This window comes from Pecten maximus, chromosome 14 (genome assembly GCF_902652985.1).
Source record: "Pecten maximus chromosome 14, xPecMax1.1, whole genome shotgun sequence".
In the NCBI taxonomy this organism is placed as follows: Eukaryota; Metazoa; Mollusca; class Bivalvia; order Pectinida; family Pectinidae; genus Pecten; species Pecten maximus.
Window position 1 is genome coordinate 9803759 of NC_047028.1, and position 288358 is coordinate 10092116.

At 37.9% G+C, this 288358-nt stretch overlaps 1 protein-coding gene across 1 annotated transcript; it reads right to left on the reverse strand.

The window, feature by feature from the left end:
- Positions 1-22262: 22262 nt before the first annotated feature.
- Positions 22263-193798, reverse strand: LOC117342475 (cyclic nucleotide-gated channel rod photoreceptor subunit alpha-like). The gene is given in 5 exon segments (XM_033904641.1): positions 22263-25880; positions 31553-31858; positions 59616-59909; positions 192050-192389; positions 192391-193798. Coding segments are annotated over 5 exon segments (2970 nt in total). The 5' UTR covers positions 193450-193798; the 3' UTR covers positions 22263-24909.
- Between the last annotated feature and the right edge of the window lie 94560 nt (positions 193799-288358).

Below are 288358 nucleotides of genomic sequence, written 5' to 3' on the forward strand. Positions count from 1 at the left end.
TATTGCCTGTGTATGGAAAGGCTAGTAACATAACATATCATATGATAATAAACGACTTGTGTCTGGAAAATCCACATCACTACATTTATTGAGAGTATTGGATGAATGGACAGAGGCCTTGGACAAAGGAGAAGAAATTGACTGTGCGTACCTGTATTATCAAAAAGCATTTGACACCGTCCCTCACAAGAGGTTAATAAACAAACTCAGATCATATGGAATGCGAGAGGAAATGCTGACGTGGATAGAAAATTTCTTATCGGGTAGGAAACAACAAGTAACAGTCAATGGATAATCTTCGGAATGGGGAGAGGTGATATCAGGAATCCCCCAGGGGTCAGTAATTGGGCCGCTGCTGTTCGTCATATTTATTAACGATCTGCCGGACTTAGTCCAATCAAGCGTTTTCCTATTTGCCGATGACACCAAAATCTTCAAAATCAGAAACACGGACAGTAACAAAACAATACTACTACAAGATCTTCAAAAATTAGAGGATTGGAGCAAGACATGGCTGCTAAAATTCCACCCACAAACATGTAAGCACATGCACATCGGAAAAGACACTCGTGGGGATCGAATTAGATACATACATGTACTAGGGAATCAAACACTGGAAATGGCCAATGAGGAAAAGGATATAGGAGTCGTCGTCGATAACGAGTTAAAATTTAGTTACACATAGCTGAAAAAGTAAAAAAGGCAAACTCCATGTTCGCCATTATCAGAAGAACTTTTAAACATTTAGGATCAGAAACATTTATTCTGTTATACAAGTCACTAGCAAGAACGCACCTTGACTACCCTAGTTCAGTCTGGGCACCCTACAAAATCAAAATTGGGGAACAAATCGAGTGTGTACAAAGAAGAGCGACGAAACAACTTCCCGGGATGGCTCACCTAACCTACACAGAACGATTAAAAAAACTAAAATTATACCTACGCAAAGCTACCGTAGAATTCGGGGCGACATGATTGAACTGTAGAAAATGACAACAAATAAATATGACAATGCTGCATGTCCAAAATTAAAATTTTCGGATGAAAAATGTGAAAGAATTTCAACTAGGGGAACATTAAAAACCTTTTTAAGGAGAGGTCAAATTTAGAACTAAGAAAAATTCTTTTACAATCCGTGTTGTAAATTTGTGTAACAGTCTACCAGAGAGAGTAGTGAACGCAGACAGTACAAACATGTCCAAGGGGACAAGATAAATGTATGGAAGGACAGGGAATAATGTATGAAGACTTTAAGGCCAAAGTGAAGGGGGAAGGGGTGGGGGATCAAAAGAAGAAAGCAGGGACATATATAGGAACCCTATATTATATGGCCCTGTTTAAATGTATCTCGTTTTCATCATATCGAAAATCATTTAAGAAATATATCTTTTTTTATCCAAAGATACAGAATGCATCGTTCAATCGATAAAGTATTTGAAATGTAAACTTTTTTTTTATTTTACAAGAATTGCAAACAAGTTATATCAATTTATATTAATAACGCTTGTTGTTAGACCGATATGGAAGCGCGCGAGGGGTCTTATGGTGCTGGGGGAACTCAGAGTACACGGCAAGGGATGTAACACAAGTCCGGACTTGCACATTTAAGTTGAGAATTTTAAACATTCGACGTTTGTTCATAATATTTCATTTTTTTTTGTCGTCAGATTATTGAGCTGCAGGTACATGTATTTGTATATTATACATCGACTCATCCAGATAAATATGTCGGTATATAGGTTTAGTAAGTTTTCCGTTAGAATGATCATCATTAAAATATCAATTGTCAGAATTGTAACCAAATTTGGAATTATTTGATCTAAGTTTGATCAGTTGCCGTAATCCAAACCCCTGCAACTACGCACCTGCACCTGTAATCGGGGAATCGAACCCATTATGCTGCCCAACAATCCAAAAATAATATGCATTTTTTTTTATATTTCATATTTTATATTTGTTAATTTAATCGACTTAATATCAAACGGAAATAAATACAGATATTAGAAATAATCTGACAGTTCGAGAATATGTTCTCATGGAGAATGGCGATAAAATAAAAGTGTTGGTATGCTAAAGGGTATATCTATACCCAGATACACAGATTTTATTCTTACTGTAGGAAATTGAAAAAAAAAATCCTCTACAGTCAGCTCAATAGTTCATGTAGTTGGTTGAAAATATTACTAGAAACATGAGCTCTGATAATTTATGCAAGTTAATTGGAGATATTTGCACAGATTCATAGAGAACAGAAGTTGAAATAAACTGATTATATTAATGTCATTATGAGTTGAGTGTGTAGTTCAAATACAAATGTTGGTAGGTATAAAGGATTCTCTTAAATGTTTAAATTTTAATGATCTTTTCGGTAAGAGTTCGATGTCCATTACAGTTCTTGGTGTGTGACATTGGTGAGTTCCTGAGGGCCGTGGTGGCCGGGTGGTTAAGGTGTCTCGACACTTTATCACTAGCCCTCCACCACTGAGTTGCGAGTTCGAAAGCCACGTGGGGCAGTTGCCAGGTACTGACCGTAGGTCGATGATTTTTCTCCGGGTACCCCGCCTTTCGTCCACCTCCAAAACCTGGCACGTCATGTTCCTGGCTGTTAATAGGACGTTAAGCTAAATAAACAAAACAATAACCAAAATCCCTGTGGTTATAGGGATTTGTTTATCCAATGATGAGCAAGGCTATGTTCAAACGTTTTGACGGGTTACAGGTTGTACCATATATCCACGGTTCCGTGGAGGAATGGATGTTTCCGGATATTCAGGTGCGATTTTTGTTGACATAATTCTAGTGTGTCCTCTGGTGGTGTTGTTCTCGTTAGATGTGATACAAGTCGACACCTCGGGATCATATTTCTCTGTCATGATTTTGTATAGCTCTGTCACGCGTCCTCTGGCTCTTCGGTATGCCAATGTTGGTAATCTAAATCGTTGACGTCTCTCAGGGTATGATGGACTAGCCATTCGAGGTATTAACTGGGTAGCTCTCCTTTGTACATCTTCTATTGATTATATATGTTTAATAAGATATGGACTCCAGACTTGGTTGTCATACCCTAGGTGTGCTCTCACGAGTCCTTTGTATAGCGCTGTGAATATTCTAAGATCCACGCATTCCATTGTCCGCCTTATCACACCCATTATCGAGTTGGTCTTGTTGTTTTTGTCAGATATATGAACAGAAAATGCTAATCTGTTGTCAATAGTGACTCGAATATCTTCCTCGTGTTCTGTAATGGGAAGCTCCTTTCCATTCTCCAAGTTGAAGGTGGAGTTGTCAATATCACTATTGACAATTCGCATCACATTTCATTTGTATGGCTGGAAGATAGAAGCCATTTTTTATTCCATAGTTGTGGTTTCAGTAGGTCTTCCTGTAGACCCTCGCACTCCTGAGTGTTAAAGATAGCACGGTAGAATCTGGTGTCTGCAAAAAAGGTATGTGTTGGTTACCGTTCTGGTTATGTTTGGGAGGTCATTTATGTACAAGACAAACATGAATGGTCCTAGGACAGATTATTGTGGAATACCACCGCTCACCTCCTTCCAACATGGCGTGTCTCTGTTAACTGTTATGCGTTGTTTACGATTGAGAAGGGAGGGTTTAATCCGAACCTTTTGGAAAGAAAATGTCAGATTGAGTAAAGCAGAAAATGGACGATCCCATACTGGAGCAAGAACGGTACGGCAGACTTTTAAAAAGCCAGGTATATGATAAAACACACGTGAAGGCTTGTTTTGCGTACATTCTGATGGGGAAACACAGAGTTTAACAGATTGACCAATAATTGTAGCTTCATTAAATATGCTTCCTAAATCGGAAAACTGCTCAAGGCGATATCATTCATATTTTTTTGGACAGGAGGGTTACCAAAAGGGTAGCACTACCTTGACGACAGCAGATCGTGGCTGATATCGTTTATATAAAAGATAGTAACCGACAGTGTTACCTTGACGACAGTAGATAGTGGCTGATGTCGTTTATATAAAGGATAGTAACCGACAGTGTTACCTTGACGACAGCAGATCGTGGCTGATATCGTTTATATAAAGGAGAGTTACCGACAGTGTTACCTTGACGACAGCAGATATTGGGTGATCTAACGGAAATTTGAAATTCTATAATTGTAAACAGTGTACAGCACGAATAACTACCATTTTAATTTTAACTGAAGTCTTGTTCAATCGATGGTAAATATGTAACCTTAATGATTAGCAGTCGGTCTACCAAAGGTATACTCGTAATGTCAACTTTTTTTTTCTAAATATAGTTCCCGATAAACCTCATGACAACACCGAAAATGAAGGCCAAAATTGAACTCAAAGTTCGTATGAAAAAAGGCAAAATTGCTTCCCCCTCCACTTAAAAGAGTGTACGGTTTCTGTTAAACTCAAATTGAAAAAGAGCACTTTAGAATCACCCATCAATAGGGGTACCAGGTAAGCCAGGTAGTGCTGTAATCGTCTGAACCATATTTTTATTATGGCCGATTGACTATACGGGAAATGCTCCAAATGTGTTAACTGTGTTAACAGTATCTTAATCTTCGGATCCCTGCATTCAGGGTCACACATTATACAGAGCGTTTAATTTAACAATGCTGTCGTCTATTGGTTTACACGAACACAAGGCGAGCGTTATAAGGGCAATATGTGATTAATAAGTAAGTCAAACAGACGACGCCAATGTCATCTACTGGTATGAAAAAAACCTTCCAAGGTCAAACGTCTGATGGGAAGGCTCGACTGTAGGGTGTCGTTGGAATTGGCACACGAAGACTTTTTTGTAATACAGGACGTGGATGATGTGACACACATCTGTTATTAGTATAAGGGAATTGACACAAGGGACACAACTGTTTTATCTCGGTAAAGATAACGAAATTAGCCAAGTTTGAAATTAACAACGACTTTTACTTAGTTTAGTTTTATGTCGAACATGGAGTTGGGATAAACACGGAAACAGCTCTCAGGAGCTGTGGAATGTCTTCTGTTACAAAGGAGATAACTTTATCGAGAATTTCAAGTCATTTTGTAGAAACAACAAGAAAGAAAGAAGGGATGAGAAAAGAAAACTCAAAAAAAAACAGTTGTTATTTTCTAGATACCTTTGCTATTTATCCTCGTTTACTCGACCTCCTCTAACGAAGGAGCCGATATTCTCCCTAGCCGATTCTGTAGATAGTCTTACTGGGGTTACAATAATACTGAATCAAAATCGACGGAACGATGGCAGAATATTAATTAAAGGAATATTTGTACGGGTGTGAGTGCCTTCAGCTCCTACAGAGACACCCACCATCTATAACTAGGAGGCCCAGAGAATATTGAAAATCCACAATGTGTCCTTACAGACGACAATTCAGTCCGTGCAGGAATTTGCTTGAGGTAAGACATTCATTGAGGGTAAAGACTATGGATGAAGGTCAATCAAGAACGCCTCTCTAGTTTGATCACACTGAAATGTCACAACCACGACAGCGTAACACGAACACAATAGAATCTGGAAAGGAAAAACTACAGATCCTAAAATACAAGTGCCTGATTCCGCTGTGATCGCTAATCTTATTCGCCACTTACGCTCGCCACTTACGCACATGCAGAATGTTACTAAGTATTTTCCTAGATAAACGACCTTAATGCAATAAGACTTTTTTCTTTGTTAAACTTAAGATACAAGTAGAAGATACATGTTTTATCAACTACAGCTGTATTAGTAAACTTGGCGATTTGTAAAACGTTAGCATCTAGTTATGGTGGATTTTTATAATGGGAATTCAAAGATGAATCTACAAGATACGTGTATTTGAGGGGTGCATGGTCACGTGGGCTGATGAAACCATATGGTTCCATGGTAAATGATTGATACATGTACATTAATAATTAGATGAATATTATATATTCAACCTGCTAGTGGTCTAGAGATTGTAATAGACTTAAGAATTTTGAACAAGTCGTATATATCTGATAAAAAATAATTTTGTTTAAAGAAAAGGAGCAGAGTTAGCCGAAAAGTCAGTGGTAAAACACACCGACAATGTAGACGGTTACATTTTAAACAAAACCCCAATTAGAAGTATAAAAAAACCGAGAAATAAAAAAAAAAAATACACAGAAACGAACGACTTCGGGGAATTGGTTTTAAATATACATATGCTAGACGTATAGGTATGTTTATCCACACCTTACCAGATAGATAAAAAGGTGTTGGCCACACAAATGGCGGGCTAGTGATAGAATGTCAGACGCATTCCAATTGTATTGGTGTTGGAACATTCGGTGTCCGCTGACGTGATCACCGTTACGTTGTGTTGGTGACGGAATCGGATTGTTGTAGACTATAGATGTATATTGGAAAGGCCTCGTTTTCGTTATTACGTCTCGTTTTGACGCTTTCTGGTGTGTTCAAGGAAATTACTTGTTGTGTATATAGAAATTTTGTGTTATATTTTGAATTTATTTAACCTTTAAGATGATTTGGTCATTTGCGGATTACAACTGTTTTTTTGAAAAAAAAAAAAACAACAACAAAAAAACCAAAACCAAACCGGGAAAAAAGCTCAAACAACAATGAAATCTAATTATAAAGTAATTCATTTGACTAAAACGATAGGGAATTATTTGTTATTCACAAAAGCTGAACATGATATAGGAAATGGAATATATAGAGGTTATACAACGAGTGTTTGTTGGATATAGAATTTATTTTCACTCGAGTTGACTATTTTTTTAAGTTACAAAAGACACTGGCTTTAGCAAGTGTCTTTTGTAACTTTAAAAAAATAGTTAACGAGAGTGAAATAAATTCCATATCCAATAGCCACGAGTAGGGTGACCTGTTTCTACCACAATAGTATTCAGTCGGCAGTGGCAGTGTTGTTTTGTGGTTTGTACACACACTTAATAATGTAACTTATATATGCAAAATAGGCGTAGTGATATGACCCATATGAAAAAGAAGCTAATTAGTATTCAAAATTGATCACATTTTCTATTATCAATTTCCAATTAATTTAATAATCAACACCTATGTTTGACAAAATAATGGCATATGAAAGTTCTTATACGCTAAATTCGTGTTTTTTTGAAAGCGAGTTGCAAATAAAATTCGGGACTATATGCGCGCAAACTATTATCTGTGCGGCGATGAAGTCAGCTTCCCGCCACGAACGTACAAACTAGTCACTGTCACTATCGGAGTTGAACACCTTGGTACCGGGACGTTTCTCACAGACGGTCGTATTGTTAAAATTTATTGTAAAGGGACCATCGTAAATAGGACCTGCAAATAATGATGGAAGAGTATATTTTGTGTCTCTGATGATGTTCTCATCGTCAAACCACTAGTTCCTGGAACATCATTCGAGGATGATATGTCCTATCATAAGTAGGCAGAGTTCGACCACAAGGGCATGTCTAGTCCTATATTGAAAATAGCCAGAAATACCTTTATATAAAGGCAAGGGAAGCATCCGATTGCCATTGAAATTCTGACCTATTTTTTCAAACTATCTTTTTCCATACAAAATATCCACCTACCTACATAATCCTACTACCGATCTCTTCAGAAGACTTCAGTCTATCGGTTCATATGCGTTTTATATATGTAACATTCATCGGAGAATTTAAATTTTTTTGTTGGGATATAATCAGCTCCTGTGTTGATGCAGAAACCGATACCGGGCCACTGTTACTATTTCACCCGAGTCTAATTCGATTTGAAACCGAACAAAACCAAAATTTCCATCTGCTTTTGGGATTGTCTTGGTAACCCCTTCCCCCATCGCATAACCTGACTGTGGCCAATATTTGCCATATCTCCGTTCACAGCAGCCATGTTCACAATGCATGTTATGTTGACAGCAGGCGACGTAAACAAACGAACACGTGGGGTAAGCATGTGGAAATAAAATACGTGAGAAAAAAAGTAGTTCCGGTCAAAGTTCAACTTCTCCACCAATCAAAAGACTAGAAGGTCATATACCACTAGTTGTATAACAAATATTTATTCAACAGGCTGCACGTTTATACGATTGCCTGAGAGTTGAATAACACAGGGTATTGTGGTAGAACACAATTTAACTTGTTTCCACGGAAATTTTCCAAATAAACGTTTCCAAATTTTATTTTCTAAACAAATATTATTAACAAATCAATAAAGTTATGACCTCCATTATATAGGAAAAAACTAAAATTAAAGGTAAAATATTACTATGATGATATGTGTCAAAGTGTTAGAAGAACCCTGCCTCGATAAGACTATATGTAGATGAATAAGTTATTCATACTATTAAACTTTTAGTTGGTCTTCCGGTAGGGTCAAGATTAACTAAGAAAACGTCCTTTCTCATTAAAACTGGAGTTATATGCACTGTACATTTCTAGTTATCAATGAAAACAGACAATTTAATCGGTCATCGGAAACCAGCCAGAGTTGGTCTATTTCGGTTCATATCCTAGGGAAAGGAGTCAATGGCGAGAAAATGATTGATACTGGTTCTGACAGAACGGTTATACATAAAGCTCGCTGATTGTACTGTTCTGTTATTCTTGTGTGGCTAAACTAACAATAACCAAAAACATAACTCAAACTCCAGATGTTACGGAAAAGTAAGTCTTCTGCTTCATCGGCGATAACAACCATACAAAATTAGAGCATATAAAAATTAGAGTTAGGGCAATGATAACGAAACAATTAGAATATCAACACGCATCAAACACGTCTTACTTCACATCACACAAGGATATAGAATACCTCCCAATGAAATCACGATGTCGACCATCACACTTTTCCGTGGTCTTCATCAAACTGCACGATTTGAAATCTTGTGTTGTTGATTTCTCCACGATTTGAAATCTTGTGTTGTTGATTTCTCCACGATTTGAAATCTTGTGTTGTTGATTTCTCCGAGTATCTAATCAACTGTGACGCGGAAACACTGTATAGGTAGGGCTGTTGGGATGCTACATCAATTTGTATCTGAGAACGGAAAATTAACATTTGGTAAACTGAATCATCACAGTTATCATACAGTTCGGTAGTAAGTTGTCCCTGCTGGTTACGTTGTTAAGGCAAAGACTTTATTTATAAAAAATAGGAGCCGGTATAATTCTGGTCCGAGTCAAACAAAGAGCGACACGTGAATCTATGCATTTTTGATAGAATCCCTCTTGCATGCTTTGTTGGTATCTTTATTGACTATAAAGTGATCCATTTTATCCATTACCAATTGAAAGACGAAAACAATGAATTTTCGATTATGGATCACGATGTTTTTGAAAGTGTTCTGCTATTCTACGGCCATCTAAATTTGTCATGATTGTGTTACTGTAACTAACAAATTGCTGAAGATTTTTTTTAACCAACAAGCGAAGAGGGTACTGGTATAAGGTTTCTTCTTAATATCAAACAAACCAAGGTATTCTTGACCTCCAAGTGTATATTATATATATATATATACAAGTTTATACTTCCCGACAAAAAGACATATCAACATACATCGTCCACTTATGTATATTATTTAACATTCAAAGTACACGAAACAAAGTTTTTTCTTGATGGACATTCAATATCTAGCACTTTTTCTTATCTGCAGAATCTAATGTTGTATGATGACAATCCAGTCGTTGATAATCCGGACATTATATCGTGTACATGTCGGTATATCCAGTTCACGTTCAGTTGATCTGCATTTACATTAACACCAAAACATAAATATGTTTAGCAGTCAACGGTATAGACACGTTAAGTACGATTCAAAGGTATATATTTTTTTTAAATATATCAATTCTGAAGGAAACAAATAAAATAAAAGCAAAAATCAATTAATCCGAATGTTTTTTTTTTTTGCACAATTAAGTAATGTAGGTCCATTTTCTATGTGTATAAGTGTGTATACATGTATATCCCAATGTAGCGCGCCACATCACCACAGTCCAATGGTTTCATGCAAGACATCAATCGTGTCAGAGGAGAGGTTCACGTGGACATTCTACTAAAACCTCACTTTACGGGATTTAATACTAAAAATTAAAATCAGTCATAACAAATCGCTAACAAAGACTGATGTATTCTGACTGATGACACACTTGACGGATTATATCCAGGTCGCGATATTTTACCTCCCTGTAACATCCCAGACAGATCATTATATTTGAAGAGCTTTTGCCGAGATAACATTAATATTGCACATCGCTAGCCCTGCTGACGGTATTAATGTGGGTAATCTTGCTCAGACATTACTAGCCTACATCTGATAAAATCATAAAAAATTCATGTGCAAAATATCATCAGTATTCCCCAAGTTTATATAACATGAGGATGATCGCGGTAATGGTAAAATCTATCCTGTATACTCCTTGTCTAGAATGCCTTAATGCTGCATTTAATAGCACGTGCATTACTGTGATCTTTCATTGGATACATCATAGTTTGGAAAGGAGTCGATATCCTGTGACTTTTTCCAATAAATAGACGAAAAGCAATATAAATTATTTTCCTTACTGAAATCAGTAATTATAATAATAATTATCTGAAAACAAAGCCGTAATACTAGCCCATACTGTAAACGTAGAGGTTTTGGAGGTTATATTATTTTAGCACTTTTTGCGCTGAAAGTATTCCGTTAATTTATGATTGAGCCAATTAAAATGAGCCAATTAAAACTTATTTTGTATTGTTTTCGTAAGGCAAATACTTCTAATTTATCACTTTATTAATGCAGATTAGATTTGGGTAAGTGTTATAAGGTGAGTACGCAAAAACAGTTGAGGTAAAAAAATGATTGGATAATTCGATGGAAAGAGGGTGATTCATTTGTTTGTTTATTTTATGTAAAGATTACATCTACAGATGACCAGCATACTCAATGGTCAATAGATTGTAACCTCAATTACGTGTCAAAGTAAGACGTTCTATCAAACCACTACCGGGAAAAGGAGTCCTTGGCTTGAAATTTCTATAGGAAAATATTAAAGAATAAAAGGAAACAATCGTAGTTAATGAAGCTTTTTTTTCATTGTAATTTTTTCCTATGGCAAAATTTTGAAGTTAGGAATTCCCTTAAGGAATATAAGGCTCTTTCATATGCGTGTATGTCTTTGCAAGAGTTCATCCCCTTGAACCCAGATTACTCCGCGCGCGTGTATCTTACATCGGCAAGCTCTATCCAACATGGCGATAAATGGGATAAAATTGATAATACAGGGCTCAGGTATTATTCTTTGGTAAAATGTAAACTTTATTTATCTAACATCAATTGCGAAACAAAATATACCAACCTATATAAATGGTTTTTATTGGCCCGGATGGAACCACGCGATGAGTCTTATTGTGGGAGGGAACCGGAGTTCGTTGGTCTATAAGGTCTTCGAAAACACTAGATTCTACAGGGTATGAGATAAGTGATGTAGAGTAGATGAATTCTATCCTGGGCATGCTACGTACGTTAATCAAAGGAGACGACGTTGGTCGTACGGTGAATGCTGCACATCTCATAACCGTGTTTGGTTCATTAGCGGGAAACTGTTTATTTATAAATGTGTTGTTGAAAAACGATAAATAAACATTCCGGGACAGTTAAACTCCGGCATGTTCAAAAGTCAATCGTCGATAACTCCTAACACGGTCACCTACATTCTTCCAGCTACATAAGACAATTGCTAATTCAATTAATTGCCACAATGATATACAGTTGAACAAATTCATACATTTGTCACTGATAAAACGAAAAACAAAACACCCCAATATGACAGGATTGTTCACAGCTATAATCCTACTCAGTGTCAATTAACAAATGATATGTATTCGGCGCGTGTCCACGAGATCACACAGGGCCCATAACAATACGTTTTATACGTCAACAAAGTCATACGAACCATTGTTTCGCAGCGTGACACGTCAAACTCCAGTCTTGCGATTGCAACAAACAGTAATGTGTGATTTGTGCAAGGTTTAAGCTGTTAAAGACACTTTCTTTGTGAGCTGTGTGGAGTTGGCTTACCATCCAACATTTAGAATTAGAATGTGGAGCTGGCACATCATTCAAATTCTGAATGTTGAATGTAGTATGTCGAGCTAACTCGTCATTCAATTTTCGGAATTTCAAATGTCGTATGTTGAATGTTGCGCCAATTTCACACAGCTTTCTTTGTTACATATATAAGTGACCAACAACCAATTGTTTTTCCAAAGACTTCTGCGTTAATGTTTTGGAGTATATCATCATTTTTTTTTAATTCAATTTGGAAATTACGATTTATAACAAAAACTTAGGGTCAAATATAACACTTAATTGAACAAAGGTTCGGTTCTTCTGCTCAAACTTTTTCCACGGTAGCCATTTTGGAACTGAGGAATTCCACATTAAAAATTTTAAGAAATCTAAAATTTCCCCGTTAATTATTACGGCCTCAAATTTTGAAGAAAAATAAACCCAACTAAACTATCAGGTTACATATCTAGTTTGTAACTTCACAATATACTGGCAAATCAGTGGCTGCCAAACATTTTATCCCTCGCTCAACATTGCATACACAAGGAAAAGTTTCAAAAGTGTATTTTTCAATTGGATGGTTGTTCCATTTCATTTCAACAAATTTTATTGACATTTGATGTTATTAGTCAAAAGGATTAAATAACAGGCCAAGCCTATATAAATTTTCTCCTATGGTGGCAATTGGAATGGTTGTTCCATTTAATGTGTTATTGTCATTCTGAACAGTGTCTGCTGAAGGTATATTTTTCTCTTTGGTACATTTTGTAAACCTTTCTGAAATATCCCGTCAAATATCTTGAAGGGCATAAAAATGCAGAAATAGGTAACTTCTAGTGCCACAAGGCTAGTCACGGCGGAGTTGAGTTGGAAATATTCGTTTCAGCTGAAATATAGAACCAGATAAGACTTAAGCAGATACTTCAGTTTCACTGGATACCTTAGGTTTTAACTCACAAAACAATGAAAGAATAAACATAACGCAGTAAACATTAAAAACTTAGCAATATGTATTTGTACCAGGTGACTGATATGTCTTCACCCTTAACTCAGGACGCTGCCTAGCTTACTTCCGGGCAGCGCGACACAAACAGGACCATGTACAAATACAGTCTCTATACCTATAGAAATATTTGCCCACAGTTTACTTCGTTAATATTCAATATTCATTGCATCTAAAACAATTATAGTGACGGCGGGGGCGAAAAGGAGGTTAATGATTTCCCTTGTCATCAAATCCCCGTGACGTCATTCGGTTTGACCTTCGGTGTCGTGCCCGATATTCTTTGTAGTTTTCCACGGGGACAAAAGGTTCAGTGTGTTTGATAAACGTTCCCCCCACTCTTTGGAATGAAATGGTTTCTTTTCACGCGAGGTAATGAAAAGGTCGTGATTAACACAAGCGCGTCATTGGTAAATATATTAAGGCGGATAAGATGGATTAGCTTCATTCTTAGAAATGTCGATTATTGTCGTTTGGCGGTCAGGGCGCACGAACCTGATAAATGGATTCCTTAATGGTAACATTGGGAGCTTTCTTATGGCGGATGGTGCTGCTGTCCATCAGTGAAGGAGTTTGGTATTAAGATATTGTGAAATAAACATATCAATACCATTAGAAATTATGGAACAGACTTTAAACCACAATGTCATGCGTACACCATGTTTGAATCCGTCTAGGAATAATTCAAAACAGAAAGTTGAAATATTTATTTATACTCATCATAGTAATAAGAAACGAAGTGATAGTATATACCACACATTACCATGGATATTTCGAGCTTCATGAACGTGATATTCTACCTATGACCTTTCAGAAACAGACTTTAGAGATGTTTAGATATCGATGGATGCCCTCGTCTGGTTTACACCCGATTATCACTCATGATTGAGTCCTGCCATTTCTGCTTGGCTAGTTTGACGAAAACAGGACAAATACCGCTTCTAACATCAATGTGCGATTTCTATTGACCACAAACTTAATTTGTCTGGTCAAGGGATAGGCATGGAAGCAAATTGATTTAACTATAGAGTTGTATATGTCAATGTTGCTCAAGATTTCATGCTATCTGAATACCGAAAATGCCACGGTACCACGGGCATAGCCAGACTCATTCAATTTGTGAAAACCTTGGTGAGACAAGGACGGTGGTCTGTGACATGAGCTGACCTTCCGTCAGGACCAGATGGCATTAGTCATTCGTCTTTGTTTAAGCTGACATACTCGGCCAGAAACTATTGATATAGGATACTTGCTGGCACAGATATTATTCTATACAACCCCGAATAGCGATAGAAGAACCACAAAGCCAACACACAAGTAATGTATTTAGGAACTGTCATAGCCAGATAAGAAACAACATCACTTCTCTGACAATATACATGTAGCTGTAATGCTTTGTCTGTATTTAAGCTGATGATATTGATAAAACAAAGAATAAATGTACATATTTTAAGAGAATTTAAGAATTTTGCTTCTCTATAACAACGGTGACATTAAAAATCGAGTATCGACTATATGTGAAATTGTTGTAACGCTAATTAATCTATTTTGTACTGAAATACACTTTACTGATAGTATTGATGAGTAAGTATAAAATATACTTAACTGTTAGGATTGATGAGTAAGTATGAAATATACTTAACTGTTAGGATTGATGAGTAAGTATGAAATATACTTTACTGTAAGCATTGAGGAGTAAGTATGAAATATACTTTACTGTTAGTATTGACGAGTAAGGATGAACTATACTTTACTGTTTGGGTTGATGAATAAAGATGAAATACACTTTACTGTAAGGATTGATGAGTAAGTATGAAATATACTTTACTGTTAGGGTTGATGAATAAAGATTGAATAAAGATTGAATAAAGATTGAATATACTTTACTGTTAAGGTTGATGAATAAATATTGAATATACTTTACTGTTAAGGTTGATGAATAAAGATTGAATATACTTTACTGTTAGGGTTGATGAATAAAGATTTAATATACTTTACTGTTAAGGTTGATGAATAAAGATTGAATATACTTTACTGTTAAGGTTGATGAATAAAGATTGAATATACTTTACTGTTAAGGTTGGTGAATAAAGATTGAATATACTTTGCTGTTAGGGTTGGTGAATAAAGATTGAATATACTTTACTGTTAGGGTTGATGAATAAAGATTGAATATACTTTGCTGTTAGGGTTGATGAATAAAGATTGAATATACTTTACTGTTAAGGTTGATGAATAAAGATTTAATATACTTTGCTGTTAGGGTTGATGAATAAAGATTGAATATACTTTACTGTTAAGGTTGATAAATAAAGATTGAATATACTTTACTGTTAGTGTTGATGAGTAAAGATGAAATATACTTTACTGTTAAGGTTGATGAATAAAGATTGAATATACTTTATTGTTAAGGTTGATAAATAAAGGTTGAATATACTTTACTGTTAAGGTTGATGAATAAAGATTGAATATACTTTACTGTTAGGGTTGATGAATAAAGATTGAATATACTTTACTGTTAGGGTTGATGAATAAAGATTGAATTTACTATACTGTTAAGGTTGATGAATAAAGATTGAATATACTTTACTGTTAGGGTTGATGAATAACGATTGAATATACTTTACTGTTAAGGTTGATGAATAAAGATTGAATATACTTTACTGTTAGGGTTGATGAATAAAGATTGAATATACTTTACTGTTAGGGTTGATGAATAAAGATTGAATATACTTTATTGTTAAGGTTGATGAATAAAGATTAAATATACTTTACTGTTAAGGTTGATGAATAAAGATTGAATATACTTTACTGTTAAGGTTGATGAATAAAGATTGAATATACTTTACTGTTAAGGTTGATGAATAAAGATTGAATATACTTTACTGTTAGGGTTGATGAATAAAGATTGAATATACTTTACTGTTAGGGTTGATGAGTAAACAGTATTTACGTCCAGTACCGTCATCTAGTCATGTGATCAAGGTGCAGTTTTTTTGATAATATCGTTTTTTTTTAGTCTTTGGAAGAGTTCAAGACATTTTAACTGGTAGATTTAAAGAGCATGCAGGAAAGTGCAGCAACTTAGGTTAAAGCAAGAACGGTTCAATGGTATACATTTATGTAAGTGTTTTAGAGAATTTGTATTGCTAAATCCCAGTAGGATCATTAAAACACAAGTTGTGTGATTGGGTAACTGTACTATTGGTGGTTGTATTGGTGTAGACGAGGTTGTAAATAGACCAGTGGTGTAGGACACTTCGGGGTTTAATTATACAACAGGACGAACAACAGCAATATGTCAGAAAATTAAACTTTTCAAAGATAATCTTAGAACATCGCTTATAAATGCTCATTAAGTATAGTGAAATGTGAAAATCACGACACACAAGACAATTCCATATTTGGATATGTTTTATTCAACATTTATTAAACTTTCAGTTAAAGTAATAATGAAAATTTAACAAATTGTAGGAAGAAAAGACAGCCCCTCCCTTTCGAGCAACGTTCGCGAGTTATCAGCAGCAGTATATCAGATGGTCATAGGTCATGTGTCACAAGGTCATAGGTCACAACCGCATGTCTCTATACGCTTCCTCTCACACACAAAAACAAAATAATCATACTGGCTATATTCAAAACATTTCGGAACAACTTAAAAACACTGGATATGATAAAACATTATAGGTACAGACTCAATAACAGACTACAAATCAGATCTTCCAAACACAACAACACGTGCTATGGGCATCATCTAATAAATGAGATCTGGATTAAATCAGATTTAAAAATATAAAATGTGATTCAAATATGTAAGGAACGCCAACTCTGGAATAGTTTAAAATATGTTATATAAGTCTTTCTTAAATTATGTAGGTAAATTGTAGGTATATAACAAATTTTAAAAGACAACGAGGAAGATACGAGTGAAGATTCAATACGAGCGATATACATTACAAAGATTATATAATTAAACAAACGCTATTTTGATTAGGCGGACTGGGTAACGTGAATGAACTATTGCTTATTTAGGAAAAAATGCTTAAACATTAAAATAAAATGTAATGTGACATACTTTAACCTTAATATAAGGTGATTATGAAAGTAAACATGTTCAAATAAATAAAACTACCGAATCACATATTGCATTACATTTTGATGGATATGATTTTTTTTTTATCTTATCAAAACATTAGCTACAATAGAAGTACTTCAAACAGCATTTATCGGTTTTGTTCCACGCGGTCGAGCTTAGCCTACCATCAGGGAGTTAACCTCAATTCGAGCTTAGCACTCCATCAGGGAGTTAATCCCAAATTTGTGTCGTATCAGAACATCAGTTAATATGCAAAAAAAAGTACAATATTCAATTTTTACCTTAATTTAAATTAATATTCCAACTAATATTTTATTTTCATTAAGAATGATATATAGAGTTGAAAACCACGCTTTTCCTGACGAAAATGTATAAAGTGATAATGTATAATGTAAAGAGGTAGAGTTAGCTATGTGGAATGTTGAAACCTTAACTAGAGTAAGTTATATATATGTAGAGTATTGACACCTTAACTAGGGTTAGTTATGTTTTTTATGTTGACATTGTAGTATGTATTTGGTCCCCATGTATATTAACGCTGTGATATTCATTTTGTTCCTGCATATTAACGCTGCGATATATATTATGTCCCTGTATACTAACGCTGTGATATTAATTTTGTCCGTGTATATTAAAGCTGCGATATATATTTTGTCCCTGTATATTAAAGCTGTGATATATATTTTGTCCCTGTATACTAACGCTGTGATATTCATTTTGTCCCTGTATATTAAAGCTGTGATATATATCTTGTCCCTGTATATCAACGCTGTGATATATACCGGTATTTTGTCCCAGTATATTAACGCTGTGATATATATTTTGTCCCAGTATATTAACGCTGTGATATATATTTTGTCCCAGTATATTAACGCTGTGATATTAATTTTGTCCCAGTATATTAACGCTGTGATATATATTTTGTCCCTGTAAATTAAAGCTGTGATATATATTTTGTCCCTGTACATTAACGCTTTGATAAATACCGTATTTTATCCCTGTATATTAAAGCTGTGATATATATTTTGTCTCTGTAAATTAACGCTGTGATAAATACCGTATTTTATCCATGTATATTAAAGCTGTGATATATATTTTGTCCCTGTAAATTAACGCTGTGATAAATACCGTATTGTATCCATGTATATTAAAGATGTGATATATATTTTGTCCCAGTATATTAACGCTGACAAATATTTTGTCCCTGTATATAAACGCTGTGATCTATATTTTGATGCTATTTTTACTCTGAGTTTTATTTGATTTATCTGATCAGCTTAATACATGTCTTGATATGAACAAGATATATAAGTATGATTAACTTACTACGTGGGAGGAAGCAGGACCGTGCAGAATCCATAAACTTTTCTTTTTGTATATTTCAGAAATATAATAATATCATCTGATTTATTTGTTTGAACAAGTGAGAGTCAAGAATGTGTATCAGACAGTAAAGGTGTAAGTGTATTTATAATCACTTTTGCGAGATATTATTTTTAGAGGAATGTCTAGGTCCATTAATGGAGGAATGAATTGTGGTAAGTTTACCTGATTACTTCTGTATAGTTTTATTAGCGTCTGTATAAACTGTAAATGTGTATAGCTTGTTCATTGTCTGCGAAGCTGACTGTAGGAATATATATTCGGTATCGCTGTAATGAATATTTACAGAGCAACAATATCGTCATAGCTGCAATGGGAAAACTATGTTAGCATCTCTGAAAGTTCTCAGAATGGCCACTTTCGAAGATCTGTGAATAAAGTGACCACATTTTGGAGACGAGGATTAATAAAGGAGATGCTTTTTCTGAGGTACGGTGATAAGTGATGGGTTTGAGTTAATGTATCTAATAGCTATTACCAATTAATGTATCTAATAGCTATTACCAATTAATGTATCTAATAGCTATTACCAATTAATGTATCTAATAGCTATTACCAATTAATGTATCTAATAGCTATTACCAATTAATGTATCTAATAGCTATTACCAATTAATGTATCTAATAGCTATTACCAATTAATGTATCTAATAGCTATTACCAATTAATATATTCAACATTTAGATTAGTGATCGCATAAAGTAATCTTTCTATTGGATTCTATTGAATTCCCCACAAAGGACGTTAAAGCATTGTATGGACACCACGTGTCATTGAAATGTCGTTTAGGCTTCCGCGATTTATTAAGGTTAACCTATACCTCAGGATATCAAGTATGATTTCAAAAAATAGAACAACCTAAAAGTAAATTTTACACCATACAGAATACCAGTAATATATGACATATACAGAAAAGTATATTATTCCGTCGTCATCCATCGGACTACATCTTTATAGACCGAGATCTGAACTTCTAGTTACACCAGTATAACTCTACCGCCGATTTTGAATGACTTAGCCTTGACCTATCGGAGGCGTATTATATTGATATTAATAAGTATTTTGACTTCAACAGACCTACCGCTATCAATCAAATTTCTAATTTATTGAAGAATAAACTTTGACTTCTTTTATCAAAGCATCAATATCCGTGTTAAATACAATAGAGGTTTGACTGGCCTTCGTCTACCACGTCATGGCTGATGCTACAACTATTGTGTGTATACCTTAATTAATACGAAATGTACGAACAAAGCATTAACTATCTGTATCTATGTGCCAGTCAATAGGAGTCGGGGTTAATGACCAAATCTATCTTCGCCCGCCGACGTCATAACTACACAATACATCACAGTAGTAACTGTATGATTCAATTGGTTACAGTAAGACTCAATTCATATTTAATCCATTTGTGTTTGGTTTTTGTTCGTGTACGGAACAGCAGCATTAGAATTGATAGTGGTTATTTTGAAACAAATTGTGAACATAAAAATACCATCGATTCACATGCCATCTTGCTGACCTCAACGAGATTTTAGATTTCTTGCAGCCAAACACCTTGAACACCAAAGATGTAACTGGACATTCCGGAATGTATATCAAGGATGACAGGGATATAGAAAGACATTGTTCTGGAGAGAGGGACAAGTTAAAATAATTCATTCAGATCTGCTGTTTAAGTACTACCAAATTGTGATGAATATTCTGATACATATATTATAATGTACTACGATACAAACTATGTATAAATGCCACATTAATGCTGTGTATGTATAGAAAACGCGTCTATAAATGTAGATTTTGGTAAATATTATATTTAATTTCTATATAGTAAATATTTGTGGGTAAATGCTTTTTATGTGCAGTAAATACGTGTCTATACATGTTATGTTAATCCTGTACGGTAAATACGTGTCTATGAATGTTATTTCTGTACGGTAAATACGTGTCTATAGATGTTATTACTGTACGGTAAATACGTGTCTATAGATGTTATTACTGTACGGTAAATACGTGTCTATAGATGTTATTACTGTACGGTAAATACGTGTCTATGAATGTTATTCCTGTACGGTAAATACATGTCTATGAATGTTATTTCTGTACAGTAAATACGTGTCTATGAATGTTATTACTGTACGGTAAATACGTGTCTATAGATGTTATTACTGTACGGTAAATTCGTGTCTATAAATGTTATGTTATTCCTGTACGGTAAATACGTGTCTATGAATGTTATTACTGTACGGTAAATACGTGTCTATGAATGTTATTCCTGTACGGTAAATACATGTCTATGAATGTTATTACTGTACGGTAAATACGTGTCTATGAATGTTATTACTGTACGGTAAATACGTGTCTATAGATGTTATTACTGTACGGTAAATACGTGTCTATAAATGTTATTACTGTACGGTAAATACGTGTCTATGAATGTTATTTCTGTACGGTAAATACATGTCTATGAATGTTATTTCTGTACGGTAAATACGTGTCTATGAATGTTATTACTGTACGGTAAATACGTGTCTATAAATGTTATTTCTGTACGGTAAATACGTGTCTATGGATAATATTACTGTACGGTAAATACGTGTCATATTTATGATGATATTTCGATATATTATGTAGCCAATTTAATCAAGGGCTGGCAATGCATTTTGAAAATTGGATTTTTTGTTGATATGATCGAGTTACTTTTTCTATCCAGATTGTATCAGGGCAATGAAATATTAACTTAGCAGAGTAGTTGTCTATAACAAAGAAAGGATTCTTGAAACATTTGAGAATTAATACATAATTTTGCCTGGACGTGGTAATGCTCGGTGTCTTTATGCTTGATTATGGCTTTAGAGTATATAATTATGAATACATTACCCGTAGTAATTATAATGACTAGGAATGCAATATATAATAACTGATAAGTTATCAAGTTGTTTATGCACACACATATCCACTGCAATGATGCTGTTTTTGTTATGTTATAACAAATGATAAATAATGACAGTCTGTATCAAATTAAAACATAAACATATTTCAAATCGGAATAACAGAGTTCACATATTATATTCATACATGTGGCTGAGCTAGATTATTGCATCAAACAGCTGAATAAATTGTCAAGCTTTTTACAATAACATAAATTACATGACCTAGAAGGGTCTTAGAATCTCAATAATCGGGCTCAATTTTAGTATTTTTCTAAATTCAAAGTTTATATATATTTATATTAATATGCTTTTGAAAATAATAAATTTCTGGATTTCCCCCACGATTCCTTAATGACTTTTCGAACACAAATATGCATACGCTGCTAAAGAAAACCGTCTACAATTTCTCATGTTGTAATCTGTGACAAATTACAAACATATCCAGCATTGTTTCTTCAGATAACAAAAAAAGACAGACATATTTCGAATTAGACATAAACAAACTAACTAAATAAATACTAAATGGAGACGGAGACATTAGATTATACCACAGTCAGTCATCGGCCGCTTCATACCTCACTCACCCGATCGTTCCCGCTCAATTTATGAAGTATTCAAAATAAAAAAAGACATATTCAAAATGGTTATGTTTTAAAGCTAAATGTCTTGTTGGGCAACACTGTACCCTAATGTCTATATACACATGATGAGCAAACAAAATCTATCGTTAAATAGAAAGTAATCCAGTATCACTTCTGGTGAATGTTATAATATAGTTCTCCAGCAAATAATGTGTATCTTCAAATATTTATGTTTTCTATTATATAGAAATAAAAAAAAAAAAACACCGAATGCCAATCTAACTAAATATTAAGTACGAACTGTAACAATGGACATTTCGCCTTTCTTTCACATTTACCATTGACAACATTATGGTTGCCATAGCATGTCAAACTGTATTTATTACAGACTACACTTGTATAAACAATGTTACAATGGTAGTCATTAGATTGTTTACATGGCAACAGTACATTACCGTTGTAAACATTATGTAACCATTGGCAACCATTTGTTATCTAAGAAAGTTATTATGTGGCAAGCCACGTGACGGATACACATGTTGGACAATATCATCATCTCTCATATTTTATTCTTAAAATATATTCCTCGCCCATCGCACGACATTTCATGTATTCGGTATTGAATGATTGTTGATACTACGTTTGACAAAAATATGTTTTGTTTCCATTTCAAATATAAATCAACACATTTGCACACAATACAGAAGAGGAGAAATTAGATTGATTATGAGAAAAAATAGTATATAACAATTCAGCTTGATGTCCAACTTATAAATACAACTGTTTTCTCATCCAAATTATTGTTAGAAATAAATTTCAATTATTTGTATTTATTTTATGTCAAAATATTTAAAGTAACACTTGTACAACTTTAAGTTTCGTTTCTTTAGTTATTCTTGTGTGACAAAAGAGTAGTTATATTGTTTACACTGGCGACTCTCAAAGTAACGGAATCACAGCCTTTTTTCACAGAAAATATCTAATGATTGACGGGTGAAAGGATAAATGTTTACAAAAGTGAATTCAAAATTGTGAAAGGATCAGGTATATAGCATATATTACAAAGAAAATTTTGCTGTCGATTTTAAAGGATTAAGTGAATATTTTAACATGAATTACCAACATTTAATACTTCTATCAAGAAATACGCATTGTATGCATTTTGCAGCAACAGCTTTTAGTTAAACAAAGTATTGTTTAGAATTATAATACATGCATATTTGTTGAACCATTACTATATTGACTAAATATAAATGTTTCTAAGTATAAATAAGATGGTAAGATAACGAATTCCTTGTTATGATAAATGATTTCAATATCATGATTTTATCTGATTGAAATTAAGATCATTGAGACTTGTTTCTGTTATTTTTACAACGTATTTTACAACAGTAGTCTGTAATATACACAGGGATCTATGACAAAACTAATATGAATCTTTATAAAGACTTTGATGATAGCCACACAACTTACTTGGATGTCTACACTTATCTTTGGGTGTATTTCAGAGTAAGAGTTATTTCGGTTCCTTCCTTAATACAATTTATAAAGGGTCTAAAATTACTTACTATCCACTGAGCGTGATGTCGTATATCGATTACCTCTGAACGTAACATCACATATTATCGTGACGTAACATCACATATTATCGTGACGTAACATCACATATTATCGTGACGCAATGGTAGGTCGTTTCCTTGTCAAAAATAATATAGATGGAATTAGTATCCTACAAATTCTACCATTAAAAGAATAAATCGATTTTAATTAAAAGCGGCTATAGAGTAATTGCCAAGAATACTCGTAAAACTACATAATACTGTTGTAATATTTTTTTCATTTAAACATGCCATCAGATTGTCACGGCAGAAAGCAGATTACTTTTTCATTTATATGATGCAGGAGACCGTTGCTATGTTTGACATATTAAGCGCATTTATAACAGTATTCTATGAGTCATAAGTCGCCAGTGTAAGCATGCTATTTATGTGATCAGCATGTCTGAAATAACATCATATTGTTTATCCAAATAATACATTCACAAAAATATTGATGCCATAGGGGTTTATCGGTAGATTTAACCATTTGTCTATGTATAATGTACCCGCCATTGTAATATGGAGGGAACGCCACCAGATAATCTTGTTAAAATCATATACGCCCCCGTGTATTTGGCAAGGAAAACTGGTTAACAAGTAAAACATGTACTATCTGTCCATTGGTAAAAAACATATTTAGTCGTATCATCCTCCATGTATAAGTGTTTTTTTGACAAAAATGATACAGTAGGTTACTTCACGCATGCGCGATATTCCGTGTTATAACGATGTTAGATGTAGATACAAGAGTCTGGTAAAGAATCCAGCCAAGTCACTATGACTACATAAGCCACATTTCCAACTCATTCAAAATTTATAATTGGCACAAAATATCACTACTGTTCAACTGACAACACATTCAATGGTCACGGTTCCGGTCAATCTATACGAGTTTCATTTTTTATGAAACTGCCGAAGTTTTGAAATCACTTCACATCCCCCACAGATTTTTAAACTAGAAACTCCAAATACCACATAATACCATTTCCTTCTGATTGAACCGCCATCAACATTTCGAGAGACATATAGCAAGGCGCTCCTTTCACTTTTCGTCCAAATAACCTTCAAATGCTCATTAACTTCAGTCCGAACGTCTGTCACGCTATGGTTTTTATACAACATCCATCCATCCGGGTCACTCTACGTTTTATCTCACAGCAATCTGGAAGCATGGGTATGCAATCCAATCGTTTTCTTGGAACTATAACCGTAAAGTGCACAGTCGTGAACCTGGACAGGATATGTTGAATCCATATCCGTCACTTCCACACAGGAAGACAGGGAATTATTACTCCAATAACCATACGTCTTGTTCTCATATAATGGACTCGCGATTTACTGAGTCAAATCGCTCGGTTCTTTCCTCTTGACTAGTCGTACTTGCTACACTTGAACTGTGGCATATATGCATTTCAAGTTCCGCAAGTCTGTGTTCGACATTCCACTGTTGTTGACTTAATTTCACTGTCATGGCAGCATTCTCGGATTCGAGAGAAATCAACCGCTGTCGCAATGTTGTTATTTCTTGTAATAGCACTTCTTGTGACGTGTCAAATGAAAACGAGGCAGGACTCACGGAAGCCATATTGGACGTCATAGCAGGAGAGACTGGCATTGTTGGTTGTTGTTGATAAAATAGACTGTGTGCCGAATGTGTTTGCGGCGAAGCGAGATTTGTTTGGGAGGACGAAAGGTTGTCCGCCCTCCCCATCGCCATTGGAGAGGACGGCGGATGGAGACTGTTTGAGGCACAGTAAGGGGACAGGAAATTCATAGGATGGGTCTGTTGGTTCGCGGGATATGACGGTGAATATGCGAGATGGAGTGGCGAGAGTTGTGTAGGTGAACCTCGTGATAAAACATCCTGTCCATACGGGAGACAAGTTGATCCCCGTCGGGACACATTTTGAGCTTGGGTGACCAATCCTGGCGAAGGAGGAGGGCTGATCGTAAACTTTGTCTCTGAGTATAGCGGCGATCGTTGAGGCGGGGACCCCGCGTTATATGACGTCATACTCGATATTGTCAATGATTTAGTCATTGTTCCCACAGTGGCAATTTCCACAGGGGACGTGGAAGGATCATTGTCAGCACCACCCATCCGTTCCTGATTCTCGGGCGGGACCTCGGACGTTTGAGGCTCTGCGCCCTGATCAGGGCTCTGGGAATGAGGTACAGGAAGCCCGGCCGGAAGTGTATGGTGCCTGGAAATAATCATGGATTCTAGAGGAACTTTTCCATCAGATTCCACCAGGCCTGGCGTGCTCTTGCTCCGGGACAAGGTAGCTGTTGAAAGAAAGCAACCGTTAGTAATAAGTGAATACATATTTTATATCCTTAACAACAGCTTCGCTCTACGGGGTATTAAACGTGTCCAAAAGGAAAGCAAACGCAGGAAAAGAGAGCTTTAACAAAAACTAGTCAAGACGTTCTGTCGCCTAGTGTACCACAATATTTCGTTGGAGCAGTTGATGTTAAATAGTTTGAATCTACTTTGATGGAGAGAGATAAGCAAAGTTTTGAATTTCCGCGATTAGTGAAATGTTGGCACCAATTTTAAGAATAAACTTCTTTCTACGATATTTACTTTCAGGTTTACAGTGATTTCATGCGATTCCATTCCTTCCCCGAAAATTACGAATGACAAAACCCAAGTGATAACATACATTACGTACCGTCACTACAATAACAACTTTTAATAACACGATAACAACATACTACAACAAAGGCCAGATACGATAGGGGACACTGTAAAAAAGGGATCCTGGATTGGTTCCTGAGAAATATACTGATAAACAATGCATTAAAATGGTCGACATGAATAGAGTGAGTGCAGTACATTTGACGTTCACAGAAAACTTATTGAGGTCATAATTTCAGTACCAATAGAAGGGCAAACAAGTAGACACTCGATAATGCCATCGTCTGTGGACGAAGAGGTTGACATCACAGATATTGACATATATTTTTTATTTCGGTAATGATGGAATGCATTCTGGCGTAAGTTATGCAAGGAAATGCATAGCAAGCATTATATAGAAACAACACATAGAAACCTTATGAGAATAAAAGGCTGATTAAAAGTGTTGCAATGGAGATAACGGGTAATTTGGTGAAATGTTCACCCTCCCCTTCTTTGGTAGACCCCCCTAATTAGGGGCCTTTTACTCTGTATCCATCGGGATAGACCATGATTACTTTCTCATTATTGCAGAAAATGATATACGTATATATATATGTAAAAGATTTTGGAACATTCCGTAATGAGTGGAATAAAGAAGAGATACCATAATAACGCAAGCAATCCTGCATATGAAATTTTAAAAAGACCAACAAAAAGGAAGTGAAGAGTCATGGAGACAAATAAAGACCAGACTGGTTTCTTCCACTACATGTGGCGCCTGTCATTGCATCACCAATCAGCACGTAGCAAAGGAAGAATATATAAAAATAAAATGGTAAGTTGTTTTGAATAATTTGTGAATCGCTTTGAGATGGCAATGCTGCTCTGATATAGCAGTTGAAAAAACCTACTAATTAGTATTATTAATCATTACAATTATCATTATGTTATGATAAGTTAATGTGAAGATTGGTGAGCCACTTTAAGAGTAGACGAAGAAGATACCGATTAAACCGGTAGTAGAAGGGACATTTTATTGAAGTAAAAGAAAGTTGAAGTTGAAATAAGGAAAAAGTAATAGGCGATGTGTATCAGCACAATTCAATACAGCAATGATTTAGAAACGGAAAAATCAAACTTGAATTAAACAGAGAAACCAGTAGGCGAAATAGTAGGCGGAAAATCAGTAGGTCAATCCAGTGAAATTGAAAATATCGAATTACCGTAAATACACACTAGCATTTCAATAACGGCTTCCAGGGAATAATTACGGGCTGATTTGGTAGAGGACAATTCCATGTGGCATATTATAGTCGTAATTATCACAATGTTCCATCGTCTAAAGGTTAGTCTAGAATATGATAGAGCGGAACAGTATCAAGGTTTTGCTTATTAGTTAAGACAATCACCATTGTCTCGTACCAGTGAAGGTCATATCAATTGAATCGGAGTCTATAATGACACCATCGGAAAATGCACAGAAAACAAAAGAAAATAGCAAACAATAATTGATGAAATAGAGCTGCAGATCGAGTTTAGTCTCTTTAATAACCTGTAAGTAGAAGACAATAGAATTAGTAGATAATACCCGGGTCACATTAGACGCCTCTTTGGATGTGCATAAGTGGAAACAAATGGTGCTCTTTATGGACGGTATTTAATGCCCTCACAATACGGGGATAAAGAAGACACCGTCAGAAGCAAGCAGAAACGAAAGGAAAAGAAAAAGGCAGCCCACCTATCAATTATGAAGTCTCCAACGTCCCCTAAACGAAGGATTCAGACGGAAATCTTTGATTCTGCAGTCATCATCAACATTTAACATTAAATGTGATACACAATGCCGTAATCTTTTGTTCCATGAACAGGAACATATGCTAACTAACCCCGATCCTACAGGAAACCCTCAACACGCACGTCAATCACATTTAAAATGCACAGGCAATTGGTTGTACCGGAGGATCCATATTAATCATTAAGTAGCTGTTTGATGTCTTTTAAAAAGCTGATTCAGGTTCAAGTTTTCATTTGGGAAGTAGAACTTTTAAAGTTGTCGAAGTGACAGTACATACATGTATGCTAAGTATCTTTTAGAGTACGAGTATTAGAGTACGTTTCTCTTCTTGTATATTATTTATTGTTGTATTTGGTGAATGAATTTCGTATTTTTTCTTAAATACTTCTGGAATTTAAAATGTACACAAGTTTTTAAAAACTTATTTGCTTTAATATACATATATATGAATAAATTGAAGTCTATAGTTTTTTTTAGAGGAGTTGAGATCCGAAAATAAGACGATTTCTTTGTTAACCACAATGATTACAGCATATGCACTTGGTTTGTATCAGTGATTGATTTATAGCATTTGAAAACTGATGAAAAATGAAACAACATTTTTTTGTTGTTGATAATAGCTCTTTTTTCATAATGATTGTATAAGCGAAGTAGAAGTTACATTAAGAGTGGATGTTGCATATGGTACTTCTTGTAACTATGGAAAAATAATGAACGAGAGAAAAACAACTAACGACAGTTGATAGCTAACGAGAGTTGATAGCTTACGAGAGTTGATCGATAACGAGAGTTGATAGCTAACGAGAGTTGATAGCTAACGAGAGCTGATAGCTAACGAGAGTTGAAAGCTAACGAGAGTTGATAGTTATCGAGAGTTGATAGCTAACGAGAGTTGATAGTTGACGAGAGTTGGCAGCTAACGAGAGTTGATAGCTAACTAGAGTTGATAGCTAACTAGAGTTGATAGCTAACGAGAGTTGATAGCTAACGAATTAACGAATATTTTACAGATGGTACATTCGGTTAACGTTATGTAACACTTAGAAGTTAATGGTAGCATGAACGATTTCTTTACCTACAAAGCAATAGTTTTAACATGCCAGAAACGTAGAAATCTAATCACTCCCCGACTGATTTATCGAATAAGATTGCTGAATTGATGTCGAGGACACAATTCATATTTTACTATAGTTTCTCAATACAAGTGATACGGATCAAGAAATAAACCTACTTTATAAATATGATGATATTTTGAGCGATAATTCGCATATTAGACATTTTCAAACCTAATAGCGAAACAAAACTGTGTATGTTTTATCAGAACTGATTCAGATCCACAAACGATGTTTTAATTTTTCACCACGAGAGTACTGGACGGGCCGTTATCGTCTCCACTTCCTGAGAAACACAATTCGCCCCGGGTATGTATCGATACACAGCCTGCAACTCTACAAGTCAAACGCTGAGCTGTCAGACTCCCCTCCCCCTCCCCCCCCCCCCCCCCTTCAATGACGCAAGGTTTTCTGATTTAATAGAGCCGATTTCAATGAAAACTTAATAAACTATTACAACATCAAAAGACCTTATCTATAATTTCGTCTAATTTAAAGGAAGGGATGTCAGAACTATAACATAGTGAAGAGATAGCTAGACAAAAGGTCCGGTACGAAGGTCTACAGCATGCTGGACGGGAGCCTGACAGCTTACACAACGCAAAGACATACAACGCAAGGGCGTGAAACAACGAACACAATGAAATGCAGCCAAATAGTAAAAAGTTCTTGTCAAGAGCATGACAATGGAAACAATACTCGTCCAGAACAATGCACTAGTGGAGTAATTAAGTCTAGGAAAAAAGAGCCTTATAAAAAGAAACGAAATAGCGTCTTGCTTGGATAAGATACAATGTACCTTTATACAGAACAAAGTTAAATACATGTAGCATAGAGACATTGTGCACAGCAAAGGAATACAACCTAATCCAAATATGTTTGTCCAAAACATCGGAATATTGTTTAGTGGAAAGGTGACTAGGGTATTGCACATATCGTAGAAATTGTACATATGCCCATACCTTAATAAGAAAAGTAGCATTTAACATAACGTATTTTGTTCAACGAAAAGATTTACAGTAACACAAAATATATAGATATATAATCCCATATAATATGGCTTATTAAAAGGTATCATTTTGGTTCTAAGATTTTAGAAATATCAGTAGCCTGTTGTGAAGTGCTTTTGTAATAAAAATCAGATCACACCAATGTAATATGGATTACATCCCAACGAGAGCCAAATTCATATGTAAAAGTTGTCAATGGGACTGATCAATGAAACATTTTAAAGTGCCATCTCACTGTATCGTTATGCCTTGACGGGGTAAAATGGCAACCCACACATCCCATTATACTGACAATGTGCTAATCAGTTCTCAACGTCAAGAAATAACAACACCGGGCACATATCAGTTGTTCTCATTTAATTCCAGTCAGAGGTGAGTCCACCTATATGTTTTCTCATCTTGACGGTCGTCCAAAAATGATGTGAAATACGAGGTTGGAACACAGTGATCTGGATAATTCAAAGCGCTAGTCTTCTTCAAGGTCATAAACATGACACAAACCATAAAACTCCATCTGCTCAAATAATGGTGACGACGAGCTTAACAGTCTTTACGGTCACGTAGCTGAGCGTAAGACATATAACTTTAGGTACATAGACGTTGTCTGGGTCAGTGGACAAACCCCATAACCTCCCTACCCTGTTACAGGCTAAACACTTCAATTACCTTTCTACCTTGGTACAGACTCAACGCCTCCATAACCTTTCTGTGTTGGTACAGACTCAACGTCTCCATAAACTTTATGTGTTGGTACATGTTCAACGCCTCAATAACCCTCCTACATTGGTACAGGCTCAACGCCTCAATAACCCTCCTACATTGGTACAGATTCAACGCCTCAATAACCCTCCTACATTGGTACAGGCTCAACGCTCCAATACCCTCCTACATTGGTACAGGCTCAACGCCTCAATAACCCTCCTACATTGGTACAGGCTCAATACCCCAATTACCCTCCTACATTGGTACAGGCTCAACGCCTCAATGACCCTCCTACATTGGTACAGATTCAACGCTCCAATACCCTCCTACATTGTAACTGGCTCAACGCCCCAATACCCTCCTACCTTAAAACAGACTCAGCGTCCCAATTATACCCTCCTACCTTGTAACAGGCTCAACGCTCCAAAAATATTCCTAACTTGGTACAGACTCAACATCCAAATAACATTCCTGTCGTGGTGCAGACTCAACGCCAGAGCGGCGTAATACATTCTAAAAAAGAGCTTGATATTTCCATAGGGATTGTGTAAGAGTTGAATATATGTTTTATGTTATGGAGCTGTAACACAAAAAAGATGTACTGTCATCATAAACCGCTTCGGGCATACATCTTGGAGATATATTAGACAAGCATATGTCATGCTGAATCTTATAACATTTCACAGCCAATTGACAGAGATTTATAAACTACCAACCTTTTTCTATAGGTGATTGCTTTGTTTTCTCCAGTCTTTTCACAGCAATAGATTCCAATTTTACTCGTGCTTGTGGGTATTCCTTTAGTACATCCCACATATCCTCTTTTGATAATCGGAACAAATCGGAATATCCTACGGACCTGACCGAAGCAGTTCGTCTGTTTCCGGAAGTTCCCATATTTAGAATACTGATTTCCCCGAAATAACTTCCTGGTTTTAACGTTGCTAACACTGATTTTCCGTTGTCACCAACCACATGTAGCTTTCCCCTGTTAACGATATACATTTCTTTTCCCACCTCGCCTGCAACAAAATAAAACAGAAACAACATTAACAACAAATTAGAGAAAATATTTTTAAGAAACTTCATCTCGATCAATCAACATGTTGCGCAAGCAATGCGATTTTTCATCAACAATACATACCGGTAAATAAACAAAACAAATAACAGAACAAATCGGCTCGAAACACCGATATAGCTGTCAGGGCCTACAGTCATTACAGACACGGAGGTCCTTATGGAGAGTTAACATGCGATTCGTACAGAATAAACAAGCTTTTTTAATCAAAGGTTCAAAGAACGAACAAAGGGTCTTAATCATACAAGATTCGTTACCTTGCATGTCATGTTTTTATTCTATACTAATACATAATGGTTACCAGTCGTCCAGAAAAAACTGTTCCTTTAAAAATGCAATATCCAATATTCCAAAAAAAAAATATTTAAACGCCCATTTTGACTTTTGAGATTGTTGTTGCTCTTCCATCCATAAATAGTCAAAGCAGCTGCTATAATAATAGATATTATTATGGGACATAGCTGTAACTCATTTAATACACACGTTTGTCCAATCCGCTGACATATCAAACAAATAGGAATTAATATGGGATAGTCTCTGTGTAGCTTCATGCGTCTTTAACTTACCGGAGACAAAACCTATAAAATCTCTACATTAAACTTTGAAGCAAGTTAGAAAAAGAATTAAAGTAAGGCCTTTCAGCTTCCTATACATGGACATTATGTTATCAGTCTTTGGCACGTGTGTTAGTGCATATGGCTTCCCAGAAGAAATCACATGATCTGAAAGATGCCGAAATACCTAATCACCGACAACCGGAGAATCAAGCTCCCTTTAGGGAGAGGGCTGGACCAGCTTACGTCTGATGCCCATATCCTTCGTGCTAAAATCGGTACAATGAAATATTCTGAAATGAAAATTGAGCCTCCGCTGATCTGTACTTACCAATATCACAACTCGAACTAATACTACGACTCGAACCAATACAACAACTCGAACCAATACTACAACTCGAACCAATACTACAACTCGAACCAATACCACAACTTGAACCAATACCACAACTTGAACCAATAATAAACTCGACCAATACCACAACTCGACCAATACTACAACTCGACCAATAATACAACTCGACCAATACCACAACTCGAACCAATACTACAACTCGAACCAATAATACAACTCGAACCAATACTACAACTCGAACCAATACAACAACTCGAACCAATACCACAACTCGAACCAATACTACAACTCGACCAATACTACAACTCGAACCAATACTACAACTCGACCAATACTACATTGTACAACTCGACCAATACTACATTGTACAACTCGACCAATACTACATTGTACAACTCGACCAATACTACATTGTACAACTCGACCAATACTACAACTCGACCAATACTACATTGTACAACTCGACCAATACTACAACTCGACCAATACTACAACTCGACCAATACTACAACTCGACCAATACTACAACTCGACCAATACTACAACTCGAACCAATACTACAACTCGAACCAATACTACAACTCGAACCAATACTACAACTCGAACTAATACTACAACTCGAACCAATACTACAACTCGACCAATACTACAACTCGACTAATACTACAACTCGAACCAATACCACAACTCGAACCAATACTACAACTCGACCAATACTACAACTCACCCGGCGAAACATTGTGTACTCATTGCAAAAAGCTTACTCGTGTCTTTAAAATGTATACATATTACAATGTCACTGACCGGATTTTTTTTTATTTTTAAGTATTCTGCCATTTCGATTTAAACAGCAGTAATGAATGTATGCCTCAAGTACTTTCTACGATAATTCCTGTTCCTGTTCAAGGTTAAAATAAAGACTCTGTTGAGCGACTAGGGTTAAATCGTTATGCGTGATGAATCTAGTGTCGTGAAACCATGGTGTAACCGGATTACGCCACTTAATAGGCGTACAGCTTAAATTGTTACAAATGGCAAAACGGGGAAATACGTACATCACTGATAATACGTTAACACAAAATTGAAACCTATTTGGAAACAACGACAGGGAATCAGTGTTCAAAAGGAAAAAAAAGCCAACAAAACCGTGATCCTCCCGACAATAACGCAGAGTCTATTAAACTTGATAGTTTTCTACCAATATTCTAACAACTAACACTAAAATGCAATTCTAAAACATTATCGCCGTTTAGACAGTTGATATTTTGTCTCTATAAGTGCATGCATCAAATACATCCTGTTTGAGGTTTCGTGTTGGAAGCCTTCCAATTCACACGATAAATAGCGCGATATGGAACCTGGACAAATGTTCCCATGAGGATGGTAGTTAACGCCATCAACTTCAATACATAGGGCGACATCCTTGGAAAACAATAAATCTTTGAAAGATATCAACAACTACAAACACTTCACGATAAGTCTTCAAAACAATACTTTCATTTATTACATTATTATCAATTAACATGGATGAAATCGACACAGCTTGAAATCACTAAACTTTGAAACTTTATTGCACAGATCGTGGGGAATTCTTAGCGTGTAACTTGATTTGGAAAGTTATACAAATATGATACTATTCTACCGTTAACAATTATGTGTTATTTTCCACAGGAAACTTTCCGACTGTTGAGTATTTTTAAATTGATCGATGACTAGTGAGAACTCTCTAAAGCAATATTCGGACTATTTAGAATTGTACAGACAGCTGTAGACTGGCACAGGGCTCCAGAAAATTAAAATTTCAAATATGCAAATAAAAATGACTTATAATTTTGTATTAAACTTTTTTCAGAATTTAGGTTTCTCAATATTGTTATCAAACCTTGGGGTCGGTTACGAGTCTAACGCAATATTACACGAGTTTTTGTATCGAAGGGTGTTTTAATTGGAGAATTATTATTTCGTGGTATTGTGCTTATTAAAACGTATGAGCTGTTCTGAAGGTTGATTTTGTGATGTGTATGATGGAACAATTAAGAGTGGCTGTCTTTGTTCTTTTGTTACATATAAACACTACGATACTATACGTTATAAAACTTTCGGAATAAAATTGAAGTTGGTATTGACTTGTTTATGGTATAAAGTACTCATTAAAAACGGCTTACGCTAGCTAATTGACTCTTACAAATGTACAGCTTACTTCGTATAAGTAAACACGTGACATCTGCTTTTCTAGATTGTTTTGAAATATAGCTAAGAGACGCCATCACTCAACAACAACGAGGATGGCAACAAGACACATTCTGGACAAAGATACCACAAAAGTTAATCTTGTAATTGCAAAATTTGATAGCATTTAGTCAAGAATTGTTTTCCAATTAATGGATATTTTTATTAAGAATGATCAAACAGTGATAACAATGGATGAGTTATATCTAACTCAATATCTCTGAAAATGTTATTGAACGCCAATCCGTGACGACCATAAGGGAATTCAACATATTTCGCTCAGTAAACGCAGTGTTCAATAAACGTCTGCGGATTGTAATCTAGTGAAAATAGTTCCTTTTAAAAATAGTTATTCCACATATGGAATAGTATAATGTTACATTGGTATGAAATTTCAGAATAACGTCTAAATATAACTATCCCCATCTTGTCCGCGTACAACTATTATAGATAATCATTATCAAGGGGCACTGTTGCTATGGCGATGCAAGTTTTCATTAGGTTTAGATGGTTTAGCCGGTGTCGGGTAAAAGAAAGCGTTGTTTTATATACCCCAAGGGAGTTTTACATGTCAAAAGTATACCGGCTTATTTCTACTAATGTGGCATTGAATTATCTCCCTTGAAAAGTGCAAACTAATTTCTTTCTAGGTGATCTTTAAACCAGTCGATTACCGTAAAACGTCTACGCCGCGCATAGACACAACGCACACTGATATTTTGAACAGCAAATTACGAGCAACAGGGGAACTATTTAGTGCCACTTCACCGCTAGATGTTCGTGTTAATCATTCCGCGGCCATTTCATTACTCCGCGTGAGTGATTAGTGTTCTGTGTAAATAGTCCCTTAGATGTATCAATATTATAGCAAAACAACCGTATCAACATGACATGGGAGTCACATGGGAAATATGGTTTGAATCGAACTTAAAAATATCAAACTACCATCCGTGAGAAATGTTAAGGGATTAATATTTTTTATCAGCTCGTCTTGTTTTCTGGTTGTAAGTTATCTTGATCGAAATGGCCGATTATATGGAATGCTGGCAGTTATGCAATATTGATTGTGTTTGATGTTTTTGTAAATTAAAGTAAAATACGATAATTTTACCGAGACCAATTCTATTGTTTAAGCTTTTATAATTGTGCAGATGTATTAGATAATATATTTCTATTACATAGCATTAAAACAAAACGAAACCAAACAGATCGGCACTGTAGTTAATTAGTATACAGTATATGCCTCCAAATTATAGAGACAAGAGGCCCAGAGGGCCTAAATCTCTCACCTAGATATTTTAGTAATCTTGGCAAAAATTTTTAAGATACATTACAATCTTTTTTTCTGCATCTTCCAACTATGGTTTAAACCAAGTATATGGACCAAATCCTGTCATCCTCAAAGAAGGAAGAAGGAGTTTTTTCCTATAAGGCCCCCTTCTCCGGCCGCAAGGGACCAACACGTTCCGTTCATACAAAATTTGATATATTTTGCCTAATAATGCTCTTGACTAAATTTCAATTAAATCCATTCAATTGTTCAGGAATAGGAGGTATTTAAAGAATTTACCTAAATTTCCCCTACTGGGCCCCACTCCTCCAGCCCCAAGGGAGACACGCCATCCGTTCATACAACATTATATCCCCTTTGCCAAATACTGCTCAAACCAACATTTATACAAAATATGTTTCTCTTCCCCGGGGTGTTTTCAACCATTTGGTTCAAATCCATTCAGGACTTTTTGACAAGTAGCAATTTAAAGGAATATAACTCTATCTCTCCCACTGGGTTTCGCCCCTCCGGCACAAGGGGGTCACAGCCACAATTTATGTGAAGTTTGTTCCCCTTCCCCTAGGATCTATCTGACCATTTGGTTGATATCAATACAGGACTTTTTCGCAAGTAACGATTTGAAGGAATAACCTCTATTTCCCCTCTTGGATCCCGCCCCTCCGGTCCCAGGGGGTCACAACCCCCATTTAAGCAAAATCTTTTTCCATTCTCCAAGGATTTTCTGACAAAATTTGGTTCAAATTCATTCATGACGTTTTAGCGATTTAAAGGGATGACCTCTATTTCTCCTATTGCCCCCGCCCATCCTGTCCCAGAAGGGTTACAACCACCATTTATGCGAATTTGTTCCCCTTTCCACAACGGTTTTTCAGGTCAAATTTGATTCAAGTCCATTCAGGACTTTTTAACAAGTAGCAATTTGAAAATGTTGACGACGGACGCGGCGCCATGGCATAAGCTCGTCGGCCCTTCGGGCCAAGTGAGCTTTGAACGAAAGGAAAACAAAGATTCTATTTAGCAAGTAGTACTAAGACACTATATGATCACCGGCAAATGAAGAATCGAAGCGAACGTTACGAATGGTTACAGAGGAAAAGAAGGAAAGAAAAGAAATTGACATTGAATGGAAGAACCGAGAATTGGAAGAAGATACAGAATCATAACATAATAAAGGATAGAAATTAATACGCATGTCACAGAAATGAGTAAAAACTTCAACAATTAAAATAAATTGAAATAATATTAATTTCTAAGGAAGTTCAGTGAGAGATAATTTCTATTTGTTTTCATCAAAACTGTTCGAATTAGAATCAAGCAAAGAAAGTCGGTGGGTTGCCCTCCGGTTAAGGCAGTATTAATGTTTCCATTACGCAAATTAGGTCATTGCTCTGTTGGAGTTCTATAAATTATGCAATGGCCATCTCTTCGAAAGTGTGCACAAAGCATAATTACACAAGACGTGAAACATCTCCTAAAATGTTGACACATATTTGTGAGCCTAGGTCATTCAACTCATTTCTAAAATGTTCAGTACAGATCCTAAGCTGATGTGGTGTTATAGCGAGGTCCACACATGCTACATTGTATGTGTTATAGCGAGGTCCACACATGTTACATTGTATGTGTTATAGCGAGGTCCACACGTGTTACATTGTATGTGTTATAGCGAGGTCCACACATGCTACATTGTATGTGTTATAGCGAGGTCCACACATGTTACATTGTATGTGTTATAGCGAGGTCCACACATGCTACATTGTATGTATTACAGCAAGGTCCACACATGCTACATTGTATGTGTTATAGCGAGGTCCACATGCTACATTGTGTGTGTTATAGCGAGGTCCACACATGCTACATTGTATGTGTTATAGCGAATTCCACACATGCTACATTGTATGTGTTATAGCGAGGTCCACACATGCTACATTGTATGTGTTATAGCGAGATCCACACATGCTACATTGTATGTGTTATAGCGAGGTCCACACATGCTACATTGTATGTGTTATAGCGAGGTCCACACATGCTACATTGTATGTGTTATAGCGAGGTCCACACATGTTACATTGTATGTGTTATAGCGAGGTCCACACATGCTACATTGTTTGTGTTATAGCGAGGTCCACACATGTTACATTGTATGTGTTATAGCGAGGTCCACACATGTTACATTGTATGTGTTATAGCGAGGTCCACACATGTTACATTGTATGTGTTATAGCGAGGTCCACACATGCTACATCGTATGTGTTATAGCGAGGTCCACACATGCTACATTGTTTGTGTTATAGCGAGGTCCACACATGTTACATTGTATGTGTTATAGCGAGGTCCACACATGTTACATTGTATGTGTTATAGCGAGGTCCACACATGCTACATCGTATGTGTTATAGCGAGGTCCACACATGTTACATTGTATGTGTTATAGCGAGGTCCACACATGCTACATTGTATGTGTTATAGCGAGGTCCACACATGCTACATCGTATGTGTTATAGCGAGGTCCACACATGCTACATTGTATGTGTTATAGCGAGGTCCACACATGCTACATTGTATGTGTTATAGCGAGGTCCACACATGTTACATTGTATGTGTTATAGCGAGGTCCACACATGCTACATTGTATGTGTTATAGCGAGGTCCTCACATGCTACATTGTATGTGTTACAGCGAGGTCCACACATGTTACATTGTATGTGTTATAGCGAGGTTCACACATGCTACATTGTATGTGTTATAGCGAGGTCCACACATGCTACATTGTATGTGTTATAGCGAGGTCCACATATGCTACATTGTATGTGTTATAGCGAGGTCCACATATGCTACATTGTATGTGTTATAGCGAGGTCCACATGCTAAAATAAAACAACAACCATGTGTTATTTTACTCTGAATGCGCCTTATTCATGCACTTTGAATTGTTGGGTCCTTGCGCCGGAAGTCAAACCGTCATCAGACAGACACGTCCGCGCTTAATGCAGACGATGTCAACATTATTGCCGTCCTCGTACGATGTTACCGTCCGTGTTCCACCTCTAACGTGATGATTCAATAAAGAGAACGACTCGCACAGCTGAGGCCATGTATTTTAGAGCTTCCTGACAGCGACAGTAGGAGGAAACTGATAATTATAAGGTAGGGAGGAGAATTTAGCTAAACTTTAATAAGTTTTTATTACCCAAACTTCCAATATTGATTCATCATATACGTACTGATAGTCATATATGGATCTATTATAGAAATTCCATTGAAGGTTTCCTATGAAGTCTGTAATATAACCGGGCAAAAAAATAAAAATGCAACAAAAATAACAATAAAAAAGTTCCACACATTTACTGACAATTTCACTTCCGATCTTTTTTTGTTATTATCAAAGTCAATTTACCAACGAAAAATACTCTCTCCCCACAAAATATCCGACAGGAAAAAAAATTGGATATGCCAGAATCAAATCGATCTGTCTGATTTTCATCTCTAATAAATAAACAAAAGCAAAGCATAGTGACGGTTGATTGGTTGGTAAAATTATTACAAAAATATAAAATAGCTAGAACTGTCGCCCGGATGGCTGCCTAATACCCCCGCAATCTTTCAATGGTGAATTGGAACTGTTAATTAGAGGCTAACTAAGATAACCCAGTAATATAGTGACCAGTTGCTATAGCAACCATAATTTTGAGAAAAAATGGCATGCACATCTACACATGGTCTTCTATATTTGTGTGAAGTTTCAATGAAATCAGCCCTTCGGTTAAGGAGGAGTTGTCCGGACAAACTTTAAGTTATGGTTCTAATCAGAAAACCTGTTTATAGTGAGCAGTTGCCATAGCAACTATAATTTTGAGAAAAAGAAAATGGCATGCACATCTGCACATGGTCCTCTATATTTGTGTGAAGTTTCATTGAAATCGGCCCTTCGGTTTAGGAGGAGTTGTCCGGATAAACTTAAAGTTATGGTTCTAATCGGAAAACCTGTTTATAGTGACCAGTTGCCATAGCAACCATAATTTTGAGAAAAAGAAAGTGGCATGCACATCCATACATGATCATTAAAATTGTATGAAGTTTCATTGGAATCGGCCCATCGGTTTAGGATGAGTTGTCCGGACAAAATGTGTCTCCAGACAGACGGACGGACGGAAAGACAACCTGATTCCAGTATACCCCCCCCCCCCCCCCCCCCAACTTCGTTGCGGGGGTATACTAATAAAGATGATTCGGTGAAACATCTATATCGTGTAATGTCAATGCTGTTGCTGAAGTGTTGCATATCATATTATATTCTGCTTTGCGTAACAAGATACTTTAAATTTAAGTGACCGTTAATCAACAAAAAAAGAAAAGAGTTGAAATGCATATCGCGTTTGACTGTAAAGACTAAGGGTCAGATTACCGACAGACATTTCCGTTTTCTAAGAGTGAATTATCCTGTCTTTAGCTCAGATTAACGTCTACGCTTGTAAAATGTAAATGATCCCGATGTCACATAGACTAGTAAACAAAACGGACAATGACCTCTGCCATTCCCCAAGTGCTATCACGCCTCTTTAGGAACAGCTCTAGACTACCAGATAGTGTACTGGTCGGCCGAAACGTTTTATTCAAAACAGTCTATTACGAATATCTAATGAATTTGTTGTTTTTAAGATGCCTATTACATACTTTGCCTGACTTCCAGTAACGCTGTTCTTGTCTACAAACTAATATATATCTCAGCAAAAAATATCACCAAGCAGTTAAAGTAAGCAACTGTTTTAAAATTGCTATGTTTTGTTAAAAATTTGCCCCCGTTTGATGAATTTTGAGTTGTGTTGGGTGGTCGGCTTGCACAGTGGTAACACACTTGCCTTTCACCAAGGCTTTTGGTTTAGGTTGTTTTGTGTATCGTCCTATTAACAGCCAGGGTCATTTAAGGACGTGCCAGGTTTTGGAGGTGGAGGAAAGCCGGAGTACCTGGACAAAAACCACCGGCCTTCGGTCAGTACCAGGAAGCTGCCCCACGTAGGTTTCGAACTCGCAACCCAGAGGTTGAGGGCTAGTGATGAAGCGTTGGGACACCTTAACTTCACCTAGGCGGCCGGGGTTCGTTTCCCCGATCGGACGTGAAAAGGTATGGAGTAACCTGTCCGACTACGTGAGTTTTCCCCGGGTACTCCAGTTTTCTCCCACAGTAAGACCCCTCGCGCGCTTCCATCCGGGCCAACAAGCGTGATTAATATAAGTTGATATAACTTGTTTAGCAATTGTTGTAAAAAAAAATAAAGTTTAGATGAGTTTTGAGTTTGAATTATGATTTTTATTATCATATCGGTATTCTTTGTTGGAGATGGTGACCTTTAACTTAAAAACAATTAAACGGATTGATTCATGGTAATTTGTTATCTGACGAATATGTTCATGGACGTTTGACCTATGACCTTGAACTTGAATGGAACTATTAAGCACATCAAATCGGGGGTTGTCTAATTAGTAAATATCGAGTCCTGATAATGTCGATGAATAAAGGCAATAACTGCATATTAAATATAATGTGTCTGTCTAGCAAGCCGCGTGACAATTGATACAAATTGCAATCGAAAATTATCATAACCCAGCGACATTGATATTGACCATCGTGAAAATGTAGCTCAAGTTTAGCTCATTAGATGTCCATGTGGCGTTAATTTCGACTTAGTTAAGGTCAGTCGATATTCAACGCAGGTATTTAAGTACGAGATCGTTGTCATTTGTGCAGAATGAACTGACAAACAGAGGCACTGGGATGTGTAATACCGATATCTGACGTATACATACTTGTACTTTCAACAAATTTAACAGTTTGTCTAACTCTATGAACATATGTTGTTGTTTGACTTGTTCTATGAGCATGTGTTGCTTTAAGGCTAGCACTATGCATATACGTTGCTAAACAAATATAATTCAAACTAAAAATCATAAAAACGGAGCCAAAATATACACAAAATAACATATTTTCACAGATACTCCCTAGAAAAGCACAGAGGGGAGGGGGGACCAGGTGTTTCGGAAGAGCAAGTGTTTTCCGTTTCATCGAAGACACCTCCCCATACGAATCTAGGTCAAATCCAGGTTTAGTCACAATCTCAAATGAGAGATAACACAATCACTGGGCATATAACAAACAGCAAACACTGAATTAGTGCGAGCTCTTTAGATATGAAAACACATTTCGTCGCTGGTCTAGCGCTATAAAGAGCTTGGACCAACTGTTGGATACTATATACATATCTAGTCGCGTGTTAACCACGACATAGACATTCAGCCGTACCGTTACTACCAAGCAGTTTGAACGTCTATTTAACATTAAAACAAATCACTGTTAAACATATTTGGTCGCGTGTTATAACATATTTGGTTGCCTGTTCATATTGTAGTATCAAACATTTTGCCAAATCGTTACAATCGTTACAACGTAGCACTTTTTACGATTACATGTTAAACATGCGTTTACATAATATCGATACCGGTTTTGTCTTCCATGCAGACAACTCAGCTCAGCAGTTACAGTCGTCTTACATGAAACATTATATTTTCAAAGATAGAGCTTCATCTCGTATCCACACCTCTCCAATAGCCCAAATGGATTGTACGACTGCTTGTGATAGGTCATCCAATATCTGTGTTGTAACATTCAATGTCAACTGTGGAATATTACACAATTATTGACTTTTGTTGAGGTGTACACGAGAATATAAGAACCTGGTGAAGAGTTTTGTTCATCGAGGCCGGAACTGGTTAAGAGTTTGTTGAACTACCTCATGATCATGTCCGAATAGCCTCGTGTTCACCAAAAACAAAATAACTGTTTTGTAATATGGCCAAATAAAACAAATGAATAAAATTTAACATTTTAATAAGTTATTGATAGAGCCACTGGCAGACTGACCGTTTGGCACTTAGATTTTGCCGGGAAAGTTTTCTTGCACCTGAAGTATATTTCCGAGTGTTCACCGACTCTCTTTTTTTCTTATCTTATAATTTCTCTTCGTTTATTGTAGCGAAACGATTGTTGGGGTATCTTTTCTGTCATATTATTAACAAAGTGATGCTGAATTCGCGTTTGTTTCCAGCATTCTGATTGGCTATTGTCTTAACTAACACGTTGCGTGATTGGATGGTAGGGAAACAAAGATTGCTAGCCTGTTCGTGCTAAAAATAGCACAAACAGGTCCGTAATGCATGGGGAATTTCCCAGCTGAGTTATTTAACACGACCAGGTCTACTCACTGATAGGTGATTGTGAGGAAAACAGGAAATTGACGAATGAAAATTTAAAAAAAAAAAAAAAACTCCAGCCATATTACAAATCATACCATGCTTCAACAAGTACAATTAATATAAGTACAAGTGATCCGGAATTTTTCATCAATTTTGAAATAATATTTAATTACCGCAAACAAGGTAATTGTAATGGTGTTTAGTGAAACTATCCCCTGACGGGTCCTTTGTAACCTACGACCTCTGACTTGAATGTATCTCCAAAAGGCTGGCATTTTAAACTCGTTGCATGGCGACCAGGAATATGACCGTTGGAAGTGCTTCGGAATAATGCAATAATCTAAAAGTGATTCTCTCTTTGAATTCCGTTGTCTTCGTGTCAAGAGATATGGGGTATAAACATTTAATGTATATCCATTACGATACAGACAGTATAATATATACAAATATACCTATGCAAAATGGCGTCATTTTTCTAGCAGGTATCGTATATGAGCGTCTAGGACTGTCAAACGCTCTAAAGATACGGATCATAACATGTCTGGGGTCATGACAGCAATCAAACTTTACACAGCTACAATATCAAACGCCCTACTTTAATTAATTTATAACAGAAAAATATTCAATTGTTCTATGAATACATAAATAGATTTACTACGATAGCTACTTTATGTCTGCATCATTTGAATATCGGCGTTGTTTGATAAGATATTCAATATCTTTAACCACATATGTACAGACCTAAACAGACGACCTACCATATCGAACATGGCATTCCAGCTATGATAAATACAGTTTTTTTTGCAACATTGAGATAGTTCAAAAGTTCAAAATGGTGAGAGGTCAAGTACGACAATATCTAGGCATATAAATCTCGTTAAGAGACAGCTTTGCATCGTATGACAAAACGCAGAAGCCCATTATTCTAACGTTTCCGGTGTTAAATACAAACTAAGGGTCCCCGATCAATACCCCGGTATATACCACCGTATATAGTCTAGTAGAAACATCACGAAGGAAGGATTTTTGCGGCAATACTGTCTCTTCTATTTTTGAACAATTATTCATTCACAGAAATTCACAGCCAATTAAGAGGTTATTGAGATCTATCCTTTGGTTAACGATTAAGATACCTGTTCAACCCATTTTGGTCTGCCTTTTCACTTACATCTCTACTCTTCAGATCAAAACAAGTTCTTTCGATTTCGACACTTTTGCTCCCCCCCCCCCCCCCCCCCCCCCCCGATAACGTCTTGACGTTACCTAAAACATTTAGCGTTAAATGCTTTTAGTTGATTAAGGGTCATCTAATTAGCAAATCAAGTTTACAAGCCTATAAATTACTACCCTGGTACAATAGAACAGAAGTTACCTGATCCATTGTTACTATATATCCTGGTTATCCAAGTACCTTACTACTGACGTGTAATGTATTAAACTGTTTGTAAATGTTGGAAAAAAAATATCTGAGGAAAGCACAATAGATCAAGGAGATCACGTATATTACACAAATAACCATGTCATTATGTTCACTTCAGTACCATTAACACTTAGTAGGAACATTTGTTTAGCAAGACTTAACTTTATAAAATCATAAACATTGATTACTTTGGACCTTATAATGCAGATTTCACACAAAAATGGCATATGGAGAGTTATCTCAATCATCAAAACTGGAGAGAAGACTAAGAGAACAGTTCTGAGGTTGTTTTAAAACATGCAGGTTTCTAAAAATAGCCCAAAACTCTACATTTTAACTATTTATCTCGAAACCATTTTTTTTTACTTTGCTCAGATGTCTTAATAATATCTAATAGGAGCATGACTATTTGTATCAATTGAAATGCCTCCATATATTCCATATTTGTGTCATATACATGGTAATGCATCTTTGTGTTCATGTAGAAAGCTATTTTGCAAAGTATCTTTACTTGGAGATAATTCAGACAGTTGACAGCGCAGCTATGCAAAACATCGTGGAACTATCTCAAGAGGCGATGGGAGTTTCAAGAGACAAATCGAGGTTATATCAAGGGTAAAATGTCACGTGATCGCTGCTTTAGTCATGGATCGAGCGACAGTGTCAAATACAATTGACTGGAGGATCCCCATGGTACCAGGAGCAGCAACCATCCCTTTAGGCACGTATCGACTGGGTAGAAAGACTGACATTCATAGGAATTTCAGAGTCAGCTTCCGTATTAATTATCACATTTTCACCAAGCATCGCCTGGTTATTGACGTATCGGGGTAAAAAATATGAATTCAGGGATCATTATTTCATGTTTTTAAGAGTGCGAATGAAAGACTCGTGTGATGAATATATACTTATTCACTTTCGGAGATTACGTGACTGCATCTAAATCTCAGTTTGTACTGAAAGGTGTTAATGATGTCTTGTGGTTTTTTTGTTTGTATTTTTGTATTTTTACAACTTTAAATATCATTTTATGGAAAATTAAAGTCTATAACAACATGTCTTTTATCCGAACGGTTATTATCGTAAAGACACATTCAGACAAATATAATTTCCGGTAATTTCGAGATATATATAGATACTAACGGATGAAAAGTTTATTTTCGATAGATATTAAATTACATGATGTGTTCATGTTGTGAGTTTCCCGATTAATTCATCATTTCTCAATAAATTTTGTGATTCTTATTGTCCGATCACAGACGGTGTTTGCGTGAAAACCGTTAAAACAAGGGTACCCTACGCCGTTTCCTGATCCAAATCAGTAGCGTGTATGCCAACCCCTGGCATCAATCGCTGTTCTTACTCTCCTTAACATTGACCCCATCAAGGTATTTATTGCCCTTTGAGGGATAATCTTCCACTCCCGAATAAGGATCTGCGTGAGTTGATGTGGGCAATCAAGAACTGGAACGCTGTTTTGAGCCAGAAAGTCACGACAAACCCTAGCAACATAGGACCGTGATTTGTCCGTTGCAACGTAAGGTTACGTTGATGGATAAAAGGAAGACCATCTGACGTAAAGCGTAAAGCAAGACTCGTTAGTAAACATCAGGCGTCTTTAATGGGCCAAACGAAACCGATTAGGTGTATGTACAAGCAGCAACGCATTCGACATTGGAGTCGCCTCTGCGTAAGTGGTGGACCAACATATAGGGACGTCGTGGCCTTAAATGAAACTCCCGCACCCGATTCCTAACCGTTCTTGGACACACTGGCCGATCATAAGTGCCAACAGCTTAACGTGCCGTCTTCGTCGCCGTCTGAAATCGGTAACGGAGGTGCGGGAGAAGTATGCCGCCATCTTGACACTTCGTCGTAATGCGCCAGCGTCCGCTCCTGGGACGGTCACCCAATCTCCCTGTGGCTCTGAGACGCCCAACTCATGTACACCAGAGTGATAGGCTATATTGCGAATGCCCCTGCATTATCAGAATAATGGCCCTACCCCTCTCAACATCAGTCAATCGCGGCATTTCTCTGTACAATCGTTTCGAAAAGCAATGTTGTGTAACTGATCTGTACTGTTTCAATGTTCGATTTGTAATAAGTTACAAGCACATATGGCACAAGAGAACCCCTGATGTACGCTTTTTAAAAACAAATATGCTAAAAAGCATGCAGAAATGTAGAAAAACCGAACTTGCCTCTCTTTACCCGCCAGTATATGAGTGTTTATTCCAAAAACTTATTTTCTTTTCAAGGGAGACGCATTGCATATTGTATATCGAGCAATCAGCATGTGTTTCGTACAAATAGGGTTTCAACAGATTATTAGTACAATTTAAAAATGACAATCAATTGTAGCGTTTCCAACGTGGGTCTCGGATAACAGTGAGGTACATCATGCCTCGAAGAAGTATTGTCAAGCTCTGAGATAGGTTCCTCGACGATTTACAACCTCTGGGTAGATTAAGATGTTTCTGATAGGAACTTGCAATAGATGTTTCCGCGACGATTATGAATGTCAGATAAACGCTATGACAGAAAATAATAATAATAAAATAAAAGAATACCCACATAAGGATAAGAAAACGATAAATCTAACTCTTAATCGATAAAACCGAGAAAACATATGAATAAAATTGCAGATTTCCATGAACAACCTAAAATGTACCAACGGAATCAGACGTTTCGAAAGAGTAACCGTCTTCTAATAATCGATGTCACCCGCCATAAAAATCTAGGTCGATTCCGGTTCACTATCTCAAAAGAGAGTTGTGTGGTGGTAACGGAACCACTAGGTAATATCAACAAGAATCAAACACGTGTGATAGCATAAGTCAGCATACTCGCATAAAGAAACTGACGAGATGTAACCATTACATGCATTCAAGTAAATGCTGAATAGGAAATCATTATAATCAATATAAATATATCAGCTGACAAAGTGTTGACATTAGGACTCGGAATTATGGAGGCATTTTTCGCTCTCAAGAAAAAAAACCTTAGTAATCATATCCTTCGTTGGCGTATTAATATCCCCGACCTTCATTGATTTAACGTACTTTTGTGTAATACTGTGTAACCTAAACAAATGTATGGTGAATATTTAGTGCAATAGTAAAGCTACATGGGAACCGAAAGTCAGCTTGCATGTTTTGCTGCCAAATTCAGGGCCACAGCAAAGCATTAAATTATCCACTTCGGTTTTATCAGATAAAAACGTTTTCAAACCAACTGATATTTTGTTTATATAGATAGACAATGCTCTATTAGGTGATATTATAACTTATTTAATTATGAAAAGATGTAAAAGCGAAAGACAAGTGAGTGCTTTACACTTCACCATCAAGACTTTGACATTTCGTTCGACCTAATTTTTATTTGTTTTCGTCGGTTGCCTCCTAGGTGTCATCAAGTTAGTCTCTTATCATCACTGACGAGTCCAAGAAGGACGAAACAGTTGTTATGTGTCCCTAACCTTACTGAAGAGTCCCAGAAGGACGAAACAGCTGTTAGATGTCCCTAACATCACTGACGAGTCCTAGAAGGATGAAACAGTTTATGATGCAGAAGTACGTAGTTCCTTTACACCTCTTTCTTAATCTGTATTAATATTTTGATTTCCCTTTTAAAGTCGACATTTCTAGCGTCTATCATCACACTACAAAATTCCAGAAGAACGAAATAGCTGTCCCAATATTACTTGATTTGCTAAAGCATTGATATATATTTCTAGATGAACAGTACTTCTATTACTAGATCGGTAAGTTAACAATATGGCGAATCTCTCCACGTCGATTTGTTGTCACAAATTCCTACAGTATACGAAGTGAATGATTCGATTTACATTTTGTTTGATATACGTAGTTACTTCATGTATACAAATGTCTCTAATATACTCTCTGTGTCCAATTGCTTCAGATTGAACTTACAATTACAGGCAAAATCTCTCACATGCCATGACAAGTATTGTTATTGGTAAAACAAAATATATCATAAATTTGAATACCTATAAACAATATGATTGATAAAATGAGTATTCTAATTAAATGTGGATTTTGCATTTGGTTTGTAAGTGAATTAATCCCGTTGAAAGACATTATAATGGTTGTAGACTTAGTGTATCATATCTCAAATAATATTAACTAATTTACAATCTGTTATGGAGAATCGTAGAACTATACGCTGGTCAAAAATGCGGGATCAAATATTAACACCTTTACAGTGGGAATATTTTATTCCAACCTCAGTGATAATTTGAGCGTCCTTTAGCATAACAAGCAGCTTTATCTTGATTGCCCTTGGTTATAAACAACACACACATATCACGTATTGAAACCACATAGGATCCGATTTCCGTGAATTGTTCTAAGTAAATCCTCCAACACACTAAAATTTTTCGATTGGGTGTCAAATTAATTTCTTGGTTTTTCCCGAATTCGAGATACAAATCAATTCAGGTACGAAATCACGTTTTTATTTAATTTATGTAAGTGAAGAGTACCAGCAAGACAGTAACCTGACTAATATGCTGTGTTCCTCTTCATGTGAACGGCAGAGAAAGACACAAATCTAAGCTACAAACGGGGCGGTAATTATTCATGTTATGGTGATTGATGAACATAGCCGACAGATGACCCGATCACGTGACAAGGAATGATTGGTGCATGGATTGAAACATCGATCAGAAGTTTTGTCGTCGTCAGTTGGTCACGTGACGGTCTTTGGCATTATTACTCCGTTTTCTACGTTTTCTAACACCAATAAATTTCTGGAAGAACTAAAATTAGTGTTTAAAAATGAAAGCAAACGCTCACTTTCATCACGTGTACCCAAACGTAAGTACAATTAAATAAACGGTTGCAGTGTTTAGGTTTATTTTTAGACCTATTTGAGCTGCATCGATGGCATGTTAGGTTTATAGTTAGAACTCAACGTGACCTTCACTAACGAACATTTGGGATAATTCATTCACAAACCGGAAGACATTGCCCAGAAAATGTCACTAACCTTCCGAGAATACATTTATATCCCTTTAAATGTCATTTGGGAAATTCAGCGGAGCACATTGGTTTATCGCCGGGGTTAAGTTGCCATGGTAACCCATATAGGATTTTGTATTGTTGATCAGTCGTTTCCTTTGTTTCATCCTTGTGTCGAGTGATGAATGGAGTACTATTTTTCAACTGTTGTAACGAAGTTTTGTATGAATACTAGATATCACTTGAAAACTATGAAGGTTTGTATGCATACCAGATACCGGCTAGCATATAAAATATGTTTTGAATGCATACATACCAGATATCAGGTTAAAATGTAAAGTGTAGTATAGATATCACATTGCATATGGAAATGTAAAATTATATGTTTTGTACGGTGAGCTAAATGTAAACTTGTTGTGGCATATGGAACTGATAGCTGTCAAACCAGTGAAGTGATGTAGTAAACAATATTATAATATATTGGACAGGTAATGAGACCGGTAACGGCGTGGTGATGCGGTAAACAATCTATTGGACGGTGATGAGACCGGTAACGGCGTGGTGATGCGGTAAACAATATGTTGGACAGGTAATGAGACTGCTAACGGCGTGGTGATGCGGTAAGCAATCTATTGGACAGGTCATGAGATCGGTAACGGCGTGGTGATGCGGTAAACAATCTGTGGGACAGATAATGGGACCGGTAACGGCGTGGTGATGCGGTAAACAATCTATTGGACAGGTAATGAGACCGCTAACGGGGTGGTGATGCGGTAAACAATCTATCGGACAGGTAATGAGACCGCTAACGGGGTGGTGATGCGGTAAACAATTTATTGGACAGGTAATGAGACCGCTAACGGCGTGGTGATGCGGTAAACAATTTATTGGACAGGTAATGAGACCGCTAACGGCGTGGTGATGCGGTAAACAATATGTTGGACAGGTAATGAGACTGCTAACGGCGTGGTGATGCGGTAAACAATATGTGGGACAGGTAATGAGACCGGTAACGGCGTGTTGATGCGGTAAACAATCTATTGGACAGGTAATGAGACCGGTAATGGCGTGGTGATGCGGTAAACAATTTGGACAGATTGGACCGGTAAAGCGTGGTGACGGTAACAATAGGACAGTATGAGACTGGTAAGGCGTGGTGATGCGGTAAACAATATGTGGGACAGGTAATGAGACCGGTAACGGCGTGGTGATGCGGTAAACAATCTATTGGACAGATAATGAGACCGGTAAAGGCGTGGTGATGCGGTAAACAATCTATTGGACAGGTAATGAGACCGGTAACGGCGTGGTGATGCGGTAAACAATCTATTGGACAGGTAATGAGACCGGTAAAGGCGTGGTGATGCGGTAAACAATATTGGACAGGTAATGAGACCGGTAACGGCGTGGTGATGCGGTAAACAATCTATTGGACAGATAATGAGACCGGTAAAGGCGTGGTGATGCGGTAAACAATCTATTGGACAGGTAATGAGACCGGTAACGGCGTGGTGATGCGGTAAACAATCTATTGGACAGATAATGAGATCGGTAAAGGCGTGGTGATGCGGTAAACAATCTATTGGACAGGTAATGAGACCGGTAACGGGGTGGTGATGCGGTTAAACAATCTATTGGACAGGTAATGAGACCAGTAACGGCGTGGTGATGCGGTAAACAATATATTGGACAGGTAATGAGACCGCTAACGGCGTGGTGATGCGGTTAACAATCTATTGGACAGATAATGGTACCGGTAACGGCGTGGTGATGCGGTAAACAATATGTGGGACAGGTATTGAGACCGGTAAAGGCGTGGTGATGCGGTAAACAATCTATTGGACAGGATAATGAGACCGGTAACGGCGTGGTGATGCGGTAAACAATATGTGGGACAGGTAATGAGACCGGTAAAGGCGTGGTGATGCGGTAAACAATATGTGGGACAGGTAATGAGACCGGTAACGGCGTGGTGATGCGGTAAACAATCTATTGGACAGGTAATGAGACCGGTAAAGGCGTGTTGATGCGGTAAACAATCTATTGGACGGATAATGAGACCGATAACGGCGTGGTGATGCGGTAAACAATCTATTGGACAGGTAATGGTACCGGTAAAGGCTCGGTGATGCGGTAAACAATCTATTGGACAGGTAATGAGACCGGTAAAGGCGTGGTGATGCGGCTAACAATCTGTGGTACAATGGTGAAGCTGGTAAAATGATACACTTTGAGAAAAGTTAAAATAGATTTAAAATGTCAACAATTTGGGAAAAAATTATGCAAATTTTGAACTGGGTAAAATCTAGTTAAAGATCTTTCAAGTTGAATGTATTTTGTCATTGTAAATAATTCATATTAAGTGTAAAACATATGTTAAACTGTGAAGTAAGATGTAAAAAAGAATAATCCGAATAATACCTAAAAAGCCATATTACTATTAAGAACACCTAAAAGCAGTTTCCGAAGTAGCTTAAATGTATGAAGACGGATACGGAAGACAGCTAAATGACATGTCCAAATATGATCAATTTTACGTTGAGTTATATTTTTGCACAGAAAATTATCTTAATTAATCTTATAAAATATATTTTTGCACAGAAAATCATCTTAATTAATCTTATAAAAAATATTTCTTTATGCTTTATGTTCACGTGCATTGTATAAGGTAGAAAAGTAGAAGAGAACTATGAAGAGCACACAGTATTTGTAAGGAATGACATCTGCTATCAGATGATAGAACCAATACATCAGTTTCCATAGCAACGCAGTTTAAATGACGATTATTTCACGAAAAAAAATCATACTCATATTTCTATTTAATGGTATGCTGACGGGTCGCGATGCTTCTTACCCTTTATAGTGGCTTATGGAAAGAACATTCATGGTGACGTCCATGTACTCTGAGAGTTCATGCTTCCACTGAATCATAATAGAAAAAATATTTTCTAGTAAGTTATCTATTTTCAATTTGATATTCAACAATGGATTGACGGGCCTTTCCGTAGGAATTTATTCAGAGCATTCAGTTATGAGCAGATAGCAAGAACACAGTAAACATTGTGTACAATAAGAGTCAAATAACGAAAACAGACTTCACAGTGATGATCAAGATCCTATATGTATCACAGTGTCAACGAATACCCTTAGCTGAAGGGTTACTCTCCATTGGATAAGTCTATCAACCTCAAGGAGTTACTTCCCCTTAAGTCTTTCAATCTATAATATATCAATTGTACATATACATTATATTTGTCTGTATTTCTTACCACCTGTTGTTTCTAAGGAAAGACTAACATAGGCTATGCCTGATGTCTAATCATATTGACTTTCGTATCCATGTCAATAAAATTTGTTGAAATTGAAATTGAAACGAATCCCTAGTAAGTATACCGTCTTACCGACATAACGCGAGTTCAGTCGGATTGACGTACAAGCGAAACATGGATATTTGAAAATCATCGAATCTTGTTACTAGGAACCTATGTTTAAACAAATCTTACTTTCACTGTAGTCTGTGGTAAGAATTAGTTTCCCTCATAACGTTTCCCAATGTATGCATTGACAAACATTGTGTCTCGTAGAACAAGTTATTTGTCATAAATATGATTTTAACCAAAGGCTGTCTTGATCACAAACACCACAGACAGTTCATTTGTATCGCACCTTTCATCACTACTCCCTGGAAAACTATTCTACATTGTGACATCAAATAATGAATCATGGCGGTTCTGAAAATCTTTGAAAAGGCCGACAAAGCTAATTTAAGGCTAAATTTAGTTAGCGAATAGTCTTGCAATTCCGCGTTTTGAATAAAGAATTGTTGAATAGAGCATACCGGTTAATCATTTCCTGTTGTTTCTGTTGTAACGGAAGCAATTGTACTGTTGTCAGCACTTTGCTACTGAATGAATGAGAGTGCATTCATAGCTAAAATAAATTCAATTCCGTGAAAAATACCCATACTTATTTTACATGAACTGTGTCTTGAACCTAACACAAGTGTAAAAATAGAGTAATTTACTTCGTTAGTTCGGGAACCAATCGTATGAATTAAATGTGAACTGGTATACACTTCAATCGCCAGAACCTACATAAACTGTAAGCGGAGTCATGTATTCAGGAGAACAAGATCTTCCCGAGCCACATGTTGTACCCTCGGGATGTGGCCTATTATTTCGTTGACATCAAACATTCACATCGTCTTTAACCTTTGGCTGATGAAGGACCACAAGTGCTTGCATGTTCTATGTATAAAAATGAAATTAGAAAATAGTAGTATGTATACATTGTGCCTACTTCATTTGGTGTCCATGTTGCATAATAGATAACATTACAGAGAGAGAGAGAAATCAAAAAGGAGATAAATTTAAAAGAAAAACACAATAACCTATGGGAGTTGAAACAGAAATTTTAGGAAGCTGGTGATCCCATTTCAAGGAAATCCAATAATTCACCTAACATGTTTAAATACTCTAAAACCTATTCTGTAAGTATCTGTTTGACAGTAATTACTACTCCAAAATGTAGACGGTTTAACATAACATCTTTCAAACTCGTCTAAAGAACAGAGAGAATTACATTACCCTAGCATTGTGAGTTGCTTTCACGCCCTTGAACAGTCCGTATGGCATTCTTCTCTGCATTTGCATCTCGGCAATGATTCGTTTGTGATCCCAACACAAGATAAGTTCGATTTGAATTAGCTTTTTCAGAGTCTCTATACACATATTTGCGTTTTCTGTGGCTATTCATTAAATCTGTGTCACCAATACGCTTGACTTCTAGCCCGTTTCCAATCTATCTAAGCCCTCTGGAGACTTGGAATATTCACCGTTACCATATAGAAAGAAGTTGTGAACAAAGAATCTCGATATTTTGCAAATAAAAAAGGAAATTGAAAGGTTAACCTACAGGGATCAAAACTAAAATAAAATGAAGCGAAAAGAAATATCCCGTGGTAGTATTTCGTCTGATTCAGAATTGTATCATCCATTTCAAAGCCGTACTGGCAACCGGAAATTCTCAGAATTAAGCAGTGGATGCATAGTGGCATTAATCAATGGAACCCAAAATCAATTTGGCATCTTGACAACTGTTGAGTTTAAGATTAAAATACGTATCCTTTCATTCCGTTTTAATAATTAGTAACTAGTAGAATATAAATTGAGGTAATGATTCATATGATTGACATAAAAACACTCTTGATTCAACAATAGATACCTGTCCACGAATTCATTAAACAATCAAATACTAGAGACTATTAGATGTAGCGCCTCGAGAGAATAATATACAAAAACAAAAATTTGCTAAAAAGCACGCCGCCGTGCCGTCATCACATCGATTCAACTGTTTAAAACCTTGTATTGTGACTATTTATTCATGCCATCCACACACCACCTATGATGTTTACTAATTAATTACAATAAGCCTTCGGCGAATTAATTATCGACCGAGGAGATTATTAACACAAACAGAACGATGTTCTTCGTTACTTATCTACTTAACTTGTGTAACTGTTTCATTTTCTATGTCTATATGTGATCGTTTATAATTTACTTGTATGTTCTTAAAGGGTCAGATTGCCTCGAAAATTCGACACTTTACCTGTCTGTACTTATTGTTATTACTACATGACCAATTACCGGTAAATAAAGCAGCTGTTTCATACATTTCATACATTAGGAATCATACTAAACTTGTATTAAAATGGTATATATAACAGCAAACGTTTAATGTGTTCATACACTAAATACATCAGCCATCATACCAAGCTCGCAGGCGATTTATATTTAGATTGTCTAAGCAGACATGCCACATACATTATTCTTCTGCTTAATGAAGTCAATTTTCTTAAGTACTGTCTGGTAGTGATTTATTCTTCCTGCATGAGCCGTGGTAAACACAAACTAACGTGTATTTACGTCATCAAATGACGTGCTGACGTATGGGACAAGGTAGAATACAAATGTTAGCATATACAATGTGAAAAAAATCGATAAAACAAAATCAACTGGCAGTAGATAATTTAAATTGTAACTGCGTAGAAAGCGGTCTGGCATTATTTCACCTTGTAACAAAACACGTTGAGGGTTTACCAACCAATCGTAAAGCCTCGTTTTCCTCGATAAAGAATTAATACCAGGAAGCTATCAATAACAGCCACAGAAAAGTAAACGGAATACACGACGATACAGTGATATATAACCACCCTGCCTATAATGGCCACATGGAGGAACAGAAAAAAGAAGATATATCTTGTGAGAAAAACTCCCTGTTAGAGATTTACATGTCACGTGCATCTGGATCTGTATTAAGACTACCCGTGTTGAGACTTTTAAACTTCATATTGATATTAACAGGTATCTGAATCTATATGAGATAACTCTCAAAACATTGTATTAAGGCCATCTGTACTGAGAGACTTCAGAAAATTTCTGTTGAGATTTTCATGCAGCTGAATCTGTATTAAGGCCACCTGTACTGAAAGACTTCAGACAATTTCTGTTGAAATGTTCATGCATCTGAATCTGTATTAAGACCATCTGTGCTGAGAGTCCTCTTTAAAACTTCATGTTATAAAATTACATGTTACATCATTTGCATGTATATGAATATGTCTGACGAGCACCTGTACTAAATACCACTTAAACTTTCGTTAGAGATGTACCTGTATCTGTATCTGTGTTTATACAATCCATGTCTGACGAGCACCTGTACTAAATACCACTTAAACTTTCGTTAGATATGTACCTGTATCTGAATCTGTATTGATACAATCTATGCTGAGAGACCGATTTAAAACTCTAATTGAGCGATATAAATGTTATTTGCATTGAATAATGCGCCATTATATACATTATTACTTGTAAGATATTGTCTGTTAATGATTTCACGATTGTTTCGAGACTAAATTTGAGCATCAGTCGACTGATGCTTTATAATTCAGAGTGACCTTTTTGTACTGAACATGTTAATAATATATATTTATATTAATCACCGGAGGAGACCCGCCCACACAACAACGTCAACTCTTATTACCAATCGTATTACTTCTAGCTAAATCCCTTGTATGGAAATCTTGTGTGATTAATCTTGGTAACAAGACATCTCGACACGTTGATACGAGCTGTAAATGGTAAAAGAGCATAACCTCTATGTGTTTGCTGTAACTCACGATATATATGTGACAATGGTGTATACTTTGTTTATTAATTAATATCCAAAACTGGTTTTATCAGGGGAAATACACCAAAATCTGCTCGTTAGCAAGGTGCTTGGTTCACATGATATGATCATGATCTATCAATGTTGCATATCTAAAATTATTTCTTTTTTGTAAGTCGACCGACCTCAAGACCACTACTCTAGCTATTGGGTGCTCACCCAACAGAACCCACACACTATGAACCAGGTAACAATATACAACGTAAAAGAAGTTTTTAAATATTGGATATTTATCTAACATATATCGGGTGGCTAGTGGTGAAGAGTATAAAGCCAACAGATGTTCAATTCTCAACTAGTACGTGGAAACATACATCTACATCTTCATTTTCTATAACCCCATCAACAGTTGACGATATAAGGTATGCCTACCACGAATTATATAAGGTCCGCATGTTCTAGATATCTGACATCAGGCTATATCATTTATATTAAAGAATATCAATATCATATATCTCTCGCCAGGGCGAGTTTCTCTTCGTCATTCGTTTTTCGGTATATTAATATCCAAGCTTTATCATATCTGTCCTACCTTTTTACAACATAACGAATCATGTGTAGCCATAACGAAAAATAATATTTTGTTAGTATGCTCGTGTCCCTTCCGTTCATGTTCTTTTACAATCATGCATATAAAAAAACAAGGAGTAACCTGAATCGCACCATATGTTTAGAAGTGACACTATACGCCATTCCTAACGATTACTTTTGTATAAAGATAAAATTAGATATCTATTTATGTACTATCTATATGTATACCATACCTATTTTCTAAGGCGCTATATATGACTCGCATTTGATGTCACAGTTATTTCAGGAGAAACCCATTAAAATGTGATGAAACACGAAGTACCTGCATATCGGATTTTCATACCTGTTTCCTCTACCCACTGTAATAACTTTAATAGATAAATAACCGCACTTTCATCTTCTACACCTAGCTTATCCTCACTGCTGCATCACTGGAATGTGTTTTACTATCGAATGTAGGAAATAAATCATAACAACACTGGCAAACTAATAGCGGTTTTGTAATTCTTCGTATTTGACACTTGATTCCGAATAAAGGCAATTTACTGCCCTCGCAATATTGCTGCGAAGAATAAAGTATCTGAGTAAAATGTACATTTATCTTTATTTGCGTACCAACACTTTTTCAGATAAATGTCATGATCAGTTGGTGCACGTGCAATTTGTCTTAGAAAACAATACATGTAATATGTAAATACAGTTATAATAGTTAAGCACAAAGCTTGTAAAAACTGATCGGCATTGACAACGTAGTTTCATTACTTTTGAAATCGCAGTTGTATTTCATTACAATAAAATGCAAAGAATTATAGTATCAAAGAGTTGAAGAAATAATGAATAAAAATCCCGTTGATAAACAGCATTATACGATTTGTGCCGACATAGATGAAGAAGTAACATAAATATAGCTAGAGACCTCATCTTCCTAAATTTGGGAGAAACAGCAGTGTAAACATGCCTCGTAGCAACATCACTCTCTAAAGCAGCATGATTTACTATTGTATATATGAGACTTCGCCGTAGAATGTGGCATCTGTCTGTATATCATCCAGGTCCAATGGTGATCGATGTTCAGATATATCCAGTGGCTACGTGAAGGGTCAGACAGGTCATTTTTATGTAGCAAATGTATGTTTCAACAAATGACAGTTCTCACACATAGTTTATTTATAAGCCCCGTCTTAACAATCACGATACCTAAAATAGTAACGCTGAAAGGGAACAAGCAACTAGACTTACAGACATATTAACAACTAACCCGAACAGAGGTTAATTCGTAGTCACGAGAGGGAATAACTAAGTAGAAAAATGGATGAATTAACCAATAAACAGGTCTAGAGCCATATCCTTTTCCTTGAAAATAATTTAACATAATTCTTGTAAATTTTATCCCCCCCCCCCCTACTTTTTCCTCCTCAACTCAATATAGTCACACTTAGTTTTGTTTCCATTATTACTATAATCACGTGTGAAGTAGCGATGACATATCAAGGTACCAATTTTTTTAATACAATCTACTGACGACTGTTCTATGCAATATTATGTAAAACGAAACTTGAATTGGCATTTACAAAGCCTGTTAATTTCGATAATTTCCGGGATTGGATAAAATATCTTTAAAAAACATCTTAAAACACATATTGGAAACAATGCATTGAGCAGTGTATCCCTCTGTGCTTCAAACCTTTGGTAAAAGCTTGGCAAAAAATGTACCACAGTAAATAAAACAGCTTTTAGGGGGACATAATATCAATGCCCAACGTATCATGACGCGGACATAACAATAAAAGAGATCGTGCATCTTAAAAACATTATAAAATCAATCTGTGTATATAACTGAAGATGAACTTTCACCTACCTTTTCTGCATATATAATCCCCGGGGGAGAATAATACTGGTTTTAAACGTAATACAAGTTCACATAGAAATCCTGCTTCTGTGTTCTGGAATACCTCCACTCGTTTTAGGGTATCGAGGTGGACGTGGATGGCAATTTCAGCTTTAAGTTTATCAGGTAGGAGGGAGAGAGTTCTTTCCTCGTCTGTAGATTTATTGCAGTACCAAAGATAGTCGAACCATTTTATCACTCGGTCCTGTAGTCGTAGAGGTACCCGGCGTAGTGACATGTACGTTTTTACACCGTCAAGTTTGGCTAAAATAAACAAAAGTAAAATTTAGATAAATGCGTATAAAGCAACTAATACTGACTTCAAATATGAATATATAAATGTAAAAATAAGAAAAATTACAGAGAGATATGTATAAAAGATTGTACCCTCTCAAAAGGAAATAAAACAAGTATTTAAACACACGATATGCAATCATGTTCTGTTCTGCAGCTAGTGATAACAGAAGAAAAACGTTCATGCTGTGACGTAAATGCCCCAGGTTAAGTGCAGAATGAATAATATTACTGAGGATAAGTGCATTAGCGTTTTGATAATACTGGGCCCGACAATAAAAGAAAAGACATCAGACATTTAGATTTTCTCGGCGTCAAGTTTAGCTACAACCCCAATTCAAATGGATTTTCTATGCACTTTAAACATGCAACCAGCACATTGTTGCAATGCGTAAAGCGGTTTTCCTTTTTTTGGTTGAAACCGTTGTGTCGTTAAGGATACATAATGTAAATTAGGCAGGCATGTATGGAGGGACAGGACCATATTTATTTTAATATTGAACAATGATGTTTAACGTAAGATCAATGATTAAACTATGTAAAAATGGTGACAATTTCACCAAGGATTTGACCACATCGATAGACATTGGACTTAACTCTTGAGTTCGTAAATCTCGAGTAGATTGGTTTGGTTTGGTTTATTTGTTCAACGTCCTATTAACAGCTAAGGTCATTTAAGGACGGCCTCTCCTTGTGATAGGCCGGAACTTTTGCCGATTTATAGTGCTACCTCACTGAAGCATACTGCCGAAGACACCCAGTAGGACACCCCACCCGGTCACATTATACTGACAACGGGTGAACCAGTCGTCCCACTCCTAATATGCTGAGCGCTAAGCAGGAGTAGCAACTGTCATTTTTAAAGACTTTGGTATGTCTCGGCCAGGGGACAGAACTCAAAGCCTTCCTCACAGCGGCGAACGCTCAACTAAAGGCCAAAAGTGAGGCATTGTCAAGGGAGACACTAGGAAGAAGTAAGTTTGTAAGAAAGAAGAGAAAAGATAAGATCCCAAATTCAGTCGCCTCTTACGATCATGCAATGGGAGCAGCAGGTACAATTCTTACGCCCTACCTGCAGGGCAGCTCGAGTAGATAGTGAGGTAACACTTGGGTAGATAGTAACGATAACTCTCGGTAGATAGTAACGGTAACTCTCGGTAGATAGTAACGGTAGCACTTGGGTAGATAGTAACGGTAACTCTCGGTAGATAGTAACGGTAACACTTGGGTAGATAGTAACGGTAACTCTTGGGTAGATAGTAACGGTAACTTCTGGGCAGATAGTAACGGTAACTCTTGGGTAGATAGTAACGGTAACACTTGGGTAGATAGTAACGGTAACTTTCATCAACTACATCAGTTTTATTGTCGGACTTATGTATTTTGATTTGCTATATTTCCATCATTGTTCTTTATTCTACCATGTTCGCTATGTAGCGCCAGTTTTGATTGGTTTAAAACCATGTATTATTTTCCAATAACCCACGCTCGTGCCAATAATACACGGTAGTGAGTCACGGCTGTTACAATTTTATATATCTAATATTCACACATTTTATAAAAGGTTACTATAGCCGAGTGGGCTAATGGGTTAGTCTTTCAATAAATTTTAAACCCTGAGGCCCTATGTATGGGATATTAAAATTTTATTTTTAAGATAAAAAAAATGGGTTAGTCTTTCAATACATTTTTATCACGATGCGAGTTCGAATCCTACGGAGCCCCCCTCCCCCCCCTTTATTTTTTTAATTTTTTTTTTATCATTTTTTTTTTCAAAATCAATGCCATATGATAGATGCTCTTGATTGTAGTACTGTATTGCCTGTATATTTCATCAACAAATAATGCAATACTCCAGAAATAAATTAAGGTTTTCTCGGGGTTTCTTTGCTTTTTTCTATTAGAAAGAGGTCGATCTCAGAACTAAACAGTACATGGTAGAATAGAAATAATCAACTTTGACTCGTGTATTGTTGCAGGATATACAACTCGGACTCGGATATTTTGCAATTTTGATTAATAACTCAGGCCTGCGGCCTTCGTTATTAATTTAATTGCAAAATATCCTCGTCCTCGTTGTATATCCTGCAACAATACACGAATCATCGTTAATTATTTCTTAAATATCCATGCTTTGGATATCTGCTGTGTAGAAAGTTACATACTAGATTCATGACATTCTACTTAATGTAACTTACGAATGAGGGAACGTGACATTCCGGTTAATGTAACTTAGGAAACATGACATTCTGGTTAATGTAACTAATGAATGAGAAAACATGAAATTCTAGTTAATGTTACTAAGGAATGTGGAAAAATGACATTCTGGTTAATGTTATAAAGGAATGAAGAAACGTGACATTCCGGTTCGAGTAACTTAGGAACGAGGTTTGCAAATGTACCCAAACGACTGCATTTATCATGTGTTGATTTCATAGATGATTAGCATAACACACAATATTAATTATGCTACAAAATTTCCATGTTCCCATTCAAAACTGAAAAAAACGGTTGATGTTTTATTATTATTATTGACTAAAAATGATAAATCATTGATTGAATGATATGTACATGAGTTCATACATCCTTGCTCATCTACTCTAAAACAGCCATTGTTTTCTATGTATCTGACATGGTAGTGAAAACACATTTACGAAATAGATGCAGCATTTGAACTACTGGCCTTTAACAAGCTGACGCGAATAGGTCCTGCCATGTCTCTAGGGATCCTTCTAAGTGAAGGCAAAGACTTCGCCTCGGGGGCATTTTCATTTCTGAATACACTATCATTATTGGAAGCCTGAGGGAGCAAAAACCCGAGTCCAATTATCCACGTAGGTAGGTACGGCTGTTCAGGGCTTTTCTTTGCACCCCGGGCTGACAGAAGAAAAATTGATCATTTCTCTCGCATCGTAATCAGACTTCCCAGCCAAATACATCAGAACTAAGAATCAATACAGTGTCAGACTCGCATTCTGTTGCACACACGATCAACTTCAACAAGCCTCTTGTTCTATTTTTTTTTAAGATATCATAGTTTGTTGTAATAAAATAATTAACATTACAGATTATAATTTTACAGCTACTATACTATACTCATCAATACTATCAGTGTGAAGTTGTATACTGCGTGTGTATATCCCCAACAAGACGTAAACCTGCGAGGCACTGTCTATATCCTAACAGTTGTACGTTAACAATGCTAACAGAGTATCGACTCTTGTTTGGCTAGTGCTAAAGCCGATAACACCTTCTACTCTTTATATTTATTTCGGTTTCTCAGCTTTTACAGCACTAGTTCTGTTAGTTGGTGAATTTTGTCGGTAATAGGAAGATTTTGTCGCTGTGAAAAACAGACGTTTTTTCTTGTTCTTACGAAATGTCATTATTTCAACTTAATTATGTCATGTTTTCGGTTAGGCTTCAACATAGTGATTTTGTTATTCGTTTTCGTCCTTTAAGCACTGCTGTATTGAAATAGACATTTAAACAGGCGTACAAATATACAGTGTATTTTGCCAATGACAAGTATGCACTGTAAAAATGTGTGTAATATGTAGCAGTCGTCTAAGGACATGTGGGAATACAGATTAATAGCGCAGTGGTAAGGGTAAAAATAGATAACGTACAACAGAAATCTGCAACACTCTTAAAATACCATTCGGGTAAGAAATTTCAAGTCTTTATATGCAATGGTATAGTCATCTTCAGAAATCATTTCAGTGGTGATATCAGATATATTTAGTATCCTAACCTTCAACAGAAATAAGGTAAGATGCAATGCCTCGACCAATGAGTTAATGACGTCAATCCCACTTGTCTCAAAGGCAAGCCGAACCGTCAGTTTTCTATCCTATTTCATAAACATGGTCAAGGTTACACAAGTGTCCTACAGTTTGTCTTACAAGGCTTACATTCACTTCTGTCTCATACATGTCTAAACCTTCCTTGACATGCTGTACAAGGTCGCTATGTATGGAAGCATTATCTGAATCTGAATTCACCCAGAATTTAATGTTAAAAGTGTGGAGTAGCTATTTTGATTGAGATACACTGTATTTCCGTATTAATAAGATAATATTTTAGGAGATGAAATGCATTAAGTGGAGGAAGTTCGGTCATAATATGTCTTGTTTTAATCTAAATATTTTCTGAAATCTCATCACGACTGTACAAAATTGGCAAGTAAAATCAACTTTAGCCAATAACAACAAAGATTGATAGAGGCTGTTGCATGGCTGACATGGATTTAGCAATAGAGTTGAAAGAATTTAGCGATAAAGAAGAATATGACAAGGGATTTGAAACAAATATTGGGATTTATTACGGAAATAAAATTGCATCATTTCTGTCGTCGAATGTTCATAAAATTTGTTTCCTACAACATGTTCATTATCTTGGTGGGAAATCTAGGAGAAAGTTAAGAGGATGATATACCGATGACATTGCACATAAATCGCCTGAGGTATCTCAGGAAACAAGGATGGCAAACATCCACGATTTGCTTTCTCACATGGGATATTGACGTGTCTCCCTTCGCAGTGATAATGATAGAATGACTTATTGATGCAGAAACCACGTCCTGTCTTGACATTACATATCGTCCAACGCAGACATGGAAAAGCAAGAAGTTTATTCCTATGGGTATCCAAACCTCATTTGTCTACTCACCAGCAAAACAGGTGTGACGGAGGTAGAAATTGACAGCTAATTTGTTTATTTGAAATAATACACATACAATGACATTATTTCAGTGAATTTTGCCGAATAATTAACTATTAACATGTGAATGTATAAAACAAATCAGATGTCAATATGTCAAATGATATTATACACACAAGGTCATTCGGACGATGCCAACATGCAGGCTGTAAACCTCTGATTCCTGTGAATATTTGTAAAAATAGTAATCTATAGTCTTCCATCATTTGTAACAGTCGTGTTTCGTTTAGTTTCATTAGTTGTAACAGTCTGTTTTTTTCTTATTTTATTAGTTGTAACAGTCTGGTTTTTTCTTATTTTATAAGTTGTAACAGTCTGTTTTTTTTTTTTTTATTTCATCAGTTGTAACAGTCTGGTTTCTTCTAATTTCATAAGTTGTAACAGTCTGGTTTCTTCTTATTTTATTAGTTGTAACAGTCTGGTTTTTTCTTATTTCATCAGTTGTAACAGTCTGGTTTCTCTTAATTTCAATACTGTGTTTTAAGGGTGAAACCGAAACTGGTAATTCAATGCATATCTTATGTTGATAAAAAGAAATTTTGCAACAGCTATGAAAGGAAAATTGCACTAACACAAATAATGGTTAGTTATCAGTAGAGTTCATATACATATAACATCTTATTTCATGTCATGGTGTTCGCCATGGTACATTATGTTATCCGTTATCGCCCCGGTGTCGTCAGACCCCTTTAGCTCAAAGTATAACAAGCTTGACGAATATTTTCGCCAAATATGTCATCCAGCATCAATTCTCAAAATCACATATAAGCATTAAAATCACACATATAGTTAGTTATACTTACAGATCTAAAAATAAGATATGATGTCAAATCACATAATGTTTAATGGCTATTTAAATAAAATTGATGTAATTGCTGATATGTTGAGCTAACAAGTTAAGCTGATCATGCTTTTGGAAACCGACTAACGGTAGCTATTCCCAACGGTACACATGCAAGAAGAGGAACATGTACATGTTTTGTCTGTGATAGTCAAGGATCCCATGACGGTAGCGATAATGAACCCACCTAGACCAATATCATTAACAGACACATTGTCGAGTTTTGTGTAGGTTTACTAAAGGAGGTATGACACCTTGTGGATTATTAATGTAATTAGATTTTCAGTTACCTCCCCTGGTATATGTTAAATAATCATATTTTTATATCAATGTTTAGTATCATCGATACAATGTATGTAAGGAATATATATATGTTTATCTTTCATGTATCGCGTTAATCAATTTCTTTCTTTTTTTCAAGAAATACAGATATTTTGATGGAAAATATGTATACAACAGTTAGAAAGCATATATCTTATTTTGTGATTCATCATTTATGGTATTCAACCATTCATAGCTTAATCCAGGTAGTTAGGCTTACATTTTTACTAGAAGCTCGACAAAATCCATCGGCCTACTATTTTCACTATTTTTGTTTTAATTCCTGTTACGTAATTCAAATATTGTTCTTCGGAGTATAATGTATAATCTTTATGCATCATTCATTAACAATAGAAAAACAATAAAATGTTAGATTTCACAAATATTTCCTCATTAACACACAAAAGTTAAGATTCCTCTCCTGTTTATATACGTTTCAATAGACTAACCTTCAATGATCTGGGTTCGTTGAGGTCATGTCACTACTACACCTGTAATAATCACGTGTCACTACTTCCGTGTTCGACCTATATTTGTCTCTACACCTGTAATGATCACGTGTATGATATTGGATCGGAACAAGCAGCAATCGTCATGGTGTATGTAATGTGTTATGACTAATTAACAAAACGATAACTGTTGACCTTGAATGTGATTATCATGAAATAATGACATATCTACACGATACGTCATTAGCCAGAGGTGATGTCATAGCTCAAATTTGAAATAATGTACCAGATTAAAACAGACAACAACACCCATTAATCATGCTGTCGGTTACATCCCCTATGAATATTGACTATTGTGAGTATATATATATAAATACAAAGTGTACATATATTCCTGTGTATCTTTCTTCCTCCATACATCCACCCATCCATCAATTTATCAGAGACTACGCGAGCTGCCCTTAAGGGAAAGTTTATTATTCAAAACTAATGCAATCCACTTATTTATTCTCAACATAAAAAACAGATGCATTTAAAAAACAGGAACCCAGCAAAAAATAAAGAATTATCGATAAATAAGAGATTCATGAATGAACGAAACAGCTGTAATGTTTAATGTTTTGTAACGAATTTAGTTGTAATGGTCTACAAACAATCAATAAAACAATTATATACTAGTAGCGATTTGTTTTTGTTAACAAACACATTTTTCTCTTCTCCCTCAAAAGGCAATGAATATATTTGCATTCCTTGGACCTAACACTTAAAAATGTGAATAGTTCATATCAAAAGTTAATACCAATACAAATATTGGAAAGTTTGCACATACAGTTTGAACATTGACCTTCAGAACTAAGTCTTAGTGGTCAAATGAAAGATCACTGCACTTTGCTAGTGGGTGATAAAGTATAAAGAAACTGTCATTAGGATATCTTTAACTATTAGAAAGCAAGGGCAAGACATTATTGGAAAATGTTGCACTAATTTGACCTTTGACGTTGCGGTCAAAGCCGCATAGATCCCTCGACAGAACACTTTGTCAGTGGATGATAAAAGTATAGAGCAATTCTCATTAAGATATCAGACAGGTGAATTTAACCTTTGACATTGAGGTCAAGGTTACAGTGATACAAGGGCAGTGCATTGTACTTCAGCTTGAGGTCAGGCAAGTATACTGCAAATTTGGTTAAGAAGTCTACAACAGTTTAGAGGTCATGCCGAGGATAGGAAATTATTAGCAGAACCAGTACTTATACCACTAATGCCTTTCGTATCTTCTTTCATTTAAAGGGGAAATATAATAACACGTGTAACTAACGGTAAATGGTAAAATAGTTATCCTAGTCAACAGGTTAGTACGTAGTATAGAAGCAAAACCATCCAATATTTACTTTGTCCTGTTTTAGAACGCGAGGTTCTAAAATAGAACGGCTATATATTATGCGCAGTGTGAATAGGTACGAATCTGAAAATAATACGCATGCAGAGGACGATTAAGTTTGAAAAACATTTGGCTATGTACTTATTACGGCATTTAACATTTGAAAAAAACGCCAGAAAAGAAAACATATGAGACATCACATAAATAATAACAAATTCAGTAAAACTGGTCGACAAATTATTGAAATATTGTTATATGCCTCCACCTTCCACGCAAAACTAAACAAGTGTATGTACATAATATTCGATCACTTTAAAAAGCCAAGATAAGGTCCTATTGACAAGGGTATTTCAGCATACTTTATCTATAAAAGATGTACGTAGGTTTAAATGATGTCAGTGTCATTTCATCATATTATTTCTAATCGATGTGTTAATATTTAGGCGGCCCCATGTAGTGTATCAGACTATGATAACTGACTAAACCAGAAATGTTAAAGGACAACTGATACAACACAGGTTCGTTCTTGTAATCACTCCTGTCAGAAAAGATCCCCTTCTTGTCACTGTTCGGACAGATCTGGAACCCCTTGGGAGCCGTCCCTCGGAGCCGACAGCATCTTAGTATCCCAATGTAGATCACCAAATCTCCGGCTCTACCTACACACGACCCGTTACAAGCTTTGTGAATATATATGTAAAAACGGATGGCTTTCACTCTCCTCACGATGGAAATCGATATCATTCATCAAATTGTTACACATACAATATATGATTTCAACACTATGCAGGGAGGGTAAAGTAGGATTACTTAAGTGTGTTGACGTTAAACATAGCATGTGCAAAGTTCTCCTTATATTGACCTTGGGATGACTTTTTTCCCTCGCGAGACTTGAGACGCGAATTAGCATATGTTGTCTGACCTATTTCGAGGAAGTGTAGGGAATTAAAATACCTCCTCAGACCACTTTAGTCGACTGCTGAAAACAAAATACATTAACAGCACTAGATTTCGAGAGATGCAGGTTGATGAAGATCATAGAAAAGTTTGATGTTGACCTCATGATCTCATTTCAAAATTATTATGTTTCCTTATGCGATGCGAACTCAGACGTGCTTTATGTTTGTTGATATGCCAGGTGGTTCTGTTGTCACCACCCAAACTCTCGTTTGAGATAGTAACTTGATATGGATTTGACGTAAATATGTATGGCGGGTATCATCGAGGAAGCTCTTCCGGAACACCTGGTCTTAGTCTCTTTGTACTTTTTCAAGAATCTCCATAAAATGTGTATTTCTGTTTATATTTTGCTCTCGTTTAATCGATTAGAACTTGGTTTGGTATATCAGTATTTTTTCTTGTTTTAGTCTACTGTCAATAATATGTCCAATAGCATGGTGTCTTTACGTACATTGTAATACTACTCCAACAACACCGACATGAAAAGAAGAATGATAAACAAAAATTGTAAAAAGAAAAAAAAAGAAAGCTTTTTGAGCCATGAGTCATACAACGTTATTTCCAGTAAGCGACTGTGGAAGAAACTCTGTGGAATAAGGTATTTTCCTTTGTGATCTTTGTTTATGATACGTCAAAGACCCTAATAAATCGGCCCAGTACAACTTGTTTTCTCTCTCTGAGTTCTGACCACGCTTTTTCTACCTCATACGTCGCTTCATCTCGCTATTTATCCTTTGAATAGTGTGCAGTTGTGATGTGGTATATCCTCATTCAATATTTTAATATAAATTATGAGGTGATGGATTACAACAAGCGTGTTTGATGTCTCCGCCGGCTCTAAGTTTGATATTTATTGAATTAGACATCAATATCTTTAATATCTAAGCGGTGATTGTCGTCAATTAAGAGGGAGATCTTTTCATATTTAGAACATCATGTCTTAAATTCCATGGGTGTCTTTATTTGCCAATAGTTTTTCCTGCTAGTAAATGCTGAAACATTATTGAAAAGAAACAAAGCTGAAGCGAAACCGATATTCGTTTTACTTAACTAAGATTTGCGTATCTAATTAGTATAAACATGCCAATGGTCTCATATAAATACATTGTATTCAATGCTCTGTTAATATTTTCCCTATCGAAATAAATATTAATTCATCACCATAAATTACAAAATGTACTTTAGCAAATTGTTGGGACGATAGACACTTTGGCAATAATATACAATTTCAAAAACTGAAAATATCGACATGACAACGAAACCCCAAATTCAAAATCGACAAAACATGACACCATATGGAGAATAATAGGACCAGGCGTTTCGGAAGTGATGCACATCGACAAGCGATAAACATTACTACAGAATATTAATTTAAAGATCGCAAGAATATATGTGTTATATTATTTTGTATTTTAGCGTATAACTGCTGTATTCACGCGAAGCTATATTGATTATTAGTTATATTACCATATAAAAAGTTCACACAGATATGCAATGAAAGATGATTTTCATGGACTTAAGGTGTAATATGTTTATAATAGCGTGTGAACACTGTAATGCCTAGTCTACTCCAGCGAGATACAACTGTTATCAAAGCAACTAAAAGGACATTCCTACGGAAAAGAAATTTTATTTATTTTCACATTAGGCTAAATGTTTTGTTAAGGAACGACAGAATTTAATGCTAGATACAATACGGAGTATGTATAACACCAGAGACCCGTTCTCTCGCGCAGGTGTGTGGACAACTTGTAAGGATGTTTCCTGAGTTATTGTACTATCAACATTTGAAAACAATTGTATCAAGGATAAGATATCAAATATATCACCCGTCACAATATATTCACAATCGTCACAATCTAGTCACAATCGTCACAATCTAGTCACAATCGTCACAATCTAGTCACATTCGTCACAATCTAGTCACAATCGTCACAATATAGTCACAATCTAGTCACAATCGTCACAATCGTCACAATCGTCACAATCTAGTCACAATATAGTCACAATCACAAAATAAGGAATAAAACATTAACGTACAATGGAGACTACTCTTCAGGTCTTGTTATTTCACATTGTGTTTTCTCCTGAGAGAACCTTCGCAATGTTTAAATTTCGCGATAATACCCTTGATAGAAAAAAGTTATAGCCTCGTCACTGAATAAAGAGGGCAAACAGTGTGTAGCGTCTGTAAAAGACAAAGGTCTTCACACTGCAAACTCAGCGAATATAAAGTTTGAACAAAATATGCCCATTACATAGTATTATTCAAGGACAAATTAACATCAATTAGATACAATTAAATTAACATGTGAACGAAATAGTTATAGAAAGGGCAAGGTAGCACCACACATTAAAGATGTACTGCGCAAAGGATAAAGGATTGCAGGAACGGGCAAGATTACATCGCAAATAACAGATGTACTACGCAAAGTATCAATGATTTCAGAAACGGGAAAAGCTACATTGCCAAATATGATGTACTGCGCAAAGAATCCAGGATTGCAGGAAAGGGCAAGGTTATATCACAAATGATATATATGTACTACGCAAAGAGTCCAGGATTGCAGGAAAGGGCAGATTGATTTGCTCTCCTCGCTTACAAACCTTATGCAACATGACAACAAAAACAAACCTCGAACGAGACAAGATAACAGAACATCTCCTTAACCTTGACTACAAAACTGTATGCCTTGTAAAATACTTAAATATATCTCTATTATGTAAATACTTTAATTAGTTTCGTTCGTCTCTACATAGCAGTGTTGTAAATCTAACTTAAACTATAATAGTTTTAGTGTGTGTGTTTGTATATATGGAATAGCAGGCATTATCTGTAGAAATGTTGACTTTTTATTCACGAGCCCAGCTTGTCTGTGAGACAATACGCTCTTGGTTAACCAGCGTGTACGCGTATAGGCTGATAGCGAGGACACATACCGTCGCTTTGTAAATAGTTTGAATGTTTGACAATACGACAACGACACGTTTATCAAATAATTACGTTGACAAATGTTTGAGAATAAAAATCAAATATTATCTAATAATTAAGTGGTATTATATTAAAACTTTCTGTGGGTTATACCGATATGACATAATCTTTCCGTAAAGAATTAAATATTATATAATATTTTGATCCTTTTAAAAAGTTTTTGTTGAAATTTCATAAAATAAATAACTTCGACTAATGTTTGTAAATCAAATATTTAATAATTACGTCATTTTTTAAAACAGTGGCTGTTCCCCAGTGTATTTAATAATCTTTCTTTGAAAAAGCTAAATATTATCTCATATTTTGATTTTTTTAAAATAAAATCTATCGATTGACATTGACATGTAATTCTCTCATAAATTGTTATATACAGGTATATATTTTTATTTAGTTAAATGGGTGTAATAATTTCTACTACTCTTGTGTTCTAACTAGTTAAACTTCGCGACTTTACATAAAATTAAAGCGATATCAACACAACAGATCATGGTGATGTACAAGAAGAAGGTTTTAATAAAAAGCTTTAGACCTTCATAGAATACAACTGATGAAAGTAACCAGACAGTTGCAAGACATATTTTCTGGTACCAAAAAAGGTAGAACTTTTATTGTTAAAACAAGTAATGAAATGCCCAAAGGTACAACATATGAACGAAACTGAATACTAGGTCTAAAATATTCAGAAATGTGTTGATGTAAGTAGGTTAACATACCACGCGTGTTATTCGAGTTTGAAGCCTGTTACAAGTCGTAAGGAAAAGATTTAAAACACTTCTTCTTTTTTTTAAAAATCGTTAACACCTCATGTTTATCCAAATATGAAACAGACATTAAATCGACATTTGCACATCTGTAAGGATATATGGCTGTACGAGTTTACTGTAAAAGTACACAAGACAGTCCTGCTGAATTCGGATAGTGTTATACCACCGCAAGCTGGTGCCTGCCAGGTAGGTTTTCTAGACACCTGATAAGTAAACTAAGATAGTTATATATGGTACCAGTCTGTGCTTTATCATATACATGTATACTTCAAATGTACTTGTCTTACCACAATTAGCTTTCAGGACAATACATGATATACATGTACTACATTTTGGCGTAACTTAGACATTCACTGTATTTGATAAAACATTATTTTGATCCATATTTTCCCCTTTTTTTAGATAGAATTACGGTCTCGTCTCTGATGTTTTTATAGACACTTAACCACAGAAAAGATCAAGCAGTCTGTCATAATTTTTAAAACCACAACAGATGTTGCATTAGGTAATAAGAAGCTTCGGATTGTCTGTATATATACTGCATAAATCTTACAAGAGTGGTGTCGATATTTAGCGCCCATTTTTCGAATGCTCTTTAGCACCTGCGCGAAAACAATAGACTGAAAATACACGTCAATGTCAATACTACAATAATTCTGTTCTCACGAACAATTGTATTGTCTTTACTTAATAATACATGATCCTTTCCTGATGTTATATTTATAAAGTTCTCTCTCTCAACTTCGGTAATATACTATTCATTGTTAACTGAATATGACTGTAAGTTGATATTTGAAATAATAGAGCAATCAACACAAACGAAGGCATTCATTAAACTGACAAAATACTTTTAATTAATTTATTTCATTGTCACAAACAGACGCCTTGCGCATGTCCATTCCTGGTAACGAAGATCAATTGATAAAATGATATTTATAATTGTTTTCCCAATTAATGTTAAATATATTAAGTTAATTGTTCAACATAATAACAATGGTTAAACATATCTCATTGGGTAAGTGTGCAGTGATAGGTATTCCCACCTGTTTAAGGAGTGTATAGAGTATACAACGCTATACAATTAACATTCTCTTTGATGTATAAATACAATATGTCTCTGTAATAAAACAAACCGTGCAGACATAGGTTTTGGTGTATTTAACCCATAACTGTATCAGCCGTTTTCAGACAAAGAGAACATTCTAAAACACAAAGTAATAGCTATTAACAGATATGGTGAGTTCAGAATAGAAACAGTGTTCTAAAAATAGCCCGACATCCTGTATCGTAGCCGATTTTGGCCATTTTCGTTGTCGTACGTTACCAATTATACACCGGTTATGAGGGAGATAACTAGTTATTATCCTCTAAGGCATTATTACCCGCAGGAGAGTGGGACTTTGAAGGTACTTCTGAACGTGAACGAGACCGTACCATCATACAGTTAATCTAGTGTGAAGGCCGCAATGGGAACCATTTTATTCCTAGAAACGGTAAATCTATGTATCGGCTCCTATTAAACGGTTAAAGGGCCGTGGACATGAATACATGTATCGATATATGATGAGAGACGCGCTGAAAGTCAGGTGTGTAAAAATAAAACAAAGCTATTTCTGGTTATCGCAATGGCGACTTTACATGTTTGGTTTTTTTAAAATGTCAGTCAAAGTACTGGATTTCCAAACTACATTTCAGATATTATCAAACACATGACGTTCTGTAGCGCCTTCGATACCTTTATACCTCTAGTAATTAAAACAAGTTATTCAAATCAATTATACAGTTGCTAGATCAAGAAAATTAAAACAACTTAATTGACCTTCGATATCAATTCAGTATACAGTAACGTAACACACCCTACATAAAAAGGCTAACAGAATCAATCTTTAGTAAGTATAACAAATTGCATGTGAAAACTAGAGAGGGGAGAGAAGAAAGAGGGAGAAAGTGAGATGGTAGAAAATTAATAACCGACAATATGTAAAAGCTAGGAAGAAGGGAGGGAAGAAGAGGAAGATAGAATAAAATTTTCTGAATCCTGGCACTTGAGTAACAAATTAACTGTTCACTAAAAGCGGTTATTTTGAGAAATGAAATTATGTACACAGCGGAATATGGATTCATTATCAGCAATAGACAAGTTAGGATCTCCGTATAAAAGAGTGTACGAAATAAGTCTGTCTGATATCACTACAATTAGAACAATACAGAAGAAAGTGATCAGTTATTTCATCTGCCTGTCTACAGGACCACTGGGGACTGTCTACAAGATTACGGTCCAAAAGGTGAGAATTTAAATTGCTGTAGGTCTGGCATGATGGATCTGGTCAAGACGTTTTCCGTAATTGTAATAAGGAGGGACTGTTCGGGAGAATTTATGTAAATACTTTTCATGTTACGTACGGATGGGTTATTTGTTATATCGGAAGGAATGGACATCTCTACAAGTCCATGGAAGATGGAAGAAATGATCCTTTGTAGAAAGCATTACTTATGTGGTCAGCATCACGTATATTACGTGTATATTGGTGTGAGTCGTTCCTGCGTTGAGAAAGTAGATCAGATAGATAAACAGGTGAAAAAACATAGATCATTTTATGTACATATGTATCTTGGTATTTTTTATGTTGTGTTTTATGTTTACACTATCCAACCTAGTTCAGTTAAAGAGAGTTGTCTGTGACGAAGATGATATAAGTGGCAATACCTTGACAAGTTTTAACATGCATATAAAGGAACCGTGAGACATACGACATGGTCGTACACCTGACCTCAAGTTAACATGGTCCGTAGGTGAAACCACTAATTCCGTCCGTCGGAAGAGCGTGTAACTTTTCCCTGTAGGAATCAGTCTTATCAGTAAAGATAATGTCGCTCAGCGGAAGGTCATGACCTTTTGACCAGTCCACACAGCAGATTGAGTGCCTCAAAGCTCTTTGGCAACAATCATATCTTTTGATGACTAATCATGTCCGAGGTGCTCAATAACGTTAAATACGTCTCTAACCTAAAACGATATCATCAGAATATTGATGTGTACATTTTACTACTAATTTTATGATATATTATTTAATTCCATATTTTCAAATCTTTGCCTAATTGATTGTCAGTGAATGCTTACAAAGTATCAATATTTTGTACAGACACAGGGAGAATGATTGTAATGTAGCAGTGATAGGATAAGATAAGCACTTCTAGGTACCTGTACTGTAAACGTTCATGTTTTAGCGTTTTTTTTTTTAATTTTGGAGATTTTCGCACTGAAAGTAGATTCCGCTAAATTACATGTATGATTGCGCTAAGTGTTATTTTGATATCCGGACGGGACGTTTATAATGAGTTTTGATATCCGGACAGGACGTTTTTAATGAGTTTTGATATCCGGACGGGACGTTTATAATGAGTTTTGTTATCCGGACGGGACGTTTATAATGAGTTTTGATATCCGGACAGGACGTTTATAATGAGTTTTGATATCTGGACAGGACGTTTATAATGAGTTTTGATATCCGGACAGGACGTTTATAATGAGTTTTGTTATCCGGACGGGACGTTTATAATGAGTTTTGTTATCCGGACGGGACGTTTATAATGAGTTTTGATATCCGGACGGGACGTTTATAATGAGTTTTGTTATCCGGACAGGACGTTTATAATGAGTTTTGATATCCGGACAGGACGTTTATAATGAGTTTTGATATCCGGACAGGACGTTTATAATGAGTTTTGATATCCGGACAGGACGTTTATAATGAGTTTTGATATCCGGACAGGACGTTTATAATGAGTTGACTGTAAAACAAACTATCGTTGTTGGTGCGGTAATTCATCATCCTGCTAATCTGTTTTAATTTGTAGGTGTCAAATTATGTACCTTTACAGTAATCGAGGATGTAGGAGTTTATCACAACCAGTCATCACCACCATTGTGCCATTCAGTAACATATATGTCTACCTTTAATGTATTAGGTCAGATTAAAAAATAAACAACACAATATTGAATTATGAAGTCAACACATACCATAATTTCAATAAGCTCATGACACAAACATAAATAATGAAGACAAAATCGTCTAAGTAGAAGCTACAGAAAAAAGACAATCCCACCCTTACGAGGGTTACATTGGCGTGTCCCCTCGCTCTGTCTTACATATAACTTAGTGTATTATAGCCATTCTATAGATCATAACTACATAAAGTGTATTTAACCATTTCATTTTCTCGTGGTATAATGGCTGAACTCAAGCTATTGTCGTATGCGTGTGCTTTACCATACTGTAAATCTACATAACAGCGGACGCCTAGCTAAATAGGACAATATTTACTGTGTGGTCAAAACTACAATAGATTTCGCGTATATCAATTACCATATTTATTGAGAGAATTGTCTCGATACAAAACGACATGCCAATGCTGTCTCTCAAATAGACATCAGCGAATTAGTAATGCCAACTCCGAGCCACATTTGTTTGATGTCTTCAAAAAATAAATAAAAAAATAACATGATGTGTGAATCATTTAATCTATAATTTTTACCGTATAAACGTTTGATGTTCAATTGAATAACGCCATTTTAAATGTTATACACAACATGTCACCACCGTATGAATACATTTTCGGATAATTATACATTGTATATACTTAAGCATTGAACTGTTACCAAATGGTAGTATACAGTCGATATGAATACAATTTGGGTGACAGATAAATATAATGTCGCCCGTATGCTTATATTTACATTCATAATTTTATTTTATTTACTGTAGCTTAAGACGCGTTTAAATTTGCCGCTTCTCCTATCACTGACGTCATCAAGTTCAAATACCGGAACAGCCGAAATTTCCAGAAGGAATAATATAGTCCCTCATGTCGTTATCAATAGCAATCACATGAGATATTTTTTGCACAATTTGGCTTTATATTATATTTTATAAACGTTTGTAGATATCTTCAAATTGTTCACAATTGCATAATTTCTGATTGTTTAAAAATAAAGCCGTTTTTCGGCGCATGATATACGGTTAACATTTAGAAGTGATGCGGCGTTGAATGGGTACTGCACAGGACAGACTCGATTCCTCGGAAACACTTATGTTTCTATCGACTGGATTTACGTTATTTTCAGAGGAATATCATCTCTTAAATTCTAAATGAACGTCGTCTTGACAGTAGGTGAAAACGATTCCAAGGATATTTCATTATAAACAGAATCCAGTCTAACCGGTCATATCAGTGTCGCTAACTTAGCAGACGATGTTCAACTTCACAGGGGCTCGATTTTGGAGTAAGGTACATGTAGGCCTTTGACATCAGTGAATAACCACATAACTATAATTCAGTATGCATACACAACCAGAAACCATGTCGATACTGCCGATTTTTCGCAAGATTTAAAAAAAAATGCTGGACTTTAAATGTTGTCGTGTCTAGCATTTCTGACAATTCGACAACGAGCCCCTGTTTGACGACAGTGACAATTTTATTACTTCCTATAGATCAGGAATAGAGCTTATAATAATTTTGTGTCGAGTCGGTCGACTTCATTTTTTCTATTATTAAATTTTACTCTCATAACTTGCGTTGCTTTTTTTGTGGTGGTTTACGTAGATAAATGCTAGCATTCGAAATCTCTCCTGGCCGAATGTAACTGGCGGCCATTGTTTTGACCAGCAACACCTGGGGCTATATTCCCACTCTGGCCGAATCACTGTAAATTATAGTATACAGTCTCATGAATACAATTTGGTTTACTAACGATATATAGGCAAATGCAACACAGAATGTAAATATATATATTTGCATTACTATCAAATGCCTAAAGTAAAATATCCATTGTAACATCCCCAAAGTAAAATATCCATTGTAACACCCCCTACAAGTCCTACGTGTCGCCGTTGATTTCAGCTTCATTATTTTATTGAACTTACAATGATTACATGTACATCTGACAATGGAAATAAAAACAAATTCTGTAAAACAAGAGTTATGAATTGTTTGGTCGCATTTGTTTTAAAAACACTTGGACCGGTCAGGATAGAACATTATGAGATATTGTCGAAGTAGTAAAGCTGTGTATCCGTGTGTGGTGTATAATTGAAAACGTACTGCATGTATATAGAATTTGAGACAAATCGAATTCGATCAAGAATAATAATCTGATCTGAAGTACACTGTTATTACTTGTCATTAAAGACAACTAAAATGTTAACACCACGTATATACGTAGGAAATAGGAAGCATTATCATACAATACGACATGTGTATGATTTAATGTCAGGCAACCAAGTAATATATCAAAGTTACGTCGATATTAATGGGTGGATGATGACGGTACACATAGACCATATTTCAATTCAAAATGAAGGATACACAAGAGTATAATTGATGGTTTGTTAAATAAAGCTATTCATCTTTAAAAAGCAGGTAGACTACGCGGGTTATCAATACGAAGTTACAGAATTATTTATATAATCGATTTGCGGTACTCATGCAGGTAAAGGATGAAGACGCCTGCTGTTGCCCATATCGTTAGAGACGGCCTAAACGACACACGCCTGACGAAATTTAGATTCGATTCTGTACCTCTATTTGGGAGATACGAAATTAACTTCAATAAATATGTTGGACTCGAATTCCAAACATATTAATTCCCGTCTATGTTTTTCTTTCCAGTCGTATCACAGGCGCCTGTATCTGGTTAGTATTTCTAAAACAATAAATTAGCCCTAACACCTACTATATCAACAAGGTGTAACACTTTAAAATTGGATGATGCATCAACTGTGGACGGAAGTAAGCTATCTAGCTTAGAGCTGTTTTACAACGGACAGTCTGATTGGTCGACGATTATTGTAAGTATTGTGTACAGATCTGTCGACAAATCAGATTGCCTGTTGTAAAACCACTCTTAAGACGAGCCTTCACCCATTCCACAGTCGATGCATCGTCGGCTATCACGCACGCTTTTTTTGGTTTTCTCATCTTTAAATCAGTGTCACACGACAAAACAATAACATACGTTGTTAATTAAGGATTCTTAACCAAGGTACATTACTGAAGCTTGTATGCATTTAATATTTTAGTCGAATTGAATTTGAATTCAAAGTAAATCGAGGTCATCCAACTTTAGACTTTTCAAGTGGTACACCTTGTTGCTATAGTAAGATAAGGGGTACATTTTATTTTTTATAATTACTAATCAGATACAGATGCCCGTGACTTCAAACCCGTAACATGCATTTATAACTAATAAGTGTTTTTTTTATAATTATTATAAATCGTCAAAGACAAATGATAAACAGGCATTCAATATTACGAATCAAGTGCATATCAAGACAATTTTATTTCCGTGAATATATAAATAAAAGCTACAATTTTAGGTAATTTGTAGGTGAATATATTTATTTTAAATTGCAGAATACCCGAAACACTACATACATCAAACACGAAGATTCATCAATACCAAACAGAGTTGATGCAGTCCTCTTCAGGACCCGAGAGGGAGAACGTTGATCGCCCTATCCCTGACTTGTATAACGAAGCAACGCAAAATAAAACAAGGGGGCATGTTGCATACTAGAGATTGTTATGACTCAACGCCATCTCTTCCACATGAATAAACCTAGGGAATACACAGAAGACAATGGTGGGAACAGATTGTCCGTCACTGTCACGTTAAGACCTTGTAAATAGCGGATTAGGCGCCAATTGGACAGCACTAAAGTATCAAACACAATCAAACAGGCAGACTCAAGACAACATCACTGCGATTTGGATCTCAAATTTCGTGGAGGTGAAAAGTTAAATGCGACTTTTATGTTATTTGTACAACATCTGTGCATATTCGATTTTATCTTATTCAATAATTCTTTTATCTTAACTCAGCTTTCATATGTTTATTACATTCTTATGACGTAGCGCTCCATATACCATAATTAATTACATTTTAAATCAGCATCACGACTGTAAATTGATATTTGAAATAATAGAGCAATCGATGATAAAAAGGTACAGAAATCTATATATTGTATAACATCTATACGTTACACTCTAGTGCGCTATTTCTGTACCACCAATTACATGGCGTTGACATCTCATCACTTCCTCTATAGGGACGGGGACTAGTGGATGGTGATCGATCTCTATAAGGACGGGGACTAGTGGGTGGTGATCAGTCTCTATAGGGACGGGGACTAGTAGGTGGTGATCGGTCTCTATAGGGACGATGCCCAGTGGGTGGTGATCACTGTCTCTATAAGGACGATGCCCAGTGGGTGGTGATCAGTCTCTATAAGGACGGTGCCCAGTGGGTGGTGATCAGTCTCTATAAGGACGGGGACGAGTTGGTGGTGATCAGTCTCTATAGGGACGGGGACTAGTGGGTGGTGATCAGTCTCTATAGGGACGGGGACTAGTGGGTGGTGATCAGTCTCTATAAGGACGGGGACTAGTGGATGGTGATCAGTCTCTATAGGGACGGGGACTAGTGGGTGGTGATCAGTCTCTATAGGGACGGGGACTAGTGGGTGGTGATCAGTCTCTATAGGGACGGGGACTAGTGGGTGGTGATCAGTCTCTATAGGGACGGGGACTAGTGGGTGGTGATCAGTCTCTATAGGGACGGGGACTAGTGGGTGGTGATCGATCTCTATAAGGACGGGGACTAGTGGGTGGTGATCAGTCTCTATAAGGACGGGGACTAGTGGGTGGTGATCGGTCTCTATAAGGACGGGGACTAGTGGGTGGTGATCAGTCTCTATAGGGACGGGGACTAGTGGGTGGTGATCAGTCTCTATAGGGACGGGGACTAGTGGGTGGTGATCAGTCTCTATAGGGACGGGGACTAGTGGGTGGTGATCAGTCTCTATAAGGACGGTGCCCAGTGGGTGGTGATCACTGTCTCTATAAGGACGGTGCCCAGTGGGTGGTGATCAGTCTCTATAAGGACGGTGCCCAGTGGGTGGTGATCAGTCTCTATAGGGACGGGGACTAGTGGGTGGTGATCAGTCTCTATAGGGACGGGGACTAGTGGGTGGTGATCAGTCTCTATAGGGACGGGGACTAGTCGGTGGTGATCGGTCTCTATAGGGACGGGGACTAGTGGGTGGTGATCAGTCTCTATAGGGACGGGGACTAGTGGGTGGTGATCGGTCTCTATAGGGACGATGCCCAGTGGGTGGTGATCACTGTCTCTATAAGGACGATGCCCAGTGGGTGGTGATCAGTCTCTATAAGGACGGGGACTAGTGGGTGGTGATCAGTCTCTATAAGGACGGTGCCCAGTGGATGGTGATCGATCTCTATAAGGACGGGGACTAGTGGGTGGTGATCAGTCTCTATAGGGACGGGGACTAGTAGGTGGTGATCGGTCTCTATAGGGACGATGCCCAGTGGGTGGTGATCACTGTCTCTATAAGGACGGTGCCCAGTGGGTGGTGATCAGTCTCTATAAGGACGGTGCCCAGTGGGTGGTGATCAGTCTCTATAAGGACGGGGACGAGTTGGTGGTGATCAGTCTCTATAGGGACGGGGACTAGTGGATGGTGATCAGTCTCTATAGGGACGGGGACTAGTGGGTGGTGATCAGTCTCTATAGGGACGGGGACTAGTGGGTGGTGATCAGTCTCTATAGGGACGGGGACTAGTGGGTGGTGATCAGTCTCTATAGGGACGGGGACTAGTGGGTGGTGATCAGTCTCTATAGGGACGGGGACTAGTGGGTGGTGATCGATCTCTATAAGGACGGGGACTAGTGGGTGGTGATCAGTCTCTATAAGGACGGGGACTAGTGGGTGGTGATCGATCTCTATAAGGACGGGGACTAGTGGGTGGTGATCAGTCTCTATAGGGACGGGGACTAGTGGGTGTTGATCAGTCTCTATAGGGACGGGGACTAGTGGGTGGTGATCAGTCTCTATAGGGACGGGGACTAGTGGGTGGTGATCAGTCTCTATAGAGACGGTGCCCAGTGGGTGGTGATCACTGTCTCTATAAGGACGGTGCCCAGTGGGTGGTGATCAGTCTCTATAAGGACGGTGCCCAGTGGGTGGTGATCAGTCTCTATAGGGACGGGGACGAGTTGGTGGTGATCAGTCTCTATAGGGACGGGGACTAGTGGGTGGTGATCAGTCTCTATAGGGACGGAGACTAGTCGGTGGTGATCGGTCTCTATAGGGACGGGGACTAGTGGGTGGTGATCAGTCTCTATAGGGACGGGGACTAGTGGGTGGTGATCGGTCTCTATAGGGACGATGCCCAGTGGGTGGTGATCACTGTCTCTATAAGGACGATGCCCAGTGGGTGGTGATCAGTCTCTATAAGGACGGGGACTAGTGGGTGGTGATCAGTCTCTATAAGGACGGGGACTAGTGGGTGGTGATCAGTCTCTATAGGGACGGGGACTAGTGGGTGATGATCAGTCTCTATAGGGACGGGGACTAGTGGGTGGTGATCAGTCTCTATAGGGACGGGGACTAGTGGGTGGTGATCAGTCTCTATAGGGACGGGGACTAGTGGGTGGTGATCAGTCTCTATAGGGACGGGGACTAGTGGGTGGTGATCAGTCTCTATAGGGACGGGGACTAGTGGGTGGTGATCGATCTCTATAAGGACGGGGACTAGTGGGTGGTGATCAGTCTCTATAAGGACGGGGACTAGTGGGTGGTGATCGATCTCTATAAGGACGGGGACTAGTGGGTGGTGATCAGTCTCTATAGGGACGGGGACTAGTGGGTGGTGATCAGTCTCTATAGGGACGGGGACTAGTGGGTGGTGATCAGTCTCTATAGGGACGGGGACTAGTGGGTGGTGATCAGTCTCTATAGAGACGGTGCCCAGTGGGTGGTGATCACTGTCTCTATAAGGACGGTGCCCAGTGGGTGGTGATCAGTCTCTATAAGGACGGTGCCCAGTGGGTGGTGATCAGTCTCTATAGGGACGGGGACGAGTTGGTGGTGATCAGTCTCTATAGGGACGGGGACTAGTGGGTGGTGATCAGTCTCTATAGGGACGGAGACTAGTCGGTGGTGATCGGTCTCTATAGGGACGGGGACTAGTGGGTGGTGATCAGTCTCTATAGGGACGGGGACTAGTGGGTGGTGATCGGTCTCTATAGGGACGATGCCCAGTGGGTGGTGATCACTGTCTCTATAAGGACGATGCCCAGTGGGTGGTGATCAGTCTCTATAAGGACGGGGACTAGTGGGTGGTGATCAGTCTCTATAGGGACGGAGACTAGTCGGTGGTGATCGGTCTCTATAGGGACGGGGACTAGTGGGTGGTGATCAGTCTCTATAGGGACGGGGACTAGTGGGTGATGATCAGTCTCTATAGGGACGGGGACTAGTGGGTGGTGATCGGTCTCTATAGGGACGGGGATTAGTGGGTGGTGATCAGTCTCTATAGGGACGGGGACTAGTGGGTGGTGATCAGTCTCTATAGGAACGGGGACTAGTTGATGGTGATCAGTCTCTATAGGGACGGGGACTAGTGGGTGGTGATCGGTCTCTATAAGGACGGGGACTAGTGGGTGGTGATCAGTCTCTATAAGGACGTGGACTAGTGGGTGGTGATCAGTCTCTATAGGGACGGGGACTAGTGGGTGGTGATCGATCTCTATAAGGACGGGGACTAGTGGGTGGTGATCAGTCTCTATAGGGACGGGGACTAGTAGGTGGTGATCAGTCTCTATAGGGACGGGGACTAGTGGGTGGTGATCAGTCTCTATAGGGACGGGGACTAGTGGGTGGTGATCAGTCTCTATAGGGACGGGGACTAGTGGGTGGTGATCAGTCTCTATAGGGACGGGGACTAGTGGGTGGTGATCAGTCTCTATAGGGACGGGGACTAGTGGGTGGTGATCGATCTCTATAAGGACGGGGACTAGTGGGTGGTGATCAGTCTCTATAAGGACGGGGACTAGTGGGTGGTGATCGATCTCTATAAGGACGGGGACTAGTGGGTGGTGATCAGTCTCTATAGGGACGGGGACTAGTGGGTGGTGATCAGTCTCTATAGGGACGGGGACTAGTGGGTGGTGATCAGTCTCTATAGGGACGGGGACTAGTGGGTGGTGATCAGTCTCTATAGAGACGATGCCCAGTGGGTGGTGATCACTGTCTCTATAAGGACGATGCCCAGTGGGTGGTGATCAGTCTCTATAAGGACGGTGCCCAGTGGGTGGTGATCAGTCTCTATAGGGACGGGGACGAGTTGGTGGTGATCAGTCTCTATAGGGACGGGGACTAGTGGGTGGTGATCAGTCTCTATAGGGACGGAGACTAGTCGGTGGTGATCGGTCTCTATAGGGACGGGGACTAGTGGGTGGTGATCAGTCTCTATAGGGACGATGCCCAGTGGGTGGTGATCACTGTCTCTATAAGGACGATGCCCAGTGGGTGGTGATCAGTCTCTATAGGGACGGGGACTAGTGGGTGGTGATCAGTCTCTATAGGGACGGGGACTAGTGGGTGGTGATCAGTCTCTATAAGGACGGGGACTAGTGGGTGGTGATCAGTCTCTATAGGGACGGGGACTAGTGGGTGGCGATCGGTCTCTATAAGGACGGGGACTAGTTGATGGTGATCAGTCTCTATAGGGACGGGGACTAGTGGGTGGTGATCGGTCTCTATAAGGACGGGGACTAGTGGGTGGTGATCAGTCTCTATAAGGACGTGGACTAGTGGGTGGTGATCAGTCTCTATAGGGACGGGGACTAGTGGGTGGTGATCAGTCTCTATAGGGACGGAGACTAGTGGGTGGTGATCAGTCTCTATAGGGACGGGGACTAGTGGGTTGTGATCAGTCTCTATAAGGACGGGGACTAGTGGGTGGTGATCGGTCTCTATAGAGACGGGGACTAGTGGGTGGTGATCAGTCTCTATAAGGACGGGGACTAGTGGGTGGTGATCAGTCTCTATAGAGACGGGGACTAGTGGGTGGTGATCAGTCTCTATAGGGACGGGGACTAGTGGATGGTGATCAGTCTCTATAGGGACGGGGACTAGTGGGTGGTGATCAGTCTCTATAGGGACGGGGACTAGTGGATGGTGATCAGTCTCTATAAGGACGGGGACTAGTGGGTGGTGATCAGTCTCTATAGGGACGGGGACTAGTGGGTGGTGATCAGTCTCTATAGGGACGGGGACTAGTGGGTGGTGATCAGTCTCTATAGGGACGGGGACTAGTGGGTGGTGATCAGTCTCTATAGGGACGGGAACCAGTGGGTGGTGATCAGTCTCTATAAGGACGGTGCCCAGTGGGTGGTGATCAGTCTCTATAAGGACGGTGCCCAGTGGGCGGTGATCACTGTCTCTATAAGGACGGGGACTTGTGTGTGGTGATCAGTCTCTATAAGGACGGTGCCCAGTGGGTGGTGATCAGTCTCTATAAGGACGGTGCCCAGTGGGCGGTGATCACTGTCTCTATAAGGACGGTGCCCAGTGGGCGGTGATCACTGTCTCTATAAGGACGGTCCCCAGTGGGTTGTGATCAGTCTCTATAAGGACGGTGCCCAGTGGGTGGTGATCACTGTCTCTATAAGGACGGTATCCAGTGGGCGGTGATCACTGTCTCTATAAGGACGGTCCCCAGTGGGTGGTGATCAGTCTCTATAAGGACGGTGCCCAGTGGGTGGTGATCACTGTCTCTATAAGGACGGTGCCCAGTGGGTGGTGATCACTGTCTCTATAAGGACGGTGCCTAGTGGGTGGTGACGGGATATATGACAGATCGATCTGTTTTTGTTGTATTTATCAGTCTAGACACCATACCAATTTTGTCTAATGTTTTACTTTTATTGTGACAGATTAATACTGATCAACGAAGGAACAATTTCCTTTGATGTTTTATTATACGATATCTCAGTGTCCTCGTATTCTACAAGCTCCTGACGATATTAGCATATGTATCACGCTCACAGGGGAGATAACTCTTACGAACAGTACTCAAACGTAGGTCTGACGTTCGACTGGAAATCTTTTTCTCGTGAGGTAGCATTTTATGAGTGTTCATAACCCATTAATATAGAAATGAATGTTTACCTAGCATTAAAATTAGATTAATTAATACAATATTGATATGCAGGTGTTTGATTAATACATATCTCGGCAAAACGCATTAACGGATACATATTTATAAACGGAATCCGCCATAACGTAACTGTTACTTTGATATCGAACATCCACCGCGTGCTATTATCTTATCATGTACTCGATCATATATTACACAAACTTCAAAGGGATCATTGCTTACTCAACATTATAACTGGCTCATCTACAATGCAACTTAATTTCCTGATATACTTAGAAAGTAATGATGGTTTACATATTTAATACTCCCCCGCGAATCCCCTGACATAATGACTGGAGAACGATCAAACTGAACACAGCTTGTTATAAACAGGATCGCCTCTCTCTTGAAAATCAGGTTACATATTTTTGTGTCAATTCATCGTGTCAACTCCTCTGAGAAAAGAACAGTTTTACTTTTATGCGCATGAGCGTACTAAATGGTATGATGATGATGAGGTTGACCTCCATTCCTGGATCTGACGGCACACATTGCGGTAGGAAACATTGGCCTTCCGGATCTTCCCGGGCACCTGTGTTTGTCTCACGGTCTTCTTCTGTCATTTCTTGATTTCAGTTGTACCAAGTTCCTTTTGGCGTCTATCGATCGCAGTTACGACTTCCCCTTAAGCATTGTCACTGTTGTAGGACCATATATGCCTTACCACAGAGATTAATAGGATTTACTGATAATCTGTATCAAATTGTGTTACTGTAAATAAAGCGGATCGAATAATGACACAGTGGAATCAGGTTGACAGCAACAATAGGCATGCCTTACGCCGCATTGACTTTAACATCAATAGACAGATACCGGCACGATATCAAACTTAAAAGATATGGATTCTGGAACGCGGTTCAAATTATTTACACCCCTTTGACCATTTTATAAAAGGACAGGAAGATAATTCATCTGCGCCATGCGGTCAAAGAAACTTGAAACTGAAATAATTCCATCGACTCACGAGTAAAAAAGAAACATATCAAACACCGACAGATATTTATAACATTAAAATAATAATAATAATAATAAAAAAATCCCACAAAACCAAATGCATGACGCCGCTTCATTGCAAATACAATGTACTAAAATTGAGGTAAATATCCTACTACATATATGTATATTCAAGAAATGGTAGGAAGGACAGGTACAATCACATAAACAAAAGGCGGAAAACATATCAGAACGTTTTTTTTTTTTTATAATTTGTACATTTATAGCTGCACATTTACATAAACAAATACCCTATGTTGATGGAGAAGCACGCCACACGTCAGTAAAATGGCTGGAATTACGAAGGAAGTACATTGAACAGTTAATACCAAATATAATATGTTACAAAACAATGTTATATTCCTGACTTGTAATTAGTATGATTCTTATGACATTGTTTTTAGTGTTTTATATTTCGTTTATTTAAAGTGCCGTCCACACAATGACAGTTGTTGGTATTACACAATATCATCGACGACGGGAAGAGGTCAATTCAGACATGATCAAGATACGTTGTCTAGGTAAGGAGCTCAATTCATTACCGAAATAATCTCGTACGGAACTGTATTATGCCTTTAACTATTTTCTTTTTTAACACGACCATTCTTTCAAGAGATTTGTAAAAATTGTTGAAAGAGTTTAAGTGGTGTAATTTGAGCTCAGTTTAGGACATAGATAGGCACACAAGAACAATATACTCAAGCAATTCTGGAATCAAGAAAGAGAATAAAAAATCACGAACACAATTCAAAAGTTTAGAGTATATATAACTTTATATCAAAATAAAATACCTGAGTGAACCAAAGCTTGATCTTATTTTGTATTTCATTGGCAAAGATGTTGATAGGTGATACATTATTGCAATGCAATACACAATGAATAAATTAACGAGTAATATATTTGGTAATACATATCAACTTATAAATTAATAAAAACAACATAAATCTTGTACTTTGCATGGTGCCCGAGCACCTGTTTGTCCGTCAGTCATATTTTTACTAGATTAAATATTGATTTTCGCATATAAAACGGATAAAAATGACATTAAAGACGATGGAAAGACAGACTCAGCAGTATTGGTAAGCCGTTTATTTTCAGACCTACATGTATTATTTCCAGACCTACATGTATTATATTTATAAGTACATTCGCACTGGAAACAGAATCAATGTAAAAGTTTTATTGCCAACAATACATCAAAAAAAAATTTCAAAATAAAATTTAATCTCCTATTCATACAATGTACCTTAACAAAAAATGATACCGACATAATATCGAAATCGTTAGTCAGTTTCAAAATCGATAAACCGAGCTCAAAAATAAACGAAACATAGATTTGCATGGAGACTCATGAAGGTAAACAAGGCAAATAAGGCCAGGCACTCCGGTAGAGTTAGCGTCCTTCACTTCATCGACGGTATCCGCCATACAAACAGCCATACAAACACATACAAACACCCGCCATAAAAACACACACAAACACCCGCCATACACACACCCGTCATACAAACACCCGCCATACAAACACACACAAATACCCGCCATACAAACACCCGCCATACAAACACACACAAACACCCGCCATACAAACACATACAAACACCCGCCATACACACACCCGCCATACAAACACCCGCCATACAAACACATACACACACCCGCCATACAATCACCCGCCATACAAACACCCGCCATACACACACCCGCCATACAAACACCCGCCATACAAACACATACAAACACCCGCCATACAAACACCCGCTATACAAACACCCGCCATACAAACACCGCAATACAGACACATACACACACCCGCCATACACACACCCGCCATACAAACACCACCATACACACACCCGACATACAAACACCCGCCCTACAGACACCCGCCATACAAACACCCGCAATACAGACACATACAAACACCCGCCATACAAACACCCGCCATACACACACCCGCCATACACACACCCGCCATACAAACACCCGCCATACAAACACCCGCCATAAAGACATCCGCCATACAAACACCCGCCATACAAACACCCGCCATACACACACCCGCCATACAAACACCCGCCATACAAACACCCGCCATAAAGACACCCGCCATACACACACCCGCCATACAAACACCCGCCATAAAGTCACCCGCCATACAAACACCCGCCATACACACACCCGCCATACAAACAGCCATGATTGAGACTAAGACTCTACTCACTCGCCCATCAAATGACACACTCTCCGCCAATACAATATGATTAAAGGGGGAAAATCGTGAGATCCGATGTATGACTTAGTGAAAAAAACTCGGTGAAGGAAGATGCATCCGGGTATTTCCTACCATTGATCGGATTACAATCGCACTCCCTTTCAGGTTAACACGTCTTTATCACCTTCTACATTGACATGTCTGCTACGTTGTCAGTGAATACGAAAAAAAAAGGGATTAAATCGTCATAATATTAATAATACGTTGTATCGTCCAGACTATTCTTAACCATAGCGTGATTGGCGAAAACGTAATTATACCAAATCACAGTAGACATTCATCATCCTATGATGACAGAGGTCTACGGCAGCACACGAGCATCAATTAGACCACACGTCCGGTTACTAGGCTTTAACGTCATGGAATGATCTGGTATGAGAGAAACAAATATAGAGCAATAATATTTCAAATGAAATAGTCCGCATTTACAATATACATGTACAATAACTCTCTATCTCTTATGACAACTCATTAGCCAATTCGGTCACCTTCGCAAAAATTGAACAAATCATTTGTGAATTTTGACCAAATGCCCATATAATAGTACATTGTCAAAGTGGAGTGTAGCAGCCCTGACATCAGAGGAATATATTAGTCATTTAATGATGCCAGTCATGATTTATGGTTTCCTCCGTATATCTTATGTAAATAACCTGATAATATTGCGCGAGTCTTACCAACTACCATACATTACTGTAACATGTCCCACCTACCATACATTACTGTAACATGTCCCACCTACCATACATTACTGTCAGATGTCCCAGCTACCATACATTACTGTAACACGTCCCAGCTACCATACATTACTGTAACATGTCCCAGCTACCATACATTACTGTAACATGTCCTAGTTACCATACATAACTGTAACATGTCCTAGCTACCATACATTACTGTAACACGTTCTAACTACCATATATTACTGTAACATGTCCCACCTACCATACATTACTGTAACATGTCCTAACTACCATACATTACTGTAACATGTCCCACCTACCATACATTACTGTAACATGTCCCAGCTACCATACATTACTGTGACATGTCCCAGCTACCATACATTACTGTAACATGTCCCAGCTACCATACATTACTGTAAAACGTCCCAGCTACCATACATTACTGTAACACGTCCCAGCTACCATACATTACTGTAACACGTCCCAGCTACCATACATTACTGTAACACGTCCCAGCTACCATACATTACTGTAACACGTCCTAACTACCATACATTACTGTAACACGTCCTAACTACCATACATTACTGTAACATGTCCCAGCTACCATACATTACTGTAAAACGTCCCAGCTACCATACATTACTGTAACATGTCCCAGCTACCATACATTACTGTAAAACGTCCCAGCTACCATACATTACTGTAACACGTCCCAGCTACCATACATTACTGTAACACGTCCCAGCTACCATACATTACTGTAACACGTCCTAACTACCATACATTACTGCCTAAAGTATCAGCAATATATAGCCATCCCAGTAAGATCGCCAGTACTTCAGCGCCAAACTTAAATCTCATATTGTCTGTTTTACGAGTCTGGCCAACTGATATCTTTCAGGCAGACAAGTTTGAGAGTCTCTAGACACAACTAACCAGGTCGTTCCACTATCCAGTCCGGGCTATAAGAAACACGTGGTCACCTAATCCTGGTAGAGAAACTGCCGCATAAGATTTAGTTTTGTACAATGTTGGACGACCGCATTGTCTTGACTACATGTTTCCATTTTTCGGCATAGCCGTATAATATTCTTTTGGCCTCGGATATGACGCGACAGGTGGCGTTACTGGTCAAGATGAAGTATGTGATTGGTCAATGTAGCGGTAACTGCAAATTGCAGATATGCAGTTAAAAACGAAACAAAGTTAAGATTGAATGCAAGCTGAATAAGTAGATGTATCTTTTCAAATGAAACATTAATAAAATTATATTCCTGATTCAAATGAAGTCTTATTGTCACCAAAAATGATTCAAACTGATATAATTTTGTTATCCATGCTGAAACGCATTAGTTCATTAATTTATTTCACCAGCAGTTTTACATTATAACCACCAGCATTAAAACTATGCCGTTTATCTTTTTTAAAGATATTTCTTGTTTTTGAAATGTTGTTTTTTTTCGATCAATCATACACAATGTACTTCTGTGTTCTTCTTGACATCTATTCCTCACTCCTATACAATAACAAAAGGGCAAGGACCTCAATTGACAAAAACAAAAAACTATCAAACTAAATTAGACATCTGATACGTCTTAGACATTTGAGACATCTGATTTATTTGAGACATCTAAGACACTTTAGACATCTGAGAAAATCGAGACATTTTAGACATCTGAGACATTTGAGACATTTTAGACATCTGAGACATCTGAGACATTTAAGACAACTGAGACATCTGATAATGCATTTCTTTGTATGTGATTTGATAGTCAATGCTACTGATTAAACAGACCATACAAAATACACCTAACCGATATACATCAAGGTATAAATACAATCCATCCGTCTCGGATACCAGGTTAGTGTATACAGTATACAAATTAAATCAGCGACACACCGTTACGTTAGGCCAAGGCTGTATCCCTCACCCATCACATCCTCCAGCTATCGTACTGGCCTGTACATCGATCTACAACATCGCCTATTGTCTCGTGTGCGTCTCGTGCGCCTAGTGAAGGTTACGGATTTATTACTTATTCTACTACGTGTCTTTGATGTATGACGGAGACGTACAAGGATGATGTGTTGATTGAATTAGCCCTGCCCTCTAGCCGTAATACGTGTAGATTCAAACAGACTTGTAATGAATTGTCTGTAGATCTACCGTGAGAAGAGCTGCCTCTCCAGCCGGGTACAAGGCTAGAACATAATGTATCACTATTACACCGAGGAAATCGGAATCACAAGACGGGTACAAGATTACTTACACGAATAAATCCCCATTACTGATAAATAAATCAACGTTCCCCACTCCTCGGCAAAAGCGAAAGGTTAAAGAGCTAATGACGTAAGTTTTACAATCTTGAAAAGGAAAAAATAAGTGAAGTCGTTGAAGGTTAAAACACCTCTCTTCAGCGACTGAATAAAATAAACCTTTGCCATTGTCAGCTCAAGAGCAAGGCCACGTTTCAAACAACTATGACCAGGAATAGATATATAAAATTCCACCAAATCATATCTAAAAGATATTATAATAATATCAGAGGCGATTCTGATACTATGTATATTAAAAGATACTACAGTAAACCTAACGATTGGATGACCTTAATTGTCATTGATTATATCGTACCTGCCAATCAATATAAACAATGAGAAGTAAAGAATACATTTCGTAATTGTGTATATAACAGGATGCTACTTATGAGTTTGATATACAAACAGGGTAGAACATTGGAGCCTGCTGACACAGGGATACTTCCAATGTATCATTTCCTCTGTTAAACTGCAAACGTATCGATCATATTGTTGTCTGGTACATCTACACTGGACGTGCCTAACTGACATTCTCTGACCTACTGCCGACGTTTCTCACATCAAGGGGTACGAATAAGTGTCGTTACAACAACAGGTTCAAGTATGGATCCCCAACCTAATCCTGCGTGTAGAACATACACATCTTTGTTCACAATTGTCCCAAGATAAGTAATATGGCGTTGCGGGGGTCCATGTCAAAGACGTCTGCTTGTGAATACCTTGTATATTTTAACTAGGACAACCGAAAAATCAATTCAATAGACTCAAATATCATCTGTAGAACTGTGATATTAAGCTACGAAACTATAATACTAAGTTGTGCATACATGTATATATGCAAGAAATGAACCAAGACGATAAAACTCGCGTAAACAAACACAAATGTGAGAGTAACGAGTTTATTTAGCAATGATGGCGTCACTTCTTGCCCGCACAAGAAAGGGCGTCAATAACCACCCACACAGCAATCAAATGCGTCAATAATTGCCCACAAATTAATCATAGGTCGTCAATACCTGTCCACATATACATCAAAGGGCGTCAATAACTGCCCACACATAAATCAAAGGGCGTCAATAACTGCCCACACATACATCAAAGGGCGTCAATAACTGCCCACACATAAATCAAAGGGCGTCAATAACTGCCCACACATAAATCAAAGGGCGTCAATAACTGCCCACACATCAATCATAGGGCGTCAATAACTGCCCACACATCAAACAAAGGGCGTCAATAACTGCCCACACATAAATCAAAGGGCGTCAATAACTGCCCACACATCAATCAAAGGTCGTCAATAACTGCCCACACATCAAACAAAGGGCTCAATAACTGCCGACACATCAATCAAAGGTCGTCAATAACTGCCCACACATCAAACAAAGGGCTCAATAACCACCCACACATCAAACAAAGGGCTCAATAACCACCCACACATCAATCATAGGGCGTCAATAACTGCCCACACATCAAACAAAGGGTTCTATAACTGCCCACACATCAAACAAAGGGCTCAATAACTACCCACACATCAATCAAAGGTCGTCAATAACTGCCCACACATAAATCAAAGGTCGTCAATAACTGCCCACACATCAAACAAAGGTCGTCAATAACTGCCCACACATCAATCAAAGGTCGTCAATAACTGCCCACACATCAATCAAAGGTCGTCAATAACTGTCCACACATACATCAAAGGGCGTCAATAACTGCCCATACATCAATCAAAGGGCGTCAATAACTGCCAACACATCAACCAAAGGTCGTCAATAACTGCCCACACATCAACCAAAGGTCGTCAATAACTGCCCACACATCAATCAAAGGTCGTCAATAACTGCCAACATATCAATCAAAGGGCGTCAATAACTGCCCACACATAAATCAAAGGGTATCAATAACTGCCCACACATAAATCAAAGGGCGTCAATAACTGCCCACATATCAATCAAAGGGCGTCAATAACTGCCCACATATCAATCAAAGGGCGTCAATAACTGCCCACACATCAATCAAAGGGCGTCAATAACTGCCCACACACCAATAAAAGGGCGTCAATAACTGCCCACATATCAATCAAAGGGCGTCAATAACTGCCCACACATAAATCAAAGGGCATCAATAACTGCCCACAAATAAATCAAAGGGCATCAATAACTGCCCACACATCAATAAAAGGGCGTCAATAACTGCCCACATATCAATCAAAGGGCGTCAATAACTGCCCACACATCAATAAAAGGGCGTCAATAACTGCCCACATATCAATCAAAGGGCGTCAATAACTGCCCACATATCAATCAAACGGCGTCAATAACTGCCCACACATACATCAAAGGGCGTCAATAACTGCCCACATATCAATCAAAGGGCGTCAATAACTACCTACATGTAGCGGTGTCATTATTTGCCTATACTGCTTTTAATATGTATTTTGTATTTTACATATACGCGTTCGCGTATACCGGAAGTCAGCCTTCTGCGGAATGCTAATCGCATCAGTAATAGGGCGTCAATAAATGCCCAAACATCAATCAAAGGGCGTAAATAATTGCCTAAATAAATATATAATAACAATGCAAATTTATATTAAATACAGCTATCATTTCAAGCTCAAAACATAAAAACGAGAATAACCTGCCAAATCAATTTTCAAAAAGTTAGTATGTATTCTTGACATTATCATAGACGTTGAGATAGGAAACAGTGCTCTATATTAACAGCTTGACAAAGGTTCAGCAGGATAACTTAAAGGAAACAGTGATCATCCAGGTCTCGCTGGAGATGTAATATATATACTTCTATTCCGGTCAATTAATGCCAACTTGATATCTAATATAGTTATTTCCATATTTGCAAATGCATCGCGCGTGTATAGGATATGCTTGAAGGCTCATACGAATCATGTCTCGGGCCATTTACCACCATCATCAGCCTAGGTTGTACCCGGGGGGATTAACCAAAGCCCACATCACTGGATCATTTCTAATCCAGGTCTCCATTCATTAAGGTATTCATGCAGACAAAGACACGTTTCTCGGTACCTATTGAATGAGATATTGGAATTGTCAGCATTTTGCTCACCTTTGGGAACGATACGTCACAAAACGTGTAAAACGAGGGATATTACTGTTAAAATATGCATAGAAATGATACATCCGCGATAATGAGGATATAATCAGATTTCTATTTCATACATTGACATGTACAGATATCAATTGTTCAACATCACAGATAGAGGCTTAACGGTCGAGGTATGATAGATTGGTATCTCATGAACCGTTAACAGCAATTGTAATTGTAAATATAATGAAAGGTTTAAGGAATGATTGAAGAACAGATTTTTTTTTTTTTTGCAAATATGACTGTTCCCTATATTAACGAGAGAAATTAAAAGGGGGGGGGGGGGGGGGGGGGAGGAGGAGGAAAAAAACAAACTAGTAGGGATAACACACGGCCTTGTCTTTATATTCTTTTTTATTTGAAAGTTTTGTGTTTAAAAATCAGTTTGAAGTCAGCACAATCTTGGAATCTTGTGATTTGATAATGAATTTGGATAGGGTAATAATAAAATTCTTTTGTATTGAAATAACTTAATTCCTATTTATTTTTCAGAACTGATTTTTTATGTTGATTAAAAAGTTGTTTTTTTTTAAATCATATATGCGGGAAGATTTTAGTGGCAAAGAAATAATGTACATTAGATTTCATGTGTTCGTGGCACCTGTATCAGTTATATGATACGAAGAGAATTCGAAACAAATCAATGACAAAACATCACAGGAATGTGTTAATATGTTTTAGTGTACGGCATAATGCATATTGGGAAACAAAGAGTTATTCAATCTCTTTAAGCGGATTATAACGTTTATAATCTATTTAGTGGCCGTCTGAACGACTCGATGTGTATGTTTCTCACCTGTCAGAAAGGACAGTTTCCCGAACGCGTTCTGATTAAAGCAGCGACAGTGATCGGTTTGATTAATTGTCTGTCCTCTGTCATCGGACCGTTGGAATACGGTAAAACAATTGCCCGTTCTATAGGAATCCTGTCCATTGGCCTTTCAGATTGTCGACAATGCCTTTGTTGTGGGTCTTAATGACAGCGCTACGACTTGGGGCAAGCTACTCCTTTTACTCTACCGAGAAAATAAATTGATTCTGTTCAAAACAAGATTTCTTCACTAGGATGTGTTCTCAGTTGTAATGATTTTCTCTAGATTATTGCGCTTGAGAGATCTGTATGAAACACATTTATGTAAACTGTCAGATACAGCGCTGAATTGTATTAAGGTGACATAGTTATACAGGAAAGTGGTTTAACGCAATGCGCCATGACAGCCCGTACTGTCTTGAAGAAGCAATGCCCCGTCGCCTGTTCAGCTCAGTTAGATAAAAAGAACAATGAAATGTTTAAAGCCGAATTCAAATGTAATAACAACAGAATTCGATGTTTCTGTGATGCTTAGCGTGAATTTATCTTCACGACATAGAAACCAATTCCCTTCAGGGTTGTCAGTGAGAGGGCCCATATTGCTACCGGTAGCAGGCAAATTCACGGTCTGTAGTGTCTCGGTTTGGTTTGATACCAACAGGGAAAAAGAAAAAATAATTTAAACAGAAGAACTGGATATTTCTATCGAATCTCAGTTACTAATTTTACCCGAGACGCATCTTCGGTGCTTTATTCAAAAGTTCCAAAATTTAACCTTCGTGGTATCTATATATTCTTTTTATCTTTTTCTACATCTGATATATTTTGATGTCTTTCCTTTATATTATGACAGTATCATTAACCTTAAGGTGTCAACGTTTGTGTAAGTTAACGTAGGCTTGTTATGAGTATGTATGTCTAGCAACTTAATTTACAAAGTACATGTACGTCAAGAGTTATAGCATATCTGCCAAGTACCGATGTCTAATATTAGTGTTTAACATTTGATATAACCATGTCAAAATGTGAAATCTGAAAAAGAATACATTGATCAAGCTAATCATTAATTATCTTCCCGGTTTAGTTTCATTTTTGAAGGCCAAACTGATTTTGTATCTATTTCATCGGTCTTCAGCTGGTATAATCGGCATAGCAACAAAACAAACAAGTCAGTACCTTAACAACAGTGAATACCGACATAATAACGAAACCGTAATAATGACTCAAAATCGATAAAACGAGAGGAAATACGAGTAAAAATAATACAAGGAGAATAGTACCCGGTGTTCCGGAAGGGAAAGCGTTATTTGCTTCATCGACGATACTCGCCATACAAATCTAGGTCACGACAACACTCGCCATACAAATCTAGGTCACGACGACACCCACCATACAAATCTAGGTCACGACAATACCCACAATAAAAATCTAGATCACGACGACACCCGCCATACAAATCTAGGTCACGACAATACCCGCCATACAAACCTAGGTAACGACGACACCTGCCATAAAAATCTAGGTCACGATAATACCCGCCATACAAATCTAGGTCACGGCGACACCCGTCAAACAAATCTAGGTCAAGACGACACCCACCATGCAAATCTAGGTCACGACGACACCCGCCATACAAATCAAGGTCACGACGACAACCGCCATACAAATCTAGGTCACAACGACACCCGCAATACAAATCAAGGTAAAATCCCGGTTAAATAAGGATCTCAAAATGAAAACTGATGATGGTAGTATAGGGGGAATGAGATGATATTTTCCGTAAGGGACCTACCATTCAGATACGTATCAAACCAGTTACGTCACATCCTCAAGGGAGGAATTAAAGTAAAGGTAACGAATCCTGGAGATACACTAATTAGCATGTTCAAAAAAGGCGATATTCCATGACATCATGATAGTAACCATAAAACGTGCCCTTATTATTCACCAATTTGATGCTAGAAATCTTGTGTGGTAATGTTTCTTGTCAACATTTAAAATCTATCACGAAGATATATCGACGCTTACATGCACATTGAACCGGGATCAAAAGAACAAGGCGGCCGATATTTCACATATCTTGAAAGTTTATTTTTACTTTAACTGAGCTAGTATTTGATGCTGGTTGTTTTAACTATTGATAGATACTCGGCGTCAGTATAAACTCCCTTTTGAACTGTCCAAGGTCACAGTTGTAAGTCAATAGACAATAGGGTTATAATATTGCCGAGTTTATTTTATATATCTGATCAAATGTTTTTAATGGTTTGCCCTTTTTGATGTGTAATTTATTTTATTTGTTCTCCTCTTTTACGAATTACGATGTAATCTGGATCGTTTTATTAGTATTTAATTGGAGCCTGTATTTCCTGTAGCTATACATTACAGCAGGCCGCGCTAGCACATACATTAGTATATCGAGACTAACACATACATTAGTATATCGAGACTAACACATATATTAGTATATCGGGACTAACACATACATTAGGACATCAAAACTAACACATAAATTAGTACATCAAAACTAACATATACATTGGCACATCGAGATCTAGACTAACACATATATTAGTATATCGAGACTAGCCCATACATTAGTATATCGAGACTAACACATACAATTGTACATACGTATATCGAGACTACCACATACATTAGTATATCGAGACTAACACATACATTGGCACATCGAGATCTAGACTAACACATATATTAGTATATCGAGATTAACACATATATTAGTATATCGAGACTAACACATATATTGGTACATCGAGACTAACACATACAATAGTATATCGAGACTAACACATACAATAGTATATCGAGACTAACACATGTATTGGTACATCGAGACTAACACATACAATAGTATATCGAGACTAACACATACAATAGTATATCGAGACTAACACATACATTGGCACATCGAGATCTAGACTAACACATATATTAGTCTATCGAGACTAACACATATATTAGTATATCGAGACTAACACATGTATTGGTACATCGAGACTAACACATATATTAGTATATCGAGACTAACACAATCATACAGGGTTTACAATATGAAACACGTTAGCTGTGTTATGTTAACGTAGAAAGTGCGATCAAAGCCATTAATATCGATACGGTTGACTGGGAGCCATTAACCTCGATTTCAGTATACACTGATTTGAATCAGAGCCACACTTCCCTCTATGTATCGGCCGTTCACGCATGGCTGTTCAGCTGCTGAATCTGTCCCTGATGTCTGACCGATAATGAGGTCCACCAAGGGGTGTTATTACATAATTAACAAACACATCCTATATGTAAACATTGCACAATTAACACTTTATCGCTAATACTGCAATCATTCATTTAACAAGAAACGAGTAACTTTCATATAATCTTATATTTAATTTTCATAATCTCCATTTTCTGCATTTTAGCAGAGGTTGATGTTTAAACACAACACCGATCCGTATCGAAGTCGACGACAAGACGTGACAACAATAAACCCATGAAAGGGCCTCGAACATCATAAAAAGACACCTCCAATATGAAAGCATTATTTCAACAACGTGTTCAGCATCAGTGAGTATCAGTTTAAAGCCAGAATGTCAGATCCTAGGTCGATTGCTGCTCGATTTATTTCCCTAGCTTCCAATCATAATGCTAAGCCTTTCCCAAGGTCTAACCTTTCAAAGGCAGGACTTGCTGGAGCAGTGTTAGGGGAAATCAAAGGGTCATGTTTGGATATATAAACAATTAACATACTCGGCACATTGAGGCAGAGTGCACCGCGCAGACCTAGCATATCCTTCCTTTGCAGAGACCAGGGAGATACAAGTACATACATATATAGGATAAACTTTGATCTCTGGTTTTTTAATTAAACATATCTATTTGCCATTCAAAACAAAACAAAACAATATATATCGGCGTTGTCTTGTTCTTTGACAGGAGACTGCCAATCAAACTGTAGGTTTTGATTTGGTTTGTTTTTGTTTAACGTCCTATTAACAGCCAGGGTCATTTAAGGACGTGCCAGGTTTTGGAGGTGGAGGAAAGCCGGAGTACCCGGAGAAAAACCACCGGCCTACGGTCAGTACCTGGCAACTTCCCCACGTAGGTTTCGAACTCGCAACCCAGTGGTGGAGGGCTAGTGATAAAGTGTCAGGACACCTTAACCACTCGGCCACCGCGGCCCCTCAAACTGTAAGGTTACCCGTAGTGACGAATCCTGATATTTCGACAGAAAGGTTTCAAAAGAAATCTAGATCATCTTCCAAATGAGAGAAAACATGGACAAAATAATAGTTTCTAAAGGAAATTGACCACTGTGGTGTTTCCTGAAGCCTTAAAACAGTCTCTGATTCGCAATACTAAGGCTATCACTCGATTCCGATATATCACATTGTTGTAAACTGCAACGTAACTCTATTTCATTCTACTCGGCGACAAGGCACGTTTTTACAGCCAATAATCCGTAGGGTTTATTACGTTTTCTGAAATACTTTAAGTCTCATTTACAACAGCATATTGCCATAACTTTCCCAGCTTGGGTTTAAATTACGGATTTTAACAAAATGACAAATCGTCAATGTTCCAACACATAAATGGTGCGGTATCGTATGTAGTATGGTGACATGTTATGGGTTCATTTGGTGTTGTATAATATTGCCTGTAATGTCCATAACGGTTTGAGAACTGTAGGATTATATGATGTCGTAACAATAACATCATTGATGGCGACGATCGAAACAATGTTGTAAAAGCCAATGAAAATTGCTATTGCACAAACGCACTACCAAATGAATGAACTGCATTTTTCTTAAAGTAATAATTTGTCTCTATCAAGTAAGCAATAACAGTAAAATGCTTCAATTTCATTTTTAATTTGAATTAATATCATAGGAAATAATTACTTAATGAAAAATCGACAATAATTTTTTTTAATTGTATGTATCACATATTGTGGTTTTATTGGTGGTACACCCATCAGGGCCAGTGTCAGCCAGTGTTATAATTATGACGTCATGGGACATGTAATTATGACATCATGATACACGTAACTCTGACGTCAACATACATGTAATAATGACAATTGTAATAGAGCTATGGCATTTATATTGTAAATATTATATGTTGTAACAGTTAAAAGATGTTTCTCTATCAATTGACGTTATTTTTGCTGTATATGTTGGATTTTGTGTTCCCCCTAAGCCAAAATGAAGCGTATTTGATAAATAATTTATATATTGGATTGAACCTTGTAATTAATATATCAAATTTAAAACATTCTGAAAAAAAAAATCTATTATTGAAATGATTTTTAGATGACTAGAAATCTCCCAGCGGGGAAGTTGGTATACATAGATTATGAAATTAGAGACAGATTAGCTAGAGGCCACACGTCATGTGTTGTTAGGTATAATTTCAGAAAACCCGCAAGGGTGTATTTGAGCATATGTCATCCCAGCCTTATCAATCCGTCGATGTAATTAATAAATGATAAAAATTGACAAATGGCACACATCACTAGCATTTATTAGTACATTTCCATATCTAGAAATACTATCGTATTTGCAGACCCCGAATATTATAATATAATAATAATTATGTTAAAGCAATGTTTTTTAATATTTGTTTTTAATTTTGAAGATTTCTAATTCCCTACAGCCAGCACTCAACGAATGAACTGATGATGGTCCGTGGAAGAAATGCATTGGCAGACTTCAACAAACACACACGTAATACTACAAATTTACAGTATTTGAATGAATATAGATTGGGAAGCATACGCCGATTTGTAACACGAAGTGTCACCTCGACGTACTTGTGTGCATTACATGTTTGTAATCGACATAAATAAATCTATATTTCAAACACAATACTGTTAGAATTAAGAAATATTCACACAGTATTTTTGAGAAAAGAAAAGGAACAAATTCCAGTTAAGTGGATTCCTGATGGAAGCACTTCGAGACGATATCACTTCGCCACATTACCTATGGCGTGATAATGGAAACCTAATGGTGGCATTTCCGTTTCCGGAATTGCACATTAGTGACACGGGGAATTGAAAAAAAAAACACTACCTGGTTCCTTTTCAACAGAGATTATTCCATCAATGATACGATATCACTTTACATGCTCAATCCGAACGGTGGCAAACATAGCGCTGATTACTCCAGCTAAGTTGAACATGAAGACTCCATTCCCAAACAAGACAAAACACCTTCCGGCACGAAACAACAAGTCGCTTGTGTGCTTCAAAATTAGCATTGAAAATAAATCTAATACGATACCTGTCAGTTATACAAATGTATTTAGGGATGAAATTCGATTTATTATTAAGAGGCATTTGAAGCCGGCATTCCTCTAGCTCGACCTAGCACAGTTTACCATTAAATTCTCAGGTAGCAACGTGTGAAAAAGCATGCATCGTTTGATCAATAATTTATCTCAAACAATTTGCCATTAAACGACGGTTTTATCAGAAGGGTCTCACTGAGGTTTATAAATATTTTATAGAATGCAAACCTATTTCAGATTCTAAAAAATGGCATCTCTCACCAAATCATCCAAATATATCAACATTTTTTTGTTATTTTGACGCCATTTGAATACAATGTATTTTATGACGTCATAGGGATTTTTGGTGGAAACACTTGTGTCATGCTTCCGACAACATATTGGGTATTCTAAGCGGAACACACTGGTTGTTCATTTAAAAGGATAAATATCGTGTCAATATTGTTATAACCAGATTGCCAAAACAATATTATTTCGGTTTTTGGGGAAAATATTAGACTTCAAATGTAAAATGAAGAATGATTTCAGTGAAAAAAAACGTCATTAGCTACAAAGCGACTTAACTAGACACCCATGCATGTCAATTTCCGTGACTTTGATATATACCTTAATTGGAAAATACCACCTGCGTATAACATGGCGAGGTTTTATCAGGAACAGTTGTATTTCCCTAAGGAATATTTTATTGGTTTGTCATATCACTATATTAGCGTGACAAGGCAATTTGTACAGCCCTACATTTCAAAAGAAGTAAGAAAAAAAATTGGATTGGAAATATCAGTTGATTGAAGTATCGATAACTGTACAAACAAATAGGACAAGATGTCGTGTGTGCTGAATGAAGCGATATATACTGTTTTAATAGCATTGAAAATAAAGTCAGTTGAAGAATATCACTTGTGAGGTTTATTAGAATCTGTCACGATGGCAGACTTACTGTCTTGACATGAACTCTGCACGCTTCTGTTGCACTTGTTTACAAATGTTAACCGTATCGTTATACAACACACAGATTTCAAAGCTAAATCCACTCATGCTACGTTACTCAACATCAAATAAAGGTGAGGTTTCCAAATCAATGTTTTTAATTGAACTGCAAATATAAATTTATTTGCGTTTGTTAATTGTTTTTTTTTTTCGGCATTTAAAATTCCAAAACATCAACAGGTTAATTACATGTTGGCTCATTACGATATTAAAACACATTCAGATTCATGAGTATTGTTTAAAGACTGTGACTGGGTTACCTATATACCTGATATCCAGTTCATTAACGTTCCGACTCCGCAAGCAAACACGTGTGCAGTTTTAGATCAATCAAACGTTTGTATTGCACAGACTTGTCTTATCAATTCAAATGATATAGTAGAAGTGAACAGGGAAGAGCGCCAATCTTAAATGAAAAGATATCCATGTACTTTATATATTCTTATAATCTAATCCGTCGAAGAGTAGCATTTGGTGTTCAAATAACATCTTTTGAATATAAGATAATAACATTTGCATCAAATAACCCGACGACATTACAACATTATCGAGGTGACTTATAAGAAAACACATGTTCATATCCAATCTATACCGTTTACTTAAAGTCATGAGAAATGAAACGGGTTTCCTCCGTGTAACCTCATGTAATGTTCAATAGAAAACATTCCGAGGATGTAGGTGATGGGGTTACGATTATTTCTGGCATTACAACATTACAATCGTATACATGCAAAAAGTTCCTCGTTCCAACCTAGTTATAACAAGCTTTCGTATTTTTCCTGTGTAGCTATGTACCACATATTTTGTTCCTGTTTTACCAACAGGAATCAAGTTATAATGACGATATAACCATCCAGTTTATCACAATTGTAAATATGTAAACATACTGAAAAAGATGTTTGTCGTTTCCTGACTAATATTTTCTGCTGTTGTTGATGTGCAAAACTGCCGCATGCAGTTCTTTGGGGGTAGACTGACCTCGGTTGTAAACATGGTAAGCTTTACAACATACACATTTTTGAATTCAGATAACGGAAAATAAAAAAAAAACCGCATAGAATTGCTTAATTATGATGACTTGTGCTCAGTATATATAATAACGATATGAACACAATGTGTTCATTAAGCTGAATCTAACAGCGATCGTGACACGACTACACAAAGGTGACAGGAAATGAAGACCGGAAGTTTAAATGAGACGAGTGGGCATGGCAAAGGGAGGAATCATTTTTTTAAGATGTATATAGGACGACGAAATCGACGAGATATACATTAATGAGCAGGTTTAACTGAAACATAGATTAACAATCAATTCGATAAGAAACACGAGCTTACCTGAAATAATTACATCTTGTATATATAGAACAGTAACACTATATTGCAACAGCCTTAATCTTCCCTTTACTAACTAAATCAAATCTTACTTTTGTAGCCAAACGCTGAAATTCTCAATTGGTGGAGTTTAAAAATAAGTATAAGTATAAATATAAGTGCTACGGGTATAACTGTTTGAATAAACTGCAGTTCCTTTGTAACAATATTTTCGTGTGTAAGTATATGTATATTTGAGCGGGAAATATTATCAAACTTTTTTTTCAATTGTCTTTGTGCAAAGAAATATTTTGTGCGTATTTTGCCTTCGTTCGATTCATTTTGGGTTAGAATTAATTTTCGTTATCATGTCGGGGATAGTCGGTTTTGTTGTGTTGATGCAAACATTTTTATGATGTGTCATTAGTAATATGACCCCGTAACAAGTAGAATATTTTACCTAAATATTGGATATACAGTGACTTAAGTGATGGGATGTTCTTGAAAAAGACCACATTCTTCAAGTTTTATGAAATGGGATGTTCTTTATGAAGACCGCATTTTTCTGATATTGTGTGATGGGACGTTCTTAGAGATATATATTCGTTAAATTTTAGGAGATGAGATATTCGTAAAAAAGACCACATTCTTAATGTTTCGTGATATGAGATGTACTTTAAGACGACCGAGCTGTTCTGATTCCGTGTGGCGATATGTTCTTTAAGAAGACCACATTCTTCTAGTTTTTTGTTGTTATATGTTCTTCAAGAAGACCGTTTTATACGAGTTAAGTTAGGAAATCTTTATCGTCATCGTTTCCAAAGAAAAAATATGTATTTAGTGTTTCCAGTATACCAGGTATATATATATATTTTATTCTGAAATCTGATATCAATGCAATGTCGTCCACTAGCAGTATTTAGGGACGAATCGTCTTTGAACTCTTCGATATACTTTCACGTGCGGGGGAATTCAAAATATCTCTGCCGTTGGTTGCATAGCGTTCTAGTGTTGAACATGATACAGTCACGCTAGTATCCGCCTTCGGCCCACGTTTGCCGAAGGGTTCATTGTGGTTTCTCCAGTTACTAAAACATTATTCTTATTGTATTTTATTGTATTTCCAGTACTTCTTATATATATTATGTGATTGTATTTGTATTTTTTGTGTTTTGATAAAGGGGCGGATTGCCTCGAAAATTTAACAAGCCTTATTGTTCACACTGTTTGAATTACTTCTTTGCCCCATATATATACATATATAATGAAGCTCTACATCGATATAATGTCCTCGTTCAATAAAATGAAAGCTTGATTGATTGTTCCCATTGCTACTTCGCAAACATATCCAACAAACGTCTCCATGTTGGTTGCATTGTCACAATTCCTTTACAATATTACATATCTTTGATGTTTCGTTAAGAAACAAAAAAAATGACAGCATAATAAAGAAATGTTACGATGCATCGTGTTGGCTTATAATATCATTTTCCTCTGGTACAGTTGTTTTGGTTTCGTTTGGTTGATTGTTTTATCGCCAGTACAAAGGCAGGTCAGTTAATCCCCTTACAGGTTATAGATCATATCTACTTCAATAAATATCATACGTCAAGCCATTGGACATTTGTTTTGTGTTGTTTATTTACAAGCGGGTTCATTGTGGAAAGTGGCTTGTCATAAGACGCAACCACACCACGGCAGCACAGAACAAAGAAATTTTAACCGTTCGGAACTGAACTACACCTACGATTTGGGGGAGACTGCATAAGACATGATCAATCATGGCCCAATATGCTATACATAGCCTTGATGATACGAATATAACAAAACGACTGTTATATACATACATGGTATCAGCTGCATTTCGAAACAAGCCTTACAAGCTACATATTTGAAAAGGGTTCTGGCTGCTTTACGTAATGAGAGACAAGAAATCGGGTTATTGAAGAAGAGATATTTTTTAAGACTTTGCTCTCCTTTTACATCAGTTACATCACGCGAAGTATGTAATTTTATTTGGCTTTCAAGCAACCGCCATTCATTAACCTGAATGATTCAGGCATGGACTCCACGTTGAGTAAGCCTCATTAGTAAGAATGACTACATTACGGCTTGGCATTCCAGTCACGCCCGTTTGTATCCGTTCTTGTTTTGTTTGGAATTGTTTTGAAGCTTGCAGCTGACAAACTCAAGCTGTGACTCCTTCAGAAACAATGAGGACCCGGTACCTCGTGTCGATATGTTCTAGATTCCATTATTTGTAATTTCATGATAAACGTACATTTAAAATGTGAAAACATTGCTTGAAATAATTTACCATCTTTAAGTATTCATATCAGACTACAATTCATCCTGGTTAAAGCTATTTATTATTCCAAAATATGTTCTACCGATTGGGATAAGGTATCCTAATATATTTGTAAGAAATGTTTTCTTTTTCTAGTGACTACAATGTGTTATATAGATAGGCAATAGACATGCTAGATTAGGGTGTATTTGATTTCAGTGCAACTAACACGCGTTACTCCGATATATAGAAGATTAAATGAAGCGTATGACGTATAGACTTACCTGTATCTATTTTATTCCGTGTTTTGAAGCCATTCAAACGTAATACCATATCATGGCTTATCATCACCAGATCATAACAAAAACATCATAAAAGTCTTTATAAAAAAATGGAACGCGATAAACAAAGATTCATTATTTGAATAAACTCAAAGAAAAAATGATGTTTACCTAATTATACACTCTAAACACAAAGTCACAAATGAAGAACATTATACGAGATAAACAAGGCTTCATTATATGACCTAGTTTTTAAATGAAGCATGTTCGTAATCAAAGAGCCCCGCTCTCGATAAAAACATCTACTAGCAATGTGTAACATACGAGGACAAAGTCTGTTTAAAACGTCACCTGACGGAGGATAAAGAGAGTTAGGAAACTTACATAAGTGTGACCCAAGAGAAACGCTTTGATTACATATATAAAGGTTTAGGATGAAAAGCTCATCCATACAATTTATTCGATCTCAGAGTTAAGTGATATTTCGAATCTCAACATGCACCGCTGTCTTTCATCATTGAGATAAGTCTGTTATTTTATTTATTTTTGCCTGAAATCGATCAAATATCTAAACCTTGGATTGTGTCACGAGAAATACTTTTAGATTTAGACGCTGTCAGTATAGGAAGCAAAAGACAAAAATCATTGACATTTACAAATTGAGAAACTAGTGCACCGTTTGGTACACGAGACTGCATATGGAGTATGGATCACCAGTTCAGCAAGCCTAATTAAGCATTTCCAGATAAGGCTAATTGAGATGAAGCCATTTCCTTGCGCACTTGTATTGTAACAGCATGGCACATTCTTCGAGCAACGCTGAAAAGTTTTAATCTGGAAGTGAAATCAGATTTCTTGCAAAGAAAATGAAAAGAGGCGACTCTCTTCGCTTAAAATTACATTCTTGGTGGAAAAGCCCATCATTTGTAGTGCAAACATCATAACATAAATAAATGAGAAGTGAAGAGTTGAATACGGTCGGTGCATTATCATCTAAGTGTATTTTGTGAAAGTGTACGTACATTAACCCAGCACCGCTTTATTCCATTCTACAATTAATCAAATAAATGCGTTTAAATAAGAGTTGATTTTAAAACAATTAAGAAGAAGAATGAAAAAACAAATGATGCATGAAATATTTATCTTCTCTTAGATGTTGCAAGTCCAAGTGTACTTGATTGGGGTTAAAAAGACAACGAAGCTTCAGTAAGATCATATCTTATTTACAATCACGTAATTCCTATGTTGCACGGCTACTGTGTTAAGCAGTGCATAATACACATCTTATCGTTGACGTAACACCTCTGTCTTTATAGACAGACTTATAATTGTCGATACTGTTCCTTTCATGTCATTGCTTGGACGTCAAGCAATTGTTTACAGCACTGTTGTATAGGCGACATGAGCGATGGAATTTGTGAAAAAGTTTGCTGAAGACGTCGTGAAATATGCTGCGAACCATCCGTAAGCTAAGCATATAATTATACAATAAACAATGAGTATTGAAGTATCGATGAATATGGATCACACACCAATTACGTCGGTTATTATCACAATATGCGAGTTAATCTATAGGCCCATACACCTCAGTTCGAGTCAATAACATACACTCCTTGATTACTTGTCAGTTAATACGGCGATTTGTCGACCACATAACGGTGATCTTTCTGGAGGTATATGGCTAACAAAAAATACCCTTTTTCGAAGGCGACAAATCCTCGTACTAAGATACACAAAGTAAGTATACTTTGTTTGATGAAATTACGCTAGAAACACCGTGCTGTCACACTGTCTGACCTTTATTCCACACCAGATCTATTTCACCAGGAAACACCTTTCTGTCACACTGTCTGAACACATAGGAAGTGTGCCAGAGACGTCTTCAATGGTTATTTATGTTTTCAGCATGATGATCGTACATGTTCATGATTGCCTGTAATTGGTCAAAATATTCTCCAGGAACTTCCGGTTACCTGTTATAGTTATTGCCCATGTTACAAGACTATGATGATGATTTCAACCCGTTCGCACTTATTATTGCCCTATATTTTATATATAAACGGAAGAGGGACCGAAAGGCTTTAGTAGCAGATGTGAAACCCTTTAAATCCATTGATTGACAGCACCATAACATTGGAGATGAAGAACAAGAAAGATTTTTAGAAAATGTTCTCAAAACATATCATTTTCATCTTCTTTCATCTTTTTGTGTCTTTCATCTTCTTGTGTCTTTATAACGATAATCAGTAACACGACCAATTAAAATGCTTAAATGAAACTGTAATAAAAAATCTGTTCTTGGTTACGAATTAAAGATTTGAAATTTTGTTTTTTTATCATACTCATCTTGTCGATTTCATTTTCAAATTACTTTAAAGGGTACATGGCCTTTCGTCAAGGTTGATAGATTACACCGATTGGATGTGCATGCGATGGCAACGAAGAGGTACAATTTCTAATTTAATGACGAAAAATTAATACATTTGCAACACTAACTCTCAATCATCATATCACAAGGATTGTCAGAGATTTGAACATAATCAATTGATACTTGGTTTAACGTGCCATGTATAATTACATAATCACCATAAATTGTGCCACCTTTGCAGTACAAATTGAGATATTTTTGTACAAAATGTAATTTTTCTTGAGAATTATTGACGCTGGAAAATATTTCGTGCTCTTTAGAATGAATAATTGGCACCCTGTACGAACCTTTCGTACGAATATTAAATTCAAAAATCACTTGGCTGATAATAAGCCTAGATGGTTATACTTGATCGATTGACGTCCTCATATATTTCGGCTCTGTACACTTTCGATAGGCGCCAGTCCATGTTGTACGAACACTTTATCAGAAATAAATGAATTCGTGAATCTATCAAACATCTACATGAACACGGCGTCATTCGTCTGTATCTACGCGATAACACACTGAAATACATGCATTACATGTACCTTTATTCTATCAGAACAATTGTTAATCTGTGATTATCCAATCAGAGAGCGTATGCCTTTTTACATTTTGCGATTGCCCAATCACAAAAATCGTGACTGCTTTTTGTCTGGAGTGATCATCCAATGGTTAAACATTTAGTAAACATCTTCACGGCAATGACCATCTCATGGTTAAACATTTAGTGTACATTTTCATGGTATTGACCATCCCATGGTTAAACATTTAGTATACATTTTCATGGTAATTAAGACAGTAAAGTGTTCCTGATTATTATTTCTAACAAGAGTTTACATTATGGCATGTACTATTGTTCTAACAATAACCATTTTGTAAAAATAATTATCCAATCATAAATCGTTAAATATAAGGTAATGATAACTACCCACAATATAAGTTACCATGCTCTGCTTCATATGAAACACATTTAAATAAAGTGTCTTTAAAAGAATTACAGGAAGAAAAAAACTATTTGTAACTTCTATTCATGGAAGTCATTAGAATCTTGTGAAGTGTCGGTATTGTGGCAATGGGTTCATCGAGTAATACATGTCCAGAGGGCCTATAAAAACAATAACAACATTATCGATCTTTTCCCGCATAAAATGATTATAGTGGCAAATGTTCTAAATGTTAGGTGAATAGCAGAACAAACAACTAGGTCATGGCTTAAAAACTCCACGAGCGTAATCACCTAAGTACAATGTGCCTGTTTTTTCTCGTGCGAGTATTAAATTTCCAATTCTCTGAGAGATGTGACAGTTCGATATCGATTGGTTTCACGCGTTTGTTGACACACTTCCTTGTTGTCGTGATTTCATAGCCACAAATGGTTTTTAATCATAATGCTATCGACTTTGTGCTGTTTTTAATCATATTGTTATCAACTTCTTATTGTTTTTAATTATAATGTTATCAACATTGTGTTGTTTTTAATCATAATGTTATCAACTTTGTGTTGTTGTCAATCATCATGTGTCTCCATGTCACCAATGGTATTTATGATGTCACCAACGCTCATCGTAATACCAATAACAAGTATTGTGATGTCAACAACATTTATCGTGACGTTACCAACAAAGATGGCGTTGTCACAAAAAAATACCGCGACATCGCGTATGACTGCTTAGGCACGTTCTTCGCGGATACGGCGAACCAGCTACATATATTTAAGCATTGAACTGTTACCAAATGGTAGTATACAGTCGATATGAATACAATTTGGGTGACAGATAAATAGAATGTCGCCCGTTAGGTGACAGTAGGTGAAAACGATTCCAAGGATATTTCATTAGAAACAGAATCCAGTCTAACCGGTCACATCAGTGTCGCTAACTTAGCAGACGATGTTCAACTTCACAGGGGCTCGATTTTGGAGTAAGGTAGGCCTTTGACATCAGTGAATAACCACATAACTAGAATTCAGTATGCATACACAACCAGAAACCATGTCGATACTGCCGATTTTTCGCAAGATTTAAAAAAAAAAAGGCTGGACTTTAAATGTTGTCGTGTCTAGCATTTCTGACAATTCGACAACGAGCCCCTGTGTGACGACAGTGACAATTTGATTACTTCCTATAGATCAGGAATAGAGCTTGTGTCGAGTCGGTCGACTTCATTTTTTCTATTATTAAATTTTACTCTCATAACTTGCGTTGCTTTTTTTGTGGTGGTTTACGTAGATCATTGCTAGAATTCGAAATCTCTCCTGGCCGAATGTAACTGGGGACCATTGTTTTGACCAGCAACACCTGGGGCTGTATCCCTACTCTGACCGAATCACTGTAAATTGTAGTATACACTCTGTTGAATACAATTTGGTTTACTAACGACATATAGGCAAATGCAACACAGAATGTAAATATATTGTAATGTTACAACGTATCAAATATTAAGATTGATCAGGACGTCACAAACATCTAAAGTGACGTCATCAAAATTTTACATGACAATATGATGAAGACTGTGATTCACAACAAAATAAACAAACTAAAACAATTGTGTGCTAAACCTCGTAAATCGAATTCGTCCGCTTGATAAATCACACCTGGATACAACCAGTGTCTCACTAGCATGTGATGCACCGTCGTATGGTCCCCTAGGTCAGTCATGCATGACCCTTGTTTAAACGGCCTTTAACTAGGGTATTACCAAACTTAGTGAAATCTAAGTATTTCTTTTAGTTCCATCCTACAATATTTCAAAGTATACACAACTTATCTGTACCGTGTTATTAGTCTCTACATTATGTACGTGACCGGAAATGAATAAAAAAAAGTATCTGGTTACTACTAGTGGTATAGAATAAACAAGTGATATGCTGGCTATGAATATTTTATACTGAATAAAACAAATAGAAACGTTTATGTCGATAGAAATTGACGTCATCATTACGCAGAATACACAGCAGCCGATCATTGTTGAGATATCGGCATTAAACTTTAATGTCCACGTTGTCTGACTGACAAACACCATGTATACGCACACAGGTTTGACCCCACGTACCTATGGAAATCAGGTAATTTTTTTCTTTCTTTGTCGTAGTATAAGAAATATCAGGTAAATGTGTTTGGTTTAGAAAAGTTTATGTCAACAAAATGTTCATTGTTTACTAATCAAGTCCTGAAGGAACAAACGTATCCCCAAATCGTTTGATATAGATGAACATTGCATTTACATCACCCAACCAAAATCAGTTTTATACAGTACGTCTATTAAAATATGTATATTCACACACACAAAAAACATGACAATACAAATATTTCGTAATCTGAGAAATTTAATGTCTTAATTATCTACTTTATCTATATTTAATTTATCTACTGAATACACATTGTCAACAAGCCTATTTACAGAGGGCGGCGGTGGCCGAGTGGTTAGGGTGTCCCGATACTTTATCACTAGCACTCGACTTCTGGGTTGGTTGTGGGTTCGAAACCCACGTGGGGCAATTGCCTTGCACGGACTGTAGGTCAGTGTTCTTTCTCCGGGTACTCCGGGTTTCCTCCACCTCCTAAACCAGGCATGTCCTTAAATGACCCTGGCTGTTGATAGGACGTTAAGCAAAATAAACCAAAGTAAACCAAACCTACTTACAGCCATTGTTACTTCTCTCCAGATAACTATATACATCTGTGTACTTTTATATAATACTTTATGTAGTATGCGAGTTAATATCTATACGAGGCTATGTTATTTTCCTACACAAGTCCCCGCTTCAGAAAATCGTATCACACAGTTGTAAATATCAGTGACAAAGATTTCTCCCTCCTTGTTGGTCCGAGAACGGAATGCCCCGTCAATATGATCTGGTCGCTTTGCTGCAAACTTTCTCCGTTCGACAGAATTGTTTACAATTTATCAGATAATCACAACTCGATGTAGTTGTTTAAGGTCACGAGATTTTCAATTCGAGTCAATAACAGCCAGATTTGTTTTGATGACAGACACACGGCAATATGATGTGGTGTTCGGACAATGACAGACACACGGCAATATGATGTGGTGTTCGGACAATGACAGACACACGGCAATATGATGTGGTGTTCGGACAATGACATACACACGGCAATATGATGTGGTGTTCGGACAATGACAGACACACGGCAATGTTATGTGGTGTTCGGACAATGACATACACACGGCAATATGATGTGGTGTTCGGACAATGACAGACACACGGCAATATGATGTGGTGTTCGGACAATGACAGACACACGGCGATATGATGTGGTGTTCGGACAATGACAGACACACGGCAATATAATGTGATGTTCGGACAATGACAGACACACGGCGACATGATGTGGTGTTCGGACAATGACAGACACACGGCAATATGATGTGGTGTTCGGACAATGACAGACACACGGCAATATGATGTGGTGTTCGGACAATGACAGACACACGGCAATATGATGTGGTGTTCGGACAATGACAGACACACGGCGATATGATGTGGTGTTCGGACAATGACATACACACGGCAATATGATGTGGTGTTCGGACAATGACAGACACACGGCAATATGATGTGGTGTTCGGACAATGACAGACACACGGCAATATGATGTGGTGTTCGGACAATGACAGACACACGGCAATATGATGTGGTGTTCGGACAATGACAGACACACGGCAATATGATGTGGTGTTCGGACAATGACAGACACACGGCAATATGATGTGTTCGGACAATGACAGACACACGGCAATATGATGTGGTGTTCGGACAATGACAGACACACGGCAATATGATGTGATGTTCGGACAATGACAGACACACGGCAATATGATGTGGTGTTCGGACAATGACAGACACACGGCAATATGATGTGATGTTCGGACAATGACAGACACACGGCAATATGATGTGGTGTTCGGACAATGACAGACACACGGCAATATGATGTGGTGTTCGGACAATGACAGACACATGGCAATATGATGTGGTGTTCGGACAATGACAGACACACGGCAATATGATGTGGTGTTCGGACAATGACAGACACACGGAAAAATGATGTGGTGTTCGGACAATGCAATTCTCTATGGATTTAGCAGACGTGACCTCCCGGGTTTGTGCATATTCTGATTTCTCCAACCACTCCTAACAGGCCACGGAAGTCGGCAGTTACATATAGTGACAATGGTCGGCTGTCTACAGTAAACCGAACAATCGTCTGACCCACGTTGATCTCGTCTATGTACATTGTATTACTGGTTTGAGAATTTTATCACAGATTTGCTTTACTGACAGAACTGAAGTCCAATAAAGTTTTCTGGGGGTTCACAGTTTTACAGATTTTGGCTCAGTTGATGTACAGGAAGATCATCCTTACCTAGGTATATTATTTCAGGTGTGTTCAAGATGCAAAAGAACCACTCTGTCACCAATTTAAGACTCTGCTATGTAACAATTTTTAGTACGAGTGATACACCAACTAGAATAAGTACCCATGGTACAACACCGTCAGGGCGACAGGTAAAACATCACAGGTAAAAGGTGATACCTGGTCTTGTGTTTCCTGAAGATCATAATTATATATATATTTGAGGCCAATCTGAAAACTAGTTTTAGTTTCAATTTTTATTGTAAAAATAAGTAACAGTTGATTTTTCTTGTATGTCTTTGGGTTAGTGCATTTAACAAAATATCGGTTTAACAGCCACTCAAATAAAATAGTAAAGTATTCCTTCTGAAAATATTTAACTCTATACACTGGAAGAATGTGTTGTTCAAGACGACACTAATGATTATAAAACAAAAAACAAACAATATTTTCCTTGATATGCTTGAAACAGAAATGAAGAAGGGTTTCATGAACGAGAGAAATCTGTCTGTAGGTTATGATTTGATTGAAGTGGGCTCTTTTCGTAGTACTTGTTGAGTTCGATTGCGAAACCCCGAATGCAGCATATTCTTACAAGAGGGTAAACGTACAATATGGGATAAATAGATCACTTACAGGAAAAAAGATGTCATCGGATAACTTTTCTGTAACGTGATATAACATGTTTACTGTTCCGGTTATGATGTAAGATATGTTTAATGTTCCAGATAATAATTTTTAAAATGTTTGTATTTCACGGCAACAATAAACTGTTCGAGACCTGTTTACGTTTAGGTAAACAAGAGGTAGCTGTCCTATTGGTGACCTTGCCGAGTCAGCACAGCAGATGTTCAGTATACCTGCAAGATGTCACCAACTTAATGATCATTTTAGAGCTGAAATATATCGTTATTCCATAAATATGACAAAACACACTACTTGTAGATATTTATAGACGATTTATTATTGACTTGAAACGGATGTTTACTTAAAACAGGCTCATCTGCTAAGTGTTTTACTTAAAAAAGTTATTATTAGCAAAGTAGAGGACAAAAAAGGGGCATTGTTAGTAGAGGTAAAACACTGTCCCTGTGAGATCATGTCGCGGTCAGGTAGACAGGAAATGATCTGCGGTACAAACTACATACATAAATGTGTTATACTGAATGTATGCCGATGAAACACTGACTTTATAGTCGATAAGACGAAAAGATAAAACAAATCCGACATGAAACCAGAATTCAAACCCAAAATCGATTAAACGAGTGAAGGTGCTCCAGAAGTGTAAGCGTCTTCTCCTTCTGGACACATCCGCCAGACAAGTCTAGGTAAAATCTGGGTTAAGTTATGATTTCCGAGTTAGAGTTAGGGTGGTGACAACGGAACCGCAAGGCATATCGACATATTTATATGATCAACAGTATTAATTGACGACACAAAAGATTACAACACATTCCAATCCAACTTTGAGTTAGTAGAATCAAAATGCATTATACGGCTGTTTCGCCCGTTTTAAACCCGCCAGTGTTGCTACGGGTCGAAGGCGAAGGAGAAAATTCAAACCGATCTAAAGACTTGTGAAAGATCTGAACAATAGCCCGGTTTTTTAAGAGAAAGAGGTGTAGGTGAATGAATGCCGCAGAGAAATGTTTATGGTTAATGTCATGATATCATTGCTGGTGGGATATATTCCATGTTTGTTGATATGGCGTTTGGTCCCCTTGTTACCAACTTACTTCACATTTTTGGAATGTAACTTAACCCGGATTTGACCGGTTTTGTATGGCGGTTGTAGTGAATGAAGCAGAAGACGCTTACCCTTGTTGAACACGTGGTCTTATTCGACTTGTATATGGGTCACAGTGGAAATGTGTACATGCATGTATCTTGTTCGTTTTTTTACCTGTTTTTGTCAGTCTTGAATTATAGATACGGTTTTAATTTAACGTCGGTATTTTCTGTTATTTTGATATTTTAAGGTGACACTCAGTTGTTCATATTTAAAGTAATCTACTAGCTCATCAAATGTAAACAACATTCATAGGAAATAATGGTACACAAAACAACAACACCAAAATAACACGTTTACAGAATAGAACTTGATAAAGTTTACGATTGAGCAAGTAATAATCGGAAAAAAAGATACCAAGAAACCATAAGCTATTAATTCTGCTATGTTTGTCCATCTAACAACATCATCCATTTGTACACAAAATGCATTCGCAACTTACAACGAGACGTTATATCGTATTGATACAGGGGTCGTCTCAAAATGTGGTTTCTTAAAAACGAAGAGTATCTCCCAGTCATATGTCAATAGGGTTCTGGCAGCTCCAGAAATAGACTCCGTACAGCTGTCTGGACATTTTGAGAGAATAAAATTAAATTCTCGACATTGTAAATCACAGGACCTGTCTAAACGGCGCATGTTGTACAATAAAATCGATTTTTGGTGAAGTATGATTAAACGCTTCACGAGGAAAACAAATGGCACGTCTGCTTAAACTGGTCACGTGGGATTGCTTTTCTCAAAACATTGAATCCATATATTGGTTAAAGCTTTGATGCTATAAACAATTGTGGATATGCAATATACACATTGACTGTTTTGTAGATTTTCTTCCTTTTACTTAAAAACTGAACTCATTTCTAACTGGGCTTGTTAAGCTGGCCGATACTAACCCGGTTCCGTTTCCAGTGATGTATTCCGATGCGTCCTTACAAAATTAGTTTCTGTGCCAAGGAAATTGAATTAATTCAAAACTATTCGATTTAATGAAAATGATGTATTTCTGTTACAGTTTTAATCAGTGTATGTTGACGTAAAGGAATCTGCTGACGCACTGTGGTGTAACTACAGCGCTTGGTTTACGCTTACCCATGGTCAAGCTTTTTGTAGGTAACGATGTATATTAAAAATCTATTTTTTTAAAAGGTTCTTCGCTTATTAAAGAAAAGAAAAGAAAAAAGAAGCGAATAAAGATAGCATGAATAGGAATATTTAACAGAGCAGATCACTGTCTATTTCTAAGCCATACTTTGCCTCAAACTTTAAGCAAAACCGTGAAAACTAAACAGTTTATGTCTGTACTCATTCGAAACTGAGTAAATGGAACAAATATGCATTAAGGCCGATATTAGTATTCTAAACTGCGTTTATCACTGTATGAACACATTAATAATATTACGAATTGCATATTAAAGAGACTTAATACAAACATTCTTAAGACAGGTCTCATAAATCGGTTATGAAATTTAGATCTCTGATTTACATTGTACAGAAACATCAACATAAATGAAGAAACGTTCATCTTACTAATGGAAATTAAGTGGTATTATCTGTTAGCCAAGGGGAGCGCGTGACAACAGACTGGAAATGATAACAGTTTACTTAAATAATAATACAAGGTTAAAAGGAATCTGATTTATAAAACACTTCGTCACTCCATCCCACGCCAGCTGTCATTAGGGACACGTTGTCTGAGTATCTCCTATGTCGGTCCTTTATGCTGATTTATATTTGTTTGGATTCACGGCACGTCCGCCTTTGATTTACCCAATGTTAATGAAATTCTGTAATTTGTTTCTTACAAGTAAATTCTTGTCTAATCATACATTGACTTCTGAAATCGATATCACCTCACCAAACATATTGAAATAGAAATCTGTATACAGATGGTGATAAGACATGTTAAGCTTTTAATGGTATACTAAGACCCAAGATTGTGTCATGCTGTCGTATCCAGGTATGACATTTCAGTATGATAGAACTTTAAAGTGGGCATTGAGTGGTATTTTTATCCATAACAAATGTCTTCATACGACATTTTCGAAATACGACTACTTAACACAGACTTACACCTTCATATGACCTCAACTGTTCCCAGTAAACCCCTTACACCCCAGTAACCTTCATACGACCTCATCTGTTCCGAGTAAACCCCTGACACCCTGGTAACCTTCATACGACCTCATCTGTTCCGAGTAAACCCACTGACACCCTGGTAACCTTCATACGACCTCATCTGTTCCGAGTAAACCCACTGACACCCCGGTAACCTTCATACGACCTCATCTGTTCCGAGTAAACCCCTGACACCCCGGTAACCGTCATACGACCTCATATTATCCCTTACACCATGGTAACCTTCATATGACCTCATCTGTTCCGAGTTAACCCCCTGACACCATGGTAACCTTCATATGACCTCAACTGTTCCGAGTAAACCCCTGACACCATGGTAACCTTCATACGACCTCATCTGTTCAGAGTAAACCCCTGACACCCCGGTAACCTTCATACGACCTCATATTATCCCTTACACCTCGGCAACCTTCATACGACCTCATTTGTTCCTAGTAAACCCCCTGACACCATGGTAACCTTCATATGACCTCAACTGTTCCCAGTAAACCCCTTACACCCTGGTAACCTTCATACGACCTCATCTGTTCAGAGTAAACCCCTGACACCCCGGTAACCTTCATACGACCTCATCTGTTCAGAGTAAACCCCTGACACCCCGGTAACCTTCATACGACCTCATCTGTTCAGAGTAAACCCCTGACACCCCGGTAACCTTCATACGACCTCATCTGTTCCTAGTAAACCCCCTGACACCATGGTAACCTTCATATGACCTCAACTGTTCCCAGTAAACCCCTGACACCCTGGTAACCTTCATACGACCTCATCTGTTCAGAGTAAACCCCTGACACCCCGGTAACCTTCATACGACCTCATCTGTTCAGAGTAAACCCCTGACACCCCGGTAACCTTCATACGACCTCATCTGTTCAGAGTAAACCCCTGACACCCCGGTGACCTTCATACGACCTCATATTATCCCTTACACCATGGTAACCTTCATATGACCTCATCTATTCCGAGTTAACCCCTGACACCATGGTAACCTTCATATGACCTCAACTGTTCCGAGTAAACCCCTGACACCATGGTAACCTTCATACGACCTCAACTGTTCCGAGTAAACCCCTTACACCATGGTAACCTTCATACGACCTCAACTGTTCCGAGTAAACCCCTTACACCATGGTAACCTTCATATGACGTCATCTGTGACGACGATGTTAACCCCCTTACATACTGTTTTTTTCATCATTGATTTCATTTTATGGCTGACTCGTTCGAGCCTCCATACATTAATATCTCGTATAGAGAGTGACTACACAGCAACTGCACTTGATAATTACAATAAAAACTGTGACAGTCTTAAGGCGTAGGACCATCAATCGCGACAATATCCTCTAGTCTACAATCGATAGCTAACACAGAACATATACCGGAATACACCAGTAAATAACATTCACATCCAAATTGCTTTAAATTGAAATTAAAAACTTAACTACTATGGTGTTTGTTTGTTGTAGAGATTATGGATTACTTTGGCCTGATTGGATTGCTATCGTTGCATCTCCTAGGGGCTTTAATACTGCAAGGGTGCTGACAGGTGCTCAAGAATATTGATACTACCATATCATCTCTTAAAATTGCATTTTGTAACAAATAAACTACGCGTTATGTCGCATACTTATTGCTGTTTAATGTTTTACGCACTTTTATAATATTTTTGTAATCTCAGAGAATACAAATACTTTATCTCAATTCAGATAAATACCCCGTGTGGAACCCCACGGCCTGACAAGCCAATCTGTTTCTTCGACGTATAAGCCAATGCCTGACATGTACAATGTATAAACTAACCGATGAAATGCAGTCGTGTTGTTTATATCAAACTTTTGAACCAAATTAGAAGAAGGATATATGAAACCATTAATGGATTTTCTTAGAAACATGGTGGATACTCTAGACTATTGTTCTATATTGTGTCGATTGTAAAATCAACGTCTCGACTTCTGGCCAGTTGCCACTTCATTTTACAGAGAAGATGATTAAAATCCGACAAAAAGCTTCTTCTCTCACTTTCACACGACATTCCAGCAATTGAGGCCGGTGATATATTTTCCAGATTGACACATTGCAAAGTTTAATTTTCTTGTCTGTGTTGACGTGGTGAATTCTGCGTTTGGATTTTATGGGGTTCCTTATGAAGCGGATCAAACAACACAGCATCCTCAGTGTTACAGGGACGTGGGTGTGGATTAATTCACGAGGTCTTACAGGTACACATAATTTGGGTATAGGTTTTTTTTTTTTTTTTTGTTGATTTTATTTATTCTGCAAATAAAATTGTATACACATTTATGCACCAAATAAGACAAAGCTAACATGTTAAAAACATTGACAGAACATTAAAACATCTGGATATTCAAGGTCATCGATACTTCAATACAACCATGGAATGAATTAACACGAAATCTGGATATGGATATAACATTGGCTAAACTAAATACACCGATTACATCAGATATAGGTTAGAGTAGATAACCATAATCCATATATTGTTTTTACAACAATGACTGGAATCCATTACTTTGGGTTTTTTTTACTTTTATTTCTGAACGGAAATGCCATGTAGGCCTCTCATCCTTTGATTAATTCTAAATGTCAAAATACGAGAATAAAGGACAAAAAGGCCAACAAATTAACCAGATAAAGAAAACAGTAACAGAAAATACTGACAGAGTAACCGTAAACACAAAATCGATACTTCAACGGCAAAACTAAACTACAGATTTGCATGAGGACCATGGCAAAATTAAAGGAGATTAGGACCAGGGGCTACGAAAGAATCAGCGTACTTCACGACGACACCAGCCATACAAACCTAGGCCAAACTTGGGTTAAATCACATTCACAAGTTAGAACTAGGACGGTGACGGCAGGACCACTAGGTATCAAAAACCATCATAAACATCTGAATTTATATCGCACATGGACATAGCCTACTTCACAATGAGGTCAGGATGTCTACCACAGCAATTTACCATGATCTTCAACAACCATCATGTCTCGAAATCCTGTGATGTTATTTTTTCCCGTCGGTAGTCAACATCTGTCATGGGAATCGGGATATATGATCCCCTGGATATCTGATAACCTGGAACATTTAACACCACAGGTAGAGGAAGCAGGGATGCTACTATCTAGAAACGGAAAATCTACAATCGAAAAATTGAAATCATTACACTTATCACTCGGCTTAGTTGTAAGCTGTCCCTGCCGGTTACGTTGTCAGTAAAGATCGAGGTAGGTTGTTTGTATTGAAGAGTGTCAAATTATAGAGGACATAGCCGATCGACATGGCAAATAGATATTTTGTTATTTAAAAAGAACGCATCTTTAAAATACATGTACCTATACGTGAAATGGAAGGACTGAACAAGGTCTCTGTTCCCTGTCCTGATAACTCCTTCAGTATAATCTGTCTCGTATGAAAACAGTAACAAGTCGGCTAACAGCGGAGTAATTATCCTTGGTCACTTAAAAGGACTGTGTAATTACAATCGTAGTGTTTACCGCGTTCTTGAAACGATGCAATGTATAAATTACTAGCTATAACTGCAGCTTTCCAATTCGCAATTTCACTTCCAATAAGTTTAAATCCCTCACAGATCTATGAAACAGTTTTACTATACACTTCAGAAAAATGTAATATCGTTTCAATTAAGTTCATCAGTCGAATAAGATCACAGTCAGTATAACATAATAAATCCTCCCCTTGGAAAAAATCTAAAAACACAACTGAATAAACAATTAGGACAGTAATTGTTAAAAACATCATATATAAATAAATCAACCTATATGATAATGTAACCCAATATCCAGACGGGAGGCAATGCTGAAATTTAAATATTAGTTATTTCAAAATGATAACGTTTATTTTAAAATATTTCAAAAAGAAAGCTCGTAAAATGAGAACATTGTAAGATGTATGAAAACTGAAGGTTGAGGATTTGCTTCCGTTCACGATAATTCCTCCTTGTCATCAGCCTCTTGGGAGAGGATTGAATAATGAAGTATGACAAAATGAACGTCATTTCTTGTAAAACTTTCAATTTCTAAATGACGATTTTAGTGCTAATGGTTAGTGAGAGTGTGTCGTTACAATCGATACGGGCACGTGTGATGAACTGTCAGGGAGAAGTCCCCCAGTATTACAGAAATGAAGCCTGTTGCTCAATTTTTATATCTCACAATTTCAAATGAGTGCGCAATATCGGTCAAGCGGAACATCTCATGTCATTGTAATTGGCGTTTTTGTATTCTGGTTGTCATGGTTACGTCATAATTGATGAAATGTAGTGAGGCAGCAGTGTCAGTAGCGGTAATATCAAATGCTGTGTTGATGTGTTGAGTCGACATCATACATGTAAAAACCGACTCAGGAAGTTCGAGAGCGATGGAGACAAGACACATGATATTGACATGGGGAACACGAGCTTGCTGCAAGGAGATGACAAAAGACACAGGAAATCGACACCGGCGGGGAACACGCGTTCCATTAATTAAATTGACACAAGGCACAAGATATTGACACGCAGAACATGTGCTCGCTGCAAGGAGTTCATACAAAACACAGGAAATGTGCACGAGAAAACGTGCTCAAAGCATGGAATTGACATAGAACGCACGAAATTGAGACGTGAAATATTAACTAAATGCAGAAAATTGACATAAAACACAGGCAATGGATACAGAGTATTGGACACTGTAAAAGTAACTGACACAGGGAAATGGACAGTATATATGCAACTGACACGAAAAATGGACACTGTACAGGCAAATATTTACCATTGTATGGCACTGCCACTATATAACCCTACCAATTCAGTTGCGAGTTCACCAGCCTATGAACTGCCAACAGGAAGTGATCTCTGCTACTGGTAAGCGGGGGAAATTTGAATTTGAAAATTTCAAAACAAAAATCGCATGACAAATAAAAAATCGCAGATGGTAAATATAAGAATTGAACGGCTTTCAGTTGGAATTCATAGTCAATATGAGTTCCAACTGGACAGAGGCAAATTCAACATGAAGCGCTAGCGCGCTTGATGGAATTTGCCTCTGTCCAGTTGGCATTCATATTGACTATCAATGCCAACTGAAAGTCGTTCAATGCTTAAACGACACGGGGAAATGGACAGTATACAGGCAATTGACACGGGGAAATGGACAGTATACAGACAATTGACACAGGGAAATTGACACTGTACAGGCAATTGACACGGGGAAATGGACAGTATACAGACAATTGACACGGGGCAATAGACACTATAGAGACAATTGACACGGGGAAATAGACACTATAGAGACAATTGACACGGGAAATGGACACTATACAGACAATTGACACGGGGAAATGGACAGTATACAGGCAATTGACACGGGGAAATGGACACTATACAGGCAATTGACACGGGGAAATAGACACTATACAGACAATTGACACAGGGAAATGGACACTATACAGGCAATTGACACGGGGAAATGGACACTATACAGGCAATTGACACGGGGAAATAGACACTATACAGACAATTGACACGGGGAAATAGACACTATACAGACAATTGACACAGGGAAATGGACACTATACAGGCAATTGACACGGGGAAATGGACACTATACAGGCAATTGACACGGGGAAATAGACACTATACAGACAATTGACACGGGGAAATGGACAGTATACAGGCAATTGACACGGGGAAATGGACAGTATACAGGCAATTGACACAGGGAAATGGACACTATAGAGACAATTGACACGGGGCAATAGACACTATAGAGACAATTGACACAGGGAAATTGACACTGTACAGACAATTGACACGGGGAAAAGGACAGTATACAGACAATTGACACGGGGCAATAGACAGTATACAGACAATTGACATGGGGCAATAGACACTACAGAGACAATTGACATGGGGAAATAGACACTATAGAGACAATTGACACGGGGAAATGGACAGTATACAGACAATTGACACGGGGAAATGGACACTATACAGGCAATTGACACGGGGCAATAGACACTATAGAGACAATTGACACGGGGCAATAGACACTATAGAGACAATTGACACGGGGCAATAGACACTATAGAGACAATTGACACGGGGAAATGGACAGTATACAGACAATTGACACAGGAAATGGACAGTATACAGGCAATTGACACGGGGAAATAGACAGTATACAGGCAATTGACACAGGGAAATTGACACTGTACAGACAATTGACACGGGGCAATAGACACTATACAGGCAATTGACACGGGGCAGTAGACACTATAGAGACAATTGACACGGGGAAATAGACACTATAGAGACAATTGACACGGGGAAATGGACACTATACAGGCAATTGACACGAAAAATGGACGCTATATTGAGAATTGACACGGGGAAATTGACACTGTACAGACAATTGACACTGGGAAAGTACACTGTAAAGACAATTGACACGGGGAAATGGACACTATACAGGCAATTGACACGGGGAAATAGACAGTATACAGACACTTGACACGGGGAAATGGACACTATATTTAAACATTGACCAAGTTCAAAGAATTGACACAGAAAATCATACAAGGAAACATATTCGCAGAATCGTTACGGCAAACATACAACTCATATGGTATTGGCACAGGACAATGCCAATTGACGTTGAAACGAGAACTCAATGCATCGTATTTTCACAGAACACGTGAAGCTGATGAGTCAGTTCATGATTTGTAATGTTTCAACAGAAGACATCAAAAACCAAGAAAATCATAAAGTAATTGTGGAACACATGATTTGAATAATGATGAACATTGTCCTTTTCATCGTCCTCATATCTAATGTTTTGTTTTCATTTTCAAGGTTGAAAATTCAGAAAACAATCTAAAAGATAAATGTCCCAATAACCCATATAAAATTATCAATGGGTGCTTACAAGAACTTCAATATAAAATATTGAAATTTTTCATTCCTAGGTTTTTTGTCTTATTGGATCAATATTGATTGTTGCCCTTAATATTGTCTATCACTCACTCATTGGCAATGTACAGTATACGACGGTAAGAACTATCGGGAGAGTCATCTATATAACGCATATACCGCACACATAGAGCTAATGTACTTTAGCAAAACTGCAAATTAGATTGTATTGATATAACCGTGTAATGACTTTTTTTGTGAGAAAGCATCTCCAGTTAATTTCTCAAGGGGATAAATGGTTTCTTTCGAGATCGCCAAGTATCTTCTATCATTATATATACTATATGGCCAGGATATCACTCATAATTATCTCATGAAAGTGCATTGATTTACATGCAAATAAGATATTGGTAGTTTTTATCCCTCTTCCTGCCACAATATTTAATCGGTTAGTTCTAAACATAGCCGTTTCCAGTGTAAGGCTGACCCATCTTCGATCAATTATATGCCGTTCACAGAGAAAAATTTCATTTTAAAAGATATTTTCAATAATTCAATTTCAAAACAATAACGTACACGGAAGTCAGTATGCATTTTTTTCATATTATTAAAAGAACCAATTACTTATATAACGCATTCCCTGGGAATATTCCTACTTTAATCAACATTGGAAAGTTTACAAAGAACTGTTCGTAGCTAGGACGGTTTATATGCTGACAAAACCTACACCGCCTGTGCGCATGTCAGCCCCTAACCTCTAGAGGCAAATAAACATACAATTATGTATTTCCCCGACGCGTTTATCGTAGAAAGGAATCAAGAGAAAAAAATAAAAGGTCACCTTTGTAGCTTGCCAGCAAAAGTGCATTTGTAAGCCCATCTAGACGGCATCTAATCGAAATTGGGACATTTCCTTCCCAGGAATAGCTTCTCTGATACATTTGGTCTATATATCTCAACCCCTTCTCTCTTTTATTTCCCGCTATTGATGGCGCTCAATTAGGTAATGAAACAGATCAACACACTCATCTGTATAAACTGTAAAGAGTGGAAGTGAAGTGACCGGGATTGATAGGAGGGGGTATATCTGTGACCGGGATAGATGGGAGGTAGGGGGATATATCTGTTTAACATTGCGGGCCATTATACTGGTTAAAAGGTAACGCTGTCTCGTAACTCATAACGCGTATTCTTGTATTCTTACACAAAGACATTACATTGGCTTCCAGATGGAAACAAATCATTCAATCTCATGTGTGGGATTTGTTATATTTACATAAGGTTTTGTAGGTCATACAATCTAATTCATCAACGCTCACCTCGGAGTACATTTCATACTACGAAAGTTACACGATTAATTAGGAGGGGGTAATGGTATGATACGTGAAAAAATATAGAGGAGAGAAAAAAGATATAGAGGAGAGAAAAAAATATAGAGGAGAGAAAAATAAAGAGGAGAGAAAAAAGACATTACAGAAAAATTATAGAGGAGAGAAAAAAAGAGAGGAGAGAAAAAATATAGAGGAGAAAAAAAAATATAGAGGAGAGAAAAAAATATAGAGGAGATAAAAAATATAGAGGAGAGAAAAAAATAGAGGAGAGAAAAAATATATAGGAGAGAAAAAAGACAGAGAAAAAATATAGAGGAGAGAAAAAAATAGAGGAGAGAAAAAATATAGAGGAGAGAAAAAATATGAAAAACTTCGAGATCACTGGCATGTCAACAAAACTGTTATTTTTGATATTAAAGTCATTGAAATGAGAGGCACAACAAATATAATATATAGACGTATTGGTTAGCTTCAATAATATAGACATCATATAACACATAGACTAATTGGTTACCTTAAATAATACAGACATCATATAACACATAGACTAATTGGTTAGCTTAAATTACATAGAGACCATAATGTAATACCCAGAGTTCTGGTATAGGTTGTTTTGCTTCCTTGACGACATCCATCATGTACATTTAGATAAAATCAAGGTGATATCTTTCCAATGTGTATTAAAATAAAGTTCTAAGTTTACAGAAGGCAAGTTTAATGCCGAATTGTTACTCTCTGAATATTGATTTTCATTCGGCTACAATTTTGCTTTGGTATTATATTTATTTTTGGTATTTTCAAATGAAACACCTGTTAATGATTTGAATCGAACATTCATCTAACCAAAAATACATTTTAATTATAAGTTTATCATATTTAATAATATAAATGTGTTAAGTAATATAATATACATTTTGAACTGCATTCGGAAATATGTTACAGTAACAAATTGTTGTAAACCGTTACTGGTCCATTGCTCACGAAGATCATAAACATAGGTTTATTAACGAAGTTGAGGTGCTTCTTCTGTATTTTATTTTCGATTTTCCTTATTTCTCGCGTGAATTATTCCCACACCTTTGATTCTGGGCATTACTTACGAGAATGTGCATGATACAAATTCTCTACATGGTACATTTGTATCTAGGGCATTGCGTACATGGTCTATGTATCTGTGTGACTTCTATACGATCTATCGATGACAGAACCTCAACCCACGAGGACGTATATATGTACTCTAAAACATGCACTGTTACAATTGAGTGTGGATAAAATAATACAAACAGGATAATTTGAACGCTGATGTTTATTTGAGACATCACTTGTTGACGAATTTACGAACTGCTGTCACGCAATACAGATACTTCGCCTGGGCACACGTCCAGAGTTATCAAAACAATTACTGGATAATGTATGTACTTCACTATTTATTTATTACTTAATCAATGCTATTCATGTTATGATTAAAATTGATGATATATGGTTACATAATCGCAAGAAAGATGTATCGATCTAAACTATGACGAGGTTGAGTTGACCTTTCACTTCCGTACAATTCCTCAGAACCGTTCTAGGCGCCAACCTCCTGCACGATCAACTCAACCCTGAAGAATTTCATCTGAAGTGTGTAACTTTTCGGAGACAAACAATCCATGATTATCTTGATTAGATGGAAACGTAAAAAGCTTGGCGATACGGGTTACACCAACTACAGGAAGAACTGACTGAAAATTATCCCATTCCATATTTCTTAATTCAAAATAATGTTGGTGTTTACGTGTCCCAGTGAATTCGATATTCAAGGATTTTGTGCAATTACAGAAAAAAACTAAAGACAGAGAGAAAACTATTTTTTTCGAAAGAAACAGTCTCATGAAGACCTACGCTTACCCATGCGAAACGTCTGGTCTTGTGGATATACGTTTACAAGGGTCAGCACGTAATACTTATCTACAAAATGTACATTTATAATGTATTGTTGATATTCTACCATTTGAATATTATTTCTTAGTTAGACGTTCTTTCTTGTTTACTTTTCAATTAACCAATAAAGTTTCATTTTGATTTCATTCCACTTTGTCCTTCTGTTTGATATTTACAATGATCTTTACAGATAAAATATGCCATTTCAAACGCATTTCTTTAAGTGGTTTAAATTAAATAATTGCAAATTGAGAAAAAAAGAAACTAACATATCAAAATCTGAAGATCGTGTAACAATACTATTAGAGATTAAGGTCAGATAGCTCTACTGTAATGGCAATTTCAGATAATTGGCCAATACATACTGGCGTGTGTTGTCTTATCACAGCCTCAAAATACACCTTCGTGAGTATTTCAGCTGAATCGTTATGTTTTGTTCTTTAGAGTAAAAAATAAATAAGACTTTCTCACGCTACTAATTTGTCGAACATGCCATATATATTTTGCAGTTCAACTTTACCGTACGAAACAGGAAATGATGTAAACGAACTAGGAATCAGTGTCCTGATTGTAAGCGTTCCACTGACATGGATTAATCATCTTAGAGATCTAGATGTTCTAGTGTTCAAAAAGCTCACGACTTCCACTAATTGGTTTTATCGAAGCGTAACACGACTGTAAAACGTTAGGTACAGCGACGGGACACGTCAACATCATATTGTTAAAAAGGCATGGGACACGTCAACATCATATTGTTAAAAAGGCATGGGACACGTCAACATTAAAAAGTAAAAAAGGTATGGGACACTTCAGCATTGTAGTGTCAAAAAGGAGTGGGACACGTCAACATTAAAGAGTAAAAAAGGTATGGGACACGTCAGCATTGTAGTGTCAAAAAGGTGTGGGGCACGTCAACATTAAAGAGTAAAAAAGGTATGGGACACGTCAGCATTGTAGTGTCAAAAAGGTATTGGGCTAGTCTACAGCCTAGTGTCAAAAAGGAATGGAACCCGTCAGCATTATAGTGTCAAAAATGTATGGATTACGTCAACATCATAGTGTCAAAGATGTGTATTACGTTGTTGAACGTAAAACAGTTGCTTTCTAAAACTAAAATGTTGAAAAATGAGAAGAATGAAAGATAAGAGTTTATATAATGTTGCCAGTCTCATCATTTCTGTCCAGAAGAAATTTTATCAGCCCACATTTTGGCTTACATTATTAATGGGTTCTTTCAATTGCATGTTTTCGGTTTTACAAGCACTTTATTGTATTTTTTTCACATTTGAACGAAGTTTAACTTCTACAGTACATGGCGTTTTGGGGGAAAGATGATTTATTTTTTAGTCTAGAGACTCTGTGTTTACCTGAGTGATCAGTGAAATAATGTTAGTCTAATTGATTATATTTAATTTGCGTGTTCATTGAAACCAATCAAATGTAAGAATAAAATGTAATGGCCATTAGTTTGTTTGGACAAAGAAATTCTGCTATTTAAACCTTTTAGTTTGTATATACAGTAACCTTTTGTATGAAAATTATTCGCCTAAACACTTTGAGTTATGTCTACAATGGCATTTTGTTCATATCGACCATTCTTGGAACATTTAGTATATGTATAAGAACCGGTTGATACTAAAGGCAAATGGTTAAAAATTCGCAAAAGAGTCATCGTTCAGTAACGAAAAATGAAAATAAGGATTATCGTAAAAGGACGTGCACTTTGAATTTTGTTATCGAGTTTGATGACGTCATCTACGATATCTACGTGGTAAACATATGTACAGTTCTCTGGGGAACGATTCTCCAAGTGAAGATATGAATCTAATAAATATCATTTAATATTTAAATTTGCTCCGCATTTCCCCATTGACACAATGCTAAGAGGCAGTTGCTACAGTGTACCATACGCCTATAACACCCAGTGGGTCATGTGACATTAAAAAAGGCGGGATTTTTTTGGCAACGGGTTCCCATGCCATTTGCCCACCATACATCTTGCTGCCATATCGACAATAACAACATTAAAACCACTGTTCATTGCTTAAATAAACATTGTTTAGTTTCACTTTTTTTTTCGAGGAAGGACTCACAAGTTGAATAAATCAACAGACAAACCCACGTATAGTGTCTTATTTTCACTGTGTTAACCGTATTTAAGGAGATATTAACGATTGTTGCCCATAAAGACATATTTTTCGTGACGATAAAAATTGCCTTTCCAATCTAAACATACAAAATCGCACCTCTCGAGTAATGTTCAGAGTAAACGAAAGTTTCATTACCATTTTTCATTACATTTTAGTTATATCGATAAAAACAGACAATATTTTGCGATGAAATATCGTACAAACGTACTGGCAAATATCGACATGCGGTGTTGTTTAACCGTATGCAAGATGAAATGAAACTCCTTATCCATCGCTGAATGACCAACAGGAAACTTGTGCTCATCGTGCGGCTTCTGATAGGCGTCCCACACGAGACTGGGCTGTTCTGTTGATCTAATACGGTTTTACTTATTTCACCAATGGTATAACGTATGTAGTGATGTAATACTCACCAGGCACTGTCCCTGATGTCTCGTTAGCCACAGGTTATGATCGAAACAAAAACTGGTATTTGTTGAGTAGGGATACCCTTGAATGAATTATAGCTGCCTTATAGAGATCAGGGTGACCCTCAAGGGAAGCGCGAAATACTTTTTTGTTAAGAAGAAGGAATAAACCGTGTTTGTTTCGTTGATTTAACAGTTTATCACCAAAACAGGGTACTAGCCAAAATTAAAGATGCGATCGGAACACAGTTAAAGATCAACTTTAACAAATTTTGCTGCAAATGCAAAATGCAAGGTCGTCAGGCAAAGTCTTTATTGCCTTCTTTATATAACTTATGATGAGGTCATTGACATTATCAATACACATAGTGTGTCTCCGCGTCACCGTCAGACAAGATTTACAAAAGTTGCTCTTCCTGTCAGTCATGTACTCTGAAATATATCATAATTCTCAAAAGCATATATTTCTTCAGCACACAAGATACATCGATACAAGAATGTGTTTATATTAAAGTGGTCATGAGTGATGATGTGGTTAATTAACTGATCAATAATACTAATTGTAAGTAAATCGGCTGAAGACACTATGGAAATCATCAGTATTAATAAAAGACATTGAGCTTTGGATAATTTTTCCTCAAAACCAAACCATGACGAAATTATTCCATTTGATAGAAATGCCATGTCCTCCACTAGGGTGTACTATTACTGTTATATCGAGTGTTGATGCTGCCTATAAGACAATGCGGTGACATTATTGCCGAGACTTATCACGATGAGGTAAATTAACGATCAAATGACAATGACCTTTCAGTCCTAACTATTGTAAAACAATCAGATTCAATACTACAATAATAAGGACTCGAAGATACGATCACGTGGTGACACACTTCTTTAACATACATCAAAGGTGAAATGTTTTCTTTGGAGACGACAGTGAAATCCATTTTGTTTTAATTCGCCGGCCAAATTCCATTTTGTAAAACGAACAGATCTGTAGCTTTGTTTGGGCAAATGGAATAAAATACAAGTTTTATTTCATAAGTTAAAATACCAATGTATGTTTCGTCTTTCAAATGTACAATTTTGTCTTAATTACAACTGGATCTGAACAGCTTAATACAGTAACTAATAAGTGAGTCGTTATTTCCCCTGTCGTCATCCATTGTTTAATTTCAGCATCATTGTTTATTACAATAATTTACGTACTAAAGTACTTGTGTAACTACATGATAGCCCCGGCTGTTGACAGGACGTTAAACAACACTAAATCAAACCACATTGTAAATTATTAAAATCACCTGCTGTTCCATTGTCATTGTCACTTCTAGCATTATCATTACTGATGTAGCTCAAAGACATTATTCGCCTATTGCTTTATGAATAAATAAAATGTCATTTACATAGCTGGTCTGCTATTCTTTGTTTGAATTAGGCTTAACGTTTTCGGAACAAGGGTCGTAGATAACAAGTGTGAATGAGATACCGACAGTCAGGTCAATGATGACTGGTGTCAATGAAACACCGACAGTTAGGGTCAATGATGATGACTGTTGTCAATGAGACACCGACAGTCAGGGCCAATGACGACTGGTGTCAATGAGACACCGACAGTCAGGGTCATTGATGACTGGTGTCAATTAAACACAGACAGTCACGGTTTAATGACGACTGTTGTCAATGAAACACCGACAGTCAGGGTCGATGATGACTGGTGTCAATGAGACACCGACAGTCAAGGTCAATGATGACTGTTGTCAATGAGACACCGACAGTCAGGGTCGATGATGACTGGTGTCAATGAGATACCGACAGTCACGGTTTAATGACGACTGTTGTCAATGAGACACCGACAGTCAGGGCCAATGACGACTGGTGTCAATGAGACACCGACAGTCAGGGTCAACGATGACTGGTGTCAATGAGATACCGACAGTCACGGTTTAATGACGACTGTTGTCAATGAAACACCGACAGTCAGGGTCGATGATGACTGGTGTCAATGAGACACCGACAGTCACGGTTAAATGATGACTGGTGTCAATGAGACACCGACAGTCACGGTTAAATGATGACTGGTGTCAATGAGATACCGACAGTCAGGGTCGATGATGACTGGTGTCAATGAAACACCGACAGTCACGGTTAAATGATGACTGGTGTCAATGAGACACCGACAGTCAGGGTCAATGATGACTGTTGTCAATGAGACACCGACAGTCAGGGTCAATGATGACTGTTGTCAATGAGACACCGACAGTCAGGGTCGATGATGACTGTTGTCAATGAGATACCGACAGTCAGGGTCATTGATGACTGTTGTCAATGAGACACCGACAGTCAGGGTCAACAATGACTGGTGTCAATGAGATACCGACAGTCACGGTTTAATGATGACTGTTGTCAATGAGACACCGACAGTCAGGGTCGATGATGACTGTTGTCAATGAGACACCGACAGTCACGGTTAAATAATGACTGGTGTCAATGAAACACCGACAGTCAAGGTTAAATGATGACTGGTGTCAATGAGACACTGACAGTCAAGGTTAAATGATGACTGGTGTCAATGAGACACCGACAGTCAAGGTTAAATGATGACTGGTGTCAATGAGACACTGACAGTCGGGGTCAATGATGACTGGTGTCAATGAGACACCGACAGTCAGGGTCAATGAGGACTGGAGTCAAGGTCACAACAACAAAAGAAATCAAATCGCAGAAATTTGGAGCTGACAGGAGAGACAAATCATTGTATTTGAGACCTGTTTCAAAAATGTACGTGTCGAGCGCCTCCAAGCGCGGCCTGCTGAACATCTGGTCGTTAAATTTAACTTGCTGTCCTTAAATCTACATCCATGGCGTAACGGGGTGCAACTTCACAGAGCTTCACATTTATAATTCGATTTCGAAGTACTAACTTTTCGCAAACATTACTTCCAACGTACAAGTATTCGTGTTGAATCGGCCTTTTGCTGAATAGGCTGCGTGGTACAAATAATTCACAGGCTTGCTTCGTGTCACAATCTTTATATATTCCGCAGTTTTCTCAGTAGGAAAATGAATATGCATCATTCAACTTGAATGTATATAAATCTGTATATTTTACAACCCTAATCATGGATGAATATGTGATTGTCATCTGGTATGGGATCGCAATGGGCACAAGTCACGGAAGTTGCTAAACCACTTAACATGCACTTTTAAATGTCGTAAATGTGACAATGAATGTCGTAAAATTTACGACATCAGAAAGTGCAAAACCATTATATTCTCAAGAGGTTTTACCAATAAAAAGAGTATCAGTTTAACTGGTAAATCGTGCTACTGGCAGATTAAGGGGAATACAATACAGACATCGGTATACTATCGGGTTTAGGTTTAATAGATGTGCGTCATCAAACTGGATGGATGATCTTTTTCCTGAATCCGTTGGTAATTTGGAAAGTGATATTTCTGTATTGTGTCCGCGAATAAATAAAAGATGTACATTTTTTTCTAATACGGAATCGAGTTTAAAAAAGACAACAAATTCAAATTGTTGCTAGATGAATGTTTATCCAATAAATAACGCCTTGTATGGAATACGGTATGTAAGTCATGAAAACGTATCGATGTATTGTAAGTGCTATGTATACAGCTAAACTTGATGTTTCATGTTATAGATTGTTTCATAGTTTTAACCAGGAAACATCCTATTTAATTTCCGAGAGCAATGACTATACATTTACATCGTCCGATAAAACTTCTATAGATTAATTTAATGGTCATGAGGGGAGCAGGGTGTGACTGTATGCGAAGCTGGTATGCTTACAGGCTCATGATCCTATCTTTCTAATTTTTTTTTAGACGAGTTTCATTTTTTTAAGATGGGTTTATATATTATAGTTTTGTGTTTGTGTTTTTAGGGCAAGAAAAAAAATGGCCACTGAAATAATCATTTCAGTACCCAGTGTTAATAGCAAGTTTTAAATGACATTTACGATAACAAACTAAATCTCGGGCCGGATCTTAAAAGTTCCGGATCAATACTTGAAATTGTTCTCGCTACGTCACGCCTTAGTATCTGTGTGTCGAGGCTGTTAGATGGTCTCTGTCATATTTGTCAGATCCGCGCCACTCTCTAATGTCAATAGCCAAATCCGTTTTCTCCGTATTTGTATTTGATGTTTACTTTCCTGATCCAACTCTCCGTTGACCATTTTATATTTACTGTATCCCCTCATGGTGGTAGACGATAGCGTTATGCACACATAATAAACAAATCGACATGTCCAATTACAGACTCCACTCACCCACACACTTTTGTGTGGTTTCACTCTTTTTCTTCCTTTAAACATGTATAATTTGTTTCTAAGATATACCTTGTAGCGCGGAGGGTACTCTGTTTATACCTAACAATTTCACTTAACGGAGTAATCGGCTTTCATTGTTAATATCTTTTGTTTTAATCATTGTTGGTTCTATGGTACCTACTGTAACTATGTTTTTTTTATCATTCCTTAGCCAAAGAGTCAGCTCTTGTTACAAGTACCTAGTTAAACTCCTGACACCGATGCTCATTTCTCTTTATTTATCAAAACTGTGAGTTTCAAGTAGCAATCGACACGTGACATTTTTGTTGTCATCATGGCGTTAAAACAGAAAGTTAAACCGAATGATTTGTTAGAATGAATCATTACAAGTATTACACTGTACACTTGCGGGAAGTATAATTGTGATTACGGATTGTGTTTGTTGATATATGAACAAAATAGGATCATTGTCTTTTCGACGCTTCCCTTACTATCTCAAAATTGAAATATTTCAGAATTTTGCAAAAGGTCTGGTTTTCACATCACGTTGTAGATCTATTCAAGCTGAACCTACAGTGAGCTGGACAGTACCCCATGACCAGCATTTAAGAAAGATATTTATATTTAAGTGTAACCACCCAACTTTATTGTGGGGAAATCCGGACAACCACCAAATATTACTACTCAAGCCTTATAACTCCCTGTGTCCTGCCACACAAACAAGCTTGGAAACGGTGTCAAAACAAAATTCTATCACTAGAACAAATATTGCACAATAAATCTATGCTAAAAGTATGCCCATATCTGTAACAACTAAGTCAGGAAAAAATAATTTAGCAACAGTCCTGCAATTTCCATATGAACTACATTCGTGTACAACGACCCGGAAGTATAATTGTGGTCTGAGGCCTAAATAACTTCCGTTGGATCACAATCGGATCATTGTCTTTTCAACGCTTCTCTTACTATTCCAAATAACTTTCGTTCATCGTAAGTACCAACCACTGAGGAGACGTTAGTCGGCTGTACAAGGAATGTAGTTTGCTCTTGTGACACATTTATTTGGATAAAGCAAACTTTTATAAATATTCTATTATATACATGTGTCACTAATGAGTAACTGATTAATTTTATTTCTGGCCACTATTACCGGTATCGTTTTATTATTTTGTAAATATTCATCAGGCCATCGTGTTCCATCAGCTCGAAGACCATTTCGATGGAGAAGTTGGTGACATTGGTGGTCAAACGCATAAATAACCATATTTTGCCAAAATCATTTATATTCTTTAGGACTTTTCCCCCCTTTTGCCTGTTTTGTAAAATACTTAGCTAACAGCATGCAACAATAGATTGCAAGACACTGAACAATAGGTTAAAGGTGTCTTTTTTTCTGTATCAATTCAATTGTGCTTATAAATTGTTTTGTCACGTGACTATGATTTTTACTCTTTTCTGATTGGTTGAGACCTCTCCGACAGGCCTTGACAAAATGCAATACTAACGAGACTACCGAATTCCTGCACGAGAGAAGAATTGTTAATCTCGACTATAAAAAGTAACAGGGAATTTCCATAGGCTCAGAACTTTTGACCAATCACAAATTGTATTTGTTGTCCATCGGGCTATACTCTTTTAGGCTATAAACAAAGCACCAGACGAAAGTACTGCCGGGCTTGGTAAGAAATGTTCAAGCTGTTTTCGGACACCGACCTACAAAAGAATTGTTTATTTTGCGGGAAAATGACATGCAGTTACCTTTGAAAATCCTGATGACGTTGCATTGCCAGCGAAGCTGAGTCATATGAATCACTACTTATGCTTTATACGAACAGTATAGCCATTTGGGTACTAACGGAAAATAGAAAGCTTAATTTTCAAATAAATACTATTTTTTATAAGGGATTACTTCAAGGCTTCATAATTCGTATAGCAAAAATGGTATGAAAATCGTTTCACATAACAAAACAGATATTTATTGACGTGTATACAAGGACTTTGAAAAGGTGATATTTCCCTCGGCCTCCGGATCGGGGAATATTACATTTTTTCAGGTTAACAATTCCTTGTATTAACCTCAACGAAGTCAATAATGGTATAATATTTGGGGGGTTGGGGCTAAATGTTTACATTCGTGCACACGGTTCACCCGGATTGGATATTACAGAAAAAAAGTAATCACGTGCAACATATAATGCTATATATCCTTTTTAATACAATAACGAATTGCTGCCAGTCCTTTGGAGTGAAATAACCAAAAGGCAGAGCATATATGTAATATGTCTCATCAAAGTCGAAAGGGCGCATACACACGCCAGATAGGAGATTTGAATTAAGATTACAGCAAATTGAGAGATCGGCTACTCTATAACACGAAACTGGTAGCTGACAACAGGAACTATATCGATATAATATGTTGATCGATTTCTCCATTGCAATACTTGTACATGTATTTTAGCCTTTCTCTGAGACCCTCTCCCCTACGCCACTATCTCCAGATCGCCCCTATCAGAGGGGATCTATAAGGGTAAGAGCTTCCTACACCACACGAGTCACATACAATATCTGGTGTAAAACCGTGATCATTGTATCAGTTATAGAAACTACCTTCTGTGGAATTATAACCTAATACAAAATCAAATATGTTACTTTTATCGACAATATACTATATGTTACCGACAATCTACTATAATAAGTTATGGACAATGTACTATGATAAGTTATCGACAATGTACTATGATAAGTTATCGACAATGTACTATAATAAGTTATCGACAATGTACTATGATAAGTTATCGACAATGTACTATAATAAGTTATCGACAATGTACTATGATAAGTTATCGACAATGTACTATAATAAGTTATCGACAATGTACTACAATAAGTTTTCGACGATGTACTATAATAAGTTTTCGACGATGTACTATAATAAGTTATCGACAATGTACTATAATAAGTTATCGACAGTGTACTACAATAAGTTATCGACAATGTACTATGATAAGTTATCGACAATGTACTATGATAAGTTATCGACAATGTACTATAATAAGTTATCGACAATGTACTATAATACGTTATCGACAATGTACTACAATAAGTTATCGACAATGTACTATAATAAGTTATCGACAATGTACTATGATAAGTTATCGACAATGTACTATAATAAGTTATCGACAATGTACTACAATAAGTTATCGACAATGTACTATAATAAGTTATCGACAATGTACTATAATAAGTTATCGACAATGTACTATAATAAGTTATCGACAGTGTACTACAATAAGTTATCGACAATGTACTATGATAAGTTATCGACAATGTACTATGATAAGTTATCGACAATGTACTATAATAAGTTATCGACAATGTACTATGATACGTTATCGACAATGTACTATGATAAGTTATCGACAATGTACTATGATATGTTACCGACAATGTACCAAAATAAATTACCGACAATGTACCATGATAAGTACTTTAATTAGTTATCGACAATGTACTATGATTTATTACCGACAATGTACTATGATAAGTACTTTAATTAGTTACCGACAATTTACTTTGATTAGTTACCGGCAATGTACAGTTACGACAATGTACACAAATAAGTTACCGACAATGTACTATGATAAGTACTTTGATTAGTTACCGACAATGTACGGCCGAATCGATAAATCAGCGAAAATCTGCTTGATCGGAATTCGTGTACGCAACCGTAGTATGTAATCCAAGTAATTCGTCAATTCATCTCTCAACATTTACATAATATGAATTATTCATAGGCTATTTCAATACTAACGACTTCTGTGACAAGCTGTCGACTGTATTATTCCTTTGCATATCAATATATGAAGAAGATTAACAAAAAGCGAACTCTATATGCTTTCTGGTGTTAATTCTAGGAGATATTTTGTCTTATTTGGCTGGCAGGTGGAGCAAAGACAGTACACATTTATTAACAAAAAGATTTCAGACCAAATTTGTAGTAAATTGCAATATCAATATGACGAAAATGAATTAAAGTTCACGGATTAAATTTCAAATCACTGCCTTTTCTATATCAGTTGATGTTCCTTTATATGATTTAAAACTTTTCTCATAGTTCGCGGTTTCAGTGCTCTTGTTTCGCGATGAACCAGCTAGCCTTGCATTATCCGCCTCGCTCTGATTTCGCGATATGTCACCTAGCCTTGAATCATCCGCCTCGCTCTGGTTTCGAAATATACAAATTAAATTTTAATTATTTGCTTTGATCTGGTTTCGCGATGAACCAGCTAGCCTTGAATCATCTGCCTCGCTCTTGTTTCGCAAAATACCAGCTAGCCTTGAATTGAACCATCAAGCCATGAACTACCTTCCTCGCCCTGGTTTCGCGATATGCCACCTAGATTTGAATTATCTGCCTCGCTCTGGTTTCGCGATTTGCCAGCTAACCTTGTAGTATATGCCTTGCTCTGGTTTCGCAATAAACCATCAAGCCTTGAAATATATTCCTCGCTGTGGTTTCGCGATGTCACCTAGCCTTGAACAACCGCCTCGCTCTGGTTTCGCCATTTGCCAGCTAACCTTGAATTAAATGCCCTCACTCTAGATCTAAATGCTTCGTTCTGGTTTCGGAATATCCTACATAGCCTTGAAGTATATGCCTCGCTCTAGTTTCGGGATATCCTACCTAGCCTTGAATTATATGCCTCGCTCTGGTTTCGGGATATCCTACCTAGCCTTGAATTATATGCCTCGCTCTGGCTTCGGGATATCCTACCTAGCCTTGAATTATATGCCTCGCTCTGGTTTCGGGATATCCTACCTAGCCTTGAATTATATGCCTCGCTCTGGTTTCGGGATATCTGCCTAGCCTTGAATTATATGCCTCGCTCTGGTTTCGCGATATGCTAGCTACATGTAGCATTTAATTATATCTCTCGCTCTGGTTTCTTATTTATGCAGCCATTGTCTCCTAGTAACTATATATACTTATTGCCTTCCGTTATTCTCATGTCGCGATGTCTTTTACAATCGTATGGTTATTGCTTATATTCGCTTGTAGATCGTCCCTTGTAGTTCATCCCTTTCTAACTTTCTAGTTTGTAATAAATTATTACTGTAATCAACCTTTCTAGTTTGTATCCTTAATTTGTAACCTGATAAATTGTTTTGGCGGCATATTCTTTAAAATGCTTTCGAAGTTTTTTGGCGTGTACAAGTAGTTGACCTTTTGTTCCAGAAATGCGCCATATATTTTATAAATGGACGAAAGTGTCAAATGATTACTTGGCTTTTTCATGAATTACTGAATGTTCAAACACTCGTTTCTTTATAATGCATTTCTGCAATAACAATGATAATATTATTATCTAGTTTTCTGATCTTCAATCGGTCATATGTTTACAACTGTCTTTCTATTGTATTTGTACCTGGCTATGTACATGTATGTTACCCTGGTCTTGTTTCACAGTTTGTACTTATATTTGAGTACAGTTGACCCGAGCGGCACGAGACAGGCGACATTTCCAATAAACCAAACCTTAACGCCGTTATATGGCGACAGAGCTCGCGCTACGTATCGATATACTTGATGTCCGAGTCTATGTATTAGATAAAATACAAGCAATTCAACAATAAATTATTTGTAGACTTTCTTCAAATAACGGAAGTTTTCTACAGTTCACGTAAATTCAGCTTTCCAAAATGTTTTATGTACTGTTACGCGTATAACAGCGCATATCTAGGTTTCTTATGTATAGTTAATGCAAACACGACCGGGTTCTGGAACCGATCTGGTTTATTTTTCCGAGACAAGGTGCGTTATAAAATTGGGCAAACAATTCGTAAGGGTTGGATGAGAGCGTGTGACAATAAACTTAACACTAAATCAGGGGCTTGTTTCCAGCATAACGATTCTGCAATGCACATTCAGATTAACTCCAGCCTTCTGGAGACGCGAATTGATAACGATAAATGTCGTATTTAGTGTCATTTGAAAATATTCTATTTGTATGAGATATGAAAGAGTTGTGTTTGATGCTCGTTTGAGTGACTTGTATTTTGGTACTTAATTTGTGTACATCATGAATTATATTGCGTAGATTTGATCACCATTTACATGACTGGTGTCGTCGATGAATTTGAAGACGCTTAGCCTTCCGAAACACATGTCTCCTCGTGACACTTCTTCAAACGTCGACGAGTCAATCTTTGAGTTGCTTCCTAGATTAAATCATTTGATATTTGTTATGTAGAATTTTCGTCTTTGTTTTAACTTTAATGTATTTGACAAGTAATTCTTATTTACTTAAATCGAACACGTGGCAAGCTCCATTGATGACCCGATCGTATACAACTTTTGCAAAAAGACAAAATCCTTCTCGAACACATCGAAAGAAAGCATTTGCGTTTCTGAGTTAGTTTTCATTTCTTTAAGTGAAGGGTTTTAGGATTCCCATTAATAAATATTTCAAGACAACTAATGGCATATTTTAAAGTAACATGCTATTTTGTAGACACGATACTGATACTAAATATGAATTGGCAAAAATGATTTTATCGAGAAGTGTTTTCCTATAATCACCTTAACCTTAACAGTTCAGCATATAACCGTACACCACGAAATATACTTTCGCACATTCGAACGTCCGTTTCTAGGATATTAACGTCATAGAAACAGCCATGGTCATATCAGGATATGTGTCAGGAGACACCAACAGCCAAGGTGATTTGAGGACAAATGTCAAGAGACACCAAACAGTCAAGGTGATTTGAGGACAAATGCAAGGGGCACATACATGTACAGCCAAGATGATTTGAGAATAACTTCCGAGAGACACCAACAGTCAGGGTTATTTGAGGACGAATGTCAAGAGACACCAACAGCCAGGGTGATTTGAGGACAAATGTCAACAGACACCAACAGCCAAGGTGATTTGAGGACGAATGTCAAGGGACATCTACAGCCAGGGTAATTTGAGGACAAATGTCAAGGCATACCTACAGCCAGGGTAATTTGAGGACAAATGTCAAGGCATACCTACAGCCGATGTGATTTGAGGACAAATGTCAAGAGACACCAACAGCCAGGGTGATTTGAGGACAAATGTCAAGAGACACAAACAGCCAGGGTGATTTGAGGACAAATGTCAAGGGACACCTACAGCCAAGGTGATTTGAGGACAAATGTCAAGGGACATTAACAGTCAGGGTGATTTGAGGAAAAATGTCAAGGGACATTAACAGCCAGTGTGATTTGAGGACAAATGTCAAGAGACACCAACAGTCAGGGTGATTTGAGGACAAATGTCAAGGGACATTAACAGTCAGGGTGATTTGAGGACAAATGTCAAGGGACATTAACAGCCAGGGTAATTTGAGGACAAATGTCAAGGCATACCTACAGCCAAGGTGATTTGAGGACAAATGTCAAGGGACACCAACAGCCAATGTGATTTGAGGACAAATGTCAAGGGACACCTACAGCCAAGGTGATTTGAGGACAAATGTCAAGGGACACCAACAGCCAATGTGATTTGAGGACAAGTGTCAAGGGACACCTACAGCCAGTGTGATATGAGGACAAATGTCAAGGGACATTAACAGCCAATGTGATTTGAGGACAAATGTCAAGGGACACTTACAGCCAAGGTGATTTGAGGACAAATGTCAAGGGACACTTACAGCCAAGGTGATTTGAGGACAAATGTCAAGGGACACCTACAGCCAGGGTGATTTGAGGACAAATGTCAAGGGACACCTACAGCCAAGGTGATTTGAGGACAAATGTCAAGGGACACTTACAGCCAAGGTGATTTGAGGACAAATGTCAAGGGACACCTACAGCCAGGTTGATTTGAGGACAAATGTCAAGGGACACTTACAGCCAAGGTGATTTGAGGACAAATGTCAAGGGACATTAACAGCCAAGGTGATTTGAGGACGAATGTCAAGGGACATTAACAGCCAAGGTGATTTGAGGACAAACAAGATTCCAAAAGTTTAAATCGGTATAGCCGATCAATTTTGATCTGGTCGATGTTCTCAAGGCAGGGCATAAACGAAAATCACCGATTCTACAGGAAAGTGAGCACTTTTAGTCGCCTCTTACATTCGACACGCAATGTAACACAACGGCTTTTATTATTGGGATTCTCAATGTCACATGATCAGAAATCGGAGAAACCACCCTGATCAAGTAAAGTGCAGTTAAACAAAGCGGACATGTTTCCCGTATCTGCACGGGTTGCCCTTGTCAAAGACTTCCGAGTAGACTCGCTACTGTAATACCAGAAACACAATATGGCTAATTTCTACCACTGAAACACTATATTTTATTCATGTGACACATTATAAATAGGTCTTTTTCCGTAGTTTTCAATTCCTGGGTGACATAACTACCTTTATTTCTATGCCTGTTATTCCTTAGAAACAGCGTTCCGAGTGTCCCGGAACATGTTTATGAGGATCATATTTCATTGATAACACATCCACCTGAAATAGACTGCTTTTGTGTATTCAAAATTAATTATTTCATTAATGGATTAGTAATGTGACAGGTGCCACGGTATAAATTCTGTGTCGGTAACACAGAGCCTGATTTAACAGGTAAATCCCGCTATAGAAAGCACGGCAGTTTCAGTCGCATTATAAGGATGTGCGTAGGTCGAACGTACGGTCCAGTACATTTTACACCAGTCAAGTGTTAACCAAGTTTTATTCAGGAGAGATACCAATTAAATTCTTTCGAATTGGCCCTTATTTGATGTGTGCCCAGGAATGGATAAACCTTTTAAGTTTGTTTTGATGCCTTTGTTTGGGATGTAACATCCACGCAGCTTTTCCAGCGACATTTAAATACATTACAATCAAGTGATGTTTAATCAATCCTGGTGTGACCTTTGTCCTTTCGAGTTTATTTACATCTATATAACATTACAACAATAAACTCCTACGTTTAGGCAGGTCTACAGATGTTATCCGGAAGGATGACGTCTATCTCCATTCTGGGACAGACAGACACTCCGGCAACCATCCAAAGTGTTTATACTAGCTTGCAGGAAAGACAAGCATCTCTGGGAACTGAAACCCGTCCTTCTGTCATCAGACACTTGAATCGTTAAACGTGTGGGTTCATATTTTGCTCAAGAATAGGATTTGCAGAAATGAAATATAACAATCACAACTTGTCTTCCTTTGTATTTCAAGTTTAAAGTTCCTGAATTCCCGAACGTCTTTCGGTCCCTAGATGGAAATAACATTATATTAGTATTCGAGTATTTAAAGATACACGTAAAAACCCCAGAGTAAAACCAAACGATTGTTCCTGTATTTGGTTGATACAATACATATTATATTTGTATACAATAGTTGCCCATTCAGTCGGTCTGTCCTTTTATTAAAAGCTAAATGTATAATTCTACCAGTTATTTTTTTTAGCGTTGTTTACGCTTAAAAATTATGCTTTGGCTTTCTACAATAATATTTTTTTAATAATGATTTTGCGTAAATCAGATTAAAATGGACATGACAGTAGTGCATTGTGCCTCGATATATTTTTTTATTTCATTCCCCACTGAAATTCTCGATGAAGAAATTTCTAAGATTCAAGGTAAAGAAGTATTGGTTGCAGTAACTTGGCGACAAAATACCTGTATAAGACTACAGCATAGCAGCGGATATCGAATGAAGCTAGACTTCGTATTGCAGTGTATTGTGATGACAAGAAAGGAGAAAATGGAAGACATCACAACTTACGTATATTATTCTGATTAGCAATGTGAGTATCATTACCGGTATCGCCGGTATTTCCACCCTGTAAAAGGATTTGGATATAAAGGTGAACAACAGTTTCTGTCTAGTTGTGAGACAGCGCCTGACTCGCACGCTTCAGGGGGGCGAGCAAGCTGTACAGAGAGGGCACAATACCACGCGTTCTGTTGTTATCTTGATGTTATTGAGAGAATGCGTGCATTTTATGTAGGGGGTAAATATTGCCAGTTTATGTGGCTAATGTATTAGTCATAGCTGACTCTTTGTTTAAAACTATTGTCAAGAGCATTATGCCTTTCCAATCGTTCGTTTTGACAAACAAGATTGATGTAAATATTTCAGGTCATTAAAAAAACCAGATCGGCGAATATAGCGGAATCCGGAATTGAAGGGTCATCGGATCATAGATTATATGTGACGTAATTTGTAAAAACGCATGAGTGCATGGTGTTCACGTGTAATTCCTGATGGGAACGCAGTGGAGAAGCTTCATTATACATATTTCTTGTCGATTTGAAATTGTACACAAACATTTCACTCTGTTTGACTAACAAAACGTTAGGAAATCGACCTACAATTTCTACAAACTAAATATCGTATGTTTGTTTAGATAGTAAATTGCATACGAACAAAAGTAGACGTTTCGGTGTAATTTCTAATAAAAAAACATCAAGTGAAATAATATATCGTTCGGAGTATCCCTTTTAAATAAGAGATGAATAAAGTTATAGGCATCGACTCATTAATCAGTGATTCAATGAAAGAAGTTAAAAATAAAAGCTTCAACCAGTGCCATTTAAGGGTACATTAAATACTTTAAATTCAGAATTATAACGCCGACAAATCATCGGTAGATATACATCGTAGCATGCATCCTTTAGTAAATAACAACTCAAAGACACTTTACCAACCATCCGGTTGTTGCACAGGCCAATCCTTAACCATTGTATACTGTACAAGGTTCTCACAGCGTCATCTAGCATCATCGTTTCCGTACAAATCATATCTAAACATACTTGAGTTTCAAAAATAGAAATACTTAATTGTCTCTGTTTCTATCGCCTCCTGGTGAGCCGTATTCCAATGGGTCGTTTCAAAATACATGAATGTGTTATATTTAACTAGAATAATCTAAAAATGTAGATTGCAGTTTAAATATAAGCGGTTGGAATCAGCTATCAATATGTCAAGTGTATAGTAACTATTGTGTTTACTTTGTCTGCAAATGAGTTTATTTTCCATTCGGAGATTATTGGTTTCTAGCGCTGAAGTCTTTTCTTATCTTAGAGAAACACTTGTCGCTACCATAACGACCCCTTATAATCCCTTCTTTAAATTCCCGGGTTGTCCGGTGTTTCGTTCCGTATATGGAACGAAATCAGAATGTGGTAAAACAAACGAAACGATCTCTGTCGGATACGGCATGGACAACGTGACAGTTGTGAGCTGCCTTCGTTATCAGCCTTTATTCACGTACGTATGCACGGTACTGGAATAATGAGATGGTGTTATTCCTCCTTGGCTCCATATAGCGATACACGACAGAGTATAGAAACTAATGGTACCAGACACGCTTAGAGTCGAACCATCTTAATGTTTAACAAAACAGAACGGAAAATCTGTATATATTTTTATTTTCTAATTAAAAAAAAATATGTAGACATCTGCAAAAAAATATACAAATGTACACAACGTTCATAAAAACAAAATTGATTAAATGTTTGAAGAATTTTAGCCCATCTATCACTTATTAACTAAGTAAATTGATATGCCGCATTTATGAATTGCTTTTATTTGCTTTTGAAATTATCTATAAAAATGGTACATGGCTAATTAGTATTTAATTGTTGATGTCTATACAAACTATTGATACAATATAACACAGAAAAAAAAATCAACGAAATAATGTATTGATGAAAAAAACTAGAATAGAAGAATAGAGTGCCAATATATAGGACCAGTAACAATGCAAACATGGAGACTTTGTGTGTATTCTGTAAAACCATCTCTAATTCATGCCAATTGATAAGTAATATGTTGGATCTACTATATAACACTTTACTTATGTCTGTACAGGTATACAGGTGTGAGTCCTGTAACGTCTTATACTGATTTGAACAAGTGCCCGACTACTCATTAAGTGATCGTGCAGAAAGGAAATGACAGAACACAATATTTTGTCAATGCTTTTAGTCACAATATTTGGCTTAGTGTTTCTAGCTACAGAATATGCCAGCTGGCAATGAGTTACAAAAATATAGAATTTCCCATTCAAGCCAAGTAGACAATGGATGTACGAGGAACACTGAGTTTTTAAAAGCTGTGTGGCATGCCATCTGGTCATTTCGAGGTAGAATATGTCAATTTGATACAGAATAAGTGTTAGTTGTATTACAGGAAAACCGGACCGTTATAAGGGTCGTTATCGGTATTACTTAAACGCAATATATTTATTGCTCCCGTGTGAGGGAGACATTCAGATTTATCAGCCCGGGAGATATATGTAACACGTAAAACTACGACACGAGTGTATATATGTATTGCAATATATCTACGTAAAACGTTTCAAGATAGGAATGAAATTGCTGTCTGATTGATGCCGTGAAAATGTAACACGAGAAATATCTTTTTGTTTTTTCCAGAAATCCCTTCAGGTTTGCACGATTTAGGTCTCCAGCATCACCAACGAGACGTAAGAGGACGAAACAGATGTATGATGCTGTTATATACTTATTATTCGTCACATACTTTATATATGTACATGTTAATATCTTATAAAATACACCAATAAAGCAAAAACATATCAAAAAAGGGAATAATAGAAAACTAGAGCCAGGAGTTCAGGACGGATGAACGACCTCAGATTTACCGACGAAACGCACAATGTGCAAGAAAATAAAATGTCGAATAATGTCACGTTCTTGAGATAAGAACCGGAAGAGGTGACGACGGAACCACCCGGCATATTTGACGTCGCCCATTTAATATAGACGACCCTCCGGCTGATTCTGCAGGGGACTTCGCAAGAATGAACGCGAAAATGATAAGAGAAGCTACATGTAATGGATCAGGATTGCATGTAGGTACAAATTACCGAGGAGAATTATCTCCGAGATAAAGCATCATTACTTTTGTCAAATAAAAATGGTCTCATTAACGTATAGCTCGTATCAATTTGTATCTGTTTTGTAGAGATCATTTTAAAATTGTACATGCATCATGCGTAATGCGGTTAGAAGACAACCTCTCACGGTAAAAATCTTAAAAATGTAAAATCATCATCGTTCAAGAAATCTTTCTGATCGACACGTAGTGAGACTTTAATGAGGGGTTTAAGACCTCTTCATGGTTTGATGCAATTTGGCGAGATACTAATTGGAGGCTGTTAAGCGTACTGTTGATTTGTTCATGGAAGGGCGTGCCCCAGGTTCAGAACTCGTACAAAACACGTGCGCGTCCCGCCCATACACCACACTGTCATAATGTCTTTATTTGGAGTAACGTGAATGAAAAGTACCAAGAAAAAACGACGCCATAGGATTCTTGTTACACAGCATGCTTGTATAACTTTGTGTTAAAATTTTCTCTCTCATATCTACATGTGGCCTCGATGATTTCAGCGGGAAGAGTACAGGCGGAGTGTGAAGGAAGAGGCATCCGGAGCTGTGGAACATGTCTCCCCGTGGTAACATAAACAGACGATGTCGACCGAGACACAGCACCAGTAGTAAGATCGTAATTGATGAGGCAGGCGCTATACATTGTCTTGTTTATGAAACAGAAATTTCAGGAGAGAAAGAAATAACCCGAGATTTATATTTGTGATGACGTCATTACAGGGTTGATTTTTACTTAAGTTGAGAAATAGCTCGATATTGACTTCTATCCGATCTGTCATAGTGTGCACCACAGGGACTTATCATCACAGGGGCTTGATGACTTTGTTATAATCTGAAAGTAAGACTAATCTACATCACAGGGACTTGGGAATTAGGTACAGCCTATATGTATAAGATCTATCCTAATGTGAATCACAGGGATGTAAGGGTTTGTTACTGTCTATGTGTATACGACCTATCATACCATCACAGGGACTTGATAATCTGTTACTGTACATGTATATCAGAGCTATTCTAATGTGCATCACAGGGACTTGAGAATTTGTTACATTCCATGTATATAAGAGCAATTTAATGTACATCACAGGGACTTGAGAATCTACCTTAGTGCATACATATATCACATTAACAGACGTTTCATAGACTACATTTGAAATACTTAATAAGATAGGTCTTATATACATGCATAGACTGTTGAAATTTTCAGGTCCCTGTATATTGAACAAGTAAATTGTCATCTCGCACATAGAAAAAAATGGAGCATTTAAAATCATAGAGCATTTCCCACGGAGATGGCGATTGCCTCCATAAACCTTCCTCATAGTTACATCTCTCGTCACATTGTTGGTTGTAGGATGATTTTTATTCTACAAATTCGGTATAAACCGTATTTCAATTGTTTAATGAAGTTGAAGTTACAATATACAATTCATTGAATAAGTACACGTATGAAAAAGGATCCAGAAACAAGTTATTATACATATATCTACACGTTTGTCAAGTAGAATCCTTTTAATAACAAATCTCAGAGCGGGAAGTTAAGAAAGTCAGTTGTCAGTGTATCAACCCCCAGTGTACCACACGTTCCCCCAGAGTGACCCAATGTCAAACGGCATCCATTTATTGCCAATTTCTTGCTAAATAGGTCACAGTACTGTCAGTAACGAAAACGTCCGGACGGTTAGTTAATTAGGTTTTTTCTGTTTACATCTCCAGAAGTATATACCAGGGATGATTACATTAGCGTTGATTCTGGAACAAATACTACGGATAATATTTTTGTCGGACAGACACAGAGTACTTCATACATAAACACCATTTCGTTTCGTTAAATTACTCCGTCACCATTATCTATTACCCACAATTCCAAATGAAGCAATCTCAGCTAACAAGATTGCTAATCGTAAATGTCCGAAATTATATATGGTCAGACTCACTCGGACGGAATGACCACAGAGATGTAATGTTCAGCGTTGACATAAACCTAGATGGTCACGTGATAATTGTTTTCGTCTTTACTACCGGTCACACAAAAACAGATAAAAATGGCGGGAAACTGTCATCCCGTGATATAGATGTGATTAGACGGGATCTGACGGTGGGCTATTTCACACGAAAAGTGTCTGACTAGAGATTCCAATAGCCCTAATCTCGCCTCCATGGGAAGCCACTTTTATTAGAAAGATTTTCGGTTAATGATGTTATCATATTTGTCGATTTCTAATCAATAGTAATTGACTATGACGCAAAAATGTAAATGCAACATTTTTTTCTATCTGTCTTCCGTTGTGTATTATCCTCAAGCACAGTGCAAATGAGCGTTGGGAGGGGTTTACAAGTTATCGGTATCTGTATTCCGGAACCAGACCGAACATATACGATAACTAACGGCTTTGTACGGAACCCTATATGACTAGGATTTCCTAAGTGAAATTCTTTAATGATATTGGAACTGTTTTACATTTAAATGAAATAAGACGATTTGCATGCCACAGACGTTTCGTGTCTGGTTGTATGAGTACATGTATGGCGGCGTTAGCACGCGCGTTCCTATAGAGACTTGGCACATCAGACACAGACTGCATGTCAGCTAATACCTAATGGAGAAGGTGACACTCCTCAAGGGCAAACTGACTTTGTGGAATGTAGGGAGGGGTGTGGCATACGTAGGTAGATTTATATTTATCGGACACCAAATACTGGGTCTGGTGTCTGTGACACTAAACAATTTACATACAACTACGTATACAACTACTTATACAAGCATGGGCGTACATGTACAATGAAACACAGGAACAAGACAGGGGTGTCGGGCCATAATTACCATGTCCACAATGAACATGTCGAAGTGGTATGATTTCCACACCAAACAGGATCACGGTTAACTCCGGATCGAGTCGTCCTTCGTTACGAGGCTGTCATAGCGTTTACAAATGTATGTTAAATTACATCTTAATATCCACCAGCTCGCGTTCATAATGGTTTGACGCCAATCTAACACTTCAATAGTCTTCATTATCATAATAATTAGCTTAACAAGCGAAATTAAATTACTTCCATTCCTTAACTAAATAAACTATTAATACATATGTACATGTAAATAGGAATATCGAGATATGGGCTCTCTGTTCCATATGCATGTGTTATAGTAGTAAAACAAATTATGATATTCTATCTCCTGATTTTTTAACATATTATGTAAAATAATGTATAAATTATTAAGTCCCCATACTCTGAATATAATGATCCGTAAAATAATGTATATACTATGGATTCTCCTGACTCTCTGTCTAATATTCCGTATAATAATGTATATACTATGAATTCTCCTTACTCTCTGTCTAATATTCCGTATAATAATGTATATACTATGAATTCTCCTTACTCTCTGTCTAATATTCCGTATAATAATGTATATACTATGAATTCTCCTTACTCTCTGTCTAATATTCCGTATAATAATGTATATACTATGAATTCTCCTTACTCTCTGTCTAATATTCCGTATAATAATGTATATACTATGAATTCTCCTTACTCTCTGTCTAATATTCCGTATAATAATGTATATACTAGGGATTCTCCTTACTCTCTGTCTAATATTCCGTATAATAATGTATATACTAGGGATTCTCCTTACTAGTATTCTGTCAAGTTGACGTGGAGTAAGGGTGCAAAGAGATGACGTCATTACTGATTCCCGCACTTTTTGACACTATTAATTTTTCGATGTTTTCAATTTTGTTTCTAGGGAACAACCAACCAATTGAAAAAAAAAAATTTTTGAAACAGCCCCTGTGTATAGAACGTTGAGCCAAGGATAAAATGTCTGGCAGCCACTGATTGGCCAGTATGTTATGAAGTGAGAAAATAGATATGTAGCCTGATAGGTAACTATCAATAAGAAATGTTGATATAAATTTCTTAAGTCCGATTGGTTTTTTCCCCAAAAGTTCACGTAATAATAGTAAACAGGTAAACATTTAAGATTTTTGAGAATTTTTACTGCGAAATTCACCTATTTTCAAAATGGCTACCCTGGAGAAAATTTGAGCTGAAGGACCCAACTTTTTTTTTTGATTAGGTGTTATATCAGACCCTAAACTTTTGTTAAAAACCATAATCGTCATATTCAATTCAAGAATTTGAATGAAATAATCCAAAACGTTAACACTAAGGTCTATGGGAAAACAATTGGTTGGTTGGTCTCTTCTATGTATATGAAATGCAATAAAAAGGAAATTGAATGGTTCCCCGTTAAATATAACATATATTTTACTCGTATGACAGAATATTTCGATATTTTTCATTCCTGCTTCGCACTCGTGAAAATATCAATATTCTGTCATACTCGTGAAATATCTGTTATATTAAACGGTAAACCATTCAATATCCTCTATTTATTATACTTGTTGTGTTGACAATAAAATATTTTGAAAGATTTATTCATATTTGTTAATTTATTCATTTTTACACAAGTTTATTTTATTTTGTTTATTTTTTTTTTCTGAGGGAGGAATTTGATATATTATGTAAAGTACGCAAACAGCCGTGATAAACCGCACGATGTTGCTTTCATCATTACACGGGCATACGACACCACGCTCAGATCTGACAGCAGATAACTATGATTCATGTACCGTATTTAAATGTTATCCAAGGACATCAGTGGTATTACAAATAAAACACAAATAGTATCCATAATATGTATATTTTCCATTAGCCATCCCCGTTATATAGATCTGTATTGTATTTAGGTCCCCGTTCCATGTCAGCCACTATACTCCCACATTATGTACATACAATGAAGTTGAAAATTTATTTCTCTTACTCATCTGTCAATTTCATTCATTTCGTGTATTATTTATAAAATCAATGCTAACAGCTTGGTCCCCGTTTTGATTGGATCATCTTCCTAACGACCATTTCTCTCCGCTAGGTTGATGCGATTTGTTTAAAGCCAATTTGCTGGAGGAGAAGTAGAAAAATCCAGGCCAAATTTGAATTGAACCGGAAGATACTCCAAACTTGTAGTATTTTCTTACGAAATAATAGATCTTTAAGTCCCTAAAAGTGTAAATTTTGGGATGAACGCACCATTTCAAGTAGTTTTTAAGTAGAAATCGATCTTGAAACTCGTAAAACTTCGAGAAAGTTTTTGGGTAGCAAGCATGCAATAATTATATAACTTTATATAAACTTCAGTGAAAACACCATACAGGTTAACTCGAAATAAACCATTGTAGTCTTGAATCGAAACAAGCGAGTGTGATATTGTAGTGACATTGTATGCACGTTCTAAGCGAGCGGCATGTATCGGTCAGGTTCTGTAGCCAATCATCAGCATACCGCCGCTATCTGTTGTGGTGCATGCTGATCACTTTAAGATTACATTCTTTGTACACAAAGGTCAAACAAATAGGTTGACACTTTCGCACTAACAACGATAGGACGGCCGGTATGTATATAGGCCAAACATATTGTCAGATGGACGTCGACTGAACCGGGCCAAAACACACTGACATACATGTACATGTATATAGACGTTGGCCATTATGGCCCAAACACATTGACAGATAGACAGTGGTCGGAATGGCCCAAACACATTGACAGACAGACAGTGGTCGGAATGGCCCAAACACACTGACAGACAGACGATAGTCGGAATGGCCGAAACACACTGACAGACAGACAGTAGTCGGAATGGCCTAAACACACTGACAGCCAGGCGGTGGTTCGTTAGGATTAAAGGTCTACATGCTATATGTGACACCACGTGTTGATTTTGATCTCCATGCTATATGTGACACCACGTGTTGATTTAGATCTACATGCTATATGTGACACCACGTGTTGATTTTGACCTACATGCTATATGTGACACCACGTGTTGATTTTGATCTACATGCTATGTGACGTCACGTGTTGATTTAGGTCTACATGCTATATGTGACACCACGTGTTGATTTTGATCTACATGCTATATGTGACACCGCGTGTTGATTTAGGTATACATGCTATATGTGACACCACGTGTTGATTTTGACCTACATGCTATACGTGACACCACTTGTTGATTTATGTCAACATGATATATGTGACACCACGTGTTGATTTTGATATCCATGCTATATGTGACACACGTGTTGATTTAGATCTCCATGCTATATGTGACACCACGTGTTGATTTTGATCTACATGCTATATGTGACACCACGTGATGATTTAGATCTCCATGCTATATGTGACACCTCGTGTTGATTTTGATCTACATGCTATATGTGACACACGTTTTGATTTTGATCTGCATGCTATATGAGACACCACGTGTTGATTTTGATCTACATGCTATATGAGACACCACGTGTTGCTTTAGGTCTAAATGCTATATGTGACACCACGTGTTGATTTTGATCTCCATGATATATGTGACACCACGTGTTGATTTTGATCTCCATGATATATGTGACATCACGTGTTAATTCAAGGTTAACATGCTATAAGTGAGACCGCGTATTGAATACAATTGCAATAAGCCTCAAACCTCCAAGACAATTTTCCGAAATATCATTCTTTATTTTCTTTTTTCTAATTGAATGAATTTTTCAGTAAAATACTCTGTGTTGTAAGAGAATGCATTAACACGTGCCTTCTAAAGCGAACTACACGTACCACTGTACGGTACTGGACATAATAATATAAAAAATACCAAACATGTTAAGGTATCATTCATTAACATATAATGATCCATAGACGCAAACAAGAAAACACGGTACTGGTGCGCTTTACGTATATTTTCATTCGTTTAGTACATTAAGATAGACAAAAAAAACAAAAAACAAACAAACAAACAATATAAAATGAATCGTTCAGGATGGAAAGACGAACGGAGTCGGATGAAGAGACAACATATATGTGCTCTTTAGGGCAAAAGGTGTCATGGTTTTACTTTCGTAACGATTGTCTTTTTCATACATCTGTGGTAGGAAAAGGTCGTATAGAGCTAACTACACTGTCCAATGACAACATCTGATTGAAATGTCGCTGGTTACACTACCCCCTAAATACAACGCGCGTTCGCTCACCCATTCCATTCGATCCTTCTTCCTTGCTCGTGCTTACAAAAACGACAAAACGACCTGATTCACCGGGACAAGATTTCTCTTGCGAGTTTGTTCTCGAACCAATATATACAGGAACACGTGATAGAGAAGTCTAGACGGGATCAGAATAGAAATACACAAAATATGCAGCGTTAAATCCAAATAGTCCAGGGTTAGTCCCGGGGTAATTTCGGAAGACGGCCAAATGTTCCGGGAATTCATGTAGATTCGAATCATACCATAAACGAAACAGAATGGAAGTATGTAAATAGGGTTTCCATGGGAAGGGATTCGATTCTATGTTCTCCACTTTCTCTTATTAGAGAAGTTTTGTAGACTACAATTGATTTAATCAAAAGCTGACAATTACGTGATCAGTAGAATCCAGCCAAACTGGTCAACGTCCGGATTACAAATGTACTTGAGAATGTAAAGTTTAGTATTGAATGTACAAATCTCCCATAAACATTACACTAGCTGCATAGTCAAGGTACATGTAGTTTAATAGTATTATTTCATACTTATACATTTTGTATATTTTTCTATCTAGATAAATAAATTGCTTTCAAATCAAACAGACATTCAATGACAATGGCAATGAAAAAATTCTCATTAACATGTAAAGTGTAGAAAATTACATACATATAAAAGTGTACGGGACATATGATATAATACATTCATGCGTTGACTGATAGAGCAAAAAGAACAATGAATTTGTACAAAAGAGGTACAATAGCACCATTTGAAGTATCGTAAACAAAGCTACATGATACATTAAATTCGTACTCAATACAACCATCTCTTGTTTATTTTATACTAGGGAACAGCCAACAAATTGAAAATAGACTTTTGAAACTTTCCCTGAGTATAGAAAGTTGAGCCAGGGATAAAATGTTTGGCAGCCACTTATTGGCCAGTATGTAATGAAGTGCAAAATAGATATGTAGCCTGATAGGTAACTATCCATAGATAATGTTGATATAATTTGTGTGAGTCCAATTCATTTTGTTTTCAGACGTTCAGGTCATAATAATTAACAGGCAAAAATTTCAGATTTTACTGAGAAATTCACCAATTTTCAAAATGGCTACCCTGGGAAAAGTTTGAGCTGAAGGACCCAACTGTTTTTTATTAAGTATTACATGAGACCCTTTACCCTTATCATAAACAATAATTCCCAAATTGAATTCAAGAATTTTAAGGATATACCCCAAAACGTTAACACTAAAGTCTATGGAAAACAATTGGTCCGTTGGTCTCTTCTACGTGTATATCACGTTAAACGTTAATATTTTTATACCTTAAATGTATTACCCTGTTTCAAACAGATTTCGGAGGATGGACGTTTATTTATTTATTTATCTATTTATCTATTCATTTATTTATTTGTTTTTGTTTTTTTGTTTTTTAAAACATACGCTTGCAGAAATTATGAAAAACTGTACCGTAAATTTCATTTCTGATAATTAGAAATTCGTATATATTAAAATAATAATAATACCATATATAGCTTCATGAATGTCTTATGAAATACAAATCACGATCAGGCGATGCTTGGAATACGAAAATAGAAAAATATGCAAGTTTTATCATTTATTGATACATTGTACCAGTTAAATCTTCTTGTCCTGATTTCCTGATATCGTTTTGACGTTGAGGGTCGTTCGTTGGTTGTAAACAAATCCTTAATACAGTCGACATGTTGTGTGTGTTGTGCTAATTTTGCCTACCCCATGTTTTCAATGCTCCTTTGCAAGGCTTCTGTTACAAGACTCTACATGTTTCTGACCTTGGTATCTTCCTCCAATCAAACAGAACCCCCACAGGACCATCACGCTAAACAAGGTTATCGTTATTTTGTATGCCAGAAAACCTTTTGAATCTCCATTGAATACAATTGTGACTTTATCATGGGGTACGGAAAGGGAAATGCATGATGGAATCTCAAATTTATTTTGATTTCTAAAAATCATTGAGCTCTTAATGAGTATTGTTAACATTCGACTGTGCCTTCGCTCTATAAATGAAGTTATTGATACACTGTTTAAAAAAGATATTCCAAAACCCCGTGGAGAACCCCTTATTTCATCTGTAAAATATCGATTTAGATGTAATTTCAATCAGGTTTTTTATTAAGATGGTCACACAAACCTTAACATAGAAAGCTGTATAGATTTAGCCATAAAGTCAGTAATTACACTCGATTGATCAGCGTGTTAAGGATGATATTATTCCTCACATTTGTAACTTCATTTAAAAAGAGTTCTCACATAACGATAGTGCATTAACAGATGAAATGAAATTTAGTTTTATCGTGAATAAAAAAGACACAAAAAAGAATTAACAAATTGAAAGCCAAGGACTGAATTTAAGACTGCAATCAGTTTAAAAGCGGAAGGTGTAAACAACTGCGTGCATTTGTCAAAAGGCATGTGTTTCGAACTTTAAGAAAACAATTTTCAAAAATACCAACATTAAAATTCATCTCTTGAAAGTAAGCTCGAACACTCAAATAAAAACAGAGAAAAAGGTAAAAAAAAATAATTATACGATGATAAAAACGTATGACAGTAAAACTAATATAACATCCCATATTAGTCCAGCTCACATTGGGGTTTCAGATACGTTTACTTGCGTTTGAATGTTCAGATTTTAGACAAAGACTTTAAATGTTGATTACACAAAACTGATGGATGACGTTGTCAATCATTATGTCATGAATTTTTCAGGTCGTGTCAGCTGTATTACACACCTGAAAGCTTGTTGTAGAGGTACAGATTTGTTCCTTTAAAAAATATTAAACGTGACTATGTTGTAAATTAGTTTTGCAAACAATGACTGTTGATACATGTAGATATGAAAAACAAAATGCTCACTTAAAAACATAACAAAAAATGATTATTATGAAACGTTCCGAAAAAAATTGCTAACCGTCAACAAATGATTTAGTTAATCAACACAATTCGCCAAATCAGATTAACTTCCTTATCATTCCCTTTTTAACCATGATGTACGATCCGTGCTATGGCGTGATGGGCTGTAATTCTACAGCTAAAATGGTTTCTACCCCATAAACGAACGAAAATACGAGCTCCCTTTTTGTTTTCGCAAAAGTGACGGCAGGACGGGTGTCAATGGGACCACCATTCAAATAAAGATTAGACATGGAGAAATGGAACAAAAAACGTCTCACGCATTGCTATTGTACAATAGGTGGCAGCAGATAAGTCTCGGTTCATTTAATTTCCCTTAATGCCAAAGAGTGGAGAGCCACATTATATACGCATTCTTTGTTAGTAGTCTCGAAAAGTTCCAGGGGTTATTTCTATTTATTTTTCCCGGTTCTTTGTTTACTTTCTACTTAATTGACATACTGCAGCAGAATAGGTATATACATGAGGTTATGTGCCCTCGTTTGGGAGAAATGGAGGTATGAAATGGTGCCAAATGTCACATTTTAGTCTCTTTTAGTGTATCTTCAATCGTAGAAGGCTGACCAGGAGCAACTATAGGGTCGTACTATTTTGTCTATCAAATTCGTTGTAATTCCCCTTCATTTAACACACGCGCAAAGAAGTCTGAAGGAATTAGTATAAGCGTTTTGCTTGTTTTCCAATCATATATGTCTATCTGATTTGTAATGTGTGTAAATACTTGAATACTGCTAAAACATTGTTTAAAACTAAACTAAAGAAGTCTTATGGGAATTGCTTGAAAATAAGTAAATAAATGAATCTAACGTTCGTTTTATGGGCGACGAAAATTTTTTTGACAAACTGAATCGCTTGCATATCCCACAAGTATGCTTAGCGAGAGCAACAATACCACGACGAGTACAACAATACCACGACGAGTACAACAATACCACGACGAGTACAACAATACCACGACGAGTACAGCAATACCACGACGAGTACAACAATACCACGACGAGTACAGCAATACCACGACGAGTACAGCAATACCACGACGAGTACAACAATACCACGACGAGTACAACAATACCACGACGAGTACAGCAATGTAATGTTTCGGATCTCTGATTCAATGTTAAAACAGCACAGTTCTACTCTACAATGCTTTGGTATTGTTAGTTACTCGCAACCAACACCACTTCCTTAAGATAGCCGCTCACACTAAACACCACTTCCCTAGAGTACAGCATCCTGTACTTGTTAGATTTCATTTCAAACATGGAACTGCTCTGGGGGCAACGCTCAACGCCAAATGTCATTTCTTCTGAAGCTCGACGATCGATACCAGTCATTATTTCATATCTGGTCCAACGTATTTGAAATTCAAATCAAGCGCCCGGGCATGGTAGCGGACGGACAATACATCACCGGCAGCGCGGCGGCCTTTCTGAGGTTTCATAGCGCTTAGCTACTAACGGTATTCATAACAATCTCGGGGACAAAATTGAGAACTGTCAGGCCTTCGTTGTTGTGAGAAGAGCGAAGACTCGCCAATGTGGTCAGAAGATGGATCAGAGAGTTACGTAGTTATGGAGGGAACACAGCAGGTGTGGATAAGAGAAAACGAGAAATGTGACGAATGTGATTATGGGAACAAAGAATTACCTCTTCTGGCTATGAATTTATAGCAATAGATACAATATACAAACACACTACAATAACCACTGATATGACGTGTTATTTGGAGACTTGGATAAGTTAAAATAATTTTAACCCAGCCCAGTACATTATTTTTGCAATCAAATATGTTTGGTACGTTAATGTATGATATAAAGTGTACACAATGGCCACTGGTCGCATATGAAATGAAATCCACAGACCGCCCCAAGTGTCTCCCTAGTCTTCGGGAGATATATAACTCGACTTTAATTATCAATGAATTAGAGTTTCAATTACAGCTTGTTAAATACATTTGTATATTGAAAAGAAAAAAGATGAGAAGAGAAATAAAATTGGCAGGAACTGAATTCGAGCCCAGTACCTGTGAACTGTAGGTGGACCATTAAGTACTTGATTTACCTGGTCATCAATACTGACCAAGTCCAAATGCACAGCGCTTAAACAGAGATTCGTGACGAACACCATTGTAGTTGGAGGAGGGTCAAGATTCGAACTGCACACGTGATTACATTCTAAGTTGGTTATACAACGAGAAACACTTGCAATATTTCACCTACGTGCCATAATTTCATATCACCCATGCGAAGCTAACAGCCGACTGATTACTACTTAAGCGTTCAGAATCACTTCCTTGTTTTTGTTGCCTGCTTTTGTTATCTGATACAAAGCTAAACTGCAGAATGGCAATGTCTCCGATTCCCTACAAAGCGACTACCCACCGGAGCTAATTATCCGAGCATTACACCTATCCGATACCAAAAGGCCGTCATTAGGAAATCGTTTTGCCGAAAGACTTTATTCATGTAGTTTTATTGCTAATAATGAATAATTGATAATCAATGCAGTAATTTGCATACGCCCGGTGGTATAATATGTTGTAATTCTTTCTCTAACACACGCGTTAGGGCATGCCGGGATTATTTTACAATGTCACATGATAAGTGCTTAACAGGAGCGATGGAATCGTACATCACAGTGTTCTATTGTCCGGGGTGCCCTGTGGACAATTCAGTGGAAATGGATACTGGCGAGCTTTCATTACTTGCTGATGATAAATACTAAAATAGTGCTCGCAGAAATTGATAAATATTTCTATAGGTCATAGATGATCCTAAAATCATACCACAGGGTAGGCTGTCATACGAACGAGATCTAATACTACAAGTTATTACTTAAGGAGATGTCGAATGGATTTCTCATGTGAATAGAAGTTGGTTGGTTTGTTATAAGCCGCCTCAAATAAGTAGACTTATAAACTGATAAACTTGACCTTATCTAGAGCCACATTTTCGGATAATTCAAAATATGAAAACTTTATTCGTTTAACACGAATTGCGAAATAGGTTATACAAACTATTGGCCCGGATGGAAGCGCGTGAGGGTCGTTAAACTATTGTTTGTAAATATGTAATATTTATGTTAAATTGTAATGCATATTTCCTTGTGTACAAATTCATTTTTTTAAATTAAATATCATACTGATGTTGGTAACAGCATGAATAGTTAAAGCTTTCGCTGCACTCCGTTCAATGGTATTTAATTAATTTTTATTTTTTGGGGGGAAATAATAAAATCACACAAAACGACGATAAAAACACGGTCAGTATTCCTTTTTTGTGCAATAAATCGCAGAGAAATTATGCGACAATGTCAGGAATAAAATAATTGAAAACAGTATTAGATTGCAATTTTCACGACAGTTCCTTCAAAAAATCGTAAAAAGAAATATGTAAAATTTAACACTAAATGCACGTTTTGGGCTTTAGAACGGCTTCATGATGGCGTGCATGCTTTCTTAAGCTGATAATTCCTGGAGCCCTGTGTTATTCAATTCAAATCAAATATGTTACACATCAGGGTACAAATAATAAAACAGCAATATAATATCATATGGTAAAATATAATAAAAGAATCCACACATAACCACAATGATCCTTCTGAAGGCCATCCATCAGTATGTATTATCAGACACTGTCTATTGTCACTTAAAGTCATCAATTACATTTAACGTTTCATTTGTGACAGCACCAGACTATACATTGTCATTTAATACAGTAGAAGCACTTGAAGAAAGATATATTTCTATTCAATTAAATATCTCTTTCACTATTCATATTGCATATGGTATTTGATGGTAATATATATATATATAAACATACCGGTTAAACAATATAAGAAGAGTATTAGATCATATTGAATGGAAGTCCACTCTCCCCAGTTCCTAGATCATATTGAATGGAAGCCCACTCTCCCCAGTTCTTAGATTATATTGAATGGAAGCCCACTCTCCCCAGTTCTTAGATCATATTGAATGGAAGCCCACTCTCCCCAGTTCCTAGATTATATTGAATGGAAGCCCACTCTCCCCAGTTCTTAGATTATATTGAATGGAAGCCCACTCTCCCCAGTTCCTAGATTATATTGAATGGAAGCCCACTCTCCCCAGTTCCTAGATCATATTGAATGGAAGCCCACTCTCCCCAGTTCCTAGATCATATTGAATGGAAGCCCACTCTCCTCAGTTCTTAGATTATATTGAATGGAAGCCCACTCTCCCCAGTTCTTAGATTATATTGAATGGAAGCCCACTCTCCCCAGTTCCTAGATCATATTCTTCCCAGTTCCTAGATCATATTGAATGTAAGTCCACTCTCCCCAGTTCTTAGATTATATTGAATGGAAGCCCACTCTCCCCAGTTCCTAGATCATATTGAATGGAAGCCCACTCTCCCCAGTTCTTAGATTATATTGAATGGAAGCCCACTCTCCCCAGTTCCTAGATCATATTCTTCCCAGTTCCTAGATCATATTGAATGTAAGTCCACTCTCCCCAGTTCTTAGATTATATTGAATGTAAGTCCACTCTCCCCAGTTCTTAGATTATATTGAATGGAAGCCCACTCTCCTTGGGTTTTAGATTATATTGAATGGAAGCTCACTCTCCCCAGTTCCTAGATCATATATTACAAACTTCAAAGACCCATAAGTATCCGGGAATGTTATTTAAACGATAACTAGTTAAAAGTCATACTCATAGATTATCTACATGTCGTATGTTGTTTACTTGCCAACTAGTTATAATTCATGCTAAGAGTTTATCTGGTGTGTTGTTTACTTGCCAACTAGTTATAATTCATGCTCAAAGTTTATATGGTACGCTGTTTAATTGCCAACTAGTTATAGGTCATAATCAGAGTTTATCTAGTATATTGTTTAATTGTCAACTAGTTATAAGTCATAATCAGAGTTTATCTAGTATATTGTTTAATTGCCAACCAGTTATAAGTCATAATCAGAGTTTATCTAGCATGTTGTTTAATTGCCAACTAGTTAAAAGTCATGCTAATAGTTTGAGCTTAGTGTTTAGTCGTCTTAGCTTTACGTCACTAATGTTATATAAATAAGGTTCCAGTGGAGATTCCTACTTAAATTTCGCATACACTTTCTGATATATACATACTATAATTACACATAGTGCCAATTACAACAAAAATAGAATGGCTTGAAACACTATCTATTAAAATAATAAAATAGAATCAAAAAATATAAATGGATACATTTATTAGTTTCTGTAATGTCTATAAAACCTATACTAGTGTAGAATTAGCATTAAAATGACCATTAAACTGGACATTAACTGACCATAAAATGACCATTAAACTGGACATTAACTGACCATTAAACTAGCCATTTCACAATTTGAAAACGTGAAAATAATTCAAAACAAAACGATAATCAGTAACGATGCACATTTATGTGGACCTCAGACCGGTCGAAATGGATTTGAATGTGTATACGATCTTCTGCAGTGAATGTGATTAAAAATCACTCGATTACGATGCTGTGCTGGGAAGGGTTGATATGAATTACTAAATTAAAATCGAGCACGAGTGTCAATTAGTAATATGTTGTGTCATAATACACCGGAGGTAATCCGAACTGCGAGTGGGCAGCTCTGGTGAGTGACAGATCGCGCCTGGCATTACCATTAAGGTACCCTAATATTTCATTACAGTGGCCAATTATGGATACCACGAGAAAACAGAAGGAGGGGGAGACAGGAAAAGTATATAGCAAAATGATAAAAATGGTTTGAAATGATATCAGTCATTTTGATGCCATGACGATAAGATAAGTGCACGATGCATATATATATATATATAAGGCATTTATTGATAGGGAATGCCAAATGTCAGTGTCACATATCCCCACTATCATGTATAAAACAGTATCTAGCGGAGCTGTTCGGATGGAAGGATTTCACGTCGAATACAATAGCACGTGACCCAATGAAGAATTGTATTGACCTACAGTGTAGTAGACCGATGCTTTTAAGTTAGTCAAAAAAGTGTTCATTAAACAAATATTTGCAACATAAGTAATGCATTCAGTTGAGGATCAAAATAATATTAGATCTGTTTCAATTTTATATGGAGTTAATGCCTCAACACAAATGACCTGCTAATGTATGAGGTTTGGATTGTACTATTTAACGTCCTACCAACAGGTATGACCACTTAGAACGACCTCCCAGGTATGCTCAATGAAGCATACTGGCATCCAGCAGTATACCCCACATGGTCACATTATTAATTGACAAAAGATGAACCAGTCATCCCAATCCGAAAATGCTGAGCATTAAGCAGGAGTAGCAACTACAATTTTTAAAGATGATCGTATGTCTCGGCCAGGGGACAAAACCCAAAACCTTCTCCACAGGGGCGAACGCTCATCTAAAGGCTCAAAGCGAGGTATTGTCAAGGGAGACATTCGGAAGAGGAAAATTGTTTAGAAAGAAGAGGAAAGATAAGATCTTAAAGTACATTTGTATGTCGCCTCTTACATTGTACGATCAAAGACAGCTAGTTCAACGCCAAAAACTCCCGTGCATATTTCCGAAGAATAAGTTGAAATTTTCAAAGACTTGCTTAATCTACAAAAAACAATGTTTAAGTTTAAACATATTTGTGTTATCTCTTCAAAAAATTATTTTTGGAACAAAGGACAAAAGTACAATTAAATCTCATCATTTGTGAAAACTGTTTTGAAACATGGTCTTGATATAGTCATTCACTTCTGATCTGACAAACAAGCCCGCATATTCACGCATCCACTTGTAGATCAAGCTAACCGCATTTCGTCATGGCAAATTGATGTCGGCCTACACAAACACTACAATATGTCTCAAAGAACAGTTTATCCGAGAAAAATAAATCTAGACTGCATATGAAAAAAAAATGAAAGAGATTTTGATTTATGCGTCTGAGTTCGCAAGGTTATCCTGGAGCGATTCGACTTTATGTGGCACAGTCTGCGTGAGACCAGCGTTTTATGTACTAGAAACGAAACATCATAGATTCACGACTTTGCAGTCGGTGATAACTCCAGAGATAAAGTGTCTTGAGACAGCAGTCAGTAAAGCGTCCACCGGACCACGCCTGTCTGTGGCGGGCGATATATGGCCTTATTGAACTATGAGTCTATGGTATATGTTTTATATATGGTGTATACTTGTCTTATCGATTCTTGTGGTTTGATGGTTATGTTTTAAAGACACGCCTACCTTATCTGCATTCCCTATCTCCACCAGTGTTCCTTCATCCTAGAAACCTCGAGGTTTTAGTACGAATTCGTATAAAACATTGTATTATGCTTGATCAATACTTATAGAATAATAATTTAATCTTGCTTGGAACAAGCATGCTGATTTGCTTACATACCAAATATTCAAGTTTACCCCTAAATATAAAAATTTGATGTAATCAAAAAGTATCAGGAGAAAACACCGACAAAATCACATGAAATGATCACAAAAATAGTCCTTGGTATTATTATAGGTATCCTGAAATGAGTAATTTGTCGGTAAGAACAGAAAAATTGTCTCTAATTAAAACGTACCAAGGGGAAGTACTGTAGACGGTATATTCGAATATTAAGAACCATTCGTTTGCAACCATGTGAATATATTTCTAGAAGCTGCAATTTTATTACTAGTATATTAATATTCTTCTTGTAGTTAAGATGAAATTGATAAGTGTCAGCGCAAACTACATCGAACCGAGAAATTATAGCGTTACAATAGATTCTGGCAAATCATGCGTTACATTATCAATGTAATTATATTGTGACCAAAACACGAAAGGAAGAATAACCTTGACAAAATGACAATTGAAGAACGGATTATGTCTTAAAATAAAAGTACGCTATGATTTACCTATTCGTGTAGAATTTGATATATATGATAAACGACGCATTGTTTTCAGTCGAAGCCTTTATCCTGATAAAAGTCATAGAAGAAACTGCCAGAAAGGTCGATTCTGCCCCCAGAAGCCCGACCATATGAGTCGCATTATTGATAAAATGTCACCCAACGGATAAAGAACACCATATTGACATCTCGTTTCGGCTTTGTCTTCCAACCTTAGAGTACCGGACAAGACCGGTCATTATAACCTGGAGCGGATGACAGGAAAATGTTCTTATTGACAGAAAGTCAGCTCCCTGATAAGGTCGCGTCTTTGCCTAACTGTCCATTCGCAGATAGTCCCGCTCAATCACAAGATTATTGGAGCTTGCTTCAACATAGGGGGCGCTTAGCTGACTTCCGGTCAAACCGAAATCAGCAATGTGTTTTTGAGTATATCACAATAAGATATACAAGTATTAGCTTCCAAAATAGCTAAGAGGGCTAGCAGCAACATTATTTATTAGAAAACATTATAGTAAAGTTTGAGATAGATGGGGATGTTGAAGCTTGCGTAGCTGTACTGAGAATTTATTTATGAGAGATATAATTTGGTGATAAGTGCATGAACCTGTTTTTATCGATTTCCGGCCATATCCAAACATTAAAGTCACCGCGCATGCAATAACAGAACATTACCAAACCATCATGCATGAACATTCGGATCTCTCTGATTTTATCAATGACATTTTGTTTTCAAAGCATTTCCCCAATGGTACCTCTACGAATGGTGACATCCCAGACAACAGGTATCCAATCATCGCGTATAAGTAATGCTAGCGATCCAATCAAAGTAGACAGACTATTTATATCACTGTGTTATCCCCACAATATTGCTGGTGCAGCGACCAATTATAATGCTAACGTCCTTGGATGGTAGCAAAGATGACACATGCCATGGTTATGATAAGAGCCAGTGTCCGAATTATTTTAATGTCTATGTAGATGTCACCATACGGAGTCAAGCTATCAACGGGATAGCACTGTTTTAATAACAGATGTAAGCTTTAACACATCACTTGGTGGATCACTCTACCATAGAACTAGAACCATGTTGTGCAATTTTACAATATGCATACAGCACCCACAAACTTCTGATTTGCAAACATTCTCTTCTTCATGTCTCTCCACACTAACAGCAGATATTACACTCAAGGGAGTTTAAACACATCAGGGTTAGTTTAGTTTGACTTTTATCTCCGTATAGTGCTATATCTCCTTAGAGAACAAACATCTCGATGACGTATATAATTAGGAGTCAAACGTTAAGATGACATTATAGTATCACAGTTTTAACGGTTTCTTTGACGATACATACACCTTAAATGTTTCGCAAACGGAATAATGCTAGTCACTCAAGGAAACCCAGAAGGCGAATGCCGTAATGAACTGTAGTGAAATATCTAATTCAATACCACATGGACCCCTCCCCCGACTCCCACCCCCCTTGTAGGAGCCTCACAACTGCAGTTACAGTGTGTGTCACCTACGTTTATGCGGCTTCCTTAACATTACTAGATTACAAACGTAGACACCACATTGAGGTATTTAGGATAGTATTTCCCCTGTATCGCCCATATATAAACACACAGCAGAATTTGTTTACAAACATTTTTGAGTTTTCATTTCGAAATAAGATTACAAATGGAGTTCACAGAAAGGTCACCCCGCTATGTACACGATAATTGATAATCCAAAATTAGAGTTTTGGTTTACTGACAATAATGTGTGACCATTATCATTTCTCTTAAAAACAACAATAAAAAAACGTTGTATATCAAAACACAACCTATTGCATATATTTTCGAGATCCTTTCGAGAGGTTATGAACTACAGCGTATCAAGGAATTCCTTACCCGTCGGTTTATTGCAATTGGCTTAGATAAAATTTTAATAAATGTTTCTCTCTTGCAAAGCTATAGAATGCGTATTATAACAAATAGGGGTCCATCGACTCCTCCCGCATAAATAGCGAAGACTTATGTGTGTGAGTTTACACGTAATCTGGCCCAAGTTATAAAATATGCTCTGTACATTTCATTATTACCCTTGCTATGCTTACATGAAGCCTGTAGATACAACTATCTAAAGCCCCCCCCCCCCCCCCCCCCCCCCCCCCCCCCCCCCAATGCAATGATGATAGGAAAGGCAGTATAATACAAGACAAACAACATTACCTGTGGCACGTCTCGATACTTAGGACAAACAAGATACTTCATGTGTTTTCTGTACAACGTTTAACGCATGGTGTTATATCAAAATTGTATGATAACACAAGAGGATCATTTCAGTGATGTTTTACTATTAAATGACAAACACACGGCGCTATATCGAAATTTTATATGAAGATTACAGCCTCAGGGCATTACATCGAGGTTTTATTATACAATGGCCACCACGTAACGTTGTATCGAAATTTTATACCAAAGTTACAACCTCGGGGTATCGAAATTTATACAAAGATTACAACCTCGGGGTGTTACATCGAGGTTTTACTGTAAAAGGGCAACCACGTATCGTTATATCGAAATGTTATACCAACATTACATCCTCGGGGCATTACATCGAGGTTTTAATGTAATATGACAAACACGTGGCGTTATAGAGGTTTTACTTGATGATTTTAACCACAATGCGTTTTATACATGTTTCATAATGACTACATAATAACACATTCGAGGCCTTATAAAGGATTTTATTGCTCTGATCAATATCATTTACTCAGAATTAGTCTCGTACGAGTTGGTGAATTAAAGAGATATCTCCATTTACTACATTGATCCTAGGATATCGTGGAAAATAAATAATCCAATGAGCTTTTGACTTTTAACGTCAGGCCAATGTGCACCAAATGAACTTCATGTATAATAGTGGTGCTGTCGAGAGGATAATTATACGTAAAATATGGCCGACATGTAGGTGATGATACGATTTATTGATATTCTACATCGGTAATAATTTCATTTATTTCCTCCAAAAATGAACAGTTACAAAAATACAAAACAATGTAATTATAATTTGAATCTTAATGAATAAAAAAGATATACATCCACATGCCTTTGCACACTTACATACCGACACACATGTGTACATTGAGTGTACATGGATACACACACGTGTACAATGAGTGTACATGGATACACACACGCATAATAGAGATAGAATAGTATACCTATCCTACCATACATTACTATATACTATTACAGTTATTATACAGTGTATGATGATAAAAACCATTACACTCCTAATATCACATGATTGTACGATAACATAGTGGAAAGTATTACACTTCCCATACCATAAACAATAGACAACATTGTAATAACAAAGTATTACACCTCCCATACCATAAACAATTGGACAACATTGTAATAACAAAGTATTACACTTCCCATACCATAAACAATTAGACAACATTGTAATAACAAAATATTACACTCCCCATACCAAACAATTACACAACATTGTAATACTAAATATTACATATCTATAACCATATTCAACTGCACAACATTTTCATATAAAGAATTTCATATCTCCTACCATACAATTACACAATTTTTTTTATAAAGTATAACATTTCTCTAACGACACCGCTACACAACAGTGTAATACAAAGTTTACGACTTGCCGTATAAGATGCAATCATACAGTGATGAGAAGGTAGACTTACTGTATTTGGTACCATTACACAGACCAACGTTTTGATTGCAGTTTCACAAACATTATGATTATAGATGCATTGGATTGATGTAACTTTTATATTCTGGTAGGATATTTCAGCCCTTTGATGGACTCCCCGGTACTATACAGCTTCCAATTCAGGAAACATATAGTTTACAAAATGCTGACATGAAGAAACGAAACAGTAAATCTAACTCAAAATCGACAACACGATATCAAAACATGAACAAAGTATAGATTTACACGGCACCATTGAAAAGTACAAGGAGAACAAGACCAGGTATTCCGGAAGTACAAGCGTATATTGCTTAGGCATATATCGTGAAGGTAAATAGGTAAAACAATATATAAAATATATTGAAAGGTTTCCCGTAGAATATATCAATATGTGTCGCAATACTGCATTATACACTGGAGGTTTTTATGCTATAAAGTATCTATTATAATAAAACTACAATGACAACAACACAGGTGTAATGATTACGTAGTCAAACACTCACAGTTAACGATACCCAGTCTTTCATGTAAAAGTTTGATATGGTATTCAATGAAATGTTGGTAATAAGGTTGATCTGAACTTATCGGTCCGTGTTTAAAACGTAATCAAGTCACAGCATCCGACTCTAATAATATATAACGGCTTCCTCCATCCTGTTTACATGTCCAACGCATTTTATATTATACTTCCATATCATGTTTACATGTCGGTCCCAGGAAATTTACACCGTTTTAAAACACCCTCAAGACCAGCGAATCTGACAGAAACGGACTTTAAAATCCCCCAATCGTTCGATTGATCGTATTTGCTGAAAACCGGATTCCGTAGTTGCGTTTCCTATGGGAATTCAGAGCCTATCTGCATATTCCTTAAATTATTTTCCGGCCATCGATACTTGGTGGTGGGATGTGCTGTAAAGAGTATCCGGACAATATCGTCCCGTGGAGGTATCAACTGACACGTTACGTTGCACACTGCGGCCGTTAACGTGTTTTAGTTAGACATGACTCACTGGGGTTTAGCCATCAATTCATTTTGTTTCACTATTAAAAGATTGTTTCATTAAATCACTTCGAACTTTGGCACCAAACACTCCTTTCCGAATCAAAATAAGGTTTATTGTTTCAAATAAACATAAATCATTTGAACGCACATTCATTTTGACATAATTGATATTTCAATGCTGGTTTTAATGTTTTAATGTCAATAAGGAAGAAACATTGACCCACGTCAGTTTGGATTTTCAATAGTCCCTGTACGCTCTAACGTTTTCTATAAATAGAAAATTTCGACGGATCAAGGTCTGATCTTATATATTTTTGGTGGCCTTACAGTAAAAAGTCGCGTGGCGTGGTATGACCGAAGTTCGCTTAATACTCCTGTTTGTCTTGATCAGTTAGTAGAAACAAGTTAATTTAAATTAAATTACATTCTAGCTCCATTGGATAAGGGGATAAACAATTGATGAAATTCAGCTGTGTTGATATACTATTCAGTCTTCAACAGATATTTTATGTATTGTAATGAAATAGTCATCGTCCTTTCATATGCTTGTGTAATTAACATTGTACATTACAGTCATGTAACAAGATATAAATATGTGATATATTTCAGCTAAAATAAAGAGCTCACTATAAGAGATGTGCTATTTCCATTCCGGAATCACATCCTTCCTGGAACAGATACATATGTCACAAAGCTTGTTATCCCGAAAACCCAATGTTCATCACAAACATGTTTGAAATCTTATGTACGTTGTTTAACACGTGGAGAAGAAAACGCGAGTTTTAAAACCATATCTTTCATCGACAAATTGTGAAAACGTCTTTCATTGTTTTGTTTATTGCCAATGAACATTTAAATCTATGCTTACCGCATACAGAAATAAAAAAAGGACAGCGATGGGAGATACGGTAACAACGTTTCACCGGCAATAGGGAGTTACTCTGTCACATACTGAACATTGTATCGTCTATGTTGAAATTTGGTTATGAGACTATTTTTATGAATTTCTTAGTTGAGATAACAGTGTCTCCATATCAACAGAACACAGGGATACAGAGGAAATTACCGATATACCATATCTAGGAAGTACACAATCAAACAAGTTCTACGAAGCCAGGACGCACGTTCAATGTAGGATGAATGACACAAATACAACGAGCCATTGCGTTATCTGGTAATCTCTATTCCGTGACGGGCTATTCACCATTCCGATAAAGCAATGGATGTTCCGTATATATAGATCACTCTGCCGGTAGTGGCAGTTAGCGACCGTCTTCAATTTGAGGCGGATTAGTGTACGATCATGAGAGATCTATTTACGGCCTGATACTGGTGTTGATACAGATATATCATGTCATTCCGGCAAATGGACCATGTACACATACCGTAATATAGATGTGGTCACCTATGGAATGTCAATGACCGTTACATTAACGAATGACCAATGGTCATCCGCAGAATTCAATAGAACACTTAATGACCAGTGCTTATTTGAGGAATATAATAGTACATAGGTCATTTGTTGACCGTTTGTTACTAGAAATGTAATTTTCTAATGAGGAATCCGTGTTTACAATTTAATATTCAATTTGCATTGTATAACTTGATGAAGGATTGTGCAGTCCATCAGTTTAGTATGAATCCAGGGTTGATATTAGGACCTAGACCATGTTTTGGTCATTGCGTCTATAGTGCTGCTTTTGTTGTAACTACTGATTGTCCAAACCCAGAGGATTGCTATCAGCTAAACCGCATAGGACATATTTGTAGGAATGCCAAAATAATTGCTATACTGACAGAGTGAAACTGGTAGACTATCATATGAATTACTAAATACACATAAGAGTGGTTAAATGTCGATATACCTTTTGGGGAGCAGGTTTTGTTTACGCCTAGGTGTTCTGTAAATATTGGTGTGTCTATTCATCCTTGTTTACTGCTGAATCTTTATCTTGGGTCTTGCACAATCGCCTTTCTGCTGCTGTGACACACTACATAGTTTTCGTCCTATATAAACAGTCGGTCTGTACCAACAACATACACCTTAGGAGATCAGTCAGAAACGATATGAATAGATATATTAAATGTATATGTCTCCGTTGAAACATATTGGAGATAAATACCATTTTTTTCTTCAATGTCATCAGTATTCGAAATATTTACAGCCTAGCCTGTTAAAGTCCTCAAAATCACTCGTCAATAGGTTGAACTCAAATACCAGTGAATTGAATGACCCTAGGTTTTAAAGACCGAAAATCGTAATGAGTGGAATGCTTTAGTTTAACGTAATTTGGTCCTGAAACGACTCAGTTTGGCTAAGTCGTCTCAAATTGACCAACGCTTGGTGAGACGGCGTGTATTAATTTGGACGTTGATGCTTAATAAATAACGCTAGATAAAGCTCAGATACACACACCAGAACGTAAATTTAACTTAGGAATGTGCAGATATAAGTACAAATGTTATCGTACTTTGCTAAGCAAAGATACAATGGCAGAAATGTGGTTAATTGTCTCTTATTGGATACTAAACACTAACGGCATTGGACGTGCACTAGGATGTACATGTACTATATGTCCTTTTGACTGACTGCTGTACTTCCGTTCCGATAAAGGAAATGTCACATGCGATAAGCAATACCTGTATCCCAAACATGTTCAAGCACTAGCTGCCGGTGATGGATTTTCTATAATTTACTCGCAAATGTGATGCATCGATATATTTTTTTAATCTTTATTAGTCTCGAAAAATCAATAACTAAAATCCGGTTTACTTGTTTTAGTTTAGGTATCGAAGCAATAAAAATAACATTTAATTAGATTATGTCTTTTGCAAGCACATGCAATTAACATCGCCCTGATATCAAAAAGAACCATCTCATCCTTAACATCAAAGACACATCATGAATCCGTTTTTAACTATGAATATCTGAGAGTAAAATCTGTAGCTGGTGTAGTGTAACCCACTTGTACATCACCACTCGTAGTATGTATTCGTTCTATGTATGCAGCTTCAGTGAATATTGCTGTACTTCTGATCTCAGATCGATAGACATGTAGAAAAATCGATACGTCTTGATCACTATTGTGGTTTACGTAACACGGACCTGAAATATTTATGATACTATACATACTTGCCTGTATGAGGAAACACAGACCTATTATTTTACATGGAGACCACTCGGCCCTTTTTCTGCATACTAGGTCGAATGTTGCTTCAACCTGATTAGTAAAGAGAGGTTGGAGGAGACGTTGGATTTTTTCTTTCGAGATTTCTAAATCATTTACTGCTTGGTACTACGTATTTGATTTACACGTACACCTTACAGAAATACAATTGTAGATTGTTTATAAGAACATTAAATAGATTTTCAGTAATAGTAATAGGGTTTCTGTCTTACGTTTAAAATAAGATTTAAATGTATAGCTTAGTGTAAACCGATGAGATATCATAAAATGTTTCTCTAGTATCTTAACCACGACAGCACGGGAGTCCATTTATTAGTTCCATCAGTCTATCCCCAGTCAACCGTCCTTAGATGAGTTCCATTTTTAGACATTAAACTACCACAGGCGTGTGTACTGCATGGTGGGTTGATGCGTGCGATTTGTGACAGTACACTTTACCGCGGAAATCATATAGCACGTGCAGACTCTATTTATAGAGATTGTACACTATTTGTAGCATTATATCTATTTATGGGCAGTGTTAAGCTATATATAGAGTCCAATCTACTCACAGCGATCATAAGCTGTTCATGTCCTACAATTTGATTGTATTTACGTCCCGTTTTATTATTCCTTATATGGAACCTGTCTTCCGGATAGAATTTAAAAAACAACATGGACATTGACACCGCAGATGTTGTGTGGGAGACATGAATCCTACTGGCAACAAAACTTCCGGGACATGTTATTTCTAAACGTCTCTAAACAAGGTGATTCAGAAGATACTAATTGTTGTTTGTAAATCTTTGTCTGGACTGGCCATATTTATAAAATGCACATCACTTGCTAATTGTTAATTTGAGTGCTGTTATCTACAACTGATAGAAATTTATCCCTAAACAGCTCTGGGATTGGTGACGACGCGGCCCAGGACGGCCATGGTGGGAATGAAGTTATTCAAATATCTCCATGGATACATAGGACAGTACGATGTACAGCGTTATGTTAGAAACACATTATTAAGTTCTGTTCGCAGATTAAAATAACAGCATTTTTACCTTAGAGCAAAAAGAAGATAAGTAAATGAACGTAAGGGCTCGTGATACAAACTACCATATGATTGTCCCTGAATAAAATGTAATAAAGGCGACAGCTGGTCTACCTTGTACAGTATAAGGTTTCATTGATATTTAAAACACACACACACACATAAAATGCGATCGATAAGAAATAAACACACTTTTGTTCGTTTGTTTCTTTTTTTCATAGTTTTTTACAAACCACTGATCTAGGACATATGTTGTCGTCATTAGACGGAATTTGTACAAACAGTCACAATAAACATGATTTATAGCCAATGTTTAGTGTACTTGGTATGGTTTTTAAGTGACAACTTTGCCACATACATCGAGTCTTAACTTAGTGTATGTCGATTTGATATCACTCACAACGTGTCCCTATTCGTAACAATTGCCGTCTATAGACATATGACCCTGGCTGTTAATAGGACGTTAAACAAAAAACAAACAAACAAACTATAGACATATGGGTCATCTTTAAGAAAAAAAATCCGTCTTAGTGTATGTACGTAAAGATCAGAGATCACTAAGAAACAGGAATATATGGTGACGTAGCAAGCCATTAGCAGCGCCGAATCGAAATAATATGTATATCGATAACAAACTTATGTTGAGCACCAGACTATGGGTGAGTAAATTACTTTAATAAGGACCACAGTTAAATGACATGTGGGACATTCTAAATAAAAATTGATAATTCGGCGGGTCAACATGACTTGCGACTACAGTATGACCGAAATAGTAAACAACCTCGACACAAGTAAGTGGGAATACACACTCTATTGTATAGACCAGAATGACCAGTCTTGTTAATCTTTGATCAGCATATTGATTGCAGACGAGTAGATAATCATATAGGGAAATACGTGCATTAAATAGGTGTATATATGCAACATTTTAGATGATGTTCGATACCGTTTACATTGACGAATCAGTCGTGTGGGTGTTTGGTACGTTATCAAATTACTGGTGACAGTGTTATGAGTTGGAATCCCGTAGGGCATTTTTACCATTATAAAATATTTTTGTTTGCGTGTTATTTAATCAATGTCATACTTTTGGCAACTTTTAAAATTACTGACACATCAATCAACGTCCAAAAAAGGTATCCGAACGATCAGGAGTATCGGTTTTACAAATTGTGATACTCAGAATATATTATAGGTACGTTTGACAACCTTAACTATCCAATGTAATGTAATATATACTACGACCGAAGCTGTTGATTTGTGTCATTCTACCCGTGTGTACAGGCACATTGAGCGTGCGACACGGGAACCAGACTCAATGAGCTTAATTATATTGCATAGTTTTGTAAGGTCTTCCACCGTTCGCTGTTAGTCGCCCCCAAAATCACTTGTACATTGCATGTTAGGCTGTGAATAATTTAAATACAATGAGCAATGATCATTGTGCAGCCAAGTTTCTCCACAACGTGTTCACGTGCGTTATGTACTCGATGGAGCGAAACATAAATTAAAAGGTTGGCATACCTATGGTCAACGCGACAGGTCATTCTTGTCCGACTCTACCAAATGTAAACAATGCAGCAGTTAGTTCCAGCTAATTATGCACAGTAATGATCTTGCAATACTCTATATGTATTGTGGACTACACTGCTACTACATAATTTAAACCAAAGATAGTTAATACTTTCTGGCGGACAATAATTGCTTAATTTTGTAAGTGTATTTGATAGAGCCTGATTCATGAAATCGCATTGGCATGCAATCATACGTATATCAAAATAACAAAAGTATAATTATAACTGTACTCCATCAATAACGCCTGTATCTATGACCTTAAACTCAGGTATTCATACAGACAATTAATTGACATTAAAATATAAAATCAACATGTTAAACAATAGGAAATTGTCGATTTTAGCTAGCACTAAGAATATGCTGCTTATAATAACAACGGAAGGCCCGATACACATAGTGTACCCTGTATGAGGTCGATATGAGCAAGGTGTTCAACTTCGGAAGTTATAAGTGACATTTAAACGGAGCGAGTCGAGCTGTTATCTAGGAGATTGGTATATTTAACGCAATTATTGACATCGTAATGTAAAAGCGTTACGCAGAAAGCGATGATTTAGGCTAATTTCTCTTCTCTGTCTACGTGCTTATAATATCAGTGTAACATTTTCCTTTACGTGAACAATGGCAATAATAATAGATTGTAACTTGATAACAATTATCTCTTGTTTATGCGAGTAACATACTTTTGTGACATCTATTACAGCCCTGTCGATATCATGATTTAGGTAAGTTACAAGCGCGTGTCAATTTCAAGTGGTATTTAGAAGTCGACACAGCTGGTGTGAATTGATTGGGATGAATGAGTTCGAATCAATCAACTACAAAAATGTCCCGTATGGTTGATACGACTCCAATCAAAATTACAAGAATTATCTTGTCAAATATATGTGTTCAGAAGGTCGTTTAGTGACATACTGATCCATTTCACCGGTAACGGTTAACAGTAACCGTATACTTATGTTCTCTAGGAAACAGACAGGTAAAGTGGTTCGATAAAAAAGCCATCCATTTCCCGTGGGACACCTATGCAACAGTTCATTCTGAGCTGTATTAAGGATAAATTTATGCGCCTTTTATATTTCTAGATTATAAAGGTGATTAGCGTTCACACTATAAGCACACGGTTGAATAAACGTGGAATATCTGGGTTTAAGGAGGCGATATACGAGATTGATATTATGTGTTAATGATTTATTTCTCCTTTGATATCTATTTAAAAATGAGTTACTTTAAGGTTGATTTAATATACATATGGCCCATTTGCCACATTATATCTGTAAATTGAGAGATGATTTACACTTTCAATGTTGAATGATATATAAAGGGATCCATACAATTTCTAAGATTAGAATTTGTTTTAGGTTCATCAAAATGCATTAATTTAGAGAATAGATATTAGACCTTTCGTGAAGTATACTGCCAAGCATGAAATACGAATATTATCCAGGACTTAAAAAATGAATATTTTACGTTGACTTTTGAATTCTCTGAAACAAGCACGGTACTTATCCGGTTCAAACTATTGATTAATGTTTATGTCGATGTTATATCTTGTAGCACATCAGATTAATTAATCTCTTTAAAAAGCAATGGTATTAAACTGGTTTTCATGCCTCAAGGAAAGACATTTAATTGAAAAAGATTCATTCCTGTTTCGATTTCAACTCACGAAACTCATCCTTTTATGAAAATTCTCAGAAGCTATAAGGTAGCTAAGTGCAAGATTTACCAAGAGTCGGAAGACGGTTAGGGAAACACAACAATCTATTATAGAAGTGATTCCTTGGGGAAGCATTTGTATTGAATTTCTGTACAATACTGCGAATGCAATTACGGGCTGATAACTATGACACTACTTTTACTGTAGTACAATAAATTTGAACTATCTTACACTGTAGCAGACATAACTATGGTAAAACAAATCTAAAATCGCACATCCGAAATATCGGAAACAAATGTGATCACATTTTACTAAATTTACATGATTCCAATTCTGACGAATTTATTAACCTTATCTGACATATTATTAGCAGGAAAGCCGTTCTTTCCGTATTGATTTGTACTGGGTGTTCTATAGTCTCGTTTTATACTTTGTACCGATATGGCTAGGTACTTGGGAACATTTTATACTACTCCTGGGCATAGGTTACACGGAAACATCCCATTTATATTTTGTTTAGTATCATTTTCATTATTGTTTTATGTCAATTGTTATCCATAGTTATTTTTAAGTTAAGGGGTTATTCAATCGCATTCAACAGTATACATGATGGTAAATGGTATTGTTTTATCAATACAGAGAAACTAGGTAATATATACTTAGTGGTAACAAACCCTTTGATTCCTAACAATTATAGTGTCCACTCTATTGCGTTTAACAATATTTGTTATTGTTGTTGATATCCTGTTTTATCTAGTCCATTGTTACACCTGCGAGTAACTTTTCAGATGACACGGAATTGGATCGTTACCTAGACTGGTTGTTCCCTTCCTTAATTGTCTACTCTCCGCTAGGGCTGAGGCGTACCCAGGGGAGGTAATTGAGGAGACCACCAGTCTAATAGTTACCTAGACTGATTCCCTCCTTTAGGTCTCTTATCTAATCCAGGGATAAGACGTCCATAAGGGAGGTAACTGAACAGGGTACCTGTCTAATAGGTACCGAAACAAGTCTCTCCGACAAGTCATGTTTTTATCTTAAAGATGAATGGTATTTAGACTTTCTGTACTATTGGTACTTTGCCCAGTGCTCCAATTCGACTACACAGCTGATTCCAAAAGGAAATCGTTCAAATAGAGCATTGACAACATTAAATGTATGAAGATATATAACATAATGGTATCTCATTGGTGTTCAGTACATGTTACTTTACATCATCTCTCTTTACATAACTGTTAAACATGTTACGTGCTGATATAACTTTAAACAAAAATACAGTGTAAACATGTCTTGTCAAAATATCATCTGCGTAAGCTTTAAATGAAGCAGACAGTGCTTTATGTACTAGATACCTCCGCAATTATCCATAATAATCAATAGTAAATTAAGTTACTATACTAGTCTGATTAAATAGGAGCTAATTAACTGCCAGAAAATTAATGGCTATCGGCACCCAATGGTACTGGTCAGTATTGACCCTACTGCGGAAACCACATAGGAAATGTCATTGAAGCCTTGACCAATTGACCAGAGGAAACAACAAACTAATGTCTGGTTGTGTTGGATGGTGTCTCTGATGAAACAATTAGCACAGAGTCAATATTTAGACGGACATGTATACATTAATCAGTCGTATATATCTAGGACCTTGTGTGAGCAGCGAGGCACTTGACATGGTGTATTTCCGGGATCCCCATGTGTATATATATCTATATCCTGGTTCTCGTACTATCATTGTATGGCTATCAGGTATTTATGGGAGCATGATAGATAATGAGGTGACTGATGTAAGACAAGAAAGGAAAAGTGGCTTTAATTCTAGGAATCAACATTTATCTACTACCTCTATTATAAACAGTCGTCTACCTTTTTATCTCCTTCCATCTCTCTGTGAGCGCTGTCTCTGTAAACAAATGCCTTCCAAATACTAAGGACAATTATTGTTGTGGACGTAAAGCAAACTTTTGATATTTGATATCCAATAAAAATGTCAGAGATCATTAATTATAATTGACGATTTTATATCAAAACTTATCATCAATATGAATTCAATTGAAAACAATGTAAGTTTGATAAATAAGTGTCATTTAAAGTAGTATATCATTAAATGCTGAGTACGTCATTTGAAAAAGATATTTCCCCCAATCTTCCAACTAGATAAGATATTGTCAGCTTCCTAATGCTTGCGATGCATTGTGAGAGGGATACCTGCTAAGCGACACCACTTCAGTTTAAGGATCGACTTGCAGTGATGATATTAATCTGAGTCTAATAAGACAAATCGAGATGTTCTTTATTCTCAATAAAAAGACATGAGAAGGTCATGGAGATAAACATGTGTTGTATTCCTTTACGTTTTATCTGTTCGAAAGGTTTCTCTCGACATAAAATAACAATGGAAAGACAAGTTATAACAATGGAAAGACAAGCTATAACAATGGAAAGACAAGTTATAACAATGGAAAACAAACAATAACAATGGAAAGACAAGTTATAACAATGGAAAGACAAGCTATAACAATGGAATGACATGCTAGAATAAATGTACTGCAGTAGATTAAGTAATTTAACATATCCCCAACCATATATTATAATGCTATTGAAGCAAAAGTCCAGAAACTAAAAGTCACGGAATAGTATATTGTACCTCACAAAAACTCAGCCGAATAACATATTGATAGCTTGCGTTTTGTATTAAAATGTGAATTACTTGATTATCACACCGACCGATCTTTAATGAGACACGTACATGTAACAGTGAATCAACATCATCGTACAATAAAAACAGTTAACATTTAGGTGTGGCACATACGTATCAATGGGATCAGATTAAGTAGGGGTTGTGCGAACATCTTTAATGAAAATAATTCGGGCAGGCATTCGTTGGATTCTTAATAATGACATCCGCATAATTAGGAAAGCTGTTATTCTTTGCTTTAAAAAAACTTAAAACAAAGAACAAAAAATCTAAACAAAAACAAATAACAAATAATAATTAAAAAAAAAAACATCAACATTAAAACATAACGAACTATTTAAGGCAATATGGCCTGATACCGTTAAACCGTATTGACCCACTTTTAAGACACAATTGGAACAACTGGGCCTTCTCAAAGTACCTTAATTTACAGTCATTGTTGAATACCTCACTAGGGACATTCTAAACAAGAGCCGTGACATCATTAGCTCGCACTCATAACACCGTGAGGAACTCCCTGTAGAATTGTGGAAAAGGACAGTGAACCGCACCGTATAATACAGGTACCAGCATGTATCCAACATGTACCCCCGGTGAAGCACTATTAGTTGCCCTAAAGCTTTATAAAACAATTGTTTTAAACTTCAAAATGTTTCTGTAATACCCTGTTCTCCCACAATTCTTTCATACTCCCCTGTCGTGACGTCATCAATGAGTTAAAAGCACACACTGGAGGCTTAGATGTGATTCATCAATTTGATAATGTGTGGTTGTGCATTTCTAAGAAAATCAAAAGTACATGAGCCCATCACGTGACTTGTGCGAGTCCTACATGACATGGAAACCGTTAGCAGTAATTGTTGTGTGGCCAATGATTTTATATCGTATAGTTGTTACCCGCTAACAATAAGGGAAAGATGTCAAGCATATTAAAACTAAGAGAATTATATTTTTTTTTGTCATTGTCGGTAGTGCAATCACGGGATACCCCACAGAAATGTGATGTGACCAAAAGTCTAGCCGCAATGCCAATACCATACGACTTACATTATACCTAGCCTACTATGTACAATGTACGATTTCATTTACTTTATTTTTTTTACAAAACATCACGTTTAGAGGGTTAACAACAAAGAAATCCACGAGAGATAATCAATAACGGCGCGAGGCTTCCTCTGTATACTAGAAGCCTGCACGTGAGGTCGCGTGCGTGGGGTCAATGTCGAAGCAATCCTTTCAGATTTTAAAAGTAATGAGGCACTCGTCTTGTCATGTTTTCACGTGAAAACGTGTGACAGTGACGATAATGACGGAGCAGCAAATTGATGCAATGTCCCGATATTCTTCAGCTCCCCAAAAAGATAAAACGAGGACACAGTTTTTGTTTGCTATTAGGCCTGGTTTAAAACTAAATCAGGGTTTCTTAGATGTTTATTTAGCGTAAACATCTCATTGCGGAATATCCTGATTTAAAACGTCAATAATCATGCTATTTGAATATCTTTGTTTCTTAAGCTGCATTATAAGATGCAATTTCCACTTTCGTTATGAATTGACAGCTCTTCGCAGGAACAACACCGAACCACAACTCAATCGGTCCCTGTGGACGTATGACGTGATGTGCACATTTGATCCATTTAAATATTACCAGGAGAATTACAGTTTGTTTGCAAGTTTAGACTCGCGCTATCATAGCCAGCCATACATTAAACAACAAAGAAACATACACCATACGAAAAAGTACCCAATGAAAATGGAAAACAACAAGAACCCCATTGAAAATAGCTTATGCGAACTGCAAAATACTGTAAAGTTAATATTATCTGGTACCGTTTGTGGCGCGTGACACCACACCAGCTGTTAACGTCCTGTCCATTATACGTCCACGACGAGGTTTTAATGAACAGGGCTAGGATGGAAATACGGGGTGTCACCCATCGTACTTTTATCAGAGAAAATGTCTCGTTTCAAAGAATGTCTTAAAATGAAAATGTCAATAGCTTTAACCACATTTCGACGGCAAGGTTTATTTGCATGAATAAAAGTGCGGCCTTTTTTCTATAAGTTTTGTATTTTCGTTAAATGAATCTTTGCAACCCACTATAATTTCTGACAGAGAAACAGATAAATATTAGTTTAACAACTTGTTTCTGGATCCCATTTCATTGTATGTTGCATTGCTTAGATGGTATAATGTACAAACCTACAAAATAAAATACGGTTTATACTAAAACACTCCTTGAACCGGTAGCGTCAGCTTTAGTGGCGATTATATAATATGCATGGCCCGTTCATATTACTGAAGTCGTTAATATACCTACGGCATCCATTCAAATGTTTTGTAGTCGTTTGGCTGCCGGCTATAATTTAAGATAGTATGGGTCATAAGGGCATATACATACACCCGAACATTCATTAGCTACGATCAACATCACAAATATGGTATTCATGTCAGAGTTTATCGGTGCCTTAACATATTGGATATCTGTGTGAACATACTGTACAAGTATTTGTAGATGTTTTTATACCCGGATGAAATAGAAAAGAAATGTCTCCAGTATACCAATGCTCAGTAAACAACTGCATGATGCAGTTTATTACATTGTTACCAGTGAAATATCGAAAATTAGTCATTCTATAAAAGTGGTATTTTTCACTAAATATAACTTTTTCTGATATTTTTCACTAGTAAAAAGTATCACTTTTTCTGAGTTAACCTATCAGAACACTGCTTACAAACGACAATTGGAAAATTAAGATTTATAACCCTACGTCATGTTATATGACGTCATAATGTAGGATAGAAAACATAACGTCACGATTTGGCGCACATTTGTGAGCCGTTGACAGGGGACCGCAATGAATTCTGGGAGAAATTGTGCTACCTCGGCATATAAATGTAATAAACAGAATATCTTGTGTTGTTAAAATTTTTGATATGTTTCACTCGTGCTACGCATTTGTAAAACATAGGGGAAAATAGCCATACTCGTGAAACATATTTAGTGTTACTGAAGACACTGTTTGAAATCCTCTATTGACATTACTGGACTCGTACATGAATATGTTATTACCTGTACCAGTAACTACTATGTCCTTTATACATTCGTTAACTATCATCAAACCCAGTGACAATTTTTTCAGTGACAAATTAAATGAATGTCCATTTAGCTGGAGATTGTTGACACTTTTACAAAGTAGTTGACTGACGACAGGATTAACCCATCATAGACGGATCGTCCAGCTAGAACATGTGACGGCATTAGGTAGTGTGATATCATCCGTCCTCATATCACCCTGGCTGTTACGTGGACGTTAAATTAGTAAAATAAGACAAAACACAAACAGTTCTACAATGTATGAAATTAATCGTGAGGTCCCTGACAAGGTTGTGTTGTCATTGGACTGTTAGGTCCCTGACAAGGTTGTGTTGCCATTGGACTGTTAGGTCCCTACAAGGTTGTGTTGTCATTAGACTGTTAGGTCCCTGACAAGGTTGTGTTGTCATTGGACTGTTAGGTCCCTACAAGGTTGTGTTGTCATTAGACTGTTAGGTCCCTGACAAGATTGTGTTGTCATTGGACTGTTAGGTCCCTACAAGGTTGTGTTGTCATTGGACTGTTAGGTCCCTGACAAGGTTGTGTTGTCATTGGACTGTTAGGTCCCTGATAAGGTTGTGTTGTCATTGGACTGTTAGGTCCCTACAAGGTTGTGTTGTCATTAGACTGTTAGGTCCCTACAAGGTTGTGTTGTCATTGGACTGTTAGGTCCCTGACAAGGTTGTGTTGTCATTGGACTGTTAGGTCCCTACAAGGTTGTGTTGTCATTGGACTGTTAGGTCCCTACAAGGTTGTGTTGTCATTGGACTGTTAGGTCCCTGACAAGGTTGTGTTGTCATTGGACTGTTAGGTCCCTACAAGGTTGTGTTGTCATTGGACTGTTAGGTCCCTACAAGGTTGTGTTGTCATTGGACTGTTAGGTCCATGACAAGGTTGTGTTGTCATTGGACTGTTAGGTCCCTGACAAGGTTGTGTTGTCATTAGGCTGTTAGGTCCCTGACAAGATTGTGTTGTCATTAGACTGTTAGGTCCCTGACAAGGTTGTGTTGGACTGTTAGGTCCCTACAAGGTTGTGTTGTCATCAGACTTTTAGGTCCCTACAAGGTTGTGTTGTCATCAGGCTGTTAGGTCCCTGACAAGTTTGTGTTGTCATTGGACTGTTAGGTCCCTACAAGGTTGTGTTGTCATTGGACTGTTAGGTCCCTGACAAAGTTGTGCTGCCATTGGACTGTTAGGTCCCTGACAAGGTTGTGTTGTCATTGGACTGTTAGGTCCCTGACAAGGTTGTGTTGGACTGTTAGGTCCCTGACAAGGTTGTGTTGTCATTGGACTGTTAGGTCCCTACAAGGTTGTGTTGTCATTGGACTGTTAGGTCCCTGACAAGGTTGTGTTGGACTGTTAGGTCCCTTACAAGGTTGTGTTGTCATTGGACCGTTAGGTCCCTACAAGGTTGTGTTGTCATTGGACTGTTAGGTCCCTGACAAGGTTGTGTTGTCGTTAGGCTGTTAGGTCCCTGACAAGGTTGTGTTGTCATTAGACTGTTAGGTCCCTGACAAGGTTGTGTTGTCATTGGACTGTTAGGTCCCTGACAAGGTTGTGTTGTCATTAGGCTGTTAGGTCCCTGACAAGGTTGTGTTGTCGTTAGGCAATCAGGTCCCTGACAAGGTTGTGTTGTCATTGGACTGTTAGGTCCCTGACGAGGTTGTGTTGGACTGTTAGGTCCCTGACAAGGTTGTGTTGTCATTAGACTATTAGGTCCCTGACAAGGTTGTGTTGTCATTGGACTGTTAGGTCCCTGACAAGGTTGTGTTGTCATTGGACTGTTAGGTCCCTGACAAGGTTGTGTTGTCATTGGACTGTTAGGTCACTGACAAGGTTGTGTTGTCATTGGACTGTTAGGTCACTGACGAGGTTGTGTTGTCATTAGACTGTTAGGTCCCTACAAGGTTGTGTTGTCATCAGCCTGTTAGGTCCCTGACAAGGTTGTGTTGTCATCAGGCTGTTAGGTCCCTACAAGGTTGTGTTGTCATTGGACTGTTAGGTCCCTACAAGGTTGTGTTGGACTGTTAGGTCCCTGACAAGGTTGTGTTGTCATTAGACTGTTAGGTCCCTGACAAGGTTGTGTTGTCATTGGACTGTTAGGTCCCTGACAAGGTTGTGTTGTCATCAGGCTGTTAGGTCCCTGACAAGGTTGTGTTGTCATTGGACTGTTAGGTCCCTACAAGGTTGTGTTGTCGCTAGGCGGTTAGGTCCCTTCAAGGTTGTGTTGTCATCAGACTGTAAGGTCCCTGACAAGGTTGTGTTGTCATCAGACTGTAAGGTCCCTGACAAGGTTGTGTTGTCATTGGACTTTTAGGTCCCTGACAAGGTTGTGTTGTCATTTGACTGTTAGGTCCCTGGCAAGGTTGTGTTGTCGTTAGGCGGTTAGGTCCCTGACAAGGTTGTGTTGTCATTGGACTGTTAGGTCCCTGACAAGGTTGTGTTGTCATTAGACTGTTAGGTCCCTGACAAGGTTGTGTTGTCATTGGACTGTTAGGTCCCTGACAAGATTGTGTTGTCATTGGACTGTTAGGTCCCTGACAAGGTTGAGTTGTCATTGGACTGTTAGGTCCCTGACAAGGTTGTGTTGTCATTGGACTGTTAGGTCCCTGACAAGGTTGTGTTGTCATTGGACTGTTAGGTCCCTGACAAGGTTGTGTTGTCATTGGACTGTTAGGTCCCTGACAAGGTTGTGTTGTCATTGGACTGTTAGGTCCCTGACAAGGTTGTGTTGTCATTGGACTGTTAGGTCCCTGACAAGGTTGTGTTGTCATTGGACTGTTAGGTCCCTGACAAGGTTGTGTTGTCATTAGACTGTTAGGTCCCTGACAAGATTGTGTTGTCATTGGACTGTTAGGTCCCTGACAAGGTTGTGTTGTCATTGGACTGTTAGGTCCCTGACAAGGTTGTGTTGTCATTAGACTGTTAGGTCCCTGACAAGGGTGTGTTGTCATTGGACTGTTAGGTCCCTGACAAGGTTGTGTTCTCATCAGACTGTTAGGTCCCTGACAAGTTTGTGTTGTCATTAGACTGTTAGGTCCCTGACAAGGTTGTGTTGTCATTGGACTGTTAGGTCCCTGACAAGGTTGTGTTGTCATTAGACTGTTAGGTCACTGACAAGGTTGTGTTGGACTGTTAGGTCCCTGACAAGGTTGTGTTGTCATTGGACTGTTAGGTCCCTGACAAGTTTGTGTTGTCATTGGACTGTTAGGTCCCTGACAAGGTTGTGTTGTCATTGGACTGTTAGGCCCCTGACAAGGTTGTGTTGTCATTGGACCGTTAGGTCCCTACAAGGTTGTGTTGTCATTGGACTGTTAGGTCCCTAACAAGGTTGTGTTGTCATCAGACTGTTAGGTCCCTGACAAGTTTGTGTTGTCATTGGACTGTTAGGTCCCTGACAAGGTTGTGTTGTCATTGGACTGTTAGGCCCCTGACAAGGTTGTGTTGTCATTGGACCGTTAGGTCCCTACAAGGTTGTGTTGTCATTGGACTGTTAGGTCCCTGACAAGGTTGTGTTCTCATCAGACTGTTAGGTCCCTGACAAGTTTGTGTTGTCATTAGACTGTTAGGTCCCTGACAAGGTTGTGTTGTCATTGGACTGTTAGGTCCCTGACCAGGTTGTGTTGTCATTAGACTGTTAGGTCCCTGACAAGGTTGTGTTGTCATTAGACTGTTAGGTCCCTGACAAGGTTGTGTTGTCATTGGACTGTTAGGTCCCTGACAAGGTTGTGTTGTCATTGGACTGTTAGGTCCTTGACAAGGTTGTGTTGTCATCAGACTGTTAGGTCCCTGACAAGGTTTTGTTGTCATTGGACCGTTAGGTCCCTACAAGGTTGTGTTGTCATTAGTCTGTTAGGTCCCTGACAAGGTTGTGTTGTCATTAGACTGTTAGGTCCCTGACAAGGTTGTGTTGTCATTGGACCGTTAGGTCCCTACAAGGTTGTGTTGTCATTGGACTGTTAGGTCCCTGACAAGGTTGTGTTTTCGTTAGGAGCTTTGGTCCCTGAGAAGGTTGTGTTGTCATTAGTCTGTTAGCGTTCGTTAGCTCTCATGTTATTGTTGATATGCGTGCATACGTGTTACTTATATGTTTATTAATTAAATAATGTGTTATAAAGTAAAGATCGTCATCAATGATTAATGTGGTAGATTGTGTTTCTGTTTATAACCGTATCACAGCTGACAGATATGCCGTAGACGGACCTATCTAATTAGGAGCTAACTACATCTGTTTCTGTAATAGAGCCTGGACAAAAAAGGGGAAATCATCAGAAAAGGTGGAGTGCAATTACACCTCAGCAAGTCATCCAAAGTTCAATAAGATATTTTGAAACATGATCCTTCGGTCAAATCTAATTAAACACCTGGTGCAGGTAGAAAATGCCGTTGCGGGGACAAACACAATCAGACACGAGTAAGACACGGCGGTCATGGCCGTGGGCGATTCCCTCTTACACTGTGTTAGCATTTACTTTATTTACCATATAAGACATGTATACAGTTAGCTATCCCATTTATCCGACTTCCTGCGTCGGCAAACTGCATTTCTAAATATGGAAACATCTTTCATATAACATCAAAGGTTTTTCACTCCGTCAACATCCAGGGTCCTTTTGAGGTTGAGTCTATGTAATAGCTCATGATAAATGTACCTAACAACATCCGGAGTAACAACCGCACGTATGTATAAAGTGGAATGCTTAAGGTCGACCGTCAATGGTCTAAGCTGTCTGAGAAACTTCGTTTGGCTCCATAATTTAGAAAAGTAAGTCCTTATATTTGAATCTACTGTACATATTCCCTGTGATTTTTTGATTTTTTTTTTATTTTTTTTTTTTATTTTTATTGACTCTTTTCCCTTAGAAATCAAACCGTTATCAACCAATCATCTTTTATGTTATCGGCTGATAACATAAATATTGAAGTCAATAAAATGCTTGTTACAAGCAAGATTAATTTTTGCATTAATAACGTGCATGAGTTGTTTGGACGCGCTTTTTCGCCATCGCCGAATGAATCTGTTTCGTCACATCAAGTATAAAATATCATTTTCGGTTTTATTATACAAAATATCAAAACAGTGTTTTATAAACATCTTATCTCTGTATACTACGAATATAGGCATTACGATTCACACAATAACAGACAGATTCATGTCGGGGAAAACGAAAAACTACACGGATAAAAGCCAGTTTCGTTATCAAAAGGCCAGCAACAAATTATCCATAGAGTAGTGTATGATATCTATTTAAGGTCGCCAAAACAACGGAGTGTATGTGCAAGCCTCTATCAGACGTAATGCTTCCGGTTGTCCGGTAAATATCGCTGTGTCACGTGATCAGTAGGGGATATGACAATGTCCCAAAAAGAGATGGTTTTTTTTCCTTGTCGTGCATTTTACATGGTGCAAGTACAATGTCCATCTTAAACAATTATTGAAGAAAAAAAAACAAGAAAGAAAATCATTGATTATCTACATGAATCTTGTTATAACCACGTGCAATGGTATACAGTAATACCATGTGTCGTACATCTAAAACCGTATCCGGTTTGATGTCTAACAACCAGACTTATATATGTGGTATTCATATTAGTTCCTCATACAATGAATATATCATTTCAAACCCATTATAAGTACAGGTATTGTATATTTTTACAATATTAAAAATATGATTGGGAAGAAACGTTGCGAAAACATTAAACTGTAAATGACACATTCAAATGTTCTAACATTGTCACATATCGTGTCACCAAATGGTGCAGGACATGAACGTTTATATCAGCATTACTTACAACTACATTTGATAACGTATATACTTGTAGAATACAGATGCATGCACCAACTATAGTCGCAGTACATTCATGTCTGTATAAATGCACATCTGTTATCGATTTCTGATATGAATCCTGTGAACTCCATGTCCATATGGTTGTTCTTAGCGCCATTGATAGTAACAACAATCTATTCAATCCCTATACGAGACGTCTAACACGCATCTTTGTATGTTTTGTTCAATGGCCGAGTGTACTACATACATCACCATGAACGGATAGTCAGCATGTCGAGGTTGTACGAACAATTCATAAATAGAACTGTGAGACGTGTCATAATAATAATACCCACTCACCTTTTAAAAACATCACTCATGTTAAAAATATCAACTGTTTGTCCTTTCTGAAACGAATTGGCCATGTACTTGAACAAGTGCATGCTTACAAGACAGTGTCAATGATTGTCGAGGAGCATTCAAAGGTGAAAAATCTATATACACATGATTTCTAAACCTTGACCAAAACGTAGTTCTTATTGCAAACACGGATCTGGACAAATTGCATGCATGGGGCCGTATGCACACGGTGGATCTTGTCATTGAAACATGTAGCATTACCGAAATGCTTTTATTTTGATCACCTTCAAAATACGACTCGGATAACTTAGACGTAACACCTCAATGTTCATAGAACCTTATAATGCCAATTTAAACAATTACTGCTCCGGGAAATAAAAACCAAAGGTAGCTCTAAAAAGGAAACTTTAATTATCACGTTTATTTATTAATTAGTTCGGTTTCCGATTTATTCCGTTCCTGTTGTGTCTCCTGCGTTCACATCGATACTAAACACCCAGATGGTGTGAAATGACATGTAAATTTAGAGAGTTGTAGAAGGGCACTACAATGGAAAGGAGAATACAGAAAATCCCACTTACCTTGGAAATCCTTTCGAGCTGCACTGATGCATGTGACGATATTGGAAACGTGACCCAGAACAGTGGCGAAGAGCAGAAGTCCAAATATCATCTCGAAAATGATAAAAAGATAGTCCTTTATGGTGACCGGATTGGGTAGGTTCCCGATTGTCGTTAAAGTTAAAGTACTCCAGTACAGCGCGTGAAGGTATTGTCGAGCGACATTCCCATCATCCTTTGGTAAAGTCCAGGTGCTTGAAGACCTTTGAAGTCGCGAAGCAACAATATAATACAAACAAGCGTTCCAATGAAACAGAGCAAGAAGGTAGTGCATTAACATCAAAGTTCGCATAACATTTGGGATAATTCGTATGTCTTTCAGTTCGATCTAGGAATGCCCAGAAACGATATACTTTTACTAATCTAAAACATCTCAAAATTGAGCAAAAACCTATGGAAAGGTAGAGAAAATCTAAGGGGAGCAAACAAAGCAAATCTATGTAAAATATTGTATCATTCATGTAATGTATTCTAAGTTTAACAGAGTCAGTCTGGAGAACTCCGTCCTCCAGGTACCCTGTCCGGAAGTGAAAAACGATATCGAGTATGTACAGGAAGTCGGCTGTGTAGTCAAGGGCAAACCACTCTCCGTGATTGTCGGAATCAATCTCTTGAAATGCAAACCGGTAAATGATGACCCAGAAATTGTACAGAAAGGCTACACTGACTACGGATGACCACCAGTAGGCAAAGCGTCCTGCTGGGTCAAACACGAATGTCCAGTTACAACCATCCCTATCACTAACAGCAGAATTCGATTCACGGATATCATTTGTTCTCTGGCTTTTCTTTCCAAACTTTTCTTCGATATCTTTTTGTCGCTGCTTTCGTATTTGTCTCGCCGTAAGAATTTCTTTTGATTTTGATTTCGTTAGTAATAATTTCTCATCTTTGGACGAAAAACTTTTCTTTGCTTTCCCTCTGTCTAATCTCGTTCCAAACAGATCCAATAGGCTTTTCTGAGACGTTGACCGCGATTTCTGTTCGACCACTTTACTTGAGTAAACAGGCGAGGACAGACTTATCCTTCCGCCCGAAGAACTTAACCTGGCTCCTATAGAATGTGAATGAGTTCTTGTCTTAGGGGACGGGTATGCTTGGAATGTTCCGATCCCAGTTTGTCTCGGACCGTTTGCGGTCGGAGTCTGGTTTCTAGAATCCATATCATGATTAGACACAGAATCAAAACTAGATATATCCTTCCCTGAATGGTTGTCTTTGATGACGTCATGTTCCTTTTTCTCCACGATTGAAATCTCTTCCAGTTCGTCATCAGTGTGGTCGCCTTTGGCACACGGTGTATACTTCACCCCGACGCCCGGCTCAGCACTACGGTTTCGGGTTGTTAGCGTTCCAGCCATTTCCCGTTCTAGATGTCCGACAGACAATCATACGTTTACCGTCGATGAAGGTATCGGAGCACCATTTACATGTTTACTGTACCATCCTTTGTAGAATTGCTATATTTCCTACTTTTTATCAGATTGAATCGATGAACGTAATATCTTGTTCTACATTGTCCACCATTGTATGAATCCATATTGCAGAAAAACACCATATACTATCTATGGCCCTATCACGGTATCGGTAATATTTCGCTCGTCAGTCAGGCATGACTTTATACTCCGTAGGGAAAAGACAGGGATTGAACACAAATGTAACATGAAATATTAATAGATACAATTGAACAGTAGTTATAGATCCAGCGTTATCTAGGTGTAGAACACCCTATTAACGCTGTTTACCTTGCACTGGGCCGGTCTCCTCACCATCAGATAGCTCTCGTGCTAGTCAAAGTACCCCAAGCGACATGGCTTCTTGGTGAAGCCCATTCTGATGTTTGCGCTGTCCTTTGGGTTGATAACGTACTCGAAAATCTGTATTATTGGGAATCAGATAAAGCTATATATTGATGTAAAATCGGTTTTATGTATCTGTGAAAATGATTTCCATATATTGTAAATAATTACATGCGAATTTTCTATAAATACACAATAGTTAACACCTTGATTTGCATCGCGGGTATCGATTATCTAAATATGTGTTAATTTATATATTGATTAAATACCCTACTCTAAGAATGCATCAAACCCTGTTTTTAATTCTACTTTTTTGTAGGATTGTACTTTGAAACCTTATTTAGTACCAGCAATTTGTGTTCCCCGTCCATAATTGGCACATCACGGTCATTAATCCTTAACTGGTGACCCGTCTGTAGAACAAAGAGCAAGGGAAGCTATAATTGTATTGTGTGGATCCGACTCTCTTCCTCCGTTGGTTGTTTACTATTTTCTATACTTTCCCTGAGCGAAGGTCTGATGCTGTTCTCGATCAATTAACAAATGTATTTTGGATTTTTATGATGAGGCGATTTCCTTGTATAAACACACTACCTGTATAATGGAAATACTCAATCTCGTTATCAGATCTATTCGTCAGTTTGCTCGTTATAATCGGTGTTACTATCAGGTTTTCACAATGATAGGGAGATACCTTCCTGTATGAATCACGCAGTCCTTCTATATAACCGTGAAAGTCACACAGAGTGAAAAATCATCCGAAAATCGACAGACGCGCTAAACTACAATCTTCCAAACTGAGATGGGTTGATTTCTTTCCGTTTGTTTCCTCCCACTTAATTACATCCAAATATGAGACACAAAGAAAATGACACGGCCAAAGAACCGCATGTAGGCATGGCAGGTCACAACACTGTCACACATAAATGAAGCGGAGCGGATTTTGTGTTGTGTTTAAAAGATATCACGCACAGAAATGCATTCCAACAAAGAACATTGGTAGGACCACAGACGACGAGAAGGCGTCTCCTTGGAACAGTTGTCGACCGCTCGTACAGACCGTTCCGTGCTTTCTCGGGATGTCACGCAAAACCATATATATCTCCAAGTCAGAGACGGTCGGAAAGGATCGTCCCAAATATTGGCAGGCGCCACAAGCGAACAGACGGCCCTAGATTGGCACCCAGGCTCCGCAGTCTTCTGCAACGAAAATATGATGGATATATATACTTATATAGAATGCTGTATATTATTACATTAGCTTTATAAGTGTAGTCTTACACGATTTAAAAAAAATATATATACTTACCTATTCCTACAACCAATCAATGTATTGCAATTTATAAGTCTAGATGTTTCTATCACACAAAAACTATCATTATATGCGACCATGAAGATATACGATATCTTAACTTCCGTGGGTTGGTCGTGTGTTACCATTCATGTAGTCACACGTGGATTAATGACATTACACACCAGAACTTAAACAAATCGTTATAATGAAAATTAATCAATATGTACATTTTGATGACAATAACAAAATCAAAGGGCCAAAGGCCCTGAGAAACGTCAGGGTCTGAGGTCATATAATAAGAAATTTAAAATTGAATTTTATTGTCAGACAGTTACATTTGTATCAGATGAAATGTCTTAATCTGGTTATTCCTATTCTATATATTCAAGAAAACATGTATAACATATTTATCTGCTGACAACTTTCCAGTAGCTGAGTATAGTTCTTTCCCTATTTCTTTAATGCTTGTGGAAGATTATTGATATACTCCTGAATCAGTAAAGCTGCTTGTAAACTTTGAAAAAAATCAACTGAACGACAAATCGGTCTATTAACAGAACATGTTGTACAACCAAAGATAAAATCCAAGATGTACAGCCTAAGTTTTTTTTAATTTTATTTATACTACAAGATGTTAATTAGGCCTAGCAAACATCTATTTTATGATCCCTAGTAACATATTTTAACTCCGATAGAAAATTGCGGTCGCGTTGTCCGACGAGACATACATATGTATCTAGTTTTGACATCGACGTCAGTACATCAGTCACGGATCATAATCATTAGATTCTTTTCAAATAAACAAATAATAATCTTATTTAATAAAATCCTCACGAAAAACGGCAATGTAGTTTGTTACAACTTGCCTTCAATTCCTGGTGATATTTCTTGCGTATTCTAGAGACATACAAATGAATATGAAACTGCGAACGGTCGTTGGTTTAGTTACAATAGACATAACTGCCATTTTGGCCGATTAGTGATGAGTCACGTGACAGCTGAAGTTATCTCGTGGAATGCTCGGGTGCATTTGACTACGTAAATAGGGTTGGTTTTAGGCTTATATGAAATGTTTCTGCATATGAACTCAGGATGAACATATGAGTCTAAGACATGTGGATAGTTTCTCTGTGAATGCATGTAAATTTCCACGACGATCAAACTGATTTTTTTACTTTCATTTTCAAGGCAGGATCGAGACAGAACTACGTAATCCTACGCCAACAAAATTGCATATACTGACGAGGAAAATGTTTACATTTATACTCTAAAATAGTCTAGAACACCAAACATTCATATTTCATTTTAAATAATTGAAGTAACACGGTTTACATCAGTTAAATCGTGTCAATAATTGCTATCAAAATAGGAACTATATTAGGCTGCGGATGTATTTCATTTGCATGACAGAAAAGAGGAATTGTTAGCCGGCAACAAAAGTTTGACTAACAACATTTTCCCACCACGACTATAACGGCAGGTGCCAAATGCATCCTGACGTTAAAACTGTACCAATAGATACATATTTGTTTATGCCAAACCCTAGGGGACACTCCTCGATAAGTTACTTGAGCCATGCCCCTTGGTGATTGACTAGGCGGATTTGTTGCCCTATATTCGCAATCCTGGACGATTCGGTAAACATAGGGTAGTCGCCGAAAAAAGTTTCGTCCGATCGAGTAACGAGCTCGCCTAGCCATTCGTCCGCGTGGTGACAATTGATTAAACAGCCAAGAACAATTCGATTCCCTTCAGAATCCGGAAATATTGACAATGGGATGACGTACAAGTAAGTAAAAATACATTTATTAATCACGTCGAACTGCATTCAAGCACACACACCCTACTTTTGAAATAAAGATCAATCCACTCTTGTATAAATACAAGGACTGATCAAAGCCAAGTTGTAAAAGTCTGGTGAAGAGGCAAAATAAACGTTATGTGAAATAAAATGTCATGCAACCTTCTACTCAGATCTACACTTATCTAATTTCAGATGGTGGGTATCGTCGACACAGAGCATTAAAATGTATTGTAGGACGTGTGAGGATAAAGGAGCTCTCAACTATCAACGTCAACTGTATGACGATGAAAAGGACAAGGGACGTTGAGTCGTTTTTGAGCATTATGATTGCTAGAGCTTTCCTCTAGGTTTTCATGGTTTCTCGATTTCAAAGCCGCATTATAAATGGGACTCATTTCTGTTTACTTATAAAGATGTTAAACCAGCCATGAACACGATCTTGATATACAACCTTATTGGTGGGCTGGAATAACAAAAAGAAACTGAAACAGTTACCTGGTACTGACCGCAGGCCGATGGCTCTCCTCCACCTCCAAATCCGGGCACATCCTTAAATGACCCCGGCTGTTCATAGGACGTTAAACAAAATAAACAAGCTATTGTGTTAACATGTACGCTTTGTGTTAGGAGACTTTTAAATCAGTTTCTGTAATGTGAATCTGCTATATATTTGTCTGTATCAATATAAGAACGTATAATTAGCGATGTCACGTATTCAGTGATAGTTCGGTTTTTTGTTTGTTTAAGGGTTTATGTACAATTATTGAATGATTAGTGCTGTTATTGTTTCTAGACGTCGGAATTCGAACCGGTACCTCCCAATCACTCTAACACCTCATGGCTGAAAGAAATATTGCGTAATTCTAAACAGAAATACTTTCAATTATTATTTAGTCTCCATAAAGATAAAGAAAGGAGATTAACGAGATATGAACTTTTATGGCATGAAATACCGGCGATTACACCAGATTGGCCGAACGAGGGACGATTGCTGCCGTCTCATCTTTTGTCAGTTATTATCGACATATCATTAACAAAGGTCATTTACCAATAAAACAAATACACAGGCAACAAGGCTCACCTGACAGGTAGAGTCAATACGGACGAATGTAGCTACCAAAGTCACAACGGGATGATAACCGCACTACTTATGTACCGGAAAATGGTATAATTGGAAAGGTGTCATAGATAGTGACGTCACATTACAAGGTTAGACACGTGAACCTTTACCAATTACCAGCTCGTGAGATAGAATATTGATATGCTACAGTTATTGAACATGTCTTGGACATGGTGACACTAGAGAATAATAACATGGGGAGTCAGTTTTGAGTTGGTGTGATTGCGGGAGCAATGTGACTCACAGGTAAAGTTGGGATGGAGCCAACCGATTAAAGGACATGTGGAACGCTTATCATTACAACAAACTGTAGAATCCATCAAACCTTTTATTGACTTTTCTATCGCCCTACAAGATCATCCTACCTGTGGCTATAGTAAGTGGTACCATTAATATGTCAACACCAGCATAAATTAAAAAGTGACATCTGGATCCATGTTATTTTAGTCTGCAATACGTATGGTCATATGACGTAGAAGGAAAACTGTTTACATATATTTACAGATATATGAACAAGCGATACAGAGGGATATTCATACCTTCTACAGTCGATTTATATCAAAATGTATGCGACGTAGTCTACTCGTATGCCAAACGCCATGCCCTGATGTCTCTCGATGATGGTGATGGTAGTAACGGAAGTCGCCGTATGAAAGGGTTAAGTTATTCCATGATAAAGATAACCGAACTCGCATTGAACTTAGAGGTTAACAATTTTGCAGGGATAAATGAAGACATTTGAACACAAAAAAAACTGAACTTTATTGCGGAAATACATAAACTCTAAAACTGGCAAAGTATACGTACATTTACAACCGGTTAACCAGAGGTGACAACGAGATCGATTGAAAACAAGGGCTCCCCGGGACAGTATTCTTACAGTAGGTTAACCAGAGGTGCCAAAGAGACATTGCCGAAAGATCACTTTAAAAGTGCAGAGATGGGACACAGCAACACCTCTCTGCTATTCCAGCCTATACAATCGAACCCTGAGTCTCCAACCACAGTTTTACACTGATTAGGGTACATATCTCCGATACATAGAGTCAGTTACACGAATAACACAATAGCTCTGTCAGAATATCTCTAACGAACTAGCGATATACCGTTTAAAAAACGACTCTAAATTTAATATACATTAAATAGTTTCTATGTACATACATGAGTAGTAGATCAAAGGGAGAGAATTGGTGACATCACATACGTTCGCGGTCGGCGTCATGCAATTCGAGATCGACAAGTGCCTCTGGTTGGAGTGGAGCAGGACCATGTTTATCAGCCGATGATGAGCCGACAGACTAAACGGTAATCCCATATTTCCGCATCATATCAGACTGTTTTGTTCAGGAATTAGGTATTCCTTAGGGTGTATGTGCCCTTACCCCAAACCCCGTCGATAAATACCTGATGTATAAAGTACACTTGATTTGATTGTGTGGCCACATTGTACCCCATTGTGTACGGAACATTTTCAATGGGAACAGCGAATCGTACACATTAAATATGTATCGGTGGAACACATTGTCTGTACAATAACTATAGTATCTGTGTTAGTCATTCACGTGGCTAAGGACTATCCTTAATGAGACAAATTTTACACAGATGGTACGCCAATCAATTATTTACAATCACTGAATGTCATAAACATACTTATGTATAGGTTATGAAATGTCATCTCATTGTTAAACTAGTCCTTGTCCAAGGCTTATCTGGTCAATAGAGCGTGATGATACGGTTAGTATACTGGCAAAAGGAATCGTTAGCGCGAAATGTTTTCTGTACATTTCGCGTAACCTTGGTCAAATTAGATTTTACAAAAAGTGACCATTCCACATCCACGTCAATTGTACCACTTGCTGTTTTAACTGAGTATCACGTAGATTACAAGAACTAAGTAAACTGAATGTGGCTGAAAAATTAAATTTTAGAAATAATCCATATTACCGTTATAGTTATAAGTAATCGGGTTTGTCCTTTTTAATGAGATATCCAAGAGATTCTTAGACTTGTACGTATGTAGATGCCGTTTAAAATTTAAAACTTCATCGCATATAATTTAATTGTTTGATTAGTCTATCAACGGTGATTTACCGTGACGTCACATAGACTCTGGGGATCTATGGAGCCCGTATGGTAATGTCTGCTCATTTAACAGTCACGTGCACACATAGACAGATTTTCTTTCTTTATTTCTTTCTTTTCTTTTCCTTTTTTTATTAAGCGTACTTTTCCCCGGTATAAATTCTTTCTTTAGTTAATAGGCAAACAATTCTAAGTCAGAAAATTACAGGCAAATAAAATGTGAACTCTTTTGCGTTTGGAGAAATAAACCAGAAAGCTTGCGTTCTTCACACCTCAAGACATTTTAAGTAGCATTGAACAGAATAGCCATCATGCAAGTTTAAAGTAGATAAACGTTTAAATGAAAACGATTTTTCAAAGTAAACACAACGGATGACAGTACAAAAGCTGGGTTACGTCAATGTTTTATAGATCGATGTACCTACCACACACAGTATTCCTAGGGGCTTGTAATCCCGACAAGTCTCGTATCACGGGGACTTGTGGTCCAGACTAGCTAGTCTCACTGTATATATCGCAAACACAACACATACACTGTATATATCTAACAAACAACACACATACAATGTATATATCTAACACACAACACACATACACTGTATATATCTCAAACACAACACATACACTGTATATATCTCAAACACAACACACATACACTGTATATATATCAAACACAACAAACATACATTGTATATATCTAACACAACAAACATACATTGTATATATCTAACACACAACACATACACTGTATATATCTCAAACACAACACATACACTGTATATATCTCAAACACAACACATACACTGTATATATCTCAAACACAACACACATACATTGTATATATCTAACACAACAAACATACATTGTATATATCTAACACACAACACATACACTGTATATATCTCAAACACAACACATACACTGTATATATCTCAAACACAACACATACACTGTATATATATCAAACACAACAAACATACATTGTATATATCTCAAACACAACACATACACTGTATATATCTCAAACACAACACACATACACTGTATATATATCAAACACAACAAACATACAATGTATATATCTAACACACAACACACATACATTGTATATATCTCAAACACAACACATACACTGTATATATCTAACACACAACACACATACACTGTATATATATCAAACACAACAAACATACATTGTATATATCTCAAACACAACACATACACTGTATATATCTCAAACACAACACACATACATTGTATATATCTAACACAACAAACATACATTGTATATATCTAACACACAACACATACACTGTATATATCTCAAACACAACACATACACTGTATATATCTCAAACACAACACATACACTGTATATATATCAAACACAACAAACATACATTGTATATATCTCAAACACAACACATACACTGTATATATCTCAAACACAACACACATACACTGTATATATATCAAACACAACAAACATACATTGTATATATCTAACACAACAAACATACATTATATATATCTAACACACAACACACATACACTGTATATATCTAACACACAACACACATACATTGTATATATCTAACACATAACACACATAGACTGTATATATATCAAACACAACACATACATTGTATATATCTAACACACAACACACATACATTGTATATATCTAACACATAACACACATAGACTGTATATATATCAAACACAACACATACATTGTATATATATCAAACACAACACATACACTGTATATATCTTAAACACAACACATACATTGTATATATATCAAACACAACACATACATTGTATATATCTAAAACACAACACACATACACTGTATATATCTTAAACACAACACATACACTGTATATATCTTAAACACAACAAATTACTGGTACATTGTATCTCTTGAATAATAAATGTGTACATCAAATCCATCTGTCTCACACACAGCACACTTCACTGTATATTTCTTACAACCAACACATGTACACTATCAATATCACACTACACATGTACAATATCAATATCACACTACACATGTACACTATCAATATCACACTACACATGTACACTATCCATATCACACTACACATGTACACCATCAAAATCACACTACAAATGCACGCTATCAATATCACACTACACATGTACACTATCAATATCACACTACACATGTACACTATCAATATCACACTACACATGTACACTATCAATATCACACTACACATGTACACTATCAATATCACAATACACATGTACACTATCAATATCACACTACACACGTACACCATCAATATCACACTACACACGTACACAATCAATATCACACTACACATGTACATAAACAATATCACACTACACATGTACACTATCCATATCACACTACACATGTACACCATCAAAATCACACTACACATGCACGCTATCAATATCACACTACACATGTACACTATCAATATCACACTACACATGTACACTATCAATAACACACTACACATGTACACTATCAAAATCACACTACACATTACATGATCAATAACACACTACACATGTACACTATCAATATCACACTACAAATATACACTATCAATATCACACTTCACATGTACACTATCAGTATCACACTACACATGTACACTATCAATATCAAACTTCATATGTACATTATCAGTATCACACTACACACGTACACCATCAATATCACACTACACATGTACACCATCAATATCACACTACACATGTACACTATCAAAATCACACTACACACGTACACTATCAATATCACATTACACATGTACACTATCAATATCACACTACACATGTACACCATCAATATCACACTACACATTTACACTATCAATATCACACTACACATGTACACTATCAATATCGCACTACACATTTACACTATCATGATCACACTACACATTTACATTATCAATATCACACTACATATGTACACTGTCAATATCACACTACACATGTACACTATCAATATCACACTACACATTACATGATCAATATCACACTACACATGTACACTATCAATATCACACTACATGTACAATATCAATATCACACTACACATTACATGATCAATATCACACTACACATGTACACTGTCAATATCACACTACACATACAAACTGTATATATCTCATAAAACACATACACACTGTGTATATCTCACACAACACATATACACGATATATATAGCACACAACACATGTATAATACTCATCCCAAACACATGTGTATCTATCACAAATAACACATGTACACGGTATATATATAAAACACCATGAACACTGTGTGTATCTCACACAACACATGTATACTGTTGTACACTATATATATCTCACACACACAACACATGTTGTACACTATATATATCTCACACACAAAACACCTGTTGTACACTATATATATATATCACACACACAACACATGTACAATGAATATATCTAACACGCAACACACAACACTGTATATATCTCACACATTACACACATACAATATATATCTCACACACAACACACACACTATATATATATCACACATTACACATACAATATATATATATCACACATTACACATACAATATATATACCACACATTACACACATACACTATATATCTCACACATTACACACATACACTATATATCTCACACACTACACATACACTATATATATCACACATTACACACATACACTATATATATCACACATTACACATACACTATATATCTCACACATTACACACACACTATATATATCACACACAACACACATACAATATATATCTCACACATTACACACATACACTATATATCTCACACACTACACACATACACTATATATCTCACACACTACACACATACACTATATATCACACATTACACACATACACTATATATCTCACACACTACACACATACACTATATATCTCACACATTACACACATACACTGTATATATCTCACACATTACACACATACACTGTATATATCTCACACATTACACACATACACTATATATCTCACACATTACACACATACACTATATCTCACACATTACACACATACACTGTATGTATCTCACACACTACACACATACACTATATATCTCACACACTACACACATACACTATATATCTCACATACTACACACATACACTATATATCTTACACACTACACACATACACTGTATATCTCACACATTACACACATACACTATATATCACACACACTACACACATACACTTTATATCTCACACATTACACACATACACTGTATATATCTCACACATTACACACATACACTATATATCTCACACACTACACATACACTATATATCTCACACACTACACACATACACTATATATCTCACACACTACACATACACTATATATCTCACACATTACACACATACACTGTATATATCTCACACATTACACACATACACTATATATCTCACACACTACACATACACTATATATCTCACACACTACACACACACTATATATCTCACACATTACACACATACACTATATATCTCACACACTACACACACACACTATATATCTCACACACAACACACACACTATATATCTCACACTACACACATACACTATATATCTCACACATTACACACATACACTATATATCTCACACACTACACATACACTGTATATATCTCACACACTACACACATACACTATATATCTCACACACTACACACATACACTATATATCTCACACATTACACACATACACTATATATCTCACACACAACACAGATACAATATATATATCACACACTACACACATACACTATATATCTCACACACAACACACATACTGTATATATCTCACACACTACACACATACACTATATATCTCACACATTACACACATACACTATATATCTCACACACTACACACATACTGTATATATCTCACACACAACACACATACTGTATATATCTCACACACTACACACATACACTATATATCTCACACACTACACACACACACACTATATATCTCACACACTACACACATACACTATATATCTCACACTCTACACACATACACTATATATATCTTACACACTACACACATACACTATATATATCTCACACACTACACACATACACTATATATCTCACAAACTACACACATACAATATATATATCACACACTACACATACACTATATATATCTCACACACAACACACATACACTATATATCTCACACACTACACACATACACTATATATCTCACCCACAACACACACACTGTATATATCTCACACAATACACACATACACTGTATATATCACACATACAACGCACAACACTGTATATATCTCGCATACAACACACATACACTATATATCTCACACACAACACATACACTATATATTTCGCATACAACACACATACACTATATATCTCACACACAACACACACACTGTATATATCTCACACATTACACACATACACTATATATCTCACACACAACACACATACTCTTTATATCTCACACACTACACACATACACTATATATATCACACACTACACACATACACTATATATATCACACACTACACACATACACTATATATCTCACACACAACACACACACACTGTATATATCTCACACACAACACACACACTATATATTTCGCATACAACACACATACTGTATATATATCACACATTACACACATACACTATATATATCACACACTACACACATACACTATATATCTCACACACAACACACACACTATATATTTCGCATACAACACACATACACTATATATCTAACACACTACACACATACACTATATATCTCACCCACAACACACAGCACTGTATATATCTCACATACAACACACATACACTATATATATCACACACTACACATATACAATATATATCTCACACACTACACACATACACTATATATATCACACACAACACACACACTGTATATATCTCACACATTACACACATACTATATATATCACACACTACACACATACAATATATATCTCACATACAACACACAACACAGGTACACAGTGTACATCTCACACACGTGATTCTATCACAAACAACACATGTGCACCTTATATATCTCACATACATACATGTATATACACTGTATGTATCACTTATATATATATATATATATACACAGATAATTTATTTATGTATCAGTAGATCACACAGATGAATGTTTTAAATATCAATATTATAATGTTGTTATTCCATTTTTACTCCTTTCGTTTGTTTAAATTCCATTTATTTCGGATAGCTCTAATACGGAACTTCCGCATATTTTTAGTACAAAATTATATATAAGAATATATTGTGTATCTAGTCGAATAGACATCCTAACTGTTTGGCTCACTTAACATCCTTATCCCCGTCGCCTAAAAATTAAACACAGTTGCCGTCATAACATCTGAACTAGCAATGTGACACACCCAAGCCCTTACCCTATACCCTTGCCGTCCACGAGTTCAAACCCTTCCCTTAAAAGGCAGAAACATACACCGATTTACTCCTTGGTACTGTATCCGCCGAAAGTCAATGCCTACCGAGCCCGCAATGATATTGGTATCGCTGCCATGTTTATTTCTAAATAACAATAAAAACCGAAATGTAAGTTACCTTATCTTACGTAAGATATCAGGACCGAGATCGCCTTACTGGTGTAATTACAAATGTATGTCTCTACAAGGAGGTTGCCAACCATCCGAGAAGCCTTTATGATGATTGACCGAAAAATTTAAAATTTCGTCAAATAACTTCTCCTGACAAGGACGGAATGAATCCCGTTCTTTAGACGTACCTCGATTGATGTTTAGCATTACTCGGCTACACGAACTGACAACGATACAATATATACAGATGTTCAAGGCAAATCTATGCATGACACTTGCCAGCAGCGAACGTTTTGCAGTTGTGTGACATCACTCTATGTATCTACTAATTTACAAAAGAAAAAGAAAAACATGCATGTCTTGTCTCTCATTCTCTCTCTAAAATGCATTTTCCATACCAAGACGCATTCGGCATTCCTTGTAGTATGAAATAACAGCGGGTCCACGGCTAATGTGGTCCCTGGTCCCCACGCATACGACCAGAGCGTGGGGATATTCTCACCATATTGGTGTCTCCTGTAGATACTGCCCTGTACTGTAAACCTACCTTGTTATCCGGTTAATCCTGTATATTCCCGACATCACACAAAACGTTAAACTCCATCCCTGGTTCTTGTTTTATATGTCAAAATCCGGGACATACTCTGCGCGTCCTCCATGTCTATAGGTTCGAAATCTGCGAGTCTTTCTCTCGATCGATTTGTCGAGCACAGTGACTCCTAGGCGTTCTCTTCGCTATACCAGTCTTTTACATTCGTCCTCAGTTCGGTAGCCAACGTTTTCCATTCTATGATCTTCACCCATGTTTTAAATATATATTTATCATCGCCATCGTTTGCACGTGGTCTGTCCGAGCCAGCCGTGTGTGTGCGGCATATGTCAACCGTGAACAATCGAATCGACGATGACAGTCTCGCGCAAAGGAGGTGAAGGCGCGTGCTTTGGGGAGGGGGATCGCACGAGACTGGCCCCAAACAAAAACGTGGTCATACAAGACAATAGTCCCCGACAATCGATCGATGGGTGATATTCATATAAACAACACTGAGGGAATGTGAGGATAGGATGGGTAAAGGCATGCATCTCTAGGATTTAACAATGGGAGACATAGATCCTACACTCGATTATCGATTATCGATTTCCGACCTCTACCAATAGTTACGAGTTACAGATCTGTTTTATCGCCAGTCATTCAATCATCGACTCCATAAAAAGAACATGAACGCCGTATAAGAAATACGATTTGTGCTATAGATTATTGACTGTTTCCGATGTCAACAATCACTGTAGTGTTTGGTGGAAAACATTGAACTGTTACTGGAAACATTCAACCCAGACGTAATAAAATGGTACATCGGAATGGAAACGACACCACCGCATCGATCTGTATTACAACTGAGGATTTAAGATGTATAACTGATAACGTAAATTAGAAATATTCAGGCCGTGAATAGGTACATTTGTATATCAAAACGACCACTTAACTGTAGTGTGTGCTAGTGTCACGCGAAATAAAAGGCCGTTTGTTTTCGTTGATTTCAAAACATTGTTACTGAAATCTAAACATTCAAATGTGACATAGATCGAACGCATGTGTATGAGAATTCTAGTTAATTGTGGGTTGATCGATCAGTGAAAGGCTGGTCACATGTTTTTGTCACATAAACAGCTCCGTGTTGCCATATGTGCCATACTGGAACACATTAATTCAAAATCTATGTAAATAGCATCGACAATGTTACGGATGATAGGACACACGACATTTCGTCTCTAGACGGACGGTAATTAAGCGGATGATAGGACACACGACATGTCGTCTCTAGACGGACGGTAATTAAGCGGATGATGAGACACACGACATGTCGTCTCTAGACGGACGGTAATTTAGCGGATGATAGGACACAGGACATGTCGTCTCTAGACGAAAGGTACATACAATTTAGCGGATGATAGGACACACGACATCACGACATTCCGTCTCTAGACGGACGGTAATTTAGCGGATGATGAGACACACGACATTTCGTCTCTAGACGGACGGTAATTAAGCGGATGATGAGACACACGACATGTCGTCTCTAGACGGACGGTAATTTAGCGGATGATGAGACACACGACATGTCGTCTCTAGACGGACGGTAATTTAGCGGATGATCAGACACATGACATTTCGTCTCTAGACGAACGGTACATATAATTTAGCGAATGATGAGACACACGACATTTCGTCTCTAGACGGACGGTAATTTAGCGGATGATGAGACACACGACATTTCGTCTCTAGACGGACGGTAATTAAGCGGATGATAGGACACACGAAATTTTGTCTCTAGACGGACGGTAATTAAGCGGATGATAGGGCACACGACATTTCGTCTCTAGACGGACGGTAATTTAGCGGATGAAGAGACACATGACATTTCGTCTCAAGACGGACGGTAATTTAGCGGATGATGAGACACACGACATGTCGTCTCTAGACGGACGGTAATTTAGCGGATGATGAGACAGTTGCGTCTTCTCTAAGCCCGAGAGTAATGATGAGAATGGCATGATGTGTCGAAGGTACAATACATTTAAACCGACAGACCAATATAATTATGTTAAAGCTCAGATGTTTTTCTCTTAACCGTAAGTTCAGTATAATTACATCAATGATAAGATGTTTCTTCTCTAAACCGTAAATTCAAAATTAATTATGTTGATGATGAGACGAGTTCTGTTCCAGACAGACAGTACAATATAATTATGTTGGAGATGAGACGTCAGTGCGGTATAATTATGTTGGAGATGAGACGTCAGTACGGTATAATTATGTTGGAGATGAGACGGTTTCTGTTCCAGACAGACAGTACAATATAATTATGTTGATGATGAGACGAGTTCTGTTCCAGACAGACAGTACAATATAATTATGTTGGAGATGAGACGTCAGTGCGGTATAATTATGTTGGAGATGAGACGTCAGTACGATATAATTATGTTGGAGATGAGACGGTTTCTGTTCCAGACAGACAGTACAATATAATTATGTTGGAGATGAGACAGGTTCTGTTCCAGACAGACAGTACAATATAATTATGTTGGAGATGAGACAGGTTCTGTTCCAGACAGACAGTACAATATAATTAGGTTGATGATCAGACGAGTTCTGTTCCAGACAGACAGTACAATATAATTATGTTGACGATTAGACGGTTTCTGTTCCAGACAGACAGTACAATATAATTATGTTGGAGATGAGACGAGTTCTGTTCCAGACAGACAGTACAATATAATTATGTTGGAGATGAGACGAGTTCTGTTCCAGACAGACAGTACAATATAATTATGTTGGAGATGAGACGAGTTCTGTTCCAGACAGACAGTACAATATAATTATGTTGATGATGAGACGAGTTCTGTTCCAGACAGACAGTACACTATAATTATGTTGGAGATGAGACGTCAGTACGGTATAATTATGTTGGAGATGAGACGTCAGTACGGTATAATTATGTTGGAGATGAGACGTCAGTACGGTATAATTATGTTGGAGATGAGACGTCAGTACGGTATAATTATGTTGGAGATGAGACGTCAGTACGGTATAATTATGTTGGAGATGAGACGAGTTCTGTTCCAGACAGACAGTACAATATAATTATGTTGGAGATGAGACGAGTTCTGTTCCAGACAGACAGTACAATATAATTATGTTGGAGATGAGACGGTTTCTGTTCCAGACAGACAGTACAATATAATTATGTTGGAGATGAAATGGTTTCTGTTCCAGACAGACAGTACAATATAATTATGTTGGAGATGAGACGTCAGTACGGTATGATTATGTTGATACCCTACATGTATGTTACAGACATGGCCACCCTACATGTATGTTACAGACATGGCCACCCTACATGTATGTTACAGACATGGCCACCCTACATGTATGTTACAGACATGGCCACCCTATATGTATGTTACAGACATGGCCACCCTACATGTATGTTACAGACATGGCCACCTTACATGTATGTTACAGACATGATCACCCTACATGTATGTTACAGACATGGCCACCCTACATGTATGTTACAGACATGGCCACCCTACATGTATGTTATAGACATGGCCACCCTATATGTATGTTACAGACTTCGAAACCCTACATGTATGTTACAGACATGGCCACCCCACATGTATGTTATACACATGGCCACCCTACATGTATGTTACAGACATGGCCACCCTACAAGTATGTTACAGACTTCGAAACCCTACATGTATGTTACAGACATGGCCACCCTACATGTATGTTACAGACATGGCCACCCTACATGTATGTTATAGACATGGCCACCCTATATGTATGTTACAGACTTCGAAACCCTACATGTATGTTACAGACATGGCCACCCTACATGTATGTTACAGACTTCGAAACCCTACATGTATGTTACAGACATGGCCACCCTACATGTACATTGTATGTTACAGACATTACCACCCTACATGTACATTGTATGCTACAGACATGGTCACCTTACATGTATGTTACAGACATGGCCACCCTACATGTATGTTACAGACATGGTCACCCTACATGTATGTTACAGACATGGCCAACCTACATGTATGTTACAGACATGGCCACCCTACATGTATGTCACAGACATGGCCACCCTACATGTATGTTACAGACATGGCCACCCTACATGTATGTTACAGACATGGTCACCCTACATGTATGTTACAGACTTGGTCACCCTACATGTATGTTACAGACATGGTCACCCTACATGTATGTTACAGACATGGCCACCCTACATGTATGTTACAGATATGACCACCCTACATGTATGTTACAGACATGGTCACCCTACATGTATGTTACAGACATGGCCACCCTACATGTATGTTACAGATATGACCACCCTACATGTATATTACAGACATGGCCACCCTACATGTATGTTACAGACATGGTCACCCTACATGTATGTTACAGACATGGCCACCCTACATGTATGTTACCGACATGGCCACCCTACATGTATGTTACAGACATGGCCACCCTACATGTATGTTACAGACATGGCCACCCTACATGTATGTTACAGACATGACCACCCTACATGTATGTTACAGACATGGCCACCCTACATGTATGTTATAGACATGGCCACCCTACATGTATGTTACAGACCAGGCCACCCTACATGTATGTTACAGACATGGCCATTCTACATGTATGTTACAGACATGGCCACCCTACATGTATGTTACAGACATGGTCACCCTACATGTATGTTACAGACATGGCCACCCTACATGTATGTTACAGACATGGCCACCCTACATGTATGTTACAGACATGGCCACCCTACATGTATGTTATAGACATGATCACCCTACATGTATGTTGCAGACATGGCCATTCTACATGTATGTTACAGACATGGTCATCCTACATGTATGTTACAGACATGACCACCCTACATGTATGTTACAGACATGGCCACCCTACATGTATGTTACAGACATGGCCACCCTACATGTATGTTACAGACATGACCACCCTACATGTATGTTACAGACATGACCACCCTACATGTATGTTACAGACATAGCCACCCTACATGTATGTTATAGACATGGCCACCCTACATGTATGTTACAGACATGGCCACCCTACATGTACATGTATCTTACAGACATGGCCACCCTACATGTATCTTACAGACATGGCCACCCTACATGTATGTTACAGACATGGTCACCCTACATGTATGTTACAGACATGGTCACCCTACATGTATGTTACAATCACGGTCACCCTACATGTATGTTACAGACATGGCCACCCTACATGTACATGTATGTTACAGACTTGGCCACCCTACATGTATGTTACAGACATGACCACCCTACATGTATGTTACAGACATGGCCACCCTACATGTATGTTACAGACATGGCCACCCCACATGTATGTTACAGACATGACCACCCTACATGTATGTTACAGACATGGTCACCCTACATGTATGTTACAGACATGGCCACCCTACATGTATGTTACAGACATGACCACCCTACATGTATGTTACAGACATGGTCACCCTACATGTATGTTACAGACTTCGAAACCCTACATGTATGTTACAGACATGGCCACTCCACATGTATGTTACAGACATGACCACCCTACATGTATGTTACAGACATGACCACCCTACATGTATGTTACAGACATGGCCACCCTACATGTATGTTACAGACATGGCCACCCCACATGTATGTTATAGACATGACCACCCTACATGTATGTTACAGACATGGCCACCCTACATGTATGTTATAGACATGGCCACCCTACATGTATGTTACAGACATGGCCACCCTACATGTATGTTATAGACATGGCCACCCTACATGTATGTTACAGACATGGCCACCCTACATGTACATGTATGTTACAGACATGGCCACCCTACATGTATGTTATAGACATGACCACCCTACATGTACATGTATGTTACAGACATGGCCACCCTACATGTATGTTACAGACATGACCACCCTACATGTATGTTAATTACAGACATGGCCACCCTACATGTATGTTATAGACATGACCACCCTACATGTATGTTACAGACATGGCCACCCTACATGTATGTTACAGACATGGCCACCCTACATGTATGTTAATTACAGACATGGCCACCCTACATGTATGTTATAGACATGACCACCCTACATGTATGTTACAGACATGATCACCCTACATGTATGTTACAGACATGGTCACCCTACATGTATGTTACAGACATGGTCACCCTACATGTATGATACAGACATGGTCACCCTACATATATGTTACAGACATGGCCACCCTACATGTGTGTTACAGACATGACCACCCTACATGTATGTTACAGACATGGCCACCCTACATGTATGTTACAGACATGACCACCCTACATGTATGTTACAGGGATGGTTACCCTACATGTATGTTACAGACATGGTCACCCTACATGTATGTTACAGACATGGCCACCCCACATGTATGTTACAGACACGACCACCCTACATGTATGTTACTGACATGACCATCCTACATGTATGTTACAGACACGGCCACCCCACATGTATGTTACAGACATGGCCACCCTACATGTATGTTACAGACACGGCCACCCTACATGTATGTTACAGACATGGCCACCCTACATGTATATTACAGACATGGCCACCCTACATGTATGTTACCGACATGGCCACCCTACATGTATGTTACAGACATGACCACCCTACATGTACATGTATGTTACAGACATGGCCACCCTACATGTATGTTACAGACATGGCCACCCCACATGTATGTTACAGACATGGCCACCCCACATGTATGTTACAGACATGGTCACCCTACATGTATGTTACAGACATGGCCACCCTACATGTATGTTACAGACATGACCACCCTACATGTATGTTACAGACATGACCACCCTACATGTATGTTACAGACATAGCCACCCTACATGTATGTTATAGACATGGCCACCCTACATGTATGTTACAGACATGGCCACCCTACATGTACATGTATCTTACAGACATGGCCACCCTACATGTATCTTACAGACATGGCCACCCTACATGTATGTTACAGACATGGTCACCCTACATGTATGTTACAGACATGGTCACCCTACATGTATGTTACAGACACGGTCACCCTACATGTATGTTACAGACATGGCCACCCTACATGTACATGTATGTTACAGACTTGGCCACCCTACATGTATGTTACAGACATGACCACCCTACATGTATGTTACAGACATGGCCACCCTACATGTATGTTACAGACATGGCCACCCCACATGTATGTTACAGACATGACCACCCTACATGTATGTTACAGACTTGGTCACCCTACATGTATGTTACAGACATGGCCACCCTACATGTATGTTACAGACATGACCACCCTACATGTATGTTACAGACATGGTCACCCTACATGTATGTTACAGACTTCGAAACCCTACATGTATGTTACAGACATGGCCACTCCACATGTATGTTACAGACATGACCACCCTACATGTATGTTACAGACATGACCACCCTACATGTATGTTACAGACATGGCCACCCTACATGTATGTTACAGACATGGCCACCCCACATGTATGTTATAGACATGACCACCCTACATGTATGTTACAGACATGGCCACCCTACATGTATGTTATAGACATGGCCACCCTACATGTATGTTATAGACATGACCACCCTACATGTACATGTATGTTACAGACATGGCCACCCTACATGTATGTTACAGACATGACCACCCTACATGTATGTTAATTACAGACATGGCCACCCTACATGTATGTTATAGACATGACCACCCTACATGTATGTTACAGACATGGCCACCCTACATGTATGTTACAGACATGGCCACCCTACATGTATGTTAATTACAGACATGGCCACCCTACATGTATGTTATAGACATGACCACCCTACATGTATGTTACAGACATGATCACCCTACATGTATGTTACAGACATGGCCACCCTACATGTATGTTACAGACATGACCACCCTACATGTATGTTACAGGGATGGTTACCCTACATGTATGTTACAGACATGGTCACCCTACATGTATGTTACAGACATGGCCACCCCACATGTATGTTACAGACACGACCACCCTACATGTATGTTACTGACATGACCACCCTACATGTATGTTACAGACACGGCCACCCCACATGTATGTTACAGACATGGCCACCCTACATGTATGTTACAGACACGGCCACCCTACATGTATGTTACAGACATGGCCACCCTACATGTATATTACAGACATGGCCACCCTACATGTATGTTACCGACATGGCCACCCTACATGTATGTTACAGACATGGCCACCCTACATGTATGTTACAGACATGGCCACCCTACATGTATGTTACAGACATGACCACCCTACATGTACATGTATGTTACAGACATGGCCACCCTACATGTATGTTACAGACATGGCCACCCTACATGTATGTTACAGACATGGCCACCCTACATGTATGTTACAGACATGGCCACCCTACATGTATGTTACAGACATGGCCACCCTACATGTATGTTACAGACATGGCCACCCTACATGTATGTTATAGACATGGCCACCCTACATGTATGTTACAGACATGGCCACCCTACATGTATGTTACAGACATGGCCACCCTACATGTATGTTATAGACATGGCCACCCTACATGTATGTTACTGACATGGTCACCCTACATGTATGTTATAGACATGACCACCCTACATGTATGTTACAGACATGGCCACCCTACATGTATGTTACAGACATGGCCACCCTACATGTATGTTACAGACATGGCCACCCTACATGTATGTTACAGACATGGCCACCCTACATGTATGTTACAGACATGGCCACCCTACATGTATGTTACAGACATGGCCACCCTACATGTATGTTATAGACATGGCCACCCTACATGTATGTTACAGACATGGCCACCCTACATGTATGTTACAGACATGGCCACCCTACATGTATGTTATAGACATGGCCACCCTACATGTATGTTACTGACATGGTCACCCTACATGTATGTTATAGACATGGCCACCCTACATGTATGTTACAGACATGGCCACCCTACATGTATGTTATAGACATGGCCACCCTACATGTATGTTACAGACATGGTCACCCTACATGTATGTTACAGACATGACCACTCTACATGTATGTTACAGACATGGCCACCCTACATGTATGTTATAGACATGGCCACCCTACATGTATATTACAGACATGGCCACCCTACATGTATGTTACAGACATGGTCACCCTACATGTATGATACAGACATGGTCACCCTACATGTATCTTGCAGACATGGTCACCCTACATGTATGTTACAGACATGGCCACCCTACATGTATGTTACAGACATGGCCACCCTACATGTATGTTAATTACAGACATGACCACCCTACATGTATGTTACAGACATGGCCACCCTACATGTATGTTACAGACATGGCCACACTACATGTATGTTACAGACATGGCCACCCTACATGTATGTTATAGACATAGCCAGCCTACATATGTGTAACAGCTATGGCCACCCTATGTTTATGACAGTATGTAACAGCTATGGCCACCCACTATTTTTGACAGTATGTAACAACTATGGCCACCCTATATTTATGACAGTATGTAACAGTTATGGTCACCCTATGTTTATGACAGTATGTAACAGCTATGGTCACCCTATATTTATGACAGTATATAACAGTTATGGCTACCCTATATTTATGACAGTATGTAACAGCTATGGCCACCCTATATTTATGACAGTATGTAACAGCTATGGCCACCCTATATTTATGACAGTATATAACAGTTATGGCCACCCTATATTTATGACAGTATATAACAGCTATGGCCACCATCTATTTATGACAGTATATAACAGCTATGACCACCATCTATTTATGACAGTATGTAACAACTATGGCTACCCACTATTGATGACAGTATGTAACAACTATGGCTACCCTATATTTATGACAGTATGTAACAGCTGTGGCTACCCTATATTTATGACAGTATGTAACAGCTGTGGCTACCCACTATTGATGACAGTATGTAACAGCTATGGCCATCCTATATTTATGACAGTATGTAACAGCTATGGCCACCCTATATTTATGACAGTATGTAACAGAGAAGACAAATCTACAATGAACATGTATATAACAAAATATTTATAATGATGAAAACACTGAAATTTTAAGAAAAAAGACCTTTCGAAGTATTTGGATATTGAGTCATCATGTTATATATGACGTGAGCTAAGATCCGATCTGATACTCTACGTATCCGGGTGTTACAGGAAGCTGTTGGATTCTAGCAAACCCAGTGTGGCCGAGGCTACCTCACAATGATCAACGGGGCATTACTCTCATACAACAGTTCTGAAGAAGGCTATGGCATGTATGTTCTCGTATCTCACTACACACACCGGGGAACTAAACGGGGAACTATCTAACATAGTTTTAAACTGCTGACCTGCATCATGAATCCGAACATGGGGTATACTTAAGGTATACTAAAAACCAAAAAAAAAAAAAGAAGAGAATTACGCCTATGAATTATACTAACAATGGATTTTTTTTTTATTTAACAAGTGTATCTTTAGCCAATGTCGGTTAGGAATGAAAGATTTATTCTGGAGATTCAGTGTATGACGTATATCAATGTTAAGTTGAAGTTACAAAAAATAACTAGGGAGTAGTTGATACGATATTTAATATATTCGTAGGTCAGATGGCCTTCATAACTGTTAACGTGAGGTGAGACAAACGGTGAGTGTTAACGTGAAGTGAGACAAACAGTAAGTGTTAACGTGAGGTGAGACAAACGGTAAGTGTTAACGTGAGGTGAGACAAACAGTAAGTGTTAACGTGAGGTGAGACAAACAGTAAGTGTTAACGTGAATTGAGACAAACGGTTAGTGTTAACGTGAGATGAGACAAACAGTAAGTGTTAACGTGAGGTGAGACAAACAGTAAGTGTTAACGTGAGGTGAGACAAACGGTAAGTGTTAACGTGAGGTGAGACAAACAATAAGTGTTAACGTGAGGTGAGACAAACGGTAATGGTTAACGTAAGGCGAGACACTCAGTAAGTGTTAACGTGAGGTGAGACAAACAGTAAGTGTTAACGTGAGGTGAGACAAACAGTAAGTGTTAACGTGAGGTGAGACAAACGGTCAGTGTTAACGTGAGGTGAGACAAACGGTAAGTGTTAACGTGAGGTGAGACAATCGGTCAGTGTTAACGTGAGGTGAGACAAACGGTAAGTGTTAACGTGAGGTGAGACAAACGGTAAGTGTTAACGTGAGGTGAGACAAACGGTAAGTGTTAACGTGAGGTGAGACAAACGGTAAGTGTTAACGTGAGATGAGACAAACAGTAAGTGTTAACGTGAGGTGAGACAAACGGTCAGTGTTAACGTGAGGTGAGACAAACGGTAAGTGTTAACGTGAGGTGAGATCAACAGTAAGTGTTAACGTGAGGTGAGACAAACGGTAAGTGTTCACGTGAGGTGAGACAAACAGTAAGTGTTAACGTGAGGTGAGACAAACGGTAGTGTTAACGTGAGGTGAGACAAACAGTAAGTGTTAACGTGAGGTGAGACAAACAGTAAGTGTTAACGTGAGGTGAGATACACGGTAAGTGTTAACGTGAGGTGAGACAGACGGTAAGTGTTAACGTGAGGTGAGACAACAGTAAGTGTTAACGTGAGGTGAGACAAACGGTAAGTGTTAACGTGAGGTGAGACAAACGGTAAGTGTTAACGTGAGGTGAGACAAACAGTAAGTGTTCACGTGAGGTGACACAAACGGTAAGTGTTAACGTGAGGTGAGACACTCAGTAAGTGTTCACGTGAGGTGAGACAAACAGTAAGTGTTAACGTGAGGTGAAACAGACGGTAAGTGTTAACGTGAGGTGAAGCAAACAGTTAGTGTTAACGTGAGGTGAGACAAACGGTAAGTGTTAACGTGAGGTGAGACAAACAGTAAATGTTAACGTGAGGTGAGACAAACGGTAAGTGTTAACGTGAGGTGAGACAAACAGTAAGTGTTAACGTGAGGTGAGACAAACAGTTAGTGTTAACGTGAGGTGAGACAAACAGTAAGTGTTAACGTGAGGTGAGACAAACGGTAAGTGTTAACGTGAGGTGAGACAAACGGTAAGTGTTAACGTGAGGTGAGACAAACGGTTAGTGTTAACGTGAGGTGAGACAAACAGTAGGTGTTAACCTGAGGTGAGACAAACGGTCAGTGTTAACGTGAGGTGTGACAAACAGTTAGTGTTAACGTGAGGTGAGACAAACAGTAAGTGTTAACCTGAGGTGAGACAAACGGTTAGTGTTAACGTGAGGTGAGACAAACGGTCAGTGTTAACGTGAGGTGAGACAAACAGTTAGTGTTAACGTGAGGTGAGACAAACAGTTAGTGTTAACGTGAGGTGAGACAAACGGTAAGTGTTAACGTGAGGTGAGACAAACGGTCAGTGTTAACGTAAGGTGAGACAAACAGTTAGTGTTAACGTGAGGTGAGACAAACAGTAAATGTTAACGTGAGGTGAGACAAACAGTAAGTGTTAACGTGAGGTGAGACAAACAGTAAGTGTTAACGTGAGGTGAGACAAACGGTAAGTGTTAACGTGAGGTGAGACAAACAGTAAGTGTTAACGTGAGGTGAGACAAACAGTTGGTGTTAACGTGAGGTGAGACAAACAGTTAGTGTTAACGTGAGGTGAGACAAACGGTCAGTGTTAACGTGAGGTGAGATCAACAGTAAGTGTTAACGTGAGGTGAGACAAACGGTAAGTGTTCACGTGAGGTGAGATAAACGGTAAGTGTTCACGTGATGTGAGACAAACAGTAAGTGTTAACGTGAGGTGAGACAAACGGTAGTGTTAACGTGAGGTGAGACAAACAGTAAGTGTTAACGTGAGGTGAGACAAACAGTAAGTGTTAACGTGAGGTGAGATACACGGTAAGTGTTAACGTGAGGTGAGACAGACGGTAAGTGTTAACGTGAGGTGAAACAACAGTAAGTGTTAACGTGAGGTGAGACAAACGGTAAGTGTTAACGTGAGGTGAGACAAACGGTAAGTGTTAACGTGAGGTGAGACAAACAGTAAGTGTTCACGTGAGGTGACACAAACGGTAAGTGTTAACGTGAGGTGAGACACTCAGTAAGTGTTCACGTGAGGTGAGACAAACAGTAAGTGTTAACGTGAGGTGAGACAGACGGTAAGTGTTAACGTGAGGTGAAGCAAACAGTTAGTGTTAACGTGAGGTGAGACAAACGGTAAGTGTTAACGTGAGGTGAGACAAACAGTAAATGTTAACGTGAGGTGAGACAAACGGTAAGTGTTAACGTGAGGTGAGACAAACAGTAAGTGTTAACGTGAGGTGAGACAAACAGTTAGTGTTAACGTGAGGTGAGACAAACAGTAAGTGTTAACGTGAGGTGAGACAAACGGTAAGTGTTAACGTGAGGTGAGACAAACGGTAAGTGTTAACGTGAGGTGAGACAAACGGTTAGTGTTAACGTGAGGTGAGACAAACAGTAGGTGTTAACGTGAGGTGAGACAAACGGTCAGTGTTAACGTGAGGTGTGACAAACAGTTAGTGTTAACGTGAGGTGAGACAAACAGTAAGTGTTAACCTGAGGTGAGACAAACGGTCAGTGTTAACGTGAGGTGTGACAAACAGTTAGTGTTAACGTGAGGTGAGACAAACAGTAAGTGTTAACCTGAGGTGAGACAAACGGTTAGTGTTAACGTGAGGTGAGACAAACGGTCAGTGTTAACGTGAGGTGAGACAAACAGTTAGTGTTAACGTGAGGTGAGACAAACAGTTAGTGTTAACGTGAGGTGAGACAAACGGTAAGTGTTAACGTGAGTTGAGACAAACGGTCAGTGTTAACGTAAGGTGAGACAAACAGTTAGTGTTAACGTGAGGTGAGACAAACAGTAAATGTTAACGTGAGGTGAGACAAACGGTAAGTGTTAACGTGAGGTGAGACAAACGGTAAGTGTTAACGTGAGGTGAGACAAACAGTAAGTGTTAACGTGAGGTGAGACAAACAGTTGGTGTTAACGTGAGGTGAGACAAACAGTTAGTGTTAACGTGAGGTGAGACAAACGGTAAGTGTTAACGTGAGGTGAGACAAACGGTAAGTGTTAACGTGAGGTGAGACAAACGGTAAGTGTTAACGTGAGGTGAGACAAACAGTTAGTGTTAACGTGAGGTGAGACAAACAGTTAGTGTTAACGTGAGTTGAGACAAACGGTAATACTTTTTTCACAGTAATATTTGTATTAGCGGTGTTCATGTGACAAGGCGAGATCTCGCGTGACACAAGTTAATCCTCATGCTGAAAATAGTTTCCTGTGAGGCTTTAATCACTTGAATCACTTCGGCATAACTAAATCTGTCCATTTTGTAAGTCTTTCTAAAGACAGCTATTTTTGTCAACGAAGACTATTAGGTACATACCCTATGTAACCCCTTCTATACAGTTGGTAACATTATTCTGAACATCAAACAGCTCAAAGAAATAATGTTGAAGTTACATTGGTACATTTTTTATTCAGCTTGCATTGAATCCATCTGCATGATTAAAATATGGAAAAGGGATGTTTCGGAGAACAATTTTAAAGCTAAAATTACACGGCGGCTTGCTGTTCTATCCGACACTGCGTTTCGTAATTAGCGACTCCCGCGGACCTGGTAAACTTCACACTTCACACTCCCGGTATTAAGGTAGAGGTGTTTCTGACGTCAACGTAACGTTGTCAAGCCCAAATACATTAGATTTTACCAAGTTAAGACACACGAGTTCACCGGCTAGAGAATCTGGGAACATGTTGTCGACCAAAAAACCGTCAAATCAGCAAATTTAAAAAAGGATAAATTCAATTTCTCGACCCTATCGTGTTTCAAATCTGTGCTACTTAATTATGTGGCGTTATACATTTGGGAACGAAGAAATCATATCCGTAAAACGGGTTTAATCTTGATAATGAAAGACTTTGCTAATCCAACCCTTTGGAGGAAAATGAAAAAGATCGTAGTTTACCAAATTCTGTAACACAACTGATCACAGTTACATCAGCAGGAAGGCGGTTAGGGATACTCTGAAGGAAAAAAATACGTAATACAAACACAGGGAGGACAATTGGGAATCGAGTAAGATCGACGGTGCCAAGTTAAAGTTATTTGATAAAAAGTAATCTGTTTGACCCCATTTCAGAATCCAATAGGGGGCGGAATGGGAAAACATGGCCAGTTCCTTAGACTGCCTAAAGTGCAAGAGTGCTATTAAGACGAACTTGCTTCTTCGCATCTAAAAATACAAGTTGTGGTATATTTGATTCGTTAATAGTGTACATGGCGATCGGGTCGTCTTCTAGGGAGGAGTCCCCTTCAACTTGGTCGTCGGTAGTGCGGCAGACCAGTACGCCGAGGTTCGCGGGTTCGAATCCTGGTGGAGGCACACTGGTGGCTTTTCACGGCACCGTCATCTCACTCTTTGTTTGACAAAGAAAACAGGTTCTTTTTTCAAAACTTCGCAAACCTATTCCTAAATCCTTTTTCTGTGTTAAAGTTGAACATCTTTGTAATCTTTTTAATCTGATAAAATTATCAGACTTAATCTTAGAGAAATATAATCGCATTGTTGCCATAAAAATGACGTCAAATAAATACATTTTACCGTCTGTTTTATGATTCTCAAACAGAAATAACGAATTTATTTATTGAAATATTTCATCTTGGTACAACAAATTGGTCTATCGATGTAGAGACCACCTCATTTTGGTATGCAATCCTGTAAGGTTAAACTGTCTTTCAAAAGCATAGAACGTAAAACAAATATTGATATTATACCGGACTTAATCCTTCGTTAAAGCGACCAGAAAGACACTTTAATTCTTATATCTATTATCCAAACTCACAGATTTTACTCATTAACGATCACACTTTGGAATACTCCGAGGTTAATTTGAATTAGTTTGGTTCTTGGTATGCTCTTGGAACAGCCCGCCAGATGATATCAGTAATTCTTCATCACTAAAAATGCTAAAACAAAACACCACAAAAAAAAAAAAAAAAAAAACAAACAAAAACAAAACAAAGCAAAAAAAACACAAAAGAAAAACAAAACAAAAAACGTCCAACGGGATGGAAGAGTTCCAATGGGAATTTAATTGAAACGTTACTTAAATCGCTTCTACAATTTGTTTTTGTTTTTGTTCTTTTTTAATTTGTACAGGATGATACCGAAACTTTTCTCACACTTATAAACATTTCGCGCAGGATATTAAAAGTGCTTGTCACGTGGCCTGGAGTTTTAAATCGTACTAAAATTACTTGTCACGTGGCCCGGAGTTTAAATCATGCTAAAAGTATTTGTTACGTGGCCTGGAGTTAAAAATCGTATTAAAAGTATTTTTAACATGGCCTGGTGTTAAATTCGTACTAAAAGTACTTGTCACGTAGCCTTGGAGTTTAAAGCGTCCTTTTCTAAGTGCTTGACTTACGATCTACTTTGACAAGTAACATTTAACGCACAGTTCGAAAACGTGGATTATGTAAGCATGCCCATAGGGGAAAATGACATCAAGGTGGACGGGGAGAAAGTTTATTCAAGACGAATATCGCACAGCAATGGTAGTGCAAATCGTGTGAAAAACCGAATGAATTCAGCAATGGCTGTGTGACTGGCAGCAGTATTTTTATTCTTACTAGAATCTTCCTATTCATCTGTGGAAGTTAGTAGGTTAAGATACTTAGGCAACAACACCATCCTCATGGTTGCCATAACAACCGATCACAAAGGTACTTACAAAAGTGGAATACGTACAACAATTGCTATTGTTAGAACATACTATCCATATTGTGTTGTGATTTGAGTACTGGCGCTGGAACGCGGGTCAGCGTATTCATCCGCGCGACTGACCTTCTGATTCTAATGAAAAATAAAGCTCGGTAGCCATTGGATGAGACCAACAAAGTTAATGCTATCAATTCACCAATGACTGCACATTTTATGATTTTAATCTCCGGCTAAAATTATTCCATTGTGTAAACAAATATCAGCCCATAACATAAAAAACGTCACTATTTGTAACGCCACACATTGTTATCGGTTATATATCGAAGACCTGCGTAGTGATTTCCCAGGGGAAAGAGTCCCTTAAAGAAATTTAGAACTCTTGAGTCCTGTGATTTCAGATCAAATTATTAGAATAAAGCTGGGTTATTTGTTAGATATGGAATACTGCACAAAGGACTGAAATGTACTCATCGTTGTTTTAGTACACACCAGAGTTTTTGTTTTACAGCTACATGTACATTACGAAAAAAAAATATTAAAGTTTAAAAAAAAAAAAGCTAAAAAGAAATATTCGAAAATGAAGGTAGATTGTTTTATTCATAAAAAGGTACACAAGAACGTTCTTAAGCATTATGTCAATGAGTTTTGCGTTGACAAAACGAAGGGAGCGTTTCAAAATGATTGCTCACGAGTCGCCGGGGCGAAGGCAATTTCCGTCTCAAATATCCAACACAATGTTCGCTTTATATTACTAACCATGGCTTACGTAAGCTGATAGAGTGGACAAATTATTGGGCAACATACCAATCTATCTTGATTTAAGGACAGTCGTTCATAATACCTTAAAGGTGATATTACCTCGGCGTTGTTTCAGGTTAATACATATTAAATCGCGTTAAAATCAACAAAGTTCTGCTCAAAACTGACTCGTGGAAACGAACCTTGATATCAATTAATAGTTATCTTAGCAGCCCTCCATTTGTTTAATTGTTTGTGTGATTGTCATCCTGGCTTGGCAAGTTAAGATGAAAAGTCGTTTTCTGATAAAGGAGTCAGACGGTATAATAGAATCTAGATTTAACAACGACAAACGGTATCTAGGAGTATGTGATTAACCGGGAATCGTGGACAAACAAGATTGGACAGCACACGTAACACAGGATCCATTTTCGTTTTTATTGCATTAACAAAAATCGACAAACATGACGAAATAAACAAAACAAAAACAAAAGCAAAAACAAGAAAAGACAAGAAAGAAGGCAGCGAAGTAGAAAATAAAAATAAACGAAGGAAAGAGTGCCAAGCGATATCAGAAAGGAATGTAATACAGTGACGGAAGAAAAGAGGAGTGAAAAAGAGTCGAACCTACCAAGATAAGATAATCAAGATAACAAATAAGGAAGAAGCAGATAAGTATAAATTATGCATATATGGAAGGACAATGAAAAAACGAAAGAGTGAGAGATGGCAAAATGGAATTGATACGATATGTACAAAAGATGAATAAATGTACAAGATAGAGTGAAGGTACATGATAGAGTGAAGGTACACGATAGAGTGAAGGTACATGATAGAGTGAAGGTACATGATAGAGTGAAGGTACACGATACAGTGAAGGTACACGATACAGTGAAGGTTCACGATACAGTGAAGGTACACGATACAGTGAAGGTACATGATAGAGTGAAGGTACATGATAGAGTGAAGGTACACGATATAGTGAAGGTACATGATATAGTGAAGGTACATGATAGAGTGAAGGTACATGATAGAGTGAAGGTACACGATACAGTGAAGGTACACGATACAGTAAAGGTACACGATACAGTGAAGGTACCCGATACAATGAAGGTACACGATACAGTGAAGGTACATGATACAGTGAAGGTACACGATATAGTAAAGGTACACGGTACAGTGAAGGTACATGATACAGTGAAGGTACATGATACAGTGAAGGTATACGATAAAATGAAGGTACATGATACAATGAAGGTACACGGTACAGTGAAGGTACATGATACAGTGAAGGTATACGATACAATGAAGGTACACGATACAGTGAAGGTACACGATACAGTATAGGTACACGATACAGTAAATGTACAGGATACAGTGAAGGTACACGATACAGTGAAGGTACACGATATAGTGAAGGTAACTGAAACAGTGAAGGTACACAATACAGTGAAGGTACATGATACAGTAAAGGTACACGATACAGTGAAGGTACACGATACAGTGAAGGTACACGATACAGTGAAGGTACATGATACAGTGAAGGTACACGATACAGTGAAGGTACACGATACAGTGAAGGTACACGATACAGTGAAGGTACACGATACAGTAAAGGTACACAATACAGTGAAGGTACATGATACAGTGAAGGTACACGATACAGTGAAGGTACACGATACAGTGAAAGAACACGATACAGTGAAGGTACATGATACAGTGAAGGTAGATGATACAGTGAAGGTACATGATAGAGAGAAGGTACACGATAGAGTAAGGTACATGATACAGTGAAGGTACAAAATAGAGTGAAGGTACATGATAGAGAGAAGGTACACGATAGAGTAAGGTACATGATAGAGAGAAGGTACACGATAGAGTGAAGGTACATGAAAGAGTGAAGGTACACGATACAGTGAAGGTACATGATAGAGTGAAGGTACACGATAGAGTGAAGGTACCAAATAGAGTGAATGTACACGATACAGTGAAGGTACATGATACAGTGAAGGTACACGATACAGTGAAGGTACATGATATATTGAAGGTACACTATACACTGAAGATACAAAATAGACTAAAGGTACACGATACAGTGAAGGTACACGATACAGTGATGGTACAAAATCGACAAACATGACGAAATAAACAAAACAAAAACAAAAGCAAAAACAAGAAAAGACAAGAAAGAAGGCAGCGAAGTAGAAAATAAAAATAAACGAAGGAAAGAGTGCCAAACGATATCAGAAGTGACGGAAGAAAAGAAGGGTGAAAAAGAGTCGAACCTACCAAGATAAGATAATCAAGAAAACAAATAAGGAAGAAGCAGATAAGTATAAATTATGCATATATGGAAGGACAATGAAAAAGCGAAAGAGTGAGAGATGGCAAAATGGAATTGATACGATATGTACAAAAGATGAATAAATGTACAAGATAGAGTGAAGGTACATGATAGAGTGAAGGTACACGATAGAGTGAAGGTACATGATAGAGTGAAGGTACATGATAGAGTGAAGGTACACGATACAGTGAAGGTACACGATACAGTGAAGGTTCACGATACAGTGAAGGTACACGATACAGTGAAGGTACATGATAGAGTGAAGGTACATGATAGAGTGAAGGTACACGATATAGTGAAGGTACATGATATAGTGAAGGTACATGATAGAGTGAAGGTACATGATAGAGTGAAGGTACACGATACAGTGAAGGTACACGATAGAGTGAAGGTACACGATACAGTAAAGGTACACGATACAGTGAAGGTACACGATACAGTGAAGGTACACGATACAGTGAAGGTACATGATAGAGTGAAGGTACACGATACAGTGAAGGTACATGATACAGTGAAGGTACACGATACAGTGAAGGTACACGATACAGTAAAGGTACACAATACAGCGAAGGTACACGATAGAGTGAAGGTACACGATACAGTGAAGGTACACGATACAGTGAAGGTACACGATACAGTGAAGGTACACGATACAGTAAAGGTACACAATACAGCGACGGTCCACGATAGAGTGAAGGTACACGATACAGTAAAGGTACACAATAGGGTGAAGGTACACGATAGAGAAAAGGTACATGATACAGTGAAGGTACAGGATACAGTGAAGGTACACGATACAGTGAAGGTACACGATACAGTGAAGGTACCTGATACAGTAAAGGTACATGATACAGTGAAGGTACATGATAGAGTGAAGGTACACGATACAGTGAAGGTACAAAATAGAGTGAAGGTATACGATACAGTGAAGGTACACGATACAGTGAAGGTACACGATACAGTGAAGGTACACGATACAATGAAGGTACACGATACAGTGAAGGTACATGATACAGTAAAGGTACATGATACAGTGAACGTACATGATACAGTGAAGGTACATTATACAGTAAAGGTACATGATACAGTGAACGTACATGATACAGTAAACGTACATGATAGAGAAAAGGTACGCGATAGAGTGAAGGTACATGATAGAGTGAAGGTACACGATACAGTGAAGGTACATGATACAGTTAACGTACATGATAGAGAAAAGGTACACGATAGAGTGAAGGTACACGATACAATGAAGGTACACGATACAGTGAAGGTACACGATACAGTGAAGGTACACGATACAGTGAAGGTACACGTTACAGTGAAGGTACACGATACAGTGAAGGTACACGTTACAGTGAAGGTACACGATACAGTGAAGGTACATGATACAGTGAAGGTACACGATACAGTGAAGGTACACGTTACAGTGAAGGTACACGATACAGTGAAGGTACACGATACAGTAAAGGTACACGATACAGTGAAGGTACACGATACAATGAAGGTACACGATACCGTGAAGGTACACGATACAGTGAAGGTACATGATAGAGAAAAGGTACACGATAGAGTGAAGGTACACGATACAATGAAGGTATACGATACAGTGAAGGTACACGATACATTGAAGGTACACGTTACAGTGAAGGTACACGATACAGTGAAGGTACACGATACAGTAAAGGTACACGATACAGTGAAGGTACATGATACAGTGAAGGTACACGATACAGTGAAGGTACACGTTACAGTGAAGGTACACGATACAGTGAAGGTACAAGATACAGTAAAGGTACACGATACAGTGAAGGTACACGATACAATGAAGGTACACGATACAGTAAAGGTACACGTTACAGTGAAGGTACACGATACAGTAAAGGTACACGATACAGTGAAGGTACCCGATACAATGAAGGTACACGATACAGTGAAGGTACATGATACAGTGAAGGTACACGATATAGTAAAGGTACACGGTACAGTGAAGGTACATGATACAGTGAAGGTACATGATACAGTGAAGGTATACGATAAAATGAAGGTACATGATACAATGAAGGTACACGGTACAGTGAAGGTACATGATACAGTGAAGGTATACGATACAATGAAGGTACACGATACAGTGAAGGTACACGATACAGTATAGGTACACGATACAGTAAATGTACAGGATACAGTGAAGGTACACGATACAGTGAAGGTACACGATATAGTGAAGGTAACTGAAACAGTGAAGGTACACAATACAGTGAAGGTACATGATACAGTAAAGGTACACGATACAGTGAAGGTACACGATACAGTGAAGGTACACGATACAGTGAAGGTACATGATACAGTGAAGGTACACGATACAGTGAAGGTACACGATACAGTGAAGGTACACGATACAGTGAAGGTACACGATACAGTAAAGGTACACAATACAGTGAAGGTACATGATACAGTGAAGGTACACGATACAGTGAAGGTACACGATACAGTGAAAGAACACGATACAGTGAAGGTACATGATACAGTGAAGGTAGATGATACAGTGAAGGTACATGATAGAGAGAAGGTACACGATAGAGTAAGGTACATGATACAGTGAAGGTACAAAATAGAGTGAAGGTACATGATAGAGAGAAGGTACACGATAGAGTAAGGTACATGATAGAGAGAAGGTACACGATAGAGTGAAGGTACATGAAAGAGTGAAGGTACACGATACAGTGAAGGTACATGATAGAGTGAAGGTACACGATAGAGTGAAGGTACCAAATAGAGTGAATGTACACGATACAGTGAAGGTACATGATACAGTGAAGGTACACGATACAGTGAAGGTACATGATATATTGAAGGTACACTATACACTGAAGATACAAAATAGACTAAAGGTACACGATACAGTGAAGGTACACGATACAGTGATGGTACATGATAGAGTGAAGGTACACGATAGAGTGAAGGTACCAAATAGAGTGAATGTACACGATACAGTGAAGGTACATGATACAGTGAAGGTACACGATACAGTGAAGGTACATGATACAGTGAAGGTACATGATAGAGCGAAGGTACACGATACAGTAAAGGTACACGATATAGTGAATGTACATGATAGAGGGAAGGTACAAGATACAGTGAAGGAAGACGATACAGTAAAGGTACACGATACAGTGAAGGTACACGATAGAGTGAAGGTACATGATATAGTAAAGGTACATGATATAGTGAAGGTACATGATACAGTGAAGGTACACTTGTACATGATACAGTGAAGGTATATGATACAGTGAAGGTACACGATACAGTGAAGGTACACGATACAGTGAAGGTACACGATACAGTAAAGGTACACGATACAGTGAAGGTACATGATACAGTGAAGGTACAAGATAGAGTGAAGGTACATGATACAGTGAAGGTACATAATACAGTGAAGGTACACGATACAGTGAAGGTACATTGTGTACATGATACGGTAAAGGTACACGATACAGTGAAGGTACACGATACAGTGAAGGTACACGATACAGTGAAGGTACACGATACAGTATAGGTACACGATACAGTAAATGTACAGGATACAGTGAAGGTATACGATACAATGAAGGTACACGATACAGTGAAGGTACACGATACAGTATAGGTACACGATACAGTAAATGTACAGGATACAGTGAAGGTACACGATACAGTGAAGGTACACGATATAGTGAAGGTAACTGAAACAGTGAAGGTACACAATACAGTGAAGGTACATGATACAGTAAAAGTACACGATACAGTGAAGGTACACGATACAGTGAAGGTACACGATACAGTGAAGGTACATGATACAGTGAAGGTACACGATACAGTGAAGGTACACGATACAGTGAAGGTACACGGTACAGTGAAGGTACACGATACAGTAAAGGTACACAATACAGTGAAGGTACATGATTCCGTGAAGGTACACGATACAGTGAAGGTACACGATACAGTGAAAGAACACGATACAGTGAAGGTACATGATACAGTGAAGGTAGATGATACAGTGAAGGTACATGATAGAGAGAAGGTACACGATAGAGTAAGGTACATGATACAGTGAAGGTACAAAATAGAGTGAAGGTACATGATAGAGAGAAGGTACACGATAGAGTAAGGTACATGATAGAGAGAAGGTACACGATAGAGTGAAGGTACATGAAAGAGTGAAGGTACACGATACAGTGAAGGTACATGATAGAGTGAAGGTACACGATAGAGTGAAGGTACCAAATAGAGTGAATGTACACGATACAGTGAAGGTACATGATACAGTGAAGGTACACGATACAGTGAAGGTACATGATATATTGAAGGTACACTATACACTGAAGATACAAAATAGACTAAAGGTACACGATACAGTGAAGGTACACGATACAGTGATGGTACATGATAGAGTGAAGGTACACGATAGAGTGAAGGTACCAAATAGAGTGAATGTACACGATACAGTGAAGGTACATGATACAGTGAAGGTACACGATACAGTGAAGGTACATGATACAGTGAAGGTACATGATAGAGCGAAGGTACACGATACAGTAAAGGTACACGATATAGTGAATGTACATGATAGAGGGAAGGTACAAGATACAGTGAAGGAAGACGATACAGTAAAGGTACACGATACAGTGAAGGTACACGATAGAGTGAAGGTACATGATACAGTGAAGGTACACTTGTACATGATACAGTGAAGGTATATGATACAGTGAAGGTACACGATACAGTGAAGGTACACGATACAGTGAAGGTACACGATACAGTAAAGGTACACGATACAGTGAAGGTACATGATACAGTGAAGGTACAAGATAGAGTGAAGGTACATGATACAGTGAAGGTACATGATACAGTGAAGGTACACGATACAGTGAAGGTACATTGTGTACATGATACGGTAAAGGTACACGATACAGTGAAGGTACACGATACAGTGAAGGTACACGATACAGTGAAGGTACACGATACAGTATAGGTACACGATACAGTAAATGTACAGGATACAGTGAAGGTACACGATATAGTGAAGGTAACTGAAACAGTGAAGGTACACAATACGGTGAAGGTACACGATACCGTGAAGGTACACGATACAGTGAAGGTACATGATACAGTGAAGGTACACGATACAGTGAAGGTACACGATACAGTGAAGGTACACGGTACAGTGAAGGTACACGATACAGTAAAGGTACACAATACAGTGAAGGTACATGATTCAGTGAAGGTACACGATACAGTGAAGGTACACGATACAGTGAAAGAACACGATACAGTGAAGGTACATGATACAGTGAAGGTACATGATACAGTGAAGGTACATGTACATGATAGAGAGAAGGTACACGATAGAGTAAGGTACATGATACAGTGAAGGTACAAAATAGAGTGAAGGTGCATGATAGAGAGAAGGTACACGATAGAGTAAGGTACATGATAGAGAGAAGGTACACGATAGAGTGAAGGTACATGAAAGAGTGAAGGTACACGATACAGTGAAGGTACAAGATACAGTGAAGGTACATGATATATTGAAGGTACACTATACACTGAAGATACAAAATAGACTAAAGGTACACGATACAGTGAAGGTACACGATACAGTGATGGTACATGATAGAGTGAAGGTACACGATAGAGTAAAGGTACAAAATAGAGTGAATGTACACGATACAGTGAAGGTACACGATACAGTGAAGGTACACGATACAGTGAAGGTACATGATACAGTGAAGGTACACGATACAGTGAAGGTACACGATACCGTAAATGTACACGATACAGTGAAGGTACATGATACAGTGAAGGTACATGATAGAGCGAAGGTACACGATACAGTAAAGGTACACGATATAGTGAATGTACATGATAGAGGGAAGGTACAAGATACAGTGAAGGAAGACGATACAGTAAAGGTACACGATACAGTGAAGGTACACGATAGAGTGAAGGTACATGATATAGTGAAGGTACATTATATAGTGAAGGTACATGATATAGTGAAGGTACATGATACAGTGAAGGTACACGATTGAGAGAAGGAAGGAAGAAAAAACAAAGTTACAGATGAAAGATACGCCGAACTTTATCATATTTTAGTTGATATTTTTTTATTTTCCCCTTCCCGCTACACCGTTTTGTTCATCATCAGACAAAGCTTTGATCCACAGATAACAACAGGCCTATAGAACTGTCTCTATATATGGTCCAATCCCCGTAATTATACTCCTAGATGAAACACGACACAAAAAGGCAATACTATATTAACTTCAAAGTCCAATAAAACCAACTTAACAGTCTCACGTTTAAATTTAGTTTTCTATTTAAAGACAGGAGTTAGTTTAACTATGATCCCCATAACCTACCAGTATAGTCTCCCGTGCTGAAGCGTCAAGCACAATCTTTGGTGACACGTATACTTCGCTTCCAACAGAAACTGAATTACATTAAAAAGATATTCTGAGCTGTTCCTAACTGGGAAGGCAGGCCAGAGTTCCAGAGAAAGATAAAATTAACACCAACATGGAACACAAGAAAAAGGAAATTTGATGAAATTACGAAGTAAAATTAATTTAATGAAAATGCAAGAAAAAAATATTTTGAGATAATAATTTGATTAGAAAATTGAAAGATTTAAATCAAAAATTGATTAAATCAAATTATAACTAATATGAGATTTGCATGGCGTTGACGGGGGATCAATAGTTATAGGTTTGCCTTATAGAAGCAAAAATGTTTCAAACGTTCGTTACGAAATATAATTTAAATACTAATTTAATCGGTATAAAAAATCATCATACAGCAGTTTCGTCCTCCTATTAGTCGTCAGTGATGTTAGAGACATCATACAGCGGTTTCGTCCTTCTAGGATTCATCAGTGATGTTAGAGACACCATACAGCTGTTTCGTCCTTCTAGGACTCATCAGTGATGTAAGGGACACCATACCGATGTTCATCCTTCTAGGACTCATCAGTGATGTTAGGGACATCACACAGCTGTATTGTCCTTCTAGGACTCATCAGTGATGTTAGGGACACCATATAGCTGTTTCGTCCTTCTGGGACTCGTCAGTGATGTTAGGGACATCACACAGCTGGTTCGTCCTTCTAGGACTCATCAGTAATGTTAGGGACATCATACCGCTGTATTGTCCTTCTAGGACTCGTCAGTGATGTTAGAGACATAATACAGCGGTTTCGTCCTTCTAGGATTCATCAGTGATGTTAGGGACACCATACAGATGTTCCGTCCTAAGACTCATCAGTGATGTTAGAGACATCATACAACTGTTTAGTCCTTCTAGGACTCATCAGTGATGTTAGGGACATCACACAGCTGTTTGTCCTTCTAGGACTCGTCAGTGATGTAAGGGACATCACACAGCTGTTTGTCCTTCTAGGACTCGTCAGTGATGTAAGGGACATCACACAGCTGTTTGTCCTTCTAGGACTTGTCAGTGATGTAAGGGACATCACACAGCTGTTTGTCCTTCTAGGACTCATCAGTGATGTAAGGGACATCATACAGATGTTCCGTCCTTCTAGGACTCGTCAGTGATGTTAGGGACATCATACAGATGTATTGTCCTTCTAGGACTCGTCAGTGATGTTAGAGACACCATACAGCTGTATCGTTCTTCTATGACTCGTCAGTGATGTTAGAGACACCATACAGCTGTATCGTTCTTCTATGACTCGTCAGTGATGTTAGAGACACCATACAGCTGTATCGTTCTTCTATGACTCGTCAGTGATGTTAGAGACACCATACAGCTGTATCGTTCTTCTAGGACTCATCAGTGATGTAAGGGACATAACACAGCTGTATCGTTCTTCTAGGACTCATCAGTGATGTAAGGGACATAACACAGCTGTATCGTTCTTCTAGGACTCGTCAGTGATGTAAGGGACATCATACAGCTGTATCGTTCTTCTAGGACTCATCAGTGATGTAAGGGACATCATACAGCTGTATCGTTCTTCTAGGACTCGTCAGTGATGTAAGGGACATAACACAGCTGTATCGTTCTTCTAGGACTCGTCAGTGATGTAAGGGACACCATACAGCTGTATCGTTCTTCTAGGACTCATCAGTGGTTATAGGGGTTAAAATGTGAAAGGAAAAGTCGTCAGGAAATGTTTTTACCTTTTCACTTCATTTGTTTAATTTTTTTAACAAAAATATGATGTACACAGGAAACATTGTACATGTACAATACACAGTGTATTAATCAGGAGGACAAATCGTCAGACTTTTTTGTCATTTTTTATAAGCTTTCGCAGAATATGTTATATTTTCATATCAAAAGTACTCACTATAGCTCTGAAAAACAAGAATATTTGGCCGTGCATACTAATACTTTTCTAAAAATAACCTTGCTTCAAAAGTCATAAAATGGACATCTTAACAAATAATGAAGATCGTCAAGTATTTCATGAGTATCGAAGTGTATACATATTCTGATTTGGTATTCCACATCATTCAATCTGACAGTTTCCACTATAATAAAACAAAAATATTTATTCTAAGACCTCGATTTAGATCTGATGAGATTTAAATTCAAATACATCAATGAGATCATATGACATAACTGTGACCAAAGAGTGAGGGGTGCATGAACACCAAACGTTAACAAAAAAACTGAAACAAAACAAAAATAAAGAAATAATACAGTAGATAAATAAATAAATAAAAAAAAGTAAATCAATAAATAAAAAAAATAATACATAAAAAGAAATGAAAATTGAACTGATGTTTGTCTTCATCGTGTTACAAGGTAGAATGAACCATCGTTCGTTTGTTGTCAGTTAAGGGGCAGGTAAATAGGCCTGTTTACTGAACGGGGGCTAACCAATGAATCTTTTAAACATCTTTTCGTACTCGAAAGGAAATCTCTGTACATGGAATGTTAGACAGCTTCTCAAGCAGCTTTTTATTATTAGGATTTATTAGGATAATTCATGGATGCAGGCTGGAAGCCTCTATATCCATATCAACAATATATGTACATAAAATAAATGAATGATTGATTTCCAGTATATCAATTGCTATGTTTCCTCAATATATCTAAAATGTTAAACTTTAAAATAAATATGTTTCCAGTGTTTATCTAGCATTACTTCAAAGTTGTATACAGTATCTGTATCTATAATATGTTGCGGCAAATTATTCCATACATCTATTATTCTGTTACTGAAGAAATTCTTTCTTAATTCTAGATTACAACGTTTCTTAAAAAAATTCTCAGAGTGACCTCTCGTCCTACTAGAACTGTCCATTTGGAAATAGTTCTCAGTTACTCTATAATCATAAAGTTTTCATACAGTTTTTAAACTATTTTTTTATTATTATTATTTTTTTTTTTTTGAAAAGTGACTCACTCAGCACAAAACTTACTATAGTAAACCAAACTAGGGCCTTCTAGACATTGCTTCATAAAAAATAATGTCACGTAGGACATTTACACCATCAATGCACATGGAATATCTACATTTGCACTGCAGTGTCACGATAAAGACCGTGCTGTTCCGGGTAATAGAACAATGAATCAAGATGGACACGAACGTGAGATTAATGTAAACAAGACATCTTAGGCGATACGAATCACCTCGTTATTCAACATGGACCAATACGTAAATAAAGATAGTAAGGAATGTTTAACAACAATGCCGGCCACAAAATCACTGCTAGATATCATATCAAGAGATGTGGGCAGAGCAAGGACGACAAAAAACATATTTATAGTAACAGTGACCTCAATTTGGATCCATTGAGATTTAAATGCAAATTCATTAACGAGATCATGTAACATGATTGTGAACAAATGTATGAAGTTACAGCACAATCTATGTATTGGTACAGTGAGCTGAGGAGGTTAAAACCTTAATTTCGCCAAATTAATAAAAAAAAAATGTGACTATGAAAAAGTTAATGAAGTCGGTAGAGCAAGGACATAGACAATTCATTTTTAGTAACAGTGACCTCATTTTTGACACCAGTTGGTTGGAACACAAACTCCCGCAATAGATTATTGTCGTGAGTACGTGTATGCAGTTTCAGGACATTTGGATCTTTAATCAAGTTAGTAGAGCGAAGGCTTCGAAAATGAATTTATAGTAGCGATGACCTTACTTTTTGACCCCGGGATATTGAAAAGTCACCCTGTCGTCGTGATGGGATACATATTACAAACAATACGTCACATTTGACTTTCATTTGGACAGGGAGTTTCAACATGTATAGAAAACGTAGTGACGTATTCATTCCAAATTTTTGAAATGACTTCCTGGTTGAATGGAATCGAATTGACGTGTTTAAAAATTGAATAAGTAAGTGCTGTATATATATACATGTAGATATAAGTTTTCAATCACTCCGCTATATATAGGTCCTCGTGATTACCGTGATGTCCGGTATCGTTTCCGTATCGTCTGGAATAATGCAGTCCCAGGATTTCACAACATATTAGGAGAAAGACGATTCGTGCCATCTCACATTGTAGTCGATCAACAATTATCTAACGCTACTTCTCCAATTTCAATAAATAACTGGACATGGTTCCCATGGTAACATGATTTGTTTTAAATTCAGTGGGCATTTATCCGCATTGTGTGGTATGTTTGATAAACACAGAGCCTTTACAATAATTTAGTTATTAACAGAGTTGTTTGCACTTTTATACAAGAAAAACGCCAAAGATGAAAAGATTTGTAATGAGTCATAATAGAATACTTGTTACGCTAACTGTTGTCAATGGACTTTATTTTAAAATCTCTGTTTGATGAGGAAGGGCGTTAACAGATTCCGTTGCAGTAAAGGGAGAAAACATATTCTTTAGGCTCCAGGAGAAATCCTAATTTCTGTTGTATTTATATGTTATATATATATATACGGTATAGGGGCGTTGAAATATAAATTACAGTGCATGTATTAAACTTAATTTGGCTTATAGGCAATATAGATGCCCACAGTATTCTCGGATATTAAAAAGTACATTTTCACACTAACACTGTACATATACTTGTATAATTCCATTAAAACAATGTGCCAGAACAAGGCATGCTCGTTGAAAAGCGCGATGTTCCACACATCCTTATAGGCCTATGGCAAACGCACAGAAAATAAAGACAAATATTCACCCTGCAATGCCCGTAACTCGATTACATCAAAATTTATACGAATGAAAAATATCAATAAATAAAATGCAATTCTACATATCAATCCATGTTGAATAAACTCATTAGAGCGAGTGGAAGTCAGTTATTGTTCGTACTGGCGTCAAAAGATTTATACAATAGCTACGTGTCTGACAATACCCAATATTAAGTTATAAAACAAGGCCACTTCAATCAAATTAATTTTACCTAGCTAAAAATCGTACCTTTACAAATACATTTATATTGATTTATATAGTGTCTAAAACACGAAGTATACAATCTACCATCAAACACGCATCCAAAACCCACACTTAATGTGTCCTTAAATTCAACTATCTTTTAAACGTTCATTTAGTATCTTTTTCAAGGACGTTTGCATGTCAAAATTGAATCTTCTTATTTGGGATTCTGCATTTGTCTACCACAAAGAGAAAATGTCACGCAGAATGGAGCGCATGATGGTTCGTTTACCTCCCCTGTGTCTCACAGAATTCTGATGAACAACATGTCACCAAACTGTTACTGTAGAGTGGGGGTACGTAATTTCGCACACTTTCGGTATGTTTTTAAATACATTTCTGTGAAATCAATTTCAAATCAAGAAAGAATACCTCACATTGTTAGATGTACAAATGCTTCGTAACATACAAGTGTGCAACCTGATATGCGCACACGTATCACTGCGCAAGGGAGCTGTTGTTAACTTGTGTTTATTGCTGAGTTTGAAGACAATCGGGTACGTAATTTCGCACACCCATCTAACTTCTTTAATTTTGTTGGTAAAAATAGTTTTCAGCCATTTTGTAGACAAACAACATCCTAAACTAAGATCAAGCCCAATATCATGATTAAAAAAAATTTTAAAAACAAAATAATGTAAAATTGGAAAGTGTCAATTTACCGCCATTTTTTGCTTTAAATAATGACCGCTCCCTACGGAGGTAATGTAAACAAGGCGGTGAAAATGACGGGGTGTCTGCAGGTCAGCGCTGTTATTAGTTATACTTGGTGTATTTGTAATAAGTTTTGTTTATAATCTGATCAAATGATATTTTCCTTAAATATTTGCAAATTCACATGCCAATCAACATCTGGGATTATTTAAAATAAAATATTTAATCATCTGGTATCCATTTTATCGGACGAGAGTCGTATCAGTTAAAATTTGTTTTCAAAACGAACTTAATCTGAAAATATGTACTTAAAACGGCAAATGTTCCACTAAAGGTTGGCATTAGTCAACATATAAACAAACAAAAACACAGTCCTCGACCACTTGGAGGAAAAACGCAAAAAATCGTCAGGTGTGCGAATTTACGTACTGTGCGAATTTACGTACCCTTGCTCTACTTTTAAGTTATCTATAAAATAATGACCTAGCTAGTTGATATACCTTACTGGTTCGATGTCATCAACTCAGCTTTCGTTTGGTAACCTGACATTGCCGTTAATATACATCCGGAAAGTACGCAAGAACCACACTAAGCACCACCGTCTGATTGGCTAATTTCTTCACTTCCTGGCTTGTGGGCCTGCGCACTCGAATGTAAACAAACCTGGTTATATACTCGAATGTCCTGCCACTATTATAACTCTAAATTTACCCAGAATTGATTTGCCCTCGTTTGATTTGATCATATTTAGAAGCTAAAACAGACACTGATCGAAGACTGGTTGGTTTGCGAAGTTAAGATACGTGTTTACGTTAATGAATACAGGTGTAGCTCCCCGGTCTGATATCTTAACATGCTTTCTGTTACAGAATCGCTTTTCAGATTTCCTTGTATGTATCTTTGGAGGCAACAAAACATAGTCATCTACTATAACTTTTTTAACTAACTGTACACTGGTTTTATCAACGGAGGGTTATTAACATAATATCCCTCTTTGTCTCAGGTCAAAAGTTTAATCGGAAGACATTTTTGTCTATTTTCTCGAACATACAAACAACATATATTTTGTTTGGCTTACAAAGTATGCGATGCCCAAATGTATCGGCGTGATAGATATGATAAATGGAATATTAAAATAAAAATCGTGTCTGCATTCCTCTCGGTTTTGTTCTGTGATAGATGAGATATATATCTTAAAAGAAAGATTAACTTATTCAGAATATACAATTTACCCGACGACCTTTCCGTTTGTCTGTCTCCGCCATACACGTTTGTATGGAAGTTCTGATCCGACAGCCATGATACCGTGAATTTTCCTTTTCTTGATAGTTACATCGTTACTGTCTTGCATGACGGTATACGGGGCATTTCTACATTGTACTGTACGTTATGTACATGTATATGGTTGCTACTTAGATTTCTCGAATTTCGCTAAAGATGTAAACTGCTAATAAACGTAGTTGCGTTTAACAACAACAACAACAATAACAACAACAACAACAACAACAACAGCATTCGCTGACACACCCAATGATATGTACGTGAGTGATTGACTCGACAGATCGGAGGATGAGACAATACTGATGTCCATCCTGTTTTACCATGTATTATTAGACTATATTGTTTACGAGAATAAACAATTGTCATTGTCATGGAGTACTACCTAATCGGTGTTGTCACCTTTAAGAACACATCGTAAAACAAGTTCACGAATGCGCCGGTCAAAGGAACCTTTTGAACCAAACTTAAATGTACTTGATTCCGAGATTACAATAAGTGTTTTTAAGTTTTATAATTTTGTAAGGGTAAAAACATTTGTGTTGGAAACCGCTCGGAACTACAGCGGTTATATGGGGGCTTGTAATTAGAAACCCCTCAGTACCACAGCGGTTATAGGGGGCTTGTTTTGGAAACCCCCGGAACTACAGCGTTTATAGGGGGGTTGTGTTAGAAACCCCTTGGAACTACAGCGGTTATAGGGGGCTTGTGTTAGAAACCCCTCGGAACTTCAGCGGTTATAGGAGGCTTGTAATTAGAAACCCCTCAGTACCACAGCGGTTATAGGGGGCTTGTGTTAGAAATCCCTTGGAACTACAGCGGTTATAGGGGGCTTGTAATTAGAAACCCCTCAGAACCACAGCGGTTATAGGGGCTTGTGTTAGAAAACCTTGGAACTACAGTGGTTATAGGGAGCTTGTGTTAGAAACCCCTTGGAACTGCAGCGGTTATAGGGGGCTTGTGTTAGAAACCCCTCAGAACTACAGTGCTTATAGGGGGCTTGTGTTTTAAATCCCCCGGAACTACAGCGGTTATAGGGGGCTTGTGTTAGAAACCCCTCAGAACTACAGTGCACGTGGTTATAGGGGGCTTGTGTTTTAAATCCCCCGGAACTACAGCGGTTATAGGGGGCTTGCGTTAGAAACCACTTGGAACTACAGTGGTTATAGGGGAGTTGTGTTTGAAAACCTTTGAACTACAGCGGTTATAGGGAAGTTGTGTTTGAAAACCTTGGAACTACAGTGGCAATAGGGAGCTTCTGTTGGAAAACCTTGGAACTAAAGCGGTTATAGGGGGTTTGTAATTAGAAAACCCTCGGTACCACAGCGGTTATAGAGAGCTTGTGTTATAAAACCTTTGAACTACAGCGGTTATAGGGGGCTTGTGTTAGAAACCCCTCGGAACTACAGCGGTTATAGGGGGCTTGTGTTAGAAACCCCTCAGAACTACAGCGGTTATAGGGGGCTTGTGTTAGAAAACCTTGGAACTACAGCGGTTATATGGGGCTTGTGTTAGAAAAACTTGGAACTACAACGGTTATAGGGGGCTTGTGTTAGAAACTCCTCGGAACTACGGCGGTTATAGGGGGCTTGTGTCGGAAATCCCCCGGAACTACAGCGGTTATAGGGGGCTTGTGTCGGAAACCCCTTGGAACTACACACGGTTATAGGGAGCTTGTGTCGGAAACCCCTCGGAACTACAGCGGTTATAGGGGGGCTTGCAATATAGAGTGACATACTTGTACAATAGGCAGTTGATACAAATGTACCATATACATTCTCGGTTTGATAGTATCAACGAAATCAACCATTTGGACTACGTTATCGCCCCTAAATACATCAGTGTCATGATACGATGACCTAACAATACTCGGCTTAAGGGGTTTCTGTAGGACATGTCCCCACATCCAATCATTTGATTAGTCAAAATTATCAATTGTTATTTGATGCTCCTATTGTAATTCGTTTGAAGTTTCATGAACATCAAGAAATCTTAAAAGTAATCATCGCGATAATGATTTGGGTTTGTATAAGCCCTATTATAAACTCTTTACCGTGATCCAACTGTTCCCGTCATTGTTTTATGCCCCTAACACTGTTCCATAACAGGGTAGAAATTTCACAATGTAGAGTGCGTGTTTTAATGCGGTTATGTAGACCGCGTGTTGTCGGCGAATATACGATTCTAACGTAATTCTGTATATTGAAAGACATTTTCCTGGAGTAATTTCATCAGCCAGTGTTTCGTGGTAACAACTTTCCTCTTAATTCGATATAGTTACGTAACAAAGAAATCGAAACAATTTCAACTGATGAGAATAAGTAGAAAAGCCAGTGTTGTCCGATGCCAGATTACCAAGCTTATATTCCGTCTATTGTGTTATCACCATAGAGTACAATAGGCGTTATTTATCATCCTGTGGTACAGGGATTGGAGTTACGCATGCATAAAATCACATTGCTATCAAACAGTTGTGGCCAACCGATAGTGACACATTTGATTAATGCGTTCGGGTTAAACACATTATTTAAAAAAAAATCCTTCTTGTCTTTATGTTTCAACGTGTTACTTTTGGCGAGTATTGGTGTTATTGATGTGGAATCTCGAGTGTTGATAGATATCTATTGATGTGGAATCTCGAGTGTTGGTAGATATCTATTGATGTAGAATCTCGAGTGTTGGTAGATATATATTGATGTGGAATCTCGTGTGATGATAGATATCTATTGATGTGGAATCTCGTGTGATGACAGATATCTATTGATGTGGAATCTCGTTTATTGTTAGATATCTATTGATGTGGAATCTCGTTTATTGTTAGATATCTATTGATGTGGCATCTCGTTTGATGATAGATATCTATTGATGTGGAATCTCGAGTGTGTAGATATCTATTGATGTAGAATCTCGAGTGTTGGTAGATATCTATTGATGTAGAATCTCGAGTGTTGGTAGATATCTATTTATGTGGCATCTCGAGTGTTGAAAGATATCTATTGATGTAGAATCTAGAGTGTTGGTAGATATATATTTATGTGGAATATCGAGTGTTGGTAGATATCTATTGATATGGAATATCGTGTGATGATAGATATTTATTTATGTGGAATCTCGTGTGATGATAGCTATGTATTTATGTGGAATCTCGTGTGATGATGGATATCTATAGATGTGGAATCTCGTGTGATGATAGATATCTATAGATGTGGAATCTCGAATGATGATGGATATATTTTTATTTGGAATCTCGTGTGATGATGGATATCCATTGATGTGGAATCTGGTTTGATGATAGATATCTATTGATGTGGAATCTCGTGTGATGATAGATATCTATTGATGTGGAATCTCGAGTGTTGGTAGATATCTATTTATGTGGAATCTCGTGTGATGATGGATATCTATTGATGTGGAATCTCGAATGATGATGGATATATTTTAATTTGGAATCTCGTGTGATGATAGATATCTATTGATGTGGAATCTCGTGTGATGATAGATATGTATTTATGTGGAATCTCGAGTGTTGGTAGATATCTATTGATGTGGAATCTCGTGGGATGATAGCTATGTATTTATGTGGAATCTCGTGTGATGATAGATATCTATTGATGTGGAATCTCGTGGGATGATAGCTATGTATTTATGTGGAATCTCGTGTGATGATAGATATCTATTTATGTGGAATCTCGAGTGTTGGTAGATATCTATTGATGTGGAATCTCGTGTGATGATGGATATCTATTGATGTGGAATCTCGTTTGATGATGGATATCTATTGATGTGGAATATCGAATGATGATGGATATATTTTTATTTGGAATCTCGTGTGAAGATAGATATCTATTGATGTGGAATCTCGTGTGATGATAGCTATGTATTTATGTGGAATCTCGTGTGATGATAGATATTTATTTATGTGGAATCTCGTGGGATGATAGCTATGTATTTATGTGGAATCTCGTGTGATGATAGATATTTATTTATGTGGAATCTCGTGGGATGATAGCTATGTATTTATGTGGAATCTCGTGTGATGATAGATATCTATTTATGTGGAATATCGAGTGTGTAGATATCTATTGATGTGGAATCTCGAGTGTTGGTAGATATCTATAGATGTGGAATCTCGAATGATGATGGATATATTTTTATTTGGAATCTCGTGTGATGATGGATATCTATTGATGTGGAATCTCGAGTGTTGGTAGATATCTATTGATGTGGAATCTCGTGTGATGATGGATATCTATAGATGTGGAATCTCGTGTGATGATGGATATCTATTGATGTGGAATCTCGTGTGATGATAGATATCTATTGATGTGGAATCTCGTGTGATGATAGATATCTATTGATGTGGAATCTCGAGTGTTGGTAGATATCTATTGATGTGGAATCTCGTGTGATAGTAGATATCTATTGATGTGGAATCTCGTGTGATGATGGATATCTATTGATGTGTAAGATCTAGTGGTAATAGATAGATATATTGTTGTAGAATCTCGAGTGTTGGTAGATATCTATTGATGTGGAATCTCGAGTGTTGGTAGATATCTATTGATGTGGAATCTCGAGCGTGTAGATATCTATAGATGTGGAATCTCGTGTGATGATGGATATCTATTGATGTGGAATCTGGTTTGATGATAGATATCTATTGATGTGGAATCTCGTGTGATGATAAATATATATTGATGTAGAATCTCGTGTGATGATGGATATCTATTGATGTGGAATATCGTGTGATGCTAGATATCTATTGATGTGGAATCTGGTTTGATGATAGATATCTATTGATGTGGAATCTCGTTTGATGATAGATATCTATTGATGCAGAATCTCGTGGGATGATAGCTATGTATTTATGTGGAATCTCGTGTGATGATAGATATCTATTGATGTGGAATCTGGTTTGATGATAGATATCTATTGATGTGGAATCTCGTTTGATGATAGATATCTATTGATGCAGAATCTCGTGGGATGATAGCTATGTATTTATGTGGAATCTCGTGTGATGATAGATATCTATTGATGTGGAATCTCGTGTGATGATAGATATCTATTATGTGGAATCTCGTGTGATGATAGATATCTATTGATGTGGAATCTCGAGTGATGATAGATATCTATTGATGTGGAATCTCGTGTGATGATAGATATCTATTTATGTGGAATCTCGTGTGATGATGGATATCTATTGATGTGGAATCTCGAGTGTGATGATAGATATCTATTGATGTGGAATCTCGTGTGATGATAGATATATATTTATGTGGAATCTCGTGTGATGATAGATATCTATTGATGTGGAATCTCGTGTGATGATAGATATCTATTGATGTGGAATCTCGTGTGATGATAGATATCTATTGATGTGGAATCTCGTTTGATGATAGATATCTATTGATGTGGAATATCGAGTGTGTAGATATCTATTGATGTGGAATCTCGAGTGTTGGTAGATATCTATTGATGTGGAATCTCGAATGATGATGGATATATTTTTGATTGTGGAATCTCGGTGTGATGATGATATCTATTGATGTGGAATCTCGAGTGTTGGTAGATATATTTATGTGGAATCTCGTGTGATGATGGATATCTATTGATGTGTAATATCTAGTGGTAATAGATAGATATATTGTTGTAGAATCTCGAGTGTTGGTAGATATCTATAGATGTGGAATCTCGTGTGATGATAGATATCTATTTATGTGGAATCTCGAGTGTTGGTAGATATCTATTGATGTGAAATCTCGAGTGTTGATAGATATCTATAGATGTGGAATCTCGAGTGTTGGTAGATATCTATAGATGTGGAATCTCGTGTGATGATAGATATCTATTGATGTGGAATCTCGAGTGTTGGTAGATATCTATTGATGTAGAATCTGGAGTGTGTAGATATCTATTGATGTGGAATCTCGTGTGATGACAGATATCTATTGATGTGGAATCTCGAGTGTTGGTAGATATCTATAGATGTGGAATCTCGAATGATGATGGATATATTTTTATTTGGAATCTCGTGTGATGATGGATATCTATTGATGCAGAATCTCGTGGGATGATAGCTATGTATTTATGTGGAATCGCGTGTGATGATAGATATCTATTGATGTGGAATCTCGAGTGTTGGTAGATATCTATTGATGTGGAATCTCGTGTGATGGTAGATATCTATAGATGTGGAATCTCGTGTGATGATGGATATCTATTGATGTGGAATATCGTGTGATGCTAGATATCTATTGATGTGGAATCTGGTTTGATGATAGATATCTATTGATGTGGAATCTCGTGTGATGGTAGATATCTATAGATGTGGAATCTCGTGTGATGATGGATATATTTTTATTTGGAATCTCGTGTGATGATGGATATCTTTTTATTTGGAATCTCGTGTGATGATGGATATCCATTGATGTGGAATATCGTGTGATGCTAGATATCTATTGATGTGGAATCTGGTTTGATGATAGATATCTATTGATGTGGAATCTCGTTTGATGATAGATATCTATTGATGCAGAATCTCGTGGGATGATAGCTATGTATTTATGTGGAATCTCGTGTGATGATAGCTATGTATTTATGTGGAATCTCGTGTGATGATAGATATTTATTGATGTGGAATCTCGTCTGATGATAGCTATCTATTGATGTGGAATCACGAGTGTGTAGATATATATATATGTTTACATAAAGGATAGATATTGTTACGGTTCTATTACAGGCACGGTTATTACAGTTTAGCGTTAGTAAAGCTTTAATCATTGAATTCTAAATAATGATAAATCCTAGAGTAGATTTGTGTGAAATGATTAATGATTTCCCCTTCTTAACGTCGATTATGAAGTTGTTAGATATTGACACTTGAGATTTGTGACGTAATGGTCACTTGATCACACGGCGACAGAAATACGATGATGAAGATTAAATTTTTAAATTTTTGTATGTTGGTAATGCACCCCCCCCCCCCCCCCACCCCCCCCCACCCCCCCACCCCCCCACCCCCCCACCCCACCCACCCCCACCCCCCGCCCTTTTAACTAGTTCATACGTTTAAAAGGGCGATAAATCATTAGAAATGTCTGGAAAGCACATAGATCTAGTTTATAGAGATATGTATTTGATTTTTATTTGTAAAGTACTCGACATAAGTGATACACTCTCTTGGGAATAAACCCATGACGACGAGGACGACAGAGATACTTTAGCCTAAATATTAACATTTCCTATCGAACAAGTGTAAAACTTGATACAATTAATAGTGTATAAGGGGATTCAAGTAGCTCAACATTTAATAAGGTAATTTTACTTCATAAGGTCTTGTTTGTTTTTTTTATCTAGAAATAAAACTTCATTATATCTAAAGGATCCAACGCGGTGTTTAGTGCCCTATTGAGTTTAGCGAGTTTAATATTTCATATGATGTTCTTAGTAAATATGAATATTTAAACTGATAAAAGATATACATACCATATCTATGAAATAAGTCTCCATGGTGACTGTTGCTAGTCACAAACAACATACTATTTTCCATTGAATAATTCCAAATTATGTTTATTTCCCGTAGATGGATACAGATACAACATACCGTATCTGTGAAAATCGTTTCCATGGTGACAATTGATAAATCAGCAACGACAATCTGTCCTCCATTGAACGTCTCTAAAACTAGTTTATTTTCCACGGCTAACCCAGAGTAGGTACAATCAAGACTAATTTCCAGGAAAACACGGCTTCGTGCAGTAATGAGATTAGAACGTCGTCTTTTTGTTTTAAGGTGATTTTCTTAGTTTAGGTATTTGACTTAATTCAATTACGTGAGAGTTACGATGTTTGTGGTTCTCGTTTTTTGCTGAATATATCAATGAGGCACCCCTGTAGGGTGCTGTCTCCATAAACACTGCTCTAAATGTTTTCTCTTCGTATATTTCTTAAAGTTGGTCGAAAAAATCGTTTAGGATAGGAAATTAGTTCGTTTTGTGAACAATCTCAATCAAACAAATACTGTATCATTGATAATTGCTTGAACTTGTTAATATACTTCCAAGAAAGCCTTCAGATGCAATTTCTCAATCATTGCAATTTGTGTTTCAACCAATTCCTCTTCGCAAAACTAAGTCCTTGAATTAATGTTTGTTTCGTCATTGTAAGTATATTTTTAAACCATCAAGACACTGTCTCCAATGGACTCTTGTGTGACCTACAACATAACTTTCATTGATTCACACGTTTGATTCCTGCCAGCTAAGCTATACCCCTAAGTTGATCAGGTTTGGAACTCACTGCGAATCGGTCGGAACGCGCAGCGAATATCAAACCATTTTCTCTCTACTCAATAAAGATTAAATTAATAGCTAATTAACAGGTGTGTGTGTGTGTGTGTGTATGTGCGCGCGTGAGCGAACGCACTATATGGGGTCATTGCTCACATACATGGCGTCAAATCCATACACCAACCGTCAATGAAGCGATGCACTTTTCGCCTGTAAAGAATTTGTCATAAAAACGTTGTCGTAGAATCAATATTTGTTATAACATTCTAAGACGACGATACTTTTCACATTTTCGCCAGATGTTCTCAGATAATGTGAAAATAGTTCTTGTGACGTCATATCATTATATACGAATTAAACTGTGTGAAATGCAAGTCGTTTACGACAATTAATTTCGTCAAATAATTTATAAATCTCGACGTGAACACGTGCTCCCACGTGCTGCGTGGATAATATATGAAATATGACACAAATCTCCACGTATTGGCTATAGAGGTCACTGACTGCTGGGAATCTTTTACAATGTATGCACATTTTTAACTGACTTGTATAGAATACCAAACACGCTTAAAACGGTTACGTCAACATTTGATATTTATATATACAAAGACCTCATTTGATCAAAAAGTTAAAATTAGTCCACACAGGCACATTCGTCTAGGTTGAACTAGTGCATATGTGTTGTAGACTGATAAGCATTCTCGCATTATTCTATTTCAAAGCTGAAATAATGTCCCCTTTATTATGATTACGTCAGTAGGGGGCATAGTTGTGTATGCGCATGCACACGAACTTAGGCAAGCGTTGAATTTTTAGCGAAATTCCGGATTTCCGTGTGCGTTTTATGCATTATAACTTCCACACAAAACTTGTGACGTCAGACATGGGAAGAGTACAAATACTTGCCGTGTTATGGGCGGTCGTTTTGTGTTTTGGATTAATATGGTTATTGAAATTATCTTCTAAAGAAATTCAATGGTTAAGCTCGCAGGTAGAAAGAATTTCTGATGAGAGATCAGTTGAGTCACAGAGATGACAGGTCATTGAAGTAAAGAATTTTAACCGATAAGTTCATGATTTCTCTAATGTTTAATATAAATGTAGGTATTTACATAATATTATTACAACTGTTTCTTAATCGAAGCAACGAGATCTTTAGGTGAACATTTACCGCCTGCTCTATTGTATTTATGATAATCATACACTAAACAGAATAAAATGGTAATTATAGACTTTACATATAGATCATGTAAAATGATGAGGAATGATAATTAGGGACATACAGTAACTACTTGTATTATAGGACATCTGTGACATTGAATTGACGTTGTTCACCTTAATGGGCCCTTAATATTATGTTTAGAAATATACAGTTACACAATTTGAAAAAAATAAAGCGATGAACTTTAATCAACTGACATGATTGATACTTATATATGTACATTAGTATGTATAAGATTAATATAAGTAAGTGGGTGTTTATACGGTTTGTACTTGCGGTGAAAAGGGTTATAGGAACAGACGGTCCCAATGCTAAAATGTTTGGCAATTATATTTATCTATTGAATTAAAACCTCATTTTTTGAGTTTTTTCATGGCCTTACTGAGTAGAGAAATAATACGCAAAGATCGGTAAATAAATCGGCTCACTCCCTACATTCTCAAATTATGTCTTGATAAAAAAAAACAGTGGGGAGTGGCGGTGTCTTGGTTCAGTCTTGTTTCAGGCGGACACGTATGACAAATTAGGAGACACTCCTGCAGAACTCCGCTTTCTGTTCTTCAAATGTGACAGTAATACAATGAAAAACTGTCAATTTCCCGTTTTCTCAAGTCAAAGTTAATTAACGTTCCGAGTGATTAAAGGCACGCGAGACGTTAGGATTCGTAATCGTTCAGAGACACACTTCACTAAACCGTTATCTTTTAGTTAAGTTCTACCCGTGAGTGTGATTAAAACAGATACAGATGTACATGTAAAATGCTGCCTTCCATACACCAACTCCATTTCTTAGGAGATTTGTGAAACGGGTATTTTTTTTTCTAGCTCTTCCTTTTACTTGTAAAATATAATTTCCCGTTCTGTTACGAAACGGGCTATGATGGTTTTTATGTTCGGTCATCGGCGTGCTAAAATAACAAATTACAAGATTTGTTTCCGAAATTTCATGTGAAGGTGAATCAAATATTCTATTACATTTATCGTCACTAATTCGTATAAAAAAATGCTCTCATCATATCACTGGATGTTGATCAGTGTCAGCTGGGACGTCACAATGGGAACAGCTGCATGCGTAATCATATTAACAATGCACATGTGTATACTACCGATGTTTTTTTTATATTAAAACGAAACACTGTCCTTCGCCTTGTGGTGTTATAGAAGTTTGCACTTTATGAAACTCAAGTAATAGTGTACATTCGATCCTAAAAATAGAATTACCACCACAGGGTACCAATTCCAAACAGACACACACACGCATTAGCACGTGTGATATGAGAAGGTTGTCTGCGCCACAGGACGTCAATGTTCACGTAATGGCGAGTCTGGTCCTATTTACCCTATGGTTTAACTGTCAGTATGTGTAATATATCATGGATTTCACTAATTTTCCTGACTTAATTACGGGTTAAATAACTTTGTATAGTTCATATACGTTTAGCTGGAAACTAAGTCCTCCATTTCACAATACCTATTATACAGTGTAAAAGTATGGGCTTACGTCCACCACAATGATTCCTTCACTGCAAGTACAAGACTTTCAGTTCAAATGTTCGTGTTATCTTTATTTGTCTTTACTCTAATTTTAGGAGTATACACAATTTATATCATCCCCCCTATTACCCATGATCCTCCCATACCTCGTACCTTGCGTTTATAGATTTGTGATTGGTACAGTATTCTGCTCCGATAAACAACAATTGAATGCTCTAAAATAGTTGAACATATAAAACAATATTCTTTTTTTTATAACAGTGGATACATATCACTCCCGCCATGTCGTAAATCCCAACGTCAAATGGACGCTTGCAATGTCTACATAGTTTGGGTGATCAGAGCCGTTTTCACAGAGAAGAAACGTGGATACCTTATGTTGACACATGCATCAATTTTAGTATCCTTTTTGTGACATACACAACCCGTCCGTATAGGAGGCGAGCAGATATTGCAATAGATCGCTGTCATTCAATTGTGAATCCCGATTGTATTTTACAGCAAGGGTTAAGTAATCTGCGGACAGATTTAGGGATGACTCTATCAGATGACAGTTCGGACATGTCTCTGTCAGATGATAGTTGTGGGGATGTCTCTGTCAGATGATAGTTGTGGGGATGTCTCTGTCTGATGATAGTTGTGGGGATGTCTCTGTCTGATGATAGTTGTGGGGGTGTCTCTGTCTGATGATAGTTGTGGGGGTGTCCCTGTCTGGTGACAGTTTTGACGATGTTTCTGTCTGATGATAGTTGTGGGGATGTTTCTGTCTGATGATAGTTGTGGGGATGTCTCTGTCTGATAATAGTTGTGGGGATGTCTCTGTCTGATGATAGTTGTGGGATGTCTCTGTCTGATGATAGTTGTGGAGATGTCTCTGTCTGATGATAGTTGTGGGGATGTCTCTGTCTGATGATAGTTGTGGGGATGTCTCTGTCTGATGATAGTTGTGGGGATGTCTCTGTCTGATGATAGTTGTGGGATGTCTCTGTCTGATGATAGTTGTGGGATGTCTCTGTCTGATGATAGTTGTGGGGATGTCTCTGTCTGATGATAGTTGTGGGGATGTCTCTGTCTGATGATAGTTGTGGCGATGTCTCTGTCTGATGATAGTTGTGGGATGTCTCTATCTGATGATAGTTGTGGGGATGTCTCTGTCTGATGATAGTTTTGGGATGTCTCTGTCTGATGATAGTTGTGGGGATGTCTCTATCTGATGATAGTTGTGGGGATGTCTCTGTCTGATGATAGTTGTGGGGATGTCTCTGTCTGATGATAGTTGTGGGGATGTCTCTGTCTGATGATAGTTGTGGGGATGTCTCTGTCTGATGATAGTTGTGGGATGTCTCTGTCTGATGATAGTTGTGGGGATGTCTCTGTCTGATGATAGTTGTGGGGATGTCTCTGTCTGATGATAGTTGTGGGATGTCTCTGTCTGATGATAGTTGTGGGGATGTCTCTGTCTGATGATAGTTGTGGGGATGTCTCTGTCTGATGATAGTTGTGGGGATGTCTCTGTCTGATGATAGTTGTGGGGATGTCTCTGTCTGATGATAGTTGTGGGGATGTCTCTGTCTGATGATAGTTGTGGGGATGTCTCTGTCTGATGATAGTTGTGGGGATGTCTCTGTCTGATGATAGTTGTGGGGATGTCTCTGTCTGATGATAGTTGTGGGGATGTCTCTGTCTGATGATAGTTGTGGGATGTCTCTGTCTGATGATAGTTGTGGGATGTCTCTGTCTGATGATAGTTGTGGGGATGTCTCTGTCTGATGATAGTTGTGGGGATGTCTCTGTCTGATGATAGTTGTGGGGGATGTCTCTGTCTGATGATAGTTGTGGGAATGTCTCTGTCTGATGATAGTTGTGGGGATGTCTCTGTCTGATGATAGTTGTGGGGATGTCTCTGTCTGATGATAGTTGTGGGGATGTCTCTGTCTGATGATAGTTGTGGGGATGTCTCTGTCTGATGATAGTTGTGGGGATGTCTCTGTCTGATGATAGTTGTGGGGATGTCTCTGTCTGATGATAGTTGTGGGGATGTCTCTGTCTGATGATAGTTGTGGGGATGTCTCTGTCAGATGATAGTTGTGGGGATGTCTCTGTCTGATGATAGTTGTGGGGACGTCTCTGTCTGATGATAGTTGTGGGGATGTCTCTGTCTGATGATAGTTGTGAGGATGTCTCTGTCTGATGATAGTTGTGGGGATGTCTCTGTCTGATGATAGTTGTGGGGATGTCTCTGTCTGATGATAGTTGTGGGGATGTCTCTGTCTGATGATAGTTGTGAGGATCTCTCTGTCTGATGATAGTTGTGGGGATGTCTCTATCTGATGATAGTTGTGGGGATGTCTCTGTCTGATGATAGTTGTGGTGATGTCTCTGTCTGATGATAGTTGTGGGGATGTCTCTGTCTGATGATAGTTGTGGGGATGTCTCTGTCTGATGATAGTTGTGGTGATGTCTCTGTCTGATGATAGTTGTGGGGATGTCTCTGTCTGATGATAGTTGTGGGGATGTCTCTGTCTGATGATAGTTGTGGGGATGTCTCTGTCTGATGATAGTTGTGGGGATGTCTCTGTCTGATGATAGTTGTGGGGATGTCTCTGTCTGATGATAGTTGTGGGGATGTCTCTGTCTGATGATAGTTGTGGGGATGTCTCTGTCTGATGATAGTTGTGGGGATGTCTCTGTCTGATGATAGTTGTGGGGATGTCTCTGTCTGATGATAGTTGTGGGGATGTCTCTGTCTGATGATAGTTGTGGGGATGTCTCTGTCTGATGATAGTTGTGGGGATGTCTCTGTCTGATGATAGTTGTGGGATGTCTCTGTCTGATGATAGTTGTGGGGATGTCTCTATCTGATGATAGTTGTGTGGATGTCTCTGTCTGATGATAGTTGTGAGGATGTCTCTGTCTGATGATAGTTGTGGGGATGTCTCTGTCTGATGATTGTTGTGGGAATGTCTCTGTCTGATGACAGTTGTGGGAATGTCACTGTCTGATGACAGTTGTGGGGACATCCTGTGTGATGATATTGTAGGGATGTCTCTGTCTAATGACAGTTGTGGGAATGTCTCTGTCCGATGATAGTTGTGGGGATGTCTCTGTCCGATGATAGTTGTGGGTCTGTCTTTGTCGGATGATAGTTGTGGGGATGTCTCTGTCTAATGATAGTTGTGGGGGTGTCTCGGTCTGGTGACAGTTTGGGGTTGTCTGTGTCTGATGAAAGTTTTTAGGATACCTCTACCTGTTGAGAGTTTTAAAGCTATTTTGTCAGATGACAGATTTTGCAATGTCTCTTTCTGATGACAGTTTGGTGATATCTCTGTCTGATGACATTTTTTGGCGAAATATTGAAAAATAAAATCCTAATTTGGGAGTGAATCTCCCGATTTTTCAATCTGAAATTAATGAGTGTATACGTGCAAACAAATATTAACTTTTTAGTCGTCCATAACTTTAAAATTCAATCCCAAGGTATTGTACTTCCTATCTATAGATGTAATGTTAGTGTTAGAAATAATTATATTTCTTTGATAGGAGGATTGTATGTGTACTCTGACATTTAAAAAAGGTGAACTGCTGCTAATTCCACACTGGAATCGGCAATGGCAGAGTGATCTCAATGTTGTAAAACCTAGATCAAGCTGGATGTCGGGAGTAAAAAGAAAATAAAATAAGCCGATTTTAACCTTGGACGAACTTGCAATCCCACAGCGGATTTACAAATAAAACTCTCAATTTGATTATTCTAATCGGGAAACCTTTCCAATATAAGGGTAGTTTTTAATATTCTACCCATACAAAAAGTTAAGATGTTTTACAGACACCTGCAGTAATAATCACTAATCTAATATCGGAGGAGACTCCGTAATAAAATTGTCTTCGGTAAGCCTGAGATCGTCATATAAAAAACAAACCGTTAATTCAATTGATGAAAAAATATAACATATTATTGTTGCTGACTTTAAAATTCCAGACGCTCTGCTGAAGTCTGTGTAGCATTTACGCCGATTAAATTATAATATCGTAAAATCCGGACAGCAAAACAGGATTAATCAGCTTTTGTAAGTTTCTGACAGTACGTGGGGAGATATACAATTGAGGGGAAAAACAATTTAAAAAACTTAACAATATCGGAGTTTCGAAAGGGTTTCCGCCGTCTGTATTATAAAACGTGACCAATTTACTTTTAATTTATAATTACACATGATTAAAATTATACCGAAACTTTACGATGTGTCGAATATGAATAGCATGTTATCTATGATAAATATCCCTTTATAGAAAGAAATGGCAAGTAAGTTTTTTTTCTATCCAGTAACACGCCAGTCTTGCACTTACGTATTTTGATGTAAACGTGAAAAAATCTAGATTCCCCTTTTAACTTATTGTGTAAAATATCTCTGAAATTTCTAATCCAATTCCAACCCCGAGTCGTTGCTGCGTGGCTTTAAATCTGTAGTTTTTGTGTCTTTTTGAAAAGCTCGCCAATTCCATTGAGTAGCTTCGAAACAGAAACTAAAGAAGCGAGGAATTAAAGGCGATGGATTCATTGCTCGCAATCTAGTTGATAGGAGTAAATCCCTCTTATATTGATTTTGGAATTATTCAAACAGACCGATATCCGAAGTGATGAAGTGAAATTCATACACGTCACTTCTCGTCATCGTGTATTAAGGCGCGGCGTACTCAAATGAACAACTACAAACCATGTGACGATCGAACAACGAAACAAACTTCTGTATAAAAGCAGAGATGTTGTGTTTGGTTTCCAAACATACAATTGGTCAACCGAAATTGTTTTGCATCTTAAATATCGTAGTTTTAGAATATACTTTTCGAAATTGTTTTATGACACCACACTGAGAGAATGTTGCTTGCCATTAAAATGGCTTAGATTTGTATACACGTATAACAAGTGGCCCATTGGGCCCGTGGAACGCAACTGCTCGATAGCTTGTGAAATAAAGACTACAATCACAAAATAACGTTTCTTTTCAGTAATCCACACTTGTGAAATATAATAACACTGGGATATAGGATCAGCAGGAACACGTACTCTAGGATTACAGTACATGTGGTACTTGTCACATTACGAGATAACCAGGGTAATTCACAAGAAAATAAACGGCATATATGCCTTCATCTCCTAGTGACATTACGAGATAACAAATGTGATTCATTTCAACATAATCGGTAGGCCTTCACCTCCTTGTGACATTACGAGATAACCAGGGTAATTCATAAGAGCAAACTTGGTATGCCTTCACCTCCTTGAACCATCAAGAGACTGCCAGGGTAATTAATTAGAATAAAATCGGTAGTCTTCACCTTCTTGTGATTTAAAGAGTTATGAGCCCTGTCGACGGAAGTACCTTGACGATGGACGAACCCTGACGATGGACGAACCCTGACGACGGACGGATCCTGACGATGGACGATCCCTGACGATGGACGAACCCTGACGATGGACGAACCCTGACGATGGACGAACCCTTACGATGGACGAACCCTGACGATGGACGAACCCTGACGATGAACGAACCCTGACGATGGACGAACCTTGACGATGGACGAATCCTGAAGATGGACAAACCCTGGCGATGGACGAACCCTGACGATGGACGAACCTTGACGATAGACGAATCTTGACGATGGACGAACCATGGAGATGGACGAATCTTGACGATGGCCGAACCTTGACGATGGACGAACCCTTACGATGGACGAACCCTGACGATGGACGAACCTTGACGATGGACGAATCCTGAAGATGGACGAACCCTGGCGATGGACGAACCCTGACGATGGACGAACCTTGACGATGGACGAACTATGGAGATGGACGAACCTTGACGATGGACGAACCTTGACGACGGACGAACCATGGAGATGGACGAATCTTGACGATGGACGAACCTTGACGATGGACGAACCCTGACGATGGACGAACCCTGGCGATGGACGAACCATGGGATGGACGAGCCCTGACGTAGGAGGAATACTGAAGATTGACGAATACTGGAGACGGACGAACCCTGACGATTGACGAATCATAACAAGGACAAACCCTGACGATGAACGAACCCTGAAGATGGACGAATACGGGAGATGGACGAATTCTGACGACGAATTGTGTAAATAATAGTAATAATAAACCTGTGAGAAGTCTTCAATATTTAAGCGGCTGAACACCACACCAGTTCTTTTTGTGTGGGTTTTCATCAGATCAACAGCTTGTGATCGACAAATAACAGTTAAAAATGTATCACGTATCATATTGATAGACCGAGCAACACAACACCAGTTTTTTTAGCTATATTTCAATGTTATTCAATTACCAGATATGGAAGGTATCAGTAGTATTAATTTTTGTTTTTCTCGCGTGGTGATGCTTGTCGGTCGAACTGTTTTCACACTGGCTGTATAGCGGTGTTGTCACGGTTGAACAATTGCTCTTGGTACCATTGTTTTAATACATTGCATATTTCTTTTTTTTTTTTTTATTTGTTTTATTTTTCCAAGGCATATTATACATAGGTACATATATATATTTTACTTCGGAAACATTTACATACTTACTCACTCACTCACTCTACATTCTATCTTTTTGACATTCAAATTAATGTATATTGCATCTATTCACTCAATTGTTCAGCTTTCACACTATATATTCTTCCAAAACCTTTCATATTTAACGTCATATGGTTTCACCCTCTCACCCTAACAAACATACACACCTAACATCAATGGTATAAGATAAAAACAAACACAGATACACGTGGACAGGATACAAATCATAACATTTATATTATTTAATCTTGAACAAAACGACAAAAATCCATATAGACATATACAGACATACATAAAGAAGAGGAAAGGAAGGAGAAGAAGAGAAGAAGGATGAAAAGTGGAAGAAAGAAAGGAAGGAGAAGAAGAAAAGGAAGGGAGTACTTTGTAATATTTTAAAGTATTTTTATTCAAAGATAGTACAAAAGAAAAAAAAAAAAAAATAAATAAATATCATACTTTACACAATTTATGCCAAAAGAGGAAAGGACTGGATGGTAGACTTGTTACTAAAAATGTAGATTAACTCAATTATATATATTTACTGCAATTGTCAGACACTGGGATTCCAGCAAAAGAAGAAGGTACCACATGTATGCGATTATTAATATTTAATACAAATAAATGTGTAATGTATAAGTCAATAAAACAGATTAAAAAAGTATTATTCCATAATCTGCAAAAGTTTATCCCATTTTCTCCATTCAGCCAAACATTTGTTTTTTTCTTTTTCCCCTTTTTTAGAGCTACAAAATTTTTTGACTTTATAATGATCATAGATACAATAGAGTAAAGAGTTGATATTTAAAGATTTATGCAGACATCTGTTTCTGTATATGTATTGTTTTATAATCAAAATAATTTGATTATCTACTTTAAAGGATGGATTTTTATAATCACCATCATATTTACCAAAAAGCATTGTTTTTTTATTTAGTCTAAAGGGAATAAATAATGCATCTAATAATATATCTAGACCTTCAAGAAGATTCTGAACTTGATCACATTCCCAAAAAAGGTGAACAATTGATTCAATTTCTGAGTTACAAAAGTTACAGAATGGATTGTTTGTTAGTTTGGCTTTGAAAAGAAATGAATTAGTTGTTAAGATATGATGTGATATTCTAAATTGCAACCAGTGTAATCGTGAGTTTTTACTTACTGTAAAAGGAAGTGTATATATACTACACCAATCATTTAAATTGAAATCAAGTACGTTAGACCATTTCTCTTTCCCTTTAGCAGTAATATCATTCTTTGAATTTAGAATATCATAAAATATCTTCGAGCCTTTATTAATATTAAGAAATATTGCAATATTGCTAGGTAAAACTGGATATACAAAGTTATAAGTAGTGGAATCAAATTCAAAGTGTTGTAAACATTTTTTTATTGCAGATATTACTCCATTATATTTCAAAAAGTTAGTGTTAATGCTATACTTTTGAATAAATTCATTAAAAGAGAAAAAAGTGTTGTTGTTTACATCTTTAAAGAAGTCACCAATGACATAAATACCCTTTTCATACCACTTAGAGTAGAAAATTGTTCCACCACCTATTGTAATATTTTTGTTATGCCAGACAGGTGTATGCAAGAGTGCTTTCCCTTTGACTATTTTCATATTAGTAGAGTTATCTAATCTTGACCAAGCCCTAAGTACATCTTTCCAAAAAGAATTGCTAATATTTTGTTGGCATAGATCTATATAGTTCCCTCCAATATTCATTAGTTTATCTAGGTCTAAATATTTTTCTAGTAGTGTTTTCCATTTTCCTGAAGATTGAAACAGTCGCTTAACCCAGCCAATTTTTAATGAATCAACAAAATTTTGAGTATTGAGCATTTTTAGTCCCCCATGAGAGTGATCTTGTACAATAATATCTCTTTTAATTTTATCCACTTTACTATGCCACAAAAATTCAAATAAAATAGAGTTTATTTTTTTAATTATCTTGTCACCTGGGTTTGGTAGAGCAATAAATAAATGATTAAATTGGGAGATCATTAATGATTTTATTAAATGAATTTTACCTATTGGAGTTAAGTTACGTCTGCTCCAAGCAGTAATAATATTTTCTAATTTTACTATTTTCTTATCAAAGTTCATTTTAATCATTTCATGTAGATCAACGCTGAAATCTATTCCTAATAGAGTGAATTTTTCTTTTCCCCATTTCAAGTTTAGTTCAGGTAGAAATTTATCTTGACTATATTTTTTACTGCCAATCCATACAATTTCTGTCTTATCAATATTAATTTTTAATCCTGAAATTGATGCAAAAATATTTAATTCATTCATTGTTTCTTTAAGAGATTCCTCAGATCCATCAAGAGTTAAGTATGTGTCATCTGCATATTGTGAAAGTAAAATATTTGTATTATCAACTTCTATCCCCTTAATATGTTTGTTATTTCTAAGCCTAATAGCAAGAATTTCGGCACAAAGAATGAAGATATATGGTGCGATCGGATCCCCTTGTCTACATCCCCTTTTTATTCTGAAAAATGATGAAAGATTCCCTCCCTGATTAATAGAAGCTCCTACATTACAGTTAAACAATTGTACCCAATTTTTTATATAATTTCCGAAACCAAAAAAATCTAACACTTTTGCTATGAAGTTAAAAGAAACAGAATCGAACGCCTTTTCAAAATCTATCATTAAAACCATCCCCGGAATATCATTTTCTTCAGTATAATTCATAATGTCATATAAAAGTCTAGTGTTTTCCCCAATGTATCGACCTGCTATAAAACCTGATTGATCTTTGTTAACAATTATGTCCAAAACTGATTTTATTCTATTTGCAATAACCCCTGATCCAATTTTATATGTAATATTTAATAAAGTTATAGGTCTCCAGTTTTTGATATATTGACGTGGTTTATCTTTTTTTGGAATACAAATTATTACACCGTGGCGTTGTGTTACAGATAATTCTCCTTTCATGTACCCATAATTTAGTGAACGGACAATGAAATACCCAAGTTGTTCCCAAAAATATTTTAAAAATTCAACGGTATAGCCATCAGAGGCAGGACTTTTATTATTTTTCATATTGCTTAATGTCTTATATGCTTCCTCAATAGTTATAAGTCCTTCTAATTTATCAGATTCATACATATTTAGTTTTGGGATGTTTTCGAAATCAATAAGAGAATCAAGAGTTATATCAGTTAAAGTATCATCTGAATTATATAAATTTTCATAAAAGCATTGGATTTTATCTAGAATTTCTTCTTGTTTTGTAATTAAGGTGCCATCTTCTAACTGAATTTTTGGAACTATTTTTGATGTAAAGTTTCTATTTTCCAAACTGAAAAAGTAATTAGTTGGTTTCTCACCTTCTTCTTCCCACTTTGCCCTAGATCTAATAATGCTGCCTTTTATCTTTTTCGTTCTGATTTCTTCTAATTCTTTTTTCTTTTTATCAATTTCTATTGTATTTAAAACACTTTGACTTTCTAATTCTTCTATTGATTTTTGAAGATTAATTTCTGTTAAATTTTGTGATCTTTTCCTATAAGCAGCATGAGATATTGTTTTTCCCCTTATATTCATCAGAAGTGTCTCAAGAAATAGTTGGTCATCGATATTAAATTGTATTTCTGAATTTGGAATATTTTCTAAATTGTCTATATTATACATAGGTAAGCAATATTGTTTTTTAGTTTCTAGGATAATATTATCAACAACATCTATATATTCTACATCACTAAGTAACGAATTGTTAAATTTCCACAGTCCTTTACCTCTCTTAAATTCATGAAGTTGCATACAAATTTTGGGAAATGAATGGTCTGATCTATATCCTGTTTCTATGGAAGAATTTATTACTAACGACGAAATATTTTCTGAAATTAGGAAAAAGTCTAATCTAGACTGTTTTAATGGATTTGGCTTTCTCCATGTATATCTAATGCTATCAGGATGCTGTTCTCTATATATATCGACTAGGTTGTGGTTTTCAATTATTTCTAAGATCTTCTCTCTGGCTTTTGAATTGTTTATGTTTCTGTAACTCTTATCATAATCTTTATCAGGATTTAAAACTAGATTAAAATCACCACATATTATTATTCTATTATTACTGAAAATATCTATAGTATCATCAATAAGGTTAAAAAAATTAGGATTGTCTGAATAAGGGCCATAGACAGTAATCAGAGTAAATTCCATATTTCTAATTTCTAGGTTAATTGCTAAAAAGTTACCAGTTGAGTCCGATTTTGTTTTTTTAATTTCAAATTCAAAATTATTATTAAATAAAATTGCAACTCCTCTAGCATTTGATTTAAAAGAATTAAAGTAACATTCATATCCCCACTCGCTGCGAATCAAATTATCTTTTTCTGCTGTAAAATGGGTATCTTGTAGACAATATATCTTTTGCTCTCAGATATGAGAAAATATCCTTTCTCTTAACGTGTTCCCCCAGTCCCTGACAGTTTGCTGACAAAATATTTAGGTCATCCATAATCAAAAGGTGTGGTCATACATCGGTTATAACATAATACATATATCCACTTACCATCTAAGGAGTTATGGTCTACCATCCAGAAAAGAGAAAGAAATGGAATAGGAAGAGAAAATGACAGAATACATAATAAAATCATATTGATGAAGTCTAGATCAACATCTGTTCATCACACACCTGGCCTGAAATTAAAATTGTCTGATTCGTCGCGACTCTTTCATGCCAAAGCTTATTGTACAATTCAATTTAAGCACTGTTGCGACTTTGACTAGTATACCGGAAATGCCTTATCACGGCTAGTATTCTACTTGAATCCGGATAATATACATTTATGCTAATAATAATCAATGGTATAGCAATTAATCTGTGTTCTGTGACATTAGTTTATTAAAGTGCTGTAGTTATTAAAATCTGATTCAGTTGTAAACCGAAGTACATGTACATATTTATTATACTGTCACAGTCGTACTGATTACTTTACAGATATTATTTCGATATTGTATCCAGATCATACAAATGTAAGTATTATACTGGAAGATTTATATATATAACTACTGAACACTATGTATCACTACTGGGTATTATTATATGATTCCAAACATTTAAACTCAACCCATTACTTGATTTAACTTGTGTTGTTTTAAAATTGAAATATCATTGCATATTTCTTTATTGACCATGAATTATTTGTTACAATGTGTAAAAGTTATCTTAATTATATGTCTGAACAACCTTTCGGAACCCCTTTTGTGGAGTATCGAAGTGTGTTGTGACGCGGAATTAGACAAACTTACTAACAGCCCCCTCGACACGGATCTACCATACTTTACCGCTTATTAAGGTCTTAGAGCTATGTGCAAGTGGAATCCCCGGGGATTTTGTGTAAAGTACATGTTTCATTATTTAAAAAAATAATAATGAAAAGGTAAAGAACAATATGTACTCCATGTCAGACTTATAATACATAAGTAGTATAAAAATCGCAAGTGACTCGCCTAGTCAGGAGCGTCATGTCAAAATGGTGTCGATTTGACACTTTCGGCCTAGCCATATTTAACAAGTGGCCTTCGTTAGAATAACAAGCCAACTTTCTAAGACGACGCTTTAGCCTCTCAGAGAAGATATCGTGACAGAGTACCACTTTTACTGGAGACTTCAACCTCCGTGTATGATATACAATCTAAGTACTCTGACACGGTGAGGCCGATTTGTAAGGCGTGTCCATGCTAATCAAATTCAGAGAGTTACTTGTAAATCGTTAAATGCATGCAGGTATATGGGTACCACAGTATATGTATAATACATTGGAATGATGCTTTCCCCATAATTGTCCAAAATCAAAAACGTTTACCACGCCTGTCACTATCCCTGACAGACACGTACAGTACGTATAACACACCTGTCACTATCCCTGACAGACACGTACAGTACGTATACCACACCTGTCACTATCCCTGACAGACATATACAGTACGTATACCACACCTGTCACTATCCCTGACAGACATGTACAGTACGTATACCACGACTGTCACTATCCCTGACAGACACGTACAGTACGTATACCACGCCTCTCACTATCCCTGACAGACACGTACAGTATGTATACCACACCTGTCACTATCCCTGACAGACATGTACAGTACGTATACCACGACTGTCACTATCCCTGACAGACACGTACAGTACGTATACCACGCCTGTCACTATCCCTGACAGACACGTACAGTACGTATACTACACCTGTCACTATCCCTGACAGACACGTACAGTACGTATACCACACCTGTCACTATCCCTGACAGACACTTACAGTACGTATACCACACCTGTCACTATCCCTGACAGACACGTACTGTACGTATACCACACCTGTCACTATCCCTGACAGACACGTACAGTACGTATACCACGCCTGTCACTATCCCTGACAGACATGTACAGTACGTATACCACGCCTGTCACTATCCCTGACAGACACGTACAGTACGTATACCACGTCTGTCACTATCCCTGACAGACACGTAGAGTTCGTATACCACACCTGTCACTATCCCTGACAGACATGTAAAGTACGTATACTACACCTGTAACTATCCCTGACAGACACGTACAGTACGTACATGTATACCACACCTGTCACTATCCCTGACAGACACGTACAGTACGTATACCACGACTGTCACTATCCCTGACAGACATGTACAGTACGTATACCACGCCTGTCACTATCCCTTACAGACACGTACAGTACGTATACCACGCCTGTCACTATCCCTGACAGACACGTACAGTGCATATACCACACCTGTCACTATCCCTGACAGACACGTACAGTACGTATACCACACATGTCACTATCCCTGACAGACACGTACAGTACGTATACCACGCCTGTCACTATCCCTGACAGACATGTACAGTACGTATACCACACCTGTCACTATCTCTGACAGACATGTACAGTACGTATACCACGACTGTCACTATCCCTGACAGATATGTACAGTACGTATACCACGACTGTCACTATCCCTGGCAGACACGTACAGTACGTATACAACGCCTGTCACTATCCCTGACAGACATGTACAGTACGTATACCACGCCTGTCACTATCCCTGACAAACATGTACAGTACGTATACCACGACTGTCACTATTCCTGACAGACACGTACAGTACGTATACCACACCTGTCACTTTCCCTGACAGACACGTACAGTACGTATACCACGCCTGTCACTATCCCTGACAGACATGTACAGTACGTATACCACACCTGTCACTATCCCTGACAGACACGTACAGTACGTATACCACACCTGTCACTATCCCTGACAGACATGTACAGTACGTATACCACGACTGTCACTATCCCTGACAGACACGTACAGTACGTATACAACGCCTGTCACTATCCCTGCCAGACATGTACAGTACGTATACCACACCTGTCACTATCCCTGACAAACATGTACAGTACGTATACCACGACTGTCACTATCCCTGACAGACATGTACAGTACGTATACCACGACTGTCACTATCCCTGACAGACATGTACAGTACGTATACCACGACTGTCACTATCCCTGACAGACACGTACAGTACGTATACCACGCCTGTCACTATCCCTGACAGACATGTACAGTACGTATACCACGCCTGTCACTATCCCTGACAGACATGTACAGTACGTATACCACGACTGTCACTATCCCTGACAGACACGTACAGTACGTATACCACGCCTGTCACTATCCCTGACAGACATGTACAGTACGTATACCACGACTGTCACTATCCCTGACAGACATGTACAGTACGTATACCACAGCTGTCATTATCCCTGACAGACACGTACAGTACGTATACCACAGCTGTCATTATCCCTGACAGACACGTACAGTACGTATACAACACCTGTCACTATCCCTGACAGACATGTACAGTACGTATACCACGTCTGTCACTATCCCTGACAGACATGTACAGTACGTATACCACGTCTGTCACTATCCCTGACAGACATGTACAGTACGTATACCACGTCTGTCACTATCCCTGACAGACATGTACAGTACGTATACCACGACTGTCACTATCTCTGACAGACACGTACAGTACGTATACCACGCCTGTCACTATCCCTGACAGACACGTACAGTACGTATACCACACCTGTCACTATCCCTGACATACATGTACAGTACGTATACCACGCCTGTCATTATCCCTGACAGACACGTACAGTACGTATACCACGCCTGTCACTATCTCTGACAGACATGCACAGTACGTATACATCACCTGTCACTATCCCTGACAGACACGTACAGTACGTATACCACGCCTCTCACTATCCCTGACAGACACGTACAGTACGTATACCACACCTGTCACTATACCAGACAGACACGTACAGTACGTATACCACATCTGTCAATATCCCTGACAGACACGTACATTACGTATACCACGCCTGTCAATATCCCTGACAGACACGTACAGTACGTATACCACACCTGTCACTATCCCTGACAGACACGTACAGTACGTATACCACACCTGTCACTATCACTGACAGACACGTACAGTACGTATACCACACCTATCACTAACCCTGACAGACACATACAGTACGTATACCACACCTATCACTAACCCTGACAGACACATACAGTACGTATACCACACCTGTCACTATCCCTGACAGACACGTACAGTACGTATACCACACCTGTCACTATCCCTGACAGACACGTACAGTACGTATACCACACCTGTCACTATCACTGACAGACACGTACAGTACGTATACCACACCTATCACTAACCCTGACAGACACATACAGTACGTATACCACACCTGTCACTATCCCTGACAGACATGTACAGTACGTATACCACACCTATCACTAACCCTGACAGACACATACAGTACGTATACCACGCCTGTTACTATCCCTGACAGACATGTACAGTACGTATACCATGCATGTCACTATCCCTGACAGACACGTACAGTACGTATACCACACCTGTCACTATCCCTGACAGACACGTACAGTACGTATACCACGACTGTCACTATCCCTGACAGACATGTACAGTACGTATAACACGCCTGTCACTATCCCTGACAGACATGTACAGTACGTATACCACACCTGTCACTATCCCTGACAGACACGTACAGTACTTATACCATGCATGTCACTATCCCTGACAGACACGTACAGTACGTATACCACGCCTGTCACTATCCCTGACAGACACGTACAGTACGTATACCACGACTGTCACTATCCCTGACAGACATGTACAGTACGTATACCACGCCTGTCACTATCCCTGACAGACATGTTCAGTACGTATACCACACCTGTCACTATCCCTGACATACATGTACAGTACGTATACCACACCTGTCACTATCTCTGACAGACACGTACAGTACGTATACCACGACTGTCACTATCCCTGACAGACACGTACAGTACGTATACCACACCTGTCACTATCCCTGACAGACATGTACAGTACGTATACCACACCTGTCAATATCTCTGACAGACACGTACAGTATGTATACCACACCTGTCACTATCCCTGCAAGACATGTACAGTACGTATACCACACCTGTCACTATCCCTGACAGACACGTACAGTACGTATACCACGTCTGTCACTATCCCTGACAGACATGTACAGTACGTATACCACGCCTGTCACTATCCCGGACAGACACGTACAGTACGTATACCACACCCGTCACTATCCCTGACAGACACGTACAGTACGTATACCACGACTGTCACTATCCCTGACAGACACGTACAGTACGTATACCACACCTGTCACTATCCCTGACAGACACGTACAGTACGTATACCATGCCTGTCATTATCCCTGACAGACACATACAGTACGTATACCACGCCTGTCACTATCCCTGACAGACACGTACAGTACGTATACCAAGCATGTCACTATCCATGACAGACATGTACAGTACGTATACCACGACTGTCACTATTCCTGACCGACACGTACAGTACGTATACCACGCCTGTCACTATCCCTGACAGACACGTACAGTACGTATACCACACCTGTCACTATCCCTGACAGACACGTACAGTACGTATACCACACCTGTCACTATCCCTGACAGACACGTACAGTACGTATACCACGACTGTCACTATCCCTGACAGACACGTACAGTACGTATACCACGCCTGTCACTATCTCTGACAGACACGTACAGTACGTATACATCACCTGTCACTATCCCTGACAGACACGTACAGTACGTATACCACGCCTCTCACTATCCCTGACAGACACGTACAGTACGTATACCACACCTGTCACTATACCAGACAGACACGTACAGTACGTATACCACACCTCTCACTATCCCTGACAGACATGTACAGTACGTATACCACGCCTGTCACTATCCCTGACAGACACGTACAGTACGTATACCACGTCTGTCACTATCCCTGACAGACACGTAGAGTACGTATACCACACCTGTCACTATCCCTGACAGACATGTAAAGTACGTATACTACACCTGTAACTATCCCTGACAGACACGTACAGTACGTACATGTATACCACACCTGTCACTATCCCTGACAGACACGTACAGTACGTATACCACGCCTGTCACTATCCCTGACAGACATGTACAGTACGTATACCACGCCTGTCACTATCCCTTACAGACACGTACAGTACGTATACCACGCCTGTCACTATCCCTGACAGACACGTACAGTGCATATACCACACCTGTCACTATCCCTGACAGACACGTACAGTACGTAAACCACACATGTCACTATCCCTGACAGACACGTACAGTACGTATACCACGACTGTCACTATCCCTGACAGACACGTACAGTACGTAAACCACACATGTCACTATCCCTGACAGACATGTACAGTACGTATACCACGACTGTCACTATCCCTGACAGACACGTACAGTACGTATACCACACCTTTCACTATCCCTGACAACATGTACAGTACGTACACCACGTCTGTCACTATCCCAGAACCTGACAAACATGTACAGTACGTATACCACGCCTGTTACTATCCCTGACAGACATGTACAGTACGTATACCACGCCTGTCACTTTCCCTGACAGACACGTACAGTACGTATACCACGCTGTGTCACTATCCCTGACAGACACGTACAGTACGTATACCACGCTGTGTCACTATCCCTGACAGACACGTACAGTACGTATACCGCACCTGTCACTATCCCTGACAGACACGTACAGTAGGTATACCACACCTGTCACTATCCCTGACAGACACGTACAGTACGTATACCAGGCCTGTCACTATCCCTGACAGACATGTACAGTACGTATACCACACCTGTCACTATCCCTGACAGACACGTACAGTACGTATACCAGGCCTGTCACTATCCCTGACAGACACGTACAGTACGTATACCACGACTGTCACTTTCCCTGACAGACACGTGCAGTACGTATACCACGACTGTCACTATCTCTGACAGACACGTACAGTACGTATACCACGACTGTCACTATCCCTGACATACACGTACAGTACGTATACCACGCCTGTCATTATCCCTGACATACACGTACAGTACGTATACCAGGCCTGTCATTATCCCTGACAGACACGTACAGTACGTATACCACGCCTGTCACTATCTCTGACAGACACGTACAGTACGTATACATCACCTGTCACTATCCCTGACAGACACGTACAGTACGTATACCACGCCTCTCACTATCCCTGACAGACACGTACAGTACGTATACCACATCTGTCACTATACCAGACAGACACGTACAGTACGTATACCACACCTGTCACTATCCCTGACAGACACGTACAGTAGGTATACCACACCTGTCACTATCCCTGACAGACACGTACAGTACGTATACCAGGCCTGTCACTATCCCTGACAGACATGTACAGTACGTATACCACACCTGTCACTATCCCTGACAGACACGTACAGTACGTATACCACACATGTCACTATCCCTGACAGACATGTACAGTACGTATACCACACCTGTCACTATCCCTGACAGACATGTACAGTACGTATACCACACCTGTCACTATCCCTGACAGACACGTACAGTACGTATACCACACCTGTCACTATCCCTGACAGACATGTACAGTACGTATACCAGGCCTGTCACTATCCCTGACAGACACGTACAGTACGTATACCACATCTGTCACTATCCCTGACAGACACGTACAGTACGTATACCACGCCTGTCACTATCCCTGACAGACACGTACAGTACGTATACCAGGCCTGTCACTATCCCTGACAGACATGTACAGTACGTATACCAGGCCTGTCACTATCTCTGACAGACACGTACAGTACGTATACATCACCTGTCACTATCCCTGACAGACACGTACAGTACGTATACCACGCCTCTCACTATCCCTGACAGACACGTACAGTACGTATACCACATCTGTCACTATACCAGACAGACACGTACAGTACGTATACCACACCTGTCACTATCCCTGACAGACACGTACAGTAGGTATACCACACCTGTCACTATCCCTGACAGACACGTACAGTACGTATACCAGGCCTGTCACTATCCCTGACAGACATGTACAGTACGTATACCACACCTGTCACTATCCCTGACAGACACGTACAGTAGGTATACCACACCTGTCACTATCCCTGACAGACACGTACAGTACGTATACCAGGCCTGTCACTATCCCTGACAGACATGTACAGTACGTATACCACACCTGTCACTATCCCTGACAGACACGTACAGTACGTATACCACACATGTCACTATCCCTGACAGACATGTACAGTACGTATACCACACCTGTCACTATCCCTGACAGACATGTACAGTACGTATACCACACCTGTCACTATCCCTGACAGACACGTACAGTACGTATACCACACCTGTCACTATCCCTGACAGACATGTACAGTACGTATACCAGGCCTGTCACTATCCCTGACAGACACGTACAGTACGTATACCACATCTGTCACTATCCCTGACAGACACGTACAGTACGTATACCACGCCTGTCACTATCCCTGACAGACACGTACAGTACGTATACCAGGCCTGTCACTATCCCTGACAGACATGTACAGTACGTATACCAGGCCTGTCACTATCCCTGACAGACACGTACAGTACGTATACCACGCCTGTCATTATCCCTGACATACACGTACAGTACGTATACCACGCCTGTCATTATCCCTGACAGACACGTACAGTACGTATACCACGCCTGTCACTATCTCTGACAGACACGTACAGTACGTATACATCACCTGTCACTATCCCTGACAGACACGTACAGTACGTATACCACGCCTCTCACTATCCCTGACAGACACGTACAGTACGTATACCACATCTGTCACTATACCAGACAGACACGTACAGTACGTATACCACACCTGTCACTATCCCTGACAGACACGTACAGTAGGTATACCACACCTGTCACTATCCCTGACAGACACGTACAGTACGTATACCAGGCCTGTCACTATCCCTGACAGACATGTACAGTACGTATACCACACCTGTCACTATCCCTGACAGACACGTACAGTACGTATACCACACCTGTCACTATCCCTGACAGACATGTACAGTACGTATACCACACCTGTCACTATCCCTGACAGACATGTACAGTACGTATACCACACCTGTCACTATCCCTGACAGACACGTACAGTACGTATACCACACCTGTCACTATCCCTGACAGACATGTACAGTACGTATACCAGGCCTGTCACTATCCCTGACAGACACGTACAGTACGTATACCACATCTGTCACTATCCCTGACAGACACGTACAGTACGTATACCACGCCTGTCACTATCCCTGACAGACACGTACAGTACGTATACTACACCTGTCACTATCCCTGACAGACATGTACAGTACGTATACCAGGCCTGTCACTATCCCTGACAGACACGTACAGTACGTATACTACACCTGTCACTATCCCTGACAGACATGTACAGTACGTATACCACACCTATCACTATCCCTGACAGACACATACAGTACGTATACCACGCCCGTCACTATCCCTGACAGACACGTACAGTACTTATACCACGCATGTCACTATCCCTGACAGACACGTACAGTACTTATACCACGCCTGTCACTATCCCTGACAGACACGTACAGTACGTATACCACGACTGTCACTATCCCTGACAGACATGTACAGTACGTATACCACGCCTGTCACTATCCCTGACAGACACGTACAGTACGTATACCACGCATGTCACTATCCCTGACAGACACGTACAGTACGTATACCACGCATGTCACTATCCCTGACAGACACGTACAGTACGTATACATCACCTGTCACTATCCCTGACAGACACGTACAGTACGTATACCACGCCTGTCACTATCCCTGACAGACATGTACAGTACGTATACCACGCCTGTCACTATACCTGACAGACATGTACAGTACGTATACCACACCTGTCACTATCCCTGACAGACACGTACAGTACGTATACCACGCCTGTCACTATCCCTGACAGACATGTACAGTACGTATACCACACCTGTCACTATCCCTGACAGACATGTACAGTACGTATACCACGCCTGTCATTATCCCTGACAGACACGTACAGTACGTATACCACGCCTGTCACTATCTCTGACAGACACGTACAGTACGTATACATCACCTGTCACTATCCCTGACAGACACGTACAGTACGTATACCACGCCTCTCACTATCCCTGACAGACACGTACAGTACGTATACCACACCTGTCACTATCCCTGACAGACACGTACAGTACGTATACCACACCTGTCACTATCCCTGACAGATACGTACAGTACGTATACCACACCTGTCACTATACCAGACAGACACGTACAGTACGTATACCACACCTGTCAATATCCCTGACAGACAGGTACATTACGTATACCACGCCTGTCAATATCCCTGACAGACACGTACAGTACGTATACCACACCTGTCACTATCCCTGACAGACACGTACAGTACGTATACCATGCATGTCACTATCCCTGACAGACACGTACAGTACGTATACCACACCTGTCACTATCCCTGACAGACACGAACAGTACGTATACCACGCCTGTCACTATCCCTGACAGACACGTACAGTACGTATACCACACCTGTCACTATCCCTGACAGACATGTACAGTACGTATACCACACCTATCACTATCCCTGACAGACACATACAGTACGTATACCACGCCTGTCAATATCCCTGACAGACACGTACAGTACGTATACCACACCTGTCATTATCCCTGACAGACACGTACAGTACGTATACCACACCTGTCACTATCCCTGACAGATACGTACAGTACGTATACCACGCATGTCACTATCCCTGACAGACACGTACAGTACGTATACCACACCTGTGACTATCCCTGACAGACATGTACAGTACGTATACCACACCTGTCACTATCCCTGACAGACACGTACAGTACGTATACCACGCCTGTCACTATCCCTGACAGACACGTACAGTACGTATACCACACCTGTCACTATCCCTGACAGACACGTACAGTACGTATACCACACCTGTCACTATCCCTGACAGACACGTACAGTACGTATACCACGACTGTCACTATCCCTGACAGACACGTACAGTACGTATACCACACCTGTCACTATCCCTGACAGACACGTACAGTACGTATACCACACCTGTCACTATCCCTGACAGACACGTACAGTACGTATACCACGCCTGTCACTATCCCTGACAGACATGTACAGTACGTATACCACACCTGTCACTATACCTGACAGATATGTACAGTACGTATACCACGCCTGTCACTATCCCTGACAGACATGTACAGTACGTATACCAGGCCTGTCACTATCCCTGACAGACATGTACAGTACGTATACCACACCTGTCACTATCCCTGACAGACACGTACAGTACGTATACCAGGCCTGTCACTATCCCTGACAGACATGTACAGTACGTATACCACGCCTGTCACTATCCCTGACAGACATGTACAGTACGTATACTACACCTGTCACTATCCCTGACAGACACGTACAGTACGTATACCACGCCTGTCACTATCCCTGACAGACATGTACAGTACGTATACTACACCTGTCACTATCCCTGACAGACATGTACAGTACGTATACCACGCCTGTCACTATCCCTGACAGACATGTACAGTACGTATACTACACCTGTCACTATCCCTGACAGACATGTACAGTACGTATACCACGCCTGTCACTATCCCTGACATACACGTACAGTACGTATACCACACCTGTCACTATCCCTGACAGACATGTACAGTACGTATACCACACCTGTCACTATCCCTGACAGACACGTACAGTACGTATACCACACCTGTCACTATCCCTGACAGACACGTACAGTACGTATACCACACCTGTCACTATCCCTGACAGACACGTACAGTACGTATACCACACCTGTCACTTTCCCTGACAGACATGTACATTACGTATACCACGCCTGTCACTATCCCTGACAGACACGTACAGTACGTATACCACACCTGTCACTATCCCTGACAGACATGTACAGTACGTATACCACACCCGTCACTATCCCTGACAGACACGTACAGTACGTATACCACACCTGTCACTATCCCTGACAGACACGTACAGTACGTATACCATGCATGTCACTATCCCTGACAGACACGTACAGTACGTATACCACGCCTGTCACTATCCCTGACAGACACGTACAGTACGTATACTACACCTGTCACTATCCCTGACAGACACGTACAGTACGTATACCACGCCTGTCACTATCCCTGACAGACACGTACAGTACGTATACCACGCCTGTCACTATCCCTGACAGACACGTACAGTACGTATACCACGACTGTCACTATCCCTGACAGACATGTACAGTACGTATACCACGCCTGTCACTATCCCTGACAGACACGTACAGTACGTATACCACGACTGTCACTATCCCTGACAGACACGTACAGTACGTATACCAGGCCTGTCACTATCCCTGACAGACACGTACAGTACGTATACCAGGCCTGTCACTATCCCTGACAGACATGTACAGTACGTATACCACGCCTGTCACTATCCCTGACAGACACGTACAGTACGTATACCACGCCTGTCACTATCCCTGACAGACACGTACAGTACGTATACCAGGCCTGTCACTATCCCTGACAGACAGGTACAGTACGTATACTACACCTGTCACTATCCCTGACAGACACGTACAGTACGTATACCACGCCTGTCACTATCCCTGACAGACACGTACAGTACGTATACCAGGCCTGTCACTATCCCTGACAGACAGGTACAGTACGTATACCACGCCTGTCACTATCCCTGACAGACACGTACAGTACGTATACCACGCCTGTCACTATCCCTGACAGACACGTACAGTACGTATACCAGGCCTGTCTCTGACTGAGATGTACATTTCCTTTACCACGCAGGTCGCTCTCACACCGCTTTTCGGCATGCTGTAAAAACTCTGCGCAAGTGTCAGGGGTACAATGTGTATGTAACAGTTGGTCCATTATAAAAAAGCGAGAATGACCTTGTTTTTCCTCTCCTGTTTTCATCGGTTCAATTGGTACATAAACTTATAAATTACAATATCAAGTGGCAGTGTTCAAAGTGAGAGAAAGCTAATATATCTGCAGTAAAAACCTTTTAATGCGTGGAAGGTGGCAACAGCTTGACACGAAAAGGCACACATGTGGCGACTTTCTGTTTGACTCGTGTGGAAGGATTAACATGGTGCCTTTCTGTATGGGGCGTGTGGAAGATTAAACGTGGCGCCTTTCTGTATGGCTCGTGTGGAAGGTTTAACAAGGCGCCTTTCTGTATGGCTCGTGTGGAAGGTTTAACAAGGCGCCTTTCTGTATTGCTCGTGTGGACAGTTTAACGTGGCGCCTTTCTGTATGGCTGATGTGGAAAGTTTAACGTGGCGCCTTTCTGTATGGCTCGTGTGGAAGGTTTAACAAGGCGCCTTTCTTTATGGCTCGTGTGGAAGGTTTAACATGGCGCCTTTCTGTATTGCTCGTGTGGAAAGTTTAACGTGGCGCCTTTCTGTATGGCTGATGTGGAAAGTTATCGTGGCGCCTTTTTGTACGGCTCGTGTGGAAGGTTTAACGTGACGCCTTTTTGTATGGCTCGTGTGGAAGGTTTACTGTTACATCTTTCTGTTTGGCTCGTGTGAAAGGTTTAACGAGGCGCCTTTCTGTATGGCTAGTGTGGAAGGTTAAATATGGCGCCTTTCTGTATAGCTCGTGTGGAAGGTTTACTGTGGCGCCTTTCTGTTTGGCTCTATTGTAAGGTTTTTTAATGTGGCGCCTTTCTGTTTGGCTTGTGTGGAAGGTTTAACGTTGCGCCTTTCTGTTTGGCTCGTGTGGAAGGTTTAACGTGGCGCCTTTCTGTTTGGCTCGTGTGGAAGGTTTAACGTGGCGCCTTTCTGTTTGGCTCGTGTGGAAGGTTTAACGTGGCGCCTCGTGTGGAAGGTTTACCATGGCGCATTTCTGTTAAGCTCGCGTGGAAGGTTTAACGTGGCGCTTTTCTGTATGGCTCGTGTGGAAGGTTTAACGTGGCGCCTTTCTGTATGGCTCGTGTGGAAGGTTTAACGATGCGCCTTTCTGTATGGCTCGTGTGGAAGGTTTAACAAGGCGCCTTTCTGTATGGCTCATGTGGAAGGTTTAACGCGGCGCCTTTCTGTATTGCTCGTGTGGAAGGTTTAACGTGGCGCCTTTCTGTATGCCTCGTGTGGAAGGTTTAACGTGGCGCCTTTTTGTTTGGCTCGTGTGCAAGGTTTAATGTGGCGCCTCGTGTGGAAGGTTTACCATGGCGCATTTCTGTATGGCTCGTGTGGTGATGAATATGTTCAAACTGAGAACGCAGTGCATTTTCTTCTATTACTCACTATGAAGGTATTGCATTATAAATGCCGTTCAAGGACATGTGTATATGATATATTTCTAGAGTTATCTACTTTATATTAATTAGTTACCTGTAAACGTGCGACAAGATGACCTTAAATTTCAATAACACATATTACATCTTAGTATCTTAGTGAAACTTTCTTTTTTTTAAAGAAAGATACATGTACATCCAACAGTTGGTAGCATATGCTAACAGTGTGAACACTATTATAATTATGCGCTGTATTTTGATTCACAATCGTCTGCGCCATTAAAGAGTGATAACAAGGGGAGCAAACTCTGGACACCAGCGGCTGTGGTAACTTTGTCAGGCATACAAAGGTGATTGCGTTTGAAGCTAAAAATAAACCATTGTTCTGAAATATATACCACTGCAAGCAAACATGATACAAAGTTTAACGTAATTGACAGGACAGCTACCGTCTATGATCCCGTGGTGTTCCGCCTAAAGACTAAATGAAAATTCCAATTTTGCTGAGTCCCTTTATTTGGCGATATTAAATAATCTAGAAATAGATTGTTTTCTGGCTAGAAAAGTAGCTATAAAAGGAATTAACAGACAATTTTCCACTTTAATCTTTAGTGGAATTTCCACAGGGACTTATAACGCAGGGACCCAACAGTGGAGGTTGCGGATAACAATGATATAGCGGTCATGATATCACTTCATTAAAACGTTTTGTTGTTTGATGTTTAGGTAATTTGTTTTTATGTTTCCCTCTTTTTGAAATATGCACAATGTATAGTAATATGTATATACATATGTACAGTGCACAGGATTTAAACGTATAATTTTATACTTAATAATGAATTAAGAAAATGTTTTTAATTAAATCTTTTGTGCCCACAAAGATCCTGGTATTTTAAGATCAAACTGTAAGTGTTATGTTGTATTGTTCAAGCATTAATTATGTCAACCCCTCTGAGTGATAATACTATCTGCCGATCAGTCCAGGGTTGAGATTCCTTGATCATGTCTAATGTATAATTAGTACGCTTCCTCAGCTCAACGCAACGTTTTTCCAGAGTCACTGGACCATGGAATATGTGTATGATATTCAACAGATATTGACCGCCACAGGGGGCTTGAAACGTTCCTCTGACCAAGAATGAAACATTCCGACCCATGATCTAACCCTAGATCTCTTATTTGATACATGGATCAAATCCTATGGTTAATTTTTCATTCGTTGCAACTTCCGTTTTGTTCTCTATCATTAAAACAAGTTTAGCTCGATTTCGACTCACTGTTTTCTAATTAAATTAAATGATGTCATCACCCCATCGCCACCAAAACAGGGAGAACTATACACAAAGCACAATATAGCCCCCAAAACGTCTGAAAATTTGCTTAACACACTAGGATTGGTTCAAATACACAGCGTCCGTAACAAATTATCGGGTCCCTGTGAGTGCTACACTATTTGTGGTCGTTTGGCATAACAAAACAAAAATTGAGCTTGAATTTGATTGAGGCTGGCACTTCCGACATTTATTTTTAAATATTGCAGTCTGCATGAAACGCCTTATCTGCAAAAATCGAACGACTTATTCACCACCGGTTGTACGTATCTATCTTGGACGTCTCTTCTCTTCATCAAATTTGCAGATTTTTTTTCTGCCAGATCCTAGGCTTAAGAAAAAAAAGTTCGAACGTCACCGTAATTTTCCGAAAAATGAGTCTGAAACGGTAACAGTAACAGAGAAAAGTTGTGGATGTATTAACATGTTCTTTCAATTGATGTCTAAATTATGAGTACCATCCTTTCGTCAACTCTACATTGCACGTTTCCTCCCCTTTGGTTTAGGAAGAATGAATATGACTTAACCAGTGAATCGACATGATAAAATCAGAGCCCTTCGGACACACACACACACACACACACACACACACACACACACACAAAAAACAAAAAAAAACAAAAAAAAACAAAAAAACAAAAAAAACGCCGGCCCCACGGTCCGTAATCTTCGCTAGCCAAGGCTGTTCAATACAATACTCTCGTTTTAAATATAGATGAAGAGAAATGTACTGGATCGTCGTCCTTGGTAAGCGAATATGACGGTCCATATGTATCTGACCTAAAAGGCATTGTTGTGTAGTGTAAAGAATGAGTTATGGAAGGGCTATACGTTCTCCGGAAAAGAAGGAAAACCTTTAAATAAAGACAGAAAAAAAATTGTATTGGGATAGATTTCTGATTGTTCTTTAATGCTTGATGTCACACTTTCACCCAAGACCATTACAGAGTGAAAGATCCAAACGGGATGAAAGCGATGTTACAAGCGAAAATAAGGTTAAGAATTCAAGATATGAGTTTCGCGTGCAGAGATAATTTGACGGGCTGACGGTGTTAATATAGCGTACAGATGATAGTGTATAGGTATTCGAGTCTTTGCGGTCAACGCTAACATTTGATTTCTCATATGAGCGAAATATATTATAAATGTCATACAATGGTTACATCATACTTGCTACTACTTTGCTTAAGCAGAGTTATAATACGAGGGCTGATTGATATGTTATGAGCCTCATATTGGGGGATTTTAATTTTGCCGGACATATTGTATCATTTTTCAACATAATCGCCTTCAGTATCAGGACCTCAATGCCACTTTTATAGAACTCCTTTTCTTGGCTGTTGAAAACATCGTCCACTGCATGCATAATGTCATCATCGGACTGAAAGTGGGTGCCTGAAATAGCTGTTTTCAGCTTTGGAAATACATGAAAGTCGGATGGAGCCAGGTGAATAATGCGGATGTTCATTCAATTTAAAGCCACAATCGTGAATGGCAGCCATGACAATGACAGACTTGTGAACAGGAGCATTGTCCTGATGGAATAACACCTTTAGTAAGCTTTCCGCGGCACTTAAGTTTAATATTTTCCCGTAACTGCCTCAGAAGTGAAGCATAATATGTGTCAATGATTGTTTGTCCCGTTTGGAGATAATCTATCAGTAGAATACCATCTACATCCCAGAAAACCGAGGCCATAACCTTCCCAGCTGATGGAACAGTCTTTGCTTTCTATAGCATGGGAGAGCCGGGGTGCTTCCGTTGTTTCGATTGTTGATTGGCCTCTGGGGTAAAGGGATGGACTCATGTTTCATCCGTAGTGACAAATCTCTGAATAAAACTGACAGGATCTTCCTCAAAAGGTTTAGATGATTACGCGATAATGTTCGCCTGGTGAGTTTCTGATCAGCTTTCAGAAGTGTTGGTACCCATCGGGTCGAAAGATTTTTCAGTGCAAGATCCTCGGTCAGAACGGAATGTACTTTTTCCCGTGAAATGCCACCCACATTTTCACTGTAGCATATGAAGGGGCATCTGTCCCTAGTGTTGCTACCATATTATTGTTTATATCCTTAGTTGTTAAACATTTTTATGCACATATTGGATCACTGCTCTCTCACCGATTTTGTTCATTTTGCAAAAGCCACTTGTCTTGTTTACTTTATAGTGCTACCTCGTCGATATCAACTAAACAAATGAGACCAGTCCTTGGGTACACGGCCCTATATAGTCAGAAAATAGTTCCTCCTTCAATACGAGGCTAACAACATATCAATCACCTGCAATGCGTAATTTTCAGTTTTTGATTTCGAAAATTGAAGAGAAATATCATTTCGTTTAAAATTCTCAAGTTTAAAGAATTTATACGTATATTCATAGTATGTTGAATCTCATTTGCATGTTAAAATGTTTTTAAAAAAATCGATGGCCTCAAAGGCAGAGTTGACAAACCTAATTAAAGACCATAGGCATTAAGTTGGTAATACACTTGTCACGGTCATTTCAACATCTACAGCCAGACCAATTCTAACAAGGAAACCTACAAAAACAAATTTTTGAGCACAAGCCAATGGACTGTAAAGCTACAAATGTTTTAGACAATTTTGTACAGAATGTAACAACCTGTGGGACTAGAAACGGACAGGATAGTACTTTTGATGATTTGTCACCACATGGATAGACTGACCTCCGCGCATTATCTCGTCAATCAATCTTTAGTTCCCCCTTTTGGAGATTTGTTTTGTTTACCATGAAAGTGCATGGACTTAACGTGTAAATTATGAATGTTACGTTAAAAACGCCAGGTTCAAAGTCTGCATAAAAGGGCGTTTTATATATTAGTTATCAGGTAGAGTTGAAATGAGCTTCACATCTTGGGAGTTCTCATTCTATGGCAACCTGGGATATTTTGTCAGGAAAGTTTAGGCACATTAATAGGAATTGACGTTTACAATTGGCACTATCAAATGTTAAGTGGTCTGCTCCAAAAACTGTCACAAGAAACATTTCGTTATTCATGTTCAAAATGTTTATGAACCAATCTGCTCCGAATGAGTTTATAATGTTACCGAGAAATGCTGCCCGGGTTTCCTCGGTTATACCACATTCAGTTACGTAGTGAAGCGATGCGATGTCGTCTTGACAGTGGCTGCACAACCTGTTGGAGGCAAGATCGGGAACAGCGGTCAAAAGTTTCACGGATAGGTGCAAGCTGCGCAACTGCCGTGCATTTGTCGGTACCCTGAGGAGTTCAAAAGCGCGTTAACTGCAATGGACACGCTTAAACCTGTCGAAATCAGAGTTATTATCCATTCTTTCGCGGAGTAACTTGTTTTCAATTGGGTAGATGGCACCAAGTACGGCTCTTTTCCATTCACTTTTGGACGGAAAACTTTGTTTCCTTAGATATGTATCCATGTGCTTGATGAGTCCGTATTTGGTCATAATCGAAATTATGTCGGGAATGAAGCCTTTTTGTTGCTTTCCACTTGGGTTTTCCGTTGCGAGGACATACTGAAACGTTCGTGCTAGAAACAACCGTTTGACTGAGTATCGACTGTCAAGCGATATTATTTTTTGAAGGAACAACAGTTTTCTCTTCGATATTTCAGTATGAATACGTAAGAGACCCATGATACTTTCCACCACGTCGGACCTTGTAGATTTACGGACATTTAATATGTGTGTCGCTGCGTAGTGCTGTAATTGTCGAATAGACTTGATTTCGGTGATGGTTAGCTGGGACCAGTGTGCACAGCCATAGAGGATAGATGTCAAATTTACTCTTTTATAAAGTTTGACCTTTATAAGCGGATTATTATCACTGGCATTCCACTTGTTAAACCCGAGTTTTGGCGTTCTTGGCGTTCTTGGTACGAAGTTGCCAAATATCAGGACGGATGATTTGGAATTATTGAAGGCAAACTTCCAACAAACAAGACGGACAGGATAATACTTTTAATAATTTGTCACCACATGTACAGACTGACCTCCGCGCAATATTACTCAAACAAAGCTCACTTTTTGTCACTCCTGATACATCGAATATGGGTTGTATTAAAATCTGACTCAACACTTAAGCCTCAGAAAGACCGTATCGAATATCTTCGGACAAAAGTTCTCAAGCATCAGCTTGATAAGCAGCTAAGGAATTATTTCTCAGGTGGTTCAGTTGAAAGAGATTTAGATGACTTTCAGATGAAGTTGTATTAATATATTACATCCGTTCAAAACCACGGACTGTGTTACTAGATTGTTTTGATTACCTGGTGATTACCCGATTACCTAATAACCTGCTTATTTACACTGTAGGTAATCTTTTTCCACTCGCGTATCGACAAATCGAAAAGGACTAAACCCTACAATATCAACTGTTAATTCCAGACGACAGGTTTAAGATCGTTATTGAACTTTGTCATGGTACTTCTAAAGGAGGCCATATAAACATACAACATACAGTGGACATTCTGAGAGACACGTACCATTTTTCGAAATTTGCTACATTTTGTACTGTTGTTACAGACTCCGTTTGATCCTGTCAGCAATGCCAAGCTAGGAAAACCACTAGAGTACATGTTTGGAGGTGGATATGTATGGACCAAAGTCTGTTGGTCGCAATAGCATGCCTTCACAACCGTGGACTAATTTAGTAAATACATATCTGCGGTACCTTTCCGCACCAAAGACGCACTGACAGAGTCGAAAGTCATTTATGCAATGACCGCTACATTTGGTATAGGCCGTACACTGATATCTGACTATAGTACTGAGCTTCTTTACAAATGCACCAACTGGTTTTGTCGTCTCCTCGGTATCAAGCACCAACTCACACAACAAAGAACACATATACTCCTGAAGAGAGAAAAACACCATTCATTCAAAACGGATAGACTGTAAAAGCTACACAGACTTACATTGTATTGATGCTAATCAGTATGTAGAGGTTCCTGGGAGAGGGATAAAAAAAGGGAAATAAATGGAGGAAGAATAGATTTTTTGTGGATTCCCCCCCCCCCCCCCCCCCGATTTTCTCGCTTTCTCTCAAGATAATTACGATATGATGTGAGTATGATTTGAAAATTGTGTCCAATGTCTAATTCAACAGAATGCTAAAATATTTATCTGAACACACTAAACATTCTGTGATAAACACAGAAATGATGACCAAGCCAGATGCAACAGGGGTAATGCTACTTTTTTATGTATATATGATTTAAGTTTCTTTGTAAATGACGTTCTTTAGTTTAGGGGAAACATTTTACTTTAACACACAGTATCTTTGCAGAGTAAAATAATCAAATCCTCTTTAATTAGTGAAGTTTGTATATGGGCAAACCAATTAATTTGTCAAGGGACATTGATGCGACTGGTGATCACTACAACTAGTATGAAAAGGGGGACGACTCTTGTACATTGACTTTGATCCAGTGTCGTTTAACGTTGTATCAACAGCTATGGTCAATTACGGACGGCCTCCTCTGTTACGAGATGTATGCGCGTGTGTTTTGGGAGGCTGTGGTATTATTGTGTTTGTCTCCAGGTGATAGTGCGGAACTGATGCCGACTTTATAGTGCTACCTAAGACATCCATATGACACCCCGCCATGTCACATTATACTGACAATGCCTTCGTATATACATATCATGGACAAAATAAGTTAATGGTATCATAAATTGTTACCAACGTATTAACGGAGGAGATTATAATATCTTGGCCATATATGTACCCTTATTGTCTGCAATATATACGATAAGTGATGGTAAAGATGTATTCACGTGCGCCATGAGTTCGCGTTATCGAAATGTGGCCGTTAAACATGATGTTTCTTATACAGTGATTGGAATACTATGGAATAGCTTTCAACAGACAAATAATATCCAGTTATGGACCGAGATCGTGTAAGGCTGTGGAATAGCTTCCAACAGACAAATAATATCCAGTATTGACCGAGATCGTGTTAGACTGTGGAATAGCTTCCAACAGACAAATAATACACCAATATACCAAGTCATGGGCAAAACTTTGGTAGACTGTTGAATAACTTCCAACAGACAAATGATGTGCATTAAAGACCCAGATTTAGAGACATTGCTGCACGACAGTACGGTTGGATCTTTTCATCTGTAATTTGGCCCGACATGCGAGGTTCGTTAGTAACCCAGTTCTTAACAATGAACTTCATCTGTAATTTGGCCCGACGTGCAAGGTTTGTAAGTACACCAGTTCTTAACAATGAACTTCATCTGTAATTTGCCCCGACGTCCGAGGTTCGTAAGTACACCAGTTCTTAACAATAAACTCCATCTGTAATTTGGCCCGCCGTGCGAGGTTCTTAAGTACACCAGTTCTTAACAATGAACTTTATTTGTAATTTGGCCCGACGTCCGAGGTTCGTAAGTACACCAGTTCTTAACAATAAACTCCATCTGTAATTTGGCCCGACGTCCGAGGTTCGTAAGTACACCAGTTCTTGACAATAAACTTCATCTGTTATTTGGCCAGACGTCCGAAGTTCTTTAGTACACCAGTTCTTAACAATGAACTTCATCTGAGTAATTGACCTCCGCCGATAAGACTGCTCAACTCGCAAAAATATGGATAGGGGCCAGCATTAACTGCTACATTGACGTCATCGACAATGAATCCGCAACTTCAATGTGTTTCTAACCATGTTGCTAGTGAGGGACATGTCGGCAAAGTCCTGATTTGTAGCGGGTTTCATCACCGGATTTGTGTGGTCAACGACTACCTTCATGGGGAGACAGTTGATCGAGTTGCCAAGAAATGCTCCTGATTTGAATCCCCAATGTTTGGTTATTTTTGTATGGTGCCGGGTTTGAACGAAATTAAGTAAAAACAGAAGGGTCAACAAAGGTCATACTCTGTATTAGACCTCTAATGTCAATAGTTGTACGTTTTATATTCTTTGTGTCTTATTCTAATGAACGGTTTCCTTTAAGGGGTATAATCAATCGTGGTATCTGCTTTTCCTTGTTGTATCCACGGACCTAATTGGTTTCGTAAAACTATATAGTATCTTCAGCCATGACACATTAAAAATCATGTTGTATTTCAATTCTACCATCCTTCTGATTTTTTCATCCAGTACATTTGCAGACAAGAACCTGTCGAAATTGGAGGCTGAACCACCAGTACATTGTAATGCGCTGTCAGCATGCAATACGTTTTGTATCTTCTCCGCATTGATGGCTTTGGGAGAGCAACAAATTAACGAGGCATTTGCATGACAAATCATCTACTTAATCACTAATCATGTACTTAATCACTAAACCGATGGTCATGCTGGGGTCAGTCTCTCGCAGTCATGATACTGTAGCTTTACGAACTGGCGCTACAGACATCGTCTATACTACCACCAAAACCATGTACCTATTAACCTACACATAACATTTTAGCCAATCCCAGCAAGCTCACTCGGGTTATCTCGTCTGTTTTCGGTAAGCTCAGAGTTCAAGCGAGCTGGTCGAAATTTCCCTAAAAACAAATTATTAGAATTATTTTAAAGAATATTTAATCAAGTATGCTTACAGACTACATCATAATACAATTGCATATATTAGTAGGATTGAAACACAAGCTAAAAGTTTATATTAATTTCATCTCATGGTGTACGTGTTGAGCTTTACATAAAATATGTCTTACTTTTACAGAACAATGTTTCACTAGGGTTCAGAAAGGACAGCCTATTTTAAGATAGTAATGTCCTTAATGTGTTTTAACAGTTCATTTCTATGTTTGGATATGTCGGTCTGAATGTGTTATTAGATTGTGTTGTTTGCAGATATGACGTGTCCGTTAAAATGCAATTTAACACTTAAGCGGCACTTAAGCGGGCTGCTATTTATATATTATATTACAAGTAAATTATGCCGACCTTGTGTGGACCTTACCTCTCATTATATTGTCATCAACATCGGGGAGGATTATAGTATACATAATGGTAGCTATCTATAGAAGACAGGTCTATATTTAGAAATTATTGATGCCCTTAAATAGCCGTCCTGCAGTACACAGCTGACCAAGGCATTTCTATACAGAGATGATTTGTTCGGCTTTAGGTGCCATTCTGGTACTGTTAAGGACCACAAGTGACTTTTCTGTAACAAATATCCATGTCAACCAGGTAATTTCTAGGTAATTGCTTCCAATGTTAGTTCCTAACATTAATTTGCTGTAAATTCACAACCAGAACTTGTGCATAAAGAATTGTGTCTTATATACAACACTGCCAATAAAGTCACATATATACAAACAACAAAGTATTTTGAATCGAATGCCTATAGATATGTTGAATTGTTTGAAGATACCCTAGCTATTACTACGAAAGAACTACACACTGTACTCCCTAACATGACGACTACTCCAGATTGATAACATTTAGAGTTAGTTCTTGCCGATGACTGATCCAGATTAGTAGCAAGTAGGTTTAGTCCTGGGTGATGACTGCTCCAGTCTGGTAACCAGTAGGGTTAGTCCTGAGTGATGACTGCACAAGACTGGTAACCAGTAGGTTTAGTCCTGGGTGATGACTGCTCCAGACTGGTAACCAGTAGGGTTAGTCCTGAGTGATGACTGCACAAGACTGGTAACCAGTAGGGTTAGTCCTGGGTGATGACTGGGCCTGACTGGTAACCAGTAGGGTTAGTCCTGGGTGATGACTGGGCCTGACTGGTAACCAGTAGGGTTAGTCCTGAGTGATGACTGCACAAGACTGGTAACCAGTAGGGTTAGTCCTGGGTGATGACTGCTCCAGACTGGTAGCCAGTAGGGTTAGTCCTGGGTGATGACTGGGCCTGACTGGTAACCAGTAGGGTTAGTCCTGGGTGATGACTGTTCCAGACTGGAAACCAGTATAGTTAGTCCTGGGTGATGACTGCTCCAGACTGGAAACCAGTAGGGTTAGTCCTGGGTGATGACTGCTCCAGACTGGAAACCAGTAGGGTTAGTCCTGGGTGATGACTGCTCCAGACTGGTAACCAGTAGGGTTAGTCCTGGGTGATGACTGCACAAGACTGGTAACCAGTAGGGTTAGTCCTGAGTGATGACTGCACAAGACTGGTAACCAGTAGGGTTAGTCCTGGGTGATGACTGGGTCTGACTGGTAACCAGTAGGGTTAGTCTTGGGTGATGACTGCTCCAGTCTGGTAACCAGTAGGGTTAGTCCTGGTTGATGACTGCTCCAGTCTGGAAACCAGTATAGTTAGTCCTGGGTGATGAGTGGTCCAGACTGGAAACCAGTATAGTTAGTCCTGGGTGATGACTGCACAAGTCTGGTAACCAGTAGGGTTAGTCCTGGGTGATGACTGCACAAGACTGGTAACCAGTAGGGTTAGTCCTCCGTGATGACTGCACAAGACTGGTAACCAGTAGGGTTAGTCCTCCGTGATGACTGCTCCAGACTGGAAACCAGTAGGGTTAGTCCTGGGTGATGACTGCTCCAGACTGGTAACCAGTAGGGTTAGTCCTGGGTGATGACTGGGCCTGACTGGTAACCAGTAGGGTTAGTCC